We start from the raw sequence: 288,358 nt of genomic DNA, 5'->3' as shown, positions 1-288,358 counted from the left end.
GACCTCAGATGTTAAGTCCCATAGTGCTCAGAGCCATTTGAACCATTCTGCCCGCGCGCCGGGACGTGATTTGCGTTCGCATTTTTCTCGTATCGCGCGTGCGAAGCCAGTGGCCCGTTTCTCCGACAGGGGGCCTTGGATGGCTCCGTGCTCTGTGATTCTACGATGACGTTATAGCCCCACCTCTTCGCGCCTATGCTTTTCTAGCGAGTCAGCGCATACATTGCCGAGCCACTGCAGCAGTGCAACGGTAAGCACCCGAAAATGGCGAGCAGCTGTCTCCCTGCGATACTGTGCAGCTTTCACAACATTACCCCCTGCGGCGTCCGTGGACCAACGAGGTATGCAAATTGTTTATCCGACACACTACCAGCGTTTACGTTTCATGTGGCACTTGGAGATGAGTCGCGAGACACTTGCTGAGACACTGTCCTGACGCTGTCTGGCCATTGTTCGACGACAACCCTGAAGCACTACTTGCCGAGGGGAGCCTTGTGTCTGGTCATGTTCACATTTGGCGGATGTATGTCCACCCGGATCTATTTTGTGGAATAAGGCAGATGTGTGACATAGTTCTTGGTGGTTATGCCCTCTTTGGAGATTAACCTTAACTAAGGGGCGATTCAGTAGTAGGCGGCTTGGGGCTCTGCTAAAAAGGCTGTGTGCAGTATCTTCTGGAAGACGCAGCTGGTCTGACTCTAGAAAATTCTTACAGAACGATGTCGTACAGTGGTTAGGACAACGGAATCGCTCTGGGGGCGATGTCGACTTTAATCGGATTACATTTGCCTTAGTTTAGATAAATCATTTTAGCCAAATGCCGACACAGTTTGGAAAATTGGAAATTTGTAAGATGTTACGGGACCAAACTGCAGAGGTCATCGGTCGCTAAGCTTACACAATACATAATCTAACTTAAACTAACTTGCGCTAGGGACGAAACACACACCCATGCCCGAAGGTGGACTCGAACCTCCGACGGAGGGAGTCGCACGGACCGTGACCAGACGCCCTAGACCGCTCGGTTACCCCTCGCGGCCCCGACACGGTTTAATTGGAACAGACACGGTCAACTCTCTTCGCTATCCTTCTCAGATGTGAGTTTGTGCTACGACTGTTATGGCCCCGTCGTCGACAAAACGTTAAACCCTAATCTTGCTTTTGTTTCAAAATCACTAACAAATCCGTATGTGTGCACTTTCCCCGTCTCCGAAATCCGCGATAGCCACGAACGGTAGCTTTTCCCTACTCTTCCTACATCTACATCTACATAACCATTTTGCAATTCACAGATAATTACGTGGCAGACGATTTATCGATCCACTTTCAGACCATTTCGCGACCATTCCACTCTAGCATAGCACTTGGGAAAAATGAACGCCTAAATCTTACGTTGCGAACTCTGACGTCTCTTATGTTATTACGAAGGACATTCCTCTGTACGTAGGTCGGACTCCACAAAATATATTCGTATTTGGTAGAGAAAATTTTCGTGAAAAAAGACTCCCGCAACGAGAAACGCCAGTGTTTTAATGACTGCCACCCCAACTCGTACAACACATCGGTGACACTCTCTCCCATATTTCACTATAACACAAAACGATCTGCCCATAATTAAACTTTTTCTGTGTCTTTGACGAACCCTATGTGATGTAGATCGCACACTACGCAGAAATACTCCACAAGTGGGTGGATAGGCGTAGTGCAGATTCTCTCCTAAATCTTTTTGACAGTTTAATAACAGTATACTGACTAAGAAACTTCCTTGGGTAAAACCAATAATCAGTTCTGTTTTATTCATTGACTTCACGTCAGTTACTATCGACTGTAGCTTTTGTGACAGGAAATCACAAATCCAGTCGCACAACTGCGATGGCATTATAATGGCCCGCAGTTTTATAGGAAGCGACTAGTGACAAACACTGTCAAAAGGCTTTTGCATATTTGGTAATATGGAATCAATTCGTGATTCCCTTTCGATAGAACTCAATATTTCGTGTGAATAAGAGCTAATTGCGTTTCACAACGACCATACTTTTTGGATCTATGCTCTGTGTCAATAGACTGATTCTCTTCTTCCAGGTAATTCATAACGTTCGAAGATAGTACACGTTTCCAAATCCTACTCAGTCGACATCAGTGACATGAGTCTGCACGCTGATAAGCCAGAACATTATGACCACGTGCCTAATAGCTTCTTTATCTGCCTTTGGAACGAAATACATCACTGATTCTGCGTATTAGGTTCAAATGGCTCTGACCACTATGCGACTTAACACCTGAGGTCATCTGTCCCCTAGAACTTAGAACTACTTAAACCTAACTAACCTAAGGACATCACACACATCCATGTCCGAGGCAGGATTCGAACCTGCAGCCGTAACGGTCGTGAGTTTCCAGACAGAAGCGCCTAGAACCGCTCGGCCACATAGGCCGGCGCGTATTAGGGACCGAGAGTTTGTTAGTAGGTTTGTGGAGTTATGTGGGATTATATGTCTACGCACTGGTCACGTAGTTTCCGTAAATAACGAGTCGCTGACATTCGTAAGTGATGATGGCCCCCGATAGCGATCCAGATGGGCTGCAATGGATTTACATCAAGTGAATTTGGTCGCCGAGACATCAACGTGAGTTCACCATAATGGCGAGCACCATAATGGGTCAACACGTTAAGACTGGGATGGTGTGCTGCGCAGCTCCATGTTCACCAATCTACGATGAACGATGTGCTCCGAAACACTGATGCGTGCACCAGCATTATGCTCTTTCGGCAAAGATGCCACAGATCACTATCTACTCTACTCTACAGAGCAGATAAGCCTCCGAACCCCACATTCTGAGAAGTGTCATGCACGTCCAATCATTTAGCCGCTAGTGGTAGATTGACTGCCCTCCTACCTCTTTCCATAGATGCTCACGACACGACACGTGAACATTCGACCAGCTTCGCCGTTTTCGAGATACTCGTTCACATGCTCTGCGTAAAGATATCCTGCCCTTTGTCAAAGTTGCTCATGGACATCTCTATTTGAAGATCATATCTTCGCTAGGGTGATCACCCGTCCGTGTCTGCCCCGCTTACATACTTTTGTTACCGCGTCACGTGCCCACAATGCCACCAGGGGTCATCCACAGTCGGAATAGGCAGTGTGTAACATTAAAATGCAGGATACATGGCACCTGCTACCGGTATATAACTTTTTTGAATTGTATGTAAATAATTGTTATTTAAATGCTTTCTTTTAATAAGTAAGGACATTGCTTCACTGTACGTGTACATTTCGGTAGAAGTCTGTTAACGTTTCATTGTATTTATCTGTGTTTTACTGTGAAACTTATAAACTCTGGGAAAAAGTCAATGGAATTTTTATTTGCATCGACTAGGAACGTTAGTAGCAATACTTGTGCGTTGTAAAATCTTTGGGTAGGGAGTTGTTGCGCAGAGCGCGTGGAGAGAGCGAGAGACCGGTTCCAGCGCTTGTAGTATGCGGAAGTGTGATGTTAATGCTCTCGTGATAGAGAGTACTATTTTCGGCGACATCATGTATGCGCGCCGGCCAGATGTCTAGAGCAGGAGTACGGACAGAGGACGGGCAGAAGAGGCTGTATTAATTACGATTGCACTTTCCTATAGTTAGCCGTGTCTCCACAATATGCTACCGTCTTCAACAACTGCAGCAGTTCCAGCAACACAGTTTCGTCGTCGGCTCCGACTTTCGTCGTATTCACAGCACTGAAGTAAGACTGTTCACTGGTAGAAAGTATTAACGGCTAACCCAACAGCACAACCGAGTCTGATTTGATTGATAAGATTTATTCAAATAATAATCAGCTAAACTGAGGGCGATTGTTTCCTCATTGCCCCTAAACATTGTTACCAAACAGGATCCTTGTTCCTTTTTTTTCCTAATATGCTAACTGAGTGTCATAAGAAACAAATCGAATATTTACAGCCAGATTTTAATGAATAATTTCTCTTTTAAGAATTTTAGCCTCAGTCTACTTTCAATTAACTGTTGTACAACAAAGGCTTCAGTATATGACTAAAGTAAAGCAATTTCATTTTTCAAGTTTGAGAATCAGTCACTGGAAAAAATCCAAATCTAAAGAAAGACACAAATTAAGAGTGCGGAAGTTTTATTTATTTTACATATAGCTTGGAGCACATGACTGTTTGCTTTGGTAGGTATTCTAGTATTTAACTCTGTTCAAGTCAGTAAAAAAGGCGCAGTTGGTCACACAATAATATGAAATCCAATTCGCAAAATAAGTAACGGCAAAGTAAAAAGTGCTTGCTTTTTTTCTAAATTTGTTTGACGTTATGCTGAGGTCACTGAAAGTCGTTGTTCACGTAACGAAGTTCAGTGCTAACATACTGTTTAATTGCATATTTTCAAATCATTACTCGACTGCCTTCTTCAAAATTTAATGCCAAACATAACGTAAGAGTGACTTCTCAGTTTTCTTTATCATTACATACTCACTTAAAATTAGTGTAAAAAAAAGTGCCAACCTTTAGTGGCCACGTCTGTGTTTAATAATACATATTTTTCTTTCCCATCACCTTGTACAGAATTCTGGATGTAAATTGCCCTAGTGGGCTGGCGATCATTAATTACTTCCTTTTAGTTCATTACTCTAACTTTTGGGTTCATGATCAGTGGTACCCCTTCCTGTCCAGTGTTATTCGTGTGTGAATGCACAAAATAAATTTCGTTTTCCAAATTATAGCCCTTTTCTGTTTAATTACTTTTATTTTTAGTAGAAATTCCATCAGAAGGGTCAGTTGTACACTTTACTCCTACTTATCGGTATTACTTCTTCGGGAAAGATAGCCTTATACAATTAGAAAAAAATCCATTAGAGATACACGCGACCCACGGTCATACACTCCAGGAAATGGAAAAAAGAACACATTGACACCGTTGTGTCAGACCCACCATACTTGCTCCGGACACTGCGAGAGGGCTGTACAAGCAATGATCACACGCACGGCACAGCGGACACACCAGGAACCGCGGTGTTGGCCGTCGAATGGCGCTAGCTGCGCAGCATTTGTGCACCGCCGCCGTCAGTGTCACCCAGTTTGCCGTGGCATACGGAGCTCCATCGCAGTCTTTAACACTGGTAGCATGCCGCGACAGCGTGGACGTGAACCGTATGTGCAGTTGACGGACTTTGAGCGAGGGCGTATAGTGGGCATGCGGGAGGCCGGGTGGACGTACCGCCGAATTGCTCAACACGTGGGGCGTGAGGTCTCCACAGTACATCGATGTTGTCGCCAGTGGTCGGCGCAAGGTGCACGTGCCCGTCGACCTGGGACCGCACCGCAGCGACGCACGGATGCACGCCAAGACCGCAGGATCCTACGCAGTGCCGTAGGGGACCGCACCGCCACTTCCCAGCAAATTAGGGACACTGTTGCTCCTGGGGTATCGGCTAGGACCATTCGCAACCGTCTCCATGAAGCTGGGCTACGGTCCCGCACACCGTTAGGACGTCTTCCGCTCGCGCCCCAACATCGTGCAGCTCTCCTCCAGTGGTGTCGCAACAGGCGTGAATGGAGGGACGAATGGAGACGTGACGTCTTCGGCGATGACAGTCGCTTCTGCCTTGGTGCCAATGATGGTCGTATGCGAGTTTGGCGCCGTGCAGGTGAGCGCCACAATCAGGACTGCATACGACCGAGGCACACAGGGCCAACACCCGGCATCATGGTGTGGGGAGCGATCTCCTACACTGGCCGTACACCTCTGGTGATCGTCGAGGGGACACTGAATAGTGCACGGTATATCCAAACCGTCATCGAACCCATCGTTCTACCATTCCTAGACCGGCAAGGGAACTTGCTGTTCCAACAGGACAATGCACGTCCGCATGTATCCCGTGCCATCCAACGTGCTCTAGAAGGTGTAAGTCAACTACCCTGGCCAGCAAGATCTCCGCATCTGTCCCCCATTGAGCATGTTTGGGACTGGATGAAGCGTCGTCTCACGCGGTCTGCACGTCCAGAACGAACGCTGGTCCAACTGAGGCGCCAGGTGGAAATGGCATGGCAAGCCGTTCCACAGGACTACATCCAGCATCTCTACGATTTTCTCCATGGGAGAATAGTAGCCTGCATTGCTGCGAAAGGTGGATATACACTGTACTAGTGCCGACATTGTGCATGCTCTGTTGCCTGTGTCTATGTGCCTGTGGTTCTGTCAGTATGATCATGTGATGTATCTGACCCCAGGAATGTGTCAATAAAGTTTCCCCTTCCTGGGGTAATGAATTCACGGTGTTCTTATTTAAATTTCCAGGAGTGTATTTATAACGCAAGCAGGATAGGCCGATTAGTAAGACGGAGGTTACAAGTGGACATAACGTTTTGGCTAAACAGTGTAATCAGCGGATTACTTCTATTTCCATTATTGTGAAGCGACGCGACGCATGTAACTTTCCATTTCTTAGGGTCAGATGTTTCGTCGACCGAGTGTTTGCATATGAATCTTAAATATGGAGCTATTGCGTCAGCATTCTTGGTACACAATCGTCGTAATTTCCAATGCATTAACTCTTATCCCAATTATGGCACTCACAGAATATCGCTCCCCGCAGTACGTAGGCAGACTCTCCTCTAATCCGGAGCGTTTCTTTCTACGACGTGCCGGGATCTGCGAGCTAGGTGGCCATGAGTTGGTGCGCCCAGCGTGGCGGCAAATTGACTCGCCGCCTGCGCCACCTCCGCCGCCTTACCGCCTCCACCGCCGCCACCGTCGCTACGGTCCACCCCCGGCGCCGCCTGCGTCGTTTCGTCCTTTATCTTCCGACTGCCATAAAACCGAACAGGTGCGCACGATATGTTCGGCACAAAAGCGACCTACTGCTTTCCGGAACGACCCTTCATCCGTACAATGGCGTGGAAAATTCTTCGCAGCGAGATCCATAAGTTAGACGTACCACTTTATCAATAGTGCCCGCTGTTTATCTGCGATCGTTAAAGCACTATCATTACTGTAGTAGTGGATGGCTGAGCACCGCAAATCGTTATGCATGCGTGATTCGACCAAGAATATAAAAGCGTTGGTAATCCAAGCGCAATTTCTGTGTGAGTCAGCCAAGGCCACCTTATCCACTCATAATGTTTGTGCATGAGGGAAGAAGTAAGACATCCAAGAGAACGTGCAATCATTTTGTTTACACGGCTTGTTGACGCAGTCGTGTTGCGTATTTTTCGGTCAAATGTATTAACACTAATACTGTGCCAAAACAGAAATATTTGCTTCAGATGGTTCATTACCGGTAGAAATTCATCCATGGTTCTTGAAGGCTTTGAAGCCTGTTCCATCATTTTCAGCAGTTAATAAACGATGGCTGAATTCAAAGCAAGGGTACTTTGCCAAGTTACTATCCACGTGATGGTCTTTTCAAAATGGTAACGCTATACACATAGCAGAATAAAAAGAATGGAACATTTTACTACAATTAAGAGTGTGTAAGCTTCGTGTAAGTAGCTTGCGACCATTATTGAATGATAACCAAAGGCAAATGTGAAACGAATATATCATCAATTGCTGGACTGTTCAACAAGATTTCAGCTGATTCTGTCAAATTTTCGTATCACCCTAGAAATGGGACAGCAATGAAAACAATGTTCGGAGCTTGGTGGTTTTGCACCAGGCAACACGAAGTGAATTCACCATACCACAAAAGTAATGATTTGAAAAGAGTCTTGATATAGGTTACCTTCCTAAAGAAAAACAATGACAGTAGCAACTACGCAAGTCACATGGTTCTATGGCAAGAAACAATAAACGAAGAACATTGAGTAAGCTAGACCATCGGGGGAAAAATTAAGTCAGAATGCTCTATACTTCTGTTGACAAACAAATCATTTTTCATAAGCAGAACGGCAAGAGAATACAGTACGACATAAAGATCGAGCAGCATTCAAATTAGTCCAGTGTGTCAGTCAGCAACCACACAGTGTACGGTAGTAGTAGGGATACACCAATGTGTCTCACTCAGCATTGTTGCCAAATTTATTCAACATGACGAATCCAAGATGGCGGCTATAGATGTGTCACTGTCACAGCGACGTCACTCTGGGAAGTTCAAATCTGTCGAGAAAATAGGTCAGTTGGGCTACCTCCACCAACATAACCCACTCCTCTTCCAGCCTGCCCAACCCTCCCCCATCCTCACCCATCCCTCCCCGAACTGGAAATTGGGGGGGTGGGGGGGCGAGTGTTGGGGGGGGGGGGGGGGGGGGACAGTCAGTGCGGGACTGTTGAACAGGACACATGTAAGTCTTTATTTTGTATACTTGCTCCCCACTCCTTCCCTGCCTGATCTGGAAATTGGTGGGAAAAGGACTCAGTCTGTTTAGTGCTGCTGGGTAGGATGGACGTAAGTATGCATTGTTTATTTAAGCAATATCAGCTGTCATAGACAGCATTTCTTCCAGTGAGTTCACCATGAGGTTTAGAGTCCAATTGATTTAGTTCAAAACACCACACCCAGTGACGCTGTCGTCCCTCCCAGTCTCCCCTCCCATGACGTAATCCAAGATGGCTATCTGGGAAAAAAGGCGGGAAAATTGTCTGTGTCTATCTGTTGGATATCTAGCTGCTGGACTGCGAGGACGGACATTATTTTTTACTGTGTTCAATCTACGAGATGTGTTGGAGAAGGAGGAGTACATTAGCATCTGACGACTGTGTCGATAGCAATGATGTTTGGTGAAGACGAATACACTTCATGAAATAAAGAAGATGAGCCTAAGTTATGCTTCGGAACTAATGCTGATAAATGCTTATGCTGTAACCGTGGATCATTCGATAAAAGTCCAGTCAGTCAGTCTTCCGAAGTGCAAGAGGCAAGCCGTGCACCGCAGAGATTCTGCTCTCCACTGGATATGCCGGCTTATGGCACGGTCACGCGGTAGCCACTAAGCACTTCCTGTTTCGTTGGAAATATCCATTATCTTCCTCCTACCCGTCCCCAGCTCACGACTACCCTTTGTCACTGAACACGAACTGCATCAGCAGTTATTACATCTGGTGTTGCGGAGTACTGTCACACACATAACTTGAAGATATCTCAGAAACTAAATGTACCACTGCACATATAGAGACAGAGAGGGCGTTGCACATGACGTGAGACACTTCGCACACTTTTGTCGGATGTACGCTTGTCTTCGAGCATGAGTTACTTCAGGAGCATGAGTTATTGCCAGAGAGAGAGAAATATTTCTAAGCCCTACAGTTCCTGTGGTGTTGATCACTCTTCGGAAATGGTGAGTGGGTTTAGTTTATATTTGCTGCTCCTCACTTAACGAAGCACTCACTGGTGTCTAGGCACAGACAGGAAAAACAGAGCAATTTGAAGCACAGTCCTACAGACGAGAAAAAGGGCTGGAATTTTCGGTTTCCTACAGCTGCTGGTCTGTAGAGCCTCTAGAGCCGCAATGGCAGATGAGGGACAGCATCCCGACAGAGGAGGATGGTCTTCCCGACGTGCCTCGAACCACTCGGACAAAGAAGACATCACATTACTCTCAAACGTCATGGAACTTTCAGTAGGCAACTTACCCCCGTCATGTTTGAACCAGTCCGTAGAGAGTCCTATGCCCCACACAAAGGGTGTCCTGCGAATGGAGCGTTCTGACTGGCACTGATTGAATTTTACCGCCAAACTGCTGCTGCTGTCGGTTTGCGAGCACTGTCAACCATTTTTTTCTGCAGGCAGACAAATACGAGACTTTCAGTGGCAAAACTGATTTACACAGACCGGAAAAAAAGAACATACAGCAGTGATATTGCACTGACAGTTAACCCTGCAAAAGCGATCTACAGATCATGAAATTTGGAAATTATCTCCAAAGACATTTCCTTAATTACACTGCTCTGCTACCGTTAGGAAAGCTTGAATTTTTCAACTTGAAACCGATCTCCAACTGGGCTATATCACCACATACCATACCAATGCAGTAGTAAATACAATTCTTATCCTGCAACATACAAAATCATCACTTCTGCGTCCTGTATATAGCTGTCGACCACCTGACACTTGGACATACACCATGAAGACAGACAGCATTAGCACATGCACTGTATATAGTCCTCACAGCTCTAGATATATCCCACGAGGTCGGTCTGTCACCCACTATGGCCAACTGTCTCAAGTCAACTACCCCACAAGCCTGACATGCATACAGAGCACGCTCAGCGGATCACAGTCTCTCTCCAAACTGGTGTACAAATGCTGGGAGGGTTCCCTCGGCACAAAGGCGTTACTGCTTCCGGCCCTGACCTGATTGCTTGCTTCATGCACCCATCTCTATACTCTGGGATTGCAAAAACACATGTATTTTCTGATGGTGTGCCAGGATATCCTTGCACAGTATGATTACGAAACCAAAGAGTGGAAATTATTTCTCTAGAAATCCAGGTTTTTAGTAAGGTTCAGAGTGGTGGAAGCATGCTGCAAACCACCATGTAACTAGGAACTTATCTCGTCTGCGGAGATCTTTGTGTGAAAACTCGAACAAGAAATTGCGCAAACTGATAGTTCTACTCGGGGAATACCGATGTCAGTGATCTAACAGATTCCAAATAATCCTTCTACAATACCAATCAACTAAGGTATTTCTCATGTCTAGAGTACCAGCAAACGTATCTTTCACTCGTCTTTCACCATCTAGATGCACACAACACACACCACAATCGATGTTCTGCCAACCAGATAATGACAGGAAATGTATAGAAGCTGTCAACCAGACAGTTTTCATGGGTGGGACTAATGCTTCAGTGCAAACGCACATCCATATTGAATCTTCTCAAATTTTCGGGCAGAACACATGTCATGCAGCAATGGCAAAGCCTCGCACAAACGAAAAAATGGCTGACATCGAAATAAGTGTCCTAGGAATAGAAAAGCAACTGGAATCACTCAACAGAGGAAAGTCCACTGGACCTGACGGGATACCGATTCGATTCTACACAGAATACGCGAAAGAACTTGCCCCCCTTCTAACAGCCGTGTACCGCAAGTCTCTAGAGGAACGGAAGGTTCCAAATGATTGGAAAAGAGCACAGGGAGTCCCAGTCTTCAAAAAGGGTCGTCGAGCAGATGCGCAAAACTATAGACCTATATCTTTGACGTCGATCTGTTGTAGAATTTTAGAACATGTTTTTTGCTCGAGTGTCATGTCGTTTTTGGACACCCAGAATCTACTCTGTAGGAATCAACAGGAATTCCAGAAACAGCGATCGTATGAGACCCAACTTACTTTATTTGTTCATGAGACCCAGAAAATATTAGATACAGGCTCCCAGGTAGTTGCTATTTTCCTTGACTTCCGGAAAGCGTTCGATACAGTTCCGCAATGTCGCCTGATAAACAAAGTAAGAGCCTACGGAATATCAGACCAGCTGTGTGGCTGGATTGAAGAGTTCTTAGCGAACAGATCACAGCATGTTGTTATCAATGAAGAGACGTCTACAGACGTTAAAGTAACCTCTGGCGTGCCACAGGGGAGTGTTATGGGACCATTGCTTTTCACAATATATATATAAATGACCTAGTAGATAGTGTCGGAAGTTCCATGTGGCTTTTCGCGGATGATGCTATAGTATACAGAGAAGCTGCATCATTAGAAAATTGTATCAAAATGCAGGAAGATCTGCAGCGGATAGGCACTTGGTACAGCGAGTGGCAACTGACCCTTAACATCGATAAATGTAATGTATTGCGAATACATAGAATGAAGAATCCTCTATTGTATGATTATATGATAGCGGAACAAACACTGGTAGCAGTTACTTCTGTAAAATATCTGGGAGTATGCCTGCGGAACGATGTGAAGTGGAATGATCACATGAAATTAATTGTTAGTAAGGCGGGTTCCAGGTTGAGATTCATTGGGAGAGTCCTTAGAAAATGTAGTCCACCAACAAAGGAGGTGGCTTACAAAACACTCGTTCGACCTATACTTGAGTACTGCTCATCAGTGTGGGATCCAAAGAAGAGCGGCACGTTTCGTCACTGGGTTATTTGGTAACCGTGATATATATATCGAAACAAATACCATCTGGGGCTGGAATCGAGCATATGTGCTGAACCCCAGTAAATACACAGACAGGTATTGATCCATTTAGTCGCCTGCACAGACCAGTGTAAAGTGTCATCGCTTATACTGTAGGAGGAGGTTTATAACCCACAGACCATATTATCAGTCACAAGAGAAGGTCCAGGCTACCCTGTGTTGTTGTTTAAAACATTTTTTTTCGGTCTGCTGTAACACATCCCAGCAGTATATGACACAGTTTTGTACACCGACATATATTTTGTTTTCTCCACCACGACTTCGAGGTATGTGTCAGGCTCTGAACTGACATTAACAAGTTTCAATCCATCGGCTCTGCCTGAAATCAGGACATCACAAGGTGTAAATTATGCTGCTGCTTCCCCGACACACTGGATGATTTTAAGTAAAAGACAGTCACGATGTATTTAAACTGGAAGACTTTAGCGGCGTTGTGGAGCGTTTCCAAACGCTGTCTGAAGGTGACTGATGGCCTCTACATTTAAACCTATTTTTCACAGTGAGGGTGTTCCATTTCGATTCGTTCCTCATACTGCAGTCATGAAAGCGATCACTGTTTCCGTTCTAGCGATCCCCAGAAGATGTTGCCCCTCCAATAAGACCTTCTCCATCTCAAACAAGTGATATCAGTCAGTCAGTATGTGCTAACTAACAGTGTACTTGTAGATGGATGAGATGGAAAAGGCACCGTCGACATACTGTAATAATAAGTATTATAGTTGATAGTGCAATTAATTTTAGCAAGTTTACCGTAATTTCATCACCAACCAGTGACACTGCAGCGCGCTTCCCACTTCCTGTATCATCGGTAAACCGCCCCTCCATTGCTTTGCGAGGACTCTATACTTGATTGCGAATGTAGATAGATAACTGTACAGTACGTCCATTCATTGTTATTTCTCGAACATATACACCAAACTATACCACACAGCGATCTACATTTTTCTAGCGATTTGATCATAGTGCGTATTTTACGATCTTTCCCTATGCGGATGGAGGCCACAGAGTATTCTTGCATTCTTAGGATAAAGCTAGAGACTGTAAAATCTCCTCGCATTGCCTTTGGCCAACCCTCCCAGCAGCACTGTCAGCGATTTAATCTGCATCTGAGCAGAACTAGAGCACTACATCCGCCTCTCGTGAAGGAACAGAGCAAGACGAGAAAGCAAGCAACCAAGCAGGTCAGAACCAGAGTGGCGCCTTTTTGCCGGGGTGAACCGGCGTAGTCCTTCTACACCGTTTCGTAGAGTGACTGTGGTCTGCTGAGAATGTTCTGTTCACATGTCAGGTGTGTGCAGTCAGTTGACTTGGGACGGTTGGCCACAGTGGATGACCGACCAACCTTATGGAAAATATCTAGAGCTGTGAGGACTATATACAGTGCATGTGCTAATGCTGTTTGCCTTTGTGGTTTATGTATGAGTGTCAGGTGGTCGATAACTATATGCAGGATGTATGAGTGATGATTTTGTATGGTGCAAAATAGGAACTGTGTCTACTACTACATTGATATGGTACATAGCGATACATCCCTGTTGGAGATCGGTTTCACGCTCAAAAATTCAAGCTATCCTCGACAGTAACAGGGAAGTGTAATTGAGGAATTTCCTTTGGTGGTAATTTCCGTATTTCATGATGTGTAGAACACTTTTGCGGCTTTTGACTGTCAGTGCAATATGACTGCTGTATGATTCTTTTTTTCGGTCTGTACAAAATAGTTGTCCATTGAAAGTCCCAGACAAGTCTTCCACACCACCAGCAGCAGCAGTCTGGCAGGTAAATTCAGCAACAGCCAATCAGAATGCTCCATTCATGAGACATCCTCTGTGCGGGGTCTCTGCAGGCTAATTCGAGCAAGACGGAGGTAAGGTGCCTACTGAAAGTTCCATGACCTCTGAGAGTAACGTGATGTGCTCTTTGTTGAAGTATTCAGAGACACGTCCAAGAGACCATCCTCTTCTGGTGGGATACTGTCCCTCATCAGCCATTGTGGCTTTAGAGCATCTAGAGCATCGCTAGACCAGCAGCTGCAGGACACCAAAAATTCCAGCGACCTTTGTCATCTGTAAGTCAGTGACACGAATTGTTCTGATTTTCCTGTCTGTGCTTGGACACCAGAGTGTGCTTCGAGAAGTGAGGAAAAGATGGCGCCCCTGTCACCAATAGTGGCAAATATAAACTAAGCCCTCTCATCATTTCAAAAAAGTGACGACCACTACAGCAGCTGTAGGACTTAGAAATTTTTCCCTCTCTCTGGCAGTGCCTTCTACGCAGCTACAACTCGAAAAATGGTGAGCATCCTGTTTAGAGATACAGAGGTATTTATATAGGCTTCCAAATATCATCATTTTCGTATGTAAAATCAGATATTGCAGCTTGTATCGATTTCGGGATATGTTTTCCACAAAAGCGTTTGAAGTGTCTCAGGGACGTTCAAAAGTGTGCAGCGATTGTTTTAGAGTCATTGTTCAAGTGTGGCGGTCTACATAGCGAAGTTGAGGCAAACTACTGGGCAGCGATATTTTGACGTGAATTTAGAGACATATTCAATTGGATTTAGTAACTCCTGAAGAAACTTGTGCTCAAAAACAAGGGTATTTTCCACAAAAGCGCTCTAAGTGTCTCAGGGATGGTTTCAAAAGGGTGCAGCGATCTTTTTCGAGTCAACGTTCACGCGTGGCGGTATACGTCACAGACCTGAGGCAAGCTACTGTGCTGCCATCTTGTTTTTGAAAGAGCGTTAACAGACATATTTATTAGGATATGTTAACTCCTAAAGCAGCTCGTCCTCGAAGAGAAGGGTACTTCCCACAAAAGTGCACGAAGTGTCTCAGAAACGGTTTCACAACTGTGTCGTGAATTGTTTCTTCTAGAGCCGTTGTTCAAGTGTGGCGGTGGTGGTAACTGTTTACATATTCTCGAGTCATCTACAAAGATCTCTCTTTCTCTTTGTGCAGCGGTACGTTTAGTTCATGTGAATCTTCAAGGTTTGTATGTGACAATATTCCGCAACATCAGATGTAATACCTCCTCAAGCAGTTCGTGTTCAATGACAAAGGGCATAGGAGTGCTGGGGATGGTAAGGACAAAGGCCATGGGTATTTCCAATGTGACAGGGAGTGCTTAGCGGCTACTGCATTACTGTTCCTTAAGCCGGCGTGCTCCGTAGCAATGCCGTAACCCATCTCTTCCAGCAGAGCATGGAAACTCTGGGGTTCTCGTCTTGCCTTTTGCTCTTTGGAAGACTGACTGTCCGGACTTTTATCGAATTATCTACAGGTACAGTAGATGAATTTATCACCATGAGTTGAGAAGTGTAAGTTAGTCCCATCTTCATTATTTGATGAAGCATATTCGTCTTCACCAAATATCACAGCTATCGACATAGTCCTCAGGTGCTAAATACTCCTTCTCCTGCACAGGCATCTGGTCGATTGAATACAGTAAAAAACCATGTCCATCCTCCATGTCCAGCAGCTCGACACAGACTGAGTCCTTGCCCGCCATTTTTCCCCAGACTCTCTTCTTAAATTACATCACAGGAGGGGAGACAAAAAAATGGCTCGGAGCACTATGGGATTCAACTGGTGTGGGCATCAGTTCCCTAGAACTTAGAACTACTTAAACCTAACTAACCTAAGGACATCACACACATCCATGCCCGAGGCAGGATTCGAACCTGCAACCGTAGGAGTCGCACGGCTCCGGACTGCGCGCCTAGAACCGAGAGGCCATCGCGGCCGGCAGGAGGGGAGACAGGGAGGTGTAACGCCGGAAATGCATATCCTTCTATTTCCATCTATTGTACTATAGATTTTTCCTTATTTTGTTACCTGAAGATATGACATTTCTAAGTGTTTTGTAAATACTATTTGTATTTTTACGCTGGGTCTTGCCTAGGGAAAACTATGCTATCGAATCAATACATCGATAGGTCGTGAGGAGAACCAAAGTGTTTAGGGTCTTTGGTACTGTTAACTCTGCCGCGTGGAGCGCTGGCAGGGCAGAGAGGGGGTCTGGCTGGAGGAGTGCGGTTGATCAGGTGTGTTGTGTGACGCTTCCGCGAGTTGCCGCGCTTTCGGGGTTTGGCACCATGTAATTGCGCTCGACTTGCTATGTTAGTTTCTGACACGATGTTGCGGACGGGAAGCATTAGCTGGCGCACATCAAAAGCCCGTTTCGCATGGTGACCGTGTCGAGAAGAAGGCGCGCCAAGATCCAGCTTCTGCAACAGCGACGGCCGACAATGAGTGAGTGTCGCCACGTCCTTGATCGACGGCTTCTAACCTTCAACCAACCAACAAGGAAGACTGGAAGCACGTAAAATTTTAGAAGTGTATGGCAGACCTGAGCTTTCAAACTGTTCCATTTTCGTAACTAACATTACAGCAATTTAGCATGAACATTTGTTACTCATTGTCCCAATTGCATTACCAAGCAGGGTCCCTTTCTTTTTCCGGAATGAACGCGAGTGTCGTTGAAATTCAAACGCCCGCATTAAAGTAATATTATTCCATTTCACTGCTTTAATTTCAAAGTTTAGTTAAAGTATTCATAGCTGGCTACAATATTTAGATTACACAAGCACAAATTATGAGTGCGAGTTTTGTTACCATATTTTAGCTGACCTGTGACTACAGCTTAGCTTGGTACGTACTAAATTTTACTATTGTCAATTGTTCAGAATCATTTAATTCAAGTTCAAAGTTAAATCTCTTATTTCTAAATTGTGTAGATTCAAGTAGCTTTTTAAATGATTGTTGAGGTAGCTCAAGACTAACCGTATTTGGCTGAATTTCGATGTGCTTCAGAAACCAAGGTCACTATTAATTTCAGTCACTAAATTAACTTTCAGTTTTCCGATTTTATTAATTCTTTTGCTAAATTGAGTCACAGTGTAGCGAAATTTATTACTTCTGACAAACTTTCAGTTTTCACACTACACGTGTCAACCTTCAGTTGCCACGCTTCTAGTGCTAATTATATGTGTAATAACCTTTCTTTTTCAGTTACTGTAGCAATTGTCCAAAGGACTGGCGACCGTAATTTACCCCAAATCTCAAATATCTAATTACCGCTAGTAAATTGTTAACGTAACGGCCTCAAATTTACATTCTTTATTAACTTTACCCCTTTTCAAAATTAATTTCCACCAGTTTTATTTGCATTTTTCCTTTCATTTAGATGTAACCCTTTCCTCCTTCTTTACCGACAGATTAACTTCGGTGACGATTGCTTTTCCCAAATTTCCATTAGGTGCACGCTGTTTAATTTTTCACTGTCATTAAGTTCGATAAGTGAGGGGGAGGATACAGAGGGACACAGCGCCCTCTGATGGCAGTGTAGTGAACTAGGTTAGTTTGACTCTGGACCTCATGCTCAAGTCACTGGATGGAGCTATGTACATGACAACTCAAACTTTTTAACTAAACAATACATACTTACGTCCATCCTGTCTGGCAGCCCAGCACATACTGAGTCCTCTTCCCACCAATTTCCAGTTTTGGGATGGAAGGGGATGCGAGCAAGGCATACTGACTGTGTCCTTTTCCCGCCATTCTCCAGATCGGTGAGGAGGGGACAGGGGGTGGGGGGAGAGGGAAGAAATGCGTAGAAAATAAAGACTTATGTCCATCCTAACCAACAGCCCAGCCCTGACTGTGTTGCTCTCTGCCAAATTCCATATATGGGTGGCGAGGAGAGGGGCGACAGGGGAGGAGGAGTGGGCCACCATCTTGAGTAAATTTGGCAGCAATGCTGAGAGGGGCAGAACGAAAGTTGCTCCACTGCTTACAATCAGCTCATTCTTAATTATTCCAAATGCTGAAGATGTTATTGCGAGCCGACCGAAATGGCCGACTGGTTCTGGGACTAGGACCGCGCGACCGCTGCAGTCGCAGGTTCGAATCCTGCCTCGGGCGTGGATGTGTGTGATGTCCTTAGGTTAGTTAGGTTTGAGTAGTTCTAAGTTCTAGGTGACTGGTGACCTCTTAAGTTAGCTCCCACAGCGCTCAGAGCAATTTTTTGTTATTGCGAATGTGATAGGAACATAAATAATTTGTGAAATTACTTAGCAATTCCGACCATTATCTGCTTACAGGCGTTGATAAATATCAATGGGGACAGTTGAAAATGTGTAACCCGACCAGGAATGAAACCCAGGATCTTCTGCATACTTGGCAGATGCTCTATCCGACTATTTTTTTAAATAAATGTACCTAACACTGCATCATGCTCTGAGTAAGCAAATCAAATATCTCGGTACTTCCCTACACCTAGGTAATATATATGGGGAAACAAAATATGTTCTTTGTACACAATGCAGAAGGGTGTATCGCTACTCTCTTTACGCATTATCATGCAGGAACGCCTTCACATATGTCATATAATATTCCACCAATAATCGTCTCGTAGGGAACTTTCTAAGTAACTAGAAAAATATTGCCCATATTTTGGGTTCTGCACAACCTTTCAGTGACGTTCTTGCAGGTAGTTCCAGAAGTCAATAGATCTTTAGGTCCATCGTGAAACAAGTGACTGCGTTGGTTTTGGTGAATATACTGTTCATTTGGAAAAGTAGAAGCCGAGGTGTTATGTGTTCCGGAGTCTCGTACAAGATACGACAAAATTTGTCACACCAACCACCATAAGCCTTCTGACGCCCCACACGTGAGACGGTGCTCGTCCTTGTCCAGTATTCCGCAGTCTATACATAGAGGCGAGTCCGCCATATTTATCTTGTGGAGGCGTGATCTGGTGATCTGTTTATCGTTGACTGTGATGTGGCATGTGGATCGAACGTCTGTATCCAGTGTAATCGCGTGTATCGTCGGCCACACCACCTTCCAATTAACCTGAGGGTTTTTGGCCTCCACAATGTTTGTGGGCTCCTCTGCTGTATAACTTTCTAGCACCGACGCCTGTTTCGTCGGTGGTAATGCGATAGGGACATAACTGTGTTCGATGTGAAAGTGCCCTAATTTGAAGAGGATGGGGTATGTCTTGCGTCGCCAGTGGGGGCATCAGGGAGGACGGAGCTAAGGACTCCGGTAGCATTCCTGTCAAACCTTCCGAGTGGTGGCGCCACAGCTTGATGTGCGAGCTGACAAACAGGGCCACCGCTCTGTCATGGACATGGACTAGGCCAAGACCTCGCCTTGCTAGGGGAAGGGTCAGCGACTCATAACTGACTTTGAAGAGCATGCCGGTACTGAAGTAGGCTCCGAAAGCCGCTGATACACGTCGTGCCATCAATATCGGTATTGGAAGGACACGTGATATGTGTGGAAGGCTCGATGCGAGGTAAACATTGACGAAGTGTGTCCTCTGAAGAATGTCGAGGGTCCGCAGACGATTTTTTTTGTAATTAGAGGGGGTAGTTGAGGGCCGCAGTGCGCCGTATGGTGTCGTGAAACTCTATGCCGAGACATTTGACAGTGCCACTACGCTGTAGGGGGTCGACGCACGCTGGGGTCAACCCGTCTCCTATGGCCATTGCGACCGATTTGGTGACGTTGAGACAGCTGTCGGAAGCTACACTGTATGTGGTAATCCATTCTAGTGCGCTGGTTACATCCTCGCGATTACGGAGCACGAGAACCAGGACGTCTGCATTCGCTGTACAGCGAAATGTGACGTCACGTAAAGTGGGTCCGGTGAGCCGTTGACGGAGGCCACAGAGGAGCGGTTCCAGTGCCAGAGCTTATAGTAAGGTCGACAAGGGGCAGCCTTGACGCACCGATTTGAAAATCGGGAGGGACTGCGTGAGACGCCCGTTACTGAGCACCTTGTAAGTATCATCACGACGTCTGTGAATTTCTGTGGGCACTGCATGTGTTGGATAACGGACGTTAGGTACGCGTGATCCACTCGATCGAAAGCTTGGCTAAAATTTTGTAATGCCAGCACTCCCGGGATGTGGCGTGCCCTCGCTAGAGAGCTAGTATGTCAAGGTATCGACACAATGCTGTGTCGATGTGAATGATACCCCCTAGGAAAGTCTGATCTGGTGAGATGAGGTAAGGGCGGGTCGGTCGTATACGGTTTGCTTATAGTCTGGTGACGAGTGTTACCAGACGACAATCATGTATTCGTGCCCCACCTTTGTGGACCGGTATAATTATTCCTTCTACGAAGGTCGCGGGGAGTGGCATCTCAGGGGAGATAAGCAGCCAACAAATGTCTGTCAGCTTGGAAGCCAGTAAATACTGGAAAGTTCTATAAAATCCCACAGGGAGCCCGTCGGTGTCAGGAAACGTATTCGCCGCTCCTTTACCCACGGTTTCGATAACTTCGTCTTCCGTAATGTCGTTCAGTAATTCAGTTTGTACTTCCTGTGGGACAGCGCCATAAACCAGTCGTGAGACACCTGTCACCGTCGTCGGGTCGGAACATTGAGCATATTATAGTCTTTCGCAATGGTCGAAGAAGGCTGCACGAATATCGCGTTGGGTGGTGAGGTGACGACTGTGCACAGTGGTGATGGCCGGTATCAGCGCCCGTCTTCGCAGTTTACGTTCTCGAATGGCGTGGTACATTCTGGGTCGTTCGGTTGCAAGTCTGTCATGTGTTCGCGCTCTGACGATCGTCAGACTGTCGGCGCATATGGGCTAGGATCTGTGCCTTCGCACGCTGTACTGTCATCTGTAGTTCCGGTGTGAGTGGCAAGGAGGCACATTTGCCAATGACGGTGAAATAAAAATCGAGGGTCAGCCGCCTACAAGCAGCGGTCTCACGACCATATGTAACAAAGTTTCTCCGTAGGGCCGGCTTGGCAGTGTTTAACCACCAACTAAGCGATGTAGGATACGTCGGGAGGTGGCGGACGCACGAATTCCACGTGTCTTCGATAGCACGTCGAAATTCCGAAGAAGCGAGATGAGCCAGGTTTAATTTCCAGGGATGTCGGCTGGCGACGAAGGCTGACGGCACATATATAGGTGATCAGAAGAGGCTACTGGCCACACCTCCGCGTCACTCACCTTGCCGCGAGAGAACGGGAGACGTAAATCCTATCGATGCGACTAGACGAGTGACTCGTGAAATGGGTGTATCCCGATCGATTTCCTCGAACATGTTCCCATGCCGGAGATCACCGATGAATGTCCCAAGTTCGGGGCATGGTGAATGGCGTGGTAGCTGATCTTTAGGTGCTACGGGGCTATTCAAATCGCCCCTAATACCACATTATCGTGCCTGCCCTGAAAATGCTGTGCTACTCCTTCTGCGAAGAAGACCGATCGGTTGCGACTGCGATTCGTTCCGGGAGGGGTGTACACATTGATAAACTGGACGCGTAGCACCTTTACGGCCATTCCTCTAGCGTCGTGGAGATATTGTACTTCGTCCGCCTCGAGGCCCTCCCTGAGGAGAACTGCGACTCCACTGTTACTTGGCAAGGCGTGGGACACATGAGCTGTATAATCATACACATCCGGGTAATCCTTGGACAAAGACAATGTCAACGTCTGCTGCATTGGGCATGTCTTGGAGCAACGTCAACTTCGTACGTGTCCGAGTGGTGTTAATGTTGATGGTCGCTAAGCGATAGGTCTGTAGATTGTCTCCTGGAATGGCGACCGCCGTGACCGTCGCCGTAAAAGTTGGGGCCTATAATCTGCAAGCCGCCTCCGCGGCGTCACATGTTGCTATTCGGGAGGGACCGGGGTGTGTGAGGAGAGACCCCTCTCCTTATCAACCACAGGGGGCGTAGAATCGTCTCCAATACCATCAGCCCAAGGTCCGTAAGTTAACAGTGGTTACGGTAGAACACTTGTGAGCTGCCGGCCGCGGTTGCCATGCAGTTCTAGTGAAACGTCCCCTTTGAACTATTATACAAGACTGTGTTTAAACTGAAACACAATATTTTTTTAGCGCAACGCAATCTGACTTTCAAAAATCCCTACGAAAGAATGGCCCTGACTAACATTAACCTATACGTTTCACAAATCACTTACCTCACAAAAATCTTCGTTACTCAAGCTACTGCAATACAGCGAGCGCCACTACTGCCAGCTAAATAAAAGATTCAAACTACTGAAAGCACTAACTACTGATAGGCATAGTTACAAAATGAAAGATTTTAATACAGAACAAACAATGTATTTACCTTAATAGTCATAATATATATATATATCAGTTCATGACATCCAGTCTTACAAATTTCAAAATTCCACCATCTCTCTCCCCACATCCACGACTGCTGGTGGCTCACCTCCAACTGCGCAGTGCTGCCCAACACTACAATGGCAGGCAAAATGCAAACTAGCCGCAGACTGCGCACAGCACAGCCAGTGATTTTTCATACAGAGCGCTATGTGACGTTACCAATAAGAAAACCTAAACAGCCTACTTACATAGCCCCCATGCTCCCCACAAGAGGTACAGACCCACTGCAGTCCTTGTAGAAATAATGGTACTGGTGGGTCATCAAAGGTGCAGACCCACTGTAGTCCTTGTAGAGACGGCCAGCAGCCATCTGTTGTGACTGTGCAGGTGCACAATCACCCTCGAAGGGTCTTGCGGAGAATATAGCAAGTCCATAAACCACCAATTGTCCAATCACAAAGAATATGTTTGAAATGTCCTTAGAACCAACAATGCTGTTATCCAGTCCCTTCCTGAATTATTAACACACGTGCAAACACTATCAGTCCCTACTTCTCACATATTGTCCATATACTATGACCAACAGAAACGTGTGCAGTGAAATGTAATTTACAAGTTACTTAATTTGATGGACTGGTGTCAATTACAATTTTATAACATGAGAATACAATAACAAAGGCACAAAATATATCATTAAAGAACATAATAGTACAGATAACATTTGCAGTTATACAGGCTTTACAAAAGAATCGAAATAACAAATACATCAGTGTTACAAAAATTATGACATAAGTACATACATAAAAGATCAGAATAACTTTTGAAACCTCGACTTCACACATGAGCATTAGAACAAAACAGAATGAATAATGTGTAAACATCCTTACGAAGTAAATAACATGTTATTAATGCAAATTATATTTGAGGATAACAGTATTCCTCATCTTAGTGAATGTAGCTTAGTATTATAAGAGAAAAAATTCTATGAAACAGTACACAGAGACAGGAAGAAAACAAATACACAAGGGTACACAAACACGTAGTGGGATAACACAAAGAAAGGACAGGTTTGTTTTACTGCACTATTTTGCAAACAAAACTTTCTTTACTTCTCAGAGATCTCCCTTCATTCTTCATTATTTACAAAAGGTCATATCGAAGCCTGCTTTCTGTGTTATGCTCACATCCTCTTTCAAAAATAGTTTTTCTCCACTATACACTACTTTTTTGGCCAAACCATTTTCTTATAGCTTCTCAATGCATTTCTACCAATTCATCATAGTTATTTTCTTGTATAGTCTACCCCCTCTTAAGCTAACTTAAAATCTACTGAGCTCAGATGCTAAACTAAGGGACGAGGCAATGCAGCAGCACAAAACAAATTAACACAAACAGCAATTACCCCAAAAAATGCAGATTTGCAAAGCAAGCAGCAGTAAATCTAATAACTTATATCTAAACATGACAAACCCACAAGCAGAAAAAGTAGTATACTAAAGACAACAATGCAGATAAGGGAAAGTTATAATCACATCTTAAGGTCTATCTAATTAAAATGGTGCACCACAAAAACTAATGCTACAACAAATTACCAAGCACTTGAAAAGAAAATTATATATATACAGTTACTGTTATTAGTCGCTTCTTATTGCTCTTTCCATTCCAAGAGCTCCTTTTTCGAAGAATGTGTGTCATAAAATAATTATTTAATAGATCTGTTGATAGAAAGTGTTCACATCAGCAAATGCATTTAATTTTATTTTATAAAACCAATGCTGCAACACAGCTGGAAAACAGATATCAAATGAAATAAGCAACTATGTACAAAGCATAAAAATATCATTCAATAGTCATGCGACATTTCATAAGTTAGTAGAATTCTCTCAACTCTCGTAGAAAGACGTTTGTTATAATCAGGTGTCAAATGTAAATATCTTTCCAGGTAATGGGCGTGTCGTATTTGCGATGCTTCCTACAAAGTAATGTCAATAGCGAGGATATTGCCCTTTTTTTTTCTCCACCTAATGGCTTTCTGTTGTCAGACGACTACCTCTCAGCCGGGCGCCCAAAACGCATTACGTCAAGGTCATTTACGTTTCTTACTGAAATATTTATGACAGCAGTTTCCTCTACAGTGGCAGTCTCATATAAAAAATTTCACAGGTCAAGAATTTGCGTTACACATCTAGTAGTAGTAGTAGTAGTATTTTATTCATCCGTAGATCTCTTTTTACAAGGATACAGGACATGTCAAAGTATTTACAAGCTTAGATCAATTTACAATAAGCTAATTCGTATACACATATATTTACAAACTTCTAGTTAGAGACAATCATTAGATTTTACTCCTGGTATACAATAATTTATTTACAAATAACTCATTAAATAATGTAATGCCACACTATTCACTCATATTTCACTATCAGTCACTGCACACACTATACACACATTGTTTCTTAACACTTCACTCACTACATACACACACACACACACACACACACAGGTGATCCTTGGGCCATTTTCTGTACTGCAAGTTCCCATTTGCTATCCTGAAAAACTGAGTCAGCATCCCTTCATAATGAGTGAGATGTTGAGCTCAGAAAGAGGAAGAGGTGTTAGTATTGTGCTATGCATAGCTTGAGGGGAGAGTGTCTCTAGAAAGGAAAAAAGAAGAAAAATAATAAAGTGAAGGTGTTATGTGGAATATTGGATGTTTTATAATCATTATTATTATTATTATTTGTTTGTATAACATTTTTTTATCAAACCCCTACTCTGCTTTATCTAAGTAATCCTTCAATGTATAGAATGTATTGCATAACAGGTACTTTTTAGCTGCCTTCTTAAATAAGTGTATTTTTGAAATTTCTTTAATCTCTTTTGGTAATTTATTGTACAGTTTTATTCCTTGGTAGAAAATGCTGTTTTGAGTTTTATGTTTATTTTTTCTTGGTAAATGTAAGTTGAGTCTATCTCTTGTTGCATGGTCATGGACAGAGCTGTTTGTGCAGTAATTGCCAATGTTACTTTTGATGTGTACAACTGACTGGTAAATGTGTTCACATGGAGCAGTTAAAATTCCCAATGTTTTGAACAGATCTTTACAATGAGCTCGACTACTATTTCTGGTTATTATTCTTATGGCTCTTTTCTGGAGTTTGAAAATTGTGTTCATATTTTGTGGATTTGTTCCCCAAAAAAGAATGCCATAGCTAAGAATTGAGTGTACATATGAATAATATGTAACTAAAAGACACTGCATGTTACACACAGATGATAGAATTCTAAGGGCATAACATGCTGATGACATTCTGTTTGCAAGTTCCTTTGTGTGTTCGCACCACTTCAGCTGAGAGTCAATATTCATTCCTAGAAATTTTGCATTTGTTACACAGTCTATAGAGGTGCCATCTACATTTAATTTAACATTGTCATTTTTCCTCTTCAAACTGAAGTTCATGGCATTAGTTTTCTTTATGTTTAATGTCAATTTGTTGCTTATTGACCAATCGTAAACTTCCTTGAGAGTTTCATTTGCTTTCTCGGTAAGGAGTTCTCTTGTTCTCTCAGTGACTATAATATTGCTGTCATCAGCGAAGAGAATTTTCTCACCTATTATTTTTGAGAATGCTGACAGCAGGGAAATGGGCCGGTAATTTTCTATGTCTTCTGCATTACCTTTCTTAAGCAAGGGGGTACACACCTACTTTGTGTACCATGTGTCTGGCAAGCACAAGGAGCCCTAGCTAATATGGTATTTGCTTATACAACTTTACACATCGGTACCATATTTCTCTAACACATAAATTACACAGCTATCTGATCATTTAACTAAGAGACAAAAAATTTTTTTTATTTCGTCAGTGACACATGTTTACGCAATTACACAGTTGGATAATTTCACACTTATGAAATTTAAATTTTGTCTGTACTTTGTGAAATGTTCATATTTTTTGGAACCATTGTGATACTATGAGAGCTTTGAATGATGTATTTGTTATGGGATCATGATTTTTAAGGTACGTTTGAGGCAGATGGCACTTTTGACATCTGTAGAAAAAAATCCTGTTGTAATACATTCACGCATTTACATGCATTTCATAACTCTTAAAGTACGATTCTTGGTTTCCAACCACTTTTTTCACAAACCAGAGTCCCTAACCACTACTCATTATTCCTTACCTTATTCGTCGACACTTCTTCAATATTTCATCACAACAGATACGTAGCATAATCAAATAAGTCATATAGCATCAGCTTATTGATCATAAACATACTGCAACAGCGTAATACACATCGTGATCATAACATCATAAAACCTCAGCCAAATCTCAAAATAGTCGTAGCTTCTTCCAATAATTTCAAAACCTAAAAAAAATTCTCTGCTGATGTCAAAAGTGTCATCTGCCTCAAACATACCTTAAAAATCATGATCCCATAACAAATACATCATTCAAAGCTCTCATAGTATCACAATGGTTCCAAAAAATATGAACATTTCACAAAGTACAGACAAAATTGAAATTTCATAAGTGTGAAATTATCCAACTGTGTAATTGCATAAACATGTGTCACTGACGTAATAAAAAAAAATTGTCTCTTAGTTAAATGATCAGATAGCTGTGTAATTTATGTGTTAGAGAAATATGGTACCGATTTGTAAAGTTGTATAAGCAAATACCATATTAGCTAGGGCTCCTTGTGCTTGCCAGACACATGGTACACAAAGTAGGTGTGTACCCCCTGAGGATTAATGTAATTATACCCTCAGCTGTTACAGATTACAGCAATGCAATGAAATGTATCACGAAAAACTTTCTTTTTAATTCAACAATCTTGATAAATAAGTGGTTTAAGTACCAAATTAATCACTCAAATGCGTGCCCTGTAGTGCTAAATGTGCGTTTTGCTGTAAGATAATTCTGTGGAACTATCGTAGTTATCGTCCTCTGTAAGCAAAGTTCTGCTGAAGTCAATGTACTTACCTCATCATAAGCGAAGGTGAAATGCTTTCCGTATAGATATCGTAGTTATTACGTACCTTACCGTGATCAAGAAAGTACTATAATGTAATGTATTGTTATGCTATGATAAAGGCTGTCTCATTGTAGCTGTATCACAAAAGTTACTACCAAAACATGTTTTATTTTCTAGAATAATACAGAAAAACTGTGCAGATATAAAACAGATACACCGCAAAAACAACAATGTAAATCGTGTCACATATTAGTAGCGTCGTGATATAATCGTGTAGCTATCAGAGAAATCAAATGCTAAGTCATCTTTAATCTCACCTAATGTACTTCAAATAAAGAATGTATTTTCAAGTAAACCAAAATGTTGCATTAAAATCTCGTTAGCAGTACTGGTAAATGTTCTAAATACGTAAGCTTTATAGTCGTTACGTAATCGTGCAACTAACAAGCAAGAATGTACACACACAATAACACTGTGACGTCTGTTCACTATAACAATGCACTCGTAAATACTGTCTAAATAAGTTCTCTAAGTTCTAGACTGGATAGTTAACTTCAAAACATTGTTGCATGTTAACAGATTCTTAGTCTGACAAAGTATACTAGTGACGTGAAGTGAACAGCTTTATGGCAAAGACAAAGTTAAAAAGCAGATTATCTTTCAATAAATGGTTTTAAATGTGAAATGTGGTGTAAACCTTTACTCTTCCTAGTACGAAGAGTTTCAACTTCAACGCAATTATCATGTGGTATACGTCGGATTCTGTAAGGTCCATTGTAAACTAGAAAGAATTTGTGACTCAAGTATTTCTTCTTATGTGACAATGAATGAGCTTTAATGTGAACTTTCTGACCAATATATAATATCTTTGCATTTACTTTACCGTGTAATTTTCTCCTTTTGTCTGCAGCATAATTTATATTTTTAATAGCCAAATCAATTATGTCCTTGTGTCGAAGTTTACGTGTATTCGGAAAAGGTACAAGCTCTCTGATTCTGTTCGGTGGTTCTTTATTCTACAGTACAAGAACAGGTGGTAAAGCAGTGGAGTCATGAGGCATTTCATTCAGCACGTTTTGAAATAAGTGTAAATATCTGTACCAATGCTGATGCTTTTTGTGACAATAAAGTCTGCAAAGCTTATTGATTTCTTTCATAATCCGTTCAGACGGGTTACAATGTGGTGAGTACAATGAAATAAAAACAGATTTGATTTTATGGTTACGAAGCATGCGTGACCAAACAGCAGATCTGAATTGCGGTCCGTTATCTGAAATGACTTTACTAACGTGTCCAACTTCACGTAAGAAATTTTTAACAAAGGCGTTGGATACAGACCGTCCAGTGGCTTTACGTAACGGAGTGAAAGAAACAAATTTTGAAGTAAGTTCAACAGCGACTAGAACGTACGAAAATCCATTAGATGTTTTGACAAGCGGTCCCAAGGGATCGACAGCAGCAAATTCTTTTAATTTAGAAGGAATGATAGGAAACAATGGAGCACGATGCGAAACAGTAGATGGTTTCGCCTTTTGACAAAGTTTACAAATAGACAAGACTCTTCGAATTCTCTTTTCCATATTGTTAAAATAACAAGTCGTTCGAAGAATATGATAACATTTTCGTGGACCAAAATGTGCATAGCTGAAATGAATGTACCAAATGAGCTTATTAAAGAAATCGTCTGGAATGCAAAGTACCCATAGCTTGTCATCGACAGTGCAGCGTTTGAACAGTATGTTGTTTCTCACCAGATAATAATGCCGAATCTGTGTGTGTGTCTTTTCATGCCATTTACTTTTGATGTCTTTCCAAATCGGATCTTTATCTTGTTCATGAGCAATGTCCTATAAAGATGTGGTGATTAATTTTTCAAAGGCGACTTTCTGAATGTAAAGAATACTGAAATTTTTCTCGAGGTTGCTTTCTGTGTTACTTTTCTCAAGCCCAGCCGGTGCACGGGACAGTGCGTCCGCAACAATGTTCTCCTTGCCGGGAATGTAGACTATTGTGAAGTGGAAATCTTGCTGAAACAATGCCCAACGTTTCAACCCGTCATGATTTAATTTGGAAAACATAAGAAATTGTGATGCACTATGACCACTGTATACTTTTACGTGCTTACCATAAAGAAAGAAATGGAATTTGTTAAATGCCCAAACGATAGCTAAAGCTTCTAATTCAGTAACGGAATAATTTTTTTCAGATTTTGTTAGCACTCGGCTAGCAAAAGCAACGGTTTTCTGAACGTTAGTGTCATTTTCTATGGCTTCTTGAAATAAATGGGCACCAAGACCGACTTTAGAAGAATCCGTGCTAAGGCAGAAATCTTGTGACAGATCTGGATGAGCTAGTATTGGCGCGTTAAGTAGCGATTCTTTTAAAGAATTAAATTCCAACTGTGCTTGTTCGTCCCAGTTCCAAATAGTATTTTTTCCAGTGAGAGAACAAAGTTTTGGTGTAAGTAGAATTTGCATATTCTGAAAACGACGGTAAAAGTTTACGAGACCTAGAAAATTGCGGACTTGTCTGTTTCAGGAATAATGATAGTATTGATTTGTCTCGAATCTAAGACAAGCCTGATCGATCCATTTTTCTTCTCAACAACATGTAATGGATTGTTGTATGAGCTTACTGCAGGTCAATAATGCCATCGTCAAGCATAGATTGTATTTCTGTTCTAACACGGTCCCTATAATGTGCTGCAATTACGTATGGTCTAACACAAAATTTAGTATGCTCACGAACACGAAATTGGTATTGAAATCCCTTGATTGTTCCTGTTTTGTGAGTAAAAACTGTGGAATGTGCTTGTAAAATCTCAAAAAGGTCCTGCCTATCAGTGTCATTACAATTATCAATTTTTTGAATTTTATTCTGAATTAACTCATTAGTTTCAGATATGCCGTAGATATCATCCCTGTCAGTACTTGCAGAGTGATTGTTAAAGTCTAGTTCCGTAGAAAATTCCGAACTGTTGTCTAACAGAAGGTAATGCTGATTAATTTCCTCGTCATGGTTTGAGAGCCAATCTTCAAATTTCAAAGCTATTGACTTACCTTCTTTCTCTAACCTTATTTCAGCATCGTGAAAGTTTAAGATTGCTTTGTTTTCATTCAAAAAGTCTACTCCCAGTATAATTTCCGTCGACAATAATGGAACAATAAGAAAATTCATAGAGAAACTGTGGCTTTGACAAAAGAATTCTAAGTTGGTTTGTTGGCGTACATCTACATTTTTTCCAATGGTTGCACCTTGTAATTTAATCTTGCGTAACGGAAGTGTGGGGCAATCCTTCGATTTGCTGCATTTGCTAAAAGCTGTTCCACTAATTACTGAAATAGGACTGCCTGAGTCAAGTACTGCTGTAAATTTTGCGTCATTTACAGTAATGTGAATCACAGGATATGCAATGTTGTTATGTTTTAAGACTTGTTCCTGGAGTAAGATGTCCCTAATGTCTTCCATTTTTACGTAATTACTAGCTACGGCAGCTGCGTCGTCAGTTTCATGCGTATGTTTTGTGGCTGCCAGCGGTATGAGTCATTGCCTATTGTGTCTTTGTTGGCGCGCGTCGTTATTGGGATTAGGAGACCTAACTTCTACAAATTCACCTTGTCGAGAGGGCCCCGCCCTGTTTGAATCCCGCCAGTTCTGATGGAATTCAGGTCTGACGTTTTGTCGATAGGTTACATAGTTTCTTGTTTGTCGGTGATGTGGTGGAGAATTTCTCCCTGAATCGTAACAGCGTGGTGGACCCTTGCGTCTGAAATTATTCTGTCTCCCGTGATAATAATAGTTCTGGTTGCCAGATTGTCTGTTTCTATGATTGTCTCTGTGATAGTCATTACCGCGGAGAGGTGATCTTTCCCTGTAATAATTACTACTCTGCCAACAGTTGTCATACGGGTGGTGTCTGTTTTGGTCACGATTTACGTTGTACGAATAGCCTTGTCGTGTATTACTTCTGTCATCGCGGAATTGTGACAGGTGTGACCTGTAATGGTTGTGCTCCTGTTTTCGCGTTCTGCGATTGTCAGTGTCAATTTACAGTTCTTGTAACAGTCCCTGAAAAGCTTCAATGTCGTCTTTGCATCGTCCTGCTAAAATAATCTGTCGTAAATGTTCAGGTAATTTGATTAAGCAAATGCGGATGAGTTCTGAGGGGCTGTATGGGTTTGAAAGATACTGATTCTTATGTAAAATGTCTTCAAAATATTTGACAAGACTGGAAAATTCAGATTGTTCGAAATGTTTCATCATTATGATGCTATGTTTTACTCGGTCTTGTGTAGCTTGAGACCAATATGCTGAGAGGAAGGCATGATAAAATTCTCCTTCACTGTGACAATCGTGAATGACCGATCGCATTCTTACAGCTGGTTCATTCTCCAAGTAGCCACACATAAATTCTAATCTGTGTTCTAATGACCAGTTGGGAGGAAAACAATGAGAGAATTGATGGAGCTATGCTTGTGGATGAATGTCGTTGCCAGAATTCTTAAATGTTTTGAATTTAAGTGCAGTAATGAACAGCTTATAGTCAAAATCATCGTGTCGGCGGGTAGCATATCGGTCATTGTTACGTCGTGTCGGCGGTTCCATCACAAAATTCGGTGCACCTTGCCAATTTCTTTCATAATTTCCAAAATGCCCTGTCTTATTATTTTGTGGCTTTTCCGTATTTCTAAGTCCCTCTTCCCGTGTTGGAGCGCGAGTATCCTCTGAAATACGTAATTCTTGTATTACCTGTGTCAGCTGATCTTGCACTTCCCGGATTTCTCTTTGGTGTTGTGTATTAATTTGATTCTGATTTTGTTTGAATTTCCTAATTTGTTCGCACTCTTCTGTATCATTCAGATCATCATCTACCTTTGTAGATAAGTTAATGAACTGATCTGAAAGTTCGGCTTACATTCTCCGATAGTGAACACATTTCCTCAGTGTGTTTTTCTGAACCCAGTTTCAGAGTGTCCATTTGTGTTGAAATCGAATCTACTGTGTCCTTTAAGTTTTCCTGAGTTCTTGCAAGTTGCGTAACCGAATCGGTGGATGCAACTGAGTCCATTTTAGCTTGCAAGGTGTCGTGATTTTCACGAACAATAGTGTGCAGTTCTTTTATGGCTGCTTCATGATTCTGTAATGCATTTTTATGCCGGGAAAAAATAGGTTGAAAATGCTCACAAATTTGTGTTTTTACCTCATTACAGATTTTTTGGCATTTCGATTCAATGTTATGTAACTCAGTAGTTTAATTTTCACGTGTTGGTTCAAGTGTGGTGTCTAACTTTTGAAGATTTTGCTGTGTTTGTCTCTGATTTTGTTCCATTGTGTCTAACTTTTGAAGATTTAGTTCCATTGTGCCTAACTTTTGAATATTTTGTTCCATTGTGTCTAACTGTTGCTGTGTTTGTCTCTGGTTTTATTTCATTTGTTGCATTAACTCCAATAATAATGTATTAGTGTCTGGAATCTGTTCCTCTATGCTTTTCGGCAGTGCATTTGCACCGGCAACATTCACAGTTTGACAAGCAGAAAATGTGTCTTGACTTATTTGAGAAAACGGTGAGGGCGCAAAACCTGAATGTACAGTATTTGCAAGATTGTGTCCTGTCGTATCGGATTCCTGACGCGAGCTGTTGCCGACCGATCGATCGATAATGCTTCCCTGTTCACTAACTGTTTCACTGCCTACACCGTTATTTGCAGCCTGCTCCATTTCCCTATGCACTATTACCAAATTACTACTTTGAACATTAGTGAATTCATTACATGGTGGCGCTAATACACTGCTTTCGTCTTCACTGTCATTTCTCAGTTTACTTTGTAGCCTAGTATTACGTATTTCACACGCCATTATTGTCACAATATTTCACACGATAACACAGAAAAGCACAACGTGAAGAGCAAAAATAAGAGAACACATTAACATAGCATTGAAAATAATATCTAGTTAATTGCAAGCGCAGCTGCGAAACACTTGGTGCAAATCTACATGCATGCGACAACTGTTTTACTGTACAACAATGAAAGACTGCAACTACAAAGGAAATTCTCTCTATGATTACGCGCTATCAATAAACAAAGGCTACACTAACTACACAAACTACAAGAAAAAATCAGAAGATTCCAGTGAGGTATCCTGGCAGGGTCGCCATATGAAACGTCCCCTTTGAACAATTATACAAAACTGTGTTTAAACTGAAACACAATATGTTTTTAGCGCAACGCATTCTGACTTCCCAAAATCCCTACGAAAGAATGGCCCTGACTAACATAAACCTATACGTTTCACAAATCACTTACCTCACAAAAATCTTCGTTACTCAAGCTACTGCAATACAGCGTGCGCCACCACTGCCAGCTAAATAAAAGATTCAAACTACTGAAGGCACTAACTACTGATAGGCATAGTTACCAAATGAAAGATTTTAATACAGAACAAACAATGTATTTACCTTAATAGTCATAATATATATATATCAGTTCATGACATCCAGTCTTACAAATTTCAAAACTCCACCATCTCTCTCCCCACGTCAACCACTGCTGGCGGCTCACGTCCAACTGCGCAACGCTACGCACTGTTAGCATCCAGCTGCCGCTGCCCAACACTACAATGGCAGACAACAATGCAAACTAGCCAGAGACTGCGCATAGCACAGCCAGTGATTTTTCATACAGAGCGCTATGTGGTGTTACCAATAAGAAAACCTAACCAGCCTACTTACACTAGGCGCTCAGTCCGGAACCGCGCGACTGCTACGGTCGCAGGTTCGAATCCTGCCTCGGGCATGGATGTGTGTGATGTCCTTAGGTTAGTTAGGTTTAAGTATTTCTAATTTCTAGGGGACTGATGACCACAGATGTTAAGTCCTATAGTGCTCAGAGCCATTTGAACCAACTTGTGAGCTGAGTGACGAAGGGTTGTTTCCGGTTGTGTACCAATGGCGGGCGCGGTGCTCGTGATCTGTTGCCAGAGAGAGCGGAAACGGGTTTGTCAAAATCAGAAAAAGTAACAGGTGAGGGCTATCCTGTGTCGTCCATTTTTCACGTCTCATCGGCCGTGCGGTCGTTAACTGGAGAAGACGCCCGCTGGAAGCAATCGTATGAAGGTGTGCGACGTCGTTTTTTAGGTTTCCTCGGTGATATTTTGTATGCGGACGAGGGTTTCTGTGTCAGAAAGAATTTGTGGTTCCCACATCACATCCCCCTCAGGGATAAAAGCAGAGGTTGGCGTCGAGTTCCATTCTTTCGTCCGAATCTTCGTGTGGAGTCGATGGGCGGCTTTCTGCAATCTCTGTGGACTCCGTAATGATGTTGGTCAATCCACGACTTGTGACAGGTGTGCGTTCTAACGCTTCCTGTCTTCCAAGTGGTCTTTCATCTGCAATGACGTTCGATTTCACCACTCCTGCGTAATTCAGAGGGAAAGCCATAAGTATAGGAGGTGGTGCCGCGTCATCTAATAGAATTTGTCTAACCCGACGATGAATACACGCCGTGCGTACATGACTTAACTGGCCGCAACCAGAACAACTACGAGGCTGTCCATCGTACATAACGGTTGTTCGACATCCACCCATGACTAAATAGGATGGCATGTGGTTCTTCAATTCAATTTCGACTTGTCCGGCACCGTTGAGAACCTGGTATGTCTGGAAGGTGTTCCATTTTTCGTCCACGTGGCTGATTACTGTCCCATACGGGCGAAAGCTGCGGTAACTACGTCCGGCGGCACTTCAAACGGGAGTTCGTATACTCTTAGTGAGAGTAATCCTAGTCCTGCATGGTCAACGGGAACCGTCCACAGCTCGTGGTCTCGCGGTCGCGTTCTCGCTTCCCGACCACGGGGTCCCGGGTTTGATTCCCGGCGTGGTCAGGGATTTTTACCTGTCTCTAGATGACAGAGTTTGTCTTGTCCTCATCATTTCATCATCATTCATGAAATTGGAGATAATGGGCTGAGCAAAGGTTGGGAATTTGTATGTGCGCCAATAACCGCGCAGCTCAGCGCCCCACAAACCAAAGATCGTTATCGTCATCAACGGTAACCGTCCCGATTTGGCCATTGGAGTGTGTGAACTTGAGAGTGTTCGCACATCTGCTCACAACAGTACGATAAACTCGTCATCAACCGCCTTGACGTAAACGACGAGATAAGTGGATACCGATGATGTGCTGTGGTGGTATCTAAAATTCGTCACGAATGAATCGTTCGATTTCAAAGGGTCGTGTTCTTGCGTGGTCGGGCTGGAAGCTGATATTGATGGTAGATTTTCTGTACAAATGAGCCACAGCGATGAATGTCAACGAACGTGAGAACTAGCTGCGGCGAGGAAGTAAAGTACGCGGGCTCGCGATTCTGCGGACGTGACGTAAACAAGACGTCCTCGCGGCTCACGTAGCGCAAGTGGGCTGATCCGACTGAGCCATCGAGGACACAGAGGACTGTGCGACTGCAGGGACTTTTCTCTGGCACGTTCTCCGTGAGACCCACATTTCCAACTTACTGTTTACACACTACATTTGTAGTGCCACTGCCCACTATACTCATTACTCGCGGCAGTCAATCCACAGATTCACGTAAGAGTTTGAGTAATGTGAGTGCACCCGCTCTGAAGACGATCGTTGGCCGGTGAGCCTTATCAACATGTAGATGAATCTGTTCTTTCGGACATGATACGATCTTCATATAGGTAAGGCTTACCGGACAATGATCTTCTTCAGTGCGGATGCACTCACATTGCACAAACTCTTACGGGAATCGGTACAATGTCTGCCGCGGGTAATGAGTATAGTGGGCAAGGCCACTACATATGTAGTGTGTGTAGAGTAAGTTGAAAGTGTGGATCTCACGGAGAGCGTGCCAGAGATAAGTGCCTGCAGTCGCACTATCCTCTGTGTTCTCAATGGCCCATTCGAACTGAGCGTTTGCCACGTAAACAGGAAATCCTTGGTTCGAGTTCCGGTCGGGGAACACATTTTCAACTGTCCTCGTTGATATTTATCAACGCCTGTAAGCAGCTAATGATCTGGATTTCATTGTAATTTCATTCTACGAGATCTGCAAGAACACCAAAGAACATGTTCGAAAGAACAGATACCATCTTCATTCAAATAATTCGTTTCTGTGAGTTGTACTGTGTTATGTATAGTAGAATTACAAAATACGATAGTTGATCTCCGCAATGAGGAATGGTTGAAATGGCTCTGAGCACTGTGGGACTTAACATCTGCCGGCCGCGGTGGTCTCGCGGTTCTAGGCGCGCAGTCCGGAACCGTGCGACTGCTACGGTCGCCATTTTGAGCCACTTAACATGTGAGGTCATCAGTCTCCTAGAACTTAGAACTACCTAAACCTAACCAACCTAAGGAAATCACACACATCCATGACCGAGGCAGGATTCGAACCGTAGCGGTCGCGCGATTCCAGACTGCAGCGCCTAGAACCGCTCGGCCACACCGGCCGGCGACGCGATGAGGACCTCTACGAAAATGAACACAGGTAAGATTGGAAACAAGAAAAATGAAGAGGTTTCCTCGTTTCAGTTGTTGTTTTGTGGATTTTTCTGGAGATGCAGTGCATCCACGACTGTTACTAATAATTTTATGGAATCCTTCTACCAATTGTACCAAAATATATCCACGGATTTTCGAAGTAGCGTGTTGACATCTCAACAACAGGAGGCTCCCTGTGAGTTGTAGTGAAAAATCAATTCTTTTTTATATTGAAGACACCAGCTCACAGATTCTTTAATCAAAAATGTTAAACTTTTAACAAAGTATGGCAATCATATTCAGTCCTAAAAAATTAAAACGATCAAAATCGATGATTATGAAAGCACAGTGTGAGAGTGAAATTTGGTTTTCATGAAAGTTTGTATCAGATTCTGGATGCGCAGTGTCTAGCAGCAGTGAAGCGCTGACAAATGACATCTCAAAATGGTGCAAGTGGCTCTGAGCACAATGCGACTCAACTGCTGTGGTCATCAGTCCCCTAGAACTTAGAACTAATTAAACCTAAGTAGCCTAAGGACATCACACACATCCATGCAGAATTCGAACCTGCGACCGCAACAGTCTCACGGTTCCGGACTGCGCGCCTAGAACCGCGAGACCACCGCGGCCGGCAAATGACATCTCAGAACTTTTCAGTGAAACAGCGACAATCGCCACTCTTGGAAGAAAGTTGCCAAATTCCTTTATATATGTAATCGGAAAATGTCTTTGCAATTTATGGCACATGGAGTTGTGTATTCGCAAGACAGGAATCCATTCGTTAAACCCTACCACCTATAGTGCTTCTTCTCACCACCATAAATTTGTAGGAGTGTAGGCGCCTTTAGCGTCGCGTAGGAACCCTGAGACCGATACGCATTCAATAGTGGCGGGGTTTGCGTATATCCGACTGGAAGGCGATTTTTTGTACTGGCTGTACAACTGCACTCGAAAACTTCAACTGACTGTGCATCATGTTTACTGTTTTCTTAAGTACATCTGAGTGAACACGTGAGATTAATTGGAGAGAAGCAATTGTGTTAACAGAAAAACAGCTAAAGTTATTACAAATTTAACTTTTATTTACTTGATGAATAGTTTCTGGTACAGCTCGTTTTCAAATGATCCTACAGGATATAAAACCAAAACCACAGTAATGTGCAATACAGCTGTTACCAAATTATTAATCGTATGTTAAAAATAAAATACTTTATCGTTTCAAGACAAACGCACTTCATGGTCAAAATGTTATTTCCCAAAACTTAAGAACCATGTTAGGATAACAAACATATAAGTATAACAAAGTGCATAGTAACAGAGGATACAGATATCTGACAATCTAATCCTTCTCCAACCCGAGGTTTCCTTACGGCAGCGGGAGGAGTGCACGTCCAGTTACCTGTATGGTCTGTTACTCTCCGTTTGCACTTTGTTATATGTGTACGTCTGTTACCTTGACGTGGTTGTTAAGTTTTGGGAAGTACTGTTTTGTCCATCTGGTACGTACACTGATGAGCCGAAACTCTATCACCATCTGCCTAATACCTTGTTTGTCCGTCCTTGTAACGAAATACTTAACTGATTCTGCGTATCAGGGATCTGACAGTTTGTTGGTAGGTTTTTGGAGATATGTGGCAGTAAATGCCTAAGCACAGGTCACGCAATTCAAGTAAAAAAACTGGCAGCTGATTTGTGTACTCGATGATGGCCCCGATAGCGACGCAGATGGATTCCATAGCATTTGGTCGTCGAGACACCAACGTGACTTCACTGTAATGCTCCTCGAACCACTGCTACACGGTTATGGCTGCGAGACACGGACGATTATAGTGCTGAAAGATGACATCGGTGTCAGGGAAAACAGGAAGCATGAACGGATGGAAGTGGTTAGCAGCGTTGGTGCGTCTTCTATTACTACCATAGGCCACATACAAGCGAAGGAGGAGAACTCTCATAGCTTAATACTGCTCCCATCAGACTGAGTTCGTGGCATGCTGCAGGTTCCGAGCCACCGTTCACCTCAATGACGGCGTTTGTGGAGGCGACCTGCGACCTAGTGCAGCAAAAATAAGATTCAACTGAAGAGCCGCCTTGTTCCCATTGATCTACGGTCGAATCCCGATGGTTCTGTTCGCACTGCAGATGTAAACGACGGTTCAGTTGGGTCAACAAGTGAACAAGTAAGCGTGGTCTGCTGAGGAGCTCCAAGTTCAACAATGTAGGATAAACGGTGTGCGAAGAAACACTTCTGTGTGCTCAAGCACTGTGCGTTTTCGGCAGGGATGCCATAGATCACCACCTATCCTACTTTACAGACCAGACAAGAATATGAACCCCACGTTCTGTGGAGAGTCGTGGACGTCCAACCATTCAACGCATAGTGGTAGTTTCATTGCCCCTCTGCCTCTTTCCATAGATGCTCACGACAGTAACACTTGAACTTCGATCCCCTTCGCCGTTTTCGAGATACTAGTTCACAGGCTCTGAAATAATTTGCCCTTTGTCGAAGTCTCTTATCTCGATGGATTTCCCCATTTGTAGCCCATATCTGCGCTAGTATCATCCCCCGTCCGTGTCTGCTCCACTTACATACTGTTTGTTACCGGGTCGCGTGCCCGCAACGCCACCAGGTGGAATCCAATGTCTCCTTGGGCAGTGGTCATTATTGTTTTGGCTTGTAAGTGTTTACATGGGAACAATGTGTTCTGCATTTTTGACGTGTGCTTGATAACTTAGTAACAGCTGTATTGTACATGAGTCTAATTTTGGTTGTCTGTCTTGTGGGATGATCTGAAAATGGGTCCCTACACGAAACTAGTCATGAAGTAAATAAAAGGAAATTTGCTACTTTGACTCTCTTTCCATTGTATTTATAAGACTTTTCTTGTGTTTGTGCTGTGTCCGATTTTCGTACAACATTCAAACAAACGATAGCGACTCTCCAGGAGTGACGAGCCTTAGAACGCCGCCTCAGGGATTCGAGGAGGCTCGTAGGCTCCAGACCGAACTCAGCGGCGGATTAACGACTAGGGCCAGTGTGCTGGCCAGCCTGTATGTGGTTTTTAGACTGTTTTCCACATCCCACCATGTGAATACCAAGCAGATACCCATGTCCCGCCTCAGTTACCATTCTCAAACATTTCTGACAAGTTCTCATACTGATGCATGTGATATCACTATAAGTAGAGATAATGCCAATAAAAAGAAGTTTCAAGTAAACAGATATTGTGACTGCGCTAGTCAGTGGGTCGTGCGATGTTATATGCGTAAGTCGTTCTTTCAGGAAACTGCTGCCTAGTTCAGAGTGACACTACTGTTTATCTGGTGTAAGTACTCGGCAGCCTCCTCCGAGTTTTCATATTGCCTTTGCTGGCGACTACCGAACTCCTAGGTGAAGAAGAATGCCTATGATTTGAGCCGAGAGAACCCTTTCGATACGCCGATCGCCCCTTCCGACTCAGATGTACAGTGATACATTGTGCCAACGGAAACGGCTACGAAATTAATGGCCCTGATAAATTTGCTGTGAATGTAATCCTTGCCAAAATGAACAACAATAACTGGTTCATCCAATCAAAGATGGGTCCACCCTGACCAACGTTTATTGTTATAAATTGCAAGAGGAAAACCAAAACATTATTCACTAACGAACTTCTCCAAAGCAAATGATAACAGAAATTTGGACAAGAAAGTAGGGTACAATACGTCCAGTCAATGTAAGAGGACATTGAGTGGTAAGGTCCACAGGAATGGGGAAGTGGGGAGGGGGACGGCATTGCTTCCTAAATTCGTGTACCAACAGAATGAATTAAACACACGAATCCGAGTCGGACAAGATGAGTGAATGATTAATTGAGAAGTAAAGCAGAATACAAGCAGCACACCAACTACCTGAGTCATAAGCGGGTCATCGTGCACAACGTAATTCACTACAAGACCGCCTCAGTTTTAGAAATATGCACCTAACACTGACTTGACGCCATAAACCGACGATCGCATTTCTACAGTGAACTTACCTGCTGCTGCATACAAGAAGCTAGACTGTATCTTAATTAGTTGCAAAGGCAGAAACTGAAGTCACAGTTGCAGTCTCCCTCAGAACAAATGCCCTTAGAAGCATCGAAGAAGTGTCTCCAGAAGATCGCCCAGGACTACAACGATGCTCCAAAGAGCTCTATGCAGAGAAACCGCCAAAAACAGTCTGTTGGCTGGCCAGTCTACAAGATTGTGAGATTGGTTCTCAGTGGGATTCTATGCAACAGACCTTGCCCCCTCTCCTCCTGAAAGTTCATTTTTCCAACAGCCAATTCCTTAATTTCGAAAATTTAAACAAAATTTTAACAGTTTGGTTCAGACTCCCACTCTCTAAAAATATAGCCTTTCAGACCAGTGGGAGCAAACTGTCGCTTTGTTCCCCTGGAAGAGCGAAAGCACCTCATTCCCCCATGCTAGCTACTTCTCACTGTCATGATGATGAGCCAGCAACTGGCGTCGATCGAGAGTCTGAGGACAGAACTTCAACTGTATCCTCCTATTGACGGGGTTACTTGCAGTCATTCGAACCATGTCTAAACCTCGGGCTACAGGTGCTTTCGTAGCTGTTCCATCCTCCTGGGTTTGGCTGGTATGAAATGCAGGAGGATCTGCAGCGAATTGACGCATGGTGCACGGAATGGCAATTGAATCTCAATGTAGCGAAGTGTAATGTGATGCGAATACATAGAAAGATAGGTCCCTTATCATTTAGCTACAAAATAGCAGGTCGGCAACTGGAAGCAGTTAATTCCATAAATTATCTGGGAGTACGCATTAGGAGTGATTTAAAATGGAATGATCATATAAAGTTGATCGTCGGTAAAGCAGATGCCAGACTGAGATTCATTGGAAGAATCCTAAGGAAATGCAATCCGACAACAAAGGAAGTAGGTTACAGTACGCTTGTTCGCCCAATGCTTGAATACTGCTCAGCAGTGTGGGATCCGCACCAGGTAGGGTTGATAGAAGAGATAGAGAAGATCCAACGGAGAGCAGCGCGCTTCGTTACAGGATCATTTAGTAATTGCGAAAGCGTTTCGGAGATGATAGATAAACTCCAGTGGAAGACTCTGCAGGAGAGACGCTCAGTAGCTCGGTACGGGCTTTTGTTGAAGTTTCGAGAACATACCTTCACCGAAGAGTCAAGCAGTATATTGCTCCCTCCTACGTATATCTCGCGAAGAGACCATGAGGATAAAATCAGAGAGATTAGAGCCCACACAGAAGCATACCGACAATCCTTCTTTCCACGTACAATACGAGACTGGAATAGAAGGGAGAACCGATAGAGGTACTCAGGGTACCCTCCGCCACACACCGTCAGGTGGCTTGCGGAGTACGGATGTAGATGTAGATGTAGATATGACCGGAAATTACTGCCACCATCCATTTAGAAATTATTGTTATGGTACTTGGTATAGTGTCAAAGCGGTCCCTTAAAATATCGTCCTGGTTTTTACTGCCAGTGCCAACTCTAGTCACCTCTTTACACAAACTGCAATCGTTGTAACAGGCCCTGAAGATCTTCCATATCATCTCCACAACGTCTGGCGATAATCTGCTGATAGTTGGCAGACAACGTTTGATAACAAAACTGAAGGCTTTCTGAGGAACTACATGGAACATGCGCTCCAAACTACAGATCCCTCTAGATCACTACAGATGATTATTTCGGGTTTTACTCATTCCGGTGCAGTATTCAATCAATAGGTCCACAGGTAACCACTGCGAATTTTTTACATGATATACACCGCAGTGCAGTTGGACGCATCTGTAGCGCTATATTTCCTCCAAGCAAGCTGCACACAAGACAGTCTATCAACGACAATGAAGGCTAGAAAAAATGGTCATATTGCTCCAACAAAGCCTAGGGATGTAGAGTGCCCCCACTGTTCATAAACGTCTATATCTTGTGTACAGATACTTAATGCTTATAGTCAAACCATTCCAACTCAGATGACGTCTGCCCGTTGGTGTCTTAAAATTGCCCTACCTCAATCTGAGATACCGCTGATGACGCTTACTAAATTCTTAGCTCCTGGACATCTTATCTGTCTCCAAGCACACTTACTCTGCTGAGTAACTTGCAATTATTCACATAGTTGGCGTCACCACTCCAGCCTAAAACTTCCGCTCCAGTCGCCTTAAAGCCACCATAATACTGTTATAAGTGTTTCCTCTAACTTCATACCGATCTCATTAACCTGAGTTTCTAATTTAACCAGGTCTACTGTTTTCTTCATCTCCTGGCTCGGCTTCTTTGCTTCCTCTCTTTAGGTTAGTCAATTTTTTTTAAATTTCCTCCCTGCCTATATGATCCCACTTTTTTGCTTCCTCTCAGTCCTTTTTCGCTTGTTGACCTATTTTCTCTAAACATTCAACGATTCCACTCCGAGAATCCTGCGGTTCAAAAGGTACAGGTGAGAGTACGATAGGCGAATTCAGTTGACCATTTCGTGGTGAAGTGCAATGAATTTCTATAATCTCTGCTTCCTCTGGCTGTGAACTTATGGTGGCGTCTACTGGATGTGGTACTATCTAGTCCTCATCTGTGTCAGTATTCCATTTCACTCAACCACACTCCATACTATCTGTCATGCCTGTCTCAATATGACTAGCATTCAAAATCTTCTGTTCAGTGGGAACAACATTTGCTTCCCAACTTCTGTCATTTCCTCCCAATAATGATCCGCCTCCATATTTCTTGTCCAAATATTCCCTTGTACAGCTCTTTTTAATGCTAACTGCCTCCTTGTGGCATTCGACAGAGGGAAACGACGAAAGAACAACATTCTCCCCACATTTTCTCTACCTTTAGGCACATCCTGAATTCTGTCTCTCCCCAACTAACACATAAAGAAAGAACTACAAAGTTTTATTCACGACACTGAAACAAGGATGAACAGAACAAGCAAATAAACGAGACACAGACAAAAATCAAACAAGAAATAAAATTCTGAGAATAAAACACAAGAATTAATTAAATGCGCCAGAGCCACTTACATTACATCTCTCCCATTACGAAAATCCTAAATAAAGAACTCAAAAAGCCTCCCTTGTCTTTTGAACAGCACCGTAAATATTCTCTTACAGTTTTATTATTTTCATTTATGGTTACTAAAGCTGTAAACGAATTCCATATTATCATGCATGTGCAGTGCTAATTATATCCCCATTATCAACCTAGCATTAAAAATCTCCTGTTCAGTGGGAACAACTTGCTTTCCAACTTCTGTCATTTGATGCAATCAAGGTTGGACTATGGATAAAGATCAACATCAAAGAAATGCGATCTAATAAGACTTTTTAACTGATGCACTCGGAGAATACCCAACAGCAAGCATCCCGACAGTGTCTACAAAATAAGGCATGGTGAAACGTATCTTACGTAGTCAGAATATTGCCTACAGGAAAGAACCCAGGCAGCATCGGCCAGTTATTTGATACAGTTAAAAGTTATCTATTGAAAATGTCACACACAGCCGCCAATTTAATGAAAGTAACCTATGTGAGTCAAGCACGGAAATTTAATGCACCACTGGGCTACAACTAGATGGAAGTTGTGCCTATGCTCTAAATCTAGTGAACACTTCTGATATGCACATCTTTTCTCTATGTCTCAGATGTTATGTGAGGAACTGTACATAATGAAATGATTTGGAAATTAATGCACTGACAAATGAGTTGTAGATGTGGTCCTTGTCAGAATGAATAATAATGACAGGAATTAAGAGGTAAATCGAGCTACTGAACTTAAAGATCGGTCCACCTTGATGAACTTTAATTATTACTACAAAATGCAGAAGGATAATCTAAACGTTACTCATGAACAAAGTAGAGACTTCTCTAAACTAAAAGGAAAAAATAATTTGGAAAACAGCGTCTGTGTCGATCTCGCATTGCACCGAAATGAAATAAATATTTGATTCTGAATCGGAGATGATGATTACATCAGTCATTGTTGAGTAAAGTAAAACACATGCAGGAACCCAACTACTTGAGTGATGAATAGGTTATCACGTTCAGCGTAATTTGCAACAACGGCCCTGCACTTTTAGAACCACGTGCCTAACACTGACTCAACAGCATCAATCCGCAATCACACTGGCACCGTGAATGAGCCCTGATGCTGTGGTACAGGAAGCTATACTGCGCCCTGTGTACCTACAGAGCCTGAAATTGAAATCACAGCTGCAGTCAAAGCCCCTTCAGAGAAGTGCCCACAGAAGGCCCAAAAATACTGGGATAGGTGGATTTCTATATTTGTAATGGCAACTTCGTTTTGCATTTTCTGTGTACATGAGAAACAACCAAAGACGTTCGTCAAAGATAATCTAGTCTCCAACAATCAGTGCTTACTTCATGATCGATGTACTTTGTGTCATACGATGAAAACGACTAGTTAAGATCTTTGACCATCTCTTCAGTCTCTTTACCATGACAGACCTCACTTCTCTAGCCTTCTCATTAGTTTATGTACTGTTTTGTCAACTGATGTCACTATTGAATGCACCCTACATGTCCTGGGTAGAGCATACTATACTGGAATTTATTGCATATAATAGCACCTGAGATGCATCCACTGCCAAATAATCACATGAGAGTTGTATTTAACTGAAGTTTTTTTTAACCTTGTAAATATTCACGATCGTTTTACACTTTATTTTTCGTGTTTGTGCCTTTGGATAGATATCCATTGATGTTGGTCTAATACCGAAAACGATTCATGCTTAAGGTTTTCAGTAAAACAGCTGACGGTCAAATATGGATTTAATGAATCAAACAAGACTCGCTAGAAGAGCGACCAAGACAAGAGTGATACTCCTCAGAACTCTACGCAGAGCAGCCACATTGGCCAGTCCGCATTGTTGTTAGACTGACTTCCAGTGGAATGATGTACAACCAACCATGCCCTCTCTGCCCCGGAAAATTTATTTATCCACTAGCCAACCCTAAATTTTGCAAGTTCAAACAAAATGCCAAAAATTTGACGCAGACTTCCGCTCTCTAAAAATGTTGCAGCTCAGAGCAGTGGAGCAAGCCCACTCTCCGTTATCCTCGAAATAAAGCGCCCGATTGAAATTGTGACTACTGTTTTTGGCGCCAACAAATCATTGTGTCTCCTTCTCAGTACGACATGAGACGGTTCAGCAACCTCAGATTCCTGGGGACGGACAGATGCCGTAGGGCTTTTCCAAAACCTGGCCTGTGCACCGCACGAGTTACACATTTCCATGGACCTGGCGATGTTATGATACGCGTCAGCCACCCGCAGTTTAATCATTTATGACCGGAGTCCAGCCTGTAGCCAGCAAACGCAAAAGGATCCAATTTGATTGAATAGAACAGGCCATACAGAAACGTACAGGACACCAGCTCTTCCCACGAGTCCATAATTGCATACTGCCACGGGCTATTTTGTTCTGTCAGACGCCTACTCAGTTTCAGCGAAAAAATCTGCCCGTGTCGCCAAAGCGGTGTCCTGTAGTCAAGGCTCAGCAGATGGATTAGTGACCCCTATCATTAGCCCAGACGGTAGAGAAGCTACCTTCTGTCGCGGTAAACCCTTTACAATTCATGAAAGTCGGTCCTCAGGTAGCTGCGCCTAGGGATTGCACCAGCCAATACGCGCTCGAGTGCTGAAGCTCTTTCAACTGACCACGCTGGTAGAACATGCAAACAGAATATCAAATTAGAAGATGGCAATTGCAGTGGCGTTATGACCTCTGCCACCAAATCTTGCATCACTTAATCAGGGAAAAGAAAAGCGAATCATAAAACTGTATGATCCAGGCGGTAATAATAGTAATAAAAATGAAACGACAGAATGATCCCAGCCTGACACGTTTCACTATCAAATTTAAAATCCGCTGAGGACATTGCGACCATTTGGGAGAGTGAGTTGGAAATACAGAACCTGTTGAAAGTAACACTTGGTCTGCTACGCACAGAATATACATTACGAGTAAAGCAGAGAACGATAAATATACTGAGGAGTAATGGAAATAAACTTAACATCAAAATTGTGGCCAAGAGACGAAGATGTTAGCGTACCTTAAAAGCAAAATAAAACATAACAGAAGAAGTAAGGAGGCCGTAAGGAGCAGACTAGCAAAGACAAAGAAAGTGTAAAGAAGTCTCCTAGGATGAAACATAGGCCTTAATTTTTAGAGAGATATTTCTGGCAATGTGCATCTTGAAAACAAGTAAGTTTAGAAAACATGAATAATGGGGAAACCAGGAAACAAGAAAACAGTAGCGTTTGGGATGTGCTCCTACAGAGAACTGATAAAGGTTAAGTCAACTACTGTAAGAAATAAAGATGTTTTCCACAGAGTCGTCGAGGAAACGGAAACGTGGAAAGTACTAACTACAAGAAGGTATCACATGACACACTTGTGTTAAGAAACCAGGGGACTTCAACTACACTACACAAATCCGTAGCCGCCAAACATTGTAGGGGAAGACAGATATTGGAGTAAATGCAACAAATAATTCCAAGTATTGGGTTTAAACGCTAGACTGTGATGAAGACAGGCATGGAGGTGGGGGGAGTCATAATAGGTCACGCCAACAGCTATCAACCTATGAGGTCTCGAATGAAAATTGTATCTGGTTCAAAATGGTTCAAATGGCTCTGAGCACTATGGGACTCAACTGCTGAGGTCATAAGACCCCTAGAACTTAGAACTACTTAAACCTAACTAACCTAAGGACATCACACACATTCATGCCCGAGGCAGGATTCGAACCTGTGACCGTAGCGGTCGCGCGGTTCCAGACTGTAGCGCCTAGAACCGCTCGGCCATCCCGGCCAACGAAGACAGCACATCGCATAAACAGGTGCAGACTGCCGACTGTCATCTAGCAGGTCAGCTCTTGTCAAGGCTGAGCTCCGCTCATCCTCCATTGATCGACCTTAATTGAAGCACATAATCAAGCGTCTGCTACAGAAGAATGCTGAAGATTAGATGAGTAGATCACATAACTAATGAGGAGGTACTGAATAGAATTGGGGAGACGAGGAGTTTGTGGCACAACTTGACAAAAAGAAGGGATCAGTTGGTAGGATATGTTTTGAGGCATCAAGGGATCACAAATTTAGCATTGGAGGGGAGTGTGGAGGGTAAAAATCGTAGAGGGAGACCAAGAGATGAATACACTAAGCAGATTCGGAAAGATGTAGGTTGCAGTAGGTACTGGGAGATGAAGAAGCTTGCACAGGATAGAGTAGCATGGAGAGCTGCATCAAACCAGTCTCAGGACTGAAGACCACAACAACAACAACAATCAAGCGTCGGCCTGGAGGCTGCACGAACGCGCCACCCATACTCATTGTGGATATGGCAGTCTGCATATCCGCGATGACTCGTAGAGGAAAGGACTGGCCACACACCAGGCTCATCATCTGTGATGTCCCAGTATTCACCAACAGCAGACCATGGGTGGGGTATGCATCCATTTGGCTGTATCTCGGTGCTGAAGTCAGCAAACAAGTAGCAAGCATGGATAAGCTTTTCAACTGAACAGACTGTCATTCACTCTAGATCCAACAACACGGACTGAATCGTGGTACGACTGCATGTATCCTTGAGCCTCTTTATTTGTAAAGCCGATCCTGTCCCTATTTCGTTGTGACCGTGGATGTATCAGCGCATTTTCCCTCATTTGTCTGTCCCATAACTACTCCTTTCCTTGTTTTAGTAATGCAGTAGTTTTTCTGGGTCTGCGAACTCGTGTACTTCTGTCTACTTTTGACTTTGCAGTGGCATCGTGGCATTGAGGTTACATAGTATTGCTTCCCAGTGGCCAAGTTGTGTAACATTGCGACATTTGCGTTTTTTGGCGTCCTTCCTCTGAGGTTGTGTGTCAAGACTTACCTCACGCCTTTACATATGTTGCGTCAGCGATACACTTTGTTCAGATTCTCACTCACACACTGGGCCTCTGTGTTGTGATCTTGCACGGCAGAATATTTTTTAAAAATTGAAACGCACACGTGTGGTGAGACAAGCGCTGTATCGTTTGAGAGATACAGAGGCGAGCGATCGTGCCGGGACTTACCCCATTTCTCTGCTACCAGCGTCACGCCATCAAAACACGCCTTTGCGTAGCATACCATCTAAGGCTGAAATTAAAAATTGATGTTGCTTTTCAAATCTTTGTCAACATATGGTTCAGTATATGTATGTTTAAATTGTTAAATCTCAGAGTGATCAGATGAATATCATTCCCTAAATACATCGTTTTAAGAATCAAACAAGTGGCGCCAAACAATAAAGTTAGGAAACCCAAAATTGTTCAGAATGTACAAATGTATGTCAGAGTCAACGGTTAAAGTTTCAACTTGATCAGATCAAAATTTTGGGAAAAATCGGAGTTCTTAAGAAAAATCGAAGATGCTAAATATTACACTTGGAAATATGAAAATTCGTATGAAGCTTCAGTTAATATGAAAACCTTAACTATGTGACCCCATTAAGCTACCTGTAATAGTTTTTATGTAATTTACTGAAAACTAAATTTGAAATAAACATCCTTATTTGTGGTAGATTAAAAATCAGTTATATTAATTATACACACATCAGGCTAAAGCACTTAATTTCATCTGTTAAAGCATGAAGGATTCAAGACATTGATGCATTTGCTAATCAATACAAGGTCTCCTAACGAGGTTCAGAGGTCATGTTCTACTGTCTGTTCCGTTCTAAAAATTCTAAACGCAGTGTTTAAATACAGGCGAGCTAAAACATTTTTTTGTGATTAAAGCCAACCTAACTCCATTCATACAAAAATTGGAAGGTTCTAAATTGATTCATGACCGAGTTATTAAATTATATATGACTGAGAAAGCGGCAAATGCTGTCACAAGAAAAGAATATGGACTTGCAGACTGAAAACTATGGTCAGTATGTTCTCCATCGCTTTCTGGCAGCTCGTAGAAGACGGCGCCGCCGTAACACATGCAGTGAAATTATTCTTTTGTGCAACAATATTAATAACAGCCTCAGATTCTTAGCAGTAGATTCAGGTCCTGTATAACAAAGCGCTATTTGAAAAAACCTGAACAGATATTCAGATAAATCCTGATAAGATTATAATGTGATGCAGAGATTGTCAGCTAACTTTAAATGCTTCTACATGGAAAACCGTGCACTACACAAAACGCAGAAGTATAGTATCCTATGACTACAATATAAATGAGTCACAACTTAAATCAGTCAACAATTTGTGAAAATCTTAAATGTAATGATCACATAGGCTTAGTCGTAGGTAAATCTGGTAATACACTTGGATTCATTGACTGGATACAGTGACAATGCTTTCAGTTTATGTATCATAGTATATTGGTTATAGAACATTTACATAAGAGATAGGTAACAAAACACTTGTACTATCCGTCCCAGAACATCACTCGAAGGTGTAAGACCCACATAAAATAAGACTAACGTGCAATATAGAACAAACACAAAGAGGAAAAGCACAGTTAGCCATATCTTTGCTGGTCCCACGGTGAGCGTGGCTGGTTAAAAGTCGCGTAACTGCGTACTGCGTAGCTGTCCTTCGTCGTACTGTCAACCACAAAAGTTCCACCTACCTCAGTACGGCGTCTGGTTACCGACCCGCGTCTCTGCAACGTAGATACTGTTCAGATAATGTTAAAAGCAGCGTTGAAGAAAAACACCGTCAATACTTACGTTATCGGAGTCCGCATTAAATATGTAGCTAAATGTCATGTAAATAACTTATAACAATTTTCGGATGGATGGTAATTGTTCATCTCTTAGAAAAATGTCAAAATTCGGCAAATATTTCTTTATTTGCCATCAGCCCGCATTTAAAGAAACAGCTAATATCGCTGTCCTCATCTCGCAGTTCATACCATCTAGTACACACGCAAGACAGCCAGAAATGTACCAATGTTCAAGCCGAATTGTTACACGATTTACAGTCTATACTCTGCTACAATATGAATTTTACATTCGGCCTATGTCGGTGGATTTCTTTAACAGAAATTGCTCGCCCACTATTCCACAAACAAAAATGAAATATGCCACACGGAATGTTACTAAGGCCGAAAGCTTACACGCGGTTCTCTCTCCGACAAAACACTCCAAACTTCACAAAACCGTCCGGAAATGCATCTGATTTCACGCCAATGTGAACCGAATGCGAATACCTTCTTCATTTTACACATAATTTTTTCAGACACGTCCAGCATGAGATGCACATCCGACAGCGAGACTATGGCTGCGAGACTATGACTGCCTCATTGCCGTTACCCACAGCGCATATACTACTTGACAGAGCTCGGGAAAGACTTCACTCTGATTGGTTGACCAAATGAACAGCCAAGCAGACCAATCTTTCAAGATCATATTCGCACCTAAACTGTTTTACTCCAGTCAACATTCAAAGCTGCATTTACGTCATTTTAAGCTGCAAATATTAATAAAACGTTCCACCAAACCAAACCAAACGAAAACTAATATTGAAATAACTCTAGAAAAACATTACTCTACAAAAAAACTATTGTGGCTACCTTCTTACAAAAACACGCAGACTTGGACATAAGTCATCATGAAGTAAGGGGAATTACAGCTTTGCTTGCAACAGCTTGTTGCACACTTTCCCATGACCAAGTTACATAATATTTAACAGGAGAGAATATTGAATCTTTACGTATGTCCCGCATACACACTCATTTATTTATACACCAAAACAAAAAGTTATTAAATGAATATTAATTCTTACTGAATTCTCTATGACGAAAACGAAAAATAGTGAACGTTATTTAAGTACAAAAATTCAGACGTACTGACATAAGATTTTGTAAACTTCAGTAATGATTCCAACTGATAGAAAAGGCCAAACTGTTATCCATCCGAACAGACTTTAATGTTACTAGTGTCGGTTTTTGGTGTTTTTGATAGTTTTCTATAACTTTGAAAGTATCGCAGCCAGAAATCTGAGATTTTGCATCCAGCTTTTTTTATAACAAAAGGCTAAGTATAAAGATTTTTCGAAATTGAATTAGATTTTGTATAGTTTATTTAGATTCTCAAGGGTTTGAATATTCTATCGCTGGAACTGATACAAGTAGCGCTTCCCACGGTCGTGCTTGCGACACAGGTGCGAGTGAATGACGCCGAGATACAAGCGGCTGTCACCGCCACCGACTACAAAGCTGCGAGCCCGTACTGCAAGGTAGCTTACTGCAATAAAATGCTATTGCGGTTTGATTCGCGACGTTACAACAGGAGAGTATCATGGAATTCGGAAAAATCAGTATTGGCAGACACTTGAAGGTAGGCAACAACTATCCCACGAAACCCCTTCTACGAGTTTCAAGAAGCAATATAAAGTGGTAAATTTACATTTATGTAAGATCCACACAAACACCGTGCAAGCGACCGTAAAGTTCATGGCTAAGAATACATCATATCAACATTACTGGTTTCCTTCGTTATTACAATCGCTTTCTGAATGAGGGAAAAATGCCTTTGCGTCTTTGGAAGTGCTCTTAGTTTATGACTTTCTCACGATCGCAAAGCAAGATAGGAATTTACGCGGTTCATTCACATTAATGTGACTACACCCTGTGTTCGACGCCAACCTGGAATAACCACTCACAGACGGCAGCACAAGTTCAAAAAAATTGTTCAAATGGCTCTGAGCACTATGGGACTTAACATCTGTGGTCATCAGTCCCCTAGAACTTAGAACTACTTAAACCTAACTAACCTAAGGACATCACACACATCCATGCCCGAGGAAGGATTCGAACCTGCGACCGTAGCAGTCGCGCGGCTCCGGACTGAGCGCCTAGAACCGCGAGACCACTGCGGCCAGCGGCAAACCAAGTATTGGAGGGTACATAAAGGGGTACATAACGCGAAAAGGGCGGGGGGGGGGGGGGGGGGACGCGGAGAACGGCGCGGACGTAGAAATAATACGGAAACGGACAAGGACTTGAGCATTGATTTCCGGACAAAGGGTGGTAGCATTTTCCGAAACGTCTAAGTTTGTAAACAGTTAGAGTGCGGTCGTGCTTAACGTATATCGTGCGTGGGAATATAGCGCTATCCAAAGCAGACACAGACAATTAAGGTGCAACACAAGCCAAAGATGACAGATGCAAACGACGACAGTGGAGATGTGTACGATCGAATAGACGTACAGCTGCTGAGAAGCTGACCGCCCAGATGAAACAGGGGGTACTAGCAGTGTCCCCTCAACGACCATTCAGCGAACGTTGCTGTGTATGGACCTCTGCAGCAGGCGCCTGGTTGAGGCACCTATGCTGAATGCCGTTCATCGACGACAAAGGCTGCAACTGGCACGACGGTACCAGAACTGAGTGGTGACTGGTGGCCTTTTCAGATGAATCCCATTTTATGCTCCATCGGACAGGAGACAGTTGGCATGTACGGGGTGAAACGTCTGAAAGCAAACAAAGAGGGAGCGTTTTGGTCTAGGGAACGTTTTCGTGTCATCCACTGGATGATCTGATCATTCTGGAGGCCACAGAGGATAAACAAAAGTACGCATCTGTCCTTGGAGACCATGTCCACCCGTGCCACCAGTTTAGTTTTTCTTGGAACGATGGCATTTACCATCTCAGCTATCAGCGTGTAGCACGACATAAAATGTAAAAACTACTGCCGCTACAGAAAAGAAAACGTTTCGGCCACGATTGCAGCGGCCTTCTTCTGGGTCTAATGGTGCGTTCTATCTATGCAGTATCCTTTATATTTTTTGTTGTTGCTGATCACTGCGCAGGCCATTACGTCATAATTTTAAAAAGGTAGTTAGTTTCATTGGTCACTTAAGGAAGAAGGAGAGGGAACTTTATTTTAATAGGTTATTGCGGTGGAGGGAGAACGTAACCTCTGTTGTCCATTGGCTCTTGTGTTATGTACCATGATATGTGGCCACCCACGAATGAGAAGTTGGCTGTGTGTTTACCAACTGCGGCAGTTACTCGCCGGTAGTGTTCGTGCCTCGTGTTTGCAGTGCGGTCTGTTGGCCTCATATCGCTGGCAGCCAAGATGGGGCAAGCCTGAGTCCATCCTCCCTGTTCATGTTGTCAGGGTGTTTAAGTATTTCGACGGCCTCTCTGATTTTGCGTTTGGTCATAATTGGCTGCTTGGCCAACACACAGGCTTCGCTGAATTTTATTTCTTTTCCGCAGTCATGGTGATGTTCTGCCACTGCGGATTTGTTGTGTTGCCCTAGACGAATACAGTGCTCATGTTCCCGAATGCGCGTTGCTATTGGCCTACCAGTCTCTCCGATGTATGCCTCCCCACATTCGCATTCCACCTTGTAAACGTCTGCAGTGTGTAATGCATCCACCTTGTCCTTGGTGGATCCTAGCACGTCCTGGATCGTACGACCACAATAGAAGACAGGCTGCACCCCAGCGCGGCGAAGGTGTTTTGCCTATTCGGTCAGTAACGTTTTTCACATAGGGTAAGCGTACTGTTGGCTGCAGTTTGTCTATTTCCTACTTATCTTTCTTGCTTGTGTTCGTCGACAAGGCTGTGTTTATCAACTTATGGCTGTAGCCATTGGCTAGAAACGTTGTGCGTAACCTTTTAAGCTCAGGTGAGCGGATGACAGAGTTCTTCTGCGCTGGGTGGTGGTAGGATTGGGCGTGCAGATACCTGTCAGTATGTGTAGGCTGTAGCAGCAGTAGTTTTTACATTATGACGCGGCACCAAACGCAGAAAATTTTATGTCGACTGACTCTGGCCGCGGAAGCCTACGCAACCTGTAACACATTTCGCAGCGTTGCTTGGTTCAAAGAGCGCCATGATGAGTCTTGCTTATTCGCCTGGCCACCAAACGTCCCGGATTAGAACCCAATCGAGTATCTATGAGACCACCTCTATAGGGCCGTTCTAGCCATGGATCAGTAACCCAGAAACCTCGAGCATCTGGCCACGGGTCTGGAGTCGGCATGGCTCCACGTCAGTGACGGTAACTTCCAGAACCTCATTGACTCTCGTTCTCCACGTCTGGCAGCGGACCGCGCTGCAAAAATTGGTTAATTAGGATTTTTGAAGGTGATTGCATTGATGTCACTGAAAAATATACTTCTGCCTTTCACGCGTCAGTCACTAAGGGACTGCAAAGACGAGATTAGACTAACTACCGCGCGCACATACACAAACATTTATAGTTACTCCACCCGTACTCCGTACGAAAATCAAATGGGGAGAAATCCGAACACCTTGTAAACTGGGTCGGCTAGTATTCTCTAACACAGACTTCACAGCAGTTTGCAGGGTATGGATGCCCGGTGTGTGATAAAGTATCGCCTAAGGGTTCGTCTGTACGCAACGTTTCGTTGCTTCACAGCAAACGATTCCCAGTTTATCGCTGAATAACACAGTCCAAGTCGGCGCATTTCGTGGTCTGTACCTTCCTCAAACACCACTTTAGATTTCATGTTGTACACATTCCTTATTTCATTTTCATAAGTCCTCTGCACAAGGGGCGTCAACATGTAATATTGAAACACTTATTAATATATTCACCAACGTGGTGTGGGATGAGGACTAATCTTCTTAGAAATTTAAACAAAAGCTTCGCTACAGTTTCACAAGCTGCGACATTGTAGCGAATACAACAGTGACTCGTTTATACAATATGTCTCCTTTAATTCACGTCTACGGTCACAAACTGTTTGTTAACACATTACCGGTTTCGGTCTATAATGACGATCATCAGATCTGTTTTATACAAAGTCCTCATGTACTGCATTTGCATTTAACATTTGGCAATGCCACTATCGCTGCAGCACATTAGAACTTTGTTCTTATAAAACAGATCTGATGATGGTCATTATAAATCGAAACCGGTAATCTGTTAACAAAACGTTTTTGACCATACACGTAAATCATTATTGCCTCACTGCACATTTAAGCAAAGTAGACAGACTGATGTAAGACAAAGACCGTATGAAATCAAAATGAGAGTAAGAGTAGTAAAACGAGAGAAATCTGATAACCAATATTTTAAAAAAAACGGTGTTATTCACCGACAAGAGCTTCTGACATAAATTACTTTGTTATAGAAACAGTTTCGGCCCAGAGAATATCATTAGGTATCATAAAATATCTGCAACAGCATACAAGGCGACATAAAATCAATGGCATTGAAAATATAAAATTCGTGATTTATTTTGAACCAACACTTGACCTTTGCTGTAATATCTACATATTCCTGATTTATTGAAGTAGTATATATCATTAAATTGAACTTTTTAAAATATTGAGTGTTAATTGTAAACAAAATGGTTGTTGGTACGACTTCTTTCTTGTCATATTAGGAGACAGCACAGTAAAACCCGCACGAATAAACAAGTTTTACAAATAAGTCTTTCCATCGATGGCCTGTGTTACTAATCTAGGCCAACCGATTTATGTTTCTGTGGTTGAAGTGATTTCACGATCTCAGTCATCTTGAGCCTCGGTATATCTAATGTTTCTTCTTCTAATGCTCACGCTCTACCTCCTGGGTGGTTTAGCCTATCTTTGCGACATACTACAATGTTACAGTCCAAACAGAATTTTAAATTCTTTAATTAGTTTTTAACGCCTATTAGGCGTGCCTTCTTCAGACGGAACTGTTACCTTACCTAACAACAGCACAGGAAGGTACATTAATAGCAGGTAGGCACAGAACAAATACTTAAATTTCGCAAGTTAAATTGCATAAAATACTCACATGTGATTAAAAGGACGGTCCCAGATATTTCTACGACGAGGGAGACTCAAATGCGACAGGAAAAGAACATTCCTGAATGCAACCTGAAGACGCGGTATAGCCTTAAAATCGCACACATTTTGTAATACTACGATAAATATTTAGACGTTCCCTGACAAACTTGTACATTTAGATCGTGTGTGCAGTTGTTAGTTAGCTTAATTTTTACACCGACGATTTTAATTTGCAGCAGTACAATTCTAGCATAAAGCAGGTCTTGGAAAGATGAAAACCAAGACGGTAGAAGACTTTACCTTTCTGAGACCGCCCAAAAGCCGCGGCTTATGTACATTGTTACGTGGTTTTGTTAACAAAATGTTGTTTTGTTGTCTTCCTGTTCCTTTTGTTCAGTTGTTCAATGTCTAAATCCATTCAAAAATTTTCTGTAGCTGTACATCGTTCTCATTCTGAATGATTTTCGTTTTGTTGTGAGCTGTATTGCAAATATCGTGTACTCTATGTTTACTGTAGTGTATCAAGAGAGTAATTCGAAAGATAAGCATTACATGAAATGAAAAATAAAAGTACACACATTCGCCCACTTTTTTCTTTACTGAGGGAAATGTCATCCATCACGTTTAAGTGGATACGCAGGAACATTGATCAATGCCGCAATTCAGTGCGAGCGAGGACAAAAAAGCATTCATTTTTTGTCGAGTTTGTATTCCATGACGTTGGCGTATGGGCGTTCGGGAGGCCCTAATTGGCAATTGGTCGTTCACACATAGATTGCTGAATACGCTCCCCGTGTATGGTCAGCCATTTTGTCAGATCTGTCAACGTACCATTTCCAACTATAGTGGATAACAAACCCTCATGGAAAGAGAACATGCTCTGAATAATTTTAATGGTACGCTACTGCAATTGGGAACCTACAGGGCTTGGACAAAAATTCGGAAACGGTGCGAGACATGCATACTTGAACATAAATGCAAATGCTAGTCAACTCTGCAGGTTGCACTGTTGTATTTGACAACGAACGGGACACGCGCAGTGTCCTAAATGCGCTCCAAATGTCGGTGGTGGTCACAACAATGTTCTGTGTAGTCATGAGTGCGTTACGCCGGAGCCAAGTGAATTCGTACGTGGCCAAATTATTGGTGCCCGTACGGTGGGCACTTACGTAACGATGGTAGCAGAAGTATATGGTGGTTCGAAGACTTATACTGTGAAACCTGGTAGTAATCAAGGGAAAGGAGGATTTGGTTACGATTTTGGACGGGGTCGTAATCAGTTACGATTGTTTGCCTTTTACAGTTACACACATTTATTTTTAAAACAGTAATTCCACACTCAACAATAAATAAAAAATATCACACGTTATTAATGAAGAGCGGTTGAATGGAATGGACAGTGTTTTGAAAGGAGGGTATAAGATGAACATCAACAAAAGCAAAACGAGGATAATGGAATGTTGTCGAATTACGTCGGGTGATACTGAGGGAGTTAGATTAGGAAATGAGACACTTAAAGTAGTAAAGGAGTTTTACTATTTGGGGAGCAAAATAACTGATGATGGTCGAAGTAGAGAGGATATTAAACGTAGACTGGCAATGGCAAGGAAAGTGTTTCTGAAGAATACAAATTTGTTAACATCGAGTATAGATTTAAGTGTCAGGAAGTCATTTCTGAAAGTATTTGTATGGAGTGTAGCCATGTATGGAAGTGAAACATGGACGATAAATAGTTTGGACAAGAAGAGAATAGAAGCTTTCGAAATGTGGTTCTACAGAAGAATGCTGAAGATTAGATGGGAAGATCACATAACTAATGAGGAAGTATTGGATAGGATTGGGGAGAAGAGAAGTTTGTGGCACAACGTGACCAGAAGAAGGGATCGGTTGGTAGGACAGGTTCTGGGGCATCAAGGCATCACCAATTTAGTATTTGAGGGCAGCGTGGAGGGTAAAAATCGTAGAGGGAGACCAAGAGATGAATACACTAAGCAGATTCAGAAGAATGTAGGTTGCAGTAGATACTGGGAGATGAAGAAGCTTGCACAGAATGGAGTCGCATGGAGAGCTGCATCAAGTCAGTCTCAGGACTGAAGACCACAACAACAATTAATGAAGGAATAAAACACTGTGTAAATAATAGTGTTTTCAACGCGGTACAATTTAGCAAATCACCATAAAATACAGATACAGATAATGTTTAAAGAAAAAGCAAGCCACTGTGATCACGGCTAAAGGCTGTACACGCCAAGAATGGCAATAAATTAAGAGTGTTTAAGAACTCGCTGCAATTACAAATTACAGGTATTGAAATATTAAAAGTAAGTGGCCACAAACACAACAGAAGGTATCAGACGCCAGGAATGGCAATAAATATGGTTTTAAGGCTAACTGCTAAAATACAAATATCGAATTATTTTGTCAAAGCAAATGACCATAATCACGGCTGAAGGCCTCACACTCTATTAACGGCAATTATATAAAAAATTCAGAAACCTGCTCTAAAGCCCCAAATCCAAGCAAAGGCTAATTAAAAGAAAGAAGCAACTGACTACCAAACGGGTGAACTAAAGCTGGGTTTAAACTAGCAAGCCGCTTGCAGAAGTTATTAGTGGAAGTTGTTGCTAGCCGCTTGCAGCTGTGTTTACACAGAAGCGCAAGAATGAAGCAAGATTCTTCCACAGGTTCTTTGGCAAAGAACTTGCGTCAACAACTTGCTGTTACTGTTTACATATGCTTTCAGTACAACTACGAGTGTCAACCGAAGTGTAAAATGACATGTAGGCGGGTGAGATATGCTGCAGCTCTTGTAACTGTAATGCAAAACGTGAAAAAGAAAAAGAGAAGTATTTGGGTTAGAGAGTAGATAATGATAATGTCGCAAAATGGTGCCTGTAATAACCTTTTGCAAGAACTTAGTATCGAGAGCATGGATACTTTCGAAAACTTTTGCTGAATGTCCTCAAATGATCTCGAGTATTTGTTGATGGTAATAGCGCCCGTCATATCAAAACGAGACACAAACTTCGGTACTGCTATTTCAGCAAAGGAACGTTTGCTAGTCACTATGATTTGTAGCTACCGGTGAGCTACGAGTAAAATAGGCATTTCATTCATTTATGTGAAACATACAACCAAAAAAAGTTAGAATTTTGAAATATTTTCTTTGTCGGAGACTCATACAGGTCCCTAATGTACTTGTTTCATATTCCCGTCAGCACGATTTCTCTGATAGTATCCGATGTATGTAGAGCCATATTTAACGCCTTGAAAAGGGAAAATTATTTGAAGGTATGTGAAAACACAAAACTAAAATAAAATTTTTATTGAAATAAACTGCATTTTCAGAACGATATGCTTATAATTTTTTTCTAATGCTCATAAAATGGAAAGTGACAAGCTAAGTAAATAGAAAATGTATTAATTACACATCGTCTTTTTCTAGACTCCAAAAACAACAAGCGAGTGGATGCAGGTGGCAAAGGGGGTGTGTCTTAAAGTTATGCTACTTTCTATGTACTTCTTTTGTATTTGTGTCGAATATCGACGAGATTTCGTTTCATGCGCTCATCGTCTTCACTCTATCCTTAAAGTCTCGGTTATGCACGTTACGTATTTCGAGGTAGCCCTCCACGGCTTCAATAAAATGTTCTGTATCCTGCTTCATCCATTCCAGTTTCTCGTCCATTTCTGAAATTTGTTTCCATATAATACGTAAGATGGTTGCGTAAAATTAAGTCACCACATTAAGTAAAATGTTAAATATGAGTGTTATGCAGACGACATACTTACTATAACTTGCGCTTCCTACTTGCAGGAAATAGAAATAAATCCTGAAAGCTGCAAGTTACTTGCAGATACTTCTTGCGTGGTGTTCACACTGGAAGCGGAAAACGTGCAGCAAGTCACTTCCGCAAAAAATTGCTACGGTCGCAATTCGACTTGGCGATATGTTTACACTCGTAAATCGCGCTGCAAGTTCCGCCGCGCGAGTAAATTGCTGCAATAACTTGCTAGTGTAAACCGAGCATAAGATGATGGTAACCTTGTAACACAACCCTTAGACTGCTAGATTTATTCCAGCAGGCGACCGAAACTATTAACTAGACGTACATAACCTTTAATGTAGGCATTACAAGGTATGGTAATAAATAATACAATAATAAAACACAAGAACCAGTCACAGACGGTGATGCAGGAACCGACCTCTGAGAAGGTCCGGCAACCAACAATTTCGCGAGCGATGAGATAGGCACTTCACAAGTTGATAACTCAGACTAGTGACAGTCTAACGAATGACTAATGATAATCTTTTGAAACTACCTGATGTCCAATAACCCAAATACAAGAACGCAACAACAGGCCAAAGCCGGAACCGGCGGACTGCACTACGCCCCCAGAATACTGTGCTTAGAGCGCACCGAACGAGAAAGGAATGACTACCACCACAGTAGAAGAATCACAAGTTTTGAAAACTACACGCCTTACCGGACAGCAGCAGCAAGGCGTGGAAACGTACCTTGCCGTTACTTACACTACCCCACAGAGCAGGTAACTGGGGCGTCAGCGGCCACCAGTCAGGAAAAATACCGCTTGTTGAACTTAACAAATTGTAACAAGGTGAACGCAGTAAATACACTCCTGGAAATTGAAACAAGAACACCGTGAATTCATTGTCCCAGGAAGGGGAAACTTTATTGACACATTCCTTCGGTCAGATATATCACATGATCACACTGACAGTACCACAGGCACATAGACACAGGCAACAGAGCATGCACAATGTCGGCACTAGTACAGTGTATATTCACCTTTCGCAACAACGCAGGCTGCTATTCTCCCATGGAGACGATCGTAGAGATGCTGGATGTAGTCCTGTGGAACGGCTTGCCATACCATTTCCACCTGGCGCCTCAGTTGGACCAGCGTTCGTGCTGGACGTGCAGACCGCGTGAGACGACGCTTCATCCAGTCCCAAACATGCTCAATGGGGGACAGATCCGGAGATCTTGCTGGCCAGGGTAGTTGACTTACACCTTCTAGAGCACGTTGGGTGGCACGGGATACATGCGGACGTGCATTGTCCTGTTGGAACAGCAAGTTCCCTTGCCGGTCTAGGAATGGTAGAACGATGGTTTCGATGAGGGTTTGGATGTACCGTGCACTATTCAGTGTCCCCTCGACGATCACCAGAGGTGTACGGCCAGTGTAGGAGATCGCTCCCCACACCATGATGCCGGGTGTTGGCCCTGTGTGCCTCGGTCGTATGCAGTCCTGATTGTGGCGCTCACCTGCACGGCGCCAAACACGCATACGACCATCATTGGCACCAAGGCAGAAGCGACTCTCATCGCTGAAGACGACACGTCTCCATTCGTCCCTCCATTCACGCCTGTCGCGACACCACTGGAGGCGGGCTGCACGATGTTGGGGCGTGAGCGGAAGACGGCCTAACGGTGTGCGGGACCGTAGCCCAGCTTCATGGAGACGGTTGCCAATGGTCCTCGCCGATACCCCAGGAGCAACAGTGTCCCTAATTTGCTGGGAAGTGGCGGTGCGGTCCCCTACGGCACTGCGTACGATCCTACGGTCTTGGCGTGCATCCGTGCGTCGCTGCAGTCCGGTCCCAGGTCGACGGGCACGTGCACCTTCCGCCGACCACTGGCGACAACATCGATGTACTGTGGAGACCTCACGCCTCACGTGTTGAGCAATTCGGCGGTACGTCCACCCGGCCTCCCGCATGCCCACTATACGGCCTCGCTCAAAGTCCGTCAACTGCACATACGGTTCACGTCCACGCTGTCGCGGCATGCTACCAGTGTTAAAGACTGCGATGGAGCTCCGTACGCCACGGCAAACTGGCTGACACTGACGGCGGCGGTGCACAAATGTTGCGCAGCTAGCGCCATTCGACGGCCAACACCGCGGTTCCTGGTGTGTCCGCTGTGCCGTGCGTGTGATCATTGCTTGTACAGCCCTCTCGCAGTGTCCGGAGCAAGTATGGTGGGTCTGACACACCGGTGTCAATGTGTTCTTTTTTCCATTTCCAGGAGTGTAGTAATACGAAGTCGAGGAAAGCTAATCAGATCCGCTTTCCTCAAGCGCTCCACTCGGTGCTCTTCGCCTCGGCGACACTACGAGCAGCAACACGAACGGAACTCACTGGAGAATTGCGGGATGTCACAGTGGTGGAGGTTTCTGTACTTGAATTGAAATGCACTCATCTTAAAGCCTGCAGGATCTCCCCCTCGCGACCACTGCCCTTCGATCTGGCGGTCAATTCACTCAGGTTGCGGTCCCGGCGTGTTCTCGAACTGCGCGTACCTGGCTCCTCCTGAGTCCCCAGCGGAACTCACACACTCACACGACACGGAAAAACAACGACGTCGCCCCAAAGATAGGGCAACAGTTACTATGTGTCGATAACCACTGCCGCTGCCTCTAGCGGAGAGGCAACGCTTGAGAAACAGAGTGGCGCCAGTAAAGACGAGAAGAACACAAACAACCGCAACCATGCCAACTAAAGGATACAGTCTACATCTACATCTATATCCATACTCCGCAAGCCACCTGACAGTGTGTGGTGGAGGGTACCCTGAGTACCTCTATCGGTTCTCCCTTCTATTCCAGTATCGTATTGTACGTGTAGTCTGGCCCCCAACAGAGAGCGGAAACCTACAAACAGCACCAAAGCGAGCAGCAGCACGGCTCATGCCGCATACAGGGAAAGCGGGAAAACATCATACGCTAACTCATAGTGTGAGGGTGTGTGTGTGTGTGTGTGTTAAGTGATCACGGTGAACGGTCAGGAAAGAGTATAGTGACGAACAACAAGAGGACGGCAGCTGCAAAAGTCACTGCAGAACTGAATGTCGCACTTGCGAACCCTGCCAATCACCCCAAACAACACGAAGGTAGCTCCAGAAGCAAGTAATTGAAGAGCGACCTGGAATTCTAAAACCACTCATCAGCTGCGCGAAGTCCCATAGCAGGTAAGTGTGGTGCCGAAAGCCGTAAAACCTGAACTATAGAACTGTGGAAGTAAGTCGTTTGGTCGAATGAGTTTGGTTGCGCTCTGTTTCCAACTTCTAGCCGCGATTACGCCTCACGAGTGAAATATGGCAGGAGTTCGGTGAAGGTTCAGGGAGCTATATCGTGGTATTCCATGGTCTCAATGGCTGTACTGCGAGTCTGTATTTCTGAAAAACGGTTAAGTGGCGATTTCAGCTAAACAGGTCCATCCCACGGCAAAATGTTTGATTCCCAATGGAGATGCTGTGTTCCAAGACGACAGCGTCCCTTTTCTCACAGCTCGGATCGCCGGGAACTGGTAATGTGAGCACGAAGATGAATTGTCACTTCTCCCTGGCGACCACACTCACCACATATCAATATTATTGAGCCTTCGTGGTCTACTTCGGAGACTAGAGCGCGTGGAAAATTAAAGAGACCTTTGGAAAAAAGGGAACCACTTGCATGAGTATGAAGAGCTCAGATGGAAAACCAGATCTAAATTATGAAGGGAAGGCAGAAAGGTGGAAGGCATATTTAGAAGGTCTATACAAGGGCGTTGTACTTGATAGCAACATTATGGAAATGGAAGAGGACGTAGATGAAGATGAAATGGAAGACATGATACCGCGTGAAGAATTTGAGAGAGCACTGGATGACCTAAGTCGAAACAAGACCCCGGGAGTAGACATCATTCCATTAGTGCGTTGAGAGAGCCAGGCCTGACAAAACTCTTTTATCTGGTAAACAAGATGTATGAGACAGGCGAAATACCCTCAGACTTCAAGAAGAATATAATAATTCCAATCCCAACGAAAGCAGGTGTTGACAAGTGTGAAAATTACGTAACTATTAGTTTAACAAGTCACGGGTGCAAAATACTAACATGAATCCTTTACCAAACGAATGGAGAAACTGGTTAAACCCGGCCTTGGGGAAGATCGGTTTGGATTCCGTAGACATTTTGGAACACGTGAGTCAATACTGACCCCACGACTTATCTTCGAAGATAGGTTATGAAAGGCAAACCAACGTTTATAACACTTGGAGACTTACAGAAAGCTATTGACAATGTTGACTGGAATACTCTCTTTCAATACAGGGAGCGAAAGGCTATTTACAATTTGTACAGAAACAAGAAACCAGTTATAAGAGGGGTAGGAAAAGGAAGCAGTGGTTAGGAAGGGAGTGAAACAGGATTGTAGCCTATCCCCGATGTTATTCTAAAGGTTCTAATGGCTCTCAGCATTATGGGACATAACTTCTGAGGTCATCAGTCCCCTAGAACTTAGAACTACTGAATCCTAACTAACCTAAGGACATCACACACATACATGCCCGAGGCAGGATTCGAACCTGCGACAATAGCGGGGGCGCATTTCCAGACTGTAGCACCTAAAACCGCTTTGCCACCTCGGCCTGCCCCGATGTTATTCAGTTTGTATATTGAGCAAGGAGTAAAGGAAACAGAAGAATGATTCGGAATAGGAATAAAAATCCATGGAGAAGAAATAAAAACGTTGAGGTTTGCCCATGACATTGCAATTCTGTTATAGACAGCAAGGACTTGAAAGAGCAGTTGAACGGAATGGGCAGTGTCTTAAAAGAAGGCTATAAGCTGAACATCAACAAAAGCAAAACGAGGAAATGGAGTGTAGTCGAATTAAATCAGGTGATGCTGAGGGAATTAGGTTAGGAAATGAGACAATTGAGGTAGTAAATGAGTTTTACTATTTGGGAAGCAAAATAACTGATGGTGGTCGAAGTAGAGAGGATATAAAGTGTAGACTTGCAATGATAAGAAAATCGTTTCTGAAGAAGAGATATTGGTTAACGACGAGTGTAGATTTAAATGTCAGGAAGGATTTTCTGAAAGTATTTATATGAAATGTAGCTATGTATGAAAATGAAACATGGAAGCATGGATGATAAATAGTTTAAGCAAGAAGAGAATAGAAACTTTCGAAATGTGGTGCTATAGAAGAATGCTGGAGATAGATGAGTAGATAACGTAGCTATTGACGAGGTACTGAACAGAATTAGAGAGAAGAGGAATTTGTGGCACAACTTGACTAGAAGAAGGGATCGGTTGGTAGGACATATTCTGAGGCATCAAGGGATCGCCAGTTTAGTATTGGTGGGCACCGTGGAGGGTAAAAGTTGTAGAGGGAGACCAAGAGATGAATACAGTAAGCAGATACAGAAGGATGTAGTTACTTGGAGATGAAGAAGCTTGCACGGAGTAGAGTAGCATGGAAAGCTGCATCAAACCAGTCTCCGGACTGAAGACCACAGCGCCCAAAGGTTTATATAAAATCTTAATTTTCATGATCATCTTGTCATAACGTGACATACAGTTAGAAAATAATTGCATTAAATGATGAAAATGCGAGTACTAAAACATATAACGATGTGTGTATCTTTGTGACGGAATAATGCCCTGTCGTACGTTCACCAAGTGACGCGTCTGTCTACAGAATACAGCTAAGAAATGCGACCAGTACACAGAGGGACGCCGACTCTAGTCATGCTAACGTTATAGGTCGGTGTCTTGAAATACTTTTGCGTGGACGAGTAAAGGACACAGGTTGCCGGAAAACTGAAGAACATCGTCATCACATGAAACACTGCATTTGGTAAATAGTAGGTATTAGAAGAATATCTTTGCGTCTTGGCGTTCCACCGAGCATGATACAATGACAAGTAATAAAAATATTAAAATATGAAAACATAACAATTGCACACTATCCTGTAGTGACACAAACAGCAGAAGATTAATCTGCTGGATTAGCTGAATATAAATTACGAACTCGTGTTAAAAATTATACACGAAAGGGGCTGAGACAGAACCCTTTACAGCAAATGAATTGCTGATTGAGTATTTAAAATTCGTTTTTAATACAGAATCTTAGAATTTTTAAGAGTCCTGTAGGATATTACACTCTGATCTCTCTATGTTACTAACATTTGAGCATCTCAGCTGCTCTGCATGACTTGGAAAATCGTTTAAAGGGGTGTCAAATGTTTCTCTAATCTGTTTCATTTCTTTCTTTGTTTCGGACAAATAATTTCACAAAACTCTTCACTTTTTCTTTTTTTGGCAAAGTAGTAACTTAGTTCTTTATTGGCTTTGGGGAAACAAACATCAGTTGCATTACTGATTTCCCAAATCTATGTTAGTCGCATGCGCCAAACGCATGCGTTACACGCATTGATTCAAAATTCTACCTAGAGACAAGGAATCATTTCCGTTCGTATAACAAATGTTGAGCATCGAAACTTCCTGATAAATATGAACTATATTCCGGACTGTGACTAGACGTCGAAAGTTTGTCTTTTTCGAGCAACGTTATTAGAGACCCTCTGCTATAAAGGCATGATAACTACTCGCCATTACACCTCTGATTCTAGAAGTGTATCAACAAAAACAAGAAGAACGTAAGAGAGAGAGAGAGAGAGAGAGAGAGAGATACTGAGAAGTGTGAAGCTGTGGCGACAGCTCGTCTTTCGTGCCTGGTTAGTTAGTTCCACCGGGAAGAGCGTTACCCGTGAATGCCAGCTCTAATTCCGAGTCCCCGGCTAGAAAACAGATTTTATCTGCGAGGAGGTTTCGTAATAGCTCACATTCAGCTGCTGAATGAAATATTAATTCTGAATGTTCAATCTAGCAATAATGTGTTGTGATATAACTCTGTTCAACGTGCCATTCTCTTCGTAAATCACAAATTGATTGTGACTAATCTATTTACTTCAAATGGATTACTTTGTTCGTCATAACGTAAATCCAGCTTAATAAATGTTGGATCTTTTGGCTGCTACACAAAATTATCTGAATTTATGCGTCTCGTATCGTACCGATCCTTTTACTCACATCACTTTTTTCAGCCTTCTTCATGTGCTAAAATTTTTCGTATTTGGTTCCTGTTTTATAAGTCATCCCCAGCCAGAACCGCGTCACATTCGCAGTGACGTAATAGGTTTTGTGAGGGAATACTTCCATCAGCTTATCCTTAAAAGCCTAATGAAAGAACGCCGCTCTTCTCATGACTAGTTTCACTTAAAAGAGAATGTTTTAAAAAGAATTTATTAACTAAAGCGTCGATAAAAACCTATAAATTTGCCTAGACGACATCCACTTACAGAGAAAGATGCTTGTTGTTTAATCTGACTGTTGCTAGTATAAATCTTTGGAATTGCCTTGGATTCACAATCGGTAATGTCTTGTTGCGGCAATAGCTCCAGTTCCACTCCAACACCCTAGAATATTCGCCCAACAGAAATCCAATCTGTTACTGATTTTAAGTAGTCAACAACGATAAGTGTAATGGCCATACCGGACTCAAACTAAAGTATGAATCATCTTAGCCAGGGGTGATCAACCTTTTGCATTACCTGGGCAACGCTGGAAGAAGGGAGGCACATAATATGCAGATAGAAAGAAAACGGAATTTTATGGATTGTTTGTTCTTTTACTAGTTGTGTGATAGGTGCTCACTTCTTGAGCTTCACTGAAACTTATTTATCTAAACGCTGAACATAGACAGAGTATTCTCAACCCAAACCTGTGCACGTTAACACTAACTTGGTATAGCCTTATGCAGACTACTACTTCATCTCTAAATGACACTTGCACCTTTCAAATTTATTCAGGTATGACTTCACAGGGACCGTAGACAAGGCAGTTTAAAAAGGGTGCATAGGAACACTTTTATTGCCAATATCTTAAAAATTTGATATTAAATTTAACTACAAAGTTATTGTGAATTGATAAGCACTATTGTCCCGCTTGAATTCGTACCAGAGGGAAAACAGATAGTTAAAAATGATCAGCATCGTACGGACAATCTACATTAAGGGAATGGATTCTAAGGAGGGATGCAATGCTAGCCATGCAGGTATAAGGAATGTTCAGTTAAAGAACATATGGAAACTGACTGAAGGTACTGAGGTACAAGCAGAAAGTTTTACGGAGCAGGCACGTATCAAGATCAAAGTCGATATGTAGGGTCAGCGTTAATAAATCTATTTTAGACAGTGACAGGATGGACGTCTGCAGGACCTCGGTTTTATAAGAGAACTGATCGGTTATTTTCGCAAACTGAAAGCATAGTTCTAAGTGGATTCATTATGTGCATATGCACATGCAAAACGAAACAGAGAAACACAGAATGTTCTCCATTCCGGTGCGCACTGGCGCTAAAAAATTCTGCTGTGGCCTAAACTCCTCACTAACTTCGCTTATAATTACATGTTTTCTTATCATTTCAGTTTTCAGGCTGAAGTAGTTCCGTACGGTAGCAATCTTTGAAGTCTTCGATCACCTTTCGGCTGTGTCCTACACGGATCTGATTTATGCAATATTCAATATCTGGTACTTTCAGCATCCAAATTACTCTCTAGAAATATCCGTTGACTGAACTCTACGTCCTCCCTCAGCTATGTATCTATACCCAACATTACAATTTCTCTCCAAAATCCACACACATCTGCTCCTCATCTTTCACCACGGCTGTCTGACTGCCCTCTATGAATCCCCACAGCTACCTGCTTTTCGGCCGACAAGAGACACGGCTTCTCGGTCATATTTTGGCAGTCCCATCTTTCCCTCATTTTCCGCAGTCCTATATTTTCCTGTGTCCCGGATTCGAACCTTGGCACTGCTTAAATTTTGAACACAGTTTTCAGGAATGACACCCGAGGCTTCCGGCATACGAAGTCACCCTCCTTCTGCCAAGTGCCTTGTCAAAGTGGGTGGAAGAGCGGACAGAGGTTCAGGGCACACTGTTGCCCTTAGGGTGGGAAATTGTCCCAGAAAGAGGGAATAATCATAAATAATGAAAGGTATGAGGCAGCAGAAATCAATGGAAACTACCACATTAAAGATACAAATGTGTACCCACAGGACATATGGCCTGCAATTGAAAAGATGTGATGATGAACTCTCCGTTCGCAGAAAATTCCATACTACTCCCCCATTCGGACCTCCGGGAAGGAATTGCTCAGGGGAAGTGAACTTGAGAAAAAGACTAAATAACCAACGAAAGGATAACGTTCTACGACTCGGTCATGCAATTTCAGAAATTTGAAAGTGGTAGGGAAATAAGAAAATCTTAAACTGGAAATGCTAAGGCTCAATCCATCTCAGTGAACTGAAATGGAAAAAACACAAAGTTTTCTGGCCAGCGGAGTGTAGGGTGATAACAGCAAAGTAAAATGGTATGACGTGAGTAGCATTCATTATGAATAGGAATGCAAGGCAGAGAATGAGTTACTTCAGTAAAATGTTGTTCTCATCAGCATCGACAGCAAACCAATATCGACAACAACAGTTTATGTCGAAGTTGCACGCGGATGATGAAGCGACAGAAAAAGGATATTGAACAAGTAACTCGGTATTTAGAGGGAGAGGAAAATCTAATAGTCATGAAGGATTGGAATGCGGTTGTAGCGGAAGGATCGGAAGAAAGGATTACGGGAGAACATGGTCTTCGTAGTAGGACGGAGAGAGAAGAAAGGCTGACTCTGCAATAAACTACAGATAGCAATAACTAATACATTCTTCAAAAATCATAACAGGAGGAGGTATACCTGGAAATGGTCGGGAGATACGGGAAGATTCCATATAGACTACACCCCGGGCGTGCAGAGATTCGGAAATCAGATACTGGATGTAAGGCATACACAGAAGCTGATATAGATTCAGATCACAGTAGTGTCGAAGAGTAGCTGACGTTTAAGGGACTACTCAGCAAAAATCAATGCGCAAAGAAGTGGGATACGGAAGTACTAATGAATGAATCACTCACTCCGTCATCAGGCCACGTGTGGACTACCGGGGCCAACCGACCGCCGAGCCATCCTCTGTGGAGGATGCGGATAGGAGGGGCTACTATTCGGTCGAGTAGCTCCTCAATTGGCATCACAAGGCTGAGTGCACCCGGAAAATGGCGACAGTGCATGGCTGCCTGGATGGTCGCCCATCCAAGTGTCAACCACGCCCGACAGCGCTTAACTTCGGTGATCGCACGGGAACAGGTGTATCCACTGCGGCAAGGCTGTTGCCACTAATGAATGAAGAGATACGCTTGAAGTTCTCTGAGGCTGCAGATACTGTCAGATACAAAGTAAACCTCGTCTAGGCATCGGTAATACTCTGTTAAATAAGAAACGGCCGAAAAAGTAACGTTACATAGTTAAGTTAATGAGCTCTAGAATTAATGAAGAAAAGACGAAAATCAACGTACGTCTTTCAACAGTTTTGTAATCCTCAAACCAAAGGAATCGTTTGATGCACATCTTGATAAGAATATGTTAGATTAATTGTTGCATTTTATTTTTTGTATCTTTTTAAACCTTGACGGTAATTTCAAATCTGTTCATTCATAAAATTATAAACATGGTTTGCAAGCGATCAGAACTTTTATTATATGAAGGAGTCCCAATGTCATGTGATTTATTAGCCATCAACATATGGTAACTAAAGATATCACGATACTTGAATCATAAGACACATCGTAGTTTTGACTTGTCTTACCCCATGGGAATGACGGTCACTAAACGGTATAGGAAAAGACGCAGCTTCAGGTGAAGTGGGGAGAGGCATTTATTTTTATGTTTATTGACATTTTAGCCTGAGCAGATCGGGGTGTTAATACTGTCTCTATTATCTGAAAAAGAACAACACATCAACAAAAAAATTACGTGACAATCGCATTGTTAATAAAATGATAATTGGTATTAATAATAGTAAAATTAACAATAATAATGATGATTAAGGGAGGAATTACGAACGGTATTAATTAATAATTGCGTAACAAAATTCTAATAATAAGTTGCATTATTGTCAAAAAGTAAAAATTCGCAACAATAATAACAATAACGTTAATAATAATACTAATAATAAAATAATGGAGGCATTAAGAAAGAGAGCAGTTAGTTTAGCTCCTTTTACAGTAGTACTTACATGGGTGGCTGCATTCTTTTCCCTGAGGTGAAGATAGTAACACTGACTCCCTGAGGTAGCTATCTCAGTTCATTGCATCGATTTCCTGCTGCCGTTCCGTGCAAAACAGCAATACACCAAGAAACATTCCAAACTTTAACTTTTCATTTATAAAGCCAAATTATTACCTCAAACATACATATGAAGCTGCGGGCCAGTATCCTGCGCAATTAACAACTACTTGTATATCCAACGGAATAGTGTATTTTGGAATCTACATTATTAACGAGAGCTCGAGTTAATGCCAACTGAAGTAAACAATCAGTAGATCTCATCAGTACGGAATCACAAATAGCAAAGTGCATACTGATTCATTGCACAGATTTTTGTTATAATGATGACGATGGCTGAAGGGCGTACATTTCTATAAATGACTTGAATTAATTTTCTGTTAACTGGATAACGGTTACACGTTCTCAGGTGACACCAAACTGTTGGCTTATTTTTGATTGGAATACCGACTCGCTTCCAAAATATGTGCTCTAATCCCCCCCAGAAAGCGGCACATATTGGGTCACGTGTTCGACAAACTCGATAAGCTATTGAAATGCCTATAAACATTTCTGGGGGCGCAGTAATGGCGAGCAAATTTGAACTGCGCCGTATTTCATTACAATGGCCAACAGATTGTTAACGTTAATTGCTATGCGGAAGACCGCAGACGAGCAGGTAATAACAATTTCGACGTACAACTGACGCTATGTGATTGGCGGCGTGTAAACTCGCTGGATATACAGTGTCATCCAAAGGGTAAGCTGTTCGCCACAAACGCTGTGCTTTCACCGCACACTGTACTGCAACATTATTCTACCGTGCATTATAGAAACGTTTCAAAATCCAGTCTACTGCCCTGCGATGTTAATTCTCCCAGAACGAAGTTAGACCCAACTTTTAAACAAGAAACGTCTCTCGCTTTGTTTCTGCGGCGACAGTCCCTCCCAAAATGTATCATATCACCAACTGTTTCCTGACTTGCTGTGTTACTGGGATTTAAGAGCCCTGCATCTATACGTTGATGACTCTTTGGGCCGGTCAAAACGGATAAACAGATTTTCGTGAAACGTGTCAAATGTGCATATGCTTTCAAGTTGTGCAAATGTTCTGCTAAATTTTTGACAAATTATAACGAGATGGTATGAGAGACATTTACTTAAACCACTATAAAATGCGTCACAAAGAGCTCTCTTGACTTCACCACATATCTAGGTTTGCTCTCTACCCATTTACAGTTGAAGTATTACTAAAATCATCAATATATATGCTTCTATATTATTCTATGACAACTGATTCTAGGGTAGCTATGTAAAAGTAGCTGAAGAGTATTCAATGATTTCGCCTTGTGAGTGATTAGTTGAAATTTTTTATGTATCTACATGAGATAGTACGATTAACTCTTCATCTTGTTTCACATCAAATTTTGTAGCAAGTTTACGTGCGCAAGTAACCTCTTCCGTAGACAACTGCAGTTTCCCAACACCCCATTAACGCCTTCACTACTTTTTTTTTCAAATTATATTCTAAAGAATAATATTCTGTATTAATGAAGAAGATCCTATAATGAATGATACTAAATACAGACGTGCAAAGACAGGTGTTAAAGCACAAAATAATTAGTTACAAAATTTTGATTATTGAAAATAATAAAATCTCGAGTATCCCCGTGCACTGGGCTTTGACTAAAATATCCTGGAACTTAAAGTAATATTTAAGTTTATATGTAGCTATGAAGACTAACCATGTATTTCACAACGATTCATGTGGACATAAATCTCTGAGGAGTTGGACAGAGCACAGAGGGTGTATTTATCTCGTACCACTGGTGATGACTTGTCACTCACCTGACGAACTGTCGTCACTTCCAGTGTATCTAATTAACACCACATTTTTCTTCACATTCTGAGCCAGTAAATTCAATGTCAAATTCAGGATAACTATAGCCATCCTTTTCTTGAAAGCATTGCCTCAACAACAATACAGGAGAGGGTCTGAAAGGTCGCGCTTTGTTGTCAAGTATCCAAAGCTGCCCACAGCAAAGACGATATCTAGTGGCGACCACTTCAACCAATACACGACAGGCATGCTGCAAATGTGGCACCAGATGCTCTCTAGCGGCTAAATACTTATGTGGCACCACGGAAACGGTTATAAGAGTGCTTTTATTTCTTCAGCGGTCTGTTCGTAAGTCGCCCGATTATAGCTGGGGTTTTAAGTTTCTGTCAATATAATAAAAAGAGGTAACTCGGAGTTTTATGTTAAGGGAATTGGAAGGGTGGCATTTTCGTCCCTCACTTGTCCCTGCACCATCTTTTCACTTCATGCCAATGCCCATGCATTGTTTCTAGTATATTTATGACGTGTTGAATATGTACTAGTTCTGCTGTCAAATGTTACTGGAGTTTCATCCTGTGTACAATTCACAGTCCTACGTTTCTGTGCATTACGATTTGGTACGTAAGATTTATGGCACATTAAAAAAATATAATATTGGGTATTAGGTGTTTAATATAGTTACAAACGAACAGACATTATTAGTGGATAAATCTCATTTGCACCAACATGTGTGATGCGTGGGCAACCTTGTATTTTTTGTATTCCTCAGGACCTGATGCATGGTAGATACGTTGTAAACCCATTTTATATATATTACTGTACCAGGACGCTGCTACGTTTTGAATATACAGGATGGTCCATTTATAGTGACCGGCCAAAATATCCCACGAAATAAGCGTCAAACGAAAAACTACGAAGAACGAAACACGTCTACCTTGAAGGGGGAAACCAGATGGCGGTTATGGTTGGCCAGCTAGATGGCGCAGCCATAGGTCAAACGGACATCAACTGCGTTTTTATAAATAGGCACCCCCATTTTTATTACATATTCGTGTAGTACATGTAGAAATATGAATGTTTTAGTTGAACCACTTATTTCGCTTTGTGATAGATAGCGCTGTAATAGTCACAAAGATATGGCTCACAATGTTAGACGATCAGTTGGTAACACGTAGGTTTTTTAAATTAAAATACAGAACGTAGGAACGTTTGAACATTTTATTTCGGTTGTTCCAATGTGATACATATACCATTATGAACTTATCATTTCTGAGAACGCATGCTGTTACCGCATGATTACCTTTAAATATAACATTAATAAAACAAATGCTCAAAATGATGCCCGGCAACGTCAATGCATTTGGCAATACGTCTAACGACATTCCTCTCAACAGCGAGCAGTTCGCCTTCCGTAATGTTCGCACATGCATTGACAATGCGCTGACGCATGTTGTCAGGCGTTGTCGGAGGATCACGATAGCAAATATCCTTCAACTTTCCCTACAGTAAGAAATCCGGGGTCGTCAGATCTGGTGAACGTGAGGGCCATGGTATGGTATTTCGACGACCAATCCACCTGTCATGAAATATGCTATTCAACACCTCTTCAACCGCACGCGAGCTATGTGCCGGATATCCATCATGTTGGAAGTACAACGCCATTCTGTCATGCAGTGAAACATCATATAGTAACATCGGTAGAACATTACGTACGAAATCAGCATACATTGCACCATTTAGATTGCCATCCATAAAATGGTGGCCAATTATGATTCCTCAAACATTAACACGCCAAGGTCGCTGATGTTCCACTTGTCGCAGCCATAGTGGATTTTCCGTTGCCCAATAGTGCATATTATGCCGGTTTACGTTACCGCTGTTGGTGAATGACGTTTCGTCGCTAAATAGAACGTGGGTAAAAAATCTGTCATCGTCCCGTAATTTCTCTTGTGCCCAGAGGTAGAACTGTTCAAGTCGTTCAAATTCGTCGCCATCTAATTCCTGGTTCATAGAAATAGATGTTAAATGTTAGCATTCTCAACACTGACATTTTTGAGATTCCCGATTCTCGCGCAGTTTGTCTGCTACTGATGTGCGGATTAGTCGTGACGGCAGCTAAAACACCTACTTGGGCATCGTCATTTGTTGCAGGTTGTGGTTGACGTTTCTCATGTGGCGAAACACTTCCTGCTTTCTTAAAAAACGTAACTATCCGGCGAACGGTCCGGACACTTGGATGATGTCGTCCAGGATACCGAGCAGCATACGTAGCACGCGCCCGTTGGGCATTTTGATCACAATAGCCACTCATCAACACGATATCGACCTTGCTCGCAATGGGTAAACGGTCCATTTTAACACGGGTAATGTATCACGAAGAAAATACCGCCCGCACTGGACGAATGTTACGTGATACCACGTACTTATACGCTTGTGACTATTACAGCGCCATCTATCACAAAGCGAAAAAAGTGGCCTACTTAAACATTCATATTTCTTTATGTACTACACGAATGAAAAAGGGCAGTTTATATCCGTTGACCAATGGCAGCGCCATCTAGCGGGCCAACCATAGCTCCATCTGGTTTCCCCCTTCAAGATAGACGAGTTTCGTTCTTCGTAGTTTTTCGTTTGACGCTTATTTCGTGGGATATTTTGCCCGGTCACTATAAATGGACCATCCTGTATATTCAAAACGTAGCAGCGTCCTGGTACAGTAATATATATAAAATGGGTTTACAACGTATCTACCATGCATCAGGGCCTGAGGAATACAAAAAATACAAGGTTGTCCACGCATCACACATGTTGGTGCAAATGAGATTTATCCACTAATAATGTCTGTGGATTATACACACGCGTGTTCAGGCTAACTATTCATCAGAGAGAAAGAAACTGTTCAATAACGTATTAAAGGAAACAATATTAAAATTAGGTTAGAAAGAGGCTAGCCTCAATGTTAGAAAACTTTAATAGATAATTATTCCCAAATTTATAAAAAATTTGCGTGAGATTGTAACCAAGCACAAAGAAAATTCTTCCAAAAAGTTGGACTCACCGAAAATCACTAGTAACCACATGCCTTCCCTCTATAAAAAAGAATGGATAACATATAACAAAAATTCCCAAGAAGAATCAGACAATAAAGCGTGAGAATTTATTTAAGCAAGGGAAGTTGTTCATTTGCTGGCATTGAATACTAAAGCACAATCTCATGGACAAATCCCTGGTAACGCCTGCCAACCATGCACAAAGTAAAACTTGCTCAAACTTTACAAAACACAGTGACCTTTCCGTTTAATTTGACTGCCAAATGTTAAAACCATATGCACTGCTCGTAATCAGCTACACGGACTGATTTAGAAACCCAGTAGTAATGATCATAAGTCCACATGACCTCACGCTCAACACTCACAAAGTCACAGAGCACAAAAAACAATGCTATAAATTCCATAAACCGCGAAATTCCTGCCTACATAAGGTGTTAATTTTATTCTGCAATAGCTGAAAGCTATTAAGAAATGAAGTTAAGGTGAAACTTACATATTCACAAAATTACAACTTTGAGGACTAAAACAAGGTTTACTTCTTTCACAATTTCCAGAACCGTGAGACTGCTGGCTACTCATCCACAATCCCTACCATGGACCAGAAACCAGCGCACAGACAAAAACTACCAGTTCCACTTTAACAATAGTGACGGCTCATACAAAATTGGCTAAGCTGTCCCTGCATCCAATGGAACGTACTCTAAGTCCAAACACATATAGCCACTCCCGCAGATGAAAAACATGCTTCCAGGCAGGCAACCAGAGGGAATGAACAAAGAAAACATAGATGTGACAACGCAAATATATGATGATTGTGAGACAGAACAAGTCCCTCTCCCACTTATTTTCATATCCAAGGCTACTCTTTAATGTTGTTATTGCACCATGAACAGCAGTTTTGTGAGACGACAGGAAGGTATCAACATAGTTAGGCTCTGATAGGAGCATGTACACTGTTAATGCATGTGGTATCTTAGTGGAGTCTGGTTATTTAACAGTAAATCTTGCAGTGGACATTAGGGGCTTGGAAGCCAACTGCAGCTACTAGGGAGAGGAACATCTCAAAGCACTTATCAGGGACAGAACGCTGGTCTCAAGAATTTAACACACTGGTGCGCAGATGATGCTTAGGCTGAAGAGGCGAAAAACTGCCGACCTGGATACACCTGGTTGGCATTTCTGGCCACAGCAGGAACAGGGACGCATGAAAGAAGTGGATCATTCAACCATAGCATTTCGACAGTGTCATAAACGCCGATCCTGTAAATGGATGGTGGCCATAAAAATCCTAGAGCTTCCATGTTCACCTAGGACCAGACACTATCAGTGGAGCCGTCAGGTAGTGTCATCAGTCTGACAGTGTTTTGGGAAGCCTCAGGCCTTCAGAAGAATTTTAGAATGGAACGCAACATTTATGGTGGCTCTGAAATGGTCTATGTTGAGACATAAAATCACTTCTCTTTGTTTAGCCGAGGCCCCTGATCAGATGTGCTGTAACGTTCAGCCAGCCCAGATAATGATCTCTGTGATAAATGTGTTGTTCACTTTTGGTCTAAATGGAAAGTCGAAACATGCTGCCTAAAGTGGCCATGGGAAAAACAATTCGGGAGTGTAACGTCTTCCCTTGCCTGCACATGAATTTATAAGTGATAGATTGGCTTCTTCTCCAGCATGGAAAAGAATATTATTAACTTTGTTTAGGATTGGCCAGAGGGTAGAGCAGATGAACGAGAGGGAAGACATGGCGCTCATGGAGTCTTGTGATTGGCACGAAACCCTTGTTGGGGAGATTGTGTGGCTGTTTTTTCCGAGTTTACCAAGGTTTGATTGACAGGGAGGAGTGGAGGAATGAGGCCTTCTGATTAAGACTTTTTCTGGTCTGGAGAAGACATTCTGGCCTTGTCTTTAGTTATGAAGAGGGTTGTTCTTGGGTATCCTGAGCGTGACTTCGCACTGGAATTTTTCTTGACTAGGGAGCCCATTATGAAGTCTCATATGTACTGCCTGTTCATACGTAGTCCTCTTGGACAATTCACGGTGCTGAGGACAGTATCATTCACGTTAGGTCTGCTACCTTGACATTTGACCTCCTGATATGCATTGCTATTTGAATGAGTCAGATTGGTCTGTGGTATGGCTGGCGAATGGGAGTGTCACATGCTGGAATATGCTCAGATTTTAGGGATCCATCAGAGAGTAAATAACGATCCTTGTAACGGATCGCCGGCCCCTAACTTTGCATATTTTGTGCCTGCGATAACAAATGACAGGCGCCGCACATAGCTGCTCTGCAGACGTTTATGCCATGACCACCACCTGAGACAGAGCTACGCATCAAAAAAGGGGTATAGTACTGCTGTTCCAGCTTGTTAGGGCAAACTGAATGACCATCTCACCATTTGTTGAGAGCTGCACGAACGTAATATAACTTCCGTGTGGAATAAATCCATAAAGGTCTATTCTGTATTAGATACTTTCAGATTCCATTACTTATATTTTGAGGCAGAGTAAACAGATTAATCCAACAAACTTTAGTCTTTGCCAACCAAACATCACCCAATGGAGTACTAATTATTAGTAGTTTCTACTTGTGAGGCCAACTTTTCATGATTTCTTTGTCAATTCGCTTAACGTGTTTGTCTTATTTATTATCAATACTTTTGCTATTTCTTATAAAAGATTAACCCCATATTGATATATCAATCACCCATCAATAACTGACTACAATAACGATATGGCCACCATTTCATTAAATTATTTCAGCATTCAAGCTTTATTTAAGATTTCAGTAAAAGTGATAACCTCCGATGCAGGGTGGCAACATCAACGACACTCGGAGGTCAGAATCAACGTAACAGATGCCTGACCAGTTAGACACTTGGAAGGCTACAAAGTTGAAGTTTTTCTGCATTCTTACAACAGCTCTTCTGTTTCAAACTTAACTCTTAACACGTATCTAGCTAATGTACAGAATGATTTAGATACCAAACATAATTAAGATATGGTAATTTAGTATTGAAATATCACTATGGCTATCAGATGTAACTTACAGCTGATCATCTTTCTGTCAGGTTGATTTTATAGGAGCGCTAACACGTATGTCATGCTGTTTACAAATGAAAAAAATGCGTATCAGCTCTGGCAGCCAACGAAGCGGCTTACATAGATTTCTACAACTACCCTTATCTCAACAAATATACTTATTTCAATTACTGTCATTACTTGAAACTGTGAAAATGCTATAGTCTTGCACAGATCTACTGGTGATCACTAGTGGGCGTTTTAATTTGATGTCTGTTCTCCTTGTACCATGCATATTAAAAAAATTTATAATCATTTACTGAATTTCTCGGTGCTGTAACTTCGTAAATAAGTTAATCACAAAATATAACTGTTCACTATCAGTATCGTACTAGTCTCCTCTTTAATTTCACAAATCGTTCTCCTCTGTACTTATGACAGTTTGCATTGCTGTGTGCAATCACGAACAATATAAATCTTGTCTTTGTACACGTAACAGAGGAACTGACGTCACGTCATGTGCGCCAAGTTTGAGTCTGAAAGGTGCACCTAGCTCGCCTGCTGGTCGGCCACGCCCGCTTGCGGGGTGCCGAGACGTCCACCATAGCCCTAGCTGAAGCCCTATGCGCCGGGCCTCACGCCGCAGGATCGCCCGCAAACCGAACATCGTTTCGGACTAAAACCGATAACCCATACTCAAATATACACTAAAGCGCCAAACAAACTGGTATGTGCATGCGTATTCAAATACAGAGATATGTAAACAGGGAGAATAAGGCGCTGCGTTCGTGAACGCCTGTATAAAGCAACGAGTGCATGGCGCGGTTGTTAGATCGGTTAATGCTACTACAATGGCAGGTTATCAAGATTTAAGTGAGATTGAACGTGGTGCTATAGTCGGCGCACAAGCGAATGGACACAGCATCTCCGAGGCAGCGAAAAGTGGAGATTTTCCCGTACGACTATTTTACGAGTGTACCGTGAATATCAGGAATCCGGGAAAACATCGAATCTCCGACATCGCTGCGGCTGGAAAAAGATCCCGTAAAAGCGGGACCAACGACGACTGAAGAGAATCGTTCATTGTGACAGAGGTGTAACCCTTCGGCATATTGCAGCAGATTTTAATGTTGGGCATCAACAAGTGTCATCATGCAAACCATTCAACGAAACATCATAAATAAGGGCTTTCGGAGCCGAAGGCCCACTCTTGTACCCTTGATGACTGCACGACACACAGCTTTACGCTCGCCTGGGCCCGTTAACACCGACATTGGGCTGTTGATGATTAGAAAAATGTTACCTGGTCGAAGGAGTCTCGTTCCAAATTGTATCGAGCGGATGGGCGTGTACGGGTATGGAGATAACCTCAAGAATCCATGGACCTTCAAGCTGGTGGAGGCTCTGTGATGGTGTGGGGCATGTGCCGTTGGAGTGCCATGGGACCCTTGTTACATCCAGATACGACGCTCACAGGTGACACGTATGTAAGCATCCAGTCTAATCACCTGCATCCTTTCATATCCACTCTACATCCCGACTGACTTGGGCTATTCCAGCAGTACAATGCGACACCCCACACATCCAGAATTGCTACAGAGTGGCTCCGAGAAAACTCCCCAGACATGAACATTATTGGGTACATCTGGGATACCTTGCAACGTGCTATTCAGAAGAGATCTCCATCCGTACTCCTGCGGATTTATGGACACCCCTGCAGGATTCATGGCGTCAGTTCCCTCCAGGACTACTCCAGACATAAGTCGACTCCAAGCCACGTCGTGTTGCGGCACCCCTGAGTGTTCGTGGGAGCCCTACACCATATTATGCATTGATACCAGTTTCTTTGGCTCTTCACTGTATCTGTAGAAAATGAGAAAACGTTTATTCACATTCTGTTCAAATTCATCTTCTGCGAAAAGAACAATTCGATGCAACAATTTTTTATGGAACTGCAAATCGACGTATTTAGTATCCCTGACAGTTACGTGAAGCGAGATCTATGAATGGTGTGAAACTACGCTGAAATGACGGAAGTCATGGAATAGAGGTATCCACGTATATACTAGGCGGCTGTATCGCTCACACAAGGTATAAAACGGCAGAGCATTGGCAGACCTATCATTTGTACTCGGGTGATTCATGTGAAAAGGTATCCGACGTGATTATGGCCGCGTAACGAGAATCAACAGACTTTGTTCGCGGAATGGTAACTGGAGCTAGACGCATTGTACATTGAATTTCGGAAATCATTAGAGAATTCAATATTCCGAGATCCGCTGTGTCAAAAGTTTCCAGAGAGTACCACATTTCAGGCGTTATCTCTCGCCATGGGCAACGCATTGGCCGAATGCCTACACTTAACAACGAGACAGCGGTGTTGGCGTACAGTTGTTAGTCCTAACAGACAAGTAATTCTGCTTCAAATAACAGCATAAATCAATGTTGGACGTACGACGAACGTATCCGTTAGAACAATGAGGCGAAATTTGTTGTTAATAACTATAACCTCCACCATATATCCCGTTTGCTTGTCCCATCATTTTCAAAAGAATTACAGACGCCGCGCCGGCACAAAGCTGGACGGTGACAATAGACCTCCATTAAGCGCCGATTTCAAATTAACGTAATTATTATCCCGTTCTTTCCACAGGCGACGCTGGAGAGCGGCGATATTATTTCTTTCATTTATGATCTATAGGAAACTGATATTTTCAAAGTACGATTTATTCACATGATTTATATTACGTGCAATAGGACACAGACTTGCCCTGCAGTAAGACGAAGTTAAATCACGAATAGGTCCTTACGTTCTGAAAATGGTGAAATATTTTTTGTGTGTGCATGTAGCCTACAATGATTAACTGTTTTTTGAGCACGGATTCATCTAAGTAACTTCAATAATTATATAGGATCCCACCCTACATTTTTGTGTAAGGAAAATCTAAGAAAGATACGTGATTTCGCTTATCTTTGAAGTGAAACCAAAATTAAATAAAATAAAATAATAGAACCTCACTCTCAAATTCCACTCAACAACACACTCATTAATAAAAAAAATGGCTCTGAGCACTATGGGACTTAACTTCTATGGTCATCAGTCCCCTAGAACTCAGAACTACTTAAACCTGACCTAAGGACAGCACACAACATCCAGTCAGCACGAGGCAGAGAAAATCCCTGACCCCGCCGGGAATCAAACGCGGGAACCCGGGCGCGGAAAGCGAGAACGCTACCGCACGACCACGAGCTGCGGACACATTCATTAATAGGTTACACACACACACATACACACACACACACACACACACACACACACACACATATATATATATATATATATATATATATATATATATATATATATATATAGTGCTTGTCCACCCAAAATATCTCTGGAACAATAGCAGCTATTGGAAAACGACTTTCACCGGCATCAATGTAGGGCTGGTGACCATGAATGTACATATTAGGAAACATTCTGAAAAGAAAGCATATGTGTTTTTTAACACAAACTTATGTTTTTTTTAAATGGACCTCCTATATTTTTTCTTCAGCTATCCATAGCATGACGAAGCACATACACAATGGCGTTGATTGCATCGCAATATTCCCATTACATCCCGAGATATTGAGATGCGAAGTTGACGCTTGAAACATCCGACATGCGCTGCGAGCGCACGTCCTGAGACTCAGGCGTGAACCCCATGCTGCCCATAATCGCGATGTGATTGACATGTGTAATCACACCTCCATACTTATCAAGAGGTCCGAAACGAATAATACGGTCTGCTGCCATCAACTCTCATAAGCACATAATGGTTTCCCTCTTGCACGTTTTACGCATCTACGTACACAATATGAACCAGTACCGATCGGTGTACACCCGTCAGGTTGTCTTATTTATCCTGCACACCCAAAATAAGGTTTATCGAATGCGTTATATGACCCATTATGCCTGTCGCGCAGGGCCTAGCTCTACCTTGTCAAGTGTCGAACGTAGTTCCCACTTCTGCCACAGTTACCTCTTCGCCTTGTTTATGATTTGCGACCCATGCAAACTCCACCACTCTCTGAGTATCCCATTTGTTGTTGCTTTGACGTGCAGTACACCGCTTGCTAGTGTAATCGTGCATCAGAGTAATCTAGTGACGGCACGGAGGTAGTACACATTGTGAATAAATGTTGTGTTGTGGAACTTATACCATACAGTATAATGTACACACATGAAGATATGGTAGAAATGCTGCTGATCTATGGAGAATGTACGTTGACGGGAAGTTAATATGTCTGTTTTCTACCCTACTCTACATACCTGTACTGTATCCTGTTGTAGGTGGACGAAATGCTGTTCAGGCAGAACGACTGCACAGAAGACGATTCCCTAACAAGCCATCGCCTTCGCGCCGATGTTTGGTCGTCTCACATCTCGTCTACGTGAAACGGGAAGCTTAAATCCAGAACCTCGACATCGTCCTAGAACACGCACAGATGAACGTGCTGAAGTTGCTGTGCTCGCTACCATAGCTGTGAATCCTCAAATCAGCACACGTCAAATTGAACGTGAAGTTGGTGTGTCGAAATCAAGTGCACAGCGTAATCATAAAGGACATAAATTTCATCCTTACCATGTTCATTTACACCAGGATCTTCATGGAAATGACTTCCCCAATAGGGTAACATTTTGTCGGTGGGCTCAGCAAAAACTTCTGACAAATCGAAATTTTTTGCAGATGTTCTCTTTACCGACGAGGCATCATTCTCCAACAAAGGAGTCGTCAGTATGAGGAATATGCATTATTGGTCCGCAGACAATCCAAAATAGCTCCGTCAGGTAGAGCATCCATGTCCGTGGAAAGTTAATGTTTGGTGTGGGATTATTGGAGATACCATTATCGGACCTTTTTTTATAAATAGCATCCAAAATGGCAGACAATACTCCAGATTTATGCGACACAATCTTCCTGTTCTCTTGGACACCGTACATCTGAACCGGAGGTTGGTCATGTGGTATCAGCATGACGGATGCCCTGCACATAACACCTTACGAGAACGACGACTTCTGAACCGTAAGTTCCCTGGTAGGTGGATTGGACGAGGTGGCCCAGTTAGGTGGCCTGCCCGATCTCCGGACCTTACACCGCTGGAATATTTTCTTTGGTTAGCAGTGAAGGGTGCTGTTTACCAGCATGAACCAACAACACCAGAGCACATGAAGCAACGCATTATTGATGCTTGTACAGCCATCAAAGAGGAAACAGCAGCACGAAGTAGGGCATCCTTCATCAGCAGAGTCACCCTATGTATGCAAGCCAATGAGCATCACTTTGAGCATGAGATGTGAACGATATGTTTAGTATGTAGTACTGGTATCACAGTGGAAGTTTCTACAAAGGGCCATTTTACCCAGTGATGTTAAGAATCATTTGTTTGCAACAATTTGTCATTTAACGCATTAGATAAACATAACATTGATAATTATGTGATAATAAAACTAATTGGTTAAACATGTTTACATTCAACTTCTATGTCCTACCTGAACTTCCCAAATCAAAACATTTTTAACTGAACAACGGTAAAACTTTTAGTCCACTTGCTCGTTTCACTAAAACCATCAACATGAATTTTACTATTACGAGTGAATGATGGACCGTCACTTGCGCTAGGTCTACAGTGAAGTAAAGTTTTAACGTTGAACGGCATTACCTTTTTAGTAACGGATTATCGATAAGCGAAGTTAACTTCGTGACTAACGTTGCGGTACACGGATATGTTACAGAACCGCATCAGCCCTAGCCTATGGGATAAATACCTGCTGGAATGTACGACGTTAATGCAGGATGGCAGCAGACCGTATTATATGTTTCGGACCTCTTGATAAGTATGGAGGTGTGATTACGCATGTCAATCACATAGCGATTAGGTGCAGCATGGGGTTCAAGCCTGAGCCTCAGGACGTGCGCTAGCAGCTGAAGTCGGGTGTTTCAAGCGTCGACTTCGTGTCTTAATATCGCGGGATGTAATGGGAATATTGCGATGCAATCAACGCCATTGTGTATGTACTTTGTCATGCTACGGATTTCTGAAGAAAAAATATAGGAGGTCCATTTAAAAAACATAAGTTTGTGTTAAAAACACATATGCTTTCGTTTTAGAATGTTTCCAAATATGTACATTCATGGGTCCCAGCCGTACCCTGATACCGGTGAAAGTCGTTTTCCAATAGATGTTATTGTTGCAGAGATATTTTGGGTGGACAAGATAGCTGGGACACCTATATACATCACACCACGACTAACTTCTGTTGGGCAAAGACGACGATATTCCCCAACAAAGTATGGAAAATTGGATCTTTTTTGGCATGTTTTCTCCTTTTGAGAAGTGTGTACCCCAGAAAGCTCAAAGTTAACTTAACTCTAGAGTTGTATAGATACAGGACTTCAGGGCTACATCTCAGCCCTGTGTTTAATCTAGAGGCCCTGGCTTCAGGAAACAGTAAGGGTGTTTCTGCCAGTATTTGGTGGTAGCCTAGAAGCAGGGACAATAATGTCACAACTCAAGATGGCGGTGGCAGAAAATAAAAAAAATAAAGAAAAGGAAGATAGATGTATGGGAAACTGAAAAACAAATACAAGGTAGTGCTGGTGTTAGCTCTAGTCTTTTGGCATCCATTGAAATGAAGCAGCTAATCAGCTAAATTAGTTTTATCTGAATTGCGTAAATTGGCATGTGAACAGTCTGTATTAGAATTTGAAGCCAATTTTACTATTTTTCGACCGTGACTGTTTCAAGAAATATGTAAAGGTTATTTTTTAAATTACCGCTGCCATTCACTAACTTTATCATCTATTGTATTGTTCATTTAGCGACTTCATCTTCTGACTAAATCCCTAAATGTGACAGGTTGAGACAAAATAAGTTGAATGATGTTTTTGTCAGCAGTTTTGTCAAGTGTGGACTTGTCTGGCTTTGCAGGAACATTGATACACACATTTTGTAACGTCTACATGTGTTTACTTGCATGTAGCTCATTCCTCAGTATGAAAGCTGTTCTGTGATCTAGTCTTGGCAATGCGTGAAGGAGATGGAATATTCTGTCTGTTACACGAGCTACAGTATGATATGACAGGTACACAGATGAAGCAAAAGTGCCACACCTAAAGGCTGGCGTGGTATTCATTACCCAGATTCAGGACGAAAGTATATCAAGCAAAAGCATCTCTATTGCAATTTGAAAATACACGTATAAAAATGAGGAGCTGGTAACATTGCTCAGTGAGCAGACTACAGGGATGTCAAACTCACTTCCACCGTGGAGTTATGGGTCGAATAGTCGTCTCGTTCCTTTTTTACTTCGTAGACGTCCGTTTCCTAATCCTCCTCGTTTATAAGGAGGACATCATTTTGTAACATGACCATACTGTGCCAGGCCTTCAGCCGTGTATTAATTTTGTCTGTTCTGTGTTCAGTATATGGCCTTCAGCCGAACTTTATGTGAAATATTTTAAGATTATGCCTTCAGCTGAGCTTTATTTAAAATTCTTGTTTGCTCTGTATTTAAGCCTTCGAAGATAAGGAAATAATGCTTTCATAAAATGGCTTCGATTTGATAGAACACACGAGTTCTAGATTTCTTTGAGAGATAGTACTTATGTAAAGGCACCATCCCACGTTCTGTAATACAGTCATACCATCAATATATTGACTGTATGAGGGAGTGTACTGATGTACTGTCAGTACCAGAGATACTGACGAGCAGTACTGATGGCCCTAAAACATTTGGAGTCTTGTCAACACATACTGATCGTGTGAGATCAAGTACTGAGAACTGACAATGTTCTGCATTCAGATGCTAGCCACACTGTGTAAGTGTGCAAAGTTTGTATTTTAAGACCGGTTTGTGTGTATTATACATCAGATTCGATTTTTCGATTAGCCTTTAATACAAAACAGTTAAACAGTTCAACGGGCCATTGTAGGTTAGTCATTGAATCTGCCACTTTAGCAAGGTGACTGACCAATTCACTGTGACATTTAATTACTAATTTGAAAATATAGTATTTTCTTCATGGATTATACATCGGTAGAGAAAAAAAGCTTTTACTTCAACATGTACGTCACATATATACAATTGCTAGGAATATGTACAGTCTTCAACATACTATTCATGTGCTGTTAACATTGTTAACATCTTTTCACAGCTACTGATGTCTGGGTTTGTAACCGGACGTATAAATCTTTATTGGAACTCATTCAGACGATTTTTGCGATATTTTTCCTTGAGTTACGAAAAGTTGAAAATACAAATAGAATTGTAAGTAGGTGAGATGTGAATAAGATAGGTGTTTTAGGTATGGAAATATTACAGTAATGTCAATATCTTTGTGAACAGATATTTCAAATATAAACAATCACTTCAGATAATAAGTATGTAAGATTTTATTTTTAGAAGTACGTAATTTTGTACAAGGTAACATCAGTTTAATGTCAGTAGTGACATGTGAACTCTTGATTTCTATGAACCACATAAACTTAAAGATTCTCTATCTTAGGACATTGAAAGTTGTAAAATAGTAAGCATAAAATATTGTCTGAGATTAAATTCTCTTATCATGTAAGCATGCGCACTCTTGGGCCAAGCAGCCACTCATTTCACTCGGAATTGTAGTTACTGCTACTTGATAGTTAATGAAATCATTTCGTTTGTTACGCAGCTTATAGTTGACTATGCGTAGGCCTCTGGCACATAGCATTGTGACACGCTTGGAGGACGCGTGATTGCAAATGCTTTAACAAGACTGGGATAGCGGTCGCGTGTTTATGCTGAGGAGGCGAAATATGAAATGCTCGATGATTGTGAAAGCATTAACTTGCTGATTAGATGGAAAGGAAGATAATAACCCAAGGCAGCCAGTAGCAGAAGCAGGTCATCGATTCCTTGTTCCTCTGTGTGAGTGTCACAGAGAAATTTTTGATACAATCGTCCCCAGCTATAAATTGGAAATATTAATGATGTTACCAATAAGAAAACCTAAACAGCCTACTTACAGTCTACGTTTGATACTAGTAGGCTTCTCTTGGCCGCGAGTGCTCTTTTTTCCAGTGCTAGGCTGTTTTTTTATATCTTTCTTGCTCAAAAATGCCCTTTTTCCAGTGCTACTCTGCTTTTTACGTCCTCCTTGCTCCATATGCCATGAGCTATTTTGCTGCCTAGAAAGCAGATTCCTTAACTTCGCCTATTTCATAGTCTCTAATACTGATGTTATATTTCTCACTATTTACGTTTCTGCTACTTTTCATTACTGTCGTCATTCTCTGCTCATTAGTATGTTCATTCCATTCAACGTATACCGTCATTCTTCTTCAGTTCCACTGAGGTCAGCAATATCATAACCGAATCTTATCACTGATATCCTTTCACCTCGAATATTGATCCTACTCTTCAAAGTTTCTTTTATTTCCGCCACTGCTTCATCGTTGTATAGATAGCGCAGTGGGGTCGATAGACTACAGCCCTGTGCACTTCTTTCCTGGTTTTCCACTGTTACTGTTTTTTCTTGGTCCTTGTACATAATGTATAGTACTCCTGTTTCCCTATAGTTTACCCCTACTTTTCTCAGACTCTCGAAATCTTGCACCAGTTTACACTGTCGAACACTTTTTCCAGAGCAACAAATCCTGTGAACAGTCCTGATTTGTCTTCAGTTTTGCCTCCATTATCAGCCCCAATTTCATAGCTGCTCTTCTGGTGCGTTTACCTTTCCCAAAGCCAAACTGATCGTCACCTAACACTCTCATTTTTTTTCGAGGCTTCTGTACATTACTCCGGTCACCAGAATGGATGCATGAGCTGTTAAGTGTGGGTTGATTCTCGCAGTTGTTGGCTCATTCAATCTTCGTCATTCTGTGGATGATGTTTTTCCCAAAACCTGACAGCTAATCGCCACTCATATATTCTACACACCAAAGTACATAATCGTTTTGTTGCGACTTCCTCTAATGATTTTAGAAATTCTAATGGAATATTAGCTGTCCCTTCTGCCTTATTTGATTTTACGTGTGCCAAGTCTCTTTTAAATTCTGATTCTAATACTGGATCCCCCATCTCTTGTATGTCGACTCCTGTTTCTCCGTTTATCAAGTCATCAGACACGTCTTTCCCCTCATAGAGGCCTTCAATGTACTCTTTCCTCGAAAATGCTCTCTCTTCTGCACAATGTAATTCCCATTGCACTCTTAATGTTACCGCCCTTTCTTTAATTTCACCGAAGGTTGTACGAGTATTATTTTTATGTATACTGAGTCAGTCCTTCCGACAGTTATTTATTTTTCGATTTCTTCACATTTTTCATTCTGCCCTATCATCTTCCGCGCACTCCCTATTTATTTCAGTCCTAAGTGACGTTTATTTCTGTACACTGTATTTCCCTGAACATTTTTGTATCTCCTTCTTTCATCAATCAGCTGAACTATTTCTTCTGTTCCTCATGGTTTCCTCACAATTACCACCATTGTACCTATGTTTTTCTTTCCAACTTCTGTGATTGTCTTCTCTACAGATATCCATTCCTCTTCAACTGAACTGCCTACTGAACTATTCACTATCACGAACTATAGTCACAGAGAACTTATCTCTTCATTCTTTATTAGTTCCTCATCACACTTCTGTGCGCACTGTTTCTTCCTAAGTAGTCTCTTGACCTTTATCCTACCGTTCATCATTACTAAATTTTTATCTGAGTCTATATCTGCTCCAGGATTGGCTTTACAATTCATTCCCTGATTTCGGAGTCTCTGTCTGGCCATGAAGTAATCTAACTGAAATCTTCCCGTGTTTCGCCACCTTTTCCTAGTATGCATCCTCCTCTTCTGATTCTTGAACAGAGTATTCACTTTTACTAGCAGAATTGTTCTGCAGAACTGAATTAGTTCTGCCCCACCCTCAAAATTACTACCTAGACCATATTCTTCAGAAACCATTTCTTCTACTTCTTCTCATACAGCCGCATACCAGTTCTCCATGACTATTAGATTTTCACCTCTCTCTACGTACTGAGTAAACCATGCCCTATCCTCATAGACTTTCCCTGTCTCTTCATCCCCTTCTCCTTGCGACTTCTGCCTGTATACCTGAACCATAGTAGTCGGTGTTGGCTTGCTGTCGTTTCTGAGGAGAACAACGCTATCATTGAACTGTTCACAGTAACTCACTTTCTGCCCTACTTTCCTATTAATAACAATTTCTTCTCCCGTTATAGAATTTACTGCTGCTGCTGATAATACCCTATACTAATCTGACCAGGAATCCTTGTCTTATTTCCATTTCCTTTCTCGGACGTCCACTGTATCTGTACTGAGCCTTAGTATTTCCCTTTTCACATTTTCTAGCGTGCTTACCCGCCGGGTTTACTTATACAGACAACTGCATTGTTTCCATTAGATGTGCTGCCTCAGAAGACAAATCCGTGAGACAGTAGGGAATGGTAATGTGGCAAATGAGCCATTGCTTTTTTGTCTCAATGAGCGCTACTTCTGAGTGTAAGAAGACCTAAACCTCTTGATTAGTGCATTCATGTGTTGGCTCTAATTTAAGTTGCAACCTAATGGGATACCAAATAACTTCCAGCAGTGTGTTGCATTAATATCTAGATCAGGTGCGAGGAGATCATGTTTGCATCTCTGAAATTGCTTAGTAAGTGTCTTTGTATAACAGACCTGGATCAGATACAAGCTTGTGCCTAGTTTTCAGCTGCGCTGTATTTGGTAATGTTGAGCTGGGATGCTAGATTATATGCTTATGTCAGCAGCAAGCGTTACCGTCTTCGAACAGCTCGTTACAGTACTGTTATAGGAAAAGTTCAGGTACAGTCGGATATTGTCAATAGAGACGAGATTTTATTAACTTCCCTCACCACTGTATTTTTACACATATTACCCAGGATACGTAACAATGGAGAGCTTGGAAAAGGCCGCATAACACAGGAAAATTTCAGTTGGATTACTTCATGGCCAGACAGACTCCGAAATCAGTTACTAGTTCTAAGGCAAACCCAGGAGCAGTCTCACTTGTGCGACTGGACTCGTGATTTCCTGTCAGGAAGGTCGCAGTTCGTAGTAATAGACGGCAAATCATCGAGTAAAACTTAAGTGATATCAGGTGTTCCCCAGGGATGCGTCCTGGGACCTCTGCTGTTCCTGATGTATATAAATGACCTGGGTGACAATCTGAGCAGTTCTCTTAGGTTGTTCTCAGATGATGCTGTAATTTACCGCCTAGTAAGGTGATCGAAAGACCAGTATCAGTTTGCAAAGCGATTTAGGAAAGGTTGCTGTATGGTGTGGCAAGTGGCAGTTGTCGCTAAATAACGAAAAGAGTGAGGTGATCCACACGAGTTCCAAAAGAAATCGGTTGGAATTCGATTACTCCATAAATAGTACAATTCTCAAGGCTGTCAATTCAACTAAGTACCTGAGTGTTAAAATCACAACTTCAGTTGGAAAGACCACATAGATAAAATTGTGGGGAAGGTGAGCCAAAGGTTGCGTTTCATTGGAAGGACACTTAGAAGATGGAACAAGTCCACTAAAGAGACAGCTTACACTACACTCATTCGACCTCTGTTAGAATGTTGCTGCGCAGTGTGTGATCCTTACCAGGTGAGATTCACGGAGGACATCTAAAGGGTGCAAAAAAGGGCAGCTCGTTTTGTATTATCACGTAATAGGGGAGCGAGTATGGCATGTATGATACGCGAGTTGGGATGGAAATCATTAAAGCAAAGACGTTTTTCGTCGTGGCGAGATCTATTTACGAAATTTCAGTCACCAACTTTCTCTTCCGAATGCAAAAATATTTTATTGAGCCCAACTTACATAGGTGCGAATGATCATCAATATAAAATAAGAGAAATCAGTGCTCGAACAGAAAGGTTTTGGTGTTCGTTTCTCGCGCGCGCTGTTCGGGAGTGGAATGGTACAGATATAGTATGATTGTGGTTCGATGAACCCTCTGTCAGGCACTTGGGCGTGAATTGCAGAGTAGTCATGTAGATGTAGATGAAAACAAAAAGTAAAATTGAGTTAGAATCGCCGGAACAGTCACGGATAAGTTAAGAGAGACCATTTGGAGAGCTACACCGCCTGTAAAAATATCACAGGAAGAGCGGTAGAGAGAATATATTAGCGCGGTGCTGCAATGTATCTGGCGAAGGGATCCGGAACCTTGGGAACGTTTACGTCCACATTCGCGTATCACCGCGCCCGGTGATGTATGTCCTCCGGTCTATTGCGAACGGACGCGTTGATAAACTAGAAAGCCGGCGACCGTGTGCATTAATTTAAGCCACGAGTACGTGTGAATTAGTGCCGGCGATTATGCGTCTGATGGATGGGTCGATGTATTCTAATGAAGGTGGACGGCCGTCCGTCGCGTCAAATTCTCCGTGAGGACGATTAACGCCGCTCTTCGGATATCGCTCATAAAGTAACAAACTGAATCCGGCGGCCCCTCTCCCTCAGACGCCTGTCAGCTTCATTTGTGGGGCGTGGACGCTACACGGTCACACGAGCGCCACTGTTTCGGTAATCTGGTGTAGGATTCCGTGACGACGCGAACGAAAGAAGGCTAGGAATGATGCGAAGATGCACTGAGATAAACTTTGAGAGATTTAGTTTTTTGTGCTGGAAATACAAATTAAAAAACGACTTCAGTCACAAATTTTCGTGTTTTATTCGAAACATTTCGGTCCCTGTGAGTCCATCCGTATGTGTAAGTTCTCTTAATACAAGATTTATTTTTACTGTTGAAAGTGGTCAAATGGAAATTCCTATCACGAAAGGGTTTGACGTTAGGTAATAAATTTCGTAAGTCAAATGCGTGAAACATGTGCAAAACACTGAAAAAATCAACAGTGTAAACATACCACACAGTCCAAGAAAGTACAATAAATGTTTAACACCATCATACGCTGATTTCTCCATCCGATTCTTGCATATCACTTCGCTCAAGAGGCGCCCTTTGCATACACATTTCTGTAAACACTTCATAGATGATGTGATAAAAGAAGAATTTATTCGTGTAATGCCAGAGATCTAATTATTAAATAATTGACACATGCAGAAAATAACTTTGCAGTAGGTTTTTAAAATTACTGACATAACTGTGCACCATGAAATCTGTCTGCTCATGTAACACAGATTGTGGTTTATTTTACTTTATGGAGGTATATTTCCAGTTGTTCTAAAAGATTTAGGGCTTCATTATACAGTACTACCAGATTGTTCTCTAGACTGTTGATGATGTGGTTTGCTTCCAACATACGTAGTGCAATAACTAATTTTTCGAAGCAGTTGAGCCTGAAAGCATTTGTGTATTCTTGAAAACGTGTTTTGAAGTTTCTGCCTATTTTCCATACATAGTAGGCAAGGCAACTGGGGGACATTACTTCGTACACTCCATTACTCTTAAATTTTTGTGTATTTGACTTTATGTTATGGAAGAGTAAGTCTCCTAACTTATTATTAGTTGAGAATGCAACAGTTACATTTGGTTTATTCTTTCAAAGATTACCGGTTTCTTGGGATACGGAGCCCAAGAATAAGATACTTGCAAATATTTCCTCTTCTTTCAGAGTGTGGAATTTTGTTGTTTTACTTTAATGTATTAGTCTGTTTAAATTATCAGTTGTTTTGGCTAGTAGCCATTGTTTATCGCAACACTTTTATTATACCTAGCTCTTTCCTGAGACTCTTTTCTTCTAAATCAAGAGTGTGTACACTGTGTAGCATGGCTCTCAATGCAGCATGTTTCTATGTGCTGGGATGGATGATCAGTTGTCCAGTGTTATATCTATGTAGATGTGTGTTCTGTGTATCCTGAACATAAGTTTTCGTTGGTGGTTTGCGTTTTCAGGATCCAGAAAATTGATGCTTTTTGTTTCTCAATCATCTCAAAAGTAAGTTCTTTAAATAAATAAGCAGACTTACATGGAAAATAATATACTACTGAAGATATGTTGATGATACCTTGCTGCTATTTGATAGTACAAAAGAGTAGACTGAAAAAGTAGTAATGTTATTCAATTCTTTCCACAAAAACATAAAATTCACAATAGAAGATGAGGACAACAAGGAGGGAGCAATGTATTTGTTGACTCTTCACCTCTCTTGTGTGGAGTTGAATGACGCTTTAGTGCTAATCGGTGACGAAACACGCTGCTCTTATTGGGGTCTTCTGTGTTTCCTCTATTATTTCTTACCTGATAAGTGTCCCAGACTCATGTAAAATATTCAGGTGTTGTTCGAACGAGAAATTCGGATTCTACGCCATTCATGAGTGTACTACACTTCCTCAGGAACCTTTGAATGGATCTCATTCTGGCTGTTACCTTTCTTGCAGTTAGCGTTGTATGTTCATTCTACATTTAGTGGCTTTCTACCTACACTCCCAGACATTTAATGCATGTAACTACTTTGACTGGTTGTCGGACAATCCTGTTATCAAGCAATTAGGGACCTTTCTGCCTCTTTCTGGACAAATGATATTTTTTTTCTCTTAAAAGTCAACTGCCATTCATTTCACTTCAGTTTCCTATCCTTCCGTCTCCCCTTGTGTAGTTTTGGTGTCCTCCTATAAGGCGTCTATGAACACTATTGGGAAAATAAGACTTCATCGGTACCGAAATGGAAACAATAGTGAAAATCAATTATGTTTTATATAAACGTAGGCTTCTCCAGTCATTGTCACAGTCAATATTTTTTTTATGTTTATGACCGAATTGTCAATATGTAAAACTACAGATGTTTACGTCACTGTTGCATGTGACCTTCTTCAAGGTGTTTTTTTGTTTACTGCTGAAGTTTTCTCATTCCGCGGTAAACAAAAACATCCCGAAGAAGGTCACTTGCAACAGTGACCGAAACGTCGGTAGTTCTACATATTGACAAGGCGGTCACAAAGCCATAAAAATTTTTTTGACTGCGAAAATGTTTTGTCTGTATGAATTTACTACACCTTCCAGGTACTTCTCTATATATTCGACGCTTAGACATAGAGAACTGTCGTGGCGTCGCCATAACTTTCCAGTACCTTCGTCATAGAAGGCAGCCTCCTGTGCTTTCCGCCACTTCTCCAAGCAGGTCTGCAGTTCGTTATCTGTGCCAAAATGTTGTCTTCATAGCCAGCATTTCATGTGAGCAGAGATGAGCATCAGAGGGAGCCAAGTCTGGGCTATATTGCGTGAGGCCAAACACATGACATCGAAAAGGCTTCAGGCTCATCCTCATTTCCCCTGCAGTGTGCGGCCGAGACTGTCATGAAGAAGGAAATGTATGATAGGTACGTCATGTTGGGTTGTATGATCAGGAGAAATCTCATTATGGGCACCCATACTTGCTGAAGACTCTGTTGTTCTAGGCATCTTTACGTGCTGAGAAGTGAAATAAGCGAAGTGCCGCGATCGACAGGCATGCTAGACACACTGCCCAACAAATGTGCGCAAAGTTTCAACGAATTTTCTCTGTCGTTTCCATTCCACCACCTATTGGAGCTTACTTTCTAAATAGCTCTCGTAACGTATGTGTATATGTATGTATGTATGTATGTGTGCATGTGTGTAAGTGCGTTGCACATCTTCTCCTAAACCACTGGAGTGATTTCAAGTAACTTACTACGCACATTACTTACTGACTGGGAAAAATCGCTGTGGGGGTAAGAACCAACGCGCTATCAACGGGGTAGGTGAGGGATGAAAAAGATGCGACGCGAAATATCCAGACTTCATTCGTCCATTATTTCAGAATGAGAACACATACTGACTTGGATCAAAGGTTGCTCATAATACTACACCTTTAAGTAACATTTTCTCACTAGCAACCCCACCCCCCACCCCCCCAAAAAAAATGACGGAAGCAAAAATGTTTTTCGCTTACTACATTTTCGCTGTTCTTGCAGAAAACCACTGCATCAGAGAGGAGGAGTTGGGGAGAGAGATGGAGAGGAGAAAATGGACAGAGAATGTAAAAAGGAAGATATGCACTGAGAGAAGAGGAGGAGCAGACAGAAAGAGAAAGGAAAGAGGAGGAGATGGAGAGAAATGGGAGGGGAAGGTGAGCAGAGAGGGGCAGGAGGAAGAGAGAGGGGGAGCGAGCAGGAGACAGGGGGAGCAGGAAGAGATGGACTCAGAGGGGAGAGGAGAAGATGTGCAGAGGAGACAGGAGCAGATGGACACAGAGAGGGAGGGAGAGGGGGTGGGTGTGAGGGGAGGTACAGATGGACAGATTAGTTACTTACATATTCCACAAATCATTTGAATGATTCTTTTACGGAACCGGTGTGGAATGAGTCAGTTTACTCCATATGTATACATATATAATGTTAACACTAATGATCAAATAATTTTTATCCTATTCAAGCAATTACACGTAAGAAAACAAACGTTCTCCTGCTGATTACCAGCGTTGTAATAGAAAGTTGTCAATGGGGGAGCAGCATATGGACAACGAGAGAAGCAGGTGGAGATGGACAAGGAGATGGATTAATAGAAATGGAATAAATAGGGCAACGTCTCTGGAGATGTCCAACGCAGTTCTAGAAGAAACGTTAAGAACAGAAGACTTTCAAGGACTACGACCTTACACTCAGAAAGCTTTACCAGCAGCAGTGTCATCCTGTCATGAAATCTTTCTTTCTGTCGGAGACCAGCACTCTGTGGTACCTTCATTACAACATGACGTGGAGACAACATTTAGATGATGACTTCACATAGGGATGAACCACTGGAAAACTGGATGAATGACGAAGTGTGACGGTCGTAGCTCATGAGCCCGCTGTGCTCACAGCCAAGATCAACGCGCCTGTAGCGCGTTCCGTACGAGAGCCACTGCTCTCTGAAAGAGAGGAGGTGGTCGAGTTTGGTCAACTACAATATCAGGTGGTCACTGCGTTGAATAAAAGGCGAAAAGGAACCCGTGTAGAACAGCAAGTGCAATTGTAGCCACAGAAGACTGCAAGGAACCCTATCGTAAGCTCCGCAGTGGCACGGCGAGTGCATTTGTGTATTTACGTCTTTGCTCGACGACCAATATGTTGTGGTCCGTTGACACCTGCACATCGTTTGTGATGGTGGCAAGACTACAAGGACTGGCTCAATGAGTAGTGGGGACGCATGCTCTTGTCACACGAGAGCAGATTCAGTCTGAGCAGTGACTCTGAACTTACCCTCATACGGCAAGAGGTGAGAATACTTAATGCACCCAGTAACATTTCTGAACGTGATGTGTTTGATGGTCCAGGTGTTACCGTGTCTGGTGGATAATGTTCCATGAGTATACTGACCTCAAAATCTTTCAACACCGTACATGGTCAGCGTTAATGTGACACTGTCCTCCTTAACCACGTGCGTCTTCTCAGGTGTTCGTTCGGCCGTGGTTTCATTTTCATGGATGATAATGAGCGACCCGCATGGAACAGCCCAGGTGGAAGAGCTCTTAACACGTGAAAATATTCGGTGAATGGACTGGGGTGCTCGTATCCCCGACTTTAATCCCATCAACCGCTTGTAGGAGGCGTTTGGGACACATACTGCAGCGCCTTCATGAGCTCCAAACACCGTTCAGAAGTTTCGTTATTTAGCGTCAACTGCCACGTGCCACACCATACAGCAATTTTTTCTCTTGATGTAGAACGTTCTACTAGCCGATCACAATTCTCAAGGCTGTCAATTCAACTAAGTACCTGGGTGTTAAAATTACGATCAACTTCAGTTGGAAAGACCACATAGATAATATTGTGGGGAAAGAGAGCCAAAGGTTGCGTTTCATTGGCAGGACACTTAGAAGATGGAACATGTCCACTAAAGAGACAGCTTACACTACACTCGTTCTTCCTCTGTTAGAATATTGCTGCGCGGTGTGGGATCCTTACCAGGTGGGATGGACGGAGGACATCTAAAGGGTGCAAAAAATGGCAGCTCGTTTTGTATTATCACGTAAGAGGGAAGAGGATGTGGCAGATATGATACGCGAATTGGGATGGAAGTCATTACAGCAAAGACGTTTTTCGTCGCGGCGAGATGTTTTTACGAAATTTCAGTCACCAACTTTCTCCTCCGAATGCGAAAATATTTTGTTGAGCCCAACCTACACAGGTAGGAATGATCATCAAAATAAAATAAGAGAAATCAGAACTCGAACAGAAAGGTTTAGGTGTTCGTTTTACCCACGCGCTGTTCGGGATTGGAATGGTAGAGAGATAGTATGATTGTGGTTCGATGAACCCTCTACCAAGCACTTAAATATGAATTGCCGAGTAGTCATATAGATTCTGAGGCAGATTATCACACTCAAAGGGGGTAGGAAGGTCAGTCTTTACGAATGCAGCGTGGTCTCGCCACCGAAGCAACGGACTAAAAGTAACTCACCGCGCATATGAAGCCATTGTGGGATGACAAACAGTAGAAAACTTGGAGCCGCCAGGAGACGTGTGCATGACGACGGCCCAGCGCTCGCCTGCGCATCTGATCAGCCAAAGGAGTAACGTGCCCGCTGCCGTTTCCGGTGTACGACCCTCGTGTCCGGAAGATGCTCAACCACACCAACTTGGAAGTCACACGGGAGGCAGAACAAATAGCCGACACGTTGCCCTACAGACATGCACTGACCGTCCTGCTTCACTCACTGCCTTTACCCAGAGAATGGTCTCGACGAGACTTGTGTCAAACGTGCCACCCCCTCTTCGGGCCAAAGACCGTGTTCCACAAAACTGGCTCGAGCTATCTATTGCGCATCGGATAATTACATGGTCATTTCCGATTTATGAGTCACTTTATTGTTCAGAAAACTCAGAATTTTTTAAATGTTTTCAGCTCTTTGTACTTCGTAATTGTTTTACATCATGCAAACTACCCCATTTTCACTGACTGTTGATTGCGTCATGCCAGTAACTGACTATTACTATTATTCATCTACACATTGTTAACTGAAAAGGATCACGGTTGTGATCGCTTTTTCCAGTTGGCTTCTAATTAACATCGTTCTACACCCTACACAAGTCGCAGCTATACAAATGCCGACATACTTACCATAGATTCACCATCTCCAACGATTACATGGAGTCCGGTTGCGAGCCCGTATCGCCATGTTACAACACCCTCTTCTCCCTCTAGAAAACGTAGGCCACGTCCATAGGTTGCCACAGAAAGACGATATGTAGTATTTACCATTCGGGTTTTGAGCACTGACTAACTGATTAAGAACAGACGTACATTGATTAGTAACACTTTTCGTAACACAAAGAGAGAGAGGCTACTGACCATACTTGCCAAGCGCAAATACTTCCATTGTTGACAGAGCAAGTTGCTTCCTACGTTGTTGATAGAAATAAATATGCTCCTTTGGTTGAGTTAGGGTTTTATATATATTACACAGCGATGTGATTTAAATCATTGTCTTTACAGTCCAGCTTTCGTAAACGTGAGACACACAGAGATCACTAGCAAGTCAAAAACTGTACCTTCGTTTTTTTAGCAATATCTTGTTCTGAGGGATAAAGTTGAGTTTGTTTGCAGCGACCAGTGATAAAAGTATTTGTCGTTGTCTCTTTCTCACAGTAGTAAAATGAGTATATGTGTGATGAGTTACCCAAAGTTTTATTTATTAAAGAGCTTACAAAGTGATTAATTTGTACAGAACTACAGGCAGACACGTATCCTAACAGACTGAATCGAATTACACTCGTTTGTATATTGAAAAAATTACACCATAATAAAAAAATCCTAATTTTCGAGGAATATTTTCGTGTAGCCCATAACTCGACCTGTTCATCCAGGACCTCTCCAGTTCAAAGTAGCGTTATTTCCGGAGGTGTGCAATAGCTGCACGATTTATCATTAAAAAAGTTCGAAATGGAATAAGGAAAACAGTCTTTCCCTATGCGCTGTGGAACTTGATTTTCATTCAGATTGACCCTAAGTTTCAATACCTCACCTGCCAGATGCACCTTTACTTTTAACCCGTTACCGTGTAATATATTACAATAGACTCGAATGAGATGATGCAGCAGATTCACTAAACCATCGCCAACATGTTGCTTTCCCCTTATCTCCTTTTACTGTTTATTTGAACCATGTGAATACAGTTTTGTATGAGAGCAACAGTGCGAACAATTTTCCTCTTCCACTTCGTTTAGTAAGATCCTGAAATCGTATTCGGGAAGACTGCGTTTAAATTCGCATCAGACCACACAGATTTGTGTTCCAGTGGTTTCCCTAAATAATTTTAGGAAGGTGCTGCGGTGATACTTTTAGGAAAGGCACGTCCGGTTCCCTTCACTATCCTTCCCAGCCCCGTGACAACGCACTCGACAGGACGTTAATCCTAACCTCCCACACTTCCCTTCCCACTCCACTCAAGTTGAGTAACTTTCCAGTAGCATTGGCCTCATACCTGATTGTAGAATGCCAGAGAAATCTTTACAACGTCTTATTTTCGTTATTCAATGCCAAGGACGACACATGCAATATTGCTTTAAGGTGATTTAAGGAAATGACTTTAGACTGACGCAAAATATCTCCCGAGTACCGAGCACTGAACTCATCATTCCACATCGAAGAAAAAAATTCCTATTTTTAGAGTTTTGAAAAATACAAACTTTATACAAATGCACTTTGACTGACTGATATTTCTGCCTCCTTTAAATGAGGTAATGTCTTCCAATAATTGCTCTTTTGTCATATGAAGTTTTTATTCTCCTCGGATAAATATTTTCACTGTGGACAAAAATCTTCAGTGATGATGAAATAGTTAGCTTTCCCCAAATTTTTTAAGCACATGAGTTGACTAGTCCCAGTATAATTAATTCATTTCCTGATCACGCATATTACCTTTCTCCTGGTCCTCGTTGACTAAATTTGAAAGTTTTTGTTTAGTATCTAATGGCACGTCTTTGCCTTTCTCAATATTTATTTCAGCAACATTTCTAATTCAATTTCGAAGGTAATTGAAGGGTTCCTCTGTGAGGAGGCACTACTGAGAAACCAACATTTGAAATTACTTAATAGTTTCTTTTTTAACTAAAATATAAATGCCGTTTGTTGTAAAGAACTTTCATTTTCTGCATCATATTACAAACCACTCGTGTGACTAAAAGAATTTAGAGTCCATGTTTTTGTCTTTTAGTGTAAGTCTTATCTTTCGTTGAACGTCGAAAAACATGTCTTTATGCTGTGCTTCGCACAAGAAGTCTAGTGAGCCAGTAAGCTTGTGTAGTCCCGAGTTTCGACTTCGAAAGCTCCAGATGGGCAAGCAAGCAGTCACACTACTCATAGTCTATACTACGAGTACCTGGTTTTACTGGTGCACCAGCGGGAGATGGATTTCCAGTTATGCACCGATGTGAGCGAGTTTGAGTCTTTGTTTGGTTCAAAATGGTTCAAATGGCTCTAAGCACTATGGGACATAACATCAGAGGTCATCAGTTCCCTAGACTTAGAACTACTTAAACCTAACTAACCTAAGGACATCACTCACTTCCATGTACGAGGCAGGATTCGAACCTGCGACCGTACCAGCAGCGCGGTTCCGGACTGAAGCGCGTAGAACAGCTCGGCCACAGCGGCCCGGTCTTTCTTTGGATTGTGTACTTGTTTGAATAAGCGGAGAATAATATTTATTTTTCATTGAGTCATGCAGTAATATCGGTGGCCTTTAATTTCTCATTCTCCAAGTAGAATCGCAGGGCATTTTATAGCATACGAGGTTATTTTGCTGCTTTTTGTGAATGTGTGGTACTAGACATGCAGGTGGGCCGTCAGAGTACATTTATCTGTGTTGTTCATGAGTTTTGGTGGCTACTTCCTGAATAATAAGAGAAGTTGTTTTAAAACCTCTCAAGAATTATTTTCTTCCCTAGATTATTTATCACTCCGACAAGCTCTGTTAATCGTTTTCAGATGTGCTCATTTAACCTCTGCTCATGCTCCTACAGTGTTCGAGTGCAGCATATCCATATTAAAAATGAACTGCCTTCAGTAGAATCAATAATCCTACAAATTGTCTTCAGCAGGTACAATAATTTCCACTGCACGTTTCCATTTTCAGCCAAAAAAGATAAGCTTAAATCGCAGTGAACTTCGAGACACTTGATGCAGCAATGAACGCTTGGAGATTTTTCTTTCACACGTATAATTTTCTTTACGAAGGGTATTAGAATATACTGTGTGCAGTTACCTCTACATGTCACGTACCTCTCCTAAAAACAGTGATCCTTTTACACTGATAGGTCGTATTAGAACAATATTACGAGAAACAGGTCTTCAGACGCCTACAAACACTGAAATAAATCAATGGTGAAGGGTGAAAATTTGTGCCAGACGGGCACTCGATCACAGACGCTCCATGCCTCTGGAATGTTTGCCTTAACTGTTTCTGCCATCTTTTTTTAAGCATTTATTTAACAAACAATGCTACACATTAAAAATACATACTAAGTACATGTACTAACCATGCACATATGTTATACACGAAATGATTGAAACAAAAACAGTTTTATCATTGGAATTATGCTGATATTAAAGAAATACAACAGAAGATTGTGTTACTGACTAAATTAACAGAAAGAATTAATTTTAACATCAGAATTTTTTTTTTAAAAAAGCATTCAAACTTCTTCAAATATGAATAAATAAAAAACTGCTTTTGGAATTACAGAAGCATAAATAGCACATTATGAAGGATATTAGCAAGTTTTGGGGATAATTTTTAATATAGTAATGTACACAAGGAAATCGTCTCCGTGAGGGACAGGTTAAGGCAAGAAACTGATCTTTATCCTTCTCAGCTCAGTCAGACTAGCTATGATCATTTCACACAGTTGTATGGAAGTCAGCAAAATTTTTATAGAATATGGAAGGGTTATGCCCATTGCACTTAAAAACAATTTAATAATAATATTAGACAATCTCTTAAATACTTGAGAATGGCGGAAAAGAGATATCATAAAGATGATTAGCCATCCAACTACACGTTCTGGACATTAATGGAATGTTACTTATCTGAATTATTCAATCTGTATATTGAGCAAGCAGTGAAGGAAACAAAAGAAAAGTTCGGAGTAGGTATTAAAGTACATGGAAAAGAAATAAAAACTTTGAGGTTCGCCGATGACATTGTAATTCTGTCAGAGACAGCAAACGACTTGGAAGAGCAGTTGAACGGAATGGATAGTGTCTTGAAAGGAGTTATAAGATGACCATCAACAAAAGCAAAACGAGGATAATGGAATGTAGTCGAATAAAGTCGGGTGATGCTGAGGGAATTAGATTACGAAGTAAGACACTTAAAGTAGTAAAGGAGTTTTGCTATTTGGGGAGCAAAATAACTGATGATGGTCGAAGTAGAGAGGATATAAAATATAGACTGGCAATGGCAAGGAAAGCGTTTCTGAAGAAGAGAAATTTGTTAACATCGAGCATAGATTTAAGTGTCAGGGAGTCATTTCTGAAAGTATTTGTATGGAGTGTAGCCATGTATAGAAGTGAAACATGGACGATAAATAGTTTGGACAAGAAGAGAATAGAAGCTTTCGAAATGTGGTGCTACAGAAGAATGCTGAAGATTAGATGGGTAGATCACATAACTAATGAGGAAGTACTGAATAGGATTGGGGAGAAGAGAAGTTTGTGGCACAACTTGACCAGAAGAAGGGATCGGTTTGTAGGACATGTTCTGAGGCATCAAGGGATAATAAATTTAGCATTGGAGGGCAGAGTGGAGGGTAAAAATCGTAGAGGGAGACCAGGAGATGACTACACTACGCAGATTCAGAAGGATGTAGGTTGCAGTGGGTACTGGGAGATGAAGGGGCTTGCACAGGATAGAGTAACATGGACAGCTGCATCAAACCAGTCTCAGGACGAAGACCACAACAACAAAACTTATCTGAAGTGATCAGAACTATATATTAGATCCTTCACTGGAAAACTGACTTGCACATCACAGTGTAAAAATGAACAGTGCAATTTCCCAACCATTGAATGCCACTTTATATCAGATACTATCTACATCTACATTCATACTCCGCAAGCCACCTGACGGTGTGTAGCGCAGGGTGCTTTGAGTACCTCTATAGGTTCTCCCTTCTACTCCAGTCTAGTTCGTGGAAAGCAAGTTTGTCAGTGTGCCTCTGTGTTGGCTCTAACCTCTTTGATTTTATCCTCATGTTCTCTTCGCGAGATACACGTAGGAGGGAGCAATATACTGCTTGACTCCTCATGAAGGTATGTTCTCGAAACTTCAACAAAAGCCCGTACCGAGCTACTGAGCGTCTCTCCTGCAGAGTCTTCCACCGGAGTTTCTCTATCATCTCCGTAACGCTTTCGCGATTACTAAATGATCCTGTAAAGAAGCGCGCTGCTCTCCGTAGGTTCTTCTCTATCTCTTCTATCAACCCTATTTGGTATGGATCCCACACCGGTGAGCAGTATTCAAGCAGTGAGCGAACAAGTGTACTGTAACCTACTTACTTTGTTTTCCGACTTAGGATTCTTCCAATGAATCTCAGTCTGGCATCTGCTTTACCGGCGATCAATTTTACATGGTCATTCCATTTTAAATCACTCCTAATGCCTTCTCCGAGATAATTTATGGAATTAACTGCTTCCAGTTGCTGACCTGCAATATTGTAGCTAAATGATAAAGGATCTTTCTTTCTGTGTGTTCGCAGCACATTACATTTGTCTACATTGAGATGCAATTGCCATTCCCTGCACCATGCATCAATTCGTTGCAGATCCTCCTGCATTTCAATACCATTTTCCATTGTTACAACCTCTCGATATACTACAGCATCATCCGCAATAAGCTCCAGTGAACTTCCGATGTTATCCAAAAGGTCATTTATGTATATTGTGAATAGAAACGGTCCTACGACACTCCCCTGCAGCACACCTGAAATCACTCTTACTTCGGAAGACTTCCCTCCGTTGAGAATGACATGCTGCTTTCTGTTATCTAGGAACTCTTCAATCCAAGCATAGAATTGGCCTGATAGTCCATATGCTCTTACTTTGTTCATTAAACGACTGTGGGGAACTGTATCAAACGCCTTGCGGAAGTCAGGAATCACGGCATCTACCTGGGAACCCGTGTCAATCGTATGGTTTTAACCAAACGATAAAGACATTTCCATAAAAACTGTCAATTTTCATACTTACATTATTAACCAATAATGCAGTTTTAATGTTTTGTGTTTAGACACTATTAGACAAACAATTTGACTGTGACATAGGCTCTATACATTAGCTTAAAAAATTTAAAAAATGACTTTCTGTAGGGAGCACATTGTGCTCATGTGGTAGCGATCTAGATTATTGCAGGACAATAAACTGGTAGCCAAGATCTCAGGAATTCTTTTCATTCCGTGATTACTGCCATCTTGCGACGCGGCCTGTAGTGTGTGAACAGAGCCGGAGTTGCGGTAGTACCTAGCTTGCGCTTGTGTGTGACGGAGACATTTCACATTTATAATGTCATCTCTCTTGGACGCCTGTGTGTTACGTATGACAATTTTGTAAAGCTTGCGTGTTATAGACAACTATTAATATCACCATTGTCTGCCTTGATATTGTAACCTGCATGTGTCCTAAGGTATGTACCTAAATTTATTTGTATACATGTTATGTAAGTGGAATCCAAGCCCACTATTATAGTGTTTTCTTTCCTCCCTAGATCCGATGATGGCGGCTTTAGTTTCGCCGAAACCGGTAATCATGGAATAAAAATAATTTCTGCGATCTTGGCTGCTAGTTTATTGTTCAGCAACTACGTTCTGAAGTAGGAAAAGCACACACCAAAAAAATTTAAATTATATCCTTAAGGTAACTACACTACACCACTGTCAACACAATCTTCTTTTTTATATTAACCAATGCGCATTCTTTCAACTACAATTTTTAAGATATTACAGAACTTTTTTTGTGCTTCGAATACCTTCTAATTTTGTTCTACATCTACATCTACATCCATATCCCGCAAGTCACCTGACGGTGTGTGGCGAATGGAATTCTTCCAAGGATGCATGACTACTTTGATATACATAAATAGCTCGCAATAATAGCGATAAATCTCTTACATGATATCCTGCTGGGTTCTGAGAATTGTAACGTTTTATGTTCGACTTCCATCAATAAAAGTTATTCTTCCGTTTTTCGTATGCTTCACTAAATGATACTAGATAGTAGTTTCGTCTTCTGACACCGAATTTGCCTCAGATTTTGAAACCGGTATTGCCTCGGCGTATCATAAGACGCCCAAAATACTAAACGGAAGGACGGGATCTAGGCGGGGCTAGCACTCACCTTTAATGTTCGCAATATTTATTAAAGTCAGTCAACAGATAACAATTGTCAAACTTCAAGTGAGAACATCTGTACATGAAATCCGTCAGTTAGCTTTATATAGTAATCCGTGTATAACAACTTCTCAGATGAGAAAGACAATACCTTTTAATATTAAAAAATAGAATACACTGAACGCCTCAGGGGTTACAGTAAGTTCACTTACAGTTTTAAATCTTTCCTCAAACATTTTCATTTAAAAGAGAGAGTAACCTTACACATGAACTGTGAGTAACTGTATTTTGTATTAAATGGTGAAGAAATAAAATTTATAATAATAAACTCCCAGCCAGAGAACATTTATACATGAAGGCTATCAGTTGGCTTTAGTTCTAACAAATATATAACAACTTTTCAAATGAGAAAAGTAATACCTTTCATATAAAATAGAAAACACTGCACTCCCATATGGCTATCGTAAGTTCACTTACAGTTTTAAGATCTTGCCCAAATACATTTATTCAAAAGAAACAGTAGCTTTACATATGGACTCTCAAGTAGGCAGGTTATATTATGCATTAGACACTTCTCTTAGAAATAGTTCCCAGATCACGGCATCAGCCAAGTGCAGGCATGAAAGTCCTGTGAAGCAGCCTACACGGGTCACACCTGGCTGTGCCGCTCCATTACTCTGGAATGGTTGCCTTAACCATCTGTGCCATCCGTACAGGTTTTACGGTCCACCCTAAGTCTCAACCTGTCAATAGATACAAACCTGTCAATACATACGTACATATCAATACATATACGTTTTAGAACAGACGAAGAACTTTGTTCTAATTTATCTACATTTACCATATGTTAAAATTCCCTTTGTTGTTCCGTTGCTCTATGAAAATTTCCTCTCTACTTCATAATTCCTGCGAAGAGAAATATTTTCAGGGCATTAATACCGGAGATATAACTTGCTACGCACTCACTTGTGAGAGCTTAAGAGGTAAAAGAGCTTTCAAACAAAACACTTGCTATTTAGTTCTTTCGCTTTGTTGTTCGTATACATGGAAACGCAAAACACACTCTTTGTTCGTGAAATTAAAGCACTTCGATAACAGTTCGTGCATGAGCCCTGTACAGTCCAGGAAGTGCTCTTGTGAAGTAATAGGCTAGTGGTCTCTTCCTACAAAAAAATTCATACTATGCCTACATACAGATCCGGTTGTTACAGTAAACGGGAAGCGCTACAGCTTTTAATTCGCCAGACGTAATCCATTTCTGTGGCACACACAGACAGTGCGAACGGCAGTAATGATGTGAAGAGATTAATTTGAAGTAATTTGAAATGCTATGTGAGAAAAGGACTGAATAAAGAAACTTCAGCTGCAACTTATATACGACATACTAGTTTACGAACAATGGCATTTTCTAGTCAGAATTTCGCCCGGGAATTGGTGCATAATGTCTGGAAACAAGTGATTGGAGCCGTCTCAATTAACTTTGAAACCAAATACAGCCATAATAGTTTTTTGGTAAAACGGGCAATATTAATGTGAAAATATTAATCATCTGACTGTCTAAACACGTAAATGGAACAACTTTTTAATCTTGTGTTCATTACCCGTACGGTCATGCCTTTCATAATTACAACTAATAAACACGACTGAGTGTTAATTTTGTACTGCCTCATTAATGACACAATAATATCAGACAAATTAAGAAATACTATGGTAAATCACTTTAATATCAGGAAATAGTCTTTCGTCTGTCGAATTATGATGCTGGTTTTGTTTCCAATAAATTCTCACAGTCTTCCGTAGCGAATGTCACTATAATGTTAACAAAAAAGGTCTTGACCTTCCGTAATGAATGTATTGTGATAGTCGCCACGTGCTGAATGACTGCGCAGTTATTCAGTGCCCGAAATATTAAACAATGCTCTGTCAACTATATTTATGCTCTCATAATGTAAGCTGTCGTTAAATTCATCCTCACTCTTTGAGTTAGTCTGTCGGTCTTTTAATTCCTCGTTCTTTCTTTATCTCGTCTGCACGTCGTTAGACACGAAATAAAAGGTGGTGGCGCCCTCGTCGTCCGTCGTCAAAGCTTTATCTGAAAATTCTTTTCATGTCTGGAACGAGATGGGTGTTCAGAGAAATCCCATCAGTACAGAAGGCTAACGTTCACTAGACATCTTACGGGAAACTGGGTTGCCAAATTGAATATCATGTTACTTTCCGTAAGCGTTTTAGGAAATCCGGGAAGCCTCACATGGCTGAGCGAAAGACGCAGCACCCTTTAATCAGACGCGATAGACAGATCTCTTCTGAAAAGAAAAACCGTGTGTACATCCTTCCTTCGAAAGCAAAGGGGCAAGGGGTCACGGTTTTACGTTCTGTCGGAGTCAAATTCGTTGTAGATGGAGCTAAATCGGCTGTATCTTTTCAGAGGTAAATCGCTTCGGAGAACCTGTACTCTGCCTTATTCAATTGTGACTAAAGTGTTTGGAACTACCATCACCATCTTCGGTCACTGCCTTCAACATTTTCCAAGGCCAATAAACTCTTCCAGTTGAAAATCACAGATTTCGCATCTACCTTAGTTTTCATTTTGTATAAGTACGGCCCACGCATTTTATGTATCAGGAGAATATTCTATGAATATTTTACGAAGTCCGTTGTTATCATTGACGATTAACTCGAGAAGCCTAGCTGGTCAGTTACTTTTCACTTTTTTATCATTTGAATTAGCGTGTGTTACTTTTTGTTTCGTGACAAAATGGTTCAAATGGCTCTGAGCAGTATGCGACGTAGCTTCTGAGGTCATCAGTCGCTTAGAACTTAGAACTAATTAAACCTAACTATCCTAAGGACATCACACAGATCCATGCCCGAGGCAGAATTCGAACCTGCTACGTAGCGGTCGCCCGGTTCCAGACTGAAGCGCCTAGAACCGAACGGCCACTCCGTCCGGCTACAAGTTTCGTGATACCACAGGCACTTTCCGAGAGCTTATAACGTTATCGGGGTATCTTACTTTCTTACCAATGTTCTCCAGCGACTTAATCTCGATGGCAAAGCCGTATTCAAATATGCACGTGTAAAATTCATGCCAATACACAACTTTGAACACCTGTTAAGATTACAAAATATGACTGTCTCTACTGACTACAATTGTATGATTGCGTGCTGTTATTTAGTCTGTTAATGGATCCACAATGTTTTATCTTCTAAAGTATCGAACTTCAATACCTCATAATTGTTGTCTTTCTCATTTCATTTTTTAAACATTTTTGTCCTTCATTTTTAACTCTCCGCTCCAAGGAGTGGAATGGGCAGTTTCAGACGTTCGTATTATACTGTCGTGGTTCCTTTCAACCAATTACGAGGGTACTTGGTAGTGAGACAGAGAGGTCCCCAAAGGGGTATCAATAACAGGGGTTAACCAGTTCTGCAATTTGTCTGTTAGTCAAAGTAAAAGTCCCGAAAGCCTTCTTCAGAACCGTCGAATTAGCAGTGTTTTAATACTAAGGCGTCCTGTCGAATGGTGGACAATGGCAGTGACAGACTGGCACACTTGAAGTAACACTGTATATGGAACATGAACTCAATTTAATACAGTTTGAGGACGAAGTCCACGCGTGCATAAGAACTGAAATGTCTTCAGTGACTGTTGAAGAATACAACGGGAATGACCTCCTGTGACGTTTACGCAATCGGTGTCCACCAGGACGAAGTTCCGATCGTCGGTGGAAGCGATGGAACGGTGGAAACTGAGTCTTCCAGATCGGTGGCCGCATGACAGCGCCTGGCAGACCAGTGATGGTGCGACTCTGCAACGTCGGCGGGGTTGCAGCAACGGCAGGCGTTGGCGCCCGCGGCGCGCTCTCACCACGTGGGTCACGGACGCCGAACTACCGCCGAGGACCTCGGAGGCGATCTAAGTACTCACGCGGAGGTACACAGGAGTGCGATCACTTGAACGTGTGACAAACTGAACACGAATGGATCACCCGCGATCTGCACGCCACGTAGTGACACGATTCGCTTCACCGGACGGTGTGGCGGCCGGAGGACGCTTGGCAAAGCAGATCCGAGAAACGCGGGGCCGCGGGTACCCAGCGCGGCATATACTTAAAAATGGACTTGGGACAAGGTCCTGGAATGAGCGAGGAGGTATTCCCAGTTCCTACATTTGTCCAACGATCATGAGATACCTACAGAAAGCATCGATCGGAAATTTCTCTGACATTTTTGTTTTTGCAAATCTAGGTGCAGAGCAGGCTGTTCAAGCTCCAGCCCGTTAAGGGGACCTGGACGTCACGAGGGATCAAAAACGGATTTTTTGTGTTTAATAAAATCTGGTGATTCTTCCTGACTCTTACAATATATAGTTTATGTACAGCTCCTTACCATTTTCGTGTTTAAATACCTTTCTAAAGCAGATGCGAATCGTGAACGACTAGCTGTCTCACAAAACCTTGTCTACAGTGTCTCGTTGTTTATTTTGGAGGCGCTGTTTCCATAGCAACTTTTTTGTGTAATATCTATGAAAAACATATCGACTGTGCTTTCAATAAGGACCTATTGCAATTGATCTTTCTGTCGATACAAGTAGCCGGCCGGAGTGGCCAAGCGGTTCTAGTCTCTACAGTCTATAGCCGCGCGACCGCTACGGTCGCAGGTTCGAATCCTGCCTCGGGCATGGATGTATGTGATGTCCTTAGGTTAGTTAGGTTTAAGTAGTTCTATGTTCTAGGGGACTGATGACCTCAGAAGTTAAGTCCTATAGTGCTCAGAGCCATTTGCGCCTTTTTCTCGATACAAGTAGATTACTTGAATTTACTTATATTTTTCGAGAGTGTTCATGTTGTAAGCTTGTTGTCGTAAAATGCTAAAATGGAAGGAATTTAGCTTCAGACGAAATTTTACAGCAATTAACACAACCTTATTGTTGGAAATCGTAAAAATGAAGAAATTGTCAAGCCGCAGCGAAGTGCTGTTAACGGTTACTTTGTAACTTATGAGTGTATGTTTTCAGAATTGCTTTCGACTGTTGATAAATCTGAACACTGGTGTAGTGAAAAATCCCTTACCTTTAGTAGGACATAAGTACGAGAAGAGGCCTGCCAGCAAAATTGTAGCGGAATGTCAAGTGTCTAAATTACCAAATGTACAATGGCATCTCTATAATATGCACGAAATATAAGGAACTGAATATTCAAATTGCTTATGAGATGAGGTGTATTGGGAAGAGAATAAAAGCTATGATTAACCTCCCACCGCCAGTTGTTAAATTTGGGAGGTATTATAAACGTTTGAAAAATGCCATAAAGGAGTCAGTGAAGCATCTATGCTGAGGGCAGAGAAAGGAACCATAAATACTTGCCAGTTTTGTGATATTCGTACAATGGACAGTTCGTGGCAGATGAGAGGCCACACATCGCTGATTGAAGTTGTCGCAATTACCTCTGTACGTTCATGAAAGGTGCTGTACAATGAATGTCTGACCAGACACTGCCAAGGCTGTGCCAGCAAGGTAAACCAAAACAATTGTGACAAAAAATTTGAGGGTTTCAGAGGTGGTATGTAAAACATCGGGCTGTTAGTTTTTAGTAGGTCAGTTGTTAGACGTGATGGTGGTTGCGAGCTGCTAAACCATATGGAGAAACTAACAATGAAAAACTGGAATGTATAGGACATGTGCTGAAGAGAACAGGGGAAAGACTTACGAAACTATGCAAGAACATCATAGGACCAAAATTCTCTTATAGTAAAGCAACTGGTGAACAAGTCAGACAGTAGAAGCGGAAACAGAAAACCTCAGAGAATATTATGGTCTACCCATCAGCATAAACAACGAAAATGTCAGTGAGATGATGAAAGCAATTTGGGCAACTCTGTTTCCCATAATATTCACTGATGAGCACCCACAGCATGTCCTCTGCCAAAAAGGAAACAGTTCATGGTAAATGTATAACAGGTATGAAGCAAATGAAAAAAAAAAACATGTACATGCACACCCCATGCCAGAACCTGTTGTGGTAGAACTAAAGTCGATATACAGAGATCTTTCTGATTCTAAAATCCTGGCAAAACACAGAATCCGAATGAAAGCTTCGGTATTAGCATTTGGAAACACTTGGCAAAAACTGTTTTTGTATCCATGTCAAATTTTTAAGCTAAATAACAGTCTTGTATTAATAACAATACAGTGATTACCTATACAGTGAACCACAACAGCACAATATTCTACAACGTATTAATTTTATAAGCTGGAACATGTCTATATTACTGGGAGAAAAAACTGACCTCTGAAAAACGAACATTTTCTAAAAATACGCAGACAATAAAATGGCAGATACACTTAGACTGCTATTTCCACAAGTTAATAATTAAGATAATAAAATATGTTTTGGCCTTTCGTTTTGGATAGTGTGGAAGTACAGTGTACTTACATTAATAATTACACGCAGTTCCTTACATTAGATAAAGATCAATATTCACTACAGTACGTATTCCACACTATTTTTTTTTTTTTACACATAGGGCCACAATATACCAATCATTCAGTCAAAGCTTCGTTCCAATATCTATTAATTTTCCTAATGACATGACGCTTTACTTAATTTTTTTGTGAGTGCACGCCAAAATAATACTGGTCTGTCTCACATAGCGGGGCATGAAAGTACAAAAATTCGGAACAATGGATACTGAAGAAACATGCAGGTGAAGTTAAAACTTTCAATTTAATCACAACCTTCGTTTCTCCAGTCATATTTGAAGACACCTCCCGATCTATAACTGTAGGAGCGAAATAATTTGGTGGACACCTCACCGTAAGTGAGTACAAAGCAGTATTTTCCAGTCATTTTTTGTTTACACATAGCATCCTCTACGTTCATAATTCACTCTTTAAATCCCCACAACTTTAATTACTTGGGATCACGCGATTTTCCTCAGCCTTTATATACATTTCGTTAACTATTACTCTTTGAAAATTCAAATCTTCATTGTCATACATTTGATGTCTAGAACACCTGAATCTAACCCTTCTTTCTTCCCTTCCTCTATTTCCCGTGTTATGTAAGACGTTGTCAACCGACCTGAATAAAACACCTAGAAGATTTTGGTCGTATGTAAAATCGTAAGTGGGTCAAAAACATCTATTCATTCTCTCAGCGATCACACGGGCACCGAAACGGAAGAATAGCAGAGAGAAGGCCGAAATACAGAATTCGGTCTTCCGAAGCTGTTTCACGGCCCAAGATCGTAACACTGTCCCTCCTTTCAACCGTCCTGCGAACGTCGAAATGGCATATATCGAGGTTACCGATCGTGGAACTGGAAAGCAGCTACAATCCCTTAGTAGTGGAAAGGCTTCAGGACCAGATGAGATACCCATGATTCTATACATATTATGCGAAAGAAGTTGCTCCTCTTCTAGCAGTAATTTATTGTAGATCGCTTGAGCAACGAAAGGTACCTAACGACTGGTAAAAAGCGCAAGTCATTCCCGTTTTTAAGAAAGGCCGTACGACAGATCCACACAACTAAAGACCTATATCGTTGACGTCAATCTGTTGTAGAATTATGCTTAAAAATTATGACGTTCTTGGAAAATGAACAGCTCCTCTATAAAAATCAATATGGATTCCGCAAACAGAGATCCTGCGAAACTCAGCTCTCTTTGTTCCTCCATGACATCCACAGCGCAGTGGACAACGGCGCTCAGGATGATACCTTGTTCCTTGATTTCAGTAAAGCATCTGACACAGTCCCGCATTGCCGTTTAATGAAAAACATATGAGCTTGCGGAGTATCGGAGGAGACCTGCGATTGGATTCAAAACTAATTCAACACGTAGCTCTTAACGGAACAAAATCGATAAATGTGAAGATAATATCCGAAGTACCACAGCGAAGTGTGATAGGACCTTTACCGTTCATAATATATATAAATTATCTAGTAGAAAGCCTCGGATGCTATTAAAGGCTATTCGCAGATGCTGCAGTTGTTTATACAAAAGTAGCAAGGCCTGAATATAGTAGAAATTTGCAGAACGACCTCCAGAGAATTGATCAATGGTGCAGACTCTGCCAGTCGATCCTGAACGTAAGTAAATGTAACATACTGCGCATGTACAGGAAACTAAATCCACTACTGTACAGCTACACTACTGATGACAAACAGCTCGAGACAGCGTCTGCCGTAAAATATCCAGACCTAACAATCCAGCGCGGCTTTAAGTGGAATGACTAAAGCAGACACAAGACTAAGATTCATCGGACGAATCTTAAGGAAATGTAACTCATCCACGAAAGAAGTAGCTTATAAGGCGCTTGTTTGCCAGATTCTTGAGTACTGTTCGTCTATCTGGGGTACCTGTCAGGTAGGACTGATAGAGGAGATAGAGAAGATCCCATGAAGAGCAACGCGTTTTGTCACGGGATCGTTTAGCTGGCGACACAGCGTTACGGAGATGCTAAACAAACTCCACTGGCTGACGTTACAAGAGAGACGTTGTGCATCAAGGAGAGATTCACTACTGAAATTTCGGGACAGTACTTTTCAGGAAGAGTCAAACAAGATATTACTTCCCCCCTCATACATCTTGTGTATTGACAGCGAGGGTAAAATTCGAGAAATTAGAGCCAATACAGAGGCTTACCGACAATCATTCTTGGCACGAGTTGTTCGCTAGTGGAACAGGGTTGGAGGGATCAGACAGTGGTACCGAAAGTACCCTCCGCCACACACCAAAAGGTGGTTTGCCGAGTGTGATGTAGATGTAGATGAATTCTCCGTTCCTCTGACAGTACACAGATATTAATCTCTCTGAGGGTAGCACTCGTAAACAGAAAATATACGTGGACAACCCTTACGTTTATACTACTTTACATACATCGTGTAACATAGATAACATAAATCAATGAAATAAATAATAATTAACTGAAGAGAATTCCAGTACTCACTACAACTGAGCCACGTCTGGGAATTGTCTTAAGTAATAAAAATGTGTGCCTTCAGCGGTGTGATGTACGATCGTGAAGTGCAGTTGCGAATATTAAATGCGAATGTTACATCAAGGAATGTTCCTCCCAGATATGTGGGTAAATTTCTTATTTTAGTCTGCTTTTCAATTTCGTTAATTCGAGGTACCCAAAATCCAACACCTAACATTCTGTGTCATTATGGACTTCCAGCCTCTATCCAGAACAAAAGATCTTTTGTAATGAGTGACAGTTCTCACAAAGAGACGAAGCCCATTTGTTTTTTGTTACAAGATTAGCGGTGACTGTTTGCTTCAGGTCGTATTGTTTACATGTTTATAGATATTACTAAGAGCGCATCTTTAAATGAAAATCACTTTTTTTAGTCTTGAGTCTTCTAACAAGTCTGATGAGCCCCCCCCCCCCACAAATTCCCCTCTGGTCCCAAGATCGTCACCTCAGAGTAGCATCTGATACCTACGTTCTCGATTATTTACTGGATGCATTCCACAGTTCTGTGCCCCAAACGTATATTCGCAGGTATTTGTTCCTCAGATTAAGGCCTATGTTTTATACAAGTAGACTTCTCTTGGCCTGGAATGCCCACTTTCCCAGCACCAGTCTGACAACAGCATGGGGCTGTGGGCTCGCATTGACGAACAATTGAAGGCCTGCTATTGACTACGTCTAATGAACAGCAACCTCGAAGGACTAGTACAAGATGTAAGGGTACACAGAGACAGAGAGAGAGTCATATCCTGATGACTTACAAGATAAACCTAATTACAAGATGGAAAGAATAAACTCTTATGAAGAGTAAACAGAGATATCAAAGTCTACCTTCTGCAGCACAATAGTATAAAAGTGAAACGTCCCCTTTGTAAAATTTATACAAGACTGTGCTTAAACTGACACACAATATTTTTAGCGCAACGCAATCTGACTTCCAAAAATCCCTATGAAAGAATGGCCCTGACTAACATTAACCTATACGTTTCACAAATCACTTACCTCACAAAAATCTTCGTTACTCAAGCTACTGCAATACAGCGAGCGCCACTACTGCCAGCTAAATAAAAGATTCAAGCTACGGAAGTCACTAACTACTGAGGCACAGTTAGCAAATGAAAGATTTTAATAGAGAACAAACAATGTATTTACCTTAATAGTCATAATATATATATCAGTTCATGACACCAATTCTTACAAATTTCAAAACTCCGCCATCTCTTTCCCCACGTCCACCACTGCTAGCGGCTCACCTCCAACTGCGCAACGCTACGCGCTGTTAGCACCCAGCTGCCGCTGCCTGACACTACAATGGCAGACAACAATGCAAACTAGCCACAGAATGCGCACAGCACAGCCAGTGATTTTTCATATAGAGCACTATGTGGCGTTACCAATAAGAAAACCTAAACAGCCTACTTACAAAAGGTCTATTGCAAACAGCAAGTCAAGCATTTTTTACAAAATAACTCTACTGGAAACAATATAAATACAGAATGGGAAAACAAGAAAGCAAGTGTGATCCAAGAGGAAACAGAGACAATAGGGAAGAAAAAGAAATGTAGAAGGAGAAAGAGTATCAAAATACGAAGAGAAACAAAAAGCTTACGTTACAGAAAGATACAGAAGAAACCAAAGCGCAGTACAAAGAAAACGTAGCTATGTTAAGAAATTAGTGAGACAAGCTCATCAAGAATCTTGGGATACAATAATAGCAAACATTGAAAATGATCTACACAGTACACAAGAAAAGGCTTAAAAATTCTTCAGACAACAAACAGAACAAATACTGCACGATTATAGGTAATAGATAATGAAGCTTAGACACAACGCTATCGGGGATTAATAGTAGAAAACAATGATAAAATTGAACGAACCGAAATTGAGCAGGAGAAAGAACCAGATGTTGGAATATACCGTGGAGACAACGATACACTGTTCGAGATACAAGAGAAACTGAATCAGATGAAGAACAGAAAAGCAGCAATACCTGTTAATATTAACGCAGAACTTCTCAAATGAGGATGTTTAATGCTACAACTGAGGCTATTGCGTTTATTAAATGAATGTTATCAGGAGAAAGAAAACTGGCGTTCTACGGGTCGGAGCGTGGAATGTCAGATCCCTTAATCGGGCAGGTAGGTTAGAAAATTTAAAAAGGGCAATCGATAGGTTAAAGTTAGATATAGTGGGAATTTGTGAAGTTCGGTGGCAGGAGGAACAAGACTTCTGGTCAGGTGACTACAGGGTTATAAACACAAAATCAAATAGGGGTAATGCAGGAGAAGGATTAATAATGAATAGGAAAATAGGAATGCGGGTAAACTACTACAAACAACATAGTGAACGCATTATTGTGGCCAAGATAGATACGAAGCCCACACCTACTACAGTAGTACAAGTTTATATGCCAACTAACTCTGCAGATGACGAAGAAATTGAAGAAATGTATGATGAAATAAAAGAAATTATTCAGATAGTGAAGGGTGACGAAAATTTAATAGTCATGGGTGACTGGAATTCGGTAGTAGGAAAAGGGAGAGAAGGAAACGTAGTAGATGAATATGGAATGGGGCAAAGAAATGAAAGAGGAAGCCGCCTGGTAGAATTTTGCACAGAGCACAACTTAATCATAGCTAACACTTGGTTCAAGAACCATAAAAGAAGGCTGTATACATGGAAGAAGCCTGGAGATACTGACAGGTTTTTAGATAGACTATATAATGGTACGACAGAGATTTAGGAACCAGGTTTTAAATTGTAAGACATTTCCAGAGGCAGATGAGGACTCTGACCACAATCTGTTGGTTATGACCTGTAAATTAAAACTGAAGAAACTGCAAAAAGGTGGGAATTTAAAGAGATGGGACCTGGATAAACTACAAGAACCAGAGGTTGTACGGAGTTTCAAGGAGAGCATAAGGGAGCAATTGACAGGAATGGGGGAATGAAATACAATAGAAGAAGAATGGGTAGCTTTGAGGCATGAAGTAGTGAAGGCAGCAGAGGATCAAGTAGGTAAAAAGACGTGGGCTAGTAGAAATCCTTGGGTAAGAGAAGAAATATTGAATTTAATTGATGAAAGGAGAAAATATAAAAATGCAGTAAATGAAGCAGGCAAAAAGGAATACAAACGTCTCAAAAATAACATCGACAGGAAGTGCAAAATGGCTAAGCAGGGATGGCTAGAGGACAAATGTAAGAATGTAGACGCTTATGTCACTAGGGGTAAGATAGATACTGCCTACAGGAAAATTAAAGAGACCTTTGGAGAAAAGAGGACCACTTATATGAATATTAAGAGCTCAGATGGAAACCCAGTTCTAACCAAAGAAGGGAAAGCAGAAAGGTGGAAGGAGTATATAGAGGGTCTATACAAGGGCGATGTACTTGAGGACAATATTATGGAAATGGAAGAGGATGTAGATGAAGATAAAATGGAGGATACGATACTGCGTGAACAGTTTGACAGAGCACTTAAAGACCTGAGTCGAAACAAGGCCCCTGGAGTAGACAACATTCCATTGGAACTAATGACGGCCTTGGGAGAGCCAGTCCTGACAAAACTCTACCATCTGGTGAGCAAGATGTATGAGACAGGCGAAATACCCTCAGACTTCAAGAAGAATATAATAATTCCAATCCCAAAGAAAGCAGGTGTTGACAGATGTGAAAATTACCGAACTATCAGTTTAATAAGTCACAGCTGCAAAATACTAACGCGAGTTCTTTACAGACGAATGGAAAAACTAGAAGAAGCCGACCTCGGGGAAGATCAGTTTGGATTCCGTAGAAAAGTTGGAACACGTGAGGCAATACTCACCCTACGACTTATCTTAGAAGCTAGATTAAGGAAGGGCAAACCTACGTTTCTAGCATTTGTAGACTTAGAGAAAGCTTTTGACAATGTTGACTGTAATACTCTCTTTCAAATGCTGAAGGTTGAAGGGGTAAAATACAGGGAGCGAAAGGTTATTTACAATTTGTACAGAAACCAAATGGCAGTTATAAGAGTCGAGGGACATGAAAGGGAAGCAGTGGTTGGGAAGGGAGTGAGACAGGGCTGTAGTCTATCCCCGATGTTATTCAATCTGTATATTGAGCAAGCAGTGAAGGAAACAAAAGAAAAATTCGGAGTAGGTATTAAAGTCCATGGAGAAGAAATAAAAACATTGAGGTTCGCCGATGACATCGTAATTGTGTCAGAGACAGCAAAGGACTTGGAAGAGCAGTTGAACGGAATGGATAGTGTCTTGAAAGGAGGATATAAGATGACCATCAACAAAAGCAAAACGAGGATAATGGAATGTAGTCGAATAAAGTCGGGTGATGTTGAGGGAATTAGATTAGGAAGTGAGACACTTAATGTAGTAAAGGAGTTTTGCTATTTGGGGAGCAAAATAACTGATGACGGTCGAAGTAGAGAGGATATAATATGTAGACTGGCAATGGCAAGGAATGCGTTTCTATGGAGTGTAGCCATGTATAGAAGTGAATCATGGACGATAAATAGTTTGGACAAGAAGAGAATAGAAGCTTTCGAAATGTGGTGCTACAGAAGAATGCTGAAGATTAGATGGGTAGATCACATTACTAATGAGGAAGTATTGAATCGGATTGGGGAGAAGAGAAGTTTGTGGCACAACTTGACAAGAAGAAGGGATCGGTTGGCAGGACATGTTCTGAGGCATCAAGGGATCACCTATTTAGTATTGGAGGGCAGCGTGGAGGGTAAAAATCGTAGAGGGAGACCAAGAGATGACTACACTAACAGATTCAGAAGGATGTAGGTTGCAGTAGGTACTGGGAGATGAAGAAGCTTGCACAGGATAGAGTAGCATGGAGAGCTGCATCAAACCAGTTTCAGGACTGAAGACCACAACAACAACAACAACAAATGAATGTTGGAAATTGGTGATGACCTGACTCTTGGAGAGAGGTGGAATATAAATGCTTGTGAAAACCACACAGGTAAAGATCTCTTGAACACTGGCTATAAATTACATATACCAACATTTAATAATAGACTTAAAAGAATAGTCGACGCCCTGTTATTGGAAGAAAAAAACTGTTTTGGAAAGGGACGATCATATAGTGGCAATATTACAGTAGTGTGGCCGATAACCGAAAAGGAACGAGGACATAATGTGGAAACTCATATTTCATTTGTAGATTACGAAAAAGCTTTCGACAGAATCAACAGGTACATACTGTGAAATATAATAGAAAGTCAACGTTATGTGAAACATTTAGCACATGTAGTAAAAAGTTTTTATTTAAATAACGAAATTTTAACTGATACAGGAAAAGAGGGATCATAAAAAATAGCAATTAACAGAGGAGTACGACAAGTGAGAAGACAATGGAAACAAGACGTTATCCCAGCAACAAAATTAATTCCTAGAAACACACACTTAAATCCTGTACTCTTAGCGTATGATCAAATAATTTTACGAAAGATGGAGGGTGATTTCAAGTTTGCTCTACATCGCTTGAACTCCTCAGGTAAACTCTATAACTTGCCACTGCCAGGAAATAAAACGAAAGTTATGACTTTTATAGGAATATACGCATTACGTTGTAAGATAATGTTTAATGGAAAATCAGATAAACAAGTATCTCACTTTTAGTGTTAAAATGTGATGTAAGCCGTGAATATGACATGCATATGACATCTGCAATAAGTTAAATAAGTTTCAAATGTTATAAGGCACTACACACAAAACACTAGCCAGCAAAACCAAGAAAGACATGAAGGGAAAACTCTACAAAGTAATGGCAACATCTATGCTCACATATGGAAGGGAGACGTGGACAACAAAAAGAGCGAAAGGACACATTCAGCAGAAATGACATTTTCAAATAAAGTAAATGAGTGTACTCTGAGAGATCAAATAAAGAATTACGAAATAAGGATGGAATTATATACATTGTGTGTGAATCAAAGAAGCATAATGAAAGAATGGGGACATACAGAATAGTCAGACGTGTGATAGACTAGAGAACTGTAGGAAAGAGAGATATAGAAAGACCAAGAAAAAGGTAGCTTTTCCTTGAAGTGAAGAAGAAGAAGAATAAGAAGAAGAAGAAGGCTCTTCATGTGTCCACCCTTGATTTAAATTTCACAGAAGGTTGTTTTGATTTTTCTATATGCTGCGTTAGACATTCCGACGTCACTCGTTTTTCGACTCTTTCACGTTTTTCCTTCGGCCATTTCACCTTGGCTGTTTATTTCATCCCTAAGGATTTTATACTGCTGTAGTCCTGCAATACCCTTAAAACATTTGCACTTCGTCCTTTCGTCGATTAACTGAAGTACTTCTTCTGTAACCGAAGGCTTCTTCGGAGTTACCTTGCTTGTACCTATGCTTGAGAGTCTAACACCTGTTATTGCCGTTGACAGGGAAGTCTACTCCTCTTCAACTGAACTGCCTGCTGTCGTATTTCTTATTGCAATACCCACATCCATCGCGAACTTCAAACGCGACACATCACCCCTCAATACTTCAGTACCAATTTCCTTCCACACAGGTCCTTCCGGACGATTCTCTTGAACTTCAGTCTACTCTTCATCACAACGAAATTGTGACCTGATTCTGTATCTGTTGCTCGGTAGGCCTTACTATCAAATATCACGCTAGTCAGATTGATACTAGCACTGCTGCAGTATTAGGAGTTCTTGTCAAACAGGCACGATAGCAGGAAACAAACTATTTGGGAGCACACGGCTGGGATCGTTAACAGGTCGATAGAGACCACAGGAAGGCGTAGCACAAGCCTTCCATAAATTTCAGGGATGGTCTGTGAAAGAAGGTTGACTCCGATCCCTGTTAAATCTTTCGAGGAAATTTAGAGAATTCAGTAGTCGAGGAGAGCCTGTGGGACAATTACGCTCCCGCCAAAGTACGAGGCGTGTTTTTTTTAAAGTACCATTTTGAAATTTAAAACAACGTGCTAGGATATCTCAATAATTTAATTTTTACATGAAAGCCTGTACCTTAATCTACGCACTGACGCCATTATAGTTTGATTCTTCCTTTTTTAGGTTGTGTACTGAGTGTTTAAGATGCCTCCGACAATTGTGAGTCCCACCGACTGTGAAGTACGGGCTGTTATAAGATTTCTTAGTGCTAAAGGCCTAAAAGCTATCGATATTCATCGTGAGATCTGTGCAGTTTACGGAGAAAACATTATGAGTGATCGAATGGTAAGAAAGCGGGTGAGAAATTTTTTAAAAAATGGCGCTGGGGAATATGGGACTTAACTGCTGAGGTCATCAGTCCCCTAGAACTAACTACTTAAACCTAACTAACCTAAGGACATCACACACATCCATGCCCGAGGCAGGATTCGAAATCGCGACCGCAGCGGTCGCGCGGTTCCAGACAGGACTTAAAGATGGCAGCACAAATGTGCATGATGAACAACTGAGTGGGCGTCCTTCGGTCGTTAATGAAAGTTTGGTGCAGACAGTAGACAATAAGGTGAGAGAAAACAGACGCTTTACGATTTCCTCCTTGCGGGATGAATTTCTTAATGTTTCTGGTAGTGTTTTGTATGGCATTGTGACCGAGCACTTGAATTACCGAAAATTGTGCGCACGTTGGTTACCGAAAATGTTGACTGATGCGCACAAAACCAAACGTTTAGACAGTGCATTGACTTTCATTGAGCGGCGGTACCAGAACAACGGTGATGATTTCTTAAGCCAAATTGTTACGGGCGATGTAAGATGGGTGGCCTACGTCACATCCGAATCAAAGCAACAGTCAATGGAAGTTGACCAAGGGCATCGTTTTGTTACAAGACAATGCCCGTCCGCATGTGGCGTATCAGACCAAAGATCTCATCACATCTTTTCGATGGGAAACTCTAGATCATCCTCCGTACAGCCCCGATCTTGCGACCAGTGACTACCATCTGTTCCTGCACTTGAAGAAACACTTGGTCGGTCAGCGTCTTCATGTCAAAACAGTGGTGATGCAGTGGTTAATAAGTCAGGCGGCAGATTTCTATGAGGAAGGTACTCAAAAACTGGTATAGCGTTATGACAAGTGCCTCAATATTGGCAGAAATTACATAGAAAAGTAGATTAAGGTACAGGCTTTCATGTAAAAATAAAATTATTGAGATACCTTAGTACGTCTTTTTTTAATTTCAAAACGGTACTTACTTAAAAAACACGCCTCGTACATCTCGCTTATGTGTGATGAGAGGAAAGTGAGACTGGGATCGATAAAGAGGCATCTACTCTGCCAAAAGTAACCGAACACTCCCACATAATGTAAAACTGACCACCAGATCTCACGAGAGGCAAACCCGCCAGTATGTAAGGAAGCGGAGTGTATTATGTTGTCAGCAGGGAAATAGTAACAGCAAAATGAGTTGATTAAAGAGATCTCAGTAGACGCCGAAAGTGGGCTAGTCACTGGACAGCACCTGAGTAACAGATACTTCAGGGACACTTCAACACTTTTAAAGCTGTTCCAGTCGGCTGTTGTGATTATGAAGCGAAATGTGAAGAAACACCCATAACTAAACCAAGACCAAGGGAACCTCATGTAACAACGTACAGGGACCGTAGAGCATTACGGAGGACGAGAACAGAAAATAAAATAAAATCAGTGGAAAGAGTCAATCGTAAAATGCTACACGGAGTCCTTTAGCGCACTGATGTTCTAGGGAGTTAAAAAGTGTGGGACACAATGGTCGAGCAGCTCCACATAAACCACAATCAACGCTAAGCTACTCGTGAGGTGGTGTAAAGAGTAACGCCGGTACACAGTGGATGACTGGAAACGAGTGTTCTGGAATGATGAATCACGCTGTATCCTGTGGCAATCCGATGCAATCCGAATAACTGTAAAATGTTACCATACATCATGTAAAGTGTCGAGGAGGTGGCGTTACGGTACAGGGATGTTTTTCTGCAGCCTGTCACAAATCACCATCTGCGAGGCCTTGGTTTGTCAACAATAACATTCCTGACACGGGTTCCCAGGTGAATGACGTGTTTCTTGACTTCCGCAAGGCGTTCGTTACAGTTCCCCACAGTCGTTTAATGAACAAAGCAAGAGCTTAAAGACCATCAGACCAATTGTGTGAATAGATTGAAGAGTTCCTAGATAACATAACGCAGCATCTCATTCTTAACGGAGAGAAGTCTTCCGAGGTGTGCCGCAGGGGAGTGTTGTAGGACCGTTGTTATTTAGAATATACATAAGTGATCTTGTGGATAACATCAGAAGTTCACTGAGGCTTTTTGCGGATGATACTGTAGTATATCGTGAGGTTGTAACAATGGAAAATTGTACTGAAATGCAGGAGTATCTGCAACGAATTGACGCATGGTGCAGGGAATGGCCATTGAATCTCAATGTAGACAAATGTAATGTGTTGTGAATACCTAGAAAGAAAGATCCGTTATCATTTAGCTACAATATGGCAGGTCAGCAACTGGAAGCAGTTAATTTCATAAATTATCTGGGAGTGGAGAAAGAAAACTGGCGTTCTACGGATCGGAGCGTGGAATGTCAGATCCCTTAATCGGGCAGGTAGGTTAGAAAAATTAAAAAGGGAAATCGATAGGTTAAAGTTAGATATAGTGGGAATTACTGAAGTTCGGTGGCAGGAGGAGCAAGACTTCTGGTCAGGTGACTACAGGGTTATAAACACAAAATCAAATAGGGGTAATGCAGGAGTAGGTTTAATAATGAATAGGAAAATAGGAATGCGGGTAAGCTACTACAAACAGCATAGTGAACGCATTATTGTGGCCAAGACAGATACGAAGCCCACACGTACTACAGTAGTACAAGTTTATATGCCAACTAGCTCTGCAGATGACGAAGAAATTGAAGAAATGTATGAACAAATAAAAGAAATTATTCAGATAGTGAAGGGTGACGAAAATTTAATAGTCATGGGTGACTGGAATTCGGTAGTAGGAAAAGGGAGAGAAGGAAACGCAGTAGGTGAATAAGGACTGGGGCAAAGAAATGAAAGAGGTATCAGATGGATTATATAATGGTAAGACAGAGATTTAGGAACCAGGTTTTAAATTGTAAGACATTTCCAGGGGCAGATGTGGACTCTGACCGCAATCTATTGGTTATAACCTGTACATTAAAACTAAAGAAACTGCAAAAAGGTGGGAATTTAATGAGATGGGACCTGGATAAACTAAAGGAACCACAGGTTGTGCAGAGTTTCAGGGAGAGCATAAGGGAGCAATTGACAGGAATGGGGGAAAGAAATACGGTAGAAAAAGAATGGGTAGCTTTGAGGGATGAACTAGTGAAGGCAGCAGAGGATCAAGTAGGTAAAAAGACAAAGGCAAGTAGAAATCCATGGGTAAGAGAAGAAATATTGAATTTAATTGATGAAAGGAGAAAATATAAAAATGCAGTAAATGAAGCAGGCAAAAAGGAATACAAACGTCTCAAAAATAACATCGACAGGAAGTGCAAAATGGCTAAACAGGGATGGCTAGAGGACAAATGTAAGGATGTAGAGGTTTATCTCACTAGGGGTAAGATAGATACTGTCTACAGGAAAATTAAAGAGACCTTTGGAGATAAGAGAACCACTTGTATGAACATCAAGAGCTCAGATGGAAACCCAGTTCTAAGCAAAGAAGGGAAAGCAGAAAGGTGGAAGGAGTATATAGAGGGTCTGTACAAGGGCGATGTACTTGAGGACAATATTATGGAAATGGAAGAGGACGTAGATGAAAATGAAATAGGAGATCCGATACTGCGTGAAGAGTTTGACAGAGCACTGAAAGACCTGAGTCGAAACAAGACCCCCGGAATAGACAACATTACATTGGAACTACTGACGGCCTTGGGAGAGCCAGTCATTACAAAACTCTACCATCTGGTGAGCAAGATGTATGAGACAGGCGAGATACCCTCAGACTTCAAGAATAATATAATAATTCCAATCCCAAAGGAAGCAGGTGTTGACAGATGTGAAAATTACCGAACTATCAGTTTAATAAGTCACAGCTGCAAAATACTAACGCGAGTTCTTTACAGACGAATGGAAAAACAAGAAGAAGCCGACCTCGGGGAAGATCAGTTTGGATTCCGTAGAAAAGTTGGAACACGTGAGGCAATACTCACCCTACGACTTATCTTAGAAGCTAGATTAAGGAAGGGCAAACCTACGTTTCTAGCATTTGTAGACTTAGAGAAAGCTTTTGACAATGTTGATTGGAATACTCTCTTTCAAATTCTGAAGGTAGCAGGGATAAAATTCAGGGAGCGAAAGGCTATTTACAATTTGTACAGAAACCAGATGGCAGTTATAAGGGTCGAGGGACTTGAAAGGGAAGCAGTGGTTGGGTAGGGAGTGAGACAGGTTTGTAGTCTCTCTCCGATGTTATTCAATCTGTATATTGAGCAAGCAGTGAAGGAAACAAAAGAAAAATTCGGAGTAGATATTAAAGTCCATTGAGAAGAAATAAAAATGTTGAGGTTCGCCGATGACATCGTAATTGTGTCAGCAAAGGACTTGGAAGAGCAGTTGAACGGAGTGGATAGTGTCTTGAAAGGAGGATATAAGATGAACATCAACAAAAGCAAAACGAGGATAATGGAATGTAGTCGAATAAAGTCGGGTGATGTTGAGGGAATTAGATTAGGAAATGAGACACTTAATGTAGTAAAGGAGTTTTGCTAGTTGGGGAGCAAAATAACTGATGATGGTCGAAGTAGAGAGGATATAAAATGTAGACTGGCAATGGCAAGGAAAGCGTTTCTGAAGAAGAGAAATTTATTAACATCGAGTATAGATTTAAGTGTCAGGAAGTCGTTTCTGAGAGTATTTGTATGGAGTGTAGCCATGTATGGTAGTGAAACATGGACGATAACTGGTTTGGACAAGAAGAGAATAGAAGCTTTCGAAATGTGGTGCTACAGAAGAATGCTGAAGATTAGATGGGTAGATCACATAACTAATGAGGAAGTATTGAATAGGATTGGGGAGAAGAGAAGTTTGTGGCACAACTTGACCAGAAGAAGGGATCGGTTGGTAGGACATGTTGTGAGGCATCAAGGGATCACCAATTTAGTATTAGAGGGCAGGGTGGAGGGTTAAAATCGTAAAGGGAGACCAAGAGATGACTACACTAAGCAGATTCAGAAGGATGTAGGTTGCAGTAGGTACTGGGAGATGAAGAAGCTTGCACAAGATAGAGTAGCATGGAGAGCTGCATCAAACCAGTCTCAGGACTGAAGACCACAACAACAACATCTGGGAGTGGGCATTAGGAGTGATTTAAAATGGAATGACCATATAAAATTAATCGTCGGTAAAGCAGATGCCAGACTAAGATTTATTGGAGGAATCCTAAGGAGATGCAATCCGAAAACAAAGGAAGTAGGTTACAGTACACTTGTTCGCCCACTGCTTGATTACTGCTCACCGGCGTGGGACCCGTACCAGATAGCGTTGATAGAAGAGAGAGAGAAGACCCAACGGAGAGCAGTGCGCTTCGTCAAAGGATCATTTAGTAATCGCGAAATTGTTACGGAGATGATAGATAAACTCCAGTGGAAGACTCTGCAAGAGAGACGCTCAGTAACTTCGTACGGGCTTTGTTGAAGTTTCGAGAACATACCTTCACCGAGGAGTCAAGCAGTATATTGCTCCTTCCTACGTATATCTCGCGAAGAGACCATCAGGATAAAATCAGAGAGACTAGAGCCCACACAGAGGCATACCGACAATCTTTCCTTCCACGAATAATAAGAGACTGCAATAGAATGGAGAACCGATAGAGGCACTCAAAGTACCCTCCGCCACACACCGTCTGGTGGCTTGAGGAGTATGGATGTAGAAGTAGATGTCGAAATGGACTGAACCTAATGGAACACCCTTGGAATGCGTTAGAAAGTCAACTTCGCTCAGTACCCTACCGTCGAACGTCACTACCTTCACTGATTTCGCCTCTTGAGGAAGAAAGGGCTGCCATTCCTCCTACAAAATTTGGGAAGATCATTTTAATTATCTCCAGCAGAGATGAGGCCGTCATAAAGGCGATGGGTATACACGCCACACATTAATGTCCACTAGTAGATGTCAGAATACATTGCATCGGATAATGTAAATTGCATTTTCCCTTCATTGAGTAAATGAATGGAGTACTGCAGAAAATCGGTATACTGGTACTAATTACTATCCATCAGTCCCAGTGGTTTATATACACTCCTGGAAATGGAAACAAGAACTCATTGACACCGGTGTGTCAGACCCACCATACTTGCTCCGGACACTGCAGGAGGGCTGTACAAGCAATGATCACACGCACGGCACAGCGGACACATCAGGAACCGCGGTGTTGGCCGTCGAATGGCGCTAGCTGCGCAGCATTTGTGCACCGCCGCCGTCAGTGTCAGCCAGTTTGCCGTGGCATACGGAGCTCCATCGCAGTCTTTAACACTGGTAGCATGCCGCGACAGCGTGGACGTGAATCGTATGTGCAGCTGACGGACTTTGAGCGAGGGCGTATAGTGGGCATACGTGAGGCCGGGTGGACGTACCGCCGAATTGCTCAACACGTGGGGCGTGAGGTCTCCACAGTACATCGATGTTGTCGCCAGTGGTCGGCGGAAGGTGCACGTGCCCGTCGACCTGGGACCGTACCGCAGCGACGCACAGATGCACGCCAAGACCGTAGGATCCTACGCAGTGCCGTAGGGGACCGCACCGCCACTTCCCAACAACTTAGGGACACTGTTGCTCCTGGGGTATCGGCGAGGAACATTCGCAACCGTCTCCATGAAGCTGCGCTACAGTCCCGCACACCGTTAGGCCGTCTTCCGCTCACGCCCCAACATCGTGCAGCCCGCCTCCAGTGGTGTCGCGACAGGCGTGAATGGAGGGACGAATGGAGACGTGTCGTCTTCAGCGATGAGAGTCGCTTCTGCCTTGGTGCCAATGATGGTCGTATGCGTGTTTGGCACCGTGCAGGTGAGCGCCAAGATAAGGACTGCATACGACCGAGGCACACAGGGCCAACACCCGGCATCATGGTGTGTGGAGCGATCTCCTACACTGGCCGTACACCTCTGGTGATCGTCGAGGGGACACTGAATAGTGCACGGTACATCCAAACCGTCATCGAACCCATCGTTCTACCATTCCTAGACCGGCAAGGGAACTTGCTGTTCCAACAGGACAATGCACGTCCGCATGTATCCCTTGCCACCCAACGTGCTCTAGAAAGTGTAAGTCAACTACCCTGACCAGCAAGATCTCCGGATCTGTCCCCCATTGAGCATGTTTGGGACTGGATGAAGCGTCGTCTCACGCGCTCTGCACGTCCAGCACGAACGCTGGTCCAACTGAGGCGCCAGGTGGAAATGGCATGGCAAGCCGTTCCACAGGACTACATCCAGCATCTCTACGATCGTCTCCATGGGAGAATAGCAGCCTGCATTGCTGTGAAAGGTGGATATACACTGTACTAGTGCCGACATTGTGCATGCTCTGTTGCCTGTGTCTATGTGCCTGTGGTTCTGTCAGTGTGATCATGTGATGTATCTGACCCCAGGAATGTGTCAATAAAGTTTCCCCTTCCTGGGACAATGAATTCACGGTGTTCTTATTTCAATTTCCAGGAGTGTATATAATATTCCGATTACACCTGACTATGGAGCTATAGCCATTTAAATGTGGTGTTTAACGCAAGAATATCTGTCGCTGTATCAGTACGGATATGACAAACCAGTTGTCCATATGTCTTTTATTTAAATTACAAAAAGTATGTGTTTTGTGAAGACATTATCAAGCACTATAAGCAAGGCAAACAAAATCATTACCTCGCGTAGTTCCACATTCTAACAAACACATAATCTGAATCTGTCTATACTGTCATTGTAGCATTAATTACGTTAAAAGTATAACGACATTAGGCACAGTAAAAATAAACAAGCAGTAATTAAGCTTTCTCAAACATATAATACTCTCAATTACTCATATCATTGCATTGTGTTCGTAAGTACTGTTAGTGCTTAACACTTTCACATAGCTCTGCTTACTGACAGATGAATATCAACTGCTACTCGGCTCTCAAAGATTGTAATATCATGTTATGTCTAAATCCGTGCCTTCGACGATATAGCTATCGATTCAATGACCTTAGAACGTCTGCATGTCATCTCACTGAAAAACCTTGGCACACTCTTACACCTGTTACGATGTGTGCATCTAGTTTGATTTGACACAACGTAATATACACTGGCATATCATCTCACATACGCAGTCCTTGGTAACCCTCTTAATCCTCTTGACAAACTCTTGATCCACGTTGCACGTCAAATAGACCGCACATCTCGAGAACTGGTGCGACACCGCACAGATAAAGTATGATTGTCGGTGATGATTATACTCCCAGAGTTCCCAATATTCGTGTCCGCAACTCAGTTTTACGGATATCATTATAAAAAATTCGCTAAGTGTCAGCCCATTGTAAACCCTCAGCTCAATGCAGTATATGCCGCTTAGAAACCGTTGTATCTCTTTTGCTACACGTCAGCGCTATACAGTGTGACAACTGCATCCTCGGAGTCTCTGCAGTCGTTGATTTATTGAACTTTAAATGCTGTAATCGCAGAATTTTAAAATCAAAGGCCAGCAGTTTAATTGGTAATTAACTCTAAATGGAAAATTACCATAGTGGTAGCACTGCGACGGGAAAAAAGTGTTAATGCTACGAGTTTTACGGCCCGATAATCTTTAATACACTTGGCACTGTGTGTCGCGTAATTTCATTACTCTCGATTTACATACACTGGACATTCGGGCAATACTGCAATTAGGGTCGCTGTAATCGTAACCTAATGAATCTAATATGGGCCGTATTTCTGAACAGTAACAAGACAGTTGTGGTAAGCCGTAACCGGAATAGTGCATCGATGACAGCGAACGGTAACTCGCGTAATGACTGGTCCAGTCTACCGGTACCGAAATTCCCAGTTACGTGACATCCGCTGTGATATGTCAACTTTCCATAAATACTGCAGCAAAGATATCTGCGGAATTTCTCAACTGATAATTTGCTTTGTATGAGATGCAACCATTTTCAGCAATTTGTACACATTATACTTACATTAAAGGCTTGTTGTTGCCTGGGGGCTTAGTAGGTCTCTTATTCATATCTTTTGGACAGGACATGTGCCGTAATTAAACGTAATATCTCCTTAGAACCATATCGACCAAAATATTTTATAATTCACCACTTGGGTTCCTTCTGCGACGTATGTAGAAGAAACGTCTCGCCTTAAGGGCCAGTGTCCGCTGAAAACACAATCACTGCAAAAGAATTTATACTAAAGAACCATTACGACATAAGCATAGAAGCCGACACATCGTTCCCAACGCTGATCGAAACAGACAAAATAAATTGTACATCAATAATTTTAACGAGTGTCAAGCTTCACATACAGCACATGAGGTCTGACTGAAAACGAGGAGTGCATAAAGGGGAGGGACTGGCCACTTTACGAAATCTGGATGAGCGTGAGAGAATTAAATCTTTCAAGTAACTATTATCGATGCTCACTAAAATCTAAAAATTGGCTAGCTCTTAAGGTAAGAAAAATAAAAAGGTAACTAGAAAACATTTGGTACGAAGGAGCGTTAAAGGGTATCTGACTGTTCCTCTGTGGCCAAACACACTAAAAAAACCTGACGAGAGAACTGAAAAGGAGATTGGCCGACAGCGGTTATGTACGCTCAAGCCGACCGCTGGAGTAGATCGGTTCTAGGCGCTTCCTGAGCCACGTGGCTGCTGCGGTCGTAGGTTCCAATCCTGCCTCTGGCATGGATGTGTGTGATGTCCTTAGTTTAGTTAGGTTGAAGTAGTTCTAAGTGTAAGGAGCTGATGACCTCAGATGTTAAGTCCTGTAGTGCTTAGAGCCATTTGAACCATTCGTACGCTCAATGTGCGCTAAGAGTCTGATGAAATTTTTCGTCAAAACGCTTTCCCAACAGGCCTGCAGTCTGACAGCCCCACCTTCTTCGCGAATTAGTGACTATATAGCAGGATTGAACTCTGAAGCTGATTGATACCATATCTGTAATAGAAATTTACAGAAACCTTTTCAATGATAGCAATACTAGCCGTGCCTATTCTTTACACTGTCTTCGTGAAAGATTTGTTTACAAGTTATTTCGAGTCTAAGAAATCTAATGCCGCTAAACGTACCTTCTATGATCGTAGCATCTACGTGATGGCAGAATAGGGTCCAAGTAAACTTTTGCATGGTCCTTCACGATATCTTTGTACACCTGTTCAACGTTGAAATCTCGTGCATGGGCCTTCACAATATCTTTGTACTGTCGTTTGGGGTTGAGACCATCGATCATACGTGTAAACTCGAGTAAACAACAGAAGTCTTTATTATCTGTAGGGATATATTACACTGAAGCAAAATCCAGTTATGTGCCTGGGTCGTTGTAAAAATAAGTGTCTCTCCTTTCGGATGTGCACCGTGTCATTTCGTAACTTTTTTCCCGACGACTGCTATTCGGCTTTTCATTGCTAAATCTAAAACAGAGAAGGAAGTTTACTCTGGTCTCCTTACGATATTGATCAAAAGGAGCCAGTGCTAATGACAGACGCTTAAGAAGATTGCAAGGAAAGTTACTTAAATTCATTCTAATATTACGCATTAGATGACTGAATGAGTCTGGCTCGATTGGGTACACTGTTGCTATACAGGCTCACCTTTACGACTAACTTTATAGTTGTTGACAGTAAATCGTCATTAAAGAGCAACAGTAAAACTGGTAGAATGGTCAAGATAGTATTGCGCAAATAATAAAAATTCTGTCTTCTGTTACTGCAGGATTACGGAGGTTCCGGTCATAACATTTTCGGCTGCCTGCTGTACGTTAATCAGCCTATTGTCGAGCACAATGAAACAACTGTTTTCTGGTATATTCTTCCAGTCGTAGTCTCTATGACCACGAAGCTGACAGCCGCTGTTCTGGTTCCGACTCCCACTAGGAACTTGGCGTCGGAGTCGGCAGGTGCAGACGGCAGATGAGCAGGGCTTAGTGTAGGTGGCAGACACCGCCCGGTATCGAACCCGTGGCTTTCTGCTGGAGGAATCCAGTCGTCTCGTTGTCCAGCGTCGTGATGGTGCTGCTAGTTTCCAATAATGACAAGTGATCCCTGTCTTAATATCCATGCCTTATTTCTGTGCCTTCAGCGACCATTTGTAATACTAAAATTCGGCGCCTAATCACGTCGCCGTAACAAGCGACTTATGCTGGTGCGGTGACGCCACCCCACTTTCCACACGGTGGTATTTACATTTCTTTTAAAGAAAAAGTAAACAGTTTTAGAGGAAAACCACAGCCTATATTTCTTTCCTACGAAAGTGCAATGAACCCAATGACAAGCAAAAACAAATGGTAAAGTGGATACTAACAGTTATCCTGTCCTCACAAACACAATAGACATTCTTACACTCATTAATTTTAAATATTTTGTCAAACATAAGTAACTTCATCAACACAACAAATTCAAGCCAATACTAAACTGGAAATTGGGCAAGGGTCCAGTCTTATTTTGTCAGATATTTTCTACACAGCACAAATTCCATTAAAGTTTCACTTGCATAAATATCCACATGTTTCTTTAAAACCAAAGACGTAACTGTAGTCATGGATAATGTTATTCATAGTAACTTTACCTTCAGTGAGAATAAAACAGGAATTGGGTGCTCATAAACTGATATTCCACTTTTTAGCACATAATGTGCTCAAAACTCAACATAAATTTCAAGAGCAGTAACAATGTTCATTATTCCAGTAACTTTACGTATTTTTAGTAATTTTCCATGGGGGAGGGGGGAGGGCTTAATTTTGACCCCTGTTGTAAAGCAAACTAACACTTTCATGAATAATTTAAAGAATGCCAACTTTTGGAATTCTACTTTTGAAATATTGACCCACCTTGTATCCATTTTTATAACAGATTTTGCAGTAAATATGTTCACCAGGTATTCCATTTCAAACCAATATTTAAGCACATTTACTTTAAAGTTAACCTCAAAAGGGGTTGTTGTCTATTAGTTATCATCCTAGTTCTTTACTTTTAAAACCAGACGATAAGCAAGTAATTTTAAAGGTCTACAAAACTTCAAAATGAGTTATTTCAATCACTAGGAGGCGTTCACAAAAACGACACTTACTTCCTCCTGAACTTTACCCAAATCGACAGTAATTTTTGATATCCTTTTTCACTCAGTTTCAAATAAAATTTATCAAATAATTGTCTTTCTTTTTTATTATAATTTCTCACAATCTGGACACTCGGAAATCATTTTCCGGACGGAGAGGATCCTGAGATGTATGTTGATGAGGAACAAATCAATGGATGTACATTAATTTTGGTATGAGCTGCCTTGTATTTGCACATACTAAATGTGCTGATCCATCACTTTACAAATTATGATTCCTCCTGTCTGTTACAGTGATTTCGCAGTATTTGTGGCAAGTATACAATGGCAGATGGACTTGCCGTTGGAAATGAAATGCTCTGTTATTTTCTTCACTGCGAAGATCAGCATATTTTATAATACTTTCAGGCCACAGAGCGTTGTATTAAATCCATTCATCCACCCGAGACTTTGGCATAATGAATCCAAGCACTAAAAGCCTCACTCGACACCTGCACAATGCACCTTCCAATCACTAGCTGCCAACTGTCCGGAAGCTAGTCTGCGACTGACTCTAATGTCAACCTTTTAACTAGTGCCAACCGCAATTTGCGTTCGCTAAATAACTTCCATTGTAGAGGGGAACCACTCCATTTTTTACCATAACATGAAGCTAGAGCCCTAAGTGTGAATCAGCACTTAAAAGTAGCGAGCAAACATTTCTATGCAAACATTGCATTTACCCATATTAACAAACCAATACAAAATCATTTAAGCAAGATCATTCATTTTTAAATACACTCCTGGAAATTGAAATAAGAACACCGTGAATTCATTGTCCCAGGAAGGGGAAACTTTATTGACACATTCCTGGAGTCAGATTCATCACATGATCACACTGACAGAACCACAGGCACATAGACACAGGCAACAGAGCATGCACAATGTCCGCACTAGTACAGTGTATATCCACCTTTCGCAGCAATGCAGGCTGCTATTCTCCCATGGAGACGATCGTAGATTCATCACATGATCACACTGACAGAACCACAGGCACATAGACACAGGCAACAGAGCATGCACAATGTCGACACTAGTACAGTGTATATTCACCTTTCGCAGCAATGCAGGCTGCTATTCTCCCATGGAGACGATCGTAGAGATGCTGGATGTAGTCCTGTGGAACGGCTTGCCATGCCATTTCCACCTGGCGCCTCAGTTGGACCAGCGTTCGAGCTGGACGTGCAGACCGCGTGAGACGTTGGGTGGCACGGGATACATGCGGACGTGCATTGTCCTGTTGGAACAGCAAGTTCCCTTGCCGGTCTAGGAATGGTAGAATGATGGGTTCGATGACGGTTTGGATGTACCGTGCACTATTCAGTGTCCCCTCGACGATCACCAGAGGTGTACGGCCAGTGTAGGAGATCGCTCCCCACACCTACGTTCTTGGCGTGTATCCGTGCGTCGCTGCGGTCCGGTCCCAGGTCGACGGGCACGTGCACCTTCCGCCGACCACTTGCGACAACATCGATGTACTGTGGAGACCTCACGCCCCACGTGTTGAGCAATTCTGCGGTACGTCCACCCGGCCTCCCGCATGCCCACTATACGCCCTCGCTCAAAGTCCGTCAACTGCACATATGGTTCACGTCCACGCTGTCGCGGCATGCTACCAGTGTTAAAGACTGCGATGGAGCTCCGTATGCCACGGCAAACTGGCTGACACTGACGGCGGCGGTGCACAAATGCTGCGCAGCTAGCGCCATTCGAAGGCCAACACCGCGGTTCCTGGTGTGTCCGCTGTGCCGTGCGTGTGATCATTGCTTGTACAGCCCTCTCGCAGTGTCCGGAGCAAGTATGGTGGGTCTGACACACCGGTGTCAATGTGTTCTTTTTTCCATTTCCAGGAGTGTACAACCAAAGCAATTATTCAGTAAAGAGAAACATACTACAAGATATGAAACAGCATATATTAAAGAAAATACACTTTATGCAAAGCAGAATTAATCAGAAGGAAAAAATTACATAATATCTTGCTATGGTGTAGGAGGATCAAGATAATTTAGACAAAATTTCTAGTTGGTGTGATGAATGACAGCTAGCTGTAAATATAGACAAATGTAAGCTAATGCCGATGAGTAAGAAAAACAAACTCACAATGCTCGGATACAGCATTAATAGTGTGCTGTTTGACACAGTCAAGTCCTGTAAACATGTGGTCGGAGTGTTGCGAAGCGATGTGGAATGGAACCATCATATGAGGACTGTGGTAGTGAAGGCGAATTTCAGGCTTCGGTTTACTGGGAGAACTGTTGGAAAGTGTGGTTCATCTGTAAAGGACGCCGCATATAGGACGCTGGTGGGACCTATTCTTGAGTACTGTTCGAGCATTTGGGTCGGATTAAAGGATTACATAGAAGCCATTCAGAAGTCGGGTGCTAGGTTTGTTACTAATAAGTTTCAACAGCAAGTAAGTGTCATGGTCAAGCTTCAGAAACTCCAGTGCGAATCCCTGGAGGGAAGGTGACATTCTTTTCAAGGAACACTAATAGAGAATTTAGAGAGCTGGCACTTGAATCTAACTGTAGAACTATTCTGCTGCCTCCAACGTACATTGTGCTTAAGGGAGATGAAGATAAGATAGGAGAAATTAGGGCTCATATGGAAGCACATACACAGTCGGTTTTCCCATGCTCTTTCTGAAGGAAAGAAATACACTCCTGGAAATTGAAATAAGAACACCTTGAATTCATTGTCCCAGGAAGGGGAAACTTTATTGACACATTCCTGGGGTCAGATACATCACATGATCACACTAACAGAACCACAGGCACACAGACACAGGCAACAGAGCATGCACAATGTCGGCACTAGTACAGTGTATATCCACCTTTCACAGCAATGCAGGCTGCTATTCTCCCATGGAGACGATCGTAGAGATGCTGGATGTAGTCCTGTGGAACGGCTTGCCATGCCATTTCCACCTGGCGCCTCAGTTGGACCAGCGTTCGTGCTGGACGTGCAGAGCGCGTGAGACGACGCTTCATCCAGTCCCAAACATGCTCAATGGGGGACAGATCCGGAGATCTTGCTGGCCAGGGTAGTTGACTTACACCTTCTAGAGCACGTTGGGTGGCACGGGATACATGCGAACGTGCATTGTCCTGTTGGAACAGCAAGTTCCCTTGCCGGTCTAGGAATGGTAGAACGATGGGTTCGATGACGATTTGGATGTACCGTGCACTATTCAGTGTCCCCTCGACAATCACCAGAGGTGTACGGCCAGTGTAGGAGATCGCTCCCCACACCATGATGCCGGGTGTTGGCCGTGTGTGCCTCGGTCGTATGCAGTCCTGATTGTGGCGCTCACCTGCACGGCGCCAAACACGCATACGACCATCATTGGCACCAAGGCAGAAGCGACTCTCATCGCTGAAGACGACACATCTCCATTCGTCCCTCCATTCGCGCCTGTCGCGACACCACTGGAGGCGGGCTGCACGATGTTGGGGCGTGAGCGGAAGACGGCCTAACGGTGTGCGGGAGCGTAGCCCAGCTTCATGGAGACGGCTGCGAATGGTCCTCGCCGATACCCCAGGAGCAACAATGTCCCTAATTTGCTGGGAAGTGGCGGTGCGGTCCCCTACGGCACTGCGTAGGATCCTACGGTCTTGGCGTGCATCCGTGCGTCGCTGCGGTCCGGTCCCAGGTCGACGGGCACGTGCACCTTCCGCCGACCACTGGCGACAACATCGATGTACTGTGGAGACCTCACGCCCCACGTGTTGAGCAATTCGGCGGTACGTCCACCCGGCCTCCCTCATGCCCACTATACGTCCTCGCTCAAAGTCCGTCAACTGCACATACGGTTCACGTCCACGCTGTCGCGGCATGCTACCAGTGTTAAAGACTGCGATGGAGCTCCGTATGCCACGGCAAACTGGCTGACACTGACGGCGGCGGTGCACAAATGCTGCGCAGCTAGCGCCATTCGACGGCCAACACCGCGGTTCCTAGTGTGTCCGCTGTGCCGTGCGTGTGATCATTGCTTGTACAGCCCTCTCGCAGTGTCCGGAGCAAGTATGGTGGGTCTGACACACCGGTGTCAATGTGTTCTTTTTTCCATTTCCAGGAGTGTAGTATCGGCAGCAATTGAGGTATTTATACCAAATAAATTAACAAACGACGGAGTTCATCCTCCTTGGTACACAAAACGGGTTAGAACACTGTTGCACAAACAACGAAACAAACAAGTCAAATTTAAACAGACGCAAAATCTTCAACATAGGCGATCCTTTACAGAAGTTCGAAATTTAGCGCGGATTTCAATGCGAGATGCTTATAACAGTTTCCACAACGAAACATTGTCTCGAAACCTGGCAGAACATTCATGAGATTCTGGTCGTATGTGAAGTACGTTAGCGGCAAGAAACAATCAATGCCTTCTCTGACGATAGCAATGGAGATACTATCGAGGACAGTGTTGCCAAAGCAGAGTTACTAAACACAGCCTTCCGAAATGCCTTCACAAAAGAAGACGAAGTAAATATTCCAGAACTTGAATCGAGAACAGCTGCCAACATGAATAACGTAGAAGTAAATATCCTCGGAGTAATGAAGCAACTTAAATCACTTAATAAAAGCAGGTCTTCTCGTCCAGATTGTATACCAATTAGGTTCCTTTCGGAGTATGCTAATGCATTCGCTCCTTACTTAACAATCATATACAACCATTCGCTTTCCAAAGACTGCAAAGTTGCAGAAGTCACACCAATATTCAAGAAAGGTAGTAGGAGTAATCCACTAAATTACAGTCCCATAAAGTTATCGTCGATATGCAGCAGGATTTTAGAATGGATATTGTGTTCGAACATTATGAATTACATCGAAAAAAACGGTCTATTGACACACAGTCAACATGGGTTTAGAAAACATCTTTCCTGTGAAACACAACTAGCTCTTTATTCACATAAAGTGTTGAGTGCTATTGACAAGAGATGTCAGATCGATTCCGTACTGTAAGTAGGCTGTTTAGGTTTTTTTTATTGGTAACGCCGCCGCCACGTAGCGCTCTGTATAAAAATCACTGGCTGTGCTGTGTGCAGTCTGTGTTTAGTTTGCATTGTTGTCTGCCATTGTAGTGTTGAGCAGCGGCAGCTGGATGCTAACAGCCTGTAGCGTTGGCAGTTGGAGGTGAGCCACCAGCGGTAGTGGACGTGGGGAGAGAGATGGCGGAGTTTTGAAATTTGTAAGAATTGGTGTCATGAACTGCTACATATGTTATGAATATTAAGGTAAATACATTGTTTGTTCTCTATCAAAATCTTTCATTTGCTATGCCTATCAGTACTTAGTGCCTTCTGTAGTTTGAATCTTTTATTTAGCTGGCATTAGTGGCGCTCGCTGTATTGCAGTAGTTCGAGTAACCAAGATTTTTGTGAGGTAAGTGATTTGGGAAACGTATAGGTTAATTTAGTCAGGGCCATTCTTTCGTAGGGATTTTTGAAAGTCAGATTGCGTTGCGCTAAAAAATATTGTGTTTCAGTTTAAGCACAGTCGTGAATAATTTTTCTAAGGGGACGTTTCATAGTACTTCTGGATTTCCTGAAGGCTTTTCACACTGTATCATGTAAGCGGTTCATTGTGGAATTGCGTGCTTATGGAATATCGCCTCAGTTATGTGACTGGATTTGTCATTTCCTGTCAGAGACGTTACAGTTCGTAGTAATTGACGGAAAGTCATGGAGTAAAACAAAAGTGATTTCAGGCGTTCCCCAAGGTAGTATTATAGGCCCTTTGCTGTTTCTTATCTATATAAACGAGTTTGGAGACAATCTGAGCAGCCGTCTTCGGTTGTTTGCAGATGACGCTGTCGTTTATCGACTAGTAAAGTCATCATAAGATCGAAACAAACTGCAAAACGATTTAGAAAAAAATATCTTAATGGTGCGAAAAGTGGCAGTTGACCCTAAATAACGAAAGGTGTGAGGTCATCCACATGAGTACTAAAAGGAACTCGTTAAACTTCAGTTACACGATAAATCAGTTTGATCTAAAAGCCGTAAATTCAACTAAATACCTAGGTATTACAATTACGAACAACTTAAATTGGAAGGAACACATAGAAAATGTTGTGGGGAAGGCTAACCAAAGACGGCGTTTTATTGGCAGGACCTACTAAGGAGACTGCCTACACTACGCTTGTCCGTCCGTTTTTAGAATACTGCTGCGCGACGTGGGATCCTTACCAGATAGGACTGACGGGCTACATCGAAAAAGTTGCGCACGTTTTGTATTATCGCGAAATATGGGAGATACAGGATTTGGTCTGGACATCGTTACAAGAAAGGCGCTTTTCGTTGCGACTGAATCTTCTCACTAAATTCCTATCACCAACTTTCTCCTCCGAATACGAAAATACTTTGTTGACACGGACCTACATAGGAAGGAACGATCACCAAGATAAAATAAGGGGAATCAGAGCTCGTACGGAAAGATACAGGTGTTCATTCTTTCCACGCGCGTACGAGGTACCCTCCGCCACGCGTCGTACGGTGGACTGCGGAGTATTTATGTAGATGAGAATGTAGATGTTATATGCAGGGTCTTGGCGTGAAGTTGTAGTAATGTTTCGACGAGTTTTCTACTAGTCATTTTCAGGCAAAGTGTAGGGTTCCCGTCTCGTTCGTACCTTTTTAGATGTTTGACAATAGTCTACACTACACCGGTGGGCCAGTCCGTGCGTCCAGAAGGGATGTTGGAGCCTGAGTAAAGCGGTCTCGCCTGTTTTACCTTTCACGGCTTTCACTTAAGAGCATACCTGCTGTGCACTTACTAACGCGACATGCCATGTAAAACTATCTTGAATACTGCTGCCGCTATCGACAAAGCCGCTATGCACTCGTATTCCTTCAGCTATATTTTCACTACTGTTGTGAACGCGAGTCGCCTAGTTGCAGCTCCACTGCAGTCTAGCTTTCCCTCCAGCAGCGCAGATTGCCAGGGCAGCCTGCTCGCCAGGCGGAGCGACTCCATTAGCAACTATGGCGGCCAACAACAGAGGTAGCCAGTGCAACGGCAACTATGCTGCATGTCCGCAGTTACATATAACAAACAGTTCCCAGTTTCAAATCTCACCTGCCGAAGAGCCTGGACCCGTCCGCCACAGGAACAGTCACACTCGCCGACGACGTGTCCGACTGGCGATCAACGCAAGACCACCACGGAGCTGTATCTGTGGCGATAAGGAGGTAGACAGTTTGGTCTTAGTCTCTGACCAAGACTCTGTTTGCACAACGATCACTTGAGAGTTGAGCATTTCTGTTACTGAGTACATCAGTATAATCGATAACTTGAGTAGTTATACTTTTATCTGTGGACATGTGCGCCTGATACTGCATGTTGAGAGCAGCGCTCCTGTTCAAACAGACTTATTATTGCCACCTCGTGGGATGTTATCAATAAACAGAACTTACAGTAAACACATCGAATGACGCCGAAGTGAAGTAGAGCAAGACCTAATACCTAAACCCGTTGGTACGACACAGCATCTTTACCTGTTCTAAAACAAACACCTGTCGTTTCTTAATGCTGTGCTCTACCACTGCAGACTTGTTGGTGTGGCCGAAGCGAATGCACCTCTCACGTTCTGAACAGCGCAGCGAGGTGTATGACAGCGTCTCGCCGATGTCCTGCATGCCACACTCGTAACTCATGCTGTAGATGGCAGGTGCCTTAGTAATAGTCGATCGTTGTCTGACCCAGGCACGTCCTCGTCTTCAACCGCTGAGCAAAGAATGATGTTTATGTTGCTCTTCTCCATTATCCTGGCAGTCTTAGCTGCGGACGATCCTGTGTAGGGAAGGAGAGTCACACAATTGCTTTCTTCCTTTGGACTTTTTTCTTTCTACTTCACGAGTGCACTTTGTATAAACAGCGTGCTTTTCATCGTAGCCGAGGGCACCATGCCTCTAATGCTGTGAGCTGCAACAATATTAGAGAAGTACCTGTTGATGTAAGTATTAACATGTCAGTCTACATCGACATACAGAGTGAACGAGAACTCCAGCAAAAAGCTTTCAGAGGCGGCAGTTTGGACCAAAACAGGAAAAAAACTGTCCTGCAAACATGGGTTCTGAAATGTATACCCTAAAGTTATTAGCACTTCTTCATCTTCGCTACTGTGAGACGCTGTCTTCCACTGAAAGCTCTTTGTTTTCCATATTTTTAGTGGTAGACCAAAACATGAAGAAAATGTCCAGTAAACATGGCCTCTAAAGCGCATAATTTAAGAGCTTTGGGCACTTGTTCGTTTTTGCTACTGTGAAACATTTTGTTCTTCTAAAGAAGAGCCGATAGTTGTTAATGGAAGTATTGTAGAGGCAGTGTTTACTCGACATTTTTTGTCTTATGTTGGCCCATACTGCCTCCTTCCAAAATATGGAAAGAAAACGGCATGTAGCAGAAGAATTGTATTTCACAATATCTAAGATCAACAAGTGCTTATAACTCTTAAAATATGTGTTTTAGTTCCCATATTTACTAGAAATTCACTTTCTTGGTTTATTCAATATCTGCAGCTCTGGAAATTTGTCGGTACAGCACTGTCCCACACTATATATTATAAAGATATATGAATATATGTAGATATATACCACATGTCCTCAAAAACCACTGCATCCATTTCAACCAAGATTGGTACACATATTATTTACTGAGTGGAAAGAAGCACTTTGTGATTGAGAATCACTCACTTTCCACAAGGGTGCGACCGTGGAGAAAACGCGATGAAGTAAAATGATAACTCACAAATGTCTCGATCAATTTCCACCAAAATTAGTTTATACATGAGTCATTACTTCCATCATTTGCATAAAAACACTGTGCGGAAGGCGAAGCCCTACCTACCTCTCCTACCGTAGGATGTGAGAACGAAGAACCACTATACATAAAATCAATCTGTAACGACGGAATTAGTATCGAATCCACAGTTTTTGGAGTGACTGGGTTCAAGGTGTCTGTCCTGATGTGATGCCGTTTCGCCCCTTGCAACAGGGAAAACATATTTTAACAGTAAAAACTCCCCTCACCCCTACTGCTGAGGATGGAGTTGGTCTCAGGGTCACCTGGAGCAATTTCTGCGGAATTTGGTATTTAGATGACACATATTTTGCAAAAGTACCGTGGGAATAAGCTACGTGCTTAAAATAACCTCCTGGTATTTTTTCCTATATTTAGGTAATACGACGTGCGAATCGCAACTGTTCCCTTATTTGTGCTGACTAAGCACTGCTGAGAGCCAATAATTTGGTCTGTGTGTTTCGGAACGTACTATTATGGCACACGGCTGAGTATCACAGATGAATTTAAAATCCTCTCTGGAGCCGTACGATAGATAACAGTGGAGAATCAGACATATATGTGTGTAATATATGTAAAAAGCTAGTCTAATTATAAAAGCTGATGTATGAATGTACTTTCCACAAGTCCTAAACCATTCGATCGATTCAAAGAAAGATGATACACATATCACTTACTATATGGGAAAAGGCGCTGTGAGGATAAGAACCATCCACCTCTCGTACAGGTGGGGATGAAAAGGGAGTGACAGAACAATAACTAAGGAATGTATGGAGCAATGTAAGCCATATTCTGTTCATACATAGAAAGGCAGTGGTTTCGTAGCGAGAGCCTTTCAGACATTGCCCACCCACGACAAGCGCAACTCTCTTCTTGACTCACATAAGACAGCCAGTCACTAGTCCTCTCTGTCTACAGCTACATCTAAATACATGCTCCATAAACCACCGTACGGTGCGTGGCGGAGATTACCTTGTACCACTGATAGTCGTTTACTTTTCCGTCCGCGAGAACGGCACGTCTTTGACAAAAAGGAAAGAGCAGAGATCTGTCACTGAGAGGTAAGACCTTCCGCGGTAGCTGGACAGCAGGAGAGCGAGGCGTGCATAGTCCAGTGCGTCCCCTGATGCAGTCCGAAGCACAAAGCGCGGTAGAAGAAGTATTCACGCTCTTGCTCCGTGTATTTGATTCGGGTGCATTCCAACAGCAACTTCCAACATATGGGTGAATCGTAGTAAACAGCCAACATTTGGGTTGCATTCACATGACTGTAAACGGCGATAGTACTGAATTACGTGAAATCGCCTCCCTTCTGCATTGTCTCCTGCATGTGGACTCTTCGAGGATAGCGATGGGTCTTTGCTCTCCTTTCCAATTTCTCGTAACACATGGTGATCGGTTTCCGTCTCTGAGTTGGCCATTTGTAAATTCAAGTGAGTTTCAAACAGCTTCTCTCGCATTCGAAAATATTTTCAACATTTTTAAATAGTTTGTAAAGTTATTTTTCATAATCCTGTCGTGTGATGTTCTGCAAGTGTGTTAAATGTACCGACTCGATTCCTGTTCGTAGTTGCAATGGCTGGTTTGTATATGACGTGTTTTCAGTATCATATTGGATTGTTCATACACTTAGGCGTTGAGAATTGATTATCGTACACGGTTCCTTTGCTCAAAAATTTAACCATGTGTACTTCGACTCCACGTTTGAGTACTTCATCTTTGTTTCGTGCACATGTTGTGAGGATCTTTACCCTCATATGTCAAATTATTTGCTGTTATCAACAACATTTGGGAGTAACTTTATGGACCTTGCAGCTGTCACTGTTTTCACCGACGTACAGTTGTAAAGCAATCGCTGCCCGCTGCCAGTGTTTTGAATAACGTCTGATTGCTGCAGCAGAGTGCGAGTGCTCAACAACAGGAGCGGAGTCGGGTGGAGTGAGTCGGGTTTGGACTACGCGCGGGCCGGCATTTTCGGTTGAAATTCCTTATCTGCCTGTAATATGGTTATTCGTACCGCTCTTGTTCACGTGAGAGATGGTGTGAAAAGGTCGGTGTCGTACGGTGGCACACGAAATTTCAATTGCTTGTGCATATTTCAAATTGTTTGTCAGAAGTCGTGCTTTCCTCAATAAATCGCACTGTTGGTTGTTGATATTGTTGTTGTGGTATTCAGTCCTGAGACTGGTTTGATGCAGCTCTCCAAGCTACTCTATCCTGTGCAAGCTGCTTCATCTCCCAGTACGTACTGCAGCCTAAATCCTTCTGAGTCTGCTTAGTGTATTCATCTCTTGGTTTCCATCCTCGATTTTTACCCTCCACGCTGCCCTCCAATACTAAATTGGTGACCCCTTGATGCCTCAGAACATGTCCTACCAACCGATCCCTTCTTCTGGTCAAGTTGTGCCACAAACTCCTCATCTCCCCAATTCTATTCAATACCTCCTCATTAGTTATGTGATCTACTCATCGAATCTTCAGCATTCTTCTGTAGCACCACAGTTCGAAAGCTTCTGTTCTCTTCTTCTGTGAACTATTTATTTACCATGTTTCACTTCCATACATGGCTACACTCCATACAAATACTCTCAAAAACGACTTCCTGACACTTAAATCTATACTCGATGTTAACAAATTTCTCTTCTTCAGAAATGTTTTCCTTGCCATTCGCAGTCTACATTTTATATCCTATCTACTTCGACCATCATCAGTTATTTTGCTCCCCAAATAGCAAAACTCCTTTACTACTTTAAGTGTCTCATTCCTAATCTAATTCTCTCAGCATCCCCCGAGTTAACTCGACTGCATTCCATTATCCTCGTTTTGCTTATGTTGATGTTCATCTTATATCCTCCTTTCAAGACACTGTCCATTCCGTTCAGCTGCTCTTCCAAGTCCTTTGCTGTCTCTGACACAATTACGATGTCATCGGCGAACCTCAACATTTTTATTTCTTCTCCATGGACTTTAATACCTACTCCGAATTTTTCTTTTGTTTCCTTCACTGCTTGCTCAATATACAGATTGAATAACATCGGAGAGAGACTACAAACCTGTCTCACTCCCTTCCCAACCACTGCTTCCCTTTCATGTCCCTCGACCCTTATAACTGCCATCTGGTTTCTGTACAAATTGTAAATAGCCTTTCGCTCCCTATATTTTACCCCTGCCACGTTCAGAATTGGAAAAAGAGTATTCCTTAAACTAATAATAACAACTGTTCGTAGTCGCGTCCGACATTATCGGCTTCCTCAGATTATCAACCATTAGATTACCTGTGTCTTATTCGGAAGGACTACCGTTCAATCCCGTCTCTGGCCATCCTGTTTTAGGTTTTCCGTGATTTCCCTAAATCACTCCAGGAAAATGCCGGGATGGTTCCTTTGAAAGGGCACGGCTGATTTCCTTCCCCATCCTTCCCTCACCCGAGCTTGCGCTCCGTCTCTAATGACCCCGTTGTGACGGGACTTTAAACTCTAATCTCCTCCTCCTCCACCTGTGTCTTAGTTAACGGAGTTGAGAGAGGCATCACGTTCGCTGTAACGTAGCACACATGCAGCGGTCGTGTTACAACGCGTTCTATTAATTTACATTGGGTTTGCTCTATAACAAGCATGCAGCTTTTCCCTTTATTGTCCATACGAAATTTCAGCAGTCCAAGTAAGGGTGACGCCTACACAGTTCTTCAAGTTATACGGCGACCGACACGGTGTCGTATGAATTACTGCTTGCACCACACAACCCTTATAGTTTCAAATGGAGCACGTACAGCCGTTCTTACGATCTTATTTGGTATAGGGCTACCAGTTTCGCTACTTCAGGCCTTAACTAACGCTGAGGGGGTAACTACAGTCGTATACCTAACTCATCAGTGGCCTACATTTATGAACTGGTTTTCGCAGATTACCTGTAACAACGAAGATGAGTCTTCAACCATCAACTAACAACTGGATTGTTGTTGTTGTTGTCTTCAAGTCCGAATTTCTCTTTTGTTTCCTTCACTGCTTGCTCAACATACAGATTGAATAACATCGGGGAGAGACTACAACCCTGTCTCACTCCCTTCCCAACCACTGCTTCCCTTTCATGTCCCTCGAATCTTATAACTGCATCTGATTTCTGTACAAATTGTAAATAGCCTTTCGCTCCCTGTATTTTAACTCTGCCACCTTTAGAATTTGAAACAGAGTATTCCAGTCAACATTGTCAAAAGCTTCATCTAAGTCTACAAATGCTAGAAACGTAGGTTTGCCTTTCCTTAATCTTTCTTCTAAGATAAGTCGTTAGGTCAGTATTGCCTCACGTGTTCCAGTATTTCTACGGAATCCAAACTGATCTTCCCCGAGGTCGGCTTCTACTAGTTTTTCCATTCGTCAGTAAAGAATTCGAGTTAGTATTTTGCAGCTGTGGCTTATTAAACTGATTGTTCGATAATTTTCACATCTGTCAACACCTGCTTTCTTTGGGATTGGAATTATTATATTATTCTTGAAGTCTGAGGGTATTTCGCCTGTTTCATACATCTTGCTCACAAGATGGTACAGTTTTGTCAGGACTGGCTCTCCCAAGGCCGTCAGTAGTTCCAATGGAATGTTGTCTACTCCGGGGGCCTTGTTTCGACTCAGGTCTTTCAGTGCTCTGTCAAACTCTTCACGCAGTATCGTATCTCCCATTTCATCTTCATCTACACCCTCTTTCATTTCCATAATATTGTCCTGAAGTACATCGCCCTTGTATAGACCCTCTATATACCCCTTCCACCTTTCTGCTTTCTCTTCTTTGCTTAGAACTGGGTTTCCATCTTAGCTCTTGATATTCATACAAGTGGTTCTCTTTTCTCCAAAGGTCTCTTTAATTTTCCTGTAGACAGTATCTATCTTACCCCTAGTGAGATAAGCGTCTACATCCTTACATTTGTCTTCTAGCCATCCCTGCTTAGCCATTTTGCACTTCTTGTCGATCTCATTTTTGAGATGTTTGTATTCCTTTTTGCCTGGTTCATTTACTGCATTTTTATATTTTCTCCTTTCATCAATTAAATTCAATATTTCTTCTGTTACCCAAGGATTTCTACTAGCCCTCGTCTTTTTACCTACTTGATCCTCTGCTGCCTTCACTACTTCATCCCTCAAAGCTACCCATTCTTCTTCTACTGTATTTCTTTCCCCTGTTTCTGTCAATTGTTCCCTTATGCTATCCCTTAAACTCTGTACAACTTCAGGTTCTTTCAGTTTATCCAGGTCGCATCTCCTTAAATTACCACCTTTTTGCAGTTTCTTCAGTTTTAATCTACAGTTCATAACCAATAGATTGGGGTCAGAGTCCACATCTGCCCCTGGAAATGTCTTACAATTTAAAACCTGGTTCCTAAATCTCTGTCTTACCATTATATAATCCATCTGATACCTTTTAGTATCTCCAGGGTTCTTCCATGTATACAACCTCCTTTCATGATTCTGAAACCAAGTGTTAGCTATGATTAAGTTGTGCTCTGTGCAAAATTCTACCAGGCGGCTTCCTCTTTCATTTCTTAGCCCCAATCCATATTCACCTACTACGTTTCCTTCTCTCCCTTTTCCTACACTCGAATTCCAGTCACCCATGACTATTAAATTTTCGTCTCCCTGCACTATCTGAATAATTTCTTTTATTTCATCATACATTTCTTGAATTTCTTCGTCATCTGCAGAGCGAGTTGGCATATAAACTTGTACTACTGTAGTACGTGTGTGCTCCGTATCTATCTTGGCCACAATAATGCGTTCACTATGCTGTTTGTAGTAGCTTACTCGCATTCCTATTTTCCTATTCATTATTAAACCTACTCCTGCATTACCCCTATTTGATTTTGTGTTTATAATCCTGTAGTCACCTGACCAAAAGTCTTGTTCCTCCTGCCACCGCACTTCACTAATTCCCACTATATCTAACTTTAACCTATCCATTTCCCTTTTAAAATTTTCTAACCTACCTGCCCGATTAAGGGATCTGACATTCCACACTCCGATCCGTATAACACCAGTTTTCTTTCTCCTGATAACGGCATCCTCTTGAGTAGTCCCCGCCCGGAGATCCGAATGGGGGACTATTTTACCTCCGAAATATTTTACCCAAGAGGACGCCATCATCATTTAATCATACAGTAAAGCTGCATGCCCTCGGGAAAAATTACGGCCGTAGTTTCCCCTTGCTTTCAGCCGTTCGCAGTACCAGCACAGCAAGGCCGTTTTGGTTATTGTTACAAGTCCAGATCTGTCAATCATCCAGACTGTTGCCCTTGCAACTACTGAAAAGGCTGTTGCCCCTCTTCAGGAACCACACGTTTGTCTGGCCTCTCAACAGATACCCCTCTGTTGTGGTTGTACCTACGGTACGGCTATCTGCCTCCCCACCAACGACAAGGTCCATAGTTCATGGGAGGGGACACAACTGGATTCAGTCTGCGTAAACCGGTTCATAGATGTTGGCCTCTAATGAGTCGGGTATACGACTGGAGTTACGCCTTCAGCGTTAGTTAAGGCCCGAAGGTGGTGCACTGGTAGCCATACAACTAATAATATCGTAAGGGAGGCTGTAGGTGTTCCATTTTATTACATAATTGAATGGTCGAAGTCACTCAAACTAACAAACAGAAGGATGGGCATACAAAAGTATAGGTTCATGTTATTAGCGATTGTAGAGCAAACGATGACACAAATATTTGTCCTCCACAAACCGAGCATATAAGACACGATTTTCTACACTTTCTGACAGCATCGATTAAGTTTCGAGTTAAAGTTGTACTTCAGCACTCAGCTGTGTTACCTCCAAGTAACCTCGCAACCTCTGTTGCAATAAGCGTAACCTTCGCAATCTCAGAATTCAATAACCAAAGTCAGCTAGCATTATTAATGCTTCATATTCAGTTTATGGGGCTGTACAGGGTGATCTGTAGAGTTACAGAGTTTCGTGGACGGTGCGGAGAGGTAAATGTGTCAGTTTGATAGCAAAACACGCTATGCTCGGGTAGCCACAACTGTACAAATACATCCTGATAATCGAAGAACGGCAACAGTTGTCAAATATTCCTTTATTGATACAACCGGTTTGGCACTTTGTAACGGCATCCTTAGGTCTACAACTGAGTAGGGAGGTGGGAAACATACAATAAGCAGCGTATCGTATACTCCAAGTAAAAAAAAGGATATAGTAAAGAACGGTAATTGCACTCATAATCAATTTATATAAAATCCAGTCAGAGGTTAAGTGGACCACTCAACATTCTGTAAAATCAAAGCAAAACGTCTATTGAAGGAATAGTAGTCAGGTCATAAAATCGACAGATCGTGGAGTCGACCACCACAGTTATCGAGGGATCCGAGGTAAAAAGCATGAAGAAAAGCGATAGGATCTAAAATTCAAGGTTTCAAGATGTGAAATAAAAATGAAAGTTATTAACAAACAATTAAATGTGGATATAATTAGATAAACTCATCGTTGGGAGAGCATCATAATGCCGAGTAGACTCGTGTGGTAGAAGCGTGCAGTAGTACGCAGGCAGAAAAACTTAACAAATAAAAAAAAGCACGATAAAATAGGAAATCTAAAGATAGATCATTAATAGCCAGTGAAGATGGGCTTGGGAGAAAATAGATGTAGGGAAAGAGACTAGACAAACGACGCTGAAAGACTGAAGGAAGGCGGTATTAAGGAACTTAACAGAATGTGATACTGAGTAGTCACGTAGCCAGAAACTGTGGAACACTGAGGACGGGGGGGGGGGGGGGGGGGGGAGCGGGGCGAGGGGTCAAGGAACAAACAGGAAAGGCCAGCGCGCAGAGATTAGGTGACAAGCGACATAACGCGAACGTAACAGAAACAATAAAAATTACAAATGAGCACGACAGACGAAGTTAGGTGGCGCCCTTACGTAGTTGATTAATACAAAGATGGCAAAATATAATCAAACCTAGAACATGATATAATCTTGACAGAAAATTTTAAAAAAAACCTAAAATACAACCAACAATCATCAGCTTCAAATAATTATGAAAACTTTTAGGTAAAGAAGATGAGAGGTGTAAAGGGGATCTCAAGAAGGGAGGAGGGGCAGTGGAAGAAAATAAAAAGCGATATGATAATAGAGAAAGAGGAGTGAACGAAAAGTAATTTGGGGGGGGGGGGTTAGTTGAAATTTGCAAAAAGACTGCGATGTCTCAATTTAGTTTGACCATTTAATGTGTGTTGTGTGAACGATTCTTAGAACGCATTATCTCAATTTTTTCGAAAATATTTAGGCTTTGATCTTTATTTTCACAGTCTAAAATTTTTAGATTATTCAGCAACATAGTGATGGAACGACCCTGCGCTAAGATATGTGTATTCAAAGCTGATTTCGCACTGATTAAATTGAGATGTTCTCGAAATCTTCCTGTTTGTCGGTGTATATCGTGGGACAGTTGTCACAGTGGATGCAATAGACACCTATGTCACAGTAGTTTTTGCTGATTGTATATTCCTTGTGTCTGTATCAGCTATGTTTTGTTATTGGGAATGAAATAAACGGACCTTATATTCTTAATACGAAGCTTCGTGTGTTTCTTCTCCGAGATTTTACCTGAGTATAGAAACCAATAACATCTAACTTCATACATAATCTCATGGTCTTCATTCACGAGGGTTATATCGTCTCGCCTGGAGTCACGAAAGATGGGTGGACTTAACATTTTCAAAATTCTTTTGTTAACATTATTCTCAAAATTAGTGTCATAGCCATTGCTCTACGCTGTGTATTCAACTAGCCCAAATCCTCCTTTGATGGCTTCCTTAGACAACGGGATGTTATACATCCTATAAAGCAATCACCTGACTGAGACCATTTTCTAAAGATATTATCAGAGGTTCTCTGAATAACAAGATGGGTAGTATTTGCTTTCCTACATATATCCAGTTCCAGCTTAGAATTGTTTAGGTTATAAACCTGGCCGATGGTTGTGTATGGTTATGCGTGGTTTGTGAGTCGTGTGTCAGTCGAGTTCGCGATGCTGACGAGCGAGGTCGACGCGCGCGCGGCCAGGACAGCCGTCTCGGACGCGCCGGAGTCGGCCGCTGGTCGGTCGGTTGGGCCCGCCGGACGCCCCAGCGGCCGCTCCACACAGGACGGATCCCACGTTGACGACCCAGGCTACGGCACCGGTTCATGGCAGGATATAAGGTCAAGAACGACGATCGACAGGCGCTATTCGACCTCAGAAGACTACACACCACACGACGGGACCGTATTCGGACGTCGGCCGTACGTCACATCACGACTGACGCAGCAATGAAGACGACCGCCAGTACTACGCCAGGAGACTCGATGTATGTCGGGAGAAGGACAAAGAAACGCTGAAGGACATACAACACCTTATCCGCTATTCACGGGAAACGCAAGAGCAGGAAAACTACACCTGTCTGGCATCTCCATCTGTGGACTCCGATGTCGAAACACAGCACTCGCACCAAACGGATGACGACGCGGAGATGGCAGCGGCCTTTCAAGCAGAAAACGACAACGACTCCCCACACGCAGAGGGGTACTTTACACTCATACACAACAAACCGCGCAGAAGCAACGCATTAGCCAAGGACTTAGCCAACCCGGCTGAGAGACGAACGGAGACCATCCCCACGACGAACCGATTCGCCCCACTGACACCTCAAGCTCCGCCTCCATCAACCACCGACAAGCCACAGGCACAAACTTCTAATGCCGCAGAAGCCGTGGACAGAGACAAGAATATGCTTCGCATAGTGCCCCCCCCCCCCCCCCAGTCACAATTTATTACACAAAGGATTACGTTCACCTCAATGAAACGCTCAACGGACTTCTAGAGGGCAACCTTAAAGCTATATACCAAAAGGACCGCATCAAATACCACTTTGAGTCCTTCGAAGACCAAAGACGTGCAATAAAATTCTTCACGAACCACAGCTTCTCCTGTTTTAGGCATCAAGCACCAGACGACAGGGAACTGTAGGTAGTTGTCCAACGCCTTCCGGCGGAAGTTACCGAAGAACAACTTTACTATGCCCTCAAGGTAAAAGGCTTCACAGTGCTACAAGTCTACCAATTTAAGGAACGCGACCAGAAGACGAAACAATTGATACCGCAACCTGTGTACCGAGTCACCCTCCCATCCGGAAAAGACAGTGACAAGATATATGATGTCAAATACCTGCTCTACACACGAGTGATAATAGAAACCTATAATAGTAAAGAAGGACCAGTCCAGTGCCGACATTGCCAACGTTTCGAGCATACAGCGAACTACTACAGCATGCTGCGGTGGATCCCATAAATCATCGAATTCTACCCATCCTAGGACGGCGCCACCAAAGTGCCCCAGCTGTGAACAAGAACATCCAGCGACCTTCCGGGCCTGCCCCAAATTTCAAGAACTCCTACGGAAATATACTAGAAGGACACCAAAGGAGTCGACCCCACAACGGCCTATAATTGTTAAGAACTCGGCCATGGCAGCGATTCCGGCCACCCAACAACAAGCGGCACCTCTCCCTTTGAAAACAATCGCCTCTCGACCACAACCGGCACCCAGAGTGACTCTACGACAGACAAGACAACAGCGCTCTTACTCCGAAGCAATACAGGCCCATCCACCGACGCCAACACCAGCGGAGACGTCATCTGCCTGGTCGACCACCTTTACACCCCGTTAATAGACATTCTTCAACCACTCACCGCCCTCCAGCAGAGGCTGACGTCCATCCTCTCGCTTGTAGAAAGCGTACTGACAGCTTTTCAAACACCCTAAATGGATAGACGGCATGACACAAGGAATCTTAACTGCTGCATTTGGAATTCCGACGGCTTGAAACTGAAGAAAATAGAAATCACGGACTTTTTACATCGCCACAAGATGGACGTAGCATTTGTCTCCGAAACACATCTCCGTGAGTCAACCGACCTGCGCTTGAGGAACATGCACATCTACCGGACGGACAGACAGGACCAACGGGGTGGAGGGACCGCAGTTCTGATCAAAAATGTAATCGTCACCACCAAGAACGTTTACCCCAACTCCAGACTTTAGAGGCCATGGCAGAAACGATCCACACGACGCTCGGAAACATTACCTGTATTGCGGCTTACCTTACCCAAAGAAGCCTCTCCACCCAGAAGATCTTTACGCCGTTACAGAGGTTTACGACAAGATCTTCCTTGAAGGGGATGTTAATATTAAACATGTTGCCTGGAATTCCCGTAAGACTAACCCAAAAGGACATATGCTGTTTGCACTGGCTGAGAATTTACATGTTTCCGTCCATGGACCACGAGAACCAACGAGGATACCTTACGTCCAGACACAAGACCCTGATGTTCTAGACGTCGCCATAATCAAGAACATCAACCCGAATCTCCATCTGCGCACGCTGGATGACCTTTCGTCGGACCACAGACCGCTGTTCTCATAGAGAGGGCTACTTTGCAACTCCCACTGCCGACGACAAGAACCTACGACTGGCAGCAGTTCCAAACGTACCTCAACAACAATGTGCGACCAACCCAGATTGTTACTACCAGAGAAGCGATTGATGTGGCAGTCGCAGTACTCACGAAGAAGGTTAACAGTGCGAAACAACAAGAACTCACGGAGCACCTGCAACCAGAAGACAATTATGACGAGTTTCCACCACCACTGCAGGAACTTAAGACAAGGCGCAATCGATTTCGGAAACGATGGGTCCGTTACCGCCATCCGGACGATAGACGAGAGACTCACAGACTAACCCGAGAACTCCAGTGGAAGGTTCAGGACTGGAAGCAACACACGTGGGAACTCTAAATGGACAACTTTCTATTACGCAGCAAAGATGAATGGCGAATAGTTAAAAGTCTCAGACAGCAACAGCCACCCAAAAGGGCAATTCGAGGACCCCATGGCCTCTTGTATGACTCACCGGCGCAGGCGGAGCTGTATGCGGATACATACCAACAACAGAAGACTACGCCCCCCACGGAGGATGCAGATGATGCACTCCACCGTGCAGAGGAGGACACAGCGGCGGAATGGGAAGCTATTCGGGACGCCCCGACTGACACAATGCCCCTGCTGACAACGCCGGAGGAAATTCGGAGGATTATCAAGTATAGCAAACACACCTCACCTGGAACAGATAGAATCAGCAATACGAAATTGAAACACCTACCGAGAAAGCCTGTTGTGGTTCTCACCCGGATAGTGAACAGCTGCCTCAGGACTGGATACATCCCAGAGGCATGGAAGATTGCCAGAATAGTGCCAATACCAAAACCCGGCAAGGATCTCTCACACCCTGACAGCTACAGACCCATACGTTTACTGCCGACGCTGGGAAAGGTACTGGAACGTGTCCTACTGAAACGCATGCTGGACATCCTTGTGGCACACAACATCACCCGACCGGAGCAGTTTGGCTTCCAGGCGAAGCTATCGGCTAAGTTACAACAACTGCGCATCACGGAATCTATCCAAGACAATTTCAACAAGAAACGACATACTATTGAAGTCTTTCTAGATATAGAGAAGGCTTACGATAAAGTATGGCGACGCAATTTGATTGTCAACCTCCGACGTACCACTCCCCTACCAGACTGCTATTTAAAACTTCTCGACAACTTATTCAGGATCGCAGATTATATGTTCGCATTGATGACAAGAATTAAACAACGCGGCCTGTCCTTGAAGGACTTCCACAAGGATCAGTCATATCTCCACAGCTGTTTAATTTATATATTAACGACCTCCCGACGGTGCCACATGTTACTGCCAGTTTCTATGCCGATGACACAGCGCTCGTGACTGCAGGCACCAGAATGGACCAACTCGTCACACGGATGCAGAGCCAACTAGATTTAGTGTACCACTGGACCCACATGAACAAAATACCGGTCAATGCAGAGAAAACCAAAGTTATTGTCTTCACACGTCGGAGACCCATCATCAATGAACGCTTACGGATATCAGACCAGCCACTGCCCTGGGCAACAACTGTAAAATACCTGGGAGTGCATCTGGACGCCAAACTGTTCTATAGTCATCACATTATGGCGAAGAAGACGTCTGGCCTCAAAATGCTGGGAGCTCTCCTCCCATTTCTGAAGAGTTCATACCTCAGCCAACGCACGAAACTCCAGTTGTACCATGCCACAGTTGAACCATCTATTTTGTATGGATCGACCTCTTGGAGTACTACGTGTGCCACTAACTACAAGAAGTTACAGGTTGTACAAAGCAGATGCCTACGATGGATCACTGGCGCCCAATGGTGGATCCGAAATCATGACATTCATCGAGCCTTAAGCGAATCTTACCTCTCAGACAAGGTCAAGGAGAAGACACGAACCTTATTTCGGAAGTTGGACATGATACGTGACAGTACACCAGAACTCACCACAGTAGGTACGGTAGAACCGTTACGCAACCTCAAATATAAAGCACCGAAGGCGATAGTATTTTAACCTCCGTAAATGATATGCCTACGTAATTCTCCATAAATCAAGGACATATTGTCCTTTAGCACTTCTACACACATATTTTCAAACACACACCAAAAGCAGCGAGTTAAAGGACCCTTCTGTGTGCCCAAACTAAAGCTGAAAGAAGAATAAACAAATAAAGAGAAAAATTTTACCCCTTCCATTCCCTACAGAAGTAAAAATCAACGAAGTTGATCAGACTTCAGCACCACCACAAAAAAGAAAAAGATTCGTGTGTTCGGCTTCCCTGTTTTTGACGGTTAGTAGGCATTGCGTCCGCAGATGGCGGTACCAGTCAGGTTTTCTGCGATGCAGGGTTCACCGATACCACGTTGCGTGTGAGCTTAGCAGAAGCCTACCATATTTGTTTAATTGTCTCCAACGAAAAGATTTTTTTTTTTTGACGGTTACGCTTCTACCTGTGTTTGTGATCGCAGTTCTCCAGATTAGGGTTAAGAGATTATCCCAGTGTCTTTAGTTCTTGTACAGTCATGTGGCGAGTATTTGAATACCTCTTCGAGAGTACCGAGGCGGAACTCATTACGTAAGTCCACGACGCGAGTGTATCTTGGAGCACTGTTTATGATACGTAATACCTTGTTCTGTACGAGCTGCAGGCGGCGCACGCGTGCCGGCTTTGCGTAACTCTAGACTGGAGCTCCGTATGTCACCAATGGTCTAAGAAGTATCATGTACAGAACCTCAACACTTTCCTATTCAACATGCTTTTGGCTTGCCCGTTAAGTACAGCATACATGTACATCTACATGGATACTCTGCAAATCACCTGTAAGTGCCTGGTAGAGGGTTCATCGAACCACTTTCACAATTATCTATTATTCCAATCTTGTACAGCGTGCGGAAAGAATGAACACCTACATATCTTTCTGTACGAGCTCTGATTTCCCTTTTTTAATCTTGTTGATCGTTCCTGCCTATGTAAGTCGGTGTCAACAAAATATTTTCGCATTCAGAGGAGAAAATTGGTGATTGGAATTTCGTGAGAACATTCCGTCGCAACAAAAAACCCATTTCTTTTAAATGTCCATCCCAAATCCTGTATCATTTCCGTGACACTCTCTCCCATATTTCGCGATAATACAAAACATGCTGCCTTTTTCTGAACTTTTTCAATGTACTCCGTCAGTCCCAACTGGTAAGGATCCCACACCGCGCAACAGTATTCTAAAAGATGATGGACGAGCGTAGTGTAGGCAGTCTCCTTAATAGGTCTGTTACATTTTCTAAGTGTCCTGTCGATAAAACGCAGTCTTTGGTTAGCATACAGTTGTTCGAGACTCGCGTGTTTTTTCATGGTTACGTATTGTTGTGGTCATGAATAACAGAAAAATTAACAACAAAAATGAAATATCCCGCACACCCTGCCGCTACAAAAGTATTGCGACACTGTCCAATAAATGTTCATAAGTTGTACGACGAAAATGTCAATACCTTGTGGGTCCACCTTTCATTTTCAGTACCTCCTCCAATCTACTAGGCATATTTTCCACGAGTTTTTTCGTGAAATCTGGACCTATGTTTGCCCATTATTGGCGCAGTTTCTCTTTCAAGGTCTCCTTCGAATAGATGTTGTCCGCGTGGAGGGTCCGTTTCAATTTCTCCCACAAATGTTCTATTGGGTTAAGGTCTGGTGTTTGGAGCCCCCTCCCCAATACTTTCGGGCAATTGAAGAGCAACCACATTTGTACAATATGCGCGGTATGCTTGGGATCGTTATCCTGATAGAAATGAAAGTTGTTCGCAATACCTAGATGTCGTGCACTATGCTTCAAATGTCCTCGCAGTATATTCAAATACGCTTCCTTGTTCATCGTATAACCCACACCATAGCCGGACATGTATCCCCACACCATGATGCTCCAACCTCCAAACTTGACTGTTGGTTTGAGGTTCCTGGGATTCAGCTCTTCATTGGTCTTTCGTCACACGTTTGCCTTTCCGTCGCTTTGCCATAATGTAAATTTACATTCATCGCAAAACATCACCCGATTCCACCAAACCTGATCATATTCGGCGTCTTCCCTCGCAAACTGCATACGTTCCTTCTGGTTCACTGCATTTATGAATGGCTTTCACCGTGCTACTCCACCATGGTACTGCGATCGTCGTAGTACTCTCCGCACGGTTTCGGGGTGAACTTTTATACGAAGATCTCCCTCCACCTCACTTGCAATTCGTGTGGCAGATATTTTCGGATTCTGTTGTACCTTTCGCACAATCACACGTTCATCTCTCTGTGAAAATGTCCGTGACCGTCCTGTACTGCTACGGAATTCCAATCGGTCTTTTTTCTCGAACCGTTTAATAGTATCGTGAACTGTACTTTTCTTCATGTTCACTACTGCGGCAATTTCCCTGCAGGTTTCCCCCTTCGCGTAATGATAAACGACAAGTTGCCTTTGCTCGAACGTAGAACACTTCCCTCTGCGTCCCATCGTCGACCTGCACAGGCTTGCGATACGTGTTTACTAATCATCGCTATCGTCTCGCGGAAATGGACACAATGCAGTCCCTTCATCCTCTGTGCGTTTCGGAATGAACTATTCTCTCACGTTGTCCGCCTTTGTCCAAATATTTTTGTTGTACCTTCCCATGCCGTTTTCAATATATATCACGTAACAGGCACATGTCCAACAACAATTCTTCGTATTTGACGCGTGTTTCACGTTGCGACATCGTACCCGTAGTCCCAAATACATTACAAAGTGCAATTTCTGTATTTGTTCATGCGGCAAACTGCAAAATAATGCACCGTTACGTGCTGTCCGAATACTTTTGCGACTGAGTGTATATGGATATGGCGTCTGGACATGTCCGAAAGAACAAACACCATATCCATATAAGTATATAGTTCTGACAATACCGGCCATGACCTTCCTCTTCTGTGCGGATGCACACATATTACCCGAGCTCTTACGGGACTTGGTAAGAATGTCTTCCACGAGTAACGAGTGTCTTGCGTAGGAACACCACAAATGTAGTGTGTGGTCATATAAGGTGAGAATGTGGTCCTCGGTGGCTCTGATGGATAGAGCGTCTGCCATGTAAGCAGGAGACCCTGGGCTCGAGTCCCAGTCGGGGCACACATTTTCACCTGTCCCCGTTGATATACTGTATATCAGCGCCCGTCAGCAGATGAAGGTATTAATATATAATTCTGATTTCTAAGAAATTTGTCCGTTTAATGATATCTGTTTCGTCGAATGCAATTGGGTGTCCGTTTGTAAAAGCATGTTCTACTACCGCTGATTTCTCGGGATAACGTAGGAAAGAACATCTCTCGTGTCCCATACGGTGCTGTTCAATAGTGTAAGAACAATCTGTTCGGCATACAACTGTGCAACACCCAGCAGACGGTATTCTGTATATTCCTCACGTTGTGACCCCTATATCGCCTTTCACAGGCCTCACGACTTGTCGAATTTTTGCTTTAGGCCCGAAGACCAGATCGATTTTATGCCTCTTTAGAAGCCGGCTAATCTTCAGTATTACTAACAATGTGATATTGCTGACATAGTATTTTAGCTTGCTGATTGTAGTGTTATTTGCAGCGAGAATTTGAAGTCAGATAGCTTGCGTACACCGTCTTCTACGTAAATGAAATTCGTATATAAAACGAAATAAAACAGATAGTTGAAGATTTGCCGCTAACAGAAAAATATTCTTTCACGCCAATTTTGTTTATTGCCCAGTCTTCTACAGACGTTATGAGCAGGAAGAGGTGCGCGAAACTCTTGCTAAACGGTCCGCAATTTCGCTTTCAAAGGTTAGCGAAAAGATTTTGCTTCATCTGCAGAAAAAACGGATGTGACAGACAGTGAAATTTGTTCGGAATTATTGAGTGGAAACGCTCCGGAGCTCCCTAATTGAAAACACGAGCTGCGAGATTTAATTTCCTGATACGTTCTGCGAACGATTCTTCAGATCCGGCGAAAAAGTGCTGGCGAGTGGGAGGAGACACGGGGTACGGGGAGGAGGCAGGGGAGCGGGCTCCGGACCAGTGAAGAGGGAGGGGGAGGGAGGGAGAGAGGGAGGGAGGGAGGGAGGAGCACACTTTAATCAGTCGGCCCGTCCGAGAACGCCGCCGCGCGGGACAGCGCACCGCTGCGGATCGACGCGTTTCGGCTGCCGCCCTGTTGGTTTTTGTCCAACGCAGTTTCCCTTTCTACTCGTGTTTTCAATTAAAAGAAAAACTCCCGTTCCTCTCTGTACTTCCTGCAGACAAGTGATGGAGCGTAATACCGACTGTATTAGCGCAAAGCACAGCAAATACATCTGGAAATTTATTTACCGTTGTAAATTCTAATCGTCTTCTGTGTACTTCGGTGTCAGAACAGGCTTTTCATCTGAGTGTAATGCAGGTATCTGAGATAATCTGAACAGCTAATTTTTCATAGTGTGTCTGATTACCTCTCTGTAATAGAATTTTAAAAAGAAGCTGTGCTGCGTCTGTAATGCTAAGTACTAGGGACAGGCCTAGAGAGGCCCAACGGTACCAGCCGACCACCATGTCATCCTCAGACCACACGCGTCGCTGGATGCGGATAAGGCGGGGCATGTGGTCAGCACACCGCTCTCCTGGGCGTTCTACATCTACATCTACATCCGTACTCCGCAAGCCACCTGACGGTGTGTGGCGGAGGGTACCCTGAGTACCTCTATCGGTTCTCCCTTCTATTCCAGTCTCGTATTGTACGTGGAAAGAAGGATTGTCGGTATGCTTCTGTGTGGGCTCTAATCTCTCTGATTTTATCCTCATGGTCTCTTCGCGAGATATACGTAGGAGGGAGCAATATACTGCTTGACTCTTCGGTGAAGGTATGTTCTCGAAACTTCAACAAAAGCCCGTACCGAGCTACTGAGCGTCTCTCCTGCAGAGTCTTCCACTGGAGTTTATCTATCATCTCCGTAACGCTTTCGCAATTACTAAATGATCCTGTAACGAAGCGCGCTGCTCTCCGTTGGATCTTCTCTATCTCTTCTATCAACCCTACCTGGTGCGGATCCCACACTGCTGAGCAGTATTCAAGCATTGGGCGAACAAGCGTACTGTAACCTACTTCCTTTGTTGTCGGATTGCATTTCCTTAGGATTCTTCCAATGAATCTCAGTCTGGCATCTGCTTTACCGACGATCAACTTTATATGATCATTCCATTTTAAATCACTCCTAATGCGTACTCCCAGATAATTTATGGAATTAACTGCTTCCAGTTGCTGACCTGCTATTTTGTAGCTAAATGATAAGGGACCTATCTTTCTATGTATTCGCATCACATTACACTTCGCTACATTGAGATTCAATTGCCATTCCGTGCACCATGCGTCAATTCGCTGCAGATCCTCCTGCATTTCAGTACAATTTTTCATTGTTGCAACCTCTCGATACACCACAGCATCATCTGCAAAAAGCCTCAGTGAACTTCCGATGTCATCCACCAGGTCATTTATGTATATTGTGAATAGCAACGGTCCTATGACACTCCCCTGCGGCACACCTGAAATCACTCTTACTTCGGAAGACTTCTCTCCATTGAGAATGACGTGCTGCGTTCTGTTATCTAGGAACTCCTCAATCCAATCACACAATTGATCTGATAGTCCGTATGCTCTTACTTTGTTCATTAAACGACTATGGGGAACTGTGTCAAACGCCTTGCGGAAGTCAAGAAACACGGCATCTACCTGTGAACCCGTGTCTAAGGCCTTCTGAGTCTCGTGGACGAATAGCGCGAGCTGGGTTTCACACGATCGTCTTTTTCGAAACCCATGCTGATTCCTACAGAGTAGATTTCTAGTCTCCAGAAAAGACATTATACTCGAACATAATACGTGTTCCAAAATTCTACAACTGATCGACGTTAGAGATATAGGTCTATAGTTCTGCACATCTGTTCGACGTCCCTTCTTGAGAACGGGGATGACCTGTGCCCTTTTCCAATCCTTTGGAACGCTTCGCTCTTCTAGAGACCTACGGTACACCGCTGCAAGAAGGGGGGCAAGTTCCTTCGCGTACTCTGTGTAAAATCGAACTGGTATCCCATCAGGACCAGCGGCCTTTCCTCTTTTGAGCGATTTTAATTGTTTCTCTATCCCTCTGTCGTCTACTTCGATATCTACCATTTTGTCAACTGTGCGACAATCTAGAGAAGGAAGCACAGTGCAGTCTTCCTCTGTGAAACAGCTTTGGAAGAAGACATTTAGTAATTCGGCCTTTAGTCTGTCATCCTCTGTTTCAGTACCATTTTGGTCACAGAGTGTCTGGACATTTTGTTTTGATCCACCTACCTCTTTGACATAGGACCAAAATTTCTTAGGATTTTCTGCCAAGTCAGTACATAGAACGTTACTTTCGAATTCATTGAAAGCCTCTCGCATAGCCCTCCTCACACTACATTTCGCTTCGCGTAATTTTTGTTTGTCTGCAAGGCTTTGGCTATGTTTATGTTTGCTGTGAAGTTCCCTTTGCTTCCGCAGCAGTTTTCTAACTCGGTTGTTGTACCACGGTGGCTCTTTTCCATCTCTTACGATCTTGCTTGGCACATACTCATCTAACGCATATTGTACCATGGTTTTGAACTTTGTCAGTTTTCACGATTGAAGCCGCTACTTCCCCATCAAGTAACTCCTCAATTGGCCTCACGAGGTCTCGGCAGCCCAAACGGTGACCCATCCTAATGCTAGCCAAGCCCGACAGCCCTTAATTTCGGTGGTCTGACGGGGACCAGTGTTACCACTGCGGCAACGCCATTGGCCTACAGTACGGAGGCTTCGTACATACCATTTTCACGCCTATATGAATTGTGCTTCGATATCTCCTGTGCACATGCGATACCTGAGAAGACGTTGGTGTCGTATGTTACCTGTTTGTGTAAGTCTGTAAAATACATAAAAATATGTTATTGTATATTACCGTATCTAATTTGTATTTTACATACATGATGTTTTTGAATTATAGTTACGGGTTTCTAGCGTCTATAGAGGGGAGTTAGCAGGCAAAATTTTGAGAATGGAATCATAGACTGTATTATTTTTGAGACCAGGTAGTTAGAGTTATGAAGGTAAACGTGGAAGGGAGGACCCACCAATGTAACTTTGTTTTCACACAATCTGTTTATTTAACAATATACAATCATAAAATTGTTTTCCTTACAAATTAACAAATTTGTGAAATGAATAATCTTTTACAAGAGAAACCAAAACAAGAACAACATGACAATAATCACAAGAGACCGGACCTGCAGCCTGCTCGTTATCGGGTGAAATAGTTCAAATGGCTCTGAGCATCGTAGCGGATGCGCGGTTCCAGACAGTAGCGCCTAGAACCGCTCGGTCACTCCGGCTGGCAAGAAGAAGAGATAGGTCGATGTTAACAAGACATGTTATTATAAATGATAAGAATTTGTTTCAGACGACAAGCCATGACATAACTTGTCAATTAGAGTATGTATTTTCATTATACACTGAAGAGCCAAAGAAACTGGTACACCTGTCTAACATCATGTAGGGTCCCCGCGAGCACGCAGAAGTGCCGCAACACGACGTGTCGTGTATTCGACTAATGTCTGAAGTTGTGCCGGAGGGAATCCTGCAGAGCTGAACATAAATCCGTAAGAGTACGAGGTTGGCGAAATTCGTCCGACCAGTCACCAACAGTCCAATGACGGTGTTGAAGAGCCCAGACGAGGCGTAAAGCTTTGTCTCGCGCAGTCATAAAGGATACACCTTTGGCTCAGAAAGACCACATCGATGCTGTTTCTCTGAATGGCTCGCACGCCGACATGTATTAATGGCCCAGCATTGAAATTTGCAGCAATTTGCGGAAGGGTTGCACTTCTGTCACGTTGAACAATTCTCTTCAGTTGTCGTTGATCCCGTTCTTACAGGATCTTTTTCCAGTCGCAGTGATGTGGGAAATTTGAAGTTTTACCGGATTCCTGATATTCACCGTATACTCGTGAAAAGGTCGTAAGGGTAAATCCCCACTTCACCGCTACCTCGTCGACGCTGTGTCCCATGGCTCGTGCGTCGGCTATAACACCACGTTCAAGGTCATTTAAATCTTGACAACCTGCCATTGTAGCAGCAGTAACTGATCTAACAACTGCGCCAAACGTCTTACATAGGCATTGCTGACCGTAGCGCCGTATACTGCCTGTTTGTGGTACAAATCGCTGTATTTGATTATGCATGTCTATACCAGTTTCTTTGGCGCTGCTGTGTACAATCGTTACTGTAGGAATGATGGTCCAATCGTATATATGTCGAAGTGTTCCACGAAGTGTGTAACTTGGTGAGGAACTGCTCGAGCTCTCATTGGCTGAAGTGTCATGACGTCGGTGGGTGTTACTGGTGGAATAGGTGCTCCTGGGATCAACATGGATGAAGAGAAGGGAGAGAACAGTTCGGGACACCGATCGAGAAGGAGAGACTCTAGTTTTCTGCCATCGGAGAGAACGAAAGAGTGGTGTGATTTAATTTATGTAGAGACATTTCGGATCGCTCATCCGATCTAAGCTACTTGCATCTAAGAATGCTTGTAAGAAACTTACGTACTGAGTACACGTCGTCGCTTTATCTGAGTCGTAAGTCTATCTTTCGTTTCGTACTGCATAATTCAAGGGCTGTGACATATTTCAATAACCAAATTTGTTTATGTGTAAAACTGCGTGTGGGACCACCATTATGCATGAGTTTTGAACTCACTGAGTAAACCATTCGTTCTTAAAAGTTAAATCTGCAGTATTACTTATGTTTATCGTAAATGTTTCTCTGTTTGTTTACGCTCATTAATTTATAATTCGCATAACTGGTCTACCCTCAATTAGTCGACCGCAGCATCACGTTTTCATAAAATATTTTGCTAATACAGCAATAGGGTGCAAAACAGCAAAGGTACGGCTCATCCTTAGGATATTTACGAGCTAAGCTTTACTGGTAGCCGTACATTTGCCCGTCTGTGAGTTTAGATGGAGAGCAGTAACGTCGTAAATTCACAAGTAAAACAAATACTAGTAAAATTAGATTCGTAGGAAGAATCTTGAGGAAATAGGATTCATCCACGAAAAAAGTGGCTTTCAACACTTGTTCAGGCGAGTCTTGAGTAGTTTTATCCGTCTCGGACACTTACCAGGTTGGATTAATAGAACAGATAGACAAGACCCAAGGAAGAAGGGCGCGTTTTGTAACAGGATTGTTAGTCAGCGTGAGAGCGTTACGGAAAAACGGAACAGACTACAATGGCACACGCTCCCAGGGAAGCGTTTGCATCACAGGGAGATGTACTGTTAAAATTTCGATAGTATGTTCCAGGAAGCGTCGGGCACCATATTAGTACGTCCCACTATACCTCGCAAAATAACGACGAGAAAAGTTGAGAAATTAGAGCTGATACGGATGGTCAACCTACGATCATTCTTCCCGCACGCCATCAGCGGTCATATAGTGGTACCAGAAGTACCCGCCCCCCCCCCCCCCCCGGTCTGTCACCGTCAGGTAGGTATAGATGTACATGTAGACAAATAATTTTTCGTAGTTACCTTATTGGTAACGACGGAAATCAAAAAGAGAAAAGAAAATAATGGTCAGGTGCGAGTAGTATTTGTTCACTCAGGGTTCTGTACAATGTCAGTAATGTTTCTAGACAGTTCATCCATCCCGGAAGCCGAGGATCTGGACGGATTTTCCCTGTTATCGACGTAGATGTTTTAAAGATACCGGTTCCAGGGTTTCCAAGACTATCAAGAATGATTTAATCTCAAGTTTGACGTCGGATAACAAGTGACAAAAGAAATATTTTTGCCTTACACAAATATAAATAAACAGTTTCATGATTTTTCGTTTACTTCTAGCGTTAAACCTATTTTCTTGCCAAAATTACGATTCCACGTCAAGGGGAAGAACCCCATATGGTTTAATGAGTGATTTTGCTAGTATCAAAATACGCGAGAGAAATGGCCATATCTTTTGATTGCATTGGTTATAAGCTCAACACGTTTACACCACCAAAGGACTGTTGTTGCTACTATGGTCCGTAGTCCGAAGACTGGCTTGTTGCAGCTCTCCATGCTACTCCATCCTCTGCAAGCCTCTTCATCTCCGAATAATTTTGGCAAACTACATCCTTCTTAATCTGCTTACTGTATTCTTCCCTTGGTCTCCCTCTACTGGCCGGCCGGAGTGGCCGAGCGGTTCTAGGTGCTACACTCTGGAACCGCGCCACCGCTACGGTCGCAGGTTCGAATCCTGCCTCGGGCATGGATGTGTGTGATGTCGTTAGGTTAGTTGGGTTAAAATAGTTCTAGGTTCTAGGGGACTGATGACCTCAGAAGTTTAGTCCCACAGTTCTCCGAGCCATTTCAACCATCTCTCTCTACTTTTTTTAACCCCCCCCCCCCCTCTTCCCCACTTCCCCACAATACTAAATTCGTGATCCTTCGATGTCTCAGCATGTGCCCTATCAACCTATCCCTTCTTTTGGTCAGGTTTTGCCACAACCTTCTTGTCTCCCCAGTTCTGAGTTCTGTTCAGGACCTCTTCATTAGTTACGTGATCTACCCAACTAATCCTCGCCGTTCTTCTGTAACACTACATTTCAAAACATTCTACTTTCTTTTTGTCTAGACTGTTTATCGTCCATATTTCACTTCCGTACATGGCTATCCTCCAGACAAATATTTTCAGAAACCATTTCCCAAAACCTAAACTTATATTCGACGTTAACAAATTCTCCTCTTCAGATATTCTTTTCTTGCCATTACCAGCCTCCAATTTATATCTTCTCTGCTTCGGAAATCAACAGTTGTGTTGCTATTGGCTCTAAGCACTATGCGTCTTAACATCTGAGGTCATCAGTCCCCTGGACTTAGAACTACTTAAACCTAACTAACCTAAGGACATCACACACATCCATGCCAGAGGCAGGATTCGAACCTGCGACCGTAGCAGCAGCGCGGTTCCGGACTGAAACGCCTAGAACCGCTCTCCCACAGCGGCCGGCATGTGTTCCTATTCAAATAGCAAAACTCATCTAGTACTTTAAGTGTATCGTGTTATAATCTAATTCCCTTAGCATCGCCTGATTTAATTGACTACATTCCATTATATTTGCTTTTCTTGATGTACATTCTGTATCCTCTTTTCAAGTCAACATGCATTCCATTCATCTGCTCTTCCAAGTAGTTTGCTGTCTCTGACAAATTTACAGTGTCATTGGAAAACCCCAAAGTCTTTATTTCTTTTCCTTGAACTTGAATTCCTACTCCAAATTTTGCTTTGGTTCCCTTTACTGCTTGTTCACTGTACGTATTGAATAACATCAGGGATAGAGACAGGTCTGACGTCCTTCTTAAGCACTGCTTCCGTTTCGATTCTTACTACTGCCATATGGTTTCAGCACAAACTGTAAATAGCTTTGCGCTCACTTTATTTTACGTAGCCTTCTTTATAATTTCAAAGAGAGAATTGCAGTCAACATTGTGATAAGTTCAAGTCTGCAAAGGACTGTAGTTCTCATACGTGACTTACACTGATGAGCCGAGACGTTGTGACCCTTGCTTACGACAGGCTGAATGATACCTGGTACCTGTGTTGCCGGCACGTGACGCCACAAGCAAAGTATGTAAACGGAAGAGATACGAATGGGCAGTCATTATAGCGAAGATACGGGCCGCAAATAGCGGAAATCCACTGACAAATGGCACATTGTTCTGGCGCTGCAGCTGGAAACGAGAATCTCTGAATAGGCAATGGTGGTCCCCTGTTAACGTACTACAGTGAAGGGTCGTGAAATAACGAGTAGGTCTTACGATATGGGACGCACACATCTCATTACAGAACGTAGAGGACAGAGAATCCCTAACTGTGTAATTTAGAACAGACAGCGATCTGTGGCAGATCTGACGACAGAGTACAGTGCTGGCGCAGGCACAAGTGTTTCGGAACACACCGTTCAAAGGACATTGTTGAACATGAAGCTCCACAACACACGACCCCAACGTGTTCGTGCATTGACCGAACTACATCGTCCGTTATGACTGCAGTGGACACAGAATCGCTGAGTTTCCATAGTGGTTCAATAGAAACGTGTCGCCTGTCAAATGGATCGTAATTCTTGCTGCACCATGTCGATGGTTGGGCCTTTAAACGCCGTCGTTCAGGCAAATGGCAGCACGAAACATGCACCGTGCCACAGATGCATGCCGGTGAGGGCAGAATTGAGCTATGGGGTACAGTGAGTTAGGGGGCCACAGGATCTATGGTGGTAATCGAAGGCATCATGACGACAGTGAACCTGCATCGCTTTATGCTTGAGGATAACTGTCCGGTTGCAAGGTCAGATTCGTACTACAGTGATTTGAGTCACATTATAGTGAACTTTCATTGATGTCATAGCCAGTAAACATGCCTGATCTGTACCAATTGAAAAACATATAGGGCGCCAGCTGCGTGGAAGTAAACCACCATTATTTGCGAGAACTTCTTGACATATATGTTGGCATTTGGTGTTACACACTTCTGGAAACCTGTCAAGAACTTGCAGAATATATTCCAAGCAGAACTGCAGCTATATTGCGTTCGCAAAGTGAACCAACACGCTATTAACAAGGTGCTCATAATCTTTGGCGCATCCGTATAAATATCAAGTTGATAAAGTCTACCTGTTCCTCACAAAAAGGGGTCTTAATAGAAGGACGGAGGAAAAGTCGGATAGCAATTGACAAAGAATGTTTTCGTTTGATGTAATAACAAATTAATAATTTCGGATTTTTACCTTTACTTGTACTTTCCTTTTCTTGTACTTTCTTCTTGCCAGTTTTCATAATTCTGGGTCAATGGGAAGTACAGGGGATAGGCAAAATAATGTGAGGTCTTGTACTTACTGGGGAACGGTTTATTAATACGGAGTTGGACCGCCATTAGCCCGTAACACAGCTGCGATTCTTCTTGGAGTACTGGAATATAATGGTTGTATAGTCTCTAGTGGGATGTTATGCCACTCTTCGGTCAAAACCTCTTCTAACTCCTGTAGTGACTAGGCGCCGGCCGCTGTGGCCGAGCGCTTCTAGGTGCTTCAGTCCGTAACCGCGCTGCTGCTACGGTCGCAGGTTCGAATCCTGTCTCGGGCACGGATGTGTGTGATGTCGTTAGGTTAGTTAGGTTTAAGTATTTAAGTCTAGGGGACTGATGACCTCCGATGTTAAGTCCCATAGTGCTTAGAGCCATTTGAACCATTTTTGAGTGCCAAGGCAGGTAGAAATCTGCTACGGAGTCTGTGCTCCAATCTAGCTCACAAGGGTTCGATAATGTTCAAGTCCGGGATCTGTCTGGCCGGGGAAGACGCTGCAGTTCAGTTGCATGTACCTCACACCACGATTGTACTGTGCTGGCTGTGTGAATGGGTGCATTATCGTCCTGAAATATGGCATCATTGTTGAGGAACAACGTTTGAATGACGAGGTGCATCTGATCACCCAAAATATTGATATAATAGTTGGATGTAACACCGCCTTTGAGAATAATATGGGACCGACAGAATACTATGACATGGCTGCCCACACCATCACACTTCCACCTCCGTGCTTAACCACTGGTATCACGCAATCAGGCTTCTTTTGGCGTTCTCCAGGCGTAAATACGGCCCGTTGACTCGTCGTACCATATGACGTGTTTCCACTAATCTGCCATCCAGGATTTATGCTCCTGACACCGTGTTTTACGTTGCTTTGCGTTGGTTGTAGTCACTAGTGGCTTCGATATAGCATGAACATTCACTTTACGGAGTTCTCGGCAGACAGCGTCGATAGATACTGTGTCTCGAAGATGCCTATAAGCTCTGCAGTCGCTTTAGCCGCCGTAGTTTTGAGTTGTTTCGAAACAGTTCGTGTTAGCGTACGACGACCTCTGTCATTTAGTTTTGATTTGCACCCACTGTTACGTTTACACGATGATGTCTTTCCATGTTTTGTGTAGGCTGTCATGACTGGTTGAAACAGTTGCTCTTGAAACATTCAATAAGTTGGCAGTCTTGGTTACTGATACTCCATCTAATAAGGCCCCAGCAATCAGCGCTCTTTCGAACACTATTAAATCTTTCACTGGACGTCGACCTCGGACTCTGAATGCAAATGCGAAGTGTGCACTACTCTTAAACAGCCTCCACTGTCGCCTACTCCGTACTGAACAAGCACAGTTCAGAGCTACACGTGCCTTACCTGCGTTGTTAACGGTCAAAAACAACCATAGCATTGCTGACATTGTTCACATTATTTTGCGTATCTTCTGTAGCCTGTCGGCTTTGATGAGTGAGGTTATATCAAAATATGTAACATAAATGTCCGTATCTTTTGGTTACAGTGACTTGGAAGCTTCACGTTTCTGCATCACCAAGAGACCGTCGGCCTTAACGTGTGAAGTAAGTTACAACTGATACGTCTACTTGTTCCTGAGAAAAATGGTTTCGAACAATCGAACAAACAGTCAGACGGGCAAGAAAATCATCATATAACGGTTCCATTTCTACCTACTGAACACTAAAAAAGGTAATGTTGAAAGGTGGCTACAATGAGTCACAGCGCCAGAGATTGAGCCAAAGAGTATTATTCCGCCGCCTCCACTGGCGCAGTAGTTGTTCAGAGAATGTCGAGGGCAGTAGCAGTTCAGAGGTTGCCGTGGGCAGTGCTTGTTGAGAGGATGTGGAGAGCAATACTAGTTGGGACCAAGTCGTGTGCAGTTATTGTTCTGTTGGGCGAGAGAGTAGATGCTGTTCGGTTGGTGTAATGTATATATGGAAGATGTTGCAATGATTTTTCGTCAATATATACGGAGGTAACAAACAATTCTTATTTCAAATCTCCTTAATAATAATGCCTCTTCGTCACAGGTTCAGTCAACAAAGCATCTTGCTCGAGTTCATGTATTAGACTTGTAATTCTGGTTTCTATGTGCAATTATAGTATTTGTGGTTTTTCAATTAGTTCATTGTAAATGGTGTTTAAAATTTCTTGTTGTATTGAGGAAGAACCGTGCCAGATACATGTACGTTGAACCACACTACCACACACAGAACGGTTGCACTTGTGCTTTGTTGTTTCGTAGCTTTTATAGTTGCAGGGGACTTTATTAATCAATTGTGTTAACGGAAAATTCCTTTCATTCTTTATTGTTATTTTATGCAGTCAGATTGCGTACTTATACTAGTCAGGGCCAACCGGTTACGAGACTTCGTAACCGGACACACAGCTACTAAAATTACTTGTATTGTAATATTTTTAAATTAAGCCCCCATGCAATGTTGAAGAGAAAACAGAAACATATTTTGTTTAGCGCAGACTATTTGTAGAAATCTTTTCATCTGTGGAAAGATTAACATGGAAAAGTTCACGCACGGAGGGGTAGCTTGCAAAACTTGTACATGTAGCGCCGCCGGCCGCGGTGGTCTCACAGTTCCAGGCGCTCAGTCCGGAACCGCGCGACTGCTACGGTCGCAGGTTCGAATCCTGCCTCGGGCATGGATGTGTGTGATGTCCTTAGGTTAGTTAGGTTTAATTAGTTCTAAGTTCTAGGCAACTGATGACCACAGATGTTAAGTCGCATAGTGCTCAGAGCCATTTTTTTTTTATTTTTTTTTATTTTTTTTTTTTTTTTTTGTAGCGCCAAACAAGAAATTTTTCATCGTGTGGGAACTCAGCTATAATGTGGGTATCTCTATTTTATTGTTGGATTTCACATCTCGACACTCAACACTGTCCGGTGTGTCAACGGAAACTGAATTACGCACGCGTGGCGTACTCCGCTTTGGACGGCGTGGGTGGCGCTCGGCTGCCGGTGCCCCGACCGGGAAGTGCGCGATGGAAGAGGGCGCCCCTCATCCCTCGCCGGCCTGCAGTTCGCTGCTGTTCCACTCGGCTTCCCCTCCCGCTGCGAGCACAAAGCTCGATTTGTTCCCGGCAGCGAGTCGCGGGCCGTGCCGTCTTCATTCCGCCGGCGGCGCGGCGGCAGCGATCCGGGAGAACGACGAACTGCTATTGCCTGCGACTGTTATTCTCTGAGCCGATGCCCGAAAGAGATATCAGGCACTACGCCCACTGTACGCGTGTGTGTATTGGGCTGTGCGAAACGGATTGCTGCATGAAACGATCCTAGCGAACGAAGGGTTGAAATCTGGCTCTGAAACGTCTAGAGGGTGGCCCCATCACATTTCACGCGCACTGAAATACGTCACCGTCTACATGTAGAAAAACACAAAGGGGATTCAATGAATAATGCAACACATTTTTTTTTCCGACAGCAGGGTGCTTTTATTCAGAATCCCAGTAAACCATATTATTCCCTCTCTTTTAGCTACAAAACCTATTTTTCAATGTATAGCCTTACGCCACCTTACTGGGAGGGCCTGTACAGCCGCATAGTATCACTCTACTGGTCTACATCTCTACATCCACATATATACTCCGCTATCCACCAAGCGGTGTGTGGTGGAGGGCAAAATTCTACCAATACACCGCAATCTAGAGTTCGCCTTACCCGTTACTTGTGTAAGCTGATCGTTCCATTTGAGATCATTTCGAATAGTCGCACCCAGATACTTGACGGATTTTACCGCTTCCAAAGACAGGGCATTTATTTTGTACTCGTACATTAATGGGGATTTTCGCCTTGCTATACGCAGTAGGCTACACTTACCGCCCCTCTGTTCCACTCGCGGATCGCGCGTGGGAGAAACGACTGTCTGACCGCCTCAGTACTATCTCTAATTTCCCTTATCTTTCAATGGTAATCATTGCTCGATTTGAAAGTTGGTGGTAATAATATATGCTCTACATCCTCGGTGACGATCGGATTTCGGAATTTAGTGAGCAGCCTCTTCCGTTTAGCGCGTCGTCTATCTTCAAGTGTGTCCAAATGGTGTAAATGCCTCTAAGCACTATGGGACTTAACATCTGAGGTCATCAGTCCCCTAGAACGTAGAACTACTTAAGCCTAACTAACCTGACGACATCACACACATCCACGCCCGAGGCAGGATTCGAACCTGTGATCGCAGCAGCAGCGCGGGTCCGGACTGAAGCGCCTAGAACCGATCGGCCGGCCAAGTGTGTCCCATTTCAAACTTTGTATGAGATTTGTAATGCTCTCGCGATGGCTAACTGTACCAGTCACGAATCTTGCCGCTCCTCTTTGGACCTTCTCAATCTCTTGAATCAGACCCAACTCTGAACGATCCCACACAGACGAACAGTACTCTAAGACTGGACGAACTAAAGTATTGTAAGCAATTACCTTTGTTGAAGGACTGCTTCGTTTCAGGATTCTACCAATACACCGCAATCTAGAGTTCGCCTTACCCGTTACTTGTGTAAGCTGATCGTTCCATTTGAGATCATTTCGAATAGTCGCACCCAAATACTTGACGGATTTTACCGCTTCCAAAGACAGGGCATTTATTTTGTACTCGTACATTAATGGGAATTTTCGCCTTGCTATACGCAGTAGGTTACACTTACTAATATTGAGAGATAACTACCAGTCATTACACCACACATTTATTTTCTGCATATCCTCATTGGTTTGTTCACAACGTTCGTGTGATACTACGTTCCTGTAGACTACATCATCGTCAGCAAACAGTCTAAGGCCGCTGTCAGTACCATCAACCAGATCGTTTATGGGTCAAATGGCTCTGACCGCTATGGGACTTAACTGCTGAGGTCATCAGTCCCCTAGAACTTAGAACTACTTAAACCTAACTAACCTAAGGACATCACACACATCCATCCCCGAGGTAGGATTCGAAGCTGCGACAGAGCGGTCGCGCGGTTCCAGACTGTAGAGCCTAGAACCGCTCGGCCACAACAGCCTGAGATCGTTTATCTAAATCGTAAAAATCTGAGGACCTATTACGCTGCCCTGCGGCAAACCTGAAGTTACTCTTGTTTCTGTTGAAGTTACCCCGTTCAGGACGACATAGTGCTCCCTCTCTGTTACAAGACTTTCTATCCAACAGCATATGTCATCGGATAGACCGTAAGCGCGCACTTTTTGGAGCAAGCGACAGTGTGGAACTAAGTCGAACGCCTTTCGAAAGTCGAGAAATATGGCATCAACCTGGGAGCCGGTATCTAGAGCGTGTTGTACATCATGCACAAAGAGGGCCAGCTGTGTCTCACATGGCCGCTGGTTCCTGCAGATGCGCTTCTCAGAGTCTAAAAAGGTCATTATGTCTGAACACAGAATGTGTTCCATGATTCTACAACAAATCGATGTCAGTCAAATTGGCCGGTGATTACGTGCATACGATTTTCTACCCTTTTTATAGATAGGTATCACTTGGGCCTTGTTTCAGTCCCGTGGAACTTTCCGTTGTTCCAATGTTCTCTGATAGATTATGGATAAAAATGATGCTGTATTTGTAGCAGAGTCAACATAATAATCTTGCGGGGATACCGTATAGGTCAGATGCCTTCCTGGCGTCTAAGGATCTTAACTGTTTTACAATCCCAGATACACTAAACGCTATGTCAGCCATCCTTGCGATTGTTCGAAAATTGAAAGGGGGAATGGTGCTGCAGTCGTCTACCATAAACGAGTTTTTGAAAGCTAGGTTTAGAATTTCGACTTTCTGTTTATCGTCATCAGTTACATTACCCGTACTGCCAGCAGGAGAAGCTATTGAATTATTTGCAGCGTTCATAGATTTTCCGCACGACCCAAATTTTTGGGGGTTACTTTAAGGATCCGCCAATAAAATATTGCTTTCAAATTGGTTAAAAGGCTCATTGTCCTTCTGACAGCTGCTTTCATTTCACATTTATATTTGTCAGGGTGGCAGTGACTACGTTTAAAACGATTGTGCAAAATTCACTGCTTTCTCTGCAGCTTCCTAATATGTTTGTTCTACCAAGGTGGATCCTTTCCCTCCCCTATATTTTTGCTAGGCACATACATCTCTAGCACATGGTGGACAATATCTTTAAATTCCGACCAAAGATGCTCAATATCTTGGTGTCCCGCGGTGAGTGCTTGGATCTGGTCGGCGTCGGAGCCAACGTCTTGCAGCATCAATAATAACCTACCCGTCATCCACGTACTGCTGCCTGCAGAGAGCACCTTTCACTGGGCCAAATAGGTGGAAGTCGTACGTTGTGAGATCCTGGGTACAGGGTGGGTGAGGTAGAACAGTCTCGGGTGTGCAGCTCTCAAATGGTTCAAATGGCTCCGAGCACTATGGGACTTAACATCTTATGTCATCAGTCCCCTAGAACTTCGAGCTACTTAAACCTAACTAACCCTTAGGACATCACACACATCCATGCCCGAGGCACGATTCGAACCTGCGACTGCAGCATTCCCGCAGTTCCGGACTGAAGCGCTTAGAACCGCACGGTCACGGTGGCCGGCGTGTGCAGCTCTTTGTGAGGCCTTGCGTTGCCATGGAGAAGAAGAAGCTCTTCTGCATTTCTGTGGCGACGAACACACTGAAGCCGTTTCTTCAGTTTCCTGAGGGTTGAGCAGTACACTACAGAGTTGACCTTTGTACGACAAGGGAGAGCTTCAAACTGAATAACCCCTTCACAATCAGCCTCCATAAATTTACCGGCTGTGGGTGCGACAGTCAACTTCATCTTTGGAGGGGAGGTGTTCTGGTTCTACTCCATGGATTGCCGTTTTGCTTCCGGTTCCAAGTGATGAACCACTGCGACTGCGTTTGACAAAAAATTGTCACGGTCAACCTCTTAACGCGCATGTAGTTCCGTACAGGGGGTCCTTTGTTGCTTTTCACGGTCTTCTGGTAGACGTAGAGGATCCCAGAGGCCCACACCTTTGAGTGGGCCGCTGGGATCCTCTATGCCTAACAGAAGACCGTCCAACAGGTAGGCGAATTACCAACAGAGAGGATCAGTTGTGCAGAGAGGTATTTGGCTGTGATCCCTCTATGACTTCAAATGAGAGGGTCCACACGTTCCAACACTGCAGGAGTCAGCTGTCTGCGGCCGACCTCGCAAGCGCCTGATTGGACGGGTTTGCGGGATCTCGTTGCGATGAAGACAGGCGCCTCACTCAGTGACTCGCCGTGCTTTTATTCACTGCCAGGTCTCCCTAGACATTCTGGAAGCGCCTATCAAAATCTGACATGCTCTGCTTTTCTGCCAAAAGAAATCCTGTGACAGCTCTCTGGCTGGAAACGCTCCTCCGTTACAGACGCAATTTTAAAGGCTACCTATTGCACCACTATCTATCGGAACTTCATGAAATTTTAGGGGCTGAAGCGGGAATATTGCACGACGTCCCATATCAAATTCTGCATGTTTTCAACCGAAACTTTTGAATTACTTATTGAAAGCTCCTCATACTACGAAGCCATTATACACTATATCGTAGTGATATTCTCAATTTTTTTCTCTCCTATTACATTCATATAGCCTACCAACGGGGAAATTATTTTCTGTATGGCTCTCTAAGCGCTCTAACCTCTCTTACTTTTGACGTGAAGACGTTTGTGTGTCATTGTGAAGAGGGCTGAGGAGCTCGAATAGGACCCAGTGGGAGGCAGTAAAAATATTCGCCGGTATATCAATGGAAATCCGTACTAAATTAAAATTACAAAAGAATGATGTCGTCTCACATTACTGGTAAACATACCAGGAATTATAGAAAAGGCAAATCTATTACTAGCAAACTCATAGGGCTTATACAGCAGCGACAACGCAAGCTAGAGCTTCATTTATTTTGTAACCATAATGATTTGTGTGTGTCGTATATGCAGTGGTCAAAATAAATGTTGCATTTTGCTTTATTGTTGGACATAATAGAAAACAAAGATGAATTTTTTCCGTCAGGTACGGACGTAAGAAAACAAAAATAAAGGAGTCAAACACATTTTCGCTTGACAAACACAAACAAAAACTATCATTTACAAAAGATTCCACAGCGATCACTGCGGTTTCTTTTCAGTGTCATCTTACATAACATACACTAAATGAGCTAATCAGTTCTCCACATAACTGGAGACACCTTTGAATACAGTTAGGAATCCTCCTAACCAGATTATCCAGATAAGCCTGTGGGATTTGTCCCTTTCCGCCAAGGCAGTCTCTATTATGGCCTGTAAGGTTTCTGGTGAGACTGGGCAATTTCAAACCTTACTTCTCAGCCTGGACCATATATTCTTAAAGCAGCTGAGATCTGGTGAATATGCAGGCCACTCCATCCGAGTCATTCAGTGCTCCGCTAAGATGGTGTTCACGAGACTGTGACGATGGGAACGTGCATTGTCGTCCATCAGTGTGAATCCTGCTCCAGTATGTTCACCAAGGGGAGCCACAGTGCGAGCAAGGAAATCGTTCCGATACTTCACACTAGACACCCTACCATGTATTGGCGCAAGGGTTGTCTCGCAGTGATACACGATCCCACCCCAAAACATGGCTGAACTGCCTTGATATGTTTAGCGGTCTATGATACAGTTAGGGTGTAAACGTTGCCCTCCTTGCCTCCATACACCAACGTCAGTATTATGAAGGTGGAGAACAATACAGGTCTCATCAGAAAAGAGCGTTGTGTCCCACTGCTACCCAGTCCACAAAGAGTGATTTTTGTGCCTGTGCGGCACTAGTCCCCCTACAAACACAATCAAGAGGAAGAGTCTTCAGAGGCCCTCTGGCACGTAAACCCTGTTCATGGAGGCTGTTGTGTATCATCTGTGTTGACACGTGCACTCCTTAGCTGACTGGAACTGCCACTGTAGACACGTGGCGTGGCGTGGCGTCAAGGGTTTCTACATTCCCGCATATCTGCTGGTTTTATTCCACGGCCACTTCTGCGACGCTCCTCAACTACTCCTGTGACTAGAAACTTATTCGAGATGCTAGAGACTTTGACTCACAGCGACATTGACTACAGCGACCGACTGACTCATTGCCTGCTCCACTAGAGTGACTATACTGTGTCTCTGACAGTTATTGATGTCAGAACCGTCCTGATGCAACCAAACTCTAATGGCTCACTGCACAGGTACTGCAATGCGTACATGTGACACGCTTCGCTTAGACTGCACACACCGCCGCTCACAGTAGAAACATGGCGTTTTTCAGCTAGAATTATATTACAAACAAACCAGTCAATTGATACCATAACGTTTTCTGGATAACAGCCTTCAGTATTAGAGACGGAAATTAGTGTTTAACGTCAGCTCGCCTTCAGCATTAAATATTCAGCAATATGCAACACCTATTTTACCACTATATTAAAATGACTTAAACTGCATATTACTAGAGTTGTGCAAAAAGTAAGTTCCGGTCGGTCGCGAAATGTTTGCAGCTCGTGGTCGTGCGGTAGCGTTCTTGCTTCCCGCGCCCAGGTTCCCGGGTTCGATTCCTGGCGGGGTTAGAGATTTTCGCTGCCTCGTGATGACTGAGTGTTGTGTGCTGTCCTTAGGTTAGTTAGGTTAAGTAGTTCTAAGTTCTAGGGGACTGATAACCATAGATGTTGAGCCATAGATTTTTTTTTGTCGCGAAATGAACACCACAGTGAAAACCCGATGAAGCTTTGCACAGATGTGTTGGGTAGTGTCTCTAGTATGACTGTCGATCGCATCTTTTCATTTGTGAGCGCACTGTGACAGAGTAATGGTGCCTAGAACACCATGTCTCCCGCCTACTAGGAGGGCCCTCTGAGAGGCTTCGCTTTAATGAATGCAGCCCACTTTACACAACTGCCACGCACTTCCTTCTTCATGGCAATTCTTAGCCGCACTCTGCAGGGGCAGTGAAGACGCTCCTGCAGCCTTTTCTATGGGAAGTGTTCGATTACCCACAGCCCTAACTGGTTCGTCCTGAGTATCATCTCTGTTCACATGAAACGCTGGATACCACGACAACACTTGGGCGCAGGTTACGCGCTATAAATCAGCGTAGAGAATTATCGGAAAGCACAGGCGGCTGCCTCCTATGACGATGGTGTTGGAAATTTGGTATAACGCTCCGACAAATGTCCAAGTCGGAGCGGCGACTGTGTAGAGAAGATTCTGGAAAGTGTAGCTAATTCTTGCAAATAAATATGTTTCTGATTCTCATAGTGGTTTCCGTTTAGCAATCGATCAGAACTTACTTTCTGGACAACACTCGTAATATGGTAAAATCTACCTCGCGTACCCGAACTGCGCACTCAGAAGTTTCTTCTCACAATTCCCACACGAGTTATACCAAGATGGAATGTGGTCGTACAGCTGCCTTCGAATACAGGTTCCATAAACGTAAGAGCGTATCGTAAGAGCGTATTACACGTACTATGCAGTCTTTCTTCCACGGCTTTCCGTTTAAGGGCAGTTAGCATGAAATTTTTTTTTCACATTTTCGGATTTTTATCCCATTATAAAATTTGCAATATTCTGAATTATATAGGGAGAGTTTGATTGACGAAGGTCAATCCAGATAGAAAGAGATCGTTGTGTTATTTGTCAGCAGCGAGCAACGCAGGCAGCAGTCGTCGCAACTCACTGTATTGTGCGCTACAGCGTATGCAAGCCCCATCTGTCCTCCCTAACAGTACACTCCACTACATTTCTCACGCGACAGTCTTGACCGTACCTATTTATTCAAGTTGTGTAGGCGCGGCTTTCAGCCATTCTTCCTAGTAAATAACATTCTTAAAGAAAAGGGAGAAAAGAAGTTTTCCATACCTTGTAAAATAATAGGCAATCTACTGTTCCGAAAAGAATCCGGAATTTTATTATTATTTTATATGAAAACGTTTCACATGATTTCTCAGAATTTTTTGTAATAAATAATATTTTTCATTCGTTTAATGGTTTTCTTACACTATCCAGCAATACTCCTGTACCCAAGCATTCCACTAGTTACATGAGAATATATAGAATATTGTTGTGTATTTTCCTTACAGCGGACGACTCCAGAAGATATTTGTTGCTGAATGTTTCTCAAGCAGTTCTTGTTGGTACATTAGGAGCGCCTGTCTGACTTCTGTAGTAGTGTGAGGTGGAAATTGTTTCTTGAAGGAGCCAAAGGGTACTTGTTGGATCAATCCATTACGCAACTTGAAAGAATAAAACCCACACACTCACAAGAGCTACTGGGAAAGGGCGCACTGCAGCAGAAACAATGTGTGCCATGATGAATATGCCATGCCCACCTTGTAAAATCGACAAGTATGCAGGATTTATGGGAGCTGCTGTGGAATCTGTTGCATGTGAGTCAATGAAGCATTCTGCAAACGAAGCTGTTGAAACAAATGATGGTATGACTGACATACCAGTATCTTTTGATGGCACTTGGCAGAAGCGCGGCTACAGTTCTAAGAATTCTGTTGCTACGGTGACCTGTGTGATACCGGGAAGGTAATAGATTTCCAGACTTTCACCAAACATTGTTATAAGTGAAAATCAGGGAATGAAGAAGGACATACCGGTGACAGAAGTTATGAAGGAATAAGTGATGGTATGGAGGGCTCTGCAGCTATTGAAATATTTAGTTGATTTATGAACAAAAGGGGAGTGTGCTACACTAAGTTCTTAGATGATGGAGACTCAAAAGCATATAACAGTGTAGTAGCTGTTCAGCCTTACGGTGAGAAGATTATCACAAACTGAAATGTGTTGGAAATGTCCAGAAGAGGATGGGCACTAGGTTCAGAAAGCTGAAACAAAATTTGGGAGACAAGAAACTTTCTTATGGTAAAACCTAAGAGGCAGGCTCACGGACAAAATGATTGATGAATAACAGCAGTATTATGAGATGGCCATTAGAAATAATGCTGAGCATTTGCTGAAAAATAAGCAGACTGTCAACTGATGAAAAGCCAGTACATCACCTACGCCCTCCTGGACCTGATTCGTGGTGCGATTACCGCAATGCCCGGTACTGAAACAGTTCATACAGCCATAAACATTCCATCCAAACAGCAGTAATGGATATCATAAAACTTATTTACAGAGACCTTGAAAATCCTGAATTACTGAAGAAGTGTCTGCATCGCCAGACTCAAAATACCAAAGAGTCGTTCAATAATCTTATATGCACTCGCTTACCAAAAAATGTTTTTGTTGGAATGAAGACACTAAAGTGGGGGCTCAGTGATGCTCTTATTGCTTTTAATGTTGGCAACATTGGTAGGGTGCAAGTGCTACAGTATATGGGAATTAATCTTGGAGCAAACTGCATCAGAGAACTTGAACAGATGGACAAGGTCCGCATTGATAAAGCAGAGTATGGTGCGCAGTTAGCCACTAAGGAGTCCAGAAAGAAGAAAAGATGAAAAAACTTGGGAAATGATCAAGAGGATGATATACAGTATGGTGCAGGGTGCCCTTAAGAGACTAAAATTAAAAAATTTACCATATATTATGTGAGTTACAGACATTTGAAACTTTAGAAGCCATTCCTGAAAATTTACATTTTCTGTAACATTTTCCCTAAATCTCAGACACCACTTCTAGTAGAATATTAAAATTTTCAGACAGTAATAACATACATATTCTGAGTATACTGAACTAAAAGAAGAACATATTGTTACGTGTGATTAAAATTAGTTAGGGTAACGTACAAAAAAAGTACACAAAATTAAAAAACTGTATTTTCGAAAGCAGTGGTTGAAATGCAATTAATGTAGTTTAGCAAACTCAGAACATACAGTTTAAAATCGTGTAAAAGTTTCATGTCAATGGCTACAATGGTTCCTGAAATACAGGGAAGCCAAGTCAGTAATTAAACATTGTCGGGAGAGGGCGTTGAAATTCCCCTTATGTTCTACAAGAACTTCCTTCATACTTTTGTATAGCCTATACCGACCTGTTAACGCCTGACTTCCTTTGCATATGAACCGAACTTTTTCAGAACCCTCCTAACAAATTTAGGTATTCCACTCTCATGGCCTAATACTGATTTTACATGACCATGCCATCTCATATAGTTTCACATTACTACCTCTAAACAGTTCTACGATGTGATCGGCTCAAAATGTTCGCCACTGATCTTGGGATCCAATACGAAAGGTCTCTCTCTTCCTTCGTTACAGGCATTACCTCACATTTATCTACATTTCCTTTTTGTGGGTGAAAGCGAAAGTTGATACGAACGTAAATCTCAGTGCAAACTGTGGCTGACAAAAATACAACTGCGCGAATGCATAGATGAATCAAACTGCGCGAACCTTACGAAAACATGCCGCCTGAAACTTATTGCAGTCACAAAACTTTGATAAAATAGAACTGATTAATATGAAAATGAAGTTGGTACCTGTGAAATTTAATTAAAGGAAGAATCTATTCTCTACACAGTTTGTCTTTCCAAGCTGCAAACAGCTCTCATACCTACATCGCGTCTCGATGACAGAGCTGCAGATCTAACTACAGATATATGCAGAGGTACAATGCGTACTCTAAAAACATTGCTGTCATTCTTCCTTCATAATTTTTGATAAGGTTTTTTTTAAATAAATTGACAGTTAATTGTCTCTTGGGATGCGGACAAAGACTGTGGCTTAAAAGAACTCAGTTTCAGTTTAATTTCCATTGACTTAATAACGTTTAATGAAATTTCGAAAATAGTTAAGCTTTCTATGAAATCACGAAACAGTAATCCAAGAATTACAGAAATTGAACTTCACATGTATAATCTCTCCTAAACAAAATTCCAAAATCTAATTTTTAAAGTCATTTCTCTCTCAATTATCGATAGATCCTAATATAAAATCAAAAGCAAAAATGTTCGTGATCTGGATGTCCGACGAAGCAAGAATGCTGCATTGTCAAACCGCTGCCGCAAATAAAAGAAACTAATCATTACCTGTAATCCATTCTTCACTAATATAATCGTACCAATGTAAAACTCAGTTCCTTTTCTCTCGGGTATGTCTTCTCCTGATTTATAATAAATTCCTAAAATCTCCGTTTTTGTCCCTTGTTGCTACAAAACCAAAACTCTGCTGTTCACATCTAACACCAAAGCTCAACCAACTGTCTCCTCTCCTCTCCTCGCCATCAACAGATAACTATGGCGCGCGGATATCTAAGCTATTCAAACCTTACGAGCGCTGTTTCAGACATTCAAAACAAGAAAAATTCCTGAAAAAAAAATTAAGACACACACCTTTCACTGTCTCTCGGGCTCTAAAGCCAGAATTTTGCAGTATGAAATTTGCAATTAACACAGAAGAACTGCAAAATTCGCTAACGAAGTTAAAACACGAAATGCGAAAGTAGAAACAAAGAAATGATAACCGTAAATAGAATATAACAGGATTCATAAATTACAAATTGTTTTTGTCGTGCACAGGTGCACTAACAGCCCTTGACAAATTGTCTTGAATCATTGTGCACAGACGCGTAAACAGTACATGAGAAATTGATTTAATTAATCATGCTCAGGCGCAGAAACAGTACACAACAAATTGGTTTAAATCGTAGTGCACAGCAGAACCAACAGTCCGTAAGCATCAGCGTGAACAAATGAGGTAAAGTCAGTTCTTTACACCTTTGCTAAATATATGTAGCCATCGCTGACTTACATGCATTCTGTGAAAAACGTCGGTAACTTAAGTGTACCCAGTATTCCACTAAGGAAAACACGTCGAATGGTGTCTTCAAGTAAACACGTTTTGTCAAAGACTCGGTGCAAAAACATTTACCTCATTGTCTTACTTTATTGAGGCTAAGAGCAGACTCAGAGGATGCAGTATTTGTCCGTAAATATTCTGCTGACAACTCAGAGCCAAAGCCTCTCACTGCAGCACTGTAAAGTGCCAAAGTAGTGCGACAACGTAGCATTTTTTCACCAAATGGAAATAATTGCATAAATCCTGCTGAAGTGAGCTAACATAGCGTTGTTGTAAAAAAAATGTCCATTCATTGCAAAAGTGTCTCACAGTGCAGAAGACTATGCTTAAATATCTGCGTGAATGTTCCGACTTAGCATAATACGTAACAGACAAACATTGTTGCAAATGAGCAAATACGTAAGCTAGAATAAAAACTGAAATGTGTGTGCTACCATATCGTTACGCAAACAAATACGTGAAGTAAGTCTCCATAAGCGAAACAGTTTGGTGGTGGCTTTCAAGACCAGTCCACAAAATATAGCTCAAAGTGACAAAGTTTCATAAAGGCTGCATAGTAACACACAAATTTAATTCTTTACATCAATGTAACACAGTATTCTGGGTATCGAAACACGAGAAAAATATTAATGTATAAAAGACATGAACTAAGAATTAAACCCGTAGCGTTTTCGTGCAAATATCTGTGGAAATAGATTTGTAATAGTTAAAGCTTTGTTTCATGCTGCGTACAGTATTCATCGAACATAATACTATTTCCTACAAATATTTATAGCTGGAGCAGTTGCTCATGCTGCGTACAGCATTCATCGAACATAATACTATTTCCTACAAATATTTATAGCTGGAGCACTTGCTCAGAAGGACAGTGGGTGAAGGAAGAGAATGAAGATTTGTGCACAAATTATTGTTATATCTATCAAAATGATTAATTACATTACAGCGTCAGTCATCAGTGCGTCATAAAACATAATGAAAGTGAAAACATGGCCACGGATGCTTATTCTGTGCACGTGCTACCTTATCTTTATCATCTAAAAAATGCTTGGATGCTGTTAATATATTCCATGAACACTCAGGCACCGGTGGCTAAGCAAACAAAGTTTATTTTACACAGCTGTAAAAAATCTTGGCTTTGCGGATACGTTTCCGAGTCTGTATCCTCAAAGTTCTCCACCCATAAATTAATTATAACTAGCCGCCTCCCCAACCACCTCCACCGGTGTGAACAAAATCCTCTCCGTCATCCAAAAGCAAACTGTACGACTTCGCATGTGCTTCAGAGATGCATCGTCCTGCTGTCAAAGAAACGGGGAAGCAAATCTATCGAGTCTTCGTTGCGAACACGCTCGAATAACGAGACTGCATCAAAGCTGACAACAATATCGTCTTCTCCAAGTCGAAGGCGCTCAATTCATCCGACGAAATCGTCTGTTTTCTTTACGTGGTGCGCGTAATGGCCCACATGCGATGTAAACAGGCAGTTTTCTGCGGTGGCTACATATACATGCGCTTTCGGTCGAGCACTTCTCGTCCACTGTCAAACTGTGACCGACTGCTTTGTTTCATATGCTGGAGGGAGACACCTACTAAAAAGTGCCGCGTCACACAATCTCAAGAATAATGAGAAAGACGTCGAGGCTGCACAAAATGTCGTCACTGCAAAATTCTCTGCTTTCTCAGCAACTTCCTAATATGTTTGTCAAACCAAAGTGGTTCCTTTCCCTCCCGTATGTTTTGCTAGTCACATATTTCTGTAGCACGTGTTGGACAAATTCCGACCAAAGATGCTCAATATCTTTGTTTCCCGCTGTGAATGCTTGTAGCTGACTATGAAGATATTATTCAATGTCATTTTCATTTGCTTTCCAAAACAAGAAAACTCTAGGCTGTTTCTTTGGGTTTTTTGCAACTTCCACTGACACGGAAGGCACAACGACATTACGGTCGCTAATACCTTCTTCTAGATTAACCCTCAAAAAGATCAAGTCTGTTTGTCGCCAAGATATCTAATATGTTCCCATTTAGAGTTGGTTTTCTAACCAAATGCTCACTGTTGTATTTTCAGAGCGCTCCTAGAATAACTTGAGTCTTTGCTTCTGCTCCCTGTGATAAACGTGTAATTTTTCCAGTCAATGGACTCCAGATTAAGGTCTCCACCTATAACTAATGGATAATTTGGATATTTGTTTCGTATGTAGGCCCACTCAAGACTTTCCCTGAAACGTTCTGCGACCTTTGTTGCGGATGCTTGTGGTCTATAAAACCATCCTAGTACAACGGTCAATCCTTGTCTGATCGACATTTTTTACAGACCATTTCACTGTCTGACCCAGTATCGATCTCAACTGCGTTTAAACAGCTTTTAACTTCAATGAACACACCACCTCCCATAGCATCAGTCCCATCTTTCCTAAACAATGTCCAACCAGAGTTCAAAATTTCACTGCTATTTATTTCTGGTTTCAACTAGCTTTCGGTACCTAACACGGCAATCTTTCTACTCTAGGCACTTCAGTCCGGAACCGTGCGACTGCTACGGTCGCAGGTTCGAATCCTGCCTCGGGCAAGGATGTGTGTGATGTCCTTAGGTTAGTTAGGTTTACGTAGATCTAAGTCTAGGGGACTGATGACCTCGGATACTGAGTCCCATAGTGCTTAGAGCCATTTGATCTTGTTACAGAAACTTCTACAATTTACTAACGTGAGATTTAGCATATTTAAATCCTTTGGAATGACCTGTTTAGGCGAACTAACAATTTTTACTGTCGGCACACCCACATCTGTGTCATGAACGGGCAATTTTTCAGGCCAACGGTTTGTTTCCCGGGGGTAGGAACCTAATCTATAAAAAAAATTTAAAAAATTATGAGCAAGCCACAAGTACTGTGGTACCCACGTAGCTGCTTCTTGTATGTAGTGCACCCCTGATCTACAGAGAGGCGTCCTACAACCTTCCTTCCCATAGAGTAGGTCAAGGAATCTACAATCATTTTCGTCACAGTCGACGTAGCCTCTGGTTTAGATTCTCCACTCGACTCCAAACCAGAGGACCCCGGTCCACCCTGGGTACCATGCTGCAGATTGTCAGCTTGGCTTCCACGCCTAGAGAGATGGAGGCGACCTCCACCAATTTAGCCAGCCTTCGAAAGGACCCAAGGATTTCCTCAGAACTCCGACGACTGGTATCGTTGGTGCCGACATGCGCAACAATCTGCAGCTGGCTACACCCCTCGATAGCCGCCGGAAGAGCCTCTTTCGCATTCCGGACAAGGCGCCCGGCAAGCACACCGAGTGAACGTTCAACGTCTTCCCTGCTCTAGCCGCTATGTACCTGAGGGGCTCCATGACCCGCTTAACTAACCCCTATCCCCACGTACCTGTCCGTACCTTGCAAAAGGAGCGGCCACTATCCTGGCAGAAGGTGCATTGTGATCTGGCGCAGACTCTCCCCCTCCTCCCCCCCCCCCCTCCACAGCATCAGATAGCACACTGCATCTATTAGCAAAGTGTATGGGATTTTACAGGAGTATGCGTCGCCCATGCAGCCTTCGCGCTTGAGGCTCTAGACATTCAGCACATTCCGCCACCCACGCTGAGGTGGGAGTGGGCCATCTGGCTCGGTCGTACATGAGGTCGGCTCAGTGACAAGAGAGCTGTGACATTCCCTCCTGCACATCTAGTGCACCAGAGGCCGCCCAAGACACCCCATCCCCACCGCACTCTGGAACTTGTTGACTGTGGCCAACAAAGCTTCCAGCTGCGTTTGGACTGTGGCCAACTCCTCCTGCAGCCGCACACAACAGACACAGTCCCTAACTATCTTGCAAATATGTGATTTACTGTAAGAAATTTAAGGAAAACTACTGCGACACAAGGTTAACAGCTACACTCTAGTTGACAGAAAGGACACTCAATAATTAAAAACAATAAAAATGTATGGTAGAAGCTAGATCTGGTGCTTATTTTCCTACTGGGGGCTATCTAGTGAATACTAAAGAAAAAAACTGCTAGGGGCTATCTAGTGAATATTAATAAACAATTAAACAGTAACCTACGGTAAGCTACACCTACTGATAATCTCTCGTATTTATAATGTAAACAAACGTTTACGCACACACGAAAATGACCTAATAAAACTAAAAAAACAGGTACATTCAATGTATCGAGTCTAAATGACGCTACTAAACGTATACTGAGTTTTGCACACTAACAGATGCAAAGTACAAAACAAAACCCTTAGCTAACACTAAGAGTTCAGATGTAAAGCACAAATACGAACTCTACTTTATAGGAACCGATAGGCTTACAGTACACTACTACTGAAGCCCACAACAAGCTAAGGAACTTAAGCAGAGCCGGCCGTGGTGGCCGAGCGGTTCTAGGCGCTACAGTATGGAACCGCGCGACCGCTACGGTCGCAGGTTCGAATCCTGCCTCGGGCATGGATGTGTGTGATGTCCTTAGGTTAAAAATGGTTCAAATGGCTCTGAGCACTATGGGACTCAACTGCTGTGGTCATAAGTCCCCTAGAACTTAGAACTGCTCAAACCTAACTAACATAAGGACATCACACACATCCATGCCAGAGGCAGGATTCGAACCTGCGACCGTAGCAGTCGCACGGTTCCGGACTGCGCGCCTAGAGGCGCTAGACCACCGCGGCCGGCAATTGTCCTTAGGTTAGTTAGATTTAAGTAGTTCTAAGTTCTATGAGACTGATGACCTGCTTTCTGCTAACAAAACCGTATGTAAGAAGGGCTCGGAAGTTGTATTTTAACACTAATTTTATTCAGATATTGTTGTGTAACACTAATTTACCACGTATTTTACGTTTGATTAACTGTCAACGCCCGCAGGTTGCGCTGGTCAAACGTAAACAAGTGAGGTTAGAATTCATTGTCTGTATCGCTTTTCCTAATAAGACGTATAAAAACTGCTACCTTCAATGTATCGAGTCGAAATGAGTATTTTACACTAACTTAAACTGATTAACCCTTGCATTTATAATGTAAACAAACGTTTACGTACACGTGAAAAATGATTCAATAAAACGTATAAAAACTGCTGCCTTCAACGTATCGAGTCGAAATGACACTAATAAACGCAAATACTGAGTATTGTACACTGAATTAATCGATAATCCCACGTATTTAACGTCAGTTAAGAATGTAAATAAAGGTTTGCGTACGAGGAAAACTGTACTAAACTGGAAACTTCGCTTTCCTATTCAGACGCAAATAAATGCTGAAATGTTCAATTTATCAAGTCTGTCTGACACTAATGCTCGTAAATCCTATAGAACATACAGCAAAAACAATTAAATTACTGGCTAAATTACTTATCTCGTAACACAGAAATGGAAATGCTCTCGTAACCGGCCTCAGGGCCGCCAACACACTCCGTTGAAGTAACTCTTACGTAATATCTGAGAAACTCTCAAGGTGTCATGCCGGCAGTTGAGATTCTCGCGTCTATAACTAATCGGAGAATGAAAAAAGACGGTCCATAGCCCCTATTCCAGTCTATAGTAGACGACAGACAGATTTTGACGCAATTATATCTTCCCCACGTTACTCTACGACTCATATTAAAAAAATTGTGCCACTTTGCGTCGTCCGATGAGTAAGAAAAGTACAGAAATTTACTCTGGATATTGTAGGTACCTTCTACGCTGCTAATATTTCCCAATGCTTATCACAGTCATTGTAGTGGAATGGGAGGCCTATCATTAGGGTGTGGAAAGTCGTAGAAGTGTGTTTGTATGACAGGAGCGCACTGTACATTTCACATGTACCTTATAACATTAGTTGGTGTCCCGAGGGGTCACTCCAAAAGAAATACACACTATTTTTTTTTAATCCATCTTTTATTCTATATGTTTGACAATTTTGCAGTGTGTAGATACACACTTTAGGAACAATATTTTCATTTTTCCACATAATTCCCAACCCACTCAACGGCCTTACGCCATCTTCGGAACAGCGCCTGTATAACCGCACGGTAAAATTCTGGGCCAACCTGTTGGAGCCACTGTTTGACAGCGTGCACAAGGGAGTCATCATCTTCAAACCTTGTCCCACGAAGAAAGTCTTTCAGTTTACGAAAGAGGTGATAGTCACATGGAGCCAGGTCAGGACTGTAAGGCTGGTGTTTCAGAGTTGTCCAGCCCAGTTTTGTGATCGCTTCCATAATTTTTTGACTGACATGTGGCTGTGCATTGTCGTGCAACTTCAAAATATTCTGCTTTTGCCGATGTGGTCAAACACGTCTCAGTCGAGCTTGAAGTTTCTTCAATGTCGTCACATATGCATCAGAATTTATGGTGGTTCCACTTGGCATAATGTCAACAAGCAAGAGTCTTTCGAAATCGAAAAACACAGTAGCCATAACTTTTTCAGCAGAAGGTGTGGTTTTGAATTTGTTTTTTCTTGGGTGAATTTGCATGATGGCACTTCATTGATTGCCTCTTCATCTCTGGTCACAATTCTTCCAAGAAATTCATCTCCACCATTCTCGTAATGTTCCAAAAGTGCGCTGCATACTGTTTTCCTTGTTTCTTTGTGAGCCACTTTCAACATCCTGGGAACCCACCTGGCACTAACCTTTTTTAACGCCAACACTTTCAGTATTCTGCCAACACTTCCTTCCCCTATTCCAAGGTAGCGTGACAAAATTTGTTCACTGTGATGCGTCTGTGAACAGTCACCAATTCGTTAACCCTCTGCACATTGTCTGGAGTGTGTGCAGTACGAGGCCTGCCGCTGCGAGGAAAATCCTCAATATTGCCATGCTTGCTTTCATCATGTAACCTGCTTGCCCAGCGACTAAATGTACTGCGATCGACAGCAGCATCTCTTGTGGATGTTTCCCACTGTCTCGTTTTCACAGCACAGGAATACTATGACATCACGTTGCTTCTGTAGAACGTCATGTGTAGCAGCCATCTTGAAGACATGCTGTGGTGACTCAACTCACGGGAACAGATTGAACTAAGTTTGAAAATAAGCGGGAAGGATGTATCTACACACTGCAAAACTTTCACACATGCAGAATGAAAACTGTATTTTTACAAAAATAGTGTGCATTTCTTCTGGAGTGACGCTAGTAGAATAGCACCGGTGAGGGTTCCCAATCAAATCTATATGGCGCCTGGCAGAAGTTCTGTGAGTTTGTATGAGGGGTTCGATACACCCCCTTTGGAGGTTATAAAGTGTCCGCTACTATGTGTGTCCTTGTTATTCACAATTGCTTCATAATTTTTTTTTTCCATTTAGATAGTGTGTACGCAATGTTTCTTATCTCGAACTTACGTGAAGTAACGGCAGCAGACTCAGCGATACTTCAAACTTACCCAGCAGGGTCTCGCTGGACTCTGATCTGTTTTAGTTAGTACACCAGCACCGTTGCTCCACCGCCACATAAAGTCTCTGGGGTCTCCTCAGGACAAAAGAGTGGCTGCGCGAACAGCAGTGACATAAATTTCGGCGGCTCACCACGCGCCATTCTCCGGCTATATCTCCCGAGAGGCCAGAAAGTTGCCTGCATGACGCATAGCCGTGGACCACTCCTGGTGATGTGGCCAATGATCGCACGCCCCGCAAAGGCACGTCGCAAACTGCTGTAACGTAATTAACAACCCACAAAGCAGCAGCAGCTTCGTTTAAATTAATGGGCCGCCACGCCAGCGGCGCTCCGCGTGTTCTCTTTCGGCACCTGTTCCCGGCTCCCTTCCTCCCCGGTTCGCCCTCTTCTCCGTTCCTCGCTGTTGCTACCTGCTCGCCAGACAGCCATCGTCGCCGCCCACGAGTCGATATGCCGATGTAATCGGCTTGTCGCCGTCGCCTTCACAGGAAATTAACAGCTCGCGCTCCGCGGATAAGCAGCTCTGCGCTCCGTTCCTTTTTCTCGCAGGACAGATATTCCCGGGATGAAGGATGTCATGTCTCTCCGTAATATCGGAGTGTTCGCAGTGCTGTTGCTAGTATTTTAAAGATCGTTATTGGATAAATGGCAGCTCAGAAATCTGAACTGAGAAAAAAGTTATTCCCAACATTCCCAATTTCATTTTTTTTTTCGTTGCGGAGTGCTTCAATTACTTTTTGTGGAACTCAGGAGTGGTAGAGTGCGCACAAAATAACTTTGCCCGTGGCTGCACAGGCGGCGTGCTAAGGAGGCCATGGAGGTAGTGTGTTGTTAATGTGAATGACCACCATGAGTTAGGGGAGTTGCAGTTCGACAGCTGAACCCCATGCACAAATGTATATGAGCCGTGTGTACGCGATGGTGTCATTCTTTCTACATCTGCATGCATGATTACTCCACAATTCACAATTAAGAGCCTGGCAGCCTGGCAGCTACATCTCTACCATTCCGCTCTTGAATAACACATAGAAAATACGAAATCTTAAATCTTTCCGGGGCAGCTATGATTTATCTTACTCTGTTGTGATGATCATTTCTCCATTTGTAGGTGGGCAGCAAAAAAAATATTTCAAGACTCTGAGGAGAAATTTGGTGATTGAAATTTCATAAGAAGAGCCTACCGCAACATAAAACGCCTTAGTTTAACTGTCACCGCATTTGGTGTATCATATACATGGCACTCTCTTCCTTATTTGGCGACAACACAAAACGACCTGCCCTTCTTTGAACTTTTTCTATGTCTACCGTCATAACTATCTGATGCGAATTGCACACTGCACATCAGTACTCCATAACAGGATGGACAAGCGCGCTATAAGCAGACGTACTGCACTTTATGAGTTTCTGCCAATAAACTGAAGTCTACATCTACATCTGCATCCAAACTCCCCAAGCCATCTGACGGTGTGTGGCGGAGGGTACTTTGTGTACCTCTATCGGTTCTCCCGTCTATTTCAGTCTCGTATTGTTCGTGGAAAGAAAGATTGTCGGAATGCCTCTGTGTGGGATCTAATCTCTCTGATTTTATCCTCATGGTCTCTTCGCGAGATATACATAGGAGGGAACAATATACTGCTTGACTCCTCGGTGAAGGCATGTTCTCGAAACTTCAGCAAAAGCCCGTTCCGAGTTATTGAGCGTCTCTCTTGCAGAGTCTTCCACTGGAGTTCTCCCATCATCTCTGCAACGCTTTCGTGATTACTAAATGATCCTGTAACGAAGCGCGCTGCTCTCCGTTGGATCTTCTCTATCTCCTCCATCAACCCCACCTCGCACGGATCCCACACCAGTGAGGAGTATTCAAGCAGTGGGCGAACAAGTGTACTGTAACCTACTTTCTTTGTTTTCGGATTGCATTTCCTTAGGATTCTTCCAATGAATCTCAGTCTGGCATCTGCTTTACCGACGATAATTTTATACGATAATTCCATTTAAAATCACTCCTAATGCCTACTCCTAGCTAATTTATGGAATTAACTGCTTCCAGTTGCTGACATGCTATATTGTAGCTGAATAATAAAGGATCTTTCTTTCTATGTATTTGCAGCACATTACACTTGTCTACATTGAGATTTAATTGCCATTTCCTGCACCATACGTCAGTTCGTTGCAGATCCTCCTGCATTTCAGTACAATTTTCCATTGCTACAACCTCTAGATATACTACAGCATCATTAGCAAAAAGCCTCAGTGAACTTCCGAAGTCATCCACAAGGTCATTTATGTATATTGTGAATAGCAACGGTCCTACGACACTCACCTGCGGCACACCTGAAATCACTCTTACTTCGGAAGACTTCTCTCCATTGAGAATGACATGCTGCGTTCTGTTATATGCTCTTACTTTGTTCATTAAACGACTGTGGGGAATTGTATCAAACGCCTTGCGGAAGTCAAGAAACACGGCATCTACCCGGGAGCCCGTGTCTATGACCCTGTGAGTCTCGTGGACGAATAGTTCCAAACAACATCATCTGTGCGAGAATTCCGGTACAGTCTTTAGATTTGTGTGATTCATCGTGTAAGCGACATTCCACTGATTGCTTTCCGTAAACATGTTGACGACTGCACACATTTCATTACTTAGAGTCATTTGTCACCATGCAGGTACCTTGTCTGGATCATTTGCGATTCGTTTTGATCATCTGATGACTTTATAAGACGGTAAATAATGCGGAATGATCCGCAAATAACCTAAGAGGGCTGCTCATATTGTGTCCTAAACAGTATATGTATATCAGGAACAACAGAGGGCCTATAAAACCTCCTTGGCGGACGCCAGATATTACTTCTCCTTTACTCGATGGCTTTTTGTCAGTTATGAAGAACATTCTTAACGAAACTCACGAATGCAGTCACACAACTGAGACGATACTCCATAGGCAGTCAGTTTCATTAAAAGTTGCTTGTGCGGATCGGTAAGCCTTCTAGAAATCTAAAACTTTTCATTCAATTTTGTCGATAGCACTCGTTATTTTGCTAGCATAAAGAGCTAGTTTTGTTTCTGAATCTCTCTTGCCTATTTGTCAATAAATCGTTTTCTTCGAGTTAGTTCATAATGTTCAAGCGCAGTATACGTTCCTAAATCTTACTTGTGGGACTTCCACGTTTCGTTACCTGACTACGGTTTCTCTGGCGTCTCGGTAGGTGACAGTGTTGTGGCACCTGGGGCGTGATTTAAGCGCACACCCAGCTGGCACTAGGGTTTTGCTGGGGTTTGACTGGCAGTGAAGGATTACAGTATGTCCGGAGAGCGCGCTTTACTTGCTGCCCACACAGGGCCGCTTGCCATGTTTGAATGTAGAAAGTTTACTTCGGGAAACACGTCTACACCTACTTGAGAGTCGCCGCTTCCCTCCGTGTGCGACGGGTCAGGCTCTTATCGCGCAGTTTCCTTTCCCTGAAAGAAAATCCACTTACCTCGTTTCTTAGGTAGTTGCTGCACTCGCCTCTCCTGATAGCAGCTACTGGAAAAATTGCAGAAAAGCAGTGTTGAAGAAACTGCAATTTAATAGCCGCTCACCGGAGGCCGCGATACATGTTTGCTGAAATACAATCTATGAGCAATCTTCCTAAATAAATTGAGTTATTGGAATGGTAGTAATTGTTTACTCAAACGAGAACGCGAAGTTGGTAATTCTATTTAAGCTCTTTATTGTCTTTAAGCCTGATCATCAGCCCGCTAATCTACGTTTGAAGAAAGTTCAGTTCACAATTCTATCCACACTCAAACCCCGCCAGAATTAGCTTTCAAAGTTACGGAATTTACTTAACTGCAACACAGACGATTTTCTAACATACACGTTTGCAGTCGATGTTCAATAATAGTTCGTTTTTTAACGTTAATGCTCGCCATAAGCACTTAGTAAAAGTTTACGAAGTACCGCCACGCTTTTAATTATTAAAGTTACTCGCGTCTTTCGCGGAACGAAAAGTCACAACTCGCTCAAACTCACACTACGCGTTACTGGACTCTTCCAGTCTCAAATCGCACAGTACCGAACCGATGAAGCCGTTTTATGACTTCATTTTACACATTATTCGCGAGGACACATCAAGCATGTCTCTTCTCGATCACAGTTCCTTCGCGACTCCTCATCCACTCGCGACTCACTCTCCTAGTCTGCTAACCGTCCTCGCATCTCATTGGCTCACACATCACACAGCCAATCAGAATTAACTCTTTGGGTGCGCCTCGCGCCAAAATCTAGCACGCACCAGTCATGACTTCTGAATCATTTACGTCATGATTTCTTGTTACACAAAATTTACTGTATAATTTAACAAACCGAAAGGAAAACTAGACTTTACTTTATTTCCAGAAATTATTTAAATACTCGCGAACGTTCTGGCTGCTTGTACAATACCATACACTCTTGGACATCCGACATTCACTAAGATGGGGAACCACTGGCGACTCTGTTCCCACGGTTACATCGTCTGAACACTTGCGAGTTCCAACCTAGATTTTATACACTTGCAAAGAATGGCGAATGTCCCTCTTTCATTCACTCAGGCACACTCATTCACTCTCACCTACTCATATAAAATAACTGTTCACAAAAATTCAAAACATTTATGGTTTTAACAAAGTTATAGGTGAATTTCTAAAAGTAAAATTCTCAAAATAAATACAAAAGCACGGAAGGTGATTTTGTTTCATAGTTGGATGGTCACTGAAGGTGATCTATACATAATGGTATTTATTTAGACTCGAAAATTGTAGAAATTTGCGTTTTCTGTAAGATTTTTCTAATTTCCAAAATATGCAGGTTTCAAAGCTCAAATTTGGATGACTTATTTTTATTCATAACAGAAACTAGTATATTAACTTTTAATTTCCTCAGGTTCCTCAGTTAGAAGTTATTAAAGATGAAAGTTCCACGTTATACACGCGGCTAGTTAGCGCACAGGTCTTACATTCTCACGGTACAGACATGCCATATGGTCGTGACGTCAGACGAACGGACACCGGTAATCTGCCCGCTACAGCACATATGCTAATCTGATGGCTACTTTACAGTCTGTCTACATTTCACAGTAAATATTTGATAGAAAACTGTGCGCTCGCACTAGTTGCGACGCCACACACCTCCTGAGGAAACTAAATTTTTTCATTCATGACAAACTTTTAGTTTTCTAAAAAAAATTTCTATTAAAGATTTACTCAAACAGCTATTTAACATTTATAGTTCCTGTACATCAATCATCCACTTATACCTAGGGCTGACGACCTACAAAACATCTTATATCTAAACATGCACTTTTATCATCATTCAAAAAAAATTTTTCATATTACAAAATTCTATTTACAAATTCCTGAAAAAGAAAACAAACCTAAATACTATCTTGATGTACGTCACACGCACACTAACACTACTATCGCTATTGTGAGCGTCACTTTTTTACCACTTACACTTAATATTTTGATAGCACTCGTAGTTCGACCGGGTCCTGCTTGGGAGGTCCATTTCAAGTCTCGTGCTACCACCTCTGTTTACTTCGGCGCACCTGAAACATCAGCTGGCCTCAGTTCCCTTTCTAACTGCTACGTCTTAACCTACAGCAGCGATAAATGGCGCTATCTGCTTGACTCTAAAGTCTCATATTTTTGATAAAATTTACTTTACAGTATGTACAATTTTCAATTTTTTTTTTTTTTTAAGTGAAAAGTGAATTGACTTTCCTAATGCAGTACCGAAGTGGCACATTTACTCTTTAATTACTTCTTCATCTCATAATCAAACAAGTTATGGTTACATAAGAAATACTAAGAAAAACAATTCCTACAAATAGTTCACAAATACATAATAAATCTCCGCCAGCACTGGTGACTCTCCAGTTCCTGTACAATACACAACAATATAAAATATACACAAAATTATCAATATTACAATTCTGTCTCCAGGCAATCTCCTGTAGTCCTGTATCATAAATTAAACACTGAAAAATACATATTTACTTATTCATTTATCAACACTACAATCCTTATACTAATCTCTACGACAAACTTGGGGAGCTTTGTGTGTCTCTGGTCAAAAATGGAATCGATGTCATGGGTACTTTCCTCATCTCACATATCTGGAGTTACTTCAATTTCTTGTCAACATCAGGTTTTCTCTAGTCACATTCGGGTTTAATTTACAACTCTCATACTCATACTTCACACACTCAGGTTAGTATTTGTTAAAGCGTTTCCTACTAATCTGCGAAACCTCGTTACCCATACTTTCTAACATACATCCACCTCCTGAGTTACCAACGTCGCCTCAGCTCTGTTTACATTCGTAGCCTCACTTCCTTTTGTTTACAAACATCTCCTCTGTTTACCAACAAACGCCACCTCTGGTTACCAACATTAAGCTTTTTATTTACTCACCTTCGTAGCCTCACTTTTTCCTAATATCGAGCTAGCCAAACACTATGCTCATTCTTTCTCCTTTTCTCACATATTTCTCTTCATTTGACAGTCAGTCCTGCTGCACTGTCCCTTTAACTTAACTTCCTTTACCCCTTTGACAGTCAACCTTGTTGCACTGTACCTTTACTCATTTTACCACTAAATCACCTCCTGAGGCTCTGACTTCATTGAACAGACAGTTTTGCTGTACTGCTCCATTTCCTTTCCTAAACATTAGCTTAATGCTACGTCTTAACATATCGTTCTGTTACTTAACAAACAGCTTCAATGTTCGTCACCATATTTTCTGAGGCTCTTACATTTCTTAGTTATTTTACCTTTCTAAGGGCATTACTCACACCTTAGGCCAAACATTTACTTTACTGAGACTTATTACTTATCTGAGGTATCTTAATCCTTTTTGATTTTCTCTTACACTCATTCCTTACGCTTAACCTATACTGCACTGAGGTTCTTTCCTACTCATTACTTAAACACTTTATCACTTAAAAAACTACGATAGAGAAGAAGGAAAGACGACAGAATTTTAGTTCTGAATGAAAGAAGAGGTAGGTTGACAATACGGAAAAGAAAGTGGAAGAAATATTGTCAAACGACTCGAGACCTAGTGCTCGTCACGCACTTAGCTCTGCAAAGAGTGCAAAGCTCTCTGAGGTATCTACTCACTCCTGGCCACGTCTCTCTTTTGAACATATCTTTTCAAATCCACAATGTTCCTAAGCCCTAACACCTTATGTGATTTCACAAACTCCAGTCTATAAGCATTTGGGTGAGGCTTCTCTACGATTCTAAATGGGCCCACGTACTCATCGGTAAACTTCTTTGTTTCTGACGTAAGTTTCTTAGATCTTTCCCTAGTTTTCACTAGCACTAGATCCCCTACCTGAAAACTAGTGGGATCAGCTCTTGCGTCATGCCTTCTCTTTCTTTCCAGGGCCTTCTTTCTTATATTAATACGTGCCAGTCTCTCCTTCTCTTCGATGGCTATGTCTGTGAGATTTGGAAACTCGACCAGGTCGAATAAAATATTATTCGGCCTAATGTCACACATTAGCTCTACTGGTGCATATCCTGTGGCTTCATGCTTCAGATGGTTTATTACTTCTTCGAAGTATTCAACATAATTGGCCCAAGCGGAGTGTTTTTTATGACAATATGTTCTACACAATCTGTTTAACTCCTTCATAATTCGCTCACACATGTTCCCTTGAGGAAAGTACGCGGAGATTTTTATGTGATCGATACCTCTCTGTTGTAAACATTCACTAAATTTCTTAGAGATAAACTGGGGCCCATTGTCTGACAATATTGCCTTTGGCACTCCTATCTTCCCAAAATAGTCCTTCTCCAACTTATTCACTAATACTTTAGAGTTGGCTTTCTTAATTGGGTAAAATTTTACGTACTTAGTAAACCCATCCACCATCACAAACACATATTCACATCCCCCTCTAGACACTGGTAGTGGACCAAATAAATCTACAGCTACTAAATCCAGCCGATTTTGTGGTTCTACTGAATACATCTGTCCTTGGATAGTTCTATTGTTGGCCCTAACTTTCTGGCAACGATCACAGGATTCTAATCGCTGTTGCACCCTTCTCCACATATTATCAAAAATTACCACTTCACTTAACTTAGCTATACATTTACGAGCGCCATAATGCCCATACTTACAATGTACGTAGTCTATAAGTGCATCTACATGTTGCTCCGGAATACATATTTTCCAATTCTCCTCACTGTCTTTCCTGCGCCTAAATAAGACATCTTTATGCACTTTATAGTAGACCAGTAATTTTGGGTAGTCTGGATGACCTAATCTACTCTTTACTAATTTAATGTTGTCATCCTGGTTCTGTTCCCTCCGTAGGTTCTTACAAATGCGCTTAATTAAGCCATCGTCCTGGAGCTGCATGATGGCCAACATTACTTCATTATTATCGGTATTTCTTAAAGATTTCCCTTCTTGTCCTGTATCTTTCACACTTCTTGATAAGGCGTCCGCCCCGATGTTCTCGGAACCCTTAATGTATATCATCTTATAATTAAATTGCTGTAAATACAGGGACCACCTTCTTAATCTAGCATGTTTTAGCTGACATGAGTCTAAATATGTAAGGGCACTATGGTCTGTGTAGATCCAAATTTCATGTCCTAAAAGGTACTTTTCAAATTTTTGCAGGCCGAAAATAACAGCTAATGCTTCAAGTTCAGATATACTATAATTTTTCTCGGATTGTTGCAATGACCTGCTCGCAAAGGCTATGGTCTTGTGGACTTCCTCTTCTCCTTCTTTTTCCAACTGAAATAGTTCAACTCCTAACCCGTAACCACAAGCATCAGATCCCAGACAAAATGGTTTCGAAAAATCGGGATGGTTCAAAATCTTACTATTAATAAGAGCTTCTTTCAATTCTTCAAACGCCTTCTGACACTCAGAAGTCCATTTATAAACTACATTTTTCTTTAAGAGTTCTCGCAGGCACGGTGCATTGAATAATTGTCCAGACACAAATTTTCTATAAAACCCAAACAAACCAAACATCCCCTTTAATGCTTTACGTGTTGTAGGTGCAGCATAATCCCTTATTGCTCTAATCTTTTCTGGATCCGGCATGATACCATCGCCACTCACTATGTGCCCCAAGAATTTAATTTCTTTCTTCACAAATTCAGTTTTGTCTAGCTTCAATTTCATACCCCCCAATTTTATGGCCCTCAATACTTCATCCAATAACATACAGTGTTCCTCCCACGTTGGTGTCGATATCAAAACGTCGTCTACATACACTGTAATTCTTCTTAGTAGATGGTCCCCTAATACCTGCGACATAGCTCTTACAAAGGCACATACACTTATATTTAAACCAAACGGCACCACCTTATACTGATAACATCTACCTTCGAATAAGAATGCCGTGTACTTTCTTGATTCCTTTGCTAACGGTAGGTTCCAATATCCACAGGTCACATCCATGGATGTAAAGAACTTAGCACCTTTAAACTTTTGTAGCAGTTCTTCAATATTCTCCGGACGGTCACTCTCAGGTAGTACTATTTTGTTTAATGCTCGAGCATCCAACACTAGTCTAATTGAGCCATCCTTCTTAGGAACTATGACTAGCGGGTTATTGTACACACTAACAGCCCTTTCAATAATTCCCCACTCTAACATATTTTGAATTAAGTCACGTACTGCCTCCTTATGTACTTCTGGGATTGCAAATGGTTTTTTGAAGAAATGAGCGTCTTTCTGCACTGTCAAAAAACACTCATAATCCTTTACTAGCCCTGGTTGATCTGAGAAAACCTCGGCATGTTTGACTAGTATTTGTCTTAAATCGTTTTTCCTTGCTTCATCAATATCAATTAATTCTAGTAATTTCTCCTCGATTCTATTTCTGACACTCACAAGCTCAGACGGATCCTCTACTTTTTTGCCACCGTACTCATTATAGCCCTCCAAGAATTTCTCTGTTTTACAAATACATATAGGAAAATCATTCTGCTCAGGATCCTCACATAGCTGCTTACCGATGAAAGGTATAGTAATTAGTTTACCCTTAATTTTTACCATAACATCATTGGTAGAAAAATTCACCCATCCTTCATATTTATTCAAAAAGTCAGCCCCCACCAATATGTCTACACTCAGTCCATTTATAACTAAGAAGTTCTGTCTTATTTCTACTTCCTTAAATGCTATGGGTAGAAACACTTCCTGTTTTACTGTCTTCTTAGTCTTACCGGTTGCTACTACAATGTTCAAGCCACTTACTGGCATCTTAACAATCTGTTTACTGTTAGGGAGTTCATTTACCAAGTTCTGGGATACTGCACAGACTTCCGATCCAGTATCTATCAAACATTTAACTGGTTCATTTAATACTCTTAGCTCTACTATCGGTTGCCCTAAGTACTCTTTATTTATTTTGGGTTCTGCTTCCTCCAATAAATCTTGCACAATTTCTCTCCTTTCGAAGCCTGTCTTTTGGGTGGCAATCACATTCACACTTACAGGGTTTATTTCATGCTTATTATCACCCTCAATTCTAGTGGCAGCTCCTATTAGCCTATCCACTATTGCTAAGTCAAAACATTTTTCCAATGTTTCCCCCTCTTTCTCATTAACCTCCTTTTCTACGACCCTATCCAAGGCGTCGTCATTAACCTCTACCTCCTCCTCTAATCTATCCTCTTCTTCGTAACTATCTACAACATCAATTATCTTATCAAGCACAGTCACAACCCTGCCATTATTACTGTTCTCACCCCTATCCGACAGCTCTTCATTAGTTTTACTGTGCATAATGTCTTTCTGATTATTACCCTTATAACTAGTACTTAGTTCTTCAATAAGTGGCTTCTTATGATTATTCTTACAGTTAATTGGTTCATTAACCTCCACTTGACTTAAAGCTACTATTTCTGTCTGTTTTACGTTATCCTCCCTAAATTTTGTAGCAACAACATTTATGTTAGGTGGTCGTTCAGGCTGCTTTCTTATGAATGGTTTTGCCAGCGGATTTAACTTTAAACGCTGTTGCCTACGATCGCCAGCACACTCGTAGACAATTAATGGTTTTCCGAGCGCGGTGCGTCATCACTATGCCTCCAGCTGACCGCCTCACCTCCTGACATCTGTCGGCCGCTGTCATACTGCTCGCGTTCATTGAACCTGTTAACATATGTTCTTCCTCTACCACGTGAACTGCCACGGTATCCGCCGCCTCTCTGAACACCCATCCTATTAATGTTTACATCCGCGCGATTGTCATTCTGCCTAGCAGGCGGGCGATGCTCCCTCCTCATGTTTTCTTCTTCTTTTTGGACGGATTCAACCCTTTCTAAATACTGTACGAACTTGTCAATGTTATCTCGGGGCGCAGATATGATCTTAGTTTTCCAGTTCCACGGTAGCTTATTTTCTACCCCTAATATGATCTGTTCTGTTTCTAACTTATTACTAAGGTAGGACAGAGTTGTTACCCACCTTTGAACAAATCGTTTGATGCCCTCTCTCTTGGGGTCATACTTCTCTCCCGACCAGAACCGATTAAGAACATCCATCTGCTTTCTCTTTCCCCAGTATTCCTCAAAGAACGCTAATTTAAATTCTGACAATTTCGCGTATTTTTCAGAGGCTAAATTCCCCCATACTCTGGCCTCTCCCATCAAATTTGAAGTGATAAAGCCTATCTTTTGTTTATCGCTCCATACTTTCGGCAAAACGTCTTCAAAATCGTTCCAAAATTCTCTGGGGTGCATGTTCTTACTTGGGTCAAATTTTAAAAACTGTCTGTGGGTAACATACGCAACCTCGGTAGATTCAATTATTCCACTGGAAATTATACTACCACTATGGTTAGAAACACACTGTTCTACTTTGGTTAGTCTGCATTCATGCCCACAAAGTTGCTCATTCACACTTTCACTGAAATGGCTTATGTGAGTCTCTAAATTATTGACCTTATTTACAACTTGCTCTCCAAGTTTCTCACACCGAATTTTGGTATCATTTACTTTACATTCTAAGGCGGCATGATTAATTTCATTGGAATTCTCTACCACTTTTATGTGCTCACATACTTTATCTAATTCTGCATCAACATGGGATTTAAATTGCTGTTGATCCTCAGTAACCTGTTCGATTCGTGTCGTCAATTCACTTTGCACTTGAACAATATTTTCTGTACATTCTAGTTTAACCTGCTGTATTTCAACATTTACTTTACTACTGAGCACTGCTAAATCTTGCTTCCAACAGTCTCTGAGATCGGATATTTTGGAATCTAAATCAGCGCCCATTTTAGTCATCTCATTACTTAAATCAGATCCTAATTTAGACATTTTTGAATCCATTTTACTTGACATATTAGTTTCCATTTGTGACATATTAGTTTCCAATTTTGATATACTGGAATCCATTTTACTTGACATATTGGAATCCAACACGTTCATCTTAGTTAATAGATTCATCAGCATACTGGCGACATTATCCTTCGACCCCTCATTTGCTGATACAATGTCCCTATTAACATTAACTACCGGCATGGGTAACTGTAACTCACTGGGCACTGACATATTTGGATCTGACTCCAAACTATAATTAACATAGGATGAATCAGTCAAACTACTACTGAAATTGGGTTGAGACACGTCTAAACTAAAATTCATGTGGTCATTTTCCCCTGTCTCCATCCCACTATCACAACTTAGTTCCGCCTTTTTGTCACTTGGTTGAAACTCAGCCATTTTTCTCAGTTTGACTCCACAAACACACAAAGTTTTCAAAAGCACTGTACTTAACTTTGTGCTTCGGCGTGCTGCGTTGCTGCTAGATGAAACTGCGGGTCCGTTCACCATACACTGCAATGCTGTACCAGTTTCCGGGCCCCCGCTCGAATCAGCGCTGCCAACTGCCACTGCTGTCGTCGCCTCTGCGTAGTCTCCGTAGCTCGTCGTCTGCCAGACGCCGTCGTAGACTGCTATTCCAATCGGCGCGTAGTCACCGAAAAATTCTTCCGTTCCGTACAACACATTACAGTTCACGGACACTTTCACTGTCCTTCCTATTCACGTGGCGATATCAATTTGTACGCTACACAGTTCCTACACATAGCGAGCACTTCTGTATTGTCCGGTAATTGTCACTACTGCTTTTTTTGAAATTCACTGGAATTTACTATTTTTATTTCCCGGCCGATGCACCACTTGCGACGGGTCAGGCTCTTATCGCGCAGTTTCCTTTCCCTGAAAGAAAATCCACCTACCTCGTTTCTTAGGTAGTTGCTGCACTCGCCTCTCCTGATAGCAGCTACTGGAAAAATTGCAGAAAAGCAGTGTTGAAGAAACTGCAATTTAATAGCCGCTCACCGGAGGCCGCGATACATGTTTGCTGAAATACAATCTATGAGCAATCTTCCTAAATAAATTGAGTTATTGGAATGGTAGTAATTGTTTACTCAAACGAGAACGCGAAGTTGGTAATTCTATTTAAGCTCTTTATTGTCTTTAAGCCTGATCATCAGCCCGCTAATCTACGTTTGAAGAAAGTTCAGTTCACAATTCTATCCACACTCAAACCCCGCCAGAATTAGCTTTCAAAGTTACGGAATTTACTTAACTGCAACACAGACGATTTTCTAACATACACGTTTGCAGTCGATGTTCAATAATAGTTCGTTTTTTAACGTTAATGCTCGCCATAAGCACTTAGTAAAAGTTTACGAAGTACCGCCACGCTTTTAATTATTAAAGTTACTCGCGTCTTTCGCGGAACGAAAAGTCACAACTCGCTCAAACTCACACTACGCGTTACTGGACTCTTCCAGTCTCAAATCGCACAGTACCGAACCGATGAAGCCGTTTTATGACTTCATTTTACACATTATTCGCGAGGACACATCAAGCATGTCTCTTCTCGATCACAGTTCCTTCGCGACTCCTCATCCACTCGCGACTCACTCTCCTAGTCTGCTAACCGTCCTCGCATCTCATTGGCTCACACATCACACAGCCAATCAGAATTAACTCTTTGGGTGCGCCTCGCGCCAAAATCTAGCACGCACCAGTCATGACTTCTGAATCATTTACGTCATGATTTCTTGTTACACAAAATTTACTGTATAATTTAACAAACCGAAAGGAAAACTAGACTTTACTTTATTTCCAGAAATTATTTAAATACTCGCGAACGTTCTGGCTGCTTGTACAATACCATACACTCTTGGACATCCGACATTCACTAAGATGGGGAACCACTGGCGACTCTGTTCCCACGGTTACATCGTCTGAACACTTGCGAGTTCCAACCTAGATTTTATACACTTGCAAAGAATGGCGAATGTCCCTCTTTCATTCACTCAGGCACACTCATTCACTCTCACCTACTCATATAAAATAACTGTTCACAAAAATTCAAAACATTTATGGTTTTAACAAAGTTATAGGTGAATTTCTAAAAGTAAAATTCTCAAAATAAATACAAAAGCACGGAAGGTGATTTTGTTTCATAGTTGGATGGTCACTGAAGGTGATCTATACATAATGGTATTTATTTAGACTCGAAAATTGTAGAAATTTGCGTTTTCTGTAAGATTTTTCTAATTTCCAAAATATGCAGGTTTCAAAGCTCAAATTTGGATGACTTATTTTTATTCATAACAGAAACTAGTATATTAACTTTTAATTTCCTCAGGTTCCTCAGTTAGAAGTTATTAAAGATGAAAGTTCCACGTTATACACGCGGCTAGTTAGCGCACAGGTCTTACATTCTCACGGTACAGACATGCCATATGGTCGTGACGTCAGACGAACGGACACCGGTAATCTGCCCGCTACAGCACATATGCTAATCTGATGGCTACTTTACAGTCTGTCTACATTTCACAGTAAATATTTGATAGAAAACTGTGCGCTCGCACTAGTTGCGACGCCACACGTGTTTGCGGTATCGGGCCGTGTGGAGTTCGAGTAGGGGTGTTTCTTGCTGCCTTGGTTAGTGGTAGTCGCAACACACTCCGTTCATAATTCTCTGAGGCCCAACGCAGGAATGAGCACAGTTTCTTCCGGGTGCTAAAGTGTTCGTTGCGGTTCGTGTAAATCCCTGTGCTTTTGCTACTGAGTTTGGTTTGGCGTTCTCGCTGTAAGCTCATCTGGCTTACAATACCGGCTGTAATTTGGCCAATTCCCTTAACATGGATCAGTATCCTGGTAAAAAGGACGTGACAGAGCTGAACATTGATACAGTTGTAAGAGGGCTTGCATTTCACCTAGTTCTGTTTGTGATTAACTGATCTACGAAAATTTGCTTCTATCTGCTGTACTGGTGTGTGTACTCTGTAGCCAGTGAGTTAACGACCATTGCGCACTCATTTAAATGTGGCCGAAAGAGTCGGCCTACTTGACTCTAAAGTAGGTCAAACGGAGAAAAATTTCAGTGATAAGGTGGAGAAGTTGCAGACTGATCTGGGAGGCAACGTAAGAAATTGTGTGAGTAGGCAAGATGCTCTAATGGCTAAGACGACAGAGACAATTAGCAACTTTTACGTTCGAATAGGTAAAGGGGAGCAAGAAGTAGATAAAATAAAGGAGCAAGTATAATCTGGGGTTAAAACTGAAAATAATGAAGTTAAAAAGCAAATCAATGAAATAAAAAACGAATTGAATTCTTTAGCTGTACATCAAATTTCTACAGTAATCAGTGTTCCGTGGATGAACTCGGGATGGATCAAATGTTTAGGAGACGACGGGAAATATCTCACAGTAAATTCTTTTAGGAGCATGCAGGGATGGTTTTATAAGTGGAATGTCCGAGAAGGCGAAGATAAAATTCGTGAAAAGACATTTGGAAGACGAGTCGCAATCGTGGGAAAATATATACAGTTAAACATTCACTACTTACGAAATATGTGAAAGCAGTTTCCTGAACAAGTGCTGGAGTGAAGCGATGCAAACGCGACTCCAAAATGAGTTTCTGAACGGGGCAACATTTAAATACGGGAACAGGTCGATGAGACAATTTTGTAAACGTGAACTTGCGAGATTAATGTATGTGGAACGTTTATTGGGAGTGCTTAGTGAAATTACGGCGTTGAAAAGGCGGTTATCGATAAAATTTGCAAAGGGATATAGTGCGCAGTCCCAGCAACCCAAAAGACTAATTTTTGGAATTTGTAGAAACATTAGAACGGGAGTTGAAATTTAAACCACCAAGTATGTAGACAAATAGTTTTCTGAGTGGAAATCGTAACTACAGTCCGAGTGATTACTATGAACGACATCCGAGAAGCTATCAAGGGATCGCAAACAGCAGTTTTTATAAGGGAAACAGTAACAGGAACACATCCAATTATAAATTTCAAAGGGCTAATGGGAACGGATACTTTCGTGACAGGGACTGACGTCAAGAACGTATATTTGAGGCACCAGCACCTGGCGAAAAGAGCCAGCGTAATGGGAGATCGGGAAGCTACGTTTCGCAGCATCTCAGGTCCGGAGATGGCAAAATAAGCCGGCGATGAATAGGACGCAATTAAACGGAAATCTGATAGGAGTTAATAAATCGGCAGAAAGGCGTCAGAATATTGAAATGAAATTAGTAAGACATCAGAATCAAATAGGTAAATTTTGGAATCGGATCGTACGTAAAAGGCGAAATCCCAAGATAATGAAAGGTAACGATAAAGACGACGACGACGATTTAGGGCTAAGTGATTTGTTTTATGAATGTGAGACAAAAGAGTGTGTGAATATTAATACAATGAAAGATTCCATGTGCCAAAAGGAGGCTGAGGTGAAGCTGAATTTGGTGGAGTTAGATGGTATAAAAAATTCTAAAGAGGTATTAACCAGCGGTAACGATTATAGTGATGAAGGCGATGATGTTTCGGGTGATACTGTGACGGCGAAAGTTGTTAAGGAGGTTCATAAGGGTGGCGTAGCATTAGTCTCGTCAGCTGTTGAGGAATCTGTGTGCGTATCGGCGCATAATGGTGCATTAATGGAAAGTAGTAATGATGTTGTATGTGCTGAAGTTACGAAAGTTGAAGCTGCTGGTACTGATACTTCAGAGGAAGAAATCTATGCATATCTTTCTACTAATGGAGGTGAACCCGTAAATCTGGATGGATTTGTAGATCTTGATTGTTTTTTTGAGAATGAATTTGGATCTGAATTTAATGTGCGATTTGAAATTAATGTGGCGCAGGAGCGTGTAGGAGAGGAAAAGGTATTATGTTCAGGTTTAAATCAAAACGAAGCTGATTTCAATGGTACTGTTGATTCTGAAATTGCACGACACTATATCTACAATTTATGTGATGTAACGGTAGAGGATGGTGAAACTATGAACTCTTCTTATATTGGTGATTTGTCGACAGAGGTAAGTGAGGTTTTATGTTTCGAGTTGTATGATGTATCAGCAGCTGTTGAAAGTGCTGTTTGTGAATGTGTTTGTAAACACTCAGAAGTAAAAAGTAATGCTTTATTTCATGATAATAATGTTGTAGCTACTAATGTCGATAATTTTAGGGAAGAATACAGTGAGTTTGATTCTAATATAAAAAGTGATATTTGGACAGAATGGTATCTTAAGGTGGAATGTGATTTTCCTGCAATTCATAAGAGAAGTACAGTAGAACATTACGATCGTCGTGTTGCTTGAGGCTTTCCCGGCGGACATGTTGTATTTATGGTTCTCGGGCGAGACGTCAGATGTCATAGTAAAAACTCCACAATATTTCATCAGCGCAACTGGCCGACATCTTCAGGTGCGACGAACACACTGCTAAGGCATGTCTAGAGCCCCCTATTTATGCCAGTCTTAGGCAGGAAGTGAGCATGCGCGGAGGCGCCAAAGTCGATGGCCAATAGCGACGATATCAACTGATAGCTGGAAGGACAGCAACGCCACCTGCAAGATGTAGGAAACTGCGAGCATCACATCCGTAACTCACTTTATTCGTGGGCTCAAGAACTTACGACTCGTACCATCAGATATACTCCTAAGTTTTGACGTAGTCTCACTTTTTACTCGAGTACCATTGGAGGAATCGTTGTTGCTCACTGGCGAGAATCTGGATGGGGAACTTTTAGACTTATTCCAACATGTGCTCACCTTTATGTACCTTTTATTCGATGGACAATACTTTGAACAGACTGACGTTGTCGCAATCGGTAGTCCCTTGTCACCCATTGTGGCTAATCTTTTTATGGAAGCCTTCGAGAAGAGAACACTCCAGTCGTCGGATTTGAAACCTACGTGTTTTTGGCGATATGTGGACGACACTTCTGTTATTTGGCCTCACGACACTGTATCGCTGAATGTATTTCTTGAGCATTTTAACTCGCTTCATCCCAACATCAAGTTCATTATGGAGATGGAGAAAAACGGCGAACATCCATTCCTGGACGTGTTGGTACGGAGAAAAGAAGATGGTACATTAGGTCACGCTGTGTACCGTAAACCAACACACACGGACTTATACTTACAGGCCAAAAGTTGTCACCATCCTTCGCAACGAAGTGGCGTACTTAGGACGTTGGTTCACAAAGCACGAGCCATGTCAGACTCAGACAGCTTATCCAATGAGCTACTCCAACTGCATACCACTTTCTGACAAAATGGATATTCCAAAAGGGAGATTCACCGTGCCTTACACCATAAGCGGGTTACCCAACGTGAGGAACTGGATGAAGGCGAAGAACAAAGGATAATGGTCATCTTGCCATACATCGACGGTGTCTCTTCAAAAACAGGAAGATTATTGAAGAGGCATAAAGTTAAATGTGTCTTTCGTCCGCCGGCAAAACTCAGAGCTCTCTTGGGCTCATCTAAGGACAGCCTTGGCCTAAGAAGACCCGGTGTTTACGAGATTCCTTGTAGTTGCGGCATGTCGTACATCGAACAAACTTGTGGCACTGTAGAAGAGAGATGTACTGAACACCGACGCTACACTCGCCTGGAGCAACCAGAGAAGTCTGCAGTGACCGATCATTGTCTCAGTAGAAGCCATTCTATGAATTATCAGCACACCAAAATTCTGGAGTCGACGAGTTCGTACTGGGACAGTGTTATTAAGGAAGCACTGGAAATACTTAGTTCGACGAATCTTGTAAACGGAGACACGGGCTTTCAGCTCAGTACAGCTTGGGATCCAGCAGTGGGCATATTGAAGTCACATCGAGCAGAGAGGAGTGCTATTGGTCGTACAACGGATGACGATTCGCCAGCAACATAAATGTTCTGTAGACAACGGGAGGATGGTCACGCGCATACGTGGACGCGCATCTTTGCTTGCGGCTTCCGACAGAGCTCGTTGGGGCGGCCGGAGGCAGCGCAGAGCAGCAGCGGTAGCCTCCGCGCGTGCGTCGAAGTCTTTGGTTCTTCATCCTGTTGGTGGCGTTACTGTCCTTCCAGCTATCTGTTGATATCGTCGCTATTCACTATCGAATTTGGCGACTCCACGCATGCGCACTTCCTTCCTAAGACTGGCATAAATAGGGGGCTTTAGTCAAGCCTTAGCACGCGGATCCTCTATGATCTCATTCCCTTCCCCCATCTGCTCCTATTCCTCGAACATATCTGCATCCTCTACACCTCTCGCCACCTTGAACCCCCTTACCCCCTTGTTGCTCCTCTCCTCTCCCATCCCCACCCCCCGCCACATCTTCACTCTTGTGTCCCCCCTACCCTCCATCTCTACACCCTACATCTCCTTTCCCAAGGTGGCTTCCATAAACTCCCCCACCCGGATGATGCCCTCTCTCCCTCCATTTATCCCTCCTGTCACCTCTGATCCTCAGTCTCCCTCCTTTCCTTTATCCTTTTCCCGGGCTGCCTCTTCCACCCTTCCATCCTCTTTCTTCCACACCTCCCCTCTCTTTGCCCCCTTCTCTCCCCCACGTCCGTTTCCATTTCCCTCCTCTGCCTCCTCTGATTCCCTCTCACGTCTGCCCTTCTCCGCCCTTTATTAGTCCTCTCCCTCCTTGTTTCCCCCCTTTTTCGTTTTTTTCCTTCCTTCCTCCTTGTTCTTCCCTCTCCTCCAGGCCCCCCCCCCCCCCTCATCTGCCTCTGGCTCGGGTGTGTCATCTTTGTGCCGCCACTTTCGGGCAGTGTTCTACAGTGAGTGTTCTACAGTGAGTGTTCCGTGTTTTTTTTCTTTTTTTTAAGTGTTGCGAACAGCCATCATACTGTCGCTGGGTGTGCTTTTTATCTCAGAAACCAGACTGTCGCCGTGTTTTTTAATTGTGTGTGTACTATGTGACTTGTCTTTTCTGTGTCTTTTATTAACGTTGCCAACCCCTTTTGCTTTGTGTTTTAACTCTCCGCATTTTTTCGCCATTTTACACTTGACGTCACCGTTTTATCGCCTGTTTTTTCTTGTTTCTTTTCTTCTTATGTTTTTTAAAATAAAAGTCTGTAGGCTGTAGAGCAGCATACTAAGCTGCTGCCAGCCCGTCCCCTTCGGGGGGAATTGAAAATCAATAAAGGAAAAAAAAACATGCCTTAGCAGTGTGTTCGTCGCACCTGAAGAAGGCCAGTTGGGCTGATGAAATATTGTGGAGTTTTCGCTATAATATCCGACGTCTCGCCCGAGAACCGTGCATACATTACGATCGTTATTGCCTCATTTGTGGACTGGAGAGACTTTTAAGATAGCGAGAGGTCTAGGAGGGGGAAAAATGAAATTGGGTCGAAAGAAGCATTTAATGAATCATTTTGGGACGAGTACGAAATTGAGGGTCTGATCGAACAGGATGGAAGAGAAGGGACAGCGTTTAGAGCTAAAATAAGTGATTAATGTACAGCCTATCATTGAAATTAAAGTAAATGACGAGAAAGTAGACGCACTGCTTGATTCTGGAAGTAATGTGTCGGCAGTGGCGGAAGGTTTTGTAAATAGTGTAAAAATTAGAACGGCAGTTGGCGGTTTAAGTAACATTTTAGTGTAGAATGCTTTGTAGTGAATGGAGTTGTAAAAGATGTTGTTCTGGGAACAGATTTGTTATGCAAATATAAAACTTCGCTTCGCTCCTAGGGAAGGAGCTTGAATTTTGGAATTGAGACTGAAAAAAAGGAAAGTAAAATTTAAGAATCTTTTGACAGGGGACAACCAGATTGCGCACAACATAATTACAAATGGTTGGGGTGAAGAGAACAATATGTGTGACAACTTTGGAGGGGTAATTTTCTATGTTTTATTTCAGGATTTATTGTAGGTTGTTTGTCGTGTAAGTGTTTTTTTTGCAATTTTTTTCAGTTATGAAGAGATAGTTTAGACGCACATTTGGGAGCGAGGAGGTCGGAGAACTCAATTATTTAGTGAATGGTACCAAGTCAAAAATCAGTGCACAGTATGCATATAAATTAGGTTTTTGTAATATTTATGTGTTCGTATGTGTTGGCTTAAGTTTTGGGATGGTTTAATGTTTGTTGTAATTTCCTAATTATAAGTTATGGTCACTCTAATTTCGGTGCATGCAGGTGAGAGAAATATGGAAAATGAAAATTAATAATGCTTACCTAGGAAGACAGATATATGGTTATCTACTTATCTGAGAATATTTGGAAAGAATAATTTATTGTTGTATGGAGTAACGATTTGTGTACACAGCTTCACTGCACGGAATTAAACGAGGGGTGAGAGTTGTTCATATTTGTTGTTAGTTTTGTGTCTAAGGGAGTTATTTAAATTAAAATAAAATAATAATTTGTTGATGAAGTCGATTGGGAACCTGTCAGGCAATGCATATCTCTAGTGGGACTTGAACAACATGTCAGAATCAGTGAAGAATTTATGAGCATCTTACAAACGCTGTAAATCAATTGTTTACTGTGTAGTTTAGATCTGTTTGTATCGATTCTCCTGGGAGAAGCTTTCAGTGGACATCCTGAATGGTTTCGGAAAGTGTTTGTTTTCTGATATCTAGACCCGATTCGAATTTCAACAGATTTGTTCCCGAAAAACGTTGGCGATGGAGTGCAGAGCCATACAGAATTTCGGCAGGGTACTCGGCTCCGAATCTCTGGAGCACCACTAGAGTCTTCGTAGTGACAAAAAGATTGTGTGAAAGTGAGCGCCGTGGCACTGATATTTCTGCGGCATTTCAATAGACAGTCGAGTTTCATAAATGTATAATTTTATTTGACATTTAACTTTTATGCCGCAATTCACAATTATTATTTTTTAGATATAAGCTTCTTTAAATTTAAAGCATGCTGCATCAAACCCCACTACAAATAATTACACTATTTATCTGGCGCTTAGGATATTTGTTATTGTATTACGAATTTGTGTCTGGTAAATTTTGGCTGCTACTTCATAACATATATGGCACGCCAACACGTTATGAAGTGGAGGTGAGTTAACGAGCATTGCACTCTCATTTAAGTATATGGCCGAAAGAGTCAGCCTACAGGAATTGTGAAACGAACCCTGTCGTCCAGGACTGTGTGCCACAAAGGGTGCAGATTCACTACGAGATGGGGAAACTCACAGGCGTCTGTTGTCTATTGAGGCCTGAGTGCTGTAGTGTGTGAGTGAGACAGACGAGAACTCATGTCGTAGAGAAACCCAGTAGAAGCCGTTTGTGACCAAGGAGACATAGCAGTATTAAATATGGAGGGCCTAAGACTGGCCACAAAGGGAAACATTTAAAGAAACTATTTAATTCTGTAGTAATTCAGTGAATGAAGCCACAGTAATTTTAATCTGCCATCCCCCACACATTTTTATTGTGATCCCAATAAAACTTGAATATTGATCATGTCTATAATGGTTTAGGATTTAGTGTTAAAGTGAAATTAACAGGTTTTGTAACAAAGACCAGAATGCTAAAATCTGAACGCTTTAGCCGATCTTAGCGATCGACATTGCATATAGATGCGCAACATTAAAATGGCAAATGTTGTAAATATCAACTCTGTAACTGCATTTGTTTATAAGATATAGTAAATTGAAATTATCAGTATTTATAGTTAAGCATGAGCTCATCATTTTCTCCACACAAAACACAATGAACGATGACAGCATGACATCTGATTGAATAATTGGGTAATAGAATATTTGTTTTAAAGTTTAGTGCATAATAGTTACTATTGGTCTTTATTTATTTATTTATCAGAAAGCTGATTGGTGCAAGACTACTGGCCATAATATTCAAAGAAGGAAATTGTATTGATTTTATGTAAAAGAATTTGCAATGGATTTTATTGTTACTTTATTTAGACGTGAAATTGGTCAAGCTGTGATTATTTAAATATGTTAAAATGCAAAATAATGTGGAATAAGGTGTGGCCAATCAGATGGACAGCTTCAGGAAAGGGAACTGCACTAGTCAGTTGAGCGAGTATGTTCGGCTCACGGGAAGAGCGCCGGGGACGGGCAGAGGGATGGTGCTGGTGTAGACCGGAAAGTGGACAGTTCTGGTCCAGACACCAAAGGGAACAGTACAGCTTGAGATGTGAAAGCGGACGGTTGGTCTTTCGGCAGCTAGGAAGTGAAACGACTTAGAAAATTTCCCATTGTGCGGTATCGCGGGAGTTAGTCTCTGAGCGAAATTACAATTAAATCAATACCATTAGCTGCTGACGGGCGTTGATATCCATCAACGAGGACAGCTGAAAATGTGTGCCCCGACCGGGACACGTACCCGGGATCTCCTGCTTACTTGGCAGACGCTCTATCCATCCGAGCCACCGAGGGCATAGAGGATAGTGCGACTGCAGGGATTTATCGCCGCCACGCTCCCCGTGAGACCCACATTCTCAACTTACAGTCCACACACTACATTCGTAGTGCCCCAGCCATTATACCCATTACTCTGGGCAGACAATCCACCGAGTCCCGTAAGAGTTCAGGCAAATCGTGTGCATCCGCACTGAAGAAGGTCACCAGCCGGTTAGCTGTAAACGATATGAAGATGGCATCTGTTCTTTCGGACATGTCCATGTGTTTCGTCCCCTTTATTTGGTTTTAATCTGTCCTTGGTTGCTCTTGTCAACACTTTCTTAGTTTCTTGATTACCTAATGCTCCCTTTCTCATTTTAAAGTCAATATTCTGCAATCTTGAAAGTTTTTTATATTTAAAGTGTTTTGCATATTGTGGTCATTGTAATATTGATTTTCAAGCAACCAAAGTAATTGTTAAGTCCCCTGAGTGCATTTGTGCTCATTTTTTCTGAGGTTTAGGAGGTTTAAATGTTATAATTTGTTACAAATAAAAAATGAAGTCTTTGAAATATTTAATGGGCAATAATTTAAAATTTTGCTGGCTGAATTTGACTATCCGTTATTACTTACGTTATATCTCGCCTCTGTTCCGAAAAAGTATTGTTCGCCCTTCTGGATGAAAAATTTGGCCTCTGTGGAAAATAAATATGTCGAAAGTTATTGTCTTTAAGAAGTTTCCAGCACGTTACCACTCTGTGATCTAAGCTCCTGGCCATTTCAGTATGTCTGACGTAACTTGTAAAGTAGAGCTAGTGAGTCTGTCGAGTTTGCAAACAATCTTGCTTACAGGCCATTCCAGTAAGACCATTAATTCTACACGTCATATAGACGTTGAAAATAATCGTTTCTCACTATAGCACTGAAAAAGAAACGATTGTATGAACAAAGCATGAACCAAAGCAAAACAGAACCTAACCATGTGCTGCCAGAAGAATATCTCATAAAACAACAATTGGTTAAAAAATCTAAAGCATCAAGCATTGTTGTCTGCTAAAAAACACACAATGTAAAAGTGCATTTTTGACATCAAATTCAAATGCAAATTAATTAAATTGTTTAATTAATCACCTCTGCCCTGCCCACCTCCACCCCCCTACAATGCCCAGCCCCACCCCAGACCACGCGCACACCCACCCTCCGATGGTTCAAAATGGTTCAAATGGCTCTGAGCACTATGGCACTTAACATGTATGGTCATCAGTCCCCTAGAACTACTTAAACCTAACTAATCTAAGGACAACACACAACACTCAGCCATCACGAGGCAGAGAAAATCCCTGACCCCGCCAGGAATCGAACCCGGAACCCAGGCGTGTGAAGCGAGACACCCTCAGATGACGTCACGTGTTTTTCTCAGCTGCACATGTGCCCCCTCCCTCTCCCCCATCCCTCCCCCAACCCATCATGCCCTATTGGTGGCAATTTTGGAGGGAATTTGGAATTTTGGCGGGAATTCCTGTGTCCCAGGGCTGTACTGACATCCCAGCCCACCCACACCAGGCAACTGACAGGGAATTAAAGTTGACAGTACCCTTTCCAAGACTCGAAGCCTGGTGTTCCTGGGTCAAAAGCCCAAGTGTACCTCCCTAACACAGTTAAACTACCAGAGACACTTGGAAGTAACGGGAATTTAAAATGTGTGTGTTCCCTTTCTGTGACTCTAGACCTCATCATCCTGACAGTAAAGCCCAAGTGCACCCTCACAACATATGGAGAAAAATCTTTATTTCACAATTTTTACTTAAATTGAAATAAGTGAAAAGGTGAATCTTCTTTATTTAATTCAGAAACTGCTGAGTGAAACTTTCTTAAACTGCTCAGTGAAATTTATTGTGCACTCACTTTGCTTGTCTTTATCGTTTGAACACTAACCTACAGAATCTTCCCTGACAAATACAACTCAAAGTTATTCTATTCATTAATAACCCACACTATACAAGGACATTGCAATTTTACTATTAATTAACACAAAACAATGGCCCTGAATCAGAAGAAATCCTAACAATAACCTATAAATTTCATAAGTCACTTCCAGCATACACGTGGTCTAGGGTTAGCGTTTTGATTCATAATCAAAACGTCTTTGACCCCGGGTTCGATCCCCAACACTGCCTAAATTTTGATAAATAATCAGCATTGACGACCGAAGACTTCCGGCATAAGAAGTCAGCCTCATTCTGCCAACACCCTTGTCAAAGAGGGCGGAGGAGCGGATAGAGGTTCACGGCACTCTCTTGTCCTAGGGGTGGGAAATTGCCCCTAAAGGCGGAAGAATCAGCAATGATCAACGACATGAGGATGCAGAAGGCAATGGAAACCACTGCATTAAAGACACGTAACGTGTATCCACAGGACATGTGGCCTGTAGTTGAAGAAGTGTCATGATGATCTCTCCATTGGCAAAAGATTCCGGAATAGTCCCCCATTCGGATCTCCGGGAGGGGACTGCCAAGGGGGAGGTTACCAAGAGAAAAAGATTGAATAATCAACGAAATGATAATGTTCTACGAGTCGGAGCGTGGAATGTCAGAAGCTTGAACGTGGTAGGGAAACTAGAAAATCTGAAAAGGGAAATTCAAAGGCTCAATCTAGATATAGTAGGGGTCAGTGAAGTGATGTGGAAGGAAGACAAGAATTTCTGGTCAGATGAGTATCGGGTAATATCAACAGCAGCAGAAAATGGTATAACAGGTGTAGGATTCGTTATGAATAGGAAGGTAGGGCAGAGGGTGTGTTACTGTGAACAGTTCAGTGACCGGGTTGCTCTAATCAGAATCGACAGCAGACAAACACCGACAACGATAGTTCACCTATACATGCCGACGTCGCAGGTTGAAGATGAACGGAAAGAGAAAGTGTATAAGGCTATTGAAACGGCAATGCAGTACGTAAAGGGGAACGAAAATCTAATAGTCATGGGCGAATGGAATGCAGTTGTAGGCGAAGGAGTAGAAGAAAAGGTTACAGGAGAATATGGGCTTGGGACAAGGAATGAATGAGGAGAAAGACTAACTGAGTTCTGTAACAAGTTTCAGCTAGTAATAGCGAATACGCTGTTGAAGAATCACAAGAGGAGGAGGTATACTTGGAAAAAGCCGGGAGATACGGGAAGATTTCAATTAGATTACATCATGGTCAGACAGAGATTCCGAAATCAGATATTGGATTGTAAGGCGTACCCAGGAGCAGATATAGACTCAGATCACAATATAGTAGTGATGAAGAGTAGGCTTAAGTTCAGTCAGTCAGGAAGAATCAATACGCAAAGAACTGGGATACGGAGTTTCTAAGGAATGACAAGATACGTTTGAAGTTCTCTAACTCTATAGATACAGCAATAAGGAATAGCGCAGTAGGCAGTACAGTTGAAGAGGAATGGACATCTCTAAAAAGGGCCATCACAGAAGTTGGGAAGGAAAACATAGGTACAAAGAAGGTAGCTGCGAAGAAACCATGGGTAACAGAAGAAATACTTCAGTTGATTGATGAAAGAAGGAAGTACAAACATGTTCCGGGAAACTCAGGAATACAGAAATACAAGTCGCTGAGGAATGAAATAAATAGGAAGTGCAGGGAATCTAAGACGAAATAGCTGCAGGAAAAATGTGAAGACATCGAAAAAGATATGATTGTCGGAAGGACAGACTCAGCATACAGGAAAGTCAAAACAACCTTTGGTGACATTAAAAGCAACGATGGTAACATTAAGGGTGCAACGGGAATTCCACTGATAAATGCAGAGGAGAGAGCAGATAGGTGGAAAGAATACGTTGAAAGCCTCTATGAGGGTGAAGATTTGTCTGATATGATAGAAGAAGAAACAGGAGTCGATTTAGAAGAGATAGGGGATCCAGTATTAGAATCGGAATTTAAAAGAGCTTTGGAGAACTTACGATCAAATAAGGCAGAAGGGATAGATAACATTCCATCAGAATTTCTAAAATAATTGGGGGAAGTGGCAACAAAACGTTGGTGTGTAGAATATATGAGTCTGGCGACATACCATCTTACTTTCGGAAAAGCATCATCCACACAATTCCGATGACGGCAAGAGCTGACAAGTGCGAGAATTATCGCACAATCAGCTTAACAGCTCATTCATCGAAGCTGCTTACAAGAATAATATACAGAAGAATGGAAAAGAAAATTGAGAATGCGCTAGGTGACCATCACTTTGGCTTTAGGAAAAGTAAAGGCACGAGAGAGGCAATTCTGACGTTACAGCTAATAATGGAAGCAAGGCTAAAGAAAAATCAAGACACGTTCATAGGATTTGTCGACCTGGAAAAAGCGTTCGACAATATAAAATGGTGCAAGCTGTTCGAGATACTGAAAAAAGTAGGGGTAAGCTATAGGGAGAGACGGGTCATATACAATATGTACAACAACCAAGAGGGAATAATAAGAGTGGACGATCAAGAACGAAGTGCTCGTATTAGGAAGGGTGTAAGACAAGGCTGTAGCCTTTCGCCCCTACTCTTCAGTCTGTACATCGAGGAAGCAATTATGGAAGTAAAAGAAAGGTTCAGGAGTGTAATTAAAATACAAAGTAAAAGGATATCAATGATACGATTCGCCGATGACATTGCTATCCTGAGGGAAAGTGAAGAAGAATTAAATGATCTGCTGAACGGAATGAACAGTCTAATGAGTACACAGTATGGTTCGAGAATAAATCGGAGAAAGACGAAGGTAATGAGAAGTAGTAGAAATGAGAACAGCGAGAAACTTAACATCAGGATTGATGGTCACGAAGTCAATGAAGTTAAGTAATTCTGCTACCTAGGCAGTAAAATAACCAATGACGGACGGAGCAAGGAAGTCATCAAAAGAAAACTCGCTATGGCAAAAAAGGCATTTCTGGCCAAGAGAAGTCTACTAATATCAAATACCGGCCTTAATTTGAGGAAGAAATTTCTGAGGATGTACGTCTGGACTACAGCATTGTATGGTAGTGAAACATGGACTGTGGAAAAACCGGAACAGAAGAGAATCGAAGCATTTGCGATGTGGTGCTATAGACGAATGTTGAAAATTAGGTGGACTGATAAGGTAAGGAATGAGGAGGTTTTACGCAGAATCAGAGAGGAAAGGAATATGTGGAAAACACTGATAAGGAGAAGGGACAGGATGATAGGACATTTGCTAAGACATGAGGGAATGACTTCCATGGTACTAGAGGTAGCTGTAGAGGGTAAACTGTAGAGGAAGACAGAGATTGCAATACGTCAAGCAAATAATTGAGGACGTAGGTTGCAAGTGCTACTCTGAGATGAAGAGGTTAGCACAGGAAAGGAATTCGTGGCGGGCCGCATCAAACCAGTCAGTAGACTGATGACCAAAAACAAAAGTCACTTCCCTCACAGATATCTTCATGGCACGAACTACAGCAAATACAGCAAGTATACAGCCAGCTAAATAAAAAGATTCTAACTACTGTAGGCTCTAACTACTAACAGGCATGCAGTTTGCAAAGGAAAGATTTTGTTGCAGAGAAAACAGTGTATTTAACAAATTTTACCTCAGTCATGTGACATGCAGTTCCTAAATTATATAATCATCCATGACATCCAGTTCCAAAAATTATATAATCCTACATGACATCCAGTTCCAAAAATTATACAATTGTCAATAATTTCGTTACCCACATTTTAGAATCCATGTCCAACCAATATTAAATCTCCGTGATGGAAACATGTCCAGACCATACGCTCTCTCTAACACTTCCGACCCCTATCACTGCTAACTATTAACATCTAACTTCCATCACTGCTGACTGTTAACTTCCAACTGCGATTCTGACCAGACACTGTGCTGTTAGTGATATTAATGCAGTTTGAAGCGCTGCCAACACGCAAACATATAAACAGGCTACTTACATAGTCCCTCTGCTCCTCTCAAAAAATTTTACATGTGACAAATGATACAGACAAGCAAAGTGAGTTTGCATTCAATTTCACTCTGCAGTTTAAGAAGGTTTACTTACATTGAATTTCACTCTGCAGTTTCTGAATTAAATAAAGAAGTTTCACCTTCTCAGATAAAGTAAAAAATTTTAAATAAAGTTTTTCACCATATGTTGTGGACGTGCACTTGGTCTTTCCTGTCAGAATGATAAAGGTTCGAGTCACAGAAAAGGCACAGCCATTTTTTAATTTCCCGTTATTTCCAAGTGCCTCTGGTTGTTTAATTGTGTTGGGGGGGGGGGGGGGGGGGTTACACTTAGGCGTTCCACCCAGCTGCACCAGGGCTCGAGTCCCAGAAAGGGTGCTGTCAATTTTAATTTTCTATTAGTTCCCAGGTGGAGGTTGGGGTGGGATGCCAGCACAGCCCTCTCACAAAGAAATTCCCGCGAAAATTCAAAATTCCCTCCAGAATTCAAAATTTCCGTCAATAGGGCAGGTTGGTGGAGTGGGAGGGCTTGGAGAGGGGTGAGGGAGAGGGAGGGAGCTGGGGTACACATTCAGCTTAGAAAAACACGTGACGTCATACGGTGGTAGGGGTGGGCGTGGTCTGGGTGGGTGTGGGCGTTGTCGGGAGATTAATTGATCAATTTAATTAATCTGCATATCAATTTGATATCAAAATTGCACCGAGATTGCCACTGTACTACTACTTGTAAACCAGAGAACGTGTGTCGTGTGAAAATTATTTACGTGTCAGTACCCTGATTAAACTGAAAAATAAAATCTGCTTGTCCTTTTCCCACATCTTTCCGAAATAGTGAAGCCATGCGAAGCACTTGTACCTATGTTTTCCCCCTCCTTATTTATTCTCTTTTCTGAGTGTTTGCAGTTGCTAGCATTTTCTGTAGCCATTTCAGGCGCAATTTTAATGAGATTTTCGCTTCTTCTCTTTTGCCTGTTCTGACAGAAATTTAATGGCGTTGCATAAAATCAGTCGTGCCGAATAATGAAGAACATTTCCTTGCCAATTCTGCTTGAAGACTTTGGTGCCACGCCACGTAATAAATATAAGGTGAAGAGAACGGACGAAGTGGGTAGATGTGTAGGATACAGTCAGTTAAGGCTGCGCCCCCTTCCTTACAATGGGATGGACACAACCAAATGCGTATGAAGAGAATACGATGCTGCACCGGTTCACGTTATATTGTGCGTGACAGGATGAACTGTACAGAAAGATCTTTTACCGACCGGTAACAGTTACAAAAACGCGTTGACGTTCTTAGATGATCTGGTAAAGCAACATGTTTCGAGATACAAACTTCATCTTGAAGCTGCAACGGCATTACAAAACGTTTACCACAAATACACATAGATGCTGAAGATGTTCAAGATATTCGATACACCCTTTGCTTGTGCTCTGGCTATGCTGTGGAGGAACAGAAGGTAACCTAATATGATGGAATATTCTCTTCGTTTGTTGGTCAACTGTTCACGTAAAAAATCTCAAATAATCGCTCGCTTTGGTCATGCGATAGTGGTGAGTTGCCTCTGTTGCTAGGGCTCCGTGGATCACTTTTTCTATGCAGTGGATGAATTAGGGCAGTTTTCCAGTCCTCAGGTATTTTTTCAGTTTGCCAGATATGTTCTATTAGTTGAATGATCTATTTTATAATGTCAGTGCCAGCTGATTTTAGTAGTTCTGCAATTATACCGTCTTCTCTGAATGCTTTATTGTTTCAAAGTCTCTTAAATGGTTTAATTATTTCGATTTCGTCAGGTTCTTTATAGTCAGGGTTGGTGTTATCCGTTTGCTTTAGTTGGGATTTTTTCTCTGGTTCTGGAGAGTTTAATAGTGATTTTAAGGCGAAAATTTTTGCATGTTTCAATAAGTTTTTGGCCATTGTGGTTTGTCTCTTTGCGGGCAAGAAATCCACCCAGCGTTTTCTTATATTTTTACTCTTTATCAGATTGAGCATCAAAATCACTCATTAAAATTTTAACATGGTTTGATAGAATTTTCTAGATGATGCTCTCTAACGTTTCCAAAGCTTCATTTACTTCTTCAGGTTTCTTACAGTTATCCTCATTGCCTGGCATATGGGAATTAATTAAAGTACAATTGTCATTACTTTATTGTTATCGGGTCTTGCCTCCGTTATTGAATTTAAAATACTTTTGGAGACTGTAAAAGCAGCTGTCAGATGTAGTGTATTATTAAGTATTCTTTTATCAGTTTCCCTTTTTCGCCTTAAAATCATGTTAACACATTTTAAAAAGAACCCTTCTAAACAAAAGACTTTGCAGGCACCCAATACATTCATGGAGGAATTTCAAATCGATCATGTAGCAATTTCACACCCTAGCGACAAATAAATTTTAAATGTTCAAGTTAGGAACGGGGATAGTATTGATTCTGATCATTATGTAAGGGGAATAAACGTGAAACTTACACCTCAAAAACTCTTCAAAACAAAGAATGTTATCCCAAAATTTTACACAGCTGAAATAATCCCAAGTCTAACAAGCAAACTTGGCAAAAATAATCCAACAATTGGAAATACCTAAAAGAAAAGGTCATCAAAACAGCACAAAATTTAATTCCGCTTCGAAAGAAACAAAGACACCCTCGGGCCATGAGGCATTCAAAAATTGGAATAGTGATAAAACTGAAAATCCATGGTGTTATTGTCCGTCGTTCGTGTTTCCTGAATGCCAAAGTTTGAATATTCTGTTCTTGTAATATACCTCCCGATTTATGAAGTGTACTTGGTTGAAAAAGTGTTTGTATGTTAAGTGTTGCAAAAAATGTATTTGATTTGGTTTTAAGTTGGCCAGAGGACTCCAACTTCCTCTGTTAAATCACTTGGCCGCCCCGAAATCCGAATGATCAGTTTCGCCACTGATGCTGGCGGTGGACTGTCCATCTGGGGTAATGTCGTCATTATCAAAACCTCCTTGATGATTGTACTTGGAATCAGGTGGAATTGAGTAGACCCCTTGAGTGAACTCAGAATGCTATCACTGGAAGGGTTAGATCCAGAATTAAATTTAAGCCGCACCACTGGTGAACAGACGCTGACCACTTGGCCGCCTGACGCAAGACAGACAAAAAGAGTATTTGGTTTTTTCTTTTTTTTTTTGTTTCATTTGTTCTGTATGATATGATTCAACTTAATGAATACCGTACTCATACAAGCCCCAGTGTGTATAATCCATACTTCTAATATCGGTCACAATCCCGTCACATTTTAGATGCTGAGAGCCAGGGGGCTCTTACAGCTTCCGGGACGCTTCAATACTCAAAATAACAACGTTCTTTAAGTGCTATACGACAAAGAGACAGACGTCGTGATTTTAGTATTTTAGTACCATCACCGTCAGTACTGACAAACGTCAGCAACTCGTGTTCTTTATATTATTGTTGCTGACCCTTCATAACGGGGTCTCGGTGTTCGATTCCCAGACGGGTCGGATTTCCTCCGCTAGAGAGTATGTTGTCCTTATCATTTTATCATCATAGAGGCTCAACTCACCGAACTGGCGTCGAATAAAAAGACATGCACCAAGCAGACGAACATTGCGATAGGGGTCTTCTGGCCAATAAAGTCATACACACATTTCATTTCATTTCATTTCAATGATATGCGAGCGCAACTGCTGGTACCAACTATGTATGACAACCTCACTCTATTGCCAAACAAAATAAAATTTGAATGTAGTATATTGCTTCTTTGCTGACAAAACACATCTCTGTGTTCCCATATAAGTTTCACTACAGCAGACTAAAATATTCTTAACGATGGGTGGAATTATTTACGAAGTTGAACAGGTTCAAATCTCTTTTGGCGATAGCTGTCTTTCTGACGGTACAATCTGCTATTTAAATTTACAACTTACGTGAAGCCAAGTCAGAATCTCTTCAGCACATCAAAGCATCCCAAGTTCCTGAATTCAGACTCAAATTTTGTTATGTAGCTTTCATTTCATTAAAATCTTTCAGTTTCCTTGACTGATTAAGAACTTCTTTGAATTATTATTTCAATAGTCATCTTGAAGCTATAGCAACCAAATTTATTTTAAAAATGAAACGGAATACTCGGATGGTATAGTTTTGGGATCTTAACCCTGATTCATGCGTTAATTTCAACTAGACTCCTAATGTATGCAACATCGTAAATTTGTATTTAGTTATGATTATGTAGTTATATAGTCTTTGATGCTAATAAACGTCTCTACTACGTGCAACATACGTTATCGTTTGTATGGCGTTATTTACAAATACGTTAGAGTTCTGATGGTCGCACTCAATGTGCCAAGGATATTGCGAATAAAACATCTCGCCGTATAACATCATTCTTGTAGTTGAGCTTGAAGACATGATAAATCGTCGTTCCACAAGTGATCCAAATTTATTCATGGATATGTAGTACGAAATGTCGATCGCTAGCTGCCTTCCAACATAAATGTCGCTTTTAGTGCCGGGAGTGTCAGAAGAGATTTTCGCCTCCCCTTAGATGCAGATCTTTTCATTTAAGCAGAGCAGCTGCCTCTTTAAGGGAATAGGAATCTGTCAGAAAAGAAAGGAATCCGGGAGGGATTGACTGCGATCTATAGCGAGGAACAACCCCGACATTTGCCTAAATTGAAAATAGGGAGCCGCGGGGGATTAGCCGAGCGGTCTCAGACGCTGCAGTCATGGACTGTGCGGCTGGTCCCGGCGGAGGTTCGAGTCCTCCCTCGGGCATGGGTGTGAGCGTTTGTCCTTAGGATAATTTATGTTAAGTAATGTGTAAGCTTAGGGACTGATGACCTTAGCAGTTAAGGCCCATAAGATTTCACACACATTTGGATTTTTTTTTTAAATGGGGAACTACAGAAAACCATTTACGAGGTTGCCAATAGATGCATTCAAACCCACCTCGCCTGATTGCTCGAGGCACAGAGCTACCCCGTTGGTGTAGAATTTGGAAAAACTGATTGTTGTACATTGTTTTCAAGTAAATAAAACGAATTAAACAAAAGATGGAATTCTGGTATTACATGTGTTTTCTTTAATTGTGCATCTTTCGTTATTTGATAATGCGTGAATGCATGCGTATTTTAAGATTTCATAGTGGTGGGAAGTCGTGGTTTCAGTTACTTCACTGTTACAAAAGCGTAAATACATTTTTGACGCGGGGGCAGGGGGTAGGGGGATGCGGGACGCAGTCGGCCAGGGCAAATTAAAGCAGCTCGCTGAAAAAAAAAATATTTTAAAAGTGAAAGAACTATGGAATTCGTTGTCATCATACATCCCTTCTGCTGTCCATAAACTCTTCCCCGCCGTTTCGTACTGGAACCATTTTTCATAATTTGAGTGCCATCCCGGTGACCAGATAAAGTAACATTTTGATAATAATTATAGAATTTTGAGCAATTTTTTAACGAAATGCAAGAATTGCCGCTTGGGCTATATTTTTGTTGGTCAACGTGCTTCTAAGCGACACAAGCAAATCCAAGTGTATTTTTATGCACTGTTTTCATGTTATTTGTAATACTGTTTGTTTACCGCTCCGCTTCCTTGTAAATTACTGAACCTCAATAAGGACTTGAGTGCTAACACGAATCTGCTGTAGACACTTAATCAGCCTACTATAGTAATGTGTACAAATTTTTAAGTTACCATAACGCTATGAGACAAATCAAAATGAGTTTTCTTCTTCTTTCTTGTTACAAACTTATCCAAAGTTAGAAACTTTCAGAACAGCACACAGCACAGACACAATAAACGGCAGCGTTTACATTACATTCAAGTAGAAGTAAGAACTGAACTACACACCTGGAAATGGAAAAAAGAACACATTGACACCGGTGTGTCACACTCACCATACTTGCTCCGGACACTGCGAGAGGGCTGTACAAGCAATGATCACACGCACGGCACAGCGGACACACCAGGAACCGCGGTGTTTGCCGTCGAATGGCGCTAGCTGCGCAGCATTTGTGCACCGCCGCCGTCAGTGTCAGCCAGTTTGCCGTGGCATACGGAGCTCCATCGCAGTCTTTAACACTGGTAGCATGCCACGACAGCGTGGACGTGAACCGTATGTGCAGTTGACGGGCTGTGAGCGAGGGCGTGTAGTGGGCATGCGGGAGGCCGGGTGGACGTACCGCCGAATTGCTCAACACGTGCGGCGTGAGGTCTCCACAGTACATCGATGTTGTCGCCAGTGGTCGGCGGAAGGTGCACGTGCCCGTCGACCTGGGACAGGACCGCAGCGACGCACGGATGCACGCCAAGACCGTAGGATCCTACGCAGTGCCGTAGGGGACCCCACCGCCACTTCCCAGCAAATTAGGGACACTGTTGCTCCTGGGGTATCGGCGAGGACCATTCGCAACCGTTTCCATGAAGCTGGGCTACGGTCCCGCACACCGTTAGGCCGTCTTCCGCTCACGCCCCAACATCGTGCAGCCCACCTCCAGTGGTGTCGCGACAGGCGTGAATGGAGGGACGAATGGTGACGTGTCGTCTTCAGCGATGAGAGTCGCTTCTGCCTTGGTGCCAATGATGGTCGTATGCGTGTTTGGCGCCGTGCAGGTGAGCGCCATAATCAGGACTGCATACGACCGAGGCACACAGGGCCAACACCCGGCATCATGGTGTGGGGAGCGATCTCCTACACTGGCCGTACACCTCTGGTGATCGTCGAGGGGACACTGAATAGTGCACGGTACATCCAAACCGTCATCGAACCCATCGTTCTACCATTCCTAGACCGGCAAGGGAACTTGCTGTTCCAACAGGACAATGCACGTCCGCGTGTATCCCGTGCCACCCAACGTGCTCTAGAAGGTGTAAGTCAACTACCCTGGCCAGCAAGATCTCCGGATCGGTCCCCCATTGAGCATGTTTGGGACTGGATGAAGCGTCGTCTCACGCGGTCTGCACGTCCAGCACGAACGCTGGTCCAACTGAGGCGCCAGGTGGAAATGGCATGGCAAGCCGTTCCACAGGACTACATCCAGCATCTCTACGATCGTCTCCATGGGAGAATAGCAGCCTGCATTTGCTGCGAAAGGTGGATATACACTGTACTAGTGCCGACATTGTGCATGCTCTGTTGCCTGTGTCTATGTGCCTGTGGTTCTGTCAGTGTGATCATGTGATGTATCTGACCCCAGGAATGTGTCAATAAAGTTTCCCCTTCCTGGGACAATGAATTCACGGTGTTCTTATTTCAATTTCCACGAGTGTAATTAAAAAATAACTCAAGTATGGTCAACAATGTTAAATAGTTGATCTTGGGTACAGTAGGAATAAGTAATAGCTAATAATGCTATCGATATATCAATAGTTTAAAACTGTCCGCTGCTCGTGCTCTTTCTGTAGCGTTTTTCCTTCGCGTGCACGGGGTCCCGGGTTCGATTTTCTCTGCCTCGAGATGACTTGGTGTTGTGTGTCTTTCATCATCATTTCATTATCATTCACTCGCAAGTCGCCGTAGTGGCGTTAAAGACCTTGTGGAGCGGCGGCCGAACCGCCCTGCGAGGGGTCTCCCGGCCATCAATGCCATACGCACGTTATTATTATTATTAGTATAAAACTATATATGACATTGTTGACTACCGAGAGTGCTTATGCCTTTTTCGTCGTATGATTGGAAATTAATTATAAGGGACCAAAAGTTTTCGTTTGAAGCCGTACAGTACAGAATCGGTATGCCAATCAGGCATAATCACCGTGAGCCCTGAGGCAATTATCGCAATGACGCACCAGTTTCAAGATACCCGTTTGGTAAAACGGTCCCGCTGCGTGAAGAATTTCGTAACTGACTGCTGCATATCTTAGTCCGACAGGAATAGTCAGCCTTTCACGATCTTTTGTAAGGGGCCAAGATCGTCGTAATCGGATAGGGAGAGACCAGAACCATAGGATGCATGCCGGAGTGTCTCCCATTTGAGTCAACGTAACTTCTGTGTTGCATACGCGATAAGGGTGTAACACGCCCGGGTGTACGAATGGGTGTGGTGGTTCCTTAAGTGGTTGTCGTTTCGTGACCGTTGCTTGACCGCGTGCCCTGTCCACACCACGTACCTGATAATCCCGCGGCGGTCGTACTGTTCTGCTCCACACTGCTGCAGGCTTGCCTGAAATTATGTATCTAAATATGTAAGTGGATTTAGGGGAGCCTCTCAACACCAAGCACAACACTGTCCTACGTCTGGTACGAATATCTATATTCTGAGACGATAAGGAATCCACAGGTTGCACTGTTTACATTCTCATTCATAAGTGTTTATCCCAATGAACGTATGGTTACCAGTCCAAAAATCACTCAGACGAGCGTACGCGTAACCGACAGGACGCGGGTGATTGTTGATGATGCGGAAGTCTAATGATCGCACGAAAGTTCTTACGCTAGTCACGCTTACACAAATATTTGGTACCAGTCCTCCTTGACACTAGTAATGATGTAACACTGTTCATAAAGTTGAATTTTCAGTTCTCACATGTACGAGCGTGCGCGTAACCGTCGCGGCGCGGTTGATTGTTGATGATGCGGAACGCGATGATCGAACTCCCGTTCCCACGCTCGCTACAAGACACTGGCACTTAAATGCTCTCTTTTGTGGTAAATAGTATTACTGATTCACATTAGTTCATTCTTTGAGACCGAACACGGCGCGGATGATTGATGCTGTGCGACACGCAACGAGAAGATACACAAATACGTTATCGGTGGCACTGCTCATTTTTAAATTACTTCTTGACGCACTTTCCTCTGAATAATTTACTTACTTTATCACTTTACTGTAATAGCAGTTGCAGCAACACTTCAACTTCCATCCTAACAATGCCTCTCACATGCAGAGCTACCCACTACACAACATAACAGTTCCGTGTCCCACGCTCGACTCTATAGACGCTGCAGCCCGCAAAGGTACTCCACAACTAAGCCAGCGATATTACAATACGCTTACAAGAGGACGGCCATTATCATAAAGTATTCCTTGTCATACCATTCCATTATGGTGTCTTTCGGGGGACATGCTGCCCCGTACACATCCTTCATTCTCCTCTGGATGTAAAGAAAAGGAAATAGCACGCTGGTCCTATTTGGACGCGTTTAGTAATAACGTAGCATGTCGGAAAGAAACGAATGCCACACTAGTCACTTTCTCACATGTAGTTGCTTTTATACCCGCAACGGAGTCTAGCTGCGTTGCATATACGCTGTAGCAGTTTCCTTAAAGATATACTTTTTGATCGCTCCTTATATCTTTCAGTTTCACTACACGGCCACCAGCTCGTGTTTAATTTCATTTAGGTGATCATGTGTGCGGGGGGCTCCGAATCCACTGGATCCCCCCTTCAGCTAGTTTATTGAGTGACGCTCATCAGCAGCACCTGACTGAACAATAGACACTGCAACTATGAGAAGACAGACGTAGACTCTGGTGGCCACACGGCAGCTGCCAGCTAAGCAACAGTTTTCAGTATTCATTGAAATAGAATCAAACAGAGACAGCATGTCTCTGTCTCAACGATCAAAGTTAGAGGAATTTCAGTGAACATCACGAACAAGTTACTGATTCGTACTTGTCTACTGGACTGTGGGGCAAGTGACCCTTGACTGATAGTGGTTTATTTCAGAGTGTTGCTGAGCTAAGATTTGGGCCAAGTGGCCAGAAGTAGAGAGACCGAGCGGCACTGAAAGCACACGTCTCTGATAAAGGTCCTACCCAGAGATTACTGAAAGCATCTGACATTCTGTTTAGGAGTTTTGGTCTGACACCCCAATGAACCGATGTGTTGATAGAACAATAAACGAACTGACTAATTGTAATAACTTACATCTTCAGCAGATCAAGCCTGTCAATTTCATAAAAATTACCAACCTGTTGTAACCGAACATCGATCCCAACGAAGGATATTTCCTCCCTGTCATCTCCGCTATAAAGGTTCACAGTGCCGGTCACGCATATAATACTACACTCCAACCTCCGTGAAGGTAAAATAAGTACGTAAGTTAAAACAAAAAATGAATAACAAGTTGAAAAGGAACATTAGTCAGATACAATTTAAGGAATACAATTTACGCCTGCAATGCTAACAAATGTTCTTTTTTGTTGTCCAAACAAGTTTCGGCAGATCCGTGCCTTCATCAATAGGTACTTTGTTATTATTCGCTGCAATGTTAGAAATTCTAGAACTTTTCTTACATTACTGTATAGCTTCTAATGACATAAACGTGTTGTACAAAATCTTCACATGTGATTGTGGTTCAGCAAAAATGTGTATAGCGTTTATGTGATTATTTCTACAAAGATGACCATGCAGATTAGGACAAGTATCACGAGCGTAATCATGACATGCTATACAGTAATGGAACATTCTAGAAAGTAACATATGAGTAAACGTACCCATTATCAATGGCTTTTCCACAGTAGCAATTCCAGTGTCTCTCAGATCCCTCTAAGCGCTGTTGGGTTTGGCCACCTCTTGGACGGGAGACCGTCCGAGTGTGCGAAGCGCTGTTGGGCAGCGGGGTATTCTCATCCCCAGTGAGGGCAGTTGGGGAGCTGTTATCTGACATAATCAAATTGGAGATAAGCGACCTGTATTTATTGAAACTTCTCCGCTCACAAGGGGAAGGCCTCAGACACGGCCAACCGATTCTGCTCAAATTTGGCAGGCCGCTTGTGTATAACCTAAAACGAAGGAATCTAAGATATTTTGGGTCAACACCCCCGCAATTTTGAGAAAATCACCCCTAAAGGTTGTAATGAGCAATCGACTCAAAATTGGCGGGATCGATAGATAATGGTAAACAGCATTTTTTATCATCAGGTATGGGGTCCGAAAACGCACACTTTTCCAGAAATCGAGGTAAGAAACTTTTACAAGTGTCGTTTCTGTACCCACATTGTAAACACTTTTCGCAAACAGCACCGATAACTCAACGGCAAGGTAACTGGCTGGGAATAAATCTCGAAGAAACCTAGCGGATATTCTTCTTTTCGTTTGTATTTTCCCATATCTCAATTGATAGGGATAGGAGGGTTAATAAGGTAAGTAAATCAATAAGGAATGATAATAATAAGGTAGGCAATCTAATTTCCCAAACGCTTAGTAAGGTATTAAACTTTTAATCCTAGTCACATGAAAACAACTCCGAGTAAGAGTGCTGCGAATTCCTCCCGAGTGATCACAGATAGCCAACCGCGCGACGCTTGTTTACAGCGAGGCACGGGATAGAATGCACGCGGGGAGAGTTATGTTGTCCCGGTCGCCACTTCGTCATATAATATTTCTGGACCTAGAAAAGTGAAAGTGACCAGCAAGAGCCTTATAGGAGTCAATCGGAAAGAGTTTTTTTCCGTCATTAGGCTGCCGCCAACCTCGCAGATACATATAGTGATTTTTTCATCGTTAATGCGCCAAAGTAACATATGACGAGTACTGCATGTAGTTTGTAGTAATTACCTAGTCTCTTTATGCCGTAGTAACTAGTTTTTGTTTGTAATGTCATATATTTCAGATGCATAATCTGAATAATGGAGGATGTACATACTTCGACTAGCGCTGTAATATATACGCATTTGAGAGCCTGCCACAGTATTACCGTCGCTGTGTTTTGGTTTGTAAAAGTGTTGCAAGACAGATGCATTATCAATGCACTACTGGAAGGAAGAAGTTCTGTTTCCGGCTTTCCAGACTGATACGAGCGGCTATCGTCGAGCGATTTTTGGAGCTGACGAGCCAAATGACTTTTTTTGATACTGGAGTACTATACCATGAAGGTTTCTAGGAAATTCGAAACCGAGTTTACCGATTGCCAGCGTCACCTTATCCGTTGCGCTATCGGCGCTGTCGCCGAAAAGCGTTTACCATGTGGGTACAGAGGCGGCAGTTGTAAAAGTTTCTTTCCTCGAGTTCTGGAAAAGTTTGCATTCGCGGACCCCATACCTGATGATGAAAAATGCTCTATTTACAATCATCTATCGATCCCTCCAAATTTGAGTCGATTGCTCCTCATAACCTTTAGGGGTGATTTTCTCAAAATTGCGGGGGTGTTGACCCAAAATATCTTGGAGTCCTTCGTTTTAGGTTGTACTCAAGCGACATGCCAAATTTGAGCCGAATGGGTTGGCCGCGTCTCAGGCCTTCCCCTTGTCAGATTTTAAAATGATGTCTGTTGGTTGGGGGGTTGGGTTCTTGGGGAGAAGAGACCAAACAGCGAGGTCATCGGTTTCTTCGGATTAGGGAAGGACGGGGAAGGAATGCGGCCGTCCCCTTTCAAAGGAACCATCCGAGCATTTGCCTGTAGCGATTTAGGGAAATCACGGAAAACCTAAATCAGGATGGCCGGACGCGGGGTTGAACCGTCGTCCTCCCGAATGCGAGTCCAGTGTGCTAACCACTGCGCCACCTCACTCGGTAATGGTGTCTGTCACTTGTTCATTGGGCCTCTTGCAAAAGATGTTACTTAATCATGTAACGGTGTGCTAGCAAGTGGGCCTGGAGTATTGCTCATTACTCAAGATTGATAAGTAGCGGCTCTGTTCATGAAAACTTGCAACTGCCGGCAGAGTGGTGTGCTGAACATGTGCCATTTCGTATCCATTTGCAGTGGCGTCCGTGAGCTAAGGATGACACGGCGGTCGGGTGGCACCGTTAGGCGTTCAAGGTCTGTTAGAACGGAGTTAAAATAAACTCTTTGATGATGGCACAAATATGCTGATGACATGAATATTTCTTCGCATAGAAAGTGTACCTAAACTCCCAACATTTATTTTCGTTTTCTTGGGAGAATCGGTTTTCGTGTCCCACGATCAGAACATAGAGATTCCATGCACGGTTTCTAAGAGCTAATGGAGGAGAAGTGTTTTAGAATACGTTGTAAATGATGTGGCATATCAAAAAAAGGAAAACTTTCGTTTTCAAGTATCTGCAAATATACAGTGACGGAAAAAAATTTCAACACCAAGAAGGAATTCTGAGGCAAAAAGGAAAGTCGACGAACATGTTCCTACATCTGAAAGATGACAATTTTGCGCCGGTCACATAAGAATGGCGCTAGTAGTGGCTCTATGAGGGTGCAAATCACGTTTGCCTTAAATATACGCTATAAAAGTACTGAGTGTTATTTACCTTCGAGATTGAATATGGTGAGTTGATGTTAGTCAAGACTGCCTTTAGCTGACAAAGAAGCCTTTATCAACACCTCACTGTGTATGAACGATATCGTGTAAAATAATTACGAGCAGCAGGTGTTCCTTCAGCGATGCTGCAGAAAGACTTGACACAAATGTAGCCACTGTACAGGATTGCTGGCAGCGATGGTCACGAGAATGTACGGTTGCAAGAAGAACAGATTCCGGAAGGTGACGCAGCACTACCCAGAGGGAAGACCGTCGTGTTCTGTGTATGGCTCTAGCTAATCGTACTCTGGCTGCAGTGGCTATCTGAGCAGTAGCTGGCAGCACAGCGGCACAACGAGCTCTTACAAATCTGTTACTTCGACAGCTCCGAACCAGTTGCCTTGTTGCGTGCATTGACCCCAAGTTAGAACTATTTGCGACTTCAGTGGTGTCAAGTGAGAGCTCATCGGAGGGCAGGTTGGAGGTCTGTTGTGTTTTCTCATGAAAGCTGGTTTGCCTCAGTACCAAGGATGGCGGGGCGTTCGCTAGATAGACGGCAGGCGAGAGCGTGCAAGCAACATGTCTGCGAGCTTCACACAGTGTACCTACACTTGAAGTTGTGGTCTGGGGTTCGATTCTGCATGACAGCAGGAGCGCTCCCGTGGTTATCCCACGCACACTGACATCAATTGTGTGCCTCAGTTTGGTGGTTCGACCTGTTGTCTGCCATTCATGAACAATATTCGAGGAGTGTTTTCCAACAGGATAACCTCGTGCACTTACCGCTGTTGCAACCTAATATGCTCTACAGAGTGTCGACACGTTGCCTTAGCCTGCTCGATAGCCAAATCTGTCTCCAGTTGAGCACGTATGGGACATCATAGGATGGAATGGGACTCCAACCCACAGACAGACATCGGGCACCTGTACAACATAATGCATGGACGTTTGCATGTTTGCATTGAACATTGTGAAGGCTACACCGGTTATTAATGTACCGACATTCAAATTTACAATGACTAACCTTGAACTTTGTAACACGCCCAGAAGTACAACTGGTGGGGACGCTTAAAATGGTTCTCGCTTTGACAATGCGCCGGCCGGTGTGGCCGAGCGGTTGTAGGCACTTCAGTCTGGAACCGCGAGACCGCTACGGACGCAGGTTCGAATCCTACCTCGGGCATTGATGTGTGTGATGTCCTTAGGTTAGTTAGGTTTAAGTAGTTCTAAGTTCTAGGGGACTGATAACCTCAGATGTTAAGTCCCATAGTGCTCAGAGCCATTTGAACATTTTTGACCGGGCGTCCTGTCCACGCCACATATCTGATACTCCCACGGCGGTCGTATTACTTTTGCTCCATACTGCTGCTGCCTTGCCTGAAATTTTGTATATAAATATGCAAGCGGGTTCAGGACAGCCACTCAGCACTAAACACAACACTGTCCTACGTCTGCTATGAATAATTATAATCTGAGACGATAAGAAAATCACAGATTGCACTGATTACACTCTAAGTGGTGAGTGTTGACGCCAATTATGTTCTTGCTGATTTGATGAGAGGTCATAATTACCTTTCCCTTATTACTGTACAGCATTGGCTCTGAGCACTATGGGACTTAACATCTGTGGTCATAAGTCCCCTAGAACTTAGAACTACTTAAACCTAACTAACCTAAGGACATCACACACATCCACGCCCGTGGCAGGATTGGAAGGTGCGACCGTAGCGGTCGCGCGGTTCCGGACTGAGCGCCTAGTGTACAGCTTTCATGATAATGTCTGTCACTATTTACTTCACGCCGTCACACCCATTTCACAATCTCAAGCTAGCCAAATAGATACTCTGACAATTATGATTGTCTGTCCACAATTATCACGTGTAACCGTCACGACGCGGGTGATTGTTAATGATGGGGAAGCTGAATGGTCGAACGAAAGTTCTTGCGCTCGTCACGTACACACAGATATCTGGTGCCAGTCCTTTTTGACACTTGTAATGGTATAACACTGTTCATTAAGGTTAATTTACAGTTCACAGTTCTCATTTGTACGAGAGTGCGCGTAACCGAACGCATGTTCTCAGGCTCGCTACAAGACTCTGTTACTTCTTTGCTCTCCTTTATGATAGACTATTTTACTGGTTCGCATTAGTTCATTCTGGGAGACCGAACACGACGCGGATGATCGATATTGTTGGTCGGATACTCAAATACGTTATCGGCGGCACTTCTCATTTCTAATTACTTGTTTACCCAGTTTTCACTGAATCCACTTCTATATCTCATTACTTCACAATAACAGAACCTGCAGCCACACGTGAACTTCTATAATAATGCCTTTCGCATGCAGAGCTACGCACAACACAACATTCCCCATGCTCGACTCTGCAAAAAATGAAGCCGCCCGCAAAGATATTTCCCAACCAAACCAGCGATATGACAATAAGTTTACATTCCTACACGACAAAGTTTTCGAATTGTAAATGAGAATATCGAAATCTAAATAATTCTATCCCACAGGGGGTTAAGAGATGGTGTGGGAGTGGGTAGGGGTATACAGCTCATCCTACGAGTATAGACCACTGCCACATTGTGGCATTGTGGACCAGACATGAGTTACTCACAATCATAGAAACATAAAGAACAGTAAGTAAACAGTTGTCAAATAGAGAAAAAATACATAATAAAAGAATCCTACCTACAGTGCAACCTGTATAGCAAAACACAGTTACAAGACAGTGGATAAACAAAGAATGAATATAACAAGCCACAAGAATATCAAGTCCCTGCAATAGAAATGTTTACAGATACAACAGGTTACATATGATATACAGCTCCCTGAAAGACGGAGGTAAAAAAGAAAGAGCAAAAAATAGTAGAAAAAAACAAGCATGCACTGCTACTCCAGGTGGTCAAAAGTAGAGAACCTCCATCAGCACTAGGCTGTCAAAATCCAGCAAAAAATGTTATTTCACTACTCACAACACCGCGTTACAAGCGAGCGTTCTTTGCACTGAAGTGGGGTGGGGAGTGGCTGTAGCATCGATGCTGCGCCGACAGGCTGACGTGCAGTATAGTCATCTGCTCGCCACTCCCGCCTCGTGATAAACCGTCCATTGGCGTTCATGAAACAGGTTAGTGACGCTCTCAGTTTACTCCTAACAATGCCTAATCAAACTATTCATAGTCTGGTACTACTACAGTGGACATTACATTGTTCTATTTGACATAATAAACACATAGGCTAGTAAAAAAAGAATATATGAAACTCCTCTAAGTTGAATTCAGTTACTAAGTGAATAATTCAATACAAGAATGGATACAAAATCATTAAGCAGGAGTAATATGAATATTTTTTTGTATGAAGAAACTGTTGGATAGCACAACCTATAGACACCAGTAATTACTCAAACCATATCACTGTATGGGAAAGAAGAACATAATACATGTAGTCTAGATTGAACAGATAGAAGGTGAAAAAAATTATAATACTGAATACGGTGGTAACACACCCTAGTAAAATGTCATCCGATTAGAGTGTCCTCATAAAATCTTATAATAATCATAAACGAATGTTTGTACTTACGGGCAGTAGCAGCTGACATATATACAGATTCAGACACGCCACATATACCAATCAGTCGTTAATCTTGCTCGCTGTGGTATCGTTTAATGTTTTCCTGATAGTGTTTGCCCTCAGTTATACCTGACTTCACACCAATCAGTTCAACAGTATTTGGACAATTGATATCTATAATACGATACAGACCCTCGCATTCATCATGGAACTTCTTAATTTCTTTGTTCAGCTTGCTAGAGCGTGTGTGGGTTTTGATTAACACAAGGTTACCAACTTCATACTTAATCGGTTGCGCGATCTTATCATGTCCCTCCTTCTGCTGCTGAGCCTCATCACTCCATGGTAAATTAAATTTTTCTGTCGAAGAATTGATCCACAGTGGGAGAATCGCTCAAGATGTTGGAGGATAAACTCTCAGGAGGTTAGTTCAGCAGAATTTCACAACGTGCAAAACCCGTCTTGGCATGAGGTAGGCTATTTGATTACACTCTCAAAATCCATTATATACTCTTTCCACTTGCTATGTTTCTGACTGCAATATGTCCGACACATGCAGTTCACCTCTTCATGACTCTTAGCTTGATTTGAGGCAGGCCTATATTTAGCTATCAGGACCTGTTCCACATCATTCCTCTGCAACACCTCCTTCCACTACTTCAGTACTAATTGCGGTCCATTGTCTGATAGGACTTGCCTTGGCTTTCACATCTGTATAAAATAATCGTCTCCCATTCTTGCTGATGTTACCTCACCGGTTGCCTTTCTTAGTGGGTAGAACTTCACATATTTTGAACACACTTCTAACACCATCATGAGCTGTGTGAAATTGCCACAGAACTTAGGCAATACAGTAAAGTAAATCGACAACCACAATGTCTTTGATGGGGTGCCCAGCTCCCTGATTGTCTTAGTCTTCTGGCACACATCACAGGTCCATAATATCTTCCTAATCTTTTTGCTCATGCCAAAGACAATACGTTCCTCCTTATTTTTTTCTAGACTTGTTTACGCCAAGGTGGGCATCGCTGAAATGCATATACCACACCAACATCTCAATAGCATGTTCCAGAATGCACAACTTCCATTCTTGCAATGATTCATCCACACAATGGTATAAAATGTTGTGATGAATTAAATAATACTTCTTCAATTTATCTTCTCCAGCACAACCATATCTCACCTTCACACTCTACAATGCAGGATCTTCATTTTGATCTCATCGGATATTCTTCATTAATTTGGTAACAAATGACTCGTAATGATCAAATTAATGGTCAATTCCTGCTCTTGTGGCCAATTAACACTTACATCATCCTCGAAAGTGCATCAGGTATGATGTTTTATTTCCCAGGTCAGTAGACAACACTAAATTGATAATTGATAGTCTTGTAAGGCAAGTAGCCATCAGGTGAGACATAGGAACGTCAATGCCTTATGGTCTGTGACTACCTTGATGGTTCTACCAGCCAGGTAATATCTGAATTTTGTGAAACCCCAAAGAATAGCAAGTGCCCCTCTCTCTGTGACTGTATATTGTAATTCCCATTTAGTCAGAACCCTGCTTGCAAATGCGAATGTTTTAACATTATCCGAGTCTATTTCATTCGACTGGTATAAGTTCTCTCCTAATCCAAAGTCTGAGCTGTTACAAGCCAAGTAAAATTCCTTCTCACGTCTGGGTGTGAAAGCAGCTTAGTATTGTACAGCTGTTACTTTCTTTCCGCACCTTGTCACTCATCTGTCCAATCCCATAACACTTTTTCTTCAGCAGATTCAACAAATGTTGGTTACTAAGTGGCTCTCCACTTATAAACTTCCTATACCATCCACATAAACCAAGAAAACGCCGTAGTGCAGGAAAATCCTTGACTGCTTGTACTTTGTCCTCATCCCAGTTGACCCCCTGTGCATTGATGGTGTGGCCAAAAAACTTAGCCTCATTCCTTCCAAAACTAGATTTCTTCAAATTCGCTGTCACTCCTGCCTTATCAAAGGCCATGAATACCTCTTCAAGCATTTTAACATACTCTTTCCAGTCTGCAGTTGCTATTAAGATATCTTCAATATACACAGTGACATTCTTACTCAACTGCTCACCCAGTACCTTATCCAATGCTCTAACAAATGCAGATGTAGAGATATTGAGGCCAAATGATAGTACATGATAATGGTAGCTTTTTCCTCCATACATTAATGCAGTGAAGGATCTTGAATTCTTATGTTGTGGGGTGGGGGGGGGGGGGGGGGAGGGGGAACCTGCCAGCACCATGATTTCAGATCTATACTACTGAATACTCTTGCTCCATGAAACGTTTGGAGTAACTCTTCCAAATTCTCAGGTCTGTTTCTTTCTGGAAAAATACTTTTTTTCCACTGGATGTGCATCCAGTACTACTCTGACATCACCGTTCCTTTTACCCACAACGAACAATGGGTTGTTATATTGGCTAGTTGACTTTCAATTATTCCCATGTGCAACATTCTCTGAAGCTCTTCTTCCACTGCTTCACGTTTCGATTGATGAATCGCATATGACCATACATAAAATGGGTCATGCTCCATCACTTGTAATTTGCACTCAGCTATCTTTATTATACCAGGTTCACTTGAAAAAAACCTGCCTGTACCTTCACAGGACCCTCATCAGCTCTTCCATGATCTTTCAGTCTTGATGTTCTAGTAACTGGAGTTTCCTTTCAACAACAGGTGCAATGTCTTTGTGCTGGTCTTGCCTTCCCATCTGCACTGCTTCTTGCTCAGAGTTCCAGAATCTCCTTTCACAGTGTCTTGTGGTGTTGGTCGCCGATCGTTATCACAGCATATCTTAGTCGTTCCAACGGTCTTTGACATTGACCCTCTCTTTAAAGGCAATAGCAACTTCTGTTCCTCCTTTCTGCACCTCCATACACCCTTTTCCAAAGTTTGATCAAGGCTTTTATTCACTTAACCAGTCGACCACTAAAATTATGGGCAATGTCAACATTGGCGCAACTAACACTGACATGTCACAATCATCATCCTCAAGCTTTATTTCTGTTCTTTATTAACTTTGCTCTTTGCACAAACGCCACCTGTGATACATATTCCATGTACAGGAAAACAGGGTAACCACTTTCCTTGTTCTAACCACTTTGCATAGAGCTTCTGGCATACTACATTGACCTGGGTACCAGAAGCCACCAAAACATCGATACGGGTACCAAAGATTCCTGCTTCAATGATAAGTTGTATAGTTTCCTCACAACCTTCACCAACTTCTTGCAGTAGGTCTTCCACGATATCTGTCATATTATCCATCCTGCGTATAGAGATAAGTATGGGCCTTCCTTCCTCCGTTCCTGACTGGGCCGCACCAAGAACCTCCTCTAGTTTTCCAGTGTTCCTTCCCTATGCTGCCTGTCTGGGCTATGGTTTGACTTTCGCATCTGGTCATCCGATGCATCGTGTCCTGAGTTCTGATATCCGTACCACCACGGTGTCTTCTGTGACCACCTTGGCCATGGAAAATACCGCCATGTCACCTGCCACTATTATTACTTCAATGTTGTCCATTATGCCTATTGTTATGTTTTGAATAGGTATCAGTATTGGATTCGTTGTCCCCTGATACTCTACTATCACCTACTCCTCATGACTCATACAACGTGTCTAATTGTCCTATGGCTGACTTTATTGTGCCTATGTCATCGCTAGGGATGGCTCGCAACTTATCCTGAACTCCTGTCAGTAGTTTACTTATAATCAGAGACACTATTGCTTCTGTCGTCAGTAGTTTATCTAAACAGAAGTCCCTCTCATAATAATCTTGAATAAGTTTCTTCAAGTTCTTGGTCGCCCTCTCTCAAATCTCCTACCCTGGAATAGACTGTTACAATATTTCATTTTGCTTCTGTCGCGACCAATATAGTTGCATAAGTTCCTTTTCAAATTCAGCAAAGGTTGTACACTTATGTCCTATTCTCATACCCCAGGTACAAGCTTCACCTTCCAATCTTGCTGCAACAAAGCATACCTTTCTCTGCTCATCCCATAATTCACATAACATGTCCTTTAATTGATCTAGGAAATCTCTGGGATGCCATCTTCCATTTGGTTCGAAGTTCCTAAAATGCCCATATGCCAATAAAGACCTCATCATTTTGTGTACCAATTAAGCAACCACCCACAATGCTTCCATTACGTAATAGTGATTTCACTTCGCTCTTCACCTGCTGACCGACCTGTTCTTTAGTCTGGCCTACCTCACTGTACATTTCTTCTACTCTCCATGCATAAGCATCTTGGCTTAGCGCAACAGCTGATGTCCTGTGTTTACAGTGTTTCACTTCCTCATCCAGTTGTTCGAAACGCTGGACGCAAACTTCAACCTTTTTAGTAAGTTCTTGCTTCACTTCTTTGACATTTGATTCTACCATTTAAAAACGTTTAGTGTTGTCTGCAATGTTCTCCTCAAACTGAATGGTAATTTCATCTATCCTTTGATGACTTGACTCAGCCAGCTTCCTTACAGCCTCATTAGTTTCATCGAACTTTTTACAGAATCATTCGTTTATCTGCTCTACTGATCACTTAATATCTTCCTTTAATTGTTTATTATCTTGCAATAATAATTACTGGTTGTCTACTGAGAACCTAATATCTACTTTCTGGTAAATAATATCTTTCTTTAATTATTTGTTATCATGCAGTAATGTTTTGTTACCATGCAATAATGATTTGAGCACGTCAACGATGGACAGGTCAGACCTAAGTTTACACTCATTTCCTGTGCGAGTTTCAATGATTGGTGACAAAACCGCATTCAGACTTCCCATCTCTATTGATAATCTACTGTCCCCCATACCGGAATCCTTCGACATTCCACTACCACTTGCTTCTGTTTTCGTCTCCATTTGATTACTTTCACGTAAAGTGTCTTCCTTCACCTCCCTGTCTACTGCAGTTGCAACAACCTCATTACTTGCGAAACTGAACTACTTCAAGTCACCTGAGCAAGAAACAAACAAATCACAATAACACTCATAGCACAGAATGGATGGCAATAACCATAACCTAACTACAATGCCGTATGCATTCAATGCTGTAATTCATTCTCAGAAGCACATGTAACATACAAGATCTCATAACAGAAGAAAAAGCATGAAATATAAGCTAAGGTAAATACAGTTCTGCAGCTGTATTAACTGTAGTTAAAAAAATTTAGACTACCAAGTAATCAGGGTCTGGCAGTGACATTTACTTCACTGCATGATCGGCAACGTACGTAATGTCTCGTAATTTAGTGAAACAAAAGGAATTTAACTGCCACTGTGTGTAATTATGTATTGTAGAACGCAGTCTGCACTGCCAGTTAATTACTCTCGTTGCTTCAGTTGCGTGGGATGACGTTATGATGTGTGCCTCACTTTGCGTTGTCTTCCTGCCATGTAGTAGCCGCTGTTCTGCTTTGCTGACGACTCAGTTAATGAAAATTTCGAGAACCGTGCTTCAGAATTAAAATTAGGAATTCTGCTTCCCTCTGCCTATTATTGCTTTGAGACAGCGCAGATAGAATTAGCCGATTAACAGCGGTCTTAGAGACACAGAAGCAGGGGTCCTCCCACCTCGCATCCGTAATTCGGACAGAAAGAAACTTTAATGCGTAGTAAAATAAAAAGTGCGCTCTATGACACTACTTTCAGTGATTTACGGAGTACATTTTTAAAGGTAGGTGTTCATACTAAACACATCTGTCTTTAATTGCTTATGCTGCGACGCAACCTTCGATCTGAATTAACAGACATTCTAACGTAATAGAAATTGCTCAAGAAAGTAGGTTACGAGTATAGTAGCAAAAACTATGTACTCGGAGTTTGTGCCTCTGCCTCTAACACTATTATTTAAGCACCTCTTCATAAATGGAAACGACCACAACACATTCTCATTGTGGGAACTCTTGATCCCGGAAACGTATCTTCCGTCAAACATTTAATTGTTACCTCGTTTCCAATACATCCATTAAACTAATTCAGATCTCATTAAGTTAATCTGTCGTAATTGTCACAGTTACACTTGTTAAATTTTCAGCGTAATTAAATTTGATGCTTCTCTGTGTAATTTGAAACAGTAGACGTAATCCCCTCGCTGCATATTCACCCAATTGCACCCATGACGAATAAATTAAATTTGCATCAAGTTGCGTAAAACAATAAATGTTTGTATTGACAGGGGATTTACAGCTTCTTTTTACTTTAATAACTGAGTACACCCGTGTCGTGTAACGGAATCTGACAAATAAAACTTTCCACCTGCCTTTTCTGTGTTCATTGTTTATGCTTTGAGTTCAAAAATCATAAACATTACGCTCAGATGTATTCGAAGAGGTTTTTCATAGGTTCAGCTTACACTGAGAGAGAAAAAATTAGTTTTATCGGCTTCTAAAGACCATGGAATACGTAGTAAGAAGATGTTTTAAGTAAAGACGAGCTGTACTGATCTGCGATCTCAAGAGGGTCGATTTGAGCCGACAGAGATAGCAATGTACTTTGTTATTTTATTGTTACGAGTAGTCGTGTTAAGTTGTGGTTGAGCTGCTATTGCCTTTTGATCTGCGACTAAGGTACCTTTAGAGCTGTTACTAAGGTGATTGGTGATTTTTTGTTAAGCTGACTTTTGAGTTGCTTTTAAATTGCCATTGTAACTGCAGCTTATTTACGTCGTGGAAGTTAATAGGTTAGTTAGTTAGTTAGTAAGATATTCCACAGATTTTAACGATGCTTTTATCGATATTATGTTGAAGGAGTCAATTTACAGAATAAGTATAAATATTTAATGCTAAAGTTAATGAAAACATTATCTCTTAGACCTACTCATGCAACTATATCTGCAATCTAACAGTTTTTAAATAGAGATTCGTCTGTGAAATAGAAGGAATTGGCCAGGAGAAATGATGTTAGGTTAGATTTAAAATGTGCTTTGCTGCGTCACAGACATTTTACATTATTGGTCAAATGATCAAAACCTTTGATTGTTGCGTATTGAACTCCCTACTGAGCTATTAGCAGCTTTAATAGTGGGTAAGAAAGGTCATTCTTCCTCTAGTGTAGTAGAAGTGGATGTCACCATTCTCCTCAAATTGTAATGGGTTATTCATGTATTTTGGCGGTGCAGTTAAAATGCCTAAGTCCTTAGACACGTATCTATATGATGATTGCAGATGATCGCATTTGTACAATCAATATTTTCTTTCTTCGTAGTGAGTTATACCAGAAATTATTTTATAAGACGTTACTGTGTTGAAATATGGTAAATTTGCCAGGAGATTAATTTGTTTGTTTCCAAAACTAGCAATTACATGAAGAGGACAACTGTTTGAGGAGCTGAGTAATATGTTACTCCTAGTTCGAGTTTTCATCAGTAAATGCACTCAAAAATTTGGTGCATTTTACACTATTTAATGACTCCTGTTCATGCGCTACATCATTTGTACAGAATTGCAAATATTGTGTTTTCTCAAAATTTTGGGTGAGTCCACTTTCAGGGAACTCCTTACTAAATATATATATGGAATAGGAATTGACACAAAGCTGAACGAAGCGAGGCTACCTTCCTGATTTCTCCTCAGTCACTAAAATTTTCTACCCTTCCAACTTTGTCTGAATTGTTCAGCAAACGTCTTGCATTCCATTGTTTAAGTTTGATGAAGTCCAGTTATGTATAAAGCTGTCTGTTCCACAAAACTTGAATTTTTCTAAGAGTATAATATGACCTACACAACAAAATGCCTTGAAAAAATCATAGAACATACCAGCTGGTGATACTCGTATTTTATTATTTAAGGCATTTAATGTTTGGTGAGCTAACGTATAAATATCATTCGTAGTTGAACAACACTTCTGGGGTGCATACTGTGATATGCTAAGTAAATTGTTTCTGTTTAAATCTGACACTAATCTTGAGTACATTACTTTTCCTGTATTTTGAAAAGAAGGTGTCAGTAAGGAAATTGGTGTTGGTGCGCCATTGAGTGGAATGCAGCTTGAGTGGTGCGCAGAACAGTGGGAGGCTGACGTCACCGGACAACCGAAAGGCTACGTTTGACAACATGCCGAGATGTATGACGACGCAGCACTGCTGAAGATATATCGCAACAGCAACACGATCTTTCGTCCCTCGCAACATAAATTCCCCAGCTCATTACGTCGTGAAACTACTTAACTTCGTGTCAATCAACGCGACATATAGAACGGTATTAAACAAGCGGAGTACTCAGTGAAACGTTTTAGATGACTTAATGTGCTCCATAGTCCCTAGCACAGATGATATCACGTGCCATGGCCCGTTGTGTCGATAGCTTGTTTAATAGTGGGTAATGCACGGGTTAAGCTATAGGTAGAGAACTAAAAGTACCGAAAGAAGCGGTTAAAACCAATCATGTGAAGTGCAACAATTATGATTGCCTCATAATGTGCAAAATGATGTGTGCCGATGGATTATCATGTCAAGGTATGTGCAAAGTTGTTAGTATTACTGTATGCGTAGATCGTACCATATGGGCCAAGGTAGTTAATTTCCTTCATTGTATGACAATCGTGCATGAATATCTGAGAAAATGAGTATAACTGAGTCATAACTAAATAATTAGTCTATGATATGAACAATAACTACTGTTAATATTTACTTTGTGTTTAGTATGACACTTGTTCATACTAATTAATTATTAGCTATGGTACTCATTTATTATTAAATAAGGGTAATTAACTAACGTATTTACTAATAAACACGGTTCATAATTCAACTTTTGCAAACTTTGTTTTATCATTAATTTTTAATATAATTGAGTGTAGTCACTAAATTTCAAATATTAAAAACTTCTATTTTGATGAGAATATGTAAGGGAACGGTGGCCATACTTGTTGATATAAAATATCGCTGACGCCAGACTAATCAGTGGTGTACCCAGCGACCAGAGGGATGTTGTATGTCTACTGTGGTGGGAGTTAGAGTAGTTGTCAACTAGCCTTTGTTTAGCAAGGCCGTTCTCGTTTATGGCACACAATATCACGAACTGAAGTGTAATGTTTAATGTTTAGTCGATTTGAAGTGAATTTTTCTGTATAAACCGTGTTTTTCCTTTATGTAGTTACTGATTTCAGTAGATAGGGAATCTGATTCATCACAGTTAAGATTATTGCTCAACAAAGCTAAGCATCGCAGTGGACAGAAGTAACACCAAATCGTCTCACATGTAATGCTGTCCATATCGTACGTGAAGAATTACCAGTTCACGTGGGAAGGAGACGGTTACAATCGATCTCTGTGAGACGTTCGCTTGCTCCTGAATCCGTAAGGAGGGGGTTTCAAATCCGCACACGACCTTAAAAAATTAAATTTGACGTTGTTTTCTTATATAAATAAATGGAATGCTGCAACATTTTCTTCGGAAAGGTCAGTCAAATTTCCTTGCTAAATTTATCCGGAGCTTGTAATTCAGAATCTTATGACCTTCTCATGGAAGTTATTTCTCGTCATTTCTCAGGCCCATGGCAGTGAGGTGAGAATTTACTGTCTGATTATGTGTGACCTTTTGCCTGTAGGACCCTGCCGGATGTTGCTGTAATATTTTTCAGTTATTCTAATTATCTCTGTGCATTCCACTCAGTGAAGGGATATTACAGTATTCCCATAATAATTTAAAAACAGCAGCAGTGTATCATTACTTGATCTTCCGTTTCCGTCGCTGGAAACAATTCTGAACTATTCAAAAGTCCTGTAATGCCAACTAGTACAGAAATGTTTAAGGGGAGAAGGAAGACAATTTTTATCCCCATTCTTCCAATGCTACTGTACCCTTTGAATAGGTACACTCTTCAAAAGAGCTATAAGTGATAAAACAATGAAATTTTTACTGTATATATATATATATATATATATATATATATATATATATATATATATATATATATAACGGTAGATGGCGCTGACGAATGACAGGTAATCTGACCACGTGTCGTGTCTTCCTTTTTATCTTGCAGGCTGTGTCTTGATATAGAGTACTGTAAGCAACAGAATGGTCTGGTCTTCATGTCGGGAACAGGCCGAAACGGTATTCGTGTACGGTCAAGCAGATGGAAAGGGTAGAGAGGCAGCACGGCTATACCAAAGCAGGTACCCTCATAGACACCAACTACATCAGACAACATTTCAAACCCGTTTTGGACGTTTGTGTAATCACGGGTGCAGAGAGGCGGCGGATTTTGCGTACACAATACTTGGAGCACCAGGTTCTAGACTCCTAGAGGGTATTGAGACGAACCCTAGTGCATGCTTCAGGCAAGTGGTCCACCAACATGGTATAAGACAAAGCACGATTATGAGTATCCTGCACGACAACCGCTACTACCCCTATTACCTGCAGTTCCTCGGAGGCAACTTTGAATATCTGTTATGACGTGGATGCGATGCAGCTCTGTACTGTGTTCTGGGACGATTTGTTGCCGTTGCACGCACACTGTCCATTTCCGGACACATGTTCATAGGAGTTTTTATCCTTCGTTTCCCGTCAGCAATCCGTCACTACAGTTTGTCGCTATTATTAATGTTCACCAGGTAGAATCTTGGCTTTCGTAAGTGGGCTTTATTCATAGTGACTGTTGGTATTTCTAAGATCATTTTGAGTATAAATTCTGTAGAACCTCGCATAAAAATGTAAATTATCAGTGGTATTTGTTCGAAAAACCCGACGGTAGTTAACATTGTTATAATTAATGTTTCACGCTACATATCGCGATATGTGTCGCTAACATTTCATCGACACTGTTTTCATCGATCCTAAAATGTTTATTATAACAATTATTAACTTCCATTAGTGTGATTATATGTGTCTTTAGCGCCATAAGGCATCTGTTTTCAACACATTTATATTTGAGCCTCCACGTGCACATTTATTGTTACCACCTAAACACATATTAGCAATTGCTACGTAATATCATATTCAAGCAAATAGATGCAAATTCATACACTACTGGCCATTAAAACTGCTACACAACGAAGATGACGTGCTACAGACGCAAAATTCAACCGAGAGGAAGAAGACGCTGTGACATGCAAATGATTAGCTTTTCAGAGCATTCACACAAGGTTGGTGCCGGTGGCGATACCTACAACGTGCTGACATGAGCAAAGTTTCCAACCGATTTGTCATACACAAACAGCAGTTGACCGGTGTTGCCTGGTGAAACGTTGTTGTGACGCCTCGTGTAAGGAGGAGAAATGCGTACCATCACGATTCCGACTTTGATAAAGGTCGGATTGTAGCCTATCGCGATTGCGGTTTATCGTATCGCGACATTGCTGCTCGCGTTGGTCGAGATCCAATGACTGTTAGCAGAATATGGAATCGGTGGGTTCAGGAGGGTAATACGGAAGGCCGTGATGGATCCCAACGGCCTCGTATCACTAGCAGTCGAGATTACAGGCATCTTATCTGCATGGCTGTAACGAATAGAGCAGCCACGTCTCGATCCCTGAGTCAACAATTGGGGACGTTTACAACAACCATCAGCACGAACAGTTCGACGACGTTTGCAGCAGCATGGACTATCAGCTCGGAGACCGTGGCTGCGGTTATACTTGACGCTGCATCACAGACATGAGCTACTGCGATGGTACACGGATGAATCCAGGTTCTGTTTACAGCATCATGCTGGTCGCATCCGTGTTTGGCGACATCGCGGTGAACGCACATTGGCAGCGTGTATTCGTCATCGCCATACTGACGTATCACCCGGAGATATGGTATGGTGTGCCATTGGTTACTCATCTCGGTCACCTCTTGTTCGCATTGACGGCACTTTGAACAGTGGACGTTACATCTCAGATTTGTTACGACCCGTGGCTCTATCCTTCATTCGATCCCTGCGAAACCCTACATTTCAGCAGGATAATGCACGACCGCATGCTGCAGGTCCTGTACGGGCCTTTCTCCATACAGAAAATGTTCGACTGCTGCCCTGGCCAACACATTCTCCAGATCTCTCACCAACTGAAAACGTCTGCTCAATGGTGGCCGAGCAACTAGCTCGTCACCATATGCCAGTCACTATTCTTGATGAACTGTGGTATCGTGTTGAAGCTGCATGGGCAGCTGTACCTGTACACACCATCCAAGTTCTGTTTAACTCAATGCCCAGGCGTATCAAGACCGTTATTACGGCCGGAGGTGGTTGTTCTGGGTACTGATTTCTCAGGATCAATGCACCCCAAATGATTGAAAATGTAATGACTTGTCAGTTATAGTATAATATATTTGTCCAATGAATACCCGTTTATCATCTGTATCATCATTGGTGTAGCAATTTTAATGGCCAGTAGTGTAACATATTCTCAATATGAATAAAATAAATTTCCTCGAGACTTCTGCCGACAAATGAGCACTGATTGGTGTAGCAATTTTAATGGCCAGTATTGTACCTTTTGCTCAAGTATAAGCTTGCGAATGTAAATAACTATTGAGTAATTAATGGTTCGTCCATCTCGGCTACATACGTAATCACAGATTTAGCTAGCTACTCTAAATTAATTAACTTGAATACAAAACTGGTTCCGATCATTATTGGCAGTTGGCCCATCATATTTCGGGCTTGCAGCCGGATCACGTTGACATCTTGGCACGATATTTCGGCTAACAAACATGCGGCCATCCTAAGGTGAGTACGAGACTGAAAATACTGGTGCGCGTCGTTCCATATATACCGAAAATTGGCGCGGCGGCGCCTGCGCAGTGGAGAAGGCTAATACCGCGCCCCCTATCTAATTTGGCGCGCTCTGCTGCAAGCCCGAAATATGATGGACCAATCAATACGCCGGGAAAACTTCAAGATCCACATTATTGACAGTGTACGTTTTTGTCCCATCACAATCAATGGTAATCTAGCTGGCATTCTTTTGCTGAGAGATTATTCTCCGGAGTCGATGCCTTCTCTGTAAAGTACAGAATTTTAGGTTTCAGGGGTCATTACTACATCGAAGTGCGTGAGAGGGCTGTACTACTGGCCAGATGAATACATACGGAGGGTATATGACGTAACGCCGGCCGCGGTGGTCTCGCGGTTCTAGGCGCGCAGTCCGGAGCCGTGCGACTGCTACGGTCGGAGGTTCGAATCCTGCCTCGGGCATGGATGTGTGTGATGTCCTTAGATTAGTTAGGTTTAAGTAGTTCTAAGTTCTAGGGGACTGATGACCATAGCAGTTGAGTCCCGCAGTGCTCAGAGCCATTTGAACCATTTTTCTTATGTGACGTAAAGCGTCATTTTCCAGGCCGCACATGTCAGCTAGAGCTGGTCATTTTGTGAACGGCAGCGCCACTTTTCCTTTGGCTACGGATCTGCGGATATTCTAGAGCCGTGAGACAAAGAGCGAGGTTTCCGTGTTCCGACTGAAGTGAGCTGATCGGGTCCGGCCTGCCTGTTTTCAAATGTGCGTGGTTACAAACCCAGCGGTTGGTGCTTCTCAACACCTTTTGGGAACAAATAACTGAGCGTTAGCAAGTAACAGCATTTTCCTGCAATACTTTGAGCGTTAATCAATCAACTTACTAATATTTTGCCACATAGTGGATCCTGTATTTACTATTTAAATTTGCAAAAATCATCATATTGTCTTACACACTTTTCTCCAAATTATGAAATTGTTTTTGATAGGAATTCTTTAAACATCTAGTCCTATTATTTAGTGAATGACATTTCTCACTCCCATCTCGCGCATCACTTTCCTACTTCCTTGCCTTACACACTGAACAAGGCTAACAAAACATGAAAACATTTGCTTACAAATCGCAAAATATCGAAAGACATCGACTGCGTTCTACGCCACTAAATAGATTGATTTCTGAGCTTTCCAATGGTGTATAACATTCCGTGCCATTTATTAACAGAGCAAAAGAAACACTAAGACGACGCGTGGGATTAGCCGAGCGGTCTAGGGCGCTGCAGTCATGGACTGTGCAGCTACTCCCCTTGGAGGTTCGAGTCCTCCCTCCGGCATGGGTGTGTGTGTTTGTCCTTACTATAATTTAAGTTAATTAGTGTGTAAGCTTAGCAGTGAAGTCCCATAAGATTTCACACACATTTGAACATTTTTGAAAGACTAAGAAGAAGCTATAGCTGCTCGGCCTGTCTCATAGCCGACAATGTAATAACGGACTTGAAACCTGTGAGCGGCTGTAAACCCGCTGTGTAAGCCAACGGATTAACAGAAAATGGACAACCGAAATGCCTACCTTCTGTCCTGGAGGCTCACTGGTCGAAACGTCTGCACGCTGGAATGATTTCGTGGAGCTTTTTGCAGCTTGGTGAAGTCTAGGATTAGGTTTTGATCCGCGCTTCCCGGGTACGCAGCGCTAGTGTCGTTGGCCAGAGATTTTTCCTGTATTCGTCTGTCAGCAGGCTCTTTGGTCTGGCGGGTTCTCACCTGGGGGCCATCGCGGAGCTGCGAGCAGAGTCTGGACAGGGAACTGGTGGACAGCCGGTGTTCAAGAGCGACTCACAGGGGGTGGGGCTGGCTGCCGGCGGGACGGCTGTGTGTGTATGTGTGTGTGTAGCTGCCGGTAGCGGGGGAGGGTGGGGGGATGCCGGTTCGTCGGTGGGCATCCATGCGCCCGGGCGGCAATGGTGACCTTGGAGCGGCCGCTGCCGTCCGAAAGCTTTGCAAGAGCAGCCGATCGTATGGCGGAACTGGGTTTCGACGGTGCAGTGTCTCACGGAATTGCTTCCACTACTCATTGGTTCAAAAATGGCTCTGAGCACGATGGGACTTAACATCTGAGGTCATCAGTCCACTAGACTTAGAACTACTCAAACCTAACTAACCTAAGGACATTACAAACACCCATGCCCGAGGCAGGATTCGAACCTGCGACCGTAGCGGTCGCGCGGTTCGAGATTGAAGCGCCTAGAACCGGTCGGCCACTCTGGCCGGCTACTCATTGGTGAACTGCATCATTTGAACTTCATTGCTTCGGAGGTTGTTCTTCGGTTCTCATCACTACTGGTTACTGTTAAAACTCCCCTTTGCACAGTGTACTGTTTTCCTACACCACGCCGGCGTGGTTGTAATTAGACCTGGCGTTGTTGTTCGCCCGTTCTTAGTCCCCTTATAACACTAGCTTGTGATACGTCACTCTTCCCTGACAACCTAACTTTCTACATCTACATCTACATCCATACTCCGCAAGCCACCTGACGGTGTGTGGCGGAGGGTACCCTGAGTACCTCTATCGGTTCTCCCTTCTATTCCAGTCTCGTATTGTACGTGGAAAGAAGGATTGTCGGTATGCCTCCGTGTGGGCTCCAATCTCTCTGATTTTATCCTCATGGTCTCTTCGCGAAATATACGTAGGAGGGAGCAATATACTGCTTGACTCTTCGGTAAAGGTATGTTCTCGAAACTTTAACAAAAGCCCGTACCGAGCTACTGAGTGTCTCTCCTGCAGAGTCTTCCACTGGAGTTTATGTATCATCTCCGTAACGCTTTCGCAATTACTAAATGATCCTGTAACGAAGCGCGCTGCTCTCCGTTGGATCTTCTCTATCTCTTCTATCAACCCTACCTGGTGCGGATGGATCCCACACTGCTGAGCAGTATTCAAGCATTGGGCGAACAAGAGTACTGTAACCTACTTCCTTTGTTGTCGGATTGCATTTCCTTAGGATTCTTACAATGAATCTCAGTCTGGCATTTGCTTTACCGACGATCAACTTTATATGATCATTCCATTTTAAATCACTCCTAATGCGTACTCCCATATAATTTATGGAATTAACTGCTTCCAGTTGCTGACCTGCTATTTTGTAGCTAAATGATAAGGGACCTATCTTTCTATGTATTCGCATCACATTACACTTCTCTACATTGAGATTCAATTGCCATTCCGTACACCATGCGTCAATTCGCTGCAGATCCTCCTGCATTTCAGTACAATTTTCCATTGTTGCAACCTCTCGATACACCACAGCATCATCTGCAAAAAGCCTCAATGAACTTCCGATGTCATCCACCAGGTCATTTATGCATATTGTGAATAGCAACGGTCCTATGACACTCCCCTGCGGCACACCTGAAATCACTCTTACTTCGGAAGACTTCTCTCCATTGAGAATGACATGCTGCGTTCTGTTATCTAGGAACTCCTCAATCCAATCACACAACTGATCTGATAGTCCGTATGCTCTTACTTTGTTCATTAAAAGACTGTGGGGAACTGTGTCAAACGCCTTGCGGAAGTCAAGAAACACGGCATCTACCTGTGAACCCGTGTCTAAGGCCCTCTGAGCCTCGTGGACGAATAGCGCGAGCTGGGTTACACACGACCGTCTTTTTCGAAACCCATGCTGATTCCTACAGAGTAGATTTCTAGTCTCCAGAAAAGATATTATACTCGAACATAATACGTGTTCCAAAATTCTACAACTGATCGACGTTAGAGATATAGGTCTATAGTTCTGCACATCTGTTCGACGTCCCTTCTTGAAAACGGGGATGACCTGTGCCCTTTTCCAATCCTTTGGAACGCTTCGCTCTTCTAGAGACCTACGGTACACCGATGCAAGAAGGGGGGCAAGTTCCTTTGCGTACTCTGTGTAAAATCGAACTGGTATCCCATCAGGACCAGCGGCCTTTCCTCTTTCGAGCGATTTTAATTGTTTCTCTATCCCTCTGTCGTCTACTTCGATATCTACCATTTTGTCAGCTGTGCGACAATCTAGAGAAGGAAGCACAGTGCAGTCTTCCTCTGTGAAACAGCTTTGGAAGAAGACATTTAGTATTTCGGCCTTTAGTCTGTCACCCTCTGTTTCTGTACCATTTTGGTCACAGAGTGTCTGGACATTTTGTTTTGATCCACCTACCGCTTTGACATAGGACCAAAATTTCTTAGGATTTTCTGCCAAGTCAGTACATAGAACTTTACTTTCGAATTCATTGAAAGCCTCTCGCATAGCCCTCCTCACACTACATTTCGCTTCACGTAATTTTTGTTTGTCTGCAAGGCTTTGGCTATGTTTATGTGTGCTGTGAAGTTCCCTTTGCTTCCGCAGCAGTTTTCTAACTCGGTTGTTGTACCACGGTGGCTCTTTCCCATCTCTTACGATCTTGCTTGGCACATACTCATCTAACGCATATTGTACCATGGTTTTGAACTTTGTCCACTGATCCTCAACACTATCTGCACTTGAGACAAAACTTTTTTGTTGAGCCGTCAGGTACTCTGTAATCTGCTTTTTGTCACTTTTGCTGAACAGAAAAATCTTCCCACCTTTTTTAATATTTCTATTTACGGGTGAAATCATCGATGCAGTAACCGCTTTATGATCGCTGATTCCCTGTTCTGCATTAACTGATTCAAATAGTTCGGGTCTGTTTGTCACCAGAAGGTCTAATATGTTATCGCCACGAGTCGGTTTTCTGTTTAACTGCTCAAGGTAGTTTTCAGATAAAGCACTTAAAAATATTTCACTGGATTCTTTGTCCCTGCCACCCGTTATGAACGTTTGAGTCTCCCAGTCTATATCCGGCAAATTAAAATCTCCACCCAGAACTATAACATGGTGGGGAAATCTACTCGAAATATTTTCCAAATTATTCTTCAGGTGCTGAGCCACAACAGCTGCTGATCCCGGGGGCCTATAGAGACACCCAATTACCATGTCTGAGCCTGCTTTAACTGTGACCTTCACCCAAATCATTTCACAAATCGAATCTCCGTCAATTTCCTTCGATACTATTGCACTTCTTATCGCTATAAACACGTCTCCCCCTTCACTGTCCAGCCTATCTCTGCGGTATACATTCCAATCAGAGTTTAGGATTTCATTACTGTTTACGTCTGGTTTCAGCCAACTTTCTGTTCCTAGTACTATATGGGCGTTGTGACCGTTTATTAATGAGAGCAGTTCTGGGACCTTTCTATAGACGCTCCTGCAGTTTACTATTAGCACATTAATATTGTTATTCCTTGTTGCATTTTGCCTACTCCTGCCTTGCCGCGTCTCAGGAGGCGTCTTGTCGGGCTCAGGGGAATTCTCTATCCTAAAAAAACCCATGTGCACTCCACACGTACTCCGCTACCCTCGTAGCCGCTTCCGGTGTGTAGTGCACGCCTGACCTATTCAGGGGGATCCTACATTTCTCCACCCGATAACGGAGGTCGAGAAATTTGCACCCCAGCTCTCCGCAGAATCGTCTGAGCCTCTGGTTCCAGCCTTCCACTCGGCTCCAAACCAGAGGACCGCGATCGGTTCTGGGAACGATACTACAAATAGTTAGCTCTGATTCCACCCCGCGAGCGAGGCTTTCCGCCTTCACCAACTCCGACAACCGCCTGTACGAACTAAGGATGTCCTCTGAACCCAGACGGCAGGAGTCATTGGTGCCGACATGAGCAACAATTTGCAGTCGGCTGCACCCAGTGCTCTCTATCGCCGCCGGTAGGGCCTCCTCCACATCTCGGCAAGCAGACAGAGTGAACACTGGACTTCTTCCCCGACCTATCCGCTATTTCCCTAAGGGGCTCCATCACCCGCCTAACGTTGGAGCTCCCAATAACTAATAAACCCCTCCCCCCGTGTACCTGCTCGGACCTTGCTGAAGGAGCGGCCACATGTCCACTCACAGGCAGAGCGGGCGATGCCACACGGCCAGCCTCCACATTGACCCTCCGCCTCGTGCGCCGCGAACGCCGCTGAACCCGCCACTCCCCTTGGGGAGTGGGTGGCCCAACCGCGCCCGGTACCCGCGAAGATGTCTCGACAGCAGGGACAGTGGGTGAAGCATGTAACACCTGGGGTGTACCTTGCGACGCACCAGACTCCCCACTGCCGCTACACTCCGAGGCAGCAGCCTGAAGACGGCTGACCGCGGCCATCAACACGCTCAGCTGTTCGCGAAGAGTGGCCAGCTCCTCCTGCGTCCGTACACAGCAGCCACACATCCTATCCATCCTAAGAAATCAATTTACTATAGAGTGTTAATCAACTTTTAACTAGACTGCTAATTCACTAAAGGCGGTTGATTATTGACTAAACTGTGATTGCTAACCACTTCTTGTAGAAAACAAGGAAAGTAGCACTACCTGTCTCTGGACTGTATTGAAACGAACTTTAAGTTCTGTCACTGGAAAATGCACATAGAACACTGCTGTGACACAAGCTAATGTTACCCCCTGAGAGGGTTCACAATTTTGAATTTTGACCGCGCGTGTAACTTATGGAAAAAAGGTAACGGACTGCAATATTGAACACAATGCAATTAATACAACAGGTAAACAGACTTCAACTTGGGGGTTTAATGAAAGTAGTAAAATTCATATACGAATGAAAAAATGAACGGTCGACAACCGAATTACTCGCATTAATTTGGAAATAAGTGTTTAAGAAAACTGACTATTAGTTGTTGAAATTACTTTCATCACCAATTTGGATGGCACACAGTATACAAACGGACACAGAGCACTCTGAGCTGTGGATAACAGCAGTTACCAATAAAAGACAAACCACTAACCATAGTAACCAAAAGTGTACCAAACTAATACTATTAACAGCTACTGTAAAGGTCATTACTTGAAGCAGCACTGAAAATGTTGATGCAGTTGCACATAAGGGGGCTCCTGTTTTAACTGGCATGTAAAAACCACACATAAAAATAAATAATATAACAATTACACTATTCTTATTTCTCTGCTTATATTTGTTTTCCTTAGCAGCAATAATATTCCAATTATCTTTCTAATATGTGAAGAATATGGTGGGGACGATAAAGAATTTAAACAAGAAGAGAATAGAAGCTTTCGAGATGTAGTGCTACAGAAGAATGGTGAAGATTGGGCGGGTAGATCACATAACTAATGAGGAGGTATTGAATAGAATTGGAGAGAAGAGAAAATTGTGGCATAACCTGACTACAAAAAGGGATCGGTTGGTAGGGCATAGTCTGAGGCACCAAGGGATCACCAATTTAGTACTGATGGGCAGTGTGGAGGGTAAAAATCGTAGAGGGAGACCAAGAGATGAATACACTGAACAGATTCAGATGAATGTAGGTTGCAGTAGGTACTGGGAGATGAGAACCTTGCACAGGATAGAGTAGCATGGAGAGCTGCATCAAACCAGTCTCTGGACTGAAGACCACAACAACAACGTTGGTGGGGCCCATAAACTGGTATAATATCACTAGTCAAGCAAATACTAATGCAAAATCAATTCTTAACTTCACTTGGCATACTTTGTAATCTACTTTTCAAGTCAAATTATTCAACACTGAACTCAAGTAACTACAGAGAAGATCATTCATGATAGTAATCAAGACTACATTATGTTCAAAGGAGTTTAATTTATTTGCCTTTTTCATCACCTGTGAAGCAGGTATTTTAGACAGTAACATTTGCACAATCTAGTACTTTATTCCTGCAAAAACTATACTTTGCAATAAACTGAGAGTACTTTAGCAAAATTCTGGCTAACTTCACTTTCGTGGTTTTAACTTCAACTTTTGCTTATTCTCGTACATTTGATAATCATAAATAATAATTTACAACACTTAAAACAATTTTTGTACTTTCAACAATGCAGCACAATCAGCAATCGTGATAGTGTAATATTTAAGAAACTATCAGGCTCGATTGTGGTAAGGAAACCAGCCTTTACCTTAGTACTTATGAACGGTATTTTTAAAATGTGACTACGCCTATTGAGGCTCTTTTAGTGTTGTTTCTAGACCATGCCTCTTAGACAAATTATACATTCAGGTATATCTTCTGAAGACGGCTTAATCATTTTGGCTGAAACCTAGGAAAGGGTTGGTTTCATTACCACAATCGAGGCTGATATTTTCTTATATATTGCTTAACAAATAAGGTTTCAGTAACACTTAGGAGGGGACCGTGCATAGGTTCGTGATCAGGATAGAAGACATGGTTCCAAACACAGATTTATAGCATCTGGACTATTATTAAAATCACTCACACAAATTAAGTGGTCCATGCTCTGATACATATCTGTATGCATGTCGTTCGTGGAGCAGTGGCGAAGTTGTGGTGGCAAGTGACATGGCTGCTAGCTGTACTCACGGCTCTTTAAGTTTGAATGCTCTATAATATTTCTTCATTGCGACGGATTTTTTAACGTATTACAGCCATTCTGTATTGACCAGAATACCGAGCAACAGCCAAATCTGCACTATGGCTAGCCACCAACTGCGTACCGTTCACACCAACGAGCCGCCCAGTTCGACCGCCAAAATCACCTTTTACATCGAGCCATTCTACTTCCGTTGTGGAGGGACTTCACTACATCTTTTACATTTTCAGTACAAGTGCCCTAAGCATGAACCAGCTTCCTATATACATAGCTTTTCTTATAAATATACATATATGATAAAATTTCTTTGTTTTAAACAATCATTTATCTTTTTCCATATAAACATCACAGACTTTAAATTTGCTGTCACAAATTGATGGCCTCAACTAACAAAGAATTCTACACAATCGTAGATACACAATTACCTAATACAAACCTGATACTAATCTATATAAGTGATACACCCTCCAGCATGTCACGTTCTACAGAACTTCTTACTTGCTCCATTCAATTTAGAGCGTGCACCCACGTAAATTCGATTTCATCTTCCAATATTTCGTCTGTATATCTTTCAGCCATCTTCAGAGTGAGCGAGATTACTGACGCTCCAGCACTTGCTCCGTCCTTTTAAATCCGCGGACTGCACCACTGCACATGCGGCCACGAATACACAAGGCGCCAGAGACGTTGATCGAAGACAAAGAGGTATGACGTATGCATGGAATTAGTTCTGTGGCTGGGTGGTCGATCTACGCGGTGATATCGAAGTATCACTGCTAGCTGCACGGTCGCGACGCCTTTGTGAGTTTATTACAGAAAGTGCCGGATTCCATAATTTGTCCAAGATGAAGCCTCTATCCCTATTAATTTAATTCGTCTCCAACCGAATTTCAAATGCTTCTTTCACTACTCAGTCCCAGAAAGAGGAAGCTGAGGATAAAATTTCGACGTTACCGTACACCATTGAGTGCTCAGTGGCAAAATAGTGCTCTAGCACTGTAGATGCATTAGACTGTAAGACCCAGCTATCATTGCGGTGGTCTGTGCATCTCTCCTCGACTGTACGTGTCGTCTGTCCGAATATGAACGGCCGTACTCGCAGGGGATTTTGTAAATCCCAGGATTCTGGAACACTAAAACATCTTTTAAAGAACGCTGGAGTGCTGCTGTTTTTTTTTTTGGGGGGGGGGGGGGGGGGGGGGAAGGACGAAAAATCACTTTCACTAGATCCGTCCTGTTTTTGACGATAGGCTTCCGACGTATGGCAGAAAAGCCATGGATTTAAAACTTGTGTCCTCATCTGTGTTTCTTATACCCACTGTTCGTTTAATTTGTAGTGCCTTACATATCTGGTGTGGAGAGTACCCGTTGGTTTCAGAAACTTTTCTAGGTGCAGAAGGTAGTCCTCCATACTGCTCTCGTTCGCAATGATGTGTGCTCTGTGTACCAGAGTTACGAGTACACTCATCGTCTGCGAAGGATGGTGACAGCTATTTGTATGTAAATATAAATCCGTATGGGTCGGTTTTCGATATACTGCGTGTCCAAATGTGGCATCATTTTTGCGTCGTACCAAAACATCCAAAAATGGGAGGCATCGGGAACTCAATTCTTCCGTGGATAGAATTCAGATGGTTTCAACTTGTCCACCATGGGGCCACAGTACAAACATACCTCCAAAACACTTTGGGCTTCAAGCTGCTTCCTTGCTAATTAATGGTTCTAAATTTTAATTCTGGACTTTCTGCCTGAGAACTGAAAGTGATGTGGAAAATTATGTGTCTCTATATAACCTTGCCATTGTGAACTTCGTTTGAAGTTCGGAAAGTTTTAACTCTCCTTGAAAGATGGTTCAAGTAGTCTTACTATGGTCAAAATGAACATTTGTTTAAAGTTTGAAAGGTTTAGTTCCCCCTTCAAAGTAGGATTCAGTGGAACTTTAGACGATTCCCAATATTTACATAATATTTTGAAAAGAGTTTTTAATTGATACACTCCTGGAAATGGAAAAAAGAACACATTGACACCGCTGTGTCAGACCCACCATACTTGCTCCGGACACTGCGAGAGGGCTGTACAAGCAATGATCACACGCACGGCACAGCGAACACACCAGGAACCGCGGTGTTGGCCGTCGAATGGCGCTAGCTGCGCAGCATTTGTGCACCGCCGCCGTCAATGTCAGCCAGTTTGCCGTGGCATACGGAGCTCCATCGCAGTCTTTAACACTGGTAGCATGCCGCGACAGCGTGGACGTGAACCGTATGTGCAGTTGACGGACTTTGAGCGAGGGCGTATAGTGGGCATGCGGCAGGCCGGGTGGACGTACCACCGAATTGCTCAACACGTGGGGCGTGAGGTCTCCACAGTACATCGATGTTGTCGCCAGTGGTCGGCGGAAGGTGCACGTGCCCGTCGACCTGGGACCGGACCGCAGCGACGCACAGATGCACGCCAAGACCGTAGGATCCTACGCAGTGCCGTAGGGGACCGCACCGCCACTTCCCAGCAAATTAGGGACACTGTTGCTCCTGGGGTATCGGCGAGGACCATTCGCAACCGTCTCCATGAAGCTGGGCTACGGTTCCGCACACCGTTAGGCCGTCTTCCGCTCACGCCCCAACATCGTGCAGCCCGCCTCCAGTGGTGTCACGACAGGCGTGAATGGAGGGACGAATGGACACGTGTCGTCTTCAGCGATGAGAGTCGCTTCTGCCTTGGTGCCAATGATGGTCGTATGCGTGTTTGGCGCCGTGCAGGTGAGCGCCACAATCAGGACTGCATACGACCGAGGCACACAGTGCCAACACCCGGCATCATGGTGTGGGGAGCGATCTTCTACACTGGCCGTACACCTCTGGTGATCGTCGAGGGGACACTGAATACTGCACGGTACATCCAAACCGTCATCGAACCCATCGTTCTACCATTCCTAGACCGGCAAGGGAACTTGCTGTTCCAACAGGACAATGCACGTCCGCATGTATCCCGTGCCACCCAACGTGCTCTAGAAGGTGTACGTCAACTACCCTGGCCAGCAAGATCTCCGGATCTGTCCCCCATTGAGCATGTTTGCGACTGGATGAAGCGTCGTCTCACGCGGTGTGCACGTCCAGCACGAACGCTGGTCCAGCTGAGGCGCCAGGTGGAAATGGCATGGCAAGCCGTTCCATAGGACTACATCCAGCATCTCTACGATCGTCTCCATGGGAGAATAGCAGCGTGCATTGCTGCGAAAGGTGGATATACACTGTACTAGTGCCGACATTGTGCATGCTCTGTTGCCTGTGTCTATGTGCCTGTGGTTCTGTCAGTGTGATCATGTGATGTATCTGACCCCAGGAATGTGTCAATAAAGTTTCCCCTTCCTGGGACAATGAATTCACGGTGTTCTTATTTCAATTTCCAGGAGTGTATTTAAAGGCGCCTCAGGAAAAGTTTTTGTCCATTGCAATCCACCCTTTAAAAGTGTTTTAGAGTAATTTTTGCCTAGTATGAACAGGTCTTAAAGTTATGAGAAGGTTTTAGTCCACCTTTCAAAGCTGGCTCAATTGAATTGATCCCTTTTGTAAACATTGGCTTAAAATAAAGTTTAACGTTTTCTTTTATGCTCTTGTCAGTGGCTGTGTGAATGTTAGGCGTAAGTCTTGATCACCTGGTTCACGCTGGCTTGTTGTTTATCAGAAGTAAAATTATGATGTACTAATTACTATTTGGTGTGCTTACATGAACTGTTTGTGTAATGTTGCTCAAGTTACTCCAAGCGTAGCCCAGTTCCTAGGTCAGTTAAGAGGATTACCATGTGATAGCCGTGCCATGCACTGTTCTTCACATTGTGAGAAAATTTATTTCCATTTAAGTATTGAGCAAAAACAAGTGATGGATATCGGAATCCTATTCTGCGACGAGCTGAGTGGGGTAGGATTGCTATCGTAAATGTGGTGGACACCTCCATGTGTTGTTGAATCCAACATAAAGTTAAGGATATTGTGTGCTCGTACATTTTCAGGTATCTGAATTTTCTCAGGTTCATTTCATTGCAAAGATTTTTACTATTTTTAGATTTGAAGTTCAGTGATATTTGTTTTAATGAAATTCGTCTAAAAATTTGTGCTGAGTCTCTGTTTTACGACTCAGGTTGCTAAGCACTTTGTACTCTGAATATTGTTTTTGGAACGCAACGTATATTTTGAGCGCGTGTAAATGCGTCTTAAATATACGTACCGTGGTGAAATCTCAATACACAGGCCAAAAGCTATTTATTATTATTGGAAATGTTAGCTCTCTTTCAACAAATGACAAGGTAACGCAACCTGCAACTAACCCAGCGATAATATAGATCATTAAGTGATTTCTCTTCCCAACAAATTAATCTAATGTGACAGAGAAAGAATAGATGGTGCAAACACCTGCCTATTACTGAAATAATTGCAAAGAATTTCTTTAACTTAATGTCTTTAATAATTGAGTTAACTTTTAACCCCTTCAATTAACTGAAAATATTTTAAACCGGAGGCGAAGCCTCACCTAAGCCATGCGGTGTTAAATCTGTGAATAACTTTCGTAATCAAAAATATTAACTGACTTCAACATTGGAAACTGACTGTAAAAATTCATAAAACCACTTAGGATTATTTTCCTTCGCTAGTGAAGCTCGCAAAACTCTAAAATATTCCTTAGTACACATAATGACGGACTCAGCGCCACCGAAACAGTCGAAGACACATGGGCAATCGACACCAATATTATTATCTTTCAATAAATTTAAGGCTATTTACAATTTGTACAGAAACCAGAAGGCAGTAATAAGAGTTGAGGGACATGAAAGGGAGTAGTGGTTGGGAAGGGAGTGAGACATAGTTGTAGCCTATCCCCGATGTTATTCAATCTGTATATTGAGCAAGCAGTAAAGGATTCGGAGTAGGTATTAAAATCCATGGAGAAGAAATAAAAACTTTCAAGTTCGCCGATGACATTGTAATTCTGTCAGAGACAGCAAAGGAAGAGCAGTTGAACGGAATGGACAGTGTCTTGAAAGGAGGATGTAAGATGAACATCAACAAAAGCAAAACGAGGATAATGCGATGTAGCCGAATTAAGTCGGGTGATGCTGAGAGTAATTAGTATAGGAAATGCGACACTTAAAGTAGTAAAGGAGTTTTGCTATTTGGGGAGCGATATAACTGATGATGGTCGAAGGAGAGAGAATATAAAATGTAGACTGGCAATGGCAAGGAAAGCGTTTCTGAAGAAGAGATATTTGTTGACATCGAGTATAGATTTAAGTGTCAGGAAGACATTTCTGAAAGTATTTGTATGGAGTGTGGCCATATATGGAAGTGAAACGAATATATTAAGCAGATTCAGAAGGATGTAGGTTGCAGGAGGTACTGGGAGATGAAGAAGCTTGCGCAGGATAGAGTAACATGGAGAGCTGTATCAAACCAGTCTCTGAACTGAAGACCACAACAACAACAAAGAAATTTCAAGTGGAGGGGGAAGTATTTTTGAAAAGAAGCATAAGATGCTTTCAACTAACAATATGTTGTAACTTTAAAGCTCATACGATTATACAGATAGCGAGTTATACACACATCGACCCGCAGGTGAGAGAGAACAAACAGGAGAAAAAGAGAGAACAAACAGTGGCGAGCAATGTGGCTTTTGTGTATATATATTACACTTGAAGTTCCATGCTTTCATGGAATGTATTGAAATATCGTATTCATTATCTCTGAGATTAATGGCAACTATTTACAACATTTGTCACAAAATATTATCAGACTCGACAAAATGACTCATCATATTACAGACAGTATTTTCTCCGGTTACATTACACTCACATCAGTTGAATAAATCGCTTCATACATTAGATAGGCTTTGAGGTGACGTCTCAAGTTCTTGTGTGTGTCCCCATCCTCTCTGACTGTGGAGTGTGATCCTTCGTTGTTCACAGAGGAGATGGTCAAACTCGTGACGTCATATGTTCAACACCTGCCACCAACTTTTGGGTTATTTCGCGACTTTAGCGCCCACATGTGTGTTACATTAAATTACTTGTCTGGGAATTATCCGCGTCGCTTCGCGCGTTCTTAAACTTTAATAAGAATCGCGCAGTATACAGCCTATGCGGCATGAAATTATTGTCGGGCGGGGAAGCCGTGCGGTCTAGGGGCGTCTCGTGACGTTTCGCGCGGCTCCCCCATCGGAGGTTCGAGTCTTCCCTCGGGCAAGGGTGTGTGTGTGTTGTCCTTAGCGTAAGTTAGTTTAAGTTAAAGTAGTGCGTAAGCCTAGGGACCAATGTCCTCGGCAATTTGGTCCCATAGTCCTTACCACAAATTTCCAAAAAAATAAATTATTCTACTGATAGATTTTCACATTGGACAATACTTAATCCGAGGCAAATCTAGGCGCAACACAAGTCCTCTAAGAGTTAAGCCGAACTGTAGAAGCACGTGTCTAAGTGCACAAGTAGCCCTGCTGGCAAAATTAATTTTGCACTGCCGAACTTGATGTACGATAATGTTTCACACGAGATGCTAGCCGCCCATCAGTGCTCCCTTGCTACACTTATGTGCGTTTACCACTGCAGCAGAGACCAGAACGTGTCCTCTGAGATTGTTCATAGCTACCTAATCATCTCGGATTGCAAGTAATAACTTTATCTACGTAAAGTGTCTCTTTTCAATAATGCTGGATAAAACTCGTCATTATTACTGCGTTTTAACGCAAACAAACTTTGTGGAAACACTTCCGACGCTATAGCAGGTTCATCAAAAAACCATCGTGTCTGATGTTCTGACAACTACAACGGTCAAATTTTACACAGACTTGTCAATTGGTCTACTGTGTAATCGTTTTAAGAAATGGAATTGTGCGCCTTTAGTACTCCTGGTATTTAATCTACTGTGACTTTAGTCAAACTAATTACACAGTCAGGCACAGAGGACGACGCGATGCCGACAGGCTGCCGTGTCGTCCTCCGCCATATGGCGCTATCTGGTGGTGCTGGGATCGCAGCCCGTCGGCTCCACGCACGTTGACCTCTCTGCACTCGCTGCAACCACTACGCCTTGTTGGAGAACCTCATCGATAGTCCTGACAAGGTTGAGTGCACCCGTTTGCAGTCCTCTTACCGAGGAAAATATCTCGCAATGCTGATAATTTAACTTGGGTCCTCCGTCTTACAGTCAGGCTCAGTGACTGTCCAGCTACAGAGATGGATAAAATCTTGGCACGACGAACAAAGCCTGCTGTAGAGCCCATGCGATAAAGAGATGTCCTCTTCATCAGGCTGAAAGAAGAATCATTGTGTATTCTTGATGGGTGTCATTTCCCTGTGTGTCCCGCCTTTTTTTAAATATGGTTTCTGGCCCAACTCATTTCACCAGATAGGATTATTGCACCTACTGATACTGTGTAGGCGTTATTTTTTGAAATAACCACTTTATTTCATTACTTTGCGATTAGCTCATTTCGCCTCCTTGGGAGTTATAAAGCTACATCACAGCAAAATTGTGAGCTATCGATCCATACATAATAGACACCACTGAATCATTGTGAACTAGGGACACGCTCGTCACTTTAATTTTGATTTACGCCGTCGTTATTATCCTCATTCTGCCGAAAACGTTGTCTAAATAACTGTCTCTCCTCGTTCGAGATCCCTCGCTAAAGTAAAGTCTCCCTCTGTCGTCCGGAACAGCAAAAGAGTCAAATTACTGTAGCACGTTTGGATTTAAACGACTGTTGTTTCCTAAAGGAAATAAGACCACATAAGTGTAATGCTGTAAATATTTCGTTATTTCACTTTTTTTTCAGCTACAGCAGTACAAGAGATTGCCCAACAACAGATGGCGAGTATTTCTGATGCAGGCGCGAATCTCAGATACCCAGCGAGTAAATACATGTTTTTCACTTGCCACTGGAATACCAGTATTTCGCTACGTCATACAGTATCTCTTGTACATAAAGTAAATAATCTGTCACATGCTCAGTTCTGATACCCCACCCCCCCGTCCCCCGGTTGCTATCAATATACTGTGAGTTGCGAGATATGTGCCTAAAGGAATCTGCTAGGATGTTAATTGTGTAGTGGAATTTAAAAGGCTCTGTCACTGACAGGAACCCCAGGCGAGTTGCATTGGAGCAGAATTATTTGAAAACAATAACTGTTTTGAAAGATCAGTGGCCTACTGATATCGATTAGGTACTTTCTCCAGCAGTACATAATAATCTCAAAACACACAAGAAATCAGGTAATGAATGGTAAACCACACTTCCGCTGAATATTGACTGTACAGTTTATTTAAATCAAACCATACAATCAAAGTGAACAAATAACAACTGAAAAATGTCCAGTGAATGCGTAATTTCCTGTGAATTGACTGAAACGAACTAATAGTGGTTATCTTCTGCGTAATTCTGCCCAGTTGTGGGTAACACTATCTGGAAATCCCTGCCCAGAATGACCGACTTCACCTCCGTACTGAAAACTAGAAAAATATTCGCCAGTCGAGTGACGTAAGACTCAGTGGAGAAACATTTACAAGCAATTCAAGCAATTTACGTTATCAGTCCCAAATGTAGGGGTGGATGGCTATTTCACCATTGTAAAAAATGTACTGACGAAGTGCAGTGGCGAGCGCATAGTATTCTGGGCTGTGACCACTGCTGCGGTTCCATAATGTGCAGTACAGTGGAACCTGGTATAGCGATCATAATTCGTTCCAGCATCTTACTCGTAGTGTGAAACACTGGTTAAGCGAGACAATTTACCCTATATAAATTAATGTAAAACACGCAAAATACGATACGGCGTTCCATGCAGAAAAAGTGCTAAAATGTTTATATTATTCATGCCATTTATTCAAAGAAAATTATACATACAGTTTTATGTGGTTTATTATTCACGAAACATAACTAATTCTTTTTTACTAGGAAGTTATTTGTAATAATATGTTTCTGCCGACGCTTCAACACTTGGCGAAAATGCGACACAGCATTACCGTCAAATAAATTTGCAGTGCGCGTAGCCACAAAGCAACCGATTCCCATGCTTTCAGCATTTCTCATATTGCGTCAAAAGACTGCTGCTTTGCTGTTACCACCTCCTCCTCCTCCTCTGAAGAACTCCTCTCCATAACTTCCTGCTGTGAAACACACTGCAACTGCATGGGCTCTTCGGTGGATATTTCTTGGCTGTGACCTTTAACAAGCGCATCTGTATAATTGTTATCCACCTCTAGTCCCATGCTCTTGTCCAAAGACACAATCTTGTTGACTACACGCTCCACAGGTACTGAGTCAAGTGCTTCAGAGTCACATTCGATAACGCACTCCGACGAAAGATTTTTCCAAGCAGAAGTGAGATTTCTCTTGGTAACCCCTGCCGACGCCTTTTCGATCATCTTCACCCAAGCAAGGGTGTTGAAGTTATATTTCCAACACTCTCTGAGAGTGAGACTGGTAGCTTCAATCAACTCAAAGCAATACTCTAATAGTGTGATTAGTGTAGAACGTCTTAAAATTAGAAATAATATGCTGGTATATAGGCTGAAGTAACGGAGTGCTGTTTGGAGGCAGAAGTAGGACCTTGATGAATTGAAATTCTTCAAGGAGGTGGTCTTGTAGGTCTGGAGAATGGGCATTAGCGTTGTCCATAATAAGCAAGACATGGAATGGCAGCATGGTTTCAGAAAACATCGTTCTTATGCAACGCAGCTAGCTCTTTATTCGCACGAAGTAATGGCCGCTATCGACAGGGGATCTCAAGTTGATTCCGTATTCTGGATTTCCGGAAAGCTTTTGACACCGTTCCTCACAAGCGACTTCTAATCAAGCTGCGAGCCTATGGGGTATCGTCTCAGTTGTGGGACTAGATTCGTGATTTCCTGTCAGGAAGGTCGCAGTTCGTAGTAATAGAGGGCATATCATCGAGTAAAATTGAAGTGATACCAGGTGTTCCCCAGGGAAGCGTCCTGGGACCTCTACTGTTCCTGATCTACATAAATGACCTGGGTGACAATCTGAGCAGTTCTCTTAGGTTGTTCGCAGATGCTACTGTAATTTACCGTCTAGTAAGGTCATCCGAAGACCAGTATCACTTGCAAAGCGATTTAGAAAAGATGGCTGTATGTTGTGACACGTGGCAGTTGACGCTAAATAACGAAAAGTGTGAGGTGATCCACATGAGTTCCAAAAGAAAGCCGTTGGAATTCGATTACTCGATAAATAGTACAATTCTCAAGGCTGTCAATTCAACTAAGTACCTGGGTGTTAAAATTACGAACAACTTCAGCTGGAAAGACCACATAGATAATATTGTGAGGAAGGCGTTTCATTGCCAACACACTTAGAAGGTGCAACAAGACCACTAAAGAGACAGCTTACACTACACTCGTTCGTTCTCTGTTAGAAGATTGCTGCGCGGTGTGGGATCCTTACCAGGCGGGATTGACGGAGGACATCGAAAGGGTGCAAAAAAGGGCAGCTCGTTTTGTATTATCACGTAGTAGTGGAGAGAGTGTGGCAGATATGATACCCGAGTTGGGATGGAAGTCATTAAAGCAAAGACGCTTTTCGTCGCGGCGAGAGCTGTTTACGAAATTCCAGTCACCAACTTTCTCTTTCGAATGCGAAAATACTTTGTTGAGCGCAACCTACATAGGTAGGAATGATCATCAAAATAAAATAAGAGAAATCAGAACTCGAACAGAAAGGTTTGGGTGTTCGTTTTTCCCGCGCGCTGTTCGGGAGTGGAATGGTAGAGAGATGGTGTGATTGTGGTTCGATGAACCCTCTGCCAGGCACTTGAGTGTGAGTTGCAGAGTAGTCATGTAGATGTAGATGTAGATTAATCTCAAGCAGATGTTTTTATCTTTAAGGAACAAACGCTTCATTGATCTAAGTACAAAAAAGATCACATGTCACCAAAGCCTTGTTTTTTGGCCTCCACATAACCTTTAACCTGCTGTTCTGTATCTTACGCTTCTTGAAGGCTTTTGGAGATTCTGAATGGTATAAAAGCAGCGGTTTAATTTTCAAATCACCTCTTGCATTAGCACATAATAGCCGTGTGAGGACGAATACACCACGAAGCTTCAGAAGGATGTAGGGAGCAGTAGTCATTTCGAGATGAAGAAGTTTGCAAAGGATAAAGTAGCATGGAGAACTGCATCAAACCAATCTCTGAACTGAAGACCACAACAACAACAACAGTGTGAGACGGTCTTTCATTCTCTAGTGACTGGACAATGCATTCTCCTCTGCTGTTATAAAGGTACACTTCGGCATCTTTTCCCAGAATGGACACGTCTCGCCACAAATAAAAACCTGTTGCTGCAGGTAACCCTCAGAATCTACGAACATCTTGAAGTTACTGATGAGATTATCTGCTGCCTTTGTGTCGGAGCTGGCTGCTTCACAACGTTGTGTATACCGTAACTTCTCTTAAACACTTCTTTGGCCACTGTTGATCCTACAGTCATCTTAACGAGGTCGGCGAAAACGATTCTTTCCTTCTCAAAAATGAAGTTCTCGTTAATAGTGTGGCCTAGCAATTCCTTTTCATTTATCCACTTAAGGATCAATCTTTCGACATCGTCCAGAACACGAAACCGTTGTTTAGGTATTCTTGTCTCTTGAAACCGTTGTTTACGTTCTCTTGTCACTCCCTTTGAAGCACCTATCTCCTTAATTCTGTCCTTGTTCTTGAGGATAGCTCAAATAGCTGACCGATTGTATGTGCGTGCTAAACCAGTAACGCTCATACCACGTTCGCGTTTTTCAGTGATTTTAAGTTTCATTTCTAAGGTCATTTTCTTTCTGTTACGGTCTTCTTGCGGCTTTATCCTCGGCGAAATTTCTACGAAGGTTTTAAAATTTTCACTCAAAAAAACTGCGTGAACACAAGTTTACAAAAATGTGTGATCACTAGCTGCACTAAGATGGTAGCAGAAAGACCGCTAAACGCAGACTGGGGAACGTACTACGGGGGTTGTTCATATGCCGCTGCCGACAGTGAAGGGTATTCATATCGCTGAACGTTTCCCCCGCCGCAGCGAACGGCTGGTGACGTCACAGTAAATCGTCGTCACTCGTTGTTCGAAGCATCGCTCATAAGTGTGTCATTTTTTTGCAATGTCTTTGTTCGTTATGCGAACTGGGAGTTATGGGAGGTGCTCGTTAAGCGAGGTTCCACTGTACTGTGAAATCTAAGCCGTCAGACTGCCCACAACTGTCCCGAAACTTATATATACAAACCCTATCGTCTTATTTCCAAGAACTAACATCAGACGTGAACTCCCACTCGAAGGGGGAATTCAGTAAAGCTTTCAACGAAAGTGTAGAACAGAGGGTTGGGTTGTTTGGGGGAGGAGACCAAACAGCGAGGTCAACGGTCTCATCAGATTACGGAAGGAGGGGAAGGGAAGTTCTAAAAATGGGTCAAATGGCTCTGAGCACTATGATACTTAACATCTGAGGTCATCAGTCCCCTAGAACTTAGAACTACTTAAACCTAACTAACCTAAGGACATCACACACATCCATGCCCCAGGCAGGATTCGAACCTGCGACCTCAGCGGTCGTGCGGTTCTAGACTGAAGAGCCTAGAACCACTCGGCCACACCGGCCGGCGGAAGGGAAGTCGGCCGTGCCCTTTCAAAGGAACCATTCCAGCATTTGCCTGGTGCGATTTAGGGAAATCACGGAAAACCTAAATCAGGATGGCCGGAGGCGGGATTGAACCGTCGTTCTCACGAATGCTAGTCCAGTGTGCTAACACTGCGCCACCTCGCTCGGTATGTAGAACGGAGAAAGAACTCCCGTGATCACTGTTTCGTCAGACACAGTACGATAATTTCCAGCCAAAAGGCGAAGTTCAGATTCGTCTTAAACGAACGACTAAGTCCAGTGCTCTACTTGATACCTGAAACAGAAGTTCTGTCTAACCCAGAGGCTCAAACAGAACAGTCTCAATCCCGCAAACTCAGTCGAGAGGGGTTCCTGTCTAAAGACTACTAATTTTCCTGCTCACCTCGATTCCCTCTCCCCTTAGAAAGGGCGAGCGAATTATAATCTCAGTACACACACATCATACTCCCACTCTCCTCACCTTAAAGACCCCAGTCAACCAGAAACGCAGGTCCGGTTTCTGCTGTGGAGCTTTCTGGACCAAATGCCCTCTCCCATCACCACATACAGATACGCCGGTGGGAAACATCAGAGTTTAAAAGTCTCAGGGAAACTGGCTGGCAAACGTACAGGCGAGCTAACGGCTGATGGCGCAGTCGCGATCACGGAAGGATCTGCAGTCTCGCTAAGTCGGCTCCAAACGACCACCAGCATTCTTTGTGTGGCTTCCGACCTCGTGTGTCGGTGGGTTTCTTCTTGCGCGAGCTGTATCGGCGCATAAATGTGTCTCTAATCGCCCCCGTTCCATTGATGTACTTCTCTCAATGCGTCACGTCGCCACAACGCCACCATGGGCCATTCAGTCTCTCGGTGTACATGGGTCTTAATGCTTCGTCTCATCAGTGTAGATTTTCAAAAGCGTTTCTCAGTGGCAGACTTCGAAATCATGCAAGTCGTTATTTATAGAGATAAATAATGTTAGTGAGAGTTAGAAAACTGGTGGGAATGCATTGCCAAGAACCTGAAGTAAACTGTTCAGTTGTACTAAGGTAAACTGTTCCAGCTTTCACAACATTCCTTAATCATTCAGTGGTTAACAACTGTACTTACGTTTACTCGTTGTAAGCATCCACCACCAATATCTGATTTCCAAAGACGTACTTAAAAAACCAGCCAAGTGCGGGCAAGATTCGTGTTCTCAGGATGCCGTACAAACTTAATTATGTATACACATAATTCATCTATAGGTTTTGATGAGTCAGTTTGCAAATATCAAAATATGTGACATAAATGACCGTACCTTTTAAATGCCTTCAAAATGGTTCAAATGGCTCTAAGCACTAAGGGACTTAACATCTGAAGTCATCAGTCCCCTAGACTGAGAAGTACCTAAAGCTAACTAACCTAGGGATATCACACACATCCATGCCCGAGGCAGGATTCGAACCTGCGGCCGTAGCGGTCGCTCGGTTCCAGACTATAGCGCCTAGAACCGCACGGCCACGCCGGCCGGCCCAAGAAAGAGAAGAGGATATTTCACGAATACAGAATCACTGAGTGTGTCACTTTAAGAATACCAATTCTTCTTTGAGCTCAGTTTTTCTCTCTTACTCATTCGCAACACTCCTCTCACTGGTTCTAAGAATGCGGTCGCTCCCAGAAACTTCGCTGGTTTCAATTTCTCACTGATAGTTAAATTTTGTCTTTCTTGGTGTTTTCAACGTGCATGTTTGGTGTCCACCTGACTTTAGTGGTCTCCCAAAATTTTTAACTGTGGAATTATCTTCTCCACAGGGAAAATAAACATCTGACAGCAGTCGCCTGAAAAATGTCGCCTACTGACTTTTTCAATGGACTGAACTGCCTAAAGTTGCACAAAGCACAGCCAGTCTTGATAAGGGATGAGCAGAAACTAAATATATAACCTGAAGCATCTCAACATTCATGGTGGTGTCTGTTTGTTCTATATCGTGTCTCCCTACCACTTTCGCGCAACGACGCTCTGAGCGTGTTTTTTAGGGAATTAACTAGTTTGAACCTGGGACCTGTTGCTGGTAAGGAGACGCCGGACCACACATGACATGTAGAATTCAGAAGAGTTAAGTGAGACTAGAGATGATATAACGAAATACTTAATGATCTCAGCGTCACCTCCACTGCACTCCCTGTAAAAGAATCCTAATACTAATTAAATTTAGTGTAAGGGGTTCAAGGCTTTGCTATTTTTAGTTAGCTGGTAAAATAACGTCGAAAAAGCAGTTAAGTTTATCATTGGAAATTTTATTCTACTCACAAAACATCGTTTATAAATTGCACTATTGATAAAAGGAAATGTTTTGATACAGGATGGTAAAAGCCAACTGCGTTCAACAAAAATGTGAACTAATATTCCCTGAATGGGTTTCCAAGTTCTACAATGGATCGAAGGATGACCTATGCCATATCACATCTATAATCTAGGTTTAAATTAAATTTCACAAAAGAGAAAACTATCAAAATGGTCTACAGTGACCCTCAATTATATTTAATTACTTATCTAACTTGTCGTAAATTACAGTGGCTGATGTGGCTTCTCAATAACTATATAGCAGAGAAATCATCGCGTTTCAGATTTTTACTTTAAGTGGCAAATGTGAACACCATGAGCTTTAATTTACGATCGACACTAGCATTACGCAAAAAAAGGAGGAGTAACAGATGAGACTACTGCAGTTCTGAGTGAAGCCTTATGCACTCAAAAATGCGGCATCGCGTGCGTTCATTACCTTGTCGGTGTTTAGGCAGTGTCAGGGCAGCAGCGGGCAGTACAGTTCCGCTCACCTCGCCATCTCGGAAGCAACTCCCTCCTTACTACAATTTACCGAAGTTGGTTTAAAAAAGAAAAACTATCTGGCTGTGTTTCCATCTGACCAAGCAGGGTCTCAATGTTAACCTTAAGCTCCGCCTACAAAAATTCTGTCTATCCAATGAGAAACGTTACACTTTTCGTGGTGGGTCAATGTTTTTAAAGTTTGCAACGTAACAGAGACGCGAAAAAGTCACGCTAAAACCTGCTGCTGGTGTGGTCCTTTTAGCGTTATCGTAAGATCTATACTGTTCTTCTGGAGTGCTCTAGCTTTTAACATGGGCTGGGGGGTGATCCTTGACGTAACAGAGACGCGAAAAAGTCTCACGCTAAAACGTGCTGGTGGTGTGGTCCTAGTGGCTAGCTGGCGACGTGGGTGTCCAGTCTGTCCCTTATCGTAGGGCCTTCTAGCTTAACACGGTTCTGCTCTCGATTTCTGTTCTCGTTTCTCCCCTCGGAACTGCGTCGGTCTCACGGTGGGAAGGTACGACATGCATTTAGGCATTCTTGTGTTAGTCTGTGGTACTCCATTTGCTCACTCGTTACTCGTATTACTTTGGTTAATTTAATGTCACGATTTATTCGGAGCTATGTGACATACTACTGGATTTGCTTATCATGTCAGGGTTTTCATAGAAGGTGTTGGATTTGCCTGACACCTTACAAGCAAGTGCTGTTATTACTTCAGAAAAAAACACAAGTTATTTATAAGTTGAGCCTGAAGGTATGTGGGTGTTATGTTGAAGTGTTGCGCAACGGCTTGATCTGACAAGCTCCTGCAAGAAGCAATTTCCACCTCACACTACTACAGAAGTCAGACAGACGCTCCTAACGTACCAAAAATGCCTGAAAAACTTTCAGCAATAAGTATTTTCTGGAGTTGTCCGCTGTAAGGAAAAGATACAAAAATATTCTATTTTATTACGTAACTAGTGGGATACTTGGGTACTGGAGTATTGCTTGTTAGTGTGAGAAAAACATTAAACGAACAGAAAATATTATTTATTGCAAAATCTGAAAAAAATCAAGTGAAACTTTTATTTATAAACTGATACACAAATTTCCGGGTTCTTTTCGGAATAGGAGGTTGCCTCTTATGGATAGGAATCCTTTTTCTTTTAGAGCGTTATTTACTCGGCAGAATAGCTGAAAGCCACGCCTACTCAACTTGAATAATTATCCGAATGAATTTTTCTAAGTATGGTTGAGGCTGCTGCGTGAGAAATGTAATGGAGTGATGTGACTGAAGTATGTTGTTTCTAATGTAGCGCACAATACCGTGAGCTGCGATCACTGCTGCCTGCGTCGTTCGCCACTGAAAAATAACAAAACTTTCTCTTTCTATCTGGATTGACCTTCGCCAATCGAACTCTCACTACGCCTTGATGAAGTCAAGGACTCCTGTCTGCCCCTAGTCTAAGTATTTGCTCGGTACACCAGTCATATAACGAGTGCACCGCGATGCCACTAAATGTCTGCTTGCAGGCGCTGACTAATACTCTGTCCGTGTTCACCGCACATTAAGTGTTGTAGCCAACACAGTGAACAAACGCTTAATCGCAAGCGACTTAATATAGAGTATCACTCCGATTCGCTAGCAACAAAGGTGCTCTCTCAGTGCAGTACTGAGTAGAGACTTCGTTCCTCGCTCTCTGTGTACATGCACGAGCGTACTCGCTCCCGCTACGTGTTCCCGCTTCAAGAGCATCACCGGAACAACCCCTCTCCACGCAAAAAGCGAAAGGGTATATTATCTGCTGTCTTTCCCTCACTCCTCAGAAATAGTCCGCCAATCAGCGTTACTCTTACAAACGGGAGAATGGCGCTCCATTTAAGCCGACCAGTCCGGAAATATATAGCATCTGCGTTAGTCATTTACTGTCCATGTGTGGGAAACTGCGCATTAGGTCCGTCAAAAATGCTTATGCTGAGGTTCTCCGAAACAATACAGCGGGTTTTGCTTTTAAGGTGAACACGCAGGCTGTTATCCCTTTCCTCTGGCAAAAACTGTATTGGTCCCTAGGCGGTCAGCCGGCCGCACAGCTGCGTGATAACTCACCCTCCTACGGACTTTCCAGCAGGCTGGTTGCCTCCGCTGAACAAACGCTCCTGTGGCCGTCATGTCTTGAAAGTGTGTCACGTCAGCCTTGACTTTTTAATCTCAGTGCGCACTTGCAATTCATTTATTAGATTTTGATATTGGTTAAGTGGAAATCTGTAAAATTGACTCTACCCTATCGAGTTTGGGCTCGAATGAAACGTCTTGATACGCAGAATACTATGGTGAAGTCGGAATATATAAGAAATGAAGGATAGGAGACCACGCCACCTTACAGGTCTTAACATGACTTTCCATGCAATAAATATAAGGGGCACTCAAATGAAATCCGGCGGTTGGCCACTGATGGATCCACAACCACACCCTCTTTTTTGCACTTCCTCAGCCAACTGAAACTTATACCCATGCATCTCTTTCTTCAGGTCGCAAAAGATATGAAAACTGTGCGGTTAAAAGATTCGGCCCGTACAGAGGATGTTTCAGATTTCCCAAGCAAATCAGTGAAACATAGCCTTCATCCGGTCAGCAGTACAAAACATAAGGACCAGAGAAACTTTCGTATGATGTGACACTCCCAAGTAATACACGTCGGTGAAAATTCAGTCATACAAGTAAACTTTTTTTTGTTTTGGTCCATACTACCTCTTCTGATAGTTGCCTACGCTTCAATCTTAGCGACAGCGGTACTGGTACATGTATCCAATGTCAGAGGTATCAGAAAGATTTTCGCTCATAACATTCGAGTCGATCGTTTCCGAACCAGGTTCCCGTATCTCAAACTGACACATTTACCCTCCTCCATCATCCCTGAAAGTTTGAATAGCCATCATGGACTCATCCCATACTATATTCTCTAGTGCTCTGCATACTACACCGATGCTCATAAATTAAGGATAATTGCAGAATGTGGTGCCACACAATGTGGCACTACACTAAACTGGCGCTAATAGCATAGGCACATAGGGAACACACACGACACAGATCTGTAAGTTCACTGTATTTTTAACAAGTTGAGGAAACCGTCCTGAAACTCATGTGCTACAAAGCGCCACTGTTTCCTGCGCATGGGATATGAACACATGCACACGTACACAGGCCGCGCAATAGGTTGGCATACTCTGGATCAGGTGGTCGAGCAGCTGCTGGGTTATAGCCTCCCATTCTTGCACCAATGCCTGTCGGAGCTCCTTAAGTGTCGTAGGGGTTTGAAGACGTGCAGCGATACATCGGCCGAGAGCATCCTAGACGTGCTCGATGGGGTTTAGGCCTGGAGAACAGGCAGGTCACTTCATTCGCCTGACATCTTCTGTTTCAAAGTACTCCTCCACGATGGCAGCTCGGTGGGACCGTGCGTTATCATCCATCAGGAGGACATACTGGTGCAAAATGACGACCCGATGCACCTGACCTGTTACAGCTCCTCTGTCAGAGACATGCAGGAGTGTAAGTGCACCAATCATAATCCCCCCACACCATCAAACCACGACCTCCATGCAGGTCCCTTTCAAAGGCATTAAGAAGTTGGTATCTGGTTCCTGGTTCATGCCAGATGAAAAGACGGCGGGAATCACTGTTGAGGCTATACCTGGACTCGTCCGTGAACATAACCTGGGACCACTATTCCAACGACCATGTACTGTGTTCTTGGCACTAGGCTTTACGGGCTCTCCTGTGACCAGGGGTCAGTCGAATGCACCTTGCAGGTCACAGGGAGAATAAACCATGTGTGTTCAGTCGTCTGTAGACTGTGTGTCTGCAGAAAAGTGTTCCAGTGGCTGTGGTAAGGTCCCGAGCAAGGTTACCTGCAGCACTCCGTGGTCGTCTGCGGGCACTGATGGGTTGGATATCGGTCTTCTTGTAGTGTTGTACACTGTGGACGTCCGCACTCTAGCGCCCGGACACGTTCCTGTCCGCTGGAATCGTTGTCATTATCTTGAGATCACACTTTGTGGAAAACGGAGTGCCCGTGCTATGACACGCTGTGTTTGACCAGCCTCCCACTCGCCCTAGTATTCTACCCCTCATAACATCATCAGTGTGTGTTCTTTGAGCCATTTTCAACACACAGTTACCATTAGTACGTCTGTACACTTACTCGCTGCACCGTACTCAGATATGCACCAACACATCTCTGCGTATGTGGACTGATGCCAGCGCCACCGTGCGACGACAGCAGGTCAAATGCACCGTGTGATCATATCCCGAGGTGATTTAAACCCGCAAACCGTCCGACAGAGCGTTGCTTCACCATGTATCAGCATTATCCTTAATTTTTGAGCATGAGTGTATATAACATTTCACATCTGTATCATCTTTTCCACGACCTGCTAGTTGGTAAACCAGATAGCAGGTCACTGTAGTGTGGAAAATAAATCATAAATATACACAGCTCTTGGAGAAAATTAGTACACCTGCAAAAACGACGTACACACAGAGAGCACGCTACACGACAAGATCAGAGCCGCGTCATAGTTATCGCTCAGACACCACAAAGAGCGGACACAAGAAGAACTACGTTACGCTTCCGCCTTAAGTAATATAGGTAGTTCCCAAGAGGACATCCCTCCGCCAAACCAGCTCGTAAGCGTACACCCGGTACCTCTCAGACAGTATCTAATATTACGTGGACTATCAAAATGGTTCAAATGGCTCTGAGCACTATGGGACTCAACTGCTGTGGTCATTAGTCCCCTAGAACTTAGAACTTCTTAAACCTAACTAACCTAAGGACATCACACACATTCATGCCCGAGGCAGGATTCGAATCTGCAACAACACGCGATCTAGTGTCACCCATAGGTGAAGTGCTGGAAGTCCATGCAGCACAGACGTCCGCCAGGATCGTCGTATTGTAAGAGCAGGAGTGGAAGATCGTACAGCTACCACAGCACAGATGAGGGGGCTTATAAACCCAGACGTGTCAATACGAGCTCTTGCGAACCGTTTAGTAGCACTCACTGCTCTAGGCGGTCTTCCACTCACGCCACAGCATCGACGGTCACGGCTTTGCTGGTGCCGTCAGAGGTTCACTTGGAAGATGGAATGGCGCGCCAAGGTCTTCAGCGATGAAAGCAGATTCTGCCTCCAGGCTAGTTACGGTCGTTTGCGCGTACTATGTAAACCTGGTGAGTGCTGTCCCGTAGAGTACATTCACCCAAAACACACTGCTCCTACCCCAGGTCTAAGGTGCGGTAAGCTACAGCTCTCGTTCAGCTAGAGTGTTTCTGGAGGGACGCTGACCGGCACTCGGTAAGCGCAGAGTGTTGACAGACCCATTCATTTGCCGCTTTTGCAACACAAAGGCGAAGTGTTGTCCAACAGGATAATGCTCCCCCACACAATGCCCTGTAAGACGTGCAGCAGTTTCCCTGGCAAACAGGATTTCCGAACTTATCTCCAGTCGAGCACGTCTGAGGTATGGTGGAACGAGAGGTGACTCGTGAGACTCTTCAACCAACAACTCTTACATAACTACGTGAACAGGTCGAGCAGGCGTGGAATAAGATATCCCAGGACTGTATTCGCCATCTGTACGATCGACTGGATGCCAGTCAGCGCCTGTATTACCACCCGTTGAGGCTACAACACGTACTAATATCGGTGTTGCAGCCTGATTCGATATCTGGTACCTCAGAACCGGAAAGAGTGAGCTAATTCTTTTTCCGGCAGTCTAAACAAATAAACGGTAATGAAATGCACCTCATATCATTTTAGTTTTATTCCACGCTGCCTTCAGGGTTAAGGCGGGTCGGGGATCAATTTCTCGTGTCTGCACGTCGTCGTCACTGTGGAGGCTGCAAATTAAAATTCACCTACCTCATAACGGTGTGTGCTCAATGTCCCTTCACTTGGCAACGTAGATACTTACAAGATGATGTGAAAGCAATGTTGATAAAAAAACAGCACCTAATATCTACAATTACTGAGGCCGCGCAACTCTACATTCTGTATCGCAGAAGTACCCGGATCATGCTATATTAGTCGGAGGCGACTTCTACCTACCTAGTGTAGACTGGGATGTCTATGGATTCATTACAGGTGGTACAGACAAGCCGTCGTGTGAATTACTTTTGAACACATTATCCGAAAACTGTCTTGAGCAGCTAAATCGATAGCCAACGCTTAATGGAAATATTTCAGATCTGGTAGCCACGAACAGACCAGACCTCATCGACGGTGTCAGTGTTGAGACAGGGATTAGTGATCATGATGGTGTCATTACGACTATGGTTACGAAAGTTAAAAAGTCGTTCAAGAAGGCTAGGAGAGTATTCCTACTAGAAAGACCAAATAAGCAGTTGTTATCATCCCACTTTACTTCCGGTACGATGGACGTGGAAGAATTATGGACAAATTTTAAACACATTGTAAATCACGCATTGGACAAGTATGTGCCGAAAAAGTGGGTCACGGACGGAAAAGACCCACCGTGGTTTAACAGCACAGTTCGGAGAATGCTCAGGAAGCAAAGACAGTTGCACTCACGGTACAAGAAAGATCGGGAGAATGAAGGCTGGCAAAAGTTAGTAGAGATTCGCGTTGCTGTAAAAAGAGCGATGCGCGAAGCATTCATCCACTACCACCGTCATACCTTAGCAAAAGATGTTGCTGAAAACCCAAGGAAATTCTGGTGTTACGTAAAATAGGTAAGCTGGTCGAAGGCTTCCATCCAGTCACTCACTGATCAGTCTGGCCTGGCAACGGAAGACAGCAAAACGAAAGCTGAAATTTTAAATTTTGCGTTTGAAAATAAATAAATCGCCAGGTCCTGATGGTATTTTAATTGGGTTTTACAGAGATTACTCTACTGCATAGGCTCGAGCGTTTGGGATCCCTATCAGGTCGGATTGAGGGAGGACATAGAAGCAATTCAGTGGCGGGCTGCTAGATTTGTTACTGGTAGGTTTTATCATCACGCGAGTGTTACGGAAATCCTTCAGGAACTCGGGTGGGAGTCTCTAGAGGAAAGGAGGCCTTTTTGTTTTCATGGATCGCTACTGGGGAAATTTAGAGAACAAGCATTTGACGCTGACTGCAGTACAGTTTTACTGCCACCAAGTTGCATTCCGCGGAAAGACCACAAAGATAAGATAAGAGAGATTAGGGCTCGTACAGAGGAATATAGGCAGTCATTTTTCCCTCGTTCTGTTTGAGAGAGGAACAGGGAGAGAAGATGCTACTTGTGGTACGAGGTACCCTCCGCCACGCACCTTATGGTGGATTGCGGAGTATACATGTAGATGTAGATGTAGAAAGAAAGTTCTGTAGAAATACTGTCATCCAATTTTATCAGGCAGTAAGAAAATGGATTGGATTCTGGAAAATAATGTTCGAAATTTCCATACAATAATGTTTATTTTGTTCTCGATAACCAAAGGAAAGATACTATCAGTCCACATTTAAACTTTTGGCTATTTCCTTGCAGTTCAGAATTCATACAAACATTTCACACGCACAGCAGCCAGAAATCTGTCAAAAAAATGTTCAAATGTGTGTGAAATCTTATGGGACTTAACTGCTAAGGTCATCGTCCCTAAGCCTACACACTACTTAACCTAAATTATCCTAAGCACAATCACACACACCCATGCCCGAGGGAGGACTCCAACCTCCGCCGGGATCAGCCGCACAGTACATGACTGCACCGCCCCAAACCTCTCGGCTAATCCCGCGCGGCAAGAAATCTGTCCAAACCCGACCAAAATTAAACAACGTTTTTACAGTCATTAAATTCATCACTAATATGAGATACTAAATCCGGTCCTTCTTGTGGGTTCCTAAAAAAGAAACTGCTCGCCAAAAATGGTCAGTAGTTGAATACTGAAACATGCCACACGGATTCTATGATGGCCCATATTTCACACCCGAATATCTGTCCATCAGATTTAATCAAAACCTCTGAAGTTTCGCCAAGCAGTCTCCAACAACAACTGCTGTCTACTTGGCTCACCAATAACTCAAACACTAAGTAATTCTTCACCTTACACATTATTTTTACTGGGCACTAGTAACATGATAGTCCGCGTTCAAATCTAGCGAGTGAATACCTTCTTCCAGCCTCACTCCCAGTACAACTATCAGGTAACGAGAGGGAACCGTCTCAATTCTGATTGGCTGATCACACTGACGGCCAATCAGAATACTCGCTCATGTACATAGTCACGTCAAAACCGGCCTGCACCAATCCTTATTCACAGTCGCATTTGCATCAATCTGACATGCATATATTAAAGTAATGTTTAATAATCGAAAACCAAAAGACAATAATTCTGTAAATATTCTTTAGATGCAGATTTTACTCGAACTGACTTTCTAGCTGCTCTGTTACAACAACAATCACACCTAGACGTACGTCATCAGCAAAGTGGGTAAATTCCCTAGGATCATTTTCCCACGACAGGCTTGTATAACTCTTGCAGGTTTCTTAAGATGGTATATAATACAATAGTGAAATTTGACGAATGTCCCCCATACACACACCCATTTACCTACAGGCTCACATAACACATAATAAAATAAATACTGATTTTATTAGTTCTTTCTGAAGTTATTCTAGATTTCATACTACGAAAATTGTAAGGTATTTGAAATTTTTTTATGTTAAATTTCAGTTAAATAATTCTATACCCTGATACGTCAGGTGAATATTTCAATTGACAACCGAAAACAAGTCATAAATGTTCCCAGGTGTTGTGGACATAGTTCTGCGCAGTCAGCGCGTTCACAACTTTCCCACTAGAGCGCGCCCTGGTAAGCACAACAGCGCAGGCGCAGCGCTCGTCCATCTCTGCACCACGAGATGGCGCTGCCATACAGACGGACCAAATTCTGCTTCCGCCGATCGGCGTATTAATATGTAATGCAGCCAATGAGATTGCTGCTAACGTAGAACCTTTTCTCCTCGCGGATCACACTCGTGCAGTGATACATGAACGCACGAGGTATTATAACGAGTGTACAGACCTCTGATGACCAGTCTGCATTTGTCTGCACCAGTCTGTACGAGTTCTACATTTGTCCGTACCAGTCTATAGTCAAGTTTCAGTTTGCGCCCATTAAGCTTACCATATTCCTGTACATAGCCATGAAGATAAATGTATAGACACTTTTGTCAAGTATCAGAGATATATGTGGGAATAAGATTAACGTACCAATACCAATGGAACTTCAGATTGTCAATTGTAAATCGCATCCAGAACCAAGTTAAGTAATTTTTTTGCTTGTTATTATTTCAATAAATGTGTGTGAACATTAATCAAGTTCTGTTTAAAGTTGGTCACCGTCAATCTGCTACTCTAAGTGTGCAAGTGACATTTCTACCGTCTGATCTAACGGCAGAAGATAAACACGCCATGATAAGACCATGAGACATACTGCTGACACTCGCCTACTTCGTTAGAGCGACAAGTCAAATAATCTGATGGTTTGTGTTCTGAAGGTCTTACAGTACGCACACCACACCAGGTGAATTTCCTTCTTAATTGTAGTTTTTCTAACTTCTCCGAACATATGTCCGCTAGAGAGTTGAGATTTTCACACCACCTTTCTATTAATGACAAAGTGCAGTATACGAATTTTGAAAGCGATTGCACAAAACCTTCTATCCTTTATTTAGATTCCTATAGGTGGTGAATGTACGCATTCAGTAAGAGACATTGAATAGCTTTTCTCACGGCAGGCAGTGACAGACTCACGTGTGTCTCCCGGGTAGGCCGCTAGATGTCAGCCCCCGAAGTTACATACAGCAAGCTACCCTAAAACAAACGTTCGCTCGGAACATCTTGCGACGCTACAGGCTGTTCTCACTTAAATGTCAAACAGTGTGATTACTACTCATTCGCCATCAAACATCGTCACACAGTTTGACTAACTTAGGAGCTGCGGACAGCGGATGCAACGCGAGCATTCGCCGTCGCCTCGCCATTTGTTTCCGTCTGACGCACGGGGCGAAAATCACGGCACAAAAACGCCGACACATTGGCCGGAGCCCCGGGGCTCTGCGAGCCGCCGAATCATGATTGACCGCAGGCGACGCGCGCAGCTGGGAGGTGTGCGTGCGTGACGCTGCTAAACGCGACGGAATAGCCCGGGGCAGCCGACACAAAGGCACCGCCAGCGGACCATTAATATTCATTTGGGCCATAAATATTCCTTTTGGGAGTGACAGTGCCCGCCGCGCGTCGCCGATCTGAGCTAATATAATCAAAACCGCGGCCGGCGGCTCACTGGTCGATAGCGGGCGCCGGCTGTTTGTACAGTTCGGCTGCCTGGGCGCCCCTGCGTGGCCGCTTATCCCGGGACCCTGTCGCGGGCCGGGGTGTGACCGGGTGGACAGGACTCGAATCCTCTGCGTACACAACGCCACTTCATAAGCCGAGTCAATTTGCGCCCGCGCGCGAAGGTGCGTTGTCGCACGAAAGTCAGACAGACCCCACTACCAAAATGTTGACATTAAATTTTTTCGATATCCCTCAGCAAACAGGAAGCAACCGTACGGGTTGCTTAATAGGTATCGTGAGTGTCTCATAGTAGGAGGTTCCAATGTATACACTCTTCTCTAGCGAACTGTCATGTTCCCAAGAAGGTACTGACTTCTAACTGTTGTTATTTATAGATCCCCAGACTCCGATTTCACAACATTTTTGCTAAAGCTGGAGGATGTTCTTGGTTCACTTTATAGGAAATACAAAATCTTAGTTATATGTGGTGACTTCAATATTAATTGTATAAGTGATTGTGCAAGGAAAAGGATGCTGGTAGATCTTCTTAATTCATATAATCTTATGCAAACCATATTCTTTCCAACGAGAGTGCAAGGAAACAGTAGAACAACCATAGACAACATCTTTGTTCATTTCTCATTACTAGAAGGGCATTCTGTTAGCAAAAAGCTGAATGGCCTTTCAGATCATGAAGCACGAATTTTAATTCTAAAAGATGTTCGTGCTGCAACACATGTTAAATAAACTTATCAACTGTTTAGGAAAGCTGATCCAGTTGCTGTAGAGACCTTCGTAAACACTATCAAGGAACAGGAGTGGCAAGATGTTCATAGCGCTGATACAGTAGACCATAAATATAATGCTTTTCTCGTGCTCTTTTGAAAGCTGCTTTCCGTTAGAACGTTCAAAACAGGGTACTAGCACAAACAGGCTGCCTGGGTGGCTGACTAGTGGGATAAGAATATCTTGTAGAACAAAGTGGCAATTATATCAAAACGTTAGAAACAGTCAGAATCTAAGTGCAGCAGCTCAATACTAACAGTATTGTAAGGTGCTTAAAAATGTTATTAGGAAGGCAAACAGTATGTGGTATGCAGATAGAATAGCTAAGTCTCAGGATAAAATTAAAACCATATGGTCAGTCGTAAAGGAAGTGGCTGGTCTGCAGAGGCAGGTCGAGGATATAGTATCAGTGTGTAGTGGGAATGTCCCTGTTACTGATAAGTCGCATATATGTACAGTATTTAATAATCACTTTCTGAATATGGCAGATGAACTAAATAGAAACCTAGTCCCAACTGGCAATCATATAGCACTCGTAGAAAAATTGTTCCGAGACTGTTACCTGAAATGCTCCTCCATGATACTGACAAGAGGGAGATTGAGTTAATAATTAAATCACTCAAGACAAAGAACTCTCATGGCTATGACGGGGTATCTAGCAGAATACTGAAGTATTGTTCTATGTATGTTAGCCTAGTATGTAGCCATATCGGTAACTTTAGGAGTGTTTGGTTTCCTGACCAATTAAAGTACTCGGTAGTGAAGCCACATTATAAAAAGGGAGACAGGGATAATGTTGACATTTTAGACCTATTTCTATACCATCGGTGTTTGCTAAAGTTATCGATAAGGTTGTATATACAAGTTTACTGGAGCATTTAAATTCACATAATTTGTTGTCAAATGTACAGTTTGGTTTTAGAAATGGTCTAACAACTGAAAATGGTATATTCTCTTTTCTCTGTCAGGATTTGGACGGATTAAATAAAAGGTTGCGAACGCTAGGTGTTTTCTTTGATTTAACGAAGGCTTTTGACTGTGTTGACCACAAAATATTACTGCAGAAGTTGGACCATATGGAGTAAGGGGAGTAGCTTACAATTGGTTCGCCTCTTACTTTAAGAACAGAAAGCAAAAGATAATTCTCCGCAATATTGAGAGTGGTATTGATGTTCAGTCCCAACAGGGCACTGTTAAGTGGGGTGTTCCCCAAGGGTCGGTGCTGGGGCCACTGCTGTTACTTATTTATATAAATGATATGCCTTCTAGTATTACAGGTGATTCAAAAATATTTCTGTTTGCTGACGACACCAGCTTGGCAGTGAAGGATCTTGTGTGCAATATTGAAACCGTATCAAATAATATAGTTCATGAAATAAGTTCTTGGCCTGTGGAACATAATTTGATGCTAAATCACAGTAACACTCAGTTTTTACAGTTTCTAACTCACAATTCAACAAGAACCGATGTTTTGATCAGACAGAATGGGCATATTATAAGCGAGATGGAACAGTTCAAGTTCCTAGGGCTTCGGATAGATAGTGAGCTGTTGTGGAAAGCCCATGTCCAGGATCTTGTTCAGAAACTAAATGCTGCTTTATTTACCATTAGAACAGTATCTAAAATAAGTGACAGTTCAACACGAAAAGTAGTCTACTTCGCATATTTTCATACGATTATGTCGTATGGTATTATTTTTTGGGGTAATTCTTCTGATTCAGAAAGGGTATTTTTGGCTCAAAAACGGACTGTTCGAGCTATATGTGGTGTACGTTCGAGAACATCTTGTCGAGCCCTGTTCAATAGTCTGGAAATTCTGGCATTGCCCTCACAATATATATTTTCTTAAATGTCGTTTGTTGTTAGCAATATTAGCTTATTCCCAAGAGTTAGCAGCTTTCACTCAGTTAATACTAGGCAGAAATCAAATCTGCATATGAAATGTACTTCCTTGACTCTTGTGCAGAAGGGAGTGCAGTACTCTGCTGCATCCATTTTCAATAAGCTGCCACAAGAAATCAAAAATCTTAGCAGTAGCCCAAACGCTTTTAAGTCTAAAGTGAAGAGTTTCTTCATGGCTCAAACCTTCTATTCTGTCGAGGAGCTCCTGGAAGAGCTAAAAAATTAAGCAAATTCCAGTGTTGCATTGTTGATTTTCTTTATTTAAACTTACGACTTGTCGCCCGAATAAGTTT

The sequence above is a fragment of the Schistocerca gregaria genome, chromosome 5 (genome assembly GCF_023897955.1).
Source record: "Schistocerca gregaria isolate iqSchGreg1 chromosome 5, iqSchGreg1.2, whole genome shotgun sequence".
Taxonomy (NCBI): Eukaryota; Metazoa; Arthropoda; class Insecta; order Orthoptera; family Acrididae; genus Schistocerca; species Schistocerca gregaria.
This window is presented reverse-complemented; position numbering follows the sequence as displayed.